At 37.6% G+C, this 247,335-nt stretch overlaps 1 protein-coding gene and 1 pseudogene across 9 annotated transcripts; one reads left to right on the top strand and one right to left on the bottom strand.

The window, feature by feature from the left end:
• Positions 1-36,588: 36,588 nt before the first annotated feature.
• On the bottom strand, positions 36,589-246,766 carry Adamts6 (a disintegrin-like and metallopeptidase (reprolysin type) with thrombospondin type 1 motif, 6). 9 transcript variants are annotated; one of them, NR_136938.1, is made up of 27 exons: positions 245,284-245,449; positions 238,460-238,837; positions 235,758-236,122; positions 225,895-226,063; positions 220,358-220,569; positions 219,565-219,653; positions 218,901-219,046; positions 185,893-185,936; positions 180,421-180,526; positions 166,344-166,490; positions 163,494-163,630; positions 157,501-157,642; positions 143,099-143,206; positions 135,277-135,422; positions 133,278-133,341; positions 106,216-106,349; positions 104,326-104,449; positions 103,414-103,494; positions 89,068-89,231; positions 88,331-88,469; positions 88,073-88,140; positions 87,580-87,668; positions 70,927-71,056; positions 62,735-62,939; positions 56,455-56,631; positions 53,609-53,765; positions 36,589-39,689 (listed from the first exon to the last, which is right to left on the bottom strand). NR_136938.1 is itself a non-coding variant. In NM_001081020.2 (25 exons), the coding sequence occupies exons 2-25, from the start codon at positions 238,554-238,556 to the stop codon at positions 39,580-39,582; spliced, it is 3,354 nt and encodes a 1,117-aa protein (NP_001074489.1). In that variant the 5' UTR covers positions 238,557-238,837; positions 245,284-245,449; the 3' UTR covers positions 36,589-39,579. The 9 variants fall into 9 exon arrangements, 7 of the variants coding, with proteins under 7 accessions (NP_001074489.1, XP_011242913.1, XP_006517579.1 ...); NM_001081020.2 differs by lacking the exons at positions 87,580-87,668; positions 88,073-88,140; positions 163,494-163,630 and adding an exon at positions 119,474-119,576 and having other exon boundaries at positions 219,565-219,648; XR_003950407.1 differs by lacking the exons at positions 88,073-88,140; positions 163,494-163,630; positions 218,901-219,046 and adding an exon at positions 119,474-119,576 and having other exon boundaries at positions 36,590-39,689; positions 245,171-246,766.
• Gm8680 lies at positions 101,917-102,353 on the top strand (annotated as a pseudogene).
• Positions 246,767-247,335: the final 569 nt, after the last annotated feature.

Below are 247,335 nucleotides of genomic sequence, written 5' to 3'. Positions count from 1 at the left end.
AAAATGTTGGGGTTTGTTATTGATATAAAAGTGAACCGAAGGTGGTGAAAGTTCTCTCTGATGGTCACAGGAACTGAGACGCCTTGAAAGGCAACTTTGAGGCATCCATGAGAGTGGGACATAGGAGACCTGGTGCAGACCTGGGTGAGGACTCACGGAGCAGAGATCAGTAGCAAGGAGAAGCTACTGGGTGACAAAGGAACTTCTGCAGACGTGGAGGCAGCCGAGTCCGAGGAGCACGTCACAGGCAGGTTGGCTAGCCTGAGCATGTGAGAACTGTTTTATTTTTTAAGTAATATTTTCTTAATACAGATTACTAAACTGATGTAATAGCACTGAAATATTTTAATCATGTAGACATGTGGTAGATGTATTATCTAACTGAAGCAGAACATTTGATAAAACTTTGGCCTGACTTTACCTACCATTCCATCTTTTAAAAGAAACAGTAAGCAAGAGGGAAGCCGAAATTCTGGACTTAATTTTATGCAAAACCATCTGAGCACTGATGGAGAAAGAAATTTCACACACACGCACAAATGCGTGATGCTTTTTTGAGTGTCTCATGTTTCCCTTTTACTTTGGGAAATCAAATTTTATTTAATTTATTTCTAATTTTATTTCAGTAAAGCGACAGAATAAGGTCAGTATTGTGTGAATCATTTACATTTTTTGGTATTTACGTTGGGGCTCAGAGCTAAATGGCCCCTTTTACTCAAAAGGTGTGTATCTCTGTCATGCCCCTGAAAGATTTAATGCACATCACTGAACCATGTTTTTAAACTGTATGGTGAAGATGGTCTGTTTCTCTCCAATTCTGTATTTTAGGTTTGTCAAGCTTCGCTTCCACACATTGTTGATTGCTGTGGTCTGGCCTGGTGCTGTTCTTGTGAACCAATCCCCTAACGAATAAAGGAGCCAATCACTGGGCGAGTAGGAGGGACTTCCAGGTTGGACAGAGGAAGAGAGGAAGCAGGAGCGAGTTAGACCATTTTGGCTGGGTATAGTGTAAGGACAAGATGTAATTACGAGTGTCTCCCGGTTTCAATGGCAGATCCATCAGGATTCACCACCAGAAGATTTAGATTTAATAAGGCTTACAAGATTAGGATTTTAGTTGTTGCGCTCAGTGGTTGAGTTGCCATTGTTTCTAAACTAAGTCTGCGTGGCGTTTTCCTTCACGATTTGACTGGGTTCCGGAGAGAGTGGTACAGCAGCAAAGCATGGGTTTGCCTGATGTGCACCACAAAGGCCATTGGGGATTTGAAGCACAGGGTTGGCATGGTAATGACCCCCACAGTGGGAACCTGTGGGGTGGAGGGAGTATGAAGTTCCGAGTAAGAGTCTCCATGAGATAAAAACAGGTTGGCTATTGCCCTCCAGTGCATGGCAGGCCAGGCCCACCGGGCAGAGAGTTGCCGGAGCCCAGCAATAGTGCAGGAACTGCAGTTCATTTTTAATATTTCTTCAACAGTTGATAGATGTGTATACAGAGCAGGATTATTCTATTATCTATTATATACTATTATCAGAGTAACCTAAAGCAAAATTGTCATTTTTTGAGTAAGTTGTATTATAATTAAATAACAGTACCATCTAGCCTTAAGTAAGTTGTTCATATAATTATGGTTTATTTAGCTAGCATATTTACATAGCACTTTTAATTTTGGAAAGGAAATCATGTTTTGGAGATGTGAATATTTGTACCCTAGTTTTCTTTACAACTTGTCTAGTATATTTTGCCTCTTCCTTTACTTTCAAATTTTCTATGTAGTCATGTATTAACGATCACTTGAAAAATCAGATTGCTGGTTTTTGGTTTTTTTCCAACCCAATATGAGAATTACTGACTTTGAATAATTAAGTTTAATCTCCCAGGTCTTGTTGGGATTGCCAGTATTTCCAAGTTTATTTTAACCATTTACATTTACATCAACTCTTTAAAACATAAATCGATTATGTCCTTTGTGAGGTTCCTCTTTCCAAACTTCTTTGGGGTTGAAATTTGATTTAATTCCCACTTATCATTTCTATTGATTTGGAATTTGTAATGTTCTTCTGCTGGTTCACTTTCATTTTGAAAGACCAACAGAACTGAGATTTACTAGTACAAAAAATTTTCCATTGGAATTTTTATTTGATTATTTTGAATTGATCCTGAGAGATTTGACAATGATATTGAGCCTAAGGATTTATGCACATCGTGCACTTGTTCTATAGTTTTAGATGTTAAATTTCATTAGTGTTTAATAGTTCACATTAACTAGCTAGCACATTGATTTTCTTAAGTTTGTTGTCATTTTGATGCTATTGTAAATGCTATTTTTAGACTATATAATTTTAATTCCCAGTTATTTCTGTTAAGTGTAGCAATGTCATTCATTTTGGCACTGAGGCCTTTTATGTGGAAACCCTGCCCCATGATTCATTTCATTGTCGTTCCTACTGATTTTTGTGTGGGCAATCGTGGCACCTAAATGCAAACAGCATTCTGTCTTCCCTTCCCATCTATACGACTTACTAATTTTTCTTTTGTGTGTGTGTGTAATAGAACAGGTTTTTTAAAAATGTTTTTGGGATTATAATGTAATGACATCTTTTCCCTTTCTTCCTTTCAAGCTGTCCCACACCCCTCCTTGCTTTCTTTCCAATTTGTGACCCACTTTTAAACAGTATGAATATTGTTCATATAGTATTAATATATTAGCATTATATGTGTGTAATATACATTCATTATTAACTACATAGATACAACCTGTTCAATCCATGTAATGCTATTGGTATGTATGGTTTCAGGGCTTGATCATTTGGTATTGGGTAGCTAATGTGCTCTTTCCTGGGGAAGTCGATCTCACCAGTGAGCAGCTTTCCTTGCTTCCTTGTGGTTCTTTGTGTAGGACTGGAGCCCCCAGAGCTTTACACATTAGCCTGGATGGAGCTGTTGTTGTCCTTGTTCTGCTGTCAGGTTGGTGAGACTTTATGGGTGTAGCTCTTCTGAAATTTCAAGGAAACAGTCTCACAGAAATCTCCCTGTTCCTCTGGCTCTTTTAATATTTCTGCCCCGTGTTAGAAATGATCCCTGAATCATAGATACACAAGCTGTGTTGTAAGTATATCCAATGGGACTGGGCTCCACAACTCTACATTGTGATTAGTTGTAACACAGGTTTCTTTCCTAGTTATTGCACAAAACCTCGCTTTCTATATTGAATAAGATTCGAGAAAATGGACATTATTATCTTGTTAATACTCGGGAAGAGTGCTTAATCTTTCTACATTAAGTGCGATAGTAACTAAGTTTTCTAGGTTAGCTTTATGGGTTTGAGGGAATTTTCTTCTGTTCCCTGCTTGCTGACAATTTTGATCATGGATGAATATAAGTTTTTGTCACGTGCTTTTGATCTACTAAAATGAAAATGATTTTTCTTTTTTGTTTGGTAATATTATAATTACATTGATTGATTTGCAAATATATAACTCATCTTATAATTCTGTATTAAGCTTTACGTGGTATTGGTATCTTGTCCATTCTTTACATAGGTTAGAGTTACTATGATTTTTGCAGTATATTTTTCTGTGTGCATAATTGATATTGGTCTTTAGGGTTTTTTTTCTGTTGTCCTTTCTTTTTTTTTTCTGTTTTTGTTTTTCTTCTAATGTCTTTGCATAGTTTAGCATCACAGAATGGGCTGAGAAATGCTATGTCAAGTTTTCATTTTTCTTGGTCTTTTCTTAAACATTTTATAAAAGGATACACTGTCTTCCTATTTTGCATGATCAAAGTCATAGCTGCTGTTGCCATGGTAGCTGGAATTGTGGCCCTCACACTGAAGGCTCTTAGGCTACACTCCATTGACTGCCCACATATCAGCTTTCAGCTACTGCTTTGGTAGTGCATTGACTCTGGGTTATAATCTATCCCATATTTCTTTATACAGTAGAAAGAGTCTAATACATGTTAACTCATTCTGCTGTGTTGCTTAAGGTTAACAAAAGAATATTTCAAAAAGATCAAAGAAGTCATAGACAATATTTCATGAGTAAAGCCAAAGAGGACTATAGAAGCCTGAAAGAAGCTTTTGAAACCCAAAAGGTAGGTGTGTGTGTGTGTGTGTGTGTGTGTGTATAATATATATATATATATATATATATATATATATACACACACACACACATATATATATATAAAACCTAGAGTCAATGCACTACCAAAGCAGTATCTGAAAGCTGATATGTAGGGAGCCAGGGCCACAATTCCAGCTACCATGGGAACAGCATATATATTTATATCATATAGCATGTATATCATATATCACCTATATCACATACACACACATATGTGTGTATGTGCACATGTATATGTATAATGTATTGCTTATATCATTACACAATCTAGACTCCTAGCACGGAAGGATTGTGCAAGCTGCTGTATCACTGGACAGATGACAGACATCAGGGGCTTGGCCATGTCAGAGATTGCCTGGGGACACAGGAAAGTCTTACACTCTTGGAAAAATAAAATCACTTTGTTCTAATTAACTCCCAAATAAAAACAACACACAACTAGTTTAAGAAATTTTCCCCCATGGCACTGCTTGAGTGATATCCATCCTATGACTGTTTAATGGCCATCAAGGCAGGCCTGTTTTCTGCTCAGTAGGGAAGATTTCTTGTGGATGGTTTTAATTCTAGGGTTGTCTGCTGGGTTCACTGTGGCTATTCTTAGGTCCACATTGCAACTCATCATCTTCCTTTGCCTAATCTGCTTCATTCCCTCCTTTACGGAGAATGATTTCAAGTGTATTCTTGTGTTTGATGAGCTCCATCTTGGGCCTCCGTTTAGAGAAGGTCTGGAGACCAGATAGTAAGAATGGGTTAGGAGACAGGGCTCACTTGCAGCAGAGTTGGTGGTAGGTTCAACACAATGAAGTACAGCATAGGGTAGAAGAGCCTTATAAACAGAACCTTTAGCATTGTTAAAGTTGGAATGTTATGCTAGCAGAAGGGAACAGAGAAGCCAGAGCAAAAGGTTGGTCACTAGGAAACTTATAAGGCCAAAGAGATCAGAAAACCATGCTAAGAAATGTGGGCACGAGGAACAATGAATAAAATACACAGAACAAGGAAAAGTTGGAGGTGAGCTGTGAAAGTAAGATGTCCCAGGTATCTTCCAAAGAGCATCTCCATTCCTTCAGGACAAAGGAATGAGCTAAGAACAGGACTTCATCTACAATGTCCAAGCTGAAGTACACATGGCAGGTGTGCTTGCCATGTGGAGGTTCAAGCTTCAGCTAGAAAAGAATGGGACCAAGACCCAGTGGGGGAGATCCACAGAGCTATGGTTAATCTTGAATCCCCAGATATCTGGGAACTAGATTAACTCTCAGAAATGATGTTGTCTTCTCTTCCCTGTTAAAAGACAGCAATCTCTCTCTTCTTGAAGATAATGAGGAAAGCTCTCATTCCCCTCAGAGTCTATCTTCAGGTCCTTTTACCCAGACCGTGATTAGGTAATGGGGGACAATAGGGCCTGACAAAAAGAAAATTTCTCTATCACAAAGAGCTACAAGACTAAGCTAGCAATTCTACCAGGTGCTAGGGAATTATTAAGTCACTTGAGTGAAAGAACTAGAATGTCAGATTGGGTGGAGAGGCTATTGGTGTGGATAAGAGGTTTTATTGATTGGATAAAGGAAAGTTTACTGATCACACTAGAATGTGAAACCAGGGTAACAGTGCTAGGAGATGATGTACATTCACAGCTACAACAGCTTCTGCAAGCACAAGAAGTGATGGTCATGCTACAGGAGGATGAGATGCCAGAATTTTTCATTTTACCTAAGTCAATATACTGTAGTACTGGAAAGCTACTTAAATGATCATGTTTCATGGGAAAGTCCAGAGCACAATGGTTCTCAACCTTCCTAATACTGTGACCCTTTAATACAGTTCCTCATGTTGTGGTGATCCCCAGCCATAAAATTATTTTGTTTTTACTTCATAACTATAATTCTGCTTCTGTGATGGATCATATGATATGCAGAATGCAGATGACCCCTGTGAAAAGGTTTTTGACCCTTCCTCAAACTGAGAACCAGTAGTCTAGAGGATCCACCTTTGTGGTATAGCTGTTTCCTCTGGTTGGACATAGTCATTGCTACTTCGTATCAGAGAACAGATGAGTATTGGCAGGATTCAATCACAAGATCTGACCTATGAACTTCCCCCGTGAACAAGAAAGGACTCATAAGCCGTCAGATTTCACAGGGTGCCTCCTCTCCTTGCGTTGTATAAAGGATGTTCTACAAAGTTTAACTACTCATAAGGGACTTTTCAGTCAAGCAGCTTTTTTTGTGCATCATCCAAGAGGCAAAGAGGGACCTCAGTGGTGTAAGGGCAGTAAGCTGTCCAGGGAGCTTCCTGGTATTGGAGATACAGTTGTGTTGCCTGTACTCCTGTAAGTAACCACAACAAACCCCACTGACTCACCAAGCTGGACCAGACAGGATACTGTCTTTGATTGGGCAGTGACCTATTTGGGGCAAGTAAATGTTTTCTTCCACCAATGAAAAAAGTCATGTGACACTTCTCCAATATTCATATGCTGAAATCCTAGCCCCATGATGAGAGTATTATGGGATAGGGCCTTTAGAAGGTGATTAAGTCATAAAAGTTGAGCCTTTAACTGTGGGAGCAGTACCCTTTCAAAGAATCCTGAGGAAGTGTGGTGGTTTAAATGAAAATGCCCCCCCCCCGCCCCGGCTTATGGGGAATAGTACTATTAAGAGGTGTGGACTTGTTGAAGTAGGTATGTCCTTGTTGGAGGAAGTATGTCACTAGGGGTGGGCTTTGAGGTTTCAAATGCTCTAGCCAGGTCTGGTGTCTCTCTTCCTGCTGCCTGCCAATCCAGATGTAGAACTCTCAGCTCCTTCTCCAGCACCATGCCTGGGTGGATGCTGCCATGTTTCCCACCGTGATAACAATGGACTGAACCTCTCTCTGAACCTGTAAGGCAGCACCAATTAAATGTTGTCCTTTAAAAGAGTTGCTGTGGTTGTGGTGCCTCTTCACAGCAATAGAACACTGACTAAGATGGGGAGTTTGTTCAGATCTTTCTCCATGAGAAGACGCAGTGAAAACATTGCCATCTAAGAATTAACTGTCTCTTACCAAACAGAACTCGCCTGTCTGGACCTTGGAAATCCAGACCTGTAAAAACATAAATGTCTGTTTATAAGCCACCTAGCTGATGGCTGTTTGAGCAGCCCCAAACAGCTAACATAAATATTTATGAAAGCTAAGAGGAATACGCCATTAAGAAGGGTACCCTCTCATTAAATCATTCCACAATGGCTGCTCACTGGCCAAGCCTGAGGGTAAAAGAGACCAGAAAAGCACTGGATTCACTGACAACAGTGAGGTTGCTATACTCCCCAGAGAACACTGCTGAGACAGTAGCATGTAACTCAGGAGCCACATAATGAAAGTGGGTGTAATTATTGTAATGAGTGATAACCTTGATTGGTGGCCCGGGGACAACCTCTCAAAGGGTTACGGAGGTAGCCAATAGAATGGATGCAGGGTGGAATTAGGGAGGCCGTGAGAAGCAGAACCTAAAAGATATATGTAGAGAACAAAAGTATTTCTCCTTGCTCCGAAATCTGGAGGAGGCTGACAGGTGAAGATCTGAGTATGTAGCCCATCTGCTGGCAGAATGCCTTCTTGTTTTGGAGAGAAACAGCCTTGCCTCTTTTTAGCCCTTCCATTGGATGAGGCTTACCCACATTCTGGAGGGAAAATGTCTTTATTACGGTCCTCTGATTTCAATGTTAAACTCACCCTATATATCTTCATAGAAACAACCATATTTGATGGACCATATTTGGTGGGGCTGTGCCCCACCTAGCTGACATATAAAATCATTTATAAAAATTGGACAAAATAGAGAGATATTAAGCAAGAAGAAAACTCTACTGATACCTGGACTATCATAACCAGCCCAGTATGATCAGGAGCCTAAAAGAAAATAACCCCTGCAAAAGATTATGGCCTCACTCAGTTTCCAGATATGAGCGAGATCTTAGGTCTGGAATCTTTAAAATAAAGGCAAGCAGGACTCTGTAATACCTCACTGAATGTGCATAGTGATGATTCTGTAAGTGCCTGTAGACATTTAGTCGCTTTACACTAGGAAAGGGGAATACCCACAAAGTTGAGAATTGTTAGATTCAAGGTCTGAGTCTCATAATAGTCCTATGGTCCTCATTACTGTAAGAATATTCAAGTGTTAGATATAACCCAATCTTGGTACTGGAAGTTTCATCTAGTGACAAGAGATAGCCAGATGGGACTCTGTCTCCCTACTATTTGGTGATTTCATTTAGATGTGTGTACTTCATATATGTATATGCTTTAGGGGGTGTCGACGGTATCAGAGGATAGAAGACATTAAGAAAAGAAGACCCTCTAAATCAACACAAGCAAAGCTCCAGGAAACTCACAGAGATTGAATCGGCATACACTGGTCTAAACCAGGTCTCTGTGCATATATTAAGATGTCCAGTTTAGTGTTTTTATGGGATTTCTGAGTGTGCAAGCAAGTGAGTCTCTGATTCTTGTGCCTTCTCTTGGGCTCTTTTCCTTCTGTTGGTTTGTCTTGTCCAATTTCGATGCAATTGTTTTTGCTTTATCTTGTTATATTTTATATTGTTACATTAAAAACAAGTGAAAGGAAGAAAGAAAGAAAGGAAGAAAGAAAGAAAGAAAGAAAGAAAGGAAGGAAGGAAGGAAGGAAGGAAGGAAGGAAGGAAGATAGAAAGAAAGAAAGAAAGAAAGAAAGAAAGAAAGAAAGAAAGAAAGAAAGAAAGAAAGAAAGAAAGGAAAAAAGAAAGAAAGAGAGAATAAATGAATAAATGAAATTCTAGCCACTAAGGTAAAGCTGAGCAAATGGACTGTCATTTATACCTGCTGGGAGAGGTAAAAGTTTTCTCCAATGGAGTGACGCTGGATAAATCAAACACTTCAAGGTAGTCTTCATGTATAGAAGTTGACCAACATGTAGCGGACTCCACAGTTTTTGTGTGTGCTTTTATTTGGTTACAGTTTGGTGGTTTGTTTTGTTTTGTGGTTTTGGTTTTGGTTTTCTTTATGGGTGATATTTTGTTTTCTTGGGTTGGGAGGGGCTTACTGTATTGGTTTTTTTTTTTTTTTGGTTGGTTGGTTGGTTGGTTGGTTTGGCTTTGGTTTTTTTGGATTTTTTTTTTGTGAAAGAACTTAAAGTTGGGTGGGTAGAGAGTGAGAGAGAGAGACTCTAGAAGGACTTGGGGAAGGAGAATAATGTGATTGAAACATTTAAATTTAAACCTTGTTTTAAATCATAAAAATATTTTTAAAAATATGCTGGTATTAGGGTATTTACAGCTTCCATAGACTTATGTGTTTGAATGCTTGGCCCATGGGGAGTGGCACTATTAGGGGCTGTGACCTTGTTGGAAGAAGTGAGTCACTGTTCTAAGGTGTGGAATATACTGATTTCATTAACAGAACAGGCCCACCAGGCATTTTACCTCCTTCTTCATGATGCAAGGTGCAATCATTCCTTGGACCCTCACCACTCAGTCCTTAAAAGTTACCAATGTCGTCTCCTAAATCATGATGGGTTTATCATCCATACACCAGAGCACAAATATATGGCTAGTTCTAGTGTATGGATAATTATGAAATTAGTGATATGGTAGACTAATATGATGCTGGGGACAGTGTCCAGATGTCTTTAGAATATGTTGTGACAAAAGGTAATTAAAAACCACATGAGTGGATCATTTATTCTCTGGGAGTAAAAACTATTCTGATCCTCTTTTATGATAAAGGTAGAAAATAATGCATTTGCCAGATCATCGGTGGCGAGTCATGTATGGAGACCATGTTCATCTCCACATCTGCCACCTCAAATGTCAATTAGAATTGTGGCTTGGTTGAGTCTGTACTAACTTACTGTGTCTTCCAGGGTTCCACTGGCTTTGGACTAAGCCAGACTGGAGAATCAAGTGTAGTTATAACCTTGAGAAAAGCACATTTCTCTCATCTTCTTGGGATTCACAATTGATTTCGACTCGCTATTTATGGGACAACTTCAGGGATTTCTTTTTGCCTTCCTTATAATGATAACCCTTACTCCACATACTAATATAAGGTTGTACCAACCACCAAGTATATCTTTCCTAAAATTACACACTCAGAGACAGAGAAAATGACTATGGAGCTTGTAGGCCCATTACTTGGACCTTGGTCCACACCTCATTTATTGCTATGGCCTGAGTGTTTGTGTGCCTCCAGAGCTTATAGATTGAAACCTAAATCTCAAACTTGTAGCATTAAGGTATAGGGCTTTTGAGAGGTAATATGTCATGAGACAAATCCCTCCTGATGAAATTAATGACCAGAGAAGCATGAGAAAACTTGTTTGTCCCTCTGTCATAGAAGGACTTACCAAGAAAGCAACATCTATGTGGGGCCTCACCAGACATCAAATCTACTAGTACTGTAACCTTGACTTCTCAGCCTGCATAACTATAAAAACATAGTTTTTATTGTTTATAAGTCTCCCAACATATAAAATGTTATATACATATATGTATACATGTATATACATATATATTGCCTTAGTTCGAGTCTTATTGCTGTGAAGAGATATCATGACCAAGGCAACTCTTGTGAAGAAAAACATTTAATTGGGGCTGGTTTACACTTTCAGAGGTTAACTCTATTATCACCATAGTGGGAAGCATGGCAGTGTGCAGGCAGACATGGTGCTGGAGGAGCCAAGAGTTCTGCATCTTGATCTGAAGGAAGTAAAATGGAGATTGTCTTCTGCAGGCAGCCAGGAGAAGGCTCTGATTCCACACTGGATGGAGCTTGAGCATAGAGACCTTGCTTGTTGTATTTGGTTTGGTCAGGGGTTTCATGCATCAGGTTGATCCTGAACTTGCCATGTACCCTTCGATGACCCTCCCACCTCTACATCCTGAGTTCTGGGATTAACTGCTATGCATCACTAGGCCTGATTGGTTTTATGTGGAGCTGGGAATTTAACTCAGAGCTTCATGCACACTAACCAAGCAGTGCACCAACTGAGCCATATTTCCCAGCCTTAGTCTATGGATGCAAGTTTACTTATGTAGTGTGGGGTCTAAGCAGAAAAGGTTATAGTGCTAGCCATGCTGGAGCTTGGATCATATCACCTTCCAGAACCTATGGATTTCACCCCAGAAAAGCAGTGGTAGAAAATGATGCATACGACAAGACCTACACAATCAAGTTCAGATCCCCAGGATTATGAATCAAGACTGTCTTAGCCACAGTGGAACATTTAACCTCTGTTGAGAAAACGAAGACATATTTGAGCCCTGATTGAGTGTCTGAGCATGGAATACCAGCTGTCTAAAACTACTCATATGTGAAATTATTCACCAAAAATTGCTCATCCTACATGAGATTTCAGTTTAGTGAGTCAGAGGACCTTGTAGGAATCCACCCACAATGGTACAACAGCAGGACAAGAGGACACAAGCCATCTGGATAAACAGGGGGCTCAACCCTGTGCGTCACCCACCATTGTTACATCATCTCCCCTCTTTCCCTTCTTCATCTCATTCTGGGTTTACAACCCTTACAACTAGTTCCTGGAGGAGGAAAAAAATAAATCAAGCTTGATTCACCAATTAATCAGCTTGGTATGTGAGAGAAAAAAAAAAGGATGCGTTATACTACTACATGCTTTAGAGTGGTTGTGAGAACTGGCTGAGAAGAAAAGGCACAGGCAAGACTTGGACTGGTGTGTGTGGTCAGAGAAGTGGCCACAAGATAGAATGTAATCTAATTCATTGGAAGTAGTGTGTGGTATAGCTGGCTTGTCAGGAGCCCAAGAGAAGGAAGATTAAGATTAAGGGACAATGGATTTTGGGCCTGGGGCTGTTAACTTTATTGTCTACCTGAGATGATTTAGAATTACTAATGAGACAATCTTCTGGGTGTGTCTACAAGGGATGATCTAGATTAGTTTAATTGAAATGCAAAGACACACCCCAATGGTGGACTTTACCATTCCTTGGGCTTGGGCCCTGGATTGCATAAAAAGGAGAAACCTAGCTATGTACCAGCATTCTTTGCTCCCTTCTTCCTGCCTGTAGGCACAATGTCACCAGCTGGTCTCTTGCACCTGCCACCATGCCTTCTCTACAATGATGGAAGGTATCCCTTCAAACTGTAAGCCAGAACACGTGTTTTCTCCCTTAAATTGCTTTTTTTTTCCAGGTATTTTTGTCACAACAACAAGAAAACCAGTTAGAGCACATAGATGGAAGTGTAAAGAAGAGATGTAGCACCCAACATTTGTCATCGCTTACCACAGTGACAATGAGCAAAGTGCCCTCAGGAGCAGAGGTGAAGTCCATGAATTGACATGACAATAGATAAATACTCAGGGTCTCTATACTGCTGCATATCCAACCTGCCAGCAACAGACTTGGATACGTTCTCATCCCTCAAGCTGACCTGTGAGTCACTTGCTTGACTACTCTGAGTGCCTTCCACTGTGGAAGGGCTGATGATTCACTCTGAGATAAATACATGGTCTGAGTGGTAGGAGTTCACGATTCCCTGAAGAATGATACCCTGGTCTCAAATAGTGTGTAAACACAAAGAGTGTTTTATTCTGCAGAAGTTCAGCATGTTAGGGTCTCACATTACCAAGATAGAGAGATAAGCAAGTGAACTCGCAGGCCAGACTTAAAGCACATTAGGGGAAGCACATTATCTTGCTTCATCTCTAGGGACATTCCAGAACCATTACCTGGGTGTGGGGGCTAGAAACTGTTGCTGGAGAGGTCTGGAAACTACTGTTGACCCAATTGTCCGTGCCTCAGACCAGGTGGCAGGGCAGCTTCTGAGGCCTGGACTTGCCTGGACTTGCCCAGTTCTTGGAAACAAGGATGTAGGCCTCGTCTCCTGAACTGCCAATCTGAAGCCTGTCATGGAGTCAGCCTAGCCTTCTCAGGTTTAACTTTGTATTTCATTTCTGCAGAGCTCTACCTGACCAAACTATCACCTATGGAAATATTCACTCTGATAGCATGGAAATCCGTAACATTGCAGTAAACCAGGGACCTACTACATGGCAAAAAGTTTGCAGCCACGGACTTTGGCATAAACTCTACTGGTCATAACACCCACAAGTCAGAAGCTTTCACTTATGAGAGACAGGATTGTCTCAACACCACATCCCATGATTTGGGTATTACTTTGACTAAAGTTATTTATATGCATCTGTGGTCCACTGAAGAACTACAGGGTCTTGAAATTAAAAAGGTAGAAACCAGGGTAGCTCAGAGACTCTTATTAAAATAATCGAATATTCCAGGTGTTCCTTGAATCGAGGGACACCCCCCCCCCCCCATGTTCAATGATCCAAACTACATAATTATCATCCTGGACCCAGTTCTCATCTCAAACTCCATTACAATTTTTGTGTATGATATCAAGCCTTACAAGCTCCACCTGTACTTACTTTAAGGTACAACTTACAAGTATCTACCTAAAATTCTCTTTGGTGTTTCTACTGTCCTGTTTGTATTTTGAGTCTGTTGTCTTTGTATTTATCACTGTGACTTGGGCTTACTCCTAAATTCCTCCCAACCTTTGCCGAGATAAAGTCTTTCGTATGCTAATAAGGTGCTGGTGATTGGCAGTTCTGGGACACTTTCTGGTGGAACTGACCGCCAGAAGGAGGCGAGATAAGTTGGGACTTTCACCTCCACCACGTGACCGCAAATGGAGGAGACAGAACTTGAGGGTTAAATTAGTCACCAAGCAGCCCCCTTTATAGTGGACCAAGCCTACCTGGTTGTTGCCAGGAACTGTGGGGGTGCAGTTTAGACGGGATACCAACTGTGAACTCATCCCTTTTCCAATCTCCGGCTATCTACACTTGAGAAGCAGTTAACTTGCTATTTTGTGGTGGGAGTTATTTTCGCTTGATTGCAGTGAACCCAGGAGGGTCTGAAGTCCTTTCTGCTGGTTGAATTCCCATGGGCTCGGAGCCTCCCACCCCCATCCCAGCCTGTGAGGCTCCACTCACGTTGCTTTCCTGGCACCAGAAAAATTCTGCAAGAATAATGAATTTATTGTTAAATCCGCTCTTCCGGCAAAAGCTGCCATTGCTGCCCCGGAAACATCTTTACATCACAAAAGTATTGGTCTCCTTTTAAAGTGAATGAATAAATGAACCAAAATACCAATGCTTTCATTTCCTGGACTCCAAAGCCATGCTTACAGTAATAAAAGACAAACCAGTGTAACTAAGTATAGATGAAAGAGGGTGGAGTTACCTAGTGAAACTCACATGTAAAAGCTCCCTTGGCTGAAAGACAGACCTGTCGGGATACGAAATTGGCATTTCAGAGCCATGTAATTTATGTAAATGAGACTCTGAAAGGTATTTTATCTTGGTCATGTGCATAATCTGAAAAGAAAAAACCATCAAGATCCTCCCTGAAGATCATCGCTTCCCGCTGCAGCTTTCTGGGTGATTTATCAAGATACTGGACATGAGGCCACTCCTTTAAGTGGTGGACAGTTTAAATTCCATAATTCTGACCACTTCTGAGCACCGAGTCTGGGCCTGGAGTCCTCCCTAAGCCCTGGGCCACTGCTTGCGTGAACAATGGGCCCACAGCTGCCTCCGCGCAGCCGCAGTGGGCTGCAGCCAGCCTGACTGGGAATGATTAGCCTTCTCCAGGCAGCTCTTCCCCCCACCGAGTCGCTGGCAAGGATCCGGCTTGGAGACAGCTCGTGTGTGCTCCTGGCGCGGCGTCTGCTGTTGTCATAGATGTCTGGGGGAGCCTGGCGGGCCCCTTGCAGCGGAGCTTCAGGACAAACGGGGGGTTTCATGGGGGTGGAAGGGATAGGGTGGGGTGGAGGCGTCTGTCCTGAGTGTGATTCCATGCAGGGGTGAAGAAGCTGGTCGGAGAAATAAACTAGAAAAAGGTCCCAGCCACGCAGGAGCCCAGGAATGCCAGGGTCGGGTTTCTTTGGCCCGGAAGTCATGGACCTCAATAACCTACCGAGGACCCTAGCTAGGGCGCTTCATTGTAGTTGACCTGAGACCTCTTGGCTGTCTAAAAGCCAGCTGTAAAACAAAACTTCACATCAAAGGACAGATGTGGCTGGGAGCAAGTTACCCATACAGTGCTAAAGCTCAGAGGGCTCTGTTTTCCTGGGCGTTAGATTCCCAACACCCCACAGGCACGGGAATGAAGACATACAAAGCCTTGGGGGGGCGGGAGCGGTTACTCGCAAACTAGTGATCTCCCTTTCTTCCTTTAAAGATTTTATTTTTATTTATTTTATGTATGAGTGCCCTGTTACTGTCTTCAGACACACCAGAAGAGGGCACCAGATCCTATTACAGATGGTTGCGGGCCACCGTGTGGTTGCTGGGAATTGAACTCAGGGTGAGCAACCAGTGCTTTTAGCCCCTGACCCATCTCTCCAGCCCTTTTCTTTCCTTTTATTGATTGGGGTGGACTCTAGGGGCTCCTGTTTGCTGAAATCGTGTTTTACCTCTAAGGTATACCCAACCATGGGCAGGTTATGGTTTTAAGTTTTAAGATCTTTCTTAACAAATCCTTATTTCGAGCTTCGGAGTTACTCAAATCATTTGCCCACCTGGAAGTCAAGAGATTCTGTTTCCAGACTCTGTTTCTCACTAGGAAAGGGTGCTAGCTAGCATTGCAGTCTGCAGATAACATCTAAAAGGGGAAAAAAATTACATAAATAAAACTGAAGAGAAGAAATCATTTGGGAGTAACCCTATCCCCTCAAAACTTGATAAGATCTAAGACACCTCAATCCCCTACGACAAGTGGGAACCTGCGCACTGACCTACACGGTCCAAAATGGCCTACTCAATAGGGGTTTGTCTCCCCCCCCCCCCTTCAAACACAAAGCCCCTAACTGTTAACAGGTCATTTTTAAGTGGCACTGTAGCTCTTTCTTTTAACTGGTACAAAACAATCCCTTGCATCATGAAGGATGACTCACTCCAGGACCCAGACGTCCCTATGGTATCTGATTTCTTCCCCAGACACTTAGATATGACCCTGGGTCAGAAGAGCTTTTCACCCTGGTCATATTTTTCTTCCTTGTTTAATTCAACATTGTTTTGTACTTATAAGGAATTGTTACCCTAATAATCTTCCTGCCAAATTGGCCTTAATATAATCCACCTATCACTGACCGACTACAAGAGAAAAATTAAACAAACGTTTTGCTGTTGTCCCTTCTCCCCTGGGGTGGAGCTTCTGAAGCCAGAAAGCCACTTGGATCGTGTATACAACGTTGGTAATTGCATTCCTAGATTCTACAAAATGCCACAGTACTCTCCAGACTCCAAAATAGCTGTTGCAAACAATGACAATTACTGCCCAGACATTTTCAAACACAGCAGGTTACTGGCTGAGGCTGTGATGGAAACCCTAAAAAATATATAAATATTTTGAAATGCTCTGTAAATCAAATTGATGCCCCAGACATAGAGGGGGTTGTGTTGAAGCAGCTGAAGTCACTTGGAAGGTGAAAGGCTCTGTTGAAGGGGGTTTGAAAGTTTGGAGCTTGTTAATATTAAATCATAACTAAATGACTGCTAAGTTGCTTTCTCTTTCTCTCTCTTCAGGAATATAGAATACAATTCTGTCTGGTCACTCTCTCTCTCTGTAAGGGACCTTACTCTATTAAAACAAATCAAAACAAAACAAAAATCACACGGCCAGTCTTCAATTCCTCCACTGCTTCCGTCTGCTCAGTGGCTCCAGCAGCAGGCGAGCGTTGTTGGGTGGTGGTAACTATGACCTCTGACCTCTGGTTATTTTGGGAGACAGGAAGCACTGCCTGCCACCAGCCAAGAGACTTTGATGCTGGCCACCAAGAGTCAAGAGCAAAGATGGATGCCAAAGCAGCCACAACCCCAAGAAATGGCAGTGGTTACAGGACAGCCTGTAGAGGCTCAGCTTATAAATCTTGTGTGGGCTGATTTTCCCATGTCTCACTTTTTCAGGGGGTTGCTGTATTGTTAAGAGTTCTATAATTGATGCAGTGCAACTTTAAGACCACGTGCCATAGGGACCTATCCTGTCCTGGGCTTCAAAGAAACTTCTCAGACTCTGCATGGTCGGGCTGCCCCCTGCCCTGGGGCAAGAGAGAATTACAGTGAAAGCAGTTTATAGACTATCCTCTACTTACTGCTTTTTGTCTTCCTGTGGAACTGTCTCCTGAAGAAGATGAACTGTTTGATGATGCTCTGCCTCATGCAGGTCCCGGGGCAGACTCTTGGTATTACTTGCAACAGGAATCCAACATGTCAACAAAAAGGAAACTTTGCAATTCATATTAAGTTGATCATCCTTAACCTGAAAATTGAAAATAAAAGATGCTCTGAAATTGAACCTGGAGATGTGGTTCAATTGGTTAATTGCTTGCTTATCACTCATGAAGTCCTGGATATGATTCCCCAGTCCAAGAATTGTGCCCACTCCTCTAACAATAGTAATTCAAGTTCCCCCTCCACAACTTGGTGATTCCAAGATGAACTTGATCTACTGGAGCCTCTGTCTAAAAAATCAACCATACAAACAAACAAACAAAAGGCTAAATCTAATCCAATCCAATCCAAATCAAACACTCCCAAATCTAAAACATGTTGGTATGACATCTAAAAAGTTTGGGGTTCTAGACCATTATAGATTTTAAAGTCTAGACAGATATTCCAAACTCTGAAAAATTCAATATCTGAAACCCAGTGAGTCCAAAGAATTTTACATAAGAGATAATTTAGCTGTCCTACAAAAGAGGACATGCTGAAGCTCATGGCAGCCTGGGCCTCTAGGGCCATGGACCCATTGTCTAGCTCTGTTATCAGTAGGGGGAGAAACCATACAGAATGAGTGTTGTAGAGATGAGAACTGTAACCTGGGTTGCTAATGATCGACAGGAAGTTACTACTTGTGGTCCTTAGCAACCCAAAGTCAAAGCATCAACAACCATGTCTTATGAGCACTAACCAGTATCCTAGTTACAATCTTTTTCCTTTTCTGTGTTTCTACAGAGCCCCTTCTGTAGGGCACTCTAGTGTTCATGAGGGCTCAATCCTCAAGACCTAATCATCTCCCATAACTCCCATACTTTCAAACCATCACATGAGGGGTCTAATATCAACACCAATTTAGGGGTGGATGCCAGACTGTAGTGGCATTACTGGGCCACTTATTATCTGGTCAAAGATGTCAATTTTTAATGATGTATCCTTGCCACAGTGTTTTAATGTGCTAATACTCTAGTTCATCTGTGTCCTTACTCTCTTCCTCTTAACAGTGTCCAAATACAAGACAATAGGAAGAGTTGAGAAACGTTGTGCTACTTGAAAGGAAATATATAGATGTCCACACCAGTATTTTTCATCGTGTGTTTGCATATTTGTTATTAAGGTACTTGGGAGTGTATTATGTCTATCTCTAATCCTCATATGTTATAAGGAGAGTACATTAAAAGTGACTTTTGGTACCATTTAAGCACTATTATATTATATATACATATAATCTGAAAAGCATACTATGTAGATGAAAAATGTACTACATAATAGATCAGTTGTTTCTGGAAGAATTGTGAGAGATAACAAGTTTTTTTCTCTCTCTCTCTCTCAGGATTCTTTATTCTCTTATGGGGCTACAGAGTGGTATCTCACAAATGACTTAAGTCTAAGATTGAATTTTTAATTCAAGAACCACTTACTAGGTAAAAGTGGTGATACCCATGCCTGTAGCCACTTGAAAGGTTGGGGCAGGAAGATTTGAGGTTTATGAGTAGTATAGAAAACCTAGCTGGATTCTCAACAGAAAATAAGCCAAAACCCATCTGATGATTTACTGGAGTGGTCATTACATACCAGGTGTCGATCACTGAGTTCTGTAAGTGTGGTTGAAGAACTTCTGCCTCACTGGTTAGGCAGTGTCTCCACACATCATGAAAAAAAATGTCTAGGCTTCTTCATTTGACCTCAAGGGTTCTTGATGAGTAAATAGAATTGGAATTTCATACAAGAATAAGCTCAGTGGAGTGAAGAAGAGGGTGACATAAAGGTCAGGAGGGTCTCATGGGACATCAGTGGAAGAGTCATCTCTCACAAGGCTGGAACCAGATGTTGCACTACTGTCTGGAGCTAAAGTAGCTAGCTGCTCTGCCTGGTAGCCAGATGGTCCCTCTGCTCTGGCCACCTCTGCATGGCTGGATTTTCTCTGTGAAGCCAACATTCTCTGTACCTCCATGCGTTATAGCAGAAGATGTCCACCCACAGAGCTCAAATGTAGGTGTCCTGTAAGGTCACTGAGAACCATAGACTGGCAGAAGCCATGAAGGTTCTTAACATATGAACTTCATATGTCTTAAGAGGATCCATTGGCCATCTATACCACGGTTTCACCTGCTTAGCTGTTGCCAAGTGTGCTGGCTGGCTAATTTTATGTGAACTTGACACAAGCTAAAGTAATTTGGGAAAAGGAAACTTTATCAAGAAAATGACCCACCAGATTGGCCCATAGCGCATATTTTTTGATCAGTGATCAGTGTGGAAGGACCCAGACCATTGTGAGTAGTGCTGCCCTGGGTGCTATAACAAAACAGGTCGAGCAAGCTACAGGGAGCAAGTTAGTAAGCAGCACTCCTTTATGAACTCTGCATCAGCTCCTACCTTGAGTTCCAGCCCTGATTTCCCTTTGTGATGGGTGGTCACCTGGAAGTATAAAGTGATATAACCCTGTCCTTCTTAAGCTGGTTTTGTTCATAGAAACCTAATTAAGATACCAAAGAAGCAAGACTTCATGACACACATTTTCTGCAAGGCTCATTCAGGGCAGTGGTTCTCAACTTGTGAGTCACAGCCCCTTTGGGGTTCTTATGATGCTTTCGCAGGGGTTGTCTAAAACCATTAGAAAACACTGATGTTGACATTACAGTTCATAACAGTAGGAAGTTGCAACAAAAATAATGTTATGGTTGGGGGGGTCATCACAGCATGAGGAACTGTATTAAAGGGTCGCAGCATCAGGAAGGTTGAGAACCGCTGGTTTAGGGGGTAGAATGCCATTCTAGAGGAGAAGAACTGTGCAGATGCCCCAAAAGTAAGATGCCAGACCTTTTCAATCTCCTGTCAACTTAGTCCTTCCATTTGTCTCCTTCACATATTTGCTGTGGCTGCCTTGTGCTTTCTCTCTTACCAGATACTGAATTTTAGCTTAAGATGTAAGCTAAAATTCTTGGGCTCACATGTTTGAACACATGAACTCCAGCATGAGTTCCTGGGGGGGAGGGGCGAGGAGGGGAGGTTGTGGAACCTTCAGGACCCAAGCCTAGTTGGTTAGTCATAGTTCCATAGGAACGGGTCTTAACACGTTCTGGCTTTTCCTCTGTTTCATCCCAAGGACCTCTCTGTTCCTGATCCACAAAGACATGAGCAAGTAGCCTCAGGCTCCCACAGCTGAGCCCTGAAGCTCCGAGTGTTCCACCATGACTTCCCTGCCTATGCAGAACGGTATCTTTTCAATCTAAGGATGGAACCTCTGCTTCCATAAGCTGCTCCCATCAGAAATTCAGTCACAGAGACAAGGAAAGCAGCCAGCGAAAGTTCTCAGAGCTGGTCTCCTGGCAAGCCACTGTCCACTCTGTAGCGAAGTTTCATATCTATCCTTTAGTTTTTCTGCCTTCCCATTTCAATATTTCATATTTAAGCTCCTCTTCACTGAGTGCTGGTCTTTCTTCAGCTCTCATATGAGAGCAACACAGTCATAGCAATTTTTTTATGCACTTCATTCTCTCACATCCCTACCCCTAAGGGGTTGGATCCAGGACCTGGAGCTTGCTAAGTAGCTACTCTACCACTGAACTACACCCCAAGCCTAGCTTCTTGTCCTCTTTCATGCTGTATTCTTCTGTACCCAGGTCCCTCCTCCAGTTTACATAATATTCAAGCCATTTCTGTTATCTTCCTGGGTGCCAACATTGGTGACCCCTCTGAAGCTTTATGACTGCTCTGTGTGTAGGGAAGGATGCTCTTACACATGTGGATCCCCTTGGTCTCATTCCACCATGCTGGGTGCCCTCTGTTTGCTTTCCTGGGACGGAGTAAGTGTGGTGGGTAGGAAAGTACTGTGTGCAGCCTTCAGTGAAGAATGTGGTCGGTGATGTCCTTTGGTGATTTTAAAAACACAGTTTAATTTTTGAGGGCTTATTCCATCTTGTTACAGACAGCCTCAGCTGCCACTATTGAGGTGTTTTCTTATGGATCCTGGAACTTGTCAGCTTCTGCTAATAAGGGCTTTCCTTTCTCAGGTGACAGTGAGAGTCTCAGGATTCGGTGAATGATTTCCTGTAGAACTGATGTTTTGGTGACAGGTCAAGGCTGTACTCAAAACCTTACTGGAATATTCAGTCGCATCGCTTAGAGGAGAGCAGATGTTAGGGTCAAGCACACTGCAGGACTGAGGGCACAGAGCAGTGTGGTACTAAGTGATGGTCAGTCAAGAGGAGCAGCCTCCTACCTACAGGAATATCCAAAAATGTAGCACACGGCCTCCAGATGAAGGGTGGAGAGGCAGGGGTGTAGCTTAGTAGGAGAGCATTTCCCTGATGTGTGAGTCTGGCCCTGGGTTCAATCTCCAGCAACACAGGGGGAAAGGGGATGGAAAGAGGGAAGGGATGGAAGGAGAGAGGATAGAAGGGGAGAGGAGAAATCGAAGTCTGCATTTGTTACCAATAATAGACAATACAGCAGTGGTGACACACGTCTTAAATCCCAGCACACAGTAGGCAAAGACAGGAAAATCTCTGTGAGTTCAAGGCCAGCCTGGTTTACAAAGCAAGTTCCAGGGCAGCCAGGGCTACACAGAGAAACCCTGTCTCAAAAAAACAAAGAAGAAGAAAAAATAGGCAACAATAGAAGAGTTATGTCTTGGAATCTTAGAATTTACTCACTGGTTATCAGTTAGGGCTCATATCAACAAGTGGGGGAGGTGTCTGTGCCTGTGCACATCACTGTATCCAAAGGAACTGAAGCTATAGACAGGTGGCAGATGCTGGCACTGGAAACAGTCCCTTTGATACCGCTTCCAGACTCTACACAGTGTCCATAGTGTGCCGTCTGAAGACCTATCCTGAAAAGACTCTTCTAAGAGCTGGCCTGGTGTCTGAGGGGACCAGCTAGGTTTCCAAAGCATGGGGCTTGGAGCACGGCACTGGGCACTGTTTCAGTACTCCAAGGAACAGATATAAACAACTGTGGTCAGCCCATGGCAACAGCATCCAAAAAACCCAGCTCCCTGGAGGCTTGGGCCCGTCAACAGCAATCCAGTCATTCTGGACAGCTGGTCCAGCATGGTCCACGTGCCATGTCTCCAAGGACTGGCCACCTTTCCTGGCTTGGTGTCTTCTCCTCTTTGGTGACTTCCAGTTGAGTTTACAGAAATTAGTATCTTACTTCTGTGGGTAAACTAATTCTCTCTCTCTCTCTCTCTCTCTCTCTCTCTCTCTCTCTCTCTCTCTCTATCCTTTCTGTCTGTTTCTGTCTGTCTTTTTGTTTTGCTGCTGTTGTGTTTCTCGGGCTCAGAGTTCTGCTCTTTCCCCTTTGCTGATAAGCTCCTTGGCAGCCCCGCCTGTGGGGAGAAGTAGTTCGTTTTCTGGCTGTTTTGAATGGGTCTGGGCATTTTACACTGCCGCAGATTCACTGAAAGGAGACATCAGGTCATGGGGTACTTACAGCCTCAATCCGTGCCATCATGTTCCCGAGCAGGCTGCCCTGAGCAGGTGTGATGTCTGCTGCTTGCCACCCTAGTCAGCCAGTGTCCAGATGGCAGAGCCCCAGGGGTGAGCCTCCCCCACCACGCGTCAGGGGTGTCTGGTGTCTCCTTCCCTCCAGCAGAGGACGCTGACCGGGGAAGCCACATCTGTCCCTCTTGGCTGCCATCCTTCCCACTTTTGGGAAGGTCTCCATTTCACGTCCCCAATTGTCTGCCAGCTTGAACGGAAAGCCAGAGCCGTGCCGGGCCCTAGGATTTTTTGGATGTTTGGTGGGTGACACTTGTGTTAGGAGAGTCGAGAGGGCTGAAAAATGCCTCCCTTGGCTGAGAGGCAGGAAACCTAACTGGTGGGCTATCTGTGCCATACGACTGTGGAAAAGCTGACACAACGCTCCGTTAATGCAACTCCTCTGCTCAGAATGGGCACGACTCTGTCAATCAAAGCTTCTGAGAGCAGCGGCCAGGTTTAGAAAGCGCCTCCCACAGTACCTGGGCCCGAAGTATACAAGCTTCCTGTCCATAACCCAGCAGGGTTATTGATCATTGTGTTACATTTCTACCAGGCCAGATGCTCTCTGCTGGCTCAAGCCCGTTTCTCTACTCTTGGACCAAGCTCTCAAGCTCCTCAGAGAGCGAGTGGTGTCCTTCCCTGCCGACAGCCTTCCAGTCTAGCAAATGGCATGGACGGGGTACACAGGTGCCTGCTGCTCTGAGAGCGAGCCCACCCACCCCCAAACCCTGAGCACGAGCTGATTCCTTCCAACTGTGCGCTCATTGTGGAGCTATTCACAATGAAGCAAAAGGGTTGAGCTTGTCATCCAGGGCTGCTTTCTGTCTGGCAAGTGTGTACATCCAGGTCTCTGCCCAGGGTCCTTTAGAGAAACGTTTCTCTCTCCCTAGCCTGCTCCATAGCTGGGGACAGCAGCTGAGATGTTGTCTGGCAGTAGCAGGTTTTATTTTTAAAACTTTGAAGTTTAAAAGATAGTTGTTATTTTAAAGGGACTGAACTTTTAATATGCAAGACTGTTGGACTTTTAGTCATTTACATCTTGGGGATGGATAAGAAAGTAAGGGTTGACGTGTTTGTGTGTCAAGTTGACAAGGGGTCAATTGTACTGGCTGGTTTTGTGTGTCAACTTGACATAGGCTGGAGTTATCACAGAGAAAGGAGCTTCAGTTGGGGAAATGCTTCCATGAGATCCAGCTGTGGAGCATTTTCTCAATTAGTGATCAAAGGGTGAGGGCCCCTTGTGGGTGGGACCATCTCTGGGCTGGTAGTCTTGGATTCTATAAGAGAGCAGGCTGAGCAAACCAGGGGAAGCAAGCCAGTAAGTAACATCCCTCCATGACCTCTGCATCAGCTCCTGCTTCCTGACCTGGTTGAGTTCCAGTCCTGACTTCCTGGGTGATGAACAGCAATGTGGAAGTGTAAGCAGAATAAACCCTTTCCTCCCCAATTTGTCTCTTGGTTATGATGTTTGTGCAGGAATAGAAACCCTAAGACAGGGTTTCTCTGTATAGCTCTGGCTGTCCTGGAACTTGCTTTTGTAGACCAGGCTGTCCTTGAACGCACAGAAATCTGCCTGTTTCTGCCTCTCAAATGCTGGGATTAAATGTGTTCACCGCCATGCCCAGCTCCATTTCCATTTTTTAAAGGTCCTGAGGATGAAACCTAGGAGTCGGGTACACACTGGACAAGGGCTTTATCCTGACTAACCTTCCCGGACTTTGATTTTTCTTGGCCTCGCTTGATTTTGGGACAGGGTTTTGCTATGTCTAACCTTGAATTTGTGTTCCTGCAGCTTCAACCTTCTGAGTAGCTGAGATTAAAATCATCTCAATCTCCCCTCTCTTCCTCCCTCCTTCCCTCCCTCCCTCCCTCCCTCCCTCCCTCAGGCAGTCCCCTAACATAGCTCAGACTACTCTCAAATGTGTGATCCCCTGCTTCAGTCTCAAAGATGAGAGGCGCACACCACCACGCCTGTTCATTTAAACCGTACAGTTTAGCAGTTTAAAGTAGAGTCCCATAGTCACATCCCTGTCTCCACCATTGACCTCCAGAAGCGTTCCGTCCTCTCAAATGGAAATCCTACATTTGTTCAATAACCCCTCAGCCCTCACTGCCCCTGGAAACCATTCCACTTTCCAGCTCGACTACACAAGTGCCATTGGACATACTTGCTCTGTGTCTGACTATTTAATTTAGCTCATTGTCTTAAGGACCCCTGCATGATACACAATGTGTCAGAATTTCCCTCCTTTTAAGACTGGATGAATGTCTGGACACACTGTTGAGTGTGTTCACTTGTCTGATGCTAGACGCATGGGATTTTTTTTTTTTTTCCATTTAGTTCTTTTGAGGAAGGCCACAGTGACTGTAGAGTGCACATATCTCTTCCGGTCTCTTCTTGAGGGTGTGTCCACGGACACAGAACCAATGGAAGGTCCATTGGCTCCATGCCTTGATGTTTTGAGGAAGGGAATGGCATTTCTCATAGACGAGGCCTTTCTGGCCTGTGCTGTGGTGGGCAGGGCTTCTGCCTCCTTGTTCTGTTCAACATCGCCCGCTCAGTCTGCTTCTTTCCTTAGTTGGAAGCATTGCTGAGAATTTTTAAGGTTTTAAAATCTATTTCTTTGGACTTTGCTTACAGTTATAATTTATCTTTTGTATAATTTCCATTATAGTCCATGTCACCAGTGGGTCACAGTGGGCTGACAAGAGGGTTTAACATCACCTGTAGGCTGGCACAGTTCTTTGAGGTGATAAAAACTTCATTTTAAACCACGCTTAGCAATTCTCAACTGGAGTTGCAGGACTTTCCTATAAGGGGCAAAGGTGAAAGGTCAGCTCTGTGGTGTACCTCGGCCTTTGTGACTGACTCAAGAAGGCACTTAGTGACAATGAATACTTGTTAAGATATATTGGGTGTGTGCGAGAAAGGAATGGAGGACAGGCAAGCAATACTGTCACTTGGCCTGTCTCTTCAGGCTCCCTGGTGATACAGAATTCTGCTTTAGACCTGGCTATAACTCCTCAGGCATTTATTTCTTAGATTGTGAGAAAAACTTAGCAGCCCTGGGACCTCCAGCTTCTAACTACAGAGCTTCAGACCCAAGAAGCAGACACCACTTCCTGGGAAGCCATATGGGTTCTTGGTTCCTTCTCCCATGCCCGACCTTGTGTAGTACAGATAAGGATGGATTGTCATGGTCTCCACTGGGCTCATTTAGACATGTAGGCATACAGCGACTGTATCTAGGAGCGATCCTTCTTCTCTTCCTGATGAGTAGTGACACAGAAGTGAAGACAGTTGTTCCTCCCCGATAGCCATTTCCTGCTTAGATCCCCAATGCCACTGCCATCAGATAAAGGAAGCCACACACACATAGGGGCAGGAAAGGTGACTAAGGAGCCCCCCACCACCTGGAGAATTGGACTATCCCAGGAAACTGCCTGCCTCAATGTTCACGCCGCCGGCTACCTCTGTAAGTCTGCTTGTCTGTAAAAAGGCATTCCTGGAAAAGCAAAGGTAATTTAACAAGCAAAATGTAGTCACTCGAGTGCACTTTCTTCTTGGATGGCAACTTCAGTGGACTGTTAGATGACAGGATGCAAACATGTCTTTCCTTGGCAGAGCCAAGCAGGATCAGCCCTCTGTCTGTCTCCAAAGGGTCCCTGAAATTTCAGTCCCTGAAATCTGCAAGTTGTGAAGCCACTGATCCAATCCGAGTAAAACTTGCTCTTGGGCCAGGGTTCAGGATTTGTTTTCAAGCCTAAATGCTCCCCAGTCTGGCCACCTTTTTAATGAAAGACTTGAGCCTCTGGCTCTTGCTTGTCCTTCTGTTTCTGCTTGGCAAGAAGAAAGAAGGAAGAAAAAGAAGAGACCGGTTCACCAAGCTTTAGTGTTATCTGTGCAAGTGTGTATTTGTGTGTGTATTACACATAGTTTAGGGAGCTTAATCATGTTTGCAATGCATGTGTGCATAGCTGTAGAGTTGTAGGCCTGAGTCCACTCAGCCTCTGGGCGTGGTCACTTGGGGAGGTGGAATGTGGGGAGTTCCATGCCAAGTTGTAGGGAAGCACAGTTTGAAATATAGGAGCTGGCTGGCAGGGTGGGGATCCCCAGCCCTGTGACGAGGTCAGGGCTGTAGGATTCTCAGACCCTTGGACATCCAGTCACGGCTGGGAGTTACAGAAAAGCAGAGAACAGAGTTGGGGGTGGGGTGGGGGAGCGCCGGTTTTTCCCATCTCAAATTATCCCTTATCTTGGCTGATGTAGGCTCAGAGTAGCCTTCTATGGGAGATTAGGCTGTGGCTCTGTAGGCAAAGGCCTTCTTCATGGCTCCCCATAGTAGATCTTGAAGAAAAGAGACAGCTCATGGTTCTAAACAGTTTATTGTCATGGTGGAAAATAGATTTGTAAAACCATACCCTACTTTTCAGGGTGGGCCTGAGATGAAATACCTTTTGCAGGGAGGAATGTCTGGGAAGGGGAAACTTATTGGCTAAGCCCTCAGAGCCTCTAGGTACCTCATTAGCATGGAGAACTCTGTCTTGAGCCTACGTGACCATAGGACATGTTTCTTTTCCGTGAGAAGCACTGCACACTCGTTCCAAGTCAGGAGTCCGGTAGGGAACGGGGAGTCGCCTTAAGCCTCAGGTGAGTGCCCACCGAGTCTCCAGGTCTCAACCTGCTCTACCTACCAAACTTCCTAGCATGGTTTTACAGCTCATACATGGCATACAGTTCAGTGAGCTTTATCACGTGTGCATCATGTGTATACATGTGTGTCTTTCATTAGCATTGGAATAATTCTCTCCTCTTGTTTTCTCCCCAACATGCCTTGTGTGTTTTATTGCTCTCCCACTTCCAAATTGCCCTTCAGCATAAACAAAACCACCACCGCAAACCCCCAGCTATTTGAAAGTTGCTTGCAGACACGGAGCCACAGCTCTGAAGAAGCAACCTTTATTTGTACGTGTTCCTCTGAAGTGAATTACTCGGTATTAGTCGCTACAGCTGGGAATTTTGCATTGTGGGGTGGTAGGGCTGGGTGGGAGGGGGGATGGGTTGAAGGTGTTTAACCAGGGCAGCTCTCCATGCTGATGGCAAAGCAAAACGGGTCTGAAATCATCTTTGGGAACAAGGTGGCCACACAAGGGTTTGGTTTCACCTGGCTGAGCAGCCTCGGAGCCATGTTTCCCTGTGAGGTGTTTTCACAGCTTTCTTCTGAGCCCAGCCCAGAGAGGTGACACTCAATGTGTAGCTTCCTAGGTATGACCCACAGCAGGGAAACAGACCAGGAAGTGGTGGGTGAGCTTGGGCTCAAACTTGATAGTAAGCAGGTAAGTCTCTATGTAATCCAGGCTGGCCTGGAACTCTAAACTCTCCAGATCTGCCTCCTCTCAACTGGGATTGATAAGTTTTGCTCGTTTGTTGGTCCTCTTTTGGCTTTTAAATGTCAATATTGAGACAAGAGGCAGAATGGGTGGGTCCATGGTGATCAAGAGCTACTGACATAGCACACATACTCACTTCTCACTGGAGGAATTACACAAGATCTCTTCTCTGGTTGGGGAAAAGGGACGAAGATACAGTACGGGAATGCTGGCTGCATCTCCTACACACTAACAAGTGGACAGTCTCAACGTAAACTACCTCAGTGCCCAGCCAGTTTCCACTCTAAGGCCTCAGTTGGGCCATCAGAACGGTGACAGCGTGGTTTTCCTCCCTGGCAATACCTCCTAGCTCCAAGAGTCCTTTCTCAGTTTCGTTAACACTTTGAGCCTGCTTACACCTGGTCCTCATTTCTTTCTTCTTGGTTGTGAGACAGCTGTTGCAGGATTTGTCACTGTGAGCCTTGAGATTGTGTTGTTTTCTAGGTGTGCTGTGCCTCAGCCCTAGCACACACCTTTAATCCAAGACCTTTCTGTTCACTGTAAACAGGCTGAAATAAAGTCAGCCATAGGTCAAGAGCTGGAGCAGGCTACTTGTTGACTGGGAGTGAACATAGGAAACAAACAAACAAACAAACAACCCAAAAAAACAGTAAGAGGAAGTCAGGAGGACGGAATAGAGAGATGCACAGGAAGTAGAAGGGAGGGACATTCAGTCTGAATGGTGTGTGAGACAGTATGGAAAAGGGGAACTTCCTTTTGGGATGTCAGCTGAGGAGGAAGGTCAACTGGATACTTCCTCTGCCTCTCTGAGATAGCAGGCTTTCACCCCAGCATCTGGCTCCTGAGTCTTTATTGGTAAAATTGAATAAATGAGATTTTATTTAAAAAAACAAAAACAAAAAACAGACAACAAACCTGGAAGCTACTTTCTTGTGTGGTTTTGCTCACTGTTGATTGGCTGGCATTACAGATCCGAGTTTAAGCTTGTCGAGAGCCAATGAAGTCTCCAACATTCTCAAAGACAAAACAAATAAATAAACAATAACAAATAACAAACCCATGGCGCTTAGTTGCTGTAACATCTGTTTAAATTACCCAGGGTAGAGGAGTATAGATGGAAACAAGACCCAGCCCGTGCTGGCCACTGTGGGAACTGGACAGAGAATGGCGGTGCTGATCCTTGCTCCTGTGCATGGGTTTAAAGATGTACAAAATAAAAGGAGACAAACAAGTGCTGATAATTGTCTAAAATCAGGTACTCTGCATTAAACATTTTTTGAGCTGTGCCTGGGACACTTTATTCTCTCTTTTAGCATGCTGGGCCCTTATGAAGATAGTATTTTATCTAAATACATAATGTCTAAATTCCCTTAGACCTCCATGAATAGATGCCATTTCTCTGCTTTTTAGGTCCTTTCTCTTCACTAACAGCAACTGAATTAATCAGAAGGATCAACCTGGTTAGAATATGGTAGGGAGGGGGCTAAGGCCTCCCTTTTAGTTTTAGGAGACAGGGTCTCCCTATGTAACCCAGGCTAGCCTAGAAGTGACTGGCCTTGAATTGGCAATCTTCCTGCCTTGGCCTTCTAGAATTACTGGAGTATGCTACTGTGTCCTTCCAACATTAGTTTTAAAACAAATTGTCTTGGGCTGGAGAGATGACTCCATGGTTGTGAATGCACATTGCTCTTTCCAAGAACCTGAGCTCAATTCCTAGCACGCATGTCAGGCAGCTTATAACTGCATGTAACGCTGCATATATCCCCCTGCCCCCTCCACATACAAATCATTAAAATAATAGAAATGAGTAAAAATAAATAAAGTTCTCTTTTAGATCCAGAAGTGCCATTGCTGACACTGGTAATTATGAAAAAGAAATTCCCAGCTGCCCAGGGAACTTCTAAAAGGGCCGCTTATATGGAGGAGGGACATTTAAAATGATTCCGTTATTTTGCAAGAGGAAAAATATATAGTGTGAACAAAAAATACAGTATGGATTCTCAGACAATTTTCAGACAAATAATGTTGGGAAGCAGTGTCTAGATGCTCTCTTAATATGAATATACACATGTTTCACTAAAAACCTGAGCTGAAAATTCAGAGTTGAAGCTGGGTAAAGGAGTCCTTACCCTTTGAAAGAGTCTTGGCATTCAAGAACGGCGGCCTTCCCCATGCAGGTTTAGGTATTTTGCCGATTCACTTTTCAAGGAGGCCAAGAGAGGAACTCTCACTCCTAGGAAGTCGTTACTTTGCTTGTGTAGGCTCATTTTGGACTTGCCATAAGAAAACAGAATGAAGAAGCTACCGAACAGGGTCCACCCATCCTTCTGTGCAGGGCCGGCACGTCATCCCACATTAGTGCGGCTGCGCACTCTCCAGCACTGCTGACAGACCTTGCTTTACTGGCTCTTCTCAAGAGCTGTTTGCTAATTTCCAGGATCCAGGGGAAGAGGCTTGGTTCCTGGTCTTAAGGGTGACTCCATCTTCAGCCTAGACAGAGATATTTCTTCTTTTCTTTTTTTTTTTTCTTTTTCTTTCTTTCTTTTTTTTTTTTTTAAGATTTATTTATTTTATGTGTATGAGTACACTGTAGCTGTCTTCAGACACCAGAAGAGGGCATCAGATCCCATTACAGATGGCTGTGAGCCACCATGTGGTTGCTGGGATTTGAACTCAGGGCCTCTGGAAGAGCAGTCAGTGCTCTTAACAGCTGAGCCATCTCTCCAGCCCCTCTTTTTCTTTTTTTTTTTTTTTTTTTTTGTTTGTTTGTTTTCGAGACCGGGCTTCTCTGTATAGCCCTGGCTGTCCTGGAACTCACTCTGTGGAGATGACACAGGCGATTCAGGTTCCCACTTGCTTTAACATTTCGAAGAACAAGACATTGGCATGCTGTTGAACCATCTGAGTTTTACATTGAATTAAGAAGTGATGTCAGTGATGGCCGACTAGGCCATCTTTTGATACATATGCAGCTAGAGTCAAGAGCTCCGGGGTACTGGTTATAGTCGGCCATCACTGGAAAGAGAGGCCCATTGGACACGCAAACTGTATATGCCCCAGTACAGGGGAACGCCAGGGCCAAAAAAAATGGGAATGAGTGGGTAGGGAAGTGGGGGGGAGGGTATGGGGGACTTTTGGGATAGCATTGGAAATGTAATTGAGGAAAATATGTAATTAAAAAAAAAGAAGTGATGTCAGTCACTTTTAGACAAAAACACTGTCGTTTTTATATTGAAATAAGTGAAACCTTTGAAACGTGTCACCTATTCAGAACACAATTGAAGTTTCTTTTGCAATATTAATTTTCACAGCACATAAGCTATTTTTGACCAACATTATTATATGCAAATTACTCACTAGACTTGACATTGATTTAGTTTTTTAGTTTTTTTTTTTTCTTTCTTTTCTTTTCAAAAGTCAACCCATCCCACTTTGGGAGATGGTCTAAAGAAGCAAATTTAAAATGGATCTGAATTTTTATTTTAGTGCTAAAGTGAGCACAGAGTGATCTCTAAGGTGACACGGGAGATAATAAAGTCATTTGTGGAGTTGAGTTCCGACACGGTAATCTTAAAGGCCAGAGACAGGGGATAGTTTGTACAAATCATTTCTGCATTTGAGATTAAATGTGGGGTTAAAATCACAGTCCTATCACTTCCTTTCGGTGGGGCTATCGCACATTGCTGGAAATGTAGGCCTTAAGCCCATCAGGTAACAGCATCTTCTTGACCCACCCTGCATCCAGCATCATTACAGGTCTACACTGTGGGGGATATGGAGATCAACCTTGTGAAGGGTAAATCGGGATGGAGAGTGAGTTGGCATAGGCTCCTGCGACTCCACAAATAGTCCTGATCTGTGGCACCGGCGATAGGTCTAAGATGGTTCCCAGCACACCGGTGAGACAGCCAAAGGGAACTGAGCCTGCTTCTCCCACACCCCTTCCTAACAGGTGACAGTACCCTCTCCGCCCCCACCCCCACGCCCCGCCCCTACTCCTTCTAACTTACCTCATCAGGCAGGACTTTCACTGGGGCACAGTGAGGTTGTGGTGACATACGATTGGCTGAGGATTTAGGGGCTTAGGGTTGGTTCCAACACTGTATATAAGCTTATGAGCTGTGCAATTAACTCTGATCTGCACCCTGATGCTGGTCTCTGGATTCCTGGGATTCATCGCGTGACTCTGTTGCTCTCACGCCCCATCCTATTCCCACACCATTACTCTCTGTTGTCTTTTAACATGTGGATTCTATATAAATGGAATTCTGTTCTGTATTTTCTTCTATTACGTCTTAGCCTCTCAAGATCAGTTCTCTTTTTAATCTCAAGACAAAATGTCTACTTTTGCTGCTTTGTGTTAGAAAGGTTTTATAAAAGGCTTGTGTGTGTGTGTGTGTGTGTGTGTGTGTGTGTGTGCACATGTTGAGGGCAAAGGGTAACTTAAAGAAATCCATTCTCTCCTCCAGTCATGTGGGTCTTGGTAGTCAGGCTTGACTGCAAATGCCTTTCCCTAATGAGCCATCTTACTCGTTTCTTATGTAGTAAAATTTAAAACTATGACCCAAATTATTTCTAATTCCTATTAATCTGGCTGTGATTACTTTCCTGCCCATTCTCATTGACTCACAGAACAGAGGTTAGCCGCCTCCGTGGGTCCCATCTGCCCAATACGCTCTTGTATGTCCTTATCATCTACGTCCTTAGGATGGTGGCTCTGATACCAGTTTTTGAAATTGGGGATGTCATTGTCTTTTGTCTTCATCTTAACCGTGGATTTCACCAGGAAGTGATTTTTAAAAGTCTATCAATGATAATACAACAGATAGGAACTGAAGTTCTATTCACTTATGTTGGAATAATTTGATTTTTAAACATATCGGTCTTGATGATATGGCAAGGAGAGGAAGAGCATACAATACAGTTTATCTTTGAGCCACAGATGGGTTTGTGAGTTCACTGAATTACTCACGGGCTTGCCAAGTTCCTGAGGGGGTGAGTGAATGAGGGGCAGAGGGGCAGAGCCACATATCTTGCCAGGTTCAGTCAGGCCAGTGTAGCTGCTGGCTGGGCATGAATGTGGGCGGCCACCTGTGGCTCTCTGAACAGCTGTCTGGTAGTGAGCCAGACGGAGCCCATCATGGGGTGGAGGCAGGAGGCCAGTTGGGCGGCCAGTACATTCTGGCTCGGGCTGAAAGAACACCTGGTTCCACTCTGTGGACCTACCACAGAAGGTCAAGAATGTTCTCACTGGCGGCAACCTGATGACCTAAGTTTTCAAGTCTCAACGGCACCAGTCTGACTGAAATAGAGAAAAACCCACTATCTTCCCTAAAACTACACTGAAGCCAACCCAAGAACCATTGGGTTCCAGCTATGTTGAAATAGGTCAGCTAGGTCATTTGTGTGTTTGGGGAAGGTATGGGGGCTGTCAGGAAAAGGTTGTCTCCATGATTTATAGCAAGGCTTTCCCAGGACTGGGAGTGTACTCTTCAGATGGCTGGGACAAACATCTTTTGTCCTAGGCTAGCTCTGATCTACTTTCCCACAAATGCTAACTACGTGCTTACAAACCACTGGTCCTCATTTTTTTTTTTTTTTTTTTTTGTCATCAGGACCCTCTATCCTGAACACTAGCACCCACATCAAGACAGAAGACCAAAGCACACCCTTCTTGGGCCTTGAGGCCCTTCCTACTGTTTTCTAGGAAATGAGGACCCCATTTCTTCTGGACTAGTCAGTCAGTTGCTTTTTTGACCTATGCATACCTCCCCTCTCCCAACTTCCCATCCCAGATGTAGACAAGATGCCAAGGAAGGAACAATCCCCTCACTGTTTCTGTGATTGTTAGCAACTGACTCAATTGACGGTGACTGGTTGGTTGATAATATTGTCTGCTGGGTTCTGCTGTATCCTATCCCATGAGGGAGTTTATGTATGTACCTGCTGTAGCACATGAGTGATGCAGTTGCTAAGTACATCTGAGTTAGATAAAGTGATAACTGGATGCTTCCACTCCTGAGATGACTGTAGACAAGCATTTCCTACTGCCATCTTTGCTCGGGATATCTGTGAGCCCGCAGCAGTTTGCTGTGTGCCCAGTAGTGTGAACTTATAAGGTTACCTTCTAACCACAACTGTCTTTGCTGGGGCACAGGCTGGGCCTCTCCCTCTTTCTGCCTCTAGGCTGCATTAAGTGAGCAGCTCTTTCCTCTACCAGGCCTTCCCAGCATCTTGCTTTGCCCTGGCGCAGGCCAGAAACCCATGGAGCGAGCAAGCCGTCGAAACAATGAGCCAAGACAAGTCTGTTTTTCTTTTGAGTTGTTTCTTTCAGGTAATTCTATAGCTGACTAGCACCAGGATGATTGGTTTTCACAAGTAATAAGTCATGGACAGATGAACTCTACCTGGTCAGACACAATGTTCTGTTACCTTGAGGTGAAAAGCAATGTTCAGAACCAAAGTTATCAGACAGTACAGGGCCTTATGACATATGACTCTCCAGGACTGCTCTGTCTAGGGACAGGGTGATCTCTCCCACTCTCAAGCCCTTGCTCTCGGGGCCAGCTCTACTGCTCTGTCCAGGTGAGATGCAGCTGCTCCCCTGACTATTGCAGCCAGGACACAGGGAAAAAACAGGATATCTGAGAAGAGTCCCAGTGAAGACCCAGTGTTGAGAGTGGAGCAGAAGCCAGAGGCCTCTGACCAGACCAATGAGTCCTTGCAATAAACATTTGCAAGTAAAGTGTTTGGGCAAAAGGGTATGCTGCTGTGATACACCATAGCTTCCAGGAAGATTTAAAAATTTTTGTTTATTTATTGTTTTTTTGGGGTGGGTTAAGTTGCAAGGACAGAGGGCAGATATGGAGGGGTGGGGAAAATGAGTGGGATTGGGGTGCATGACGTGAAATTGAGAATCAATAAAACCTTTTTTTTTATAAATGTAAGTGTAGATTATCTGTCACTCTAGCCGGGAACTGATTTGGTGTGTGTGCTATGACCACTTGTTTAGAATTTCCAATTCTCCTGGGCTAAGACTTTTTTTTTTCTCTTTGAATTACATTTCTTCCTTCCTTTAAAAGAATTAATTGTATCCTAGACATTCCAATTCACATTCTTGTTACCAAGGTTAATAAGTAACTTGGTTCTTAATTTACTTGTGCAGATCTCCTGCCTTTGGCCTGTAATGGCTTAGGGGATGGAACAGTGCCCCGTAAAGAGGAGGAGGGTCAGAGTGTCAGTCCCACAGCAGGACAGCATCCTAACAGATGCACCAGAAGGAAAGCCGTCTCACTAGATGCCTCTATTACAGTTACAGGAGTCTAAGTCAATGCGTGTCTTTTTCCTTGGTGTCCCTTCTCCCAACCCTAGCATCCTTATGCTTTGCAAATGGAGTATGTGGTTAAACTGGTTGGTTCCCTTAATTTCTTTTTATCAATTGAGTGTTCATAATGTTTTCAAGGTTGGGGCCTAGTATAGCCAGGGAAACACTCCCCCAAGACTACATATTCATCTCATCTCATCATCATCAATCTCATTGATTGGTTTGATTTACTGGTTATTCTGAGACAGGGTCTTGATACCTTGCAAAGGTTAGCCTCGTGACTCAACCTGCCAAGTGCTGTGATAATAAATATGTACTACCATGCTTGGCCCAATTAGATTTATTTTACTATGCAATATTGCATGCGTATGTATGGGACAAGTGTTGGTAGAGTAAGACATCATCATGTTCAGTCATCCATGTCTCCTTAGTTAACAGATCAAGGTATTACTCTGAAAACATTAAAGAGGGTCCTATATTTCTCAATTATCTTTGGTCTAAGAGGGAATGTCTGAAGATGAAAACGTGTGCCTGCCTATCATGTTTCTATGCACCCAGTGGAATCGTCCTAGAAAACTCTGTCTAGTGTCAGTTCACTGTTCAGTTTTCTTTCCATGGCGAAGCACCTTGTATCTTTAATAAAATGAATAATTTATGGGGAGGGGGGCAGGGAATGAATGGAGGATAGAAATGTCCACAAGTAGAATGAAGGTGTGGCAGTGGCCATGGATTCCTTTCCAGCTTTTTGACTAATGTACTGGTGGGTGGCTAGCTATTCTGCAAGGGGAGCCTAGTGGAAAAGCTGAAGCCCTTGCATTTATTAGAGCTACGACAGTCAGATAGATGCAATTCCCAAGGACATGATAAGATTACAGCAAACACCTCCATCAGGATGGTGCCCTCAGGGACAGGCACTGGCTGCTACAAGATCAAGGTAAGCATTTCTGGAAACAGACAATTTCATCCACATTATTTTTACAAGCTGAAGTTTTTATTATTTACTGAATTATCTATGTTAAAAAAAAATCTGTGCCTGGTATGAAATTTCACTCCATCAAGTGTTACAATGACTTTCATTTTCATTACGAGCAGGAGAATGAATAAAGGACAGGTGTTAGGAAACATGGCAATAAATTAGAATATAATTTACAAAAGCAAAAATAGTAACAGTGTACCACATTAATACTGAGTATAAAATAATAAGCAACAAGCTATCACAATAATACAAAGGTAATTTTGTTCTGTATTATTAACGATACCTATAAGACATTCACTCAAATACATATAAATTCCTAATGAAATGGTCTATTGGGAAATCATACCTGCCTTTAGGGGTTCAATCATTTGGGTATATTTGACATTCCTATTTTGGTAGGCCTTTATACCAGTGGCAGACACTGCTCCTAGCCATGGGTACCCTGGTACCCTAAGTAGTCAATATAGCTCACAACATTTGGAGTGCCTGCCAGGGCAGCCCAGCCTCCGCTGCTGATCCCACTGTTACCACGGAGGACAGAGATGGCTGCAGTAGCAGTGGCATTGTAATGTGTTATGGAAGATGCTCTTCATTTTGTGTAACCTGCTCAAGTTTAAATTCAGAGTCTACTTTGAGAATGTTGAATCCTGTTAAACCACGCTTTGTTTCCCCATGGAAGGCCGTGCTCCCCTCAGCAGTAGCCTGTCCACTGTGCCAATGCACTTCCTGGAGAGAGCATAGACTGATCTCTTACCCTAGCAGTAGCAGAGGCAGGAACTGCACAGTACCTGTGGGGGTCAGCCCTTGCGATGTTAGCTTCCAAGTGAGGTAAATACAGCTTTTTACAAGTATTGTAGGATATCTTCTTGGAATATAAGCATGATTTAATATTAATGTTGGTACAAAAAATTAGGTCTGGGTAGCAAGCCTATTGTAAACTGCCTCAGCGATCACCCAGTCTTCCTATATTTTACCAGGGCACATTAGCACCAAGTTAACTGTCCTTTGAAAAGGACCAAGGGAATTCAAGTCTGGGCCAGGCTCCCATGTGTTGCCTTCCTTTAGTGGAATGGCTGGGATGGTACTTAGGCTGGTCTTCTCAGGGCAGTCAGATGGAGGGCTTGACCATATGCTTTGTATCACTGATAGCCTCCTCTGGAGAACTTAGGGGATGATACTGAGAAAGAAGCAGGGAATGAAGATATGGCTGGTCACACTGGAGTGTGGGCTAACATCCAGGCCACCTGTACATAGCAAGCAAGAAGCTGAGGAGGCCTTTGGTGACAGCCTTTCTAAGGTCACCACATAGGTGACACACCAAAATCTAGCTTCAGAGCACAGTGGTAGATAAGTGAGACATGCTCTTAAATGAAAATATTTTCTTTGTTACCAAGTAGCCATTTAGTTTGTGTTTTCGATGATGCTGTGTGTACGGGGCACATACGTGAAGGACTAAGGAGGTGTGCTTGACACAAAGCACATTCACCAACAACCTACTACACGCTACAAGTGTTCAAGTACGAAGCATTAACATAAACAAGAACCCTTAAACAATCTAGTTGTTGAATCTTTTGATGGCAACGTGTGAAGCGTGAAGGTGGGAAGGCCCACGCGAGTCATTTCAGTTCTGTAAGGTATGCCTTTAGAGCCTGACTCGCCTAGGAAACCGGGTTTCACATTTAACTGCCATTTAGAATATCTATAAAAATTATGTGACTTCTAAACTTATAGTTTGTGATCTTTCTTCATGGAGCTTTTCTTCTTTGGTTGTTATCCTTCCCTACTTTAAAACTCACAGAAACAGCACATTTATATGCAAGCAAACTCACCTGTTTCCCCACTCAGGAATGTCTGCACACACACACACATACACACACGTATACACTTGCTCTCATATAAATAAATGCCCTTCTACCATATCAAAGAAGGGACATCTGGAACCCATCGGACTGTCAGCAAATGGTAAAGGGCCTGCCTGGTTATTACTAAGCCAGCTTATCTTTCCGCATGGCATCATCTCCATAAGCTCACCATGCATGCAACAGCCGAGCAGGGCAGAAGCTGATCTGTGGCTGGTGGGGATGTAAACACGAAGGAGTCTCGGTGACTCAAATAAGGCATCCCACTGACGGCTGCAAGGGCCTGGTGCTTCAGTCTCTGCCATGCCTTAGGTCTGGCTTCTGCATGAAATTGAAATGTTTTTCTCTTAAAGTTTTAATGGAAATCTCAGCCTCCCTTGCACAATGGCAAGTTGGCCACAGACTCTTAGCACTGAGTTTATAGACTTGCACAGCTGCAGCAATTGCTGCGCAGCTTCAAACCAAGTCCCTCACTGTTTAATAGAGTTTATACATGGCTCACAGCAGTGCTCAGAACAGGGGTTATTCCTAAGGAAACTGAGTGGGACAAAGAAAAATAATACACACTTTCATTACTTTTGATTTATAATTGTTTCTTAAATTACAGTTTAAAGCCCATTTTATAATTTAAATCGTGGTGCTATTGTGGTGTGATAAAGAGTAGTAAATATTTTTAAGCTATGACTTAAGAATTCTGAATCTCTTCTACTTTCATAGTTAACCAAGTCATAATAACTACATTTTAAACAGTCTTAAATACAAATGGATTCAGTGTCATTGCTAAGTCCATAATAAAAATTATCTTAATGGTCCAGGGAGGTAAACAGGCTGTTAGATTTACTCGAAAGAACACAAACGCTCCACAGTAAGCAAGTTTCCTGTGTTGTTTGGATCTCTCAGATCTGGCAGTCCCTCCTGATACCGTGTCCAGCACTTTGGATCAATAAATCCCACTTCACAGAAGTTAAAATAATATTGAAATCCTGTCAGCTGGGGCTGACCAGTGGTTACATTTTCCACAGGGTAATGCTTTTGTAAGGACATCCATCCACTTCCTCTGGGTGGTTCTCTTTGATGGACGCATTTCCACGATGAAATGACAGGACTCTCTGGCTTTCTGCGGGTCAGTGTCCTTGGCAGGTCTTACAACACATCTGTCTGAAGTATGCTCGACTGCAGAACTTGAACTTCAGCACCAGTGGGCAATAAGCCACTTTGTTCACATCTTTGCACTCTAGCAAATGGAGGCAGAAAGTGGGAAACAATTAGAGTCACATAAACAAGCTGATAAGCCTGCCCAGCTAACAGGGATGCCACTGGCTGATCTACCTTCACGTGTATGTTCCTGTGACTTTTTTAAAAAAAGATTTTGTTTTTGTTTTTAAGCACACTGTCTGGAACAGCCTACCAGAAACATTCTTTTGGTATATTTTAACACAATTTTTAAAAAATGCAAGGCTTTTCTCCCAGACTTTTATAAGTGTGGTGCATGCCCACTGTGTCTTGAAAGAATTGCCATTTGTTGGGATGAGTGATCATTTTAGACATCTTGGACACATGAGTCATTTTTCTTACAGTGCTTTTATTGCTTCTTTCTCAAGGGTTATTTTATTCAATGTGTAAGGTTATCCAGAATCAAACATGAGTTACATTGTTTGATACTGAAGTCCACACGTCTCTCAGTAATACTGCATGCAAAGGATGGCAGACAGTGGTCTGGACCCAGCAGCTCCACTACCAGAAGGAGAGCTGTGAGGGGCTGGCCTCCGAGGACAGCAGCCTGTGGGCTTTGGAAACGTAGAAACGTCTTTTTTTTTTTTTTTAATTTGGAAGTGAGCTATGGCCTTCTTTGCTCCTGTTTGTATTTTCTCACCAGTGTTAGAGTGCCCACAGCTGCAGTATGCAGCTCTTGCAACCAGAAGGTGAACGAGTCTTTCCCTCACCTCCCACGGGGACTGAGCATTTTGACAGAAGCCACACCTTCCTCTTCCATCAGTACAACACATTACTGCAAAGGTGACTCCTCTCCAGTATTATAGTTATTTTATTTGGGGGTTTAAAATTATTTGGGAACACAGTAATTAAATTTTCACATTCCTCCACCGGATTATACTGAAGTATCCTGAGAAACTACTTAAGGCAATTCAGACTCCTGCATTTTAAACAGTGCAAAAGTTGAAAGATGTAAGGAGGGGCATGAAGACGTCACATTTAAGCTTGCACTGAGAAAGGAAATCAGACGGCAGTGCACCATCTTCTGCAGAGTGGAGAACGGTAAGTGGAGGAGACAGAAGTGCTGCTGCTGTCACTGGTAATTAGGGATTAGTGTCCCTCATGCCTGACTTTAGGAAGGAAGCAAGAGGATGAACGGTAACCTTCTCAATGAAGATACAGATTTCAATCACTGCTGAGAAAATATTGCCCCCAGAGACACAAATCAGCTTGGAGACCAAAGAGAGAGCAATATTCTTTGGGTTACAACTTTATTGGAAGAATCATGACTCCATTTTTGGAAGATATGTTAGATCTGGAAAATTGAGTTGAGCAAAATGTGAGTAAATACAGACATTTTAACCCTTTGATTTCGACTTTGTGAACAGATTTTTTAAAATGTATAATGAATAAAATGGAGTATTTATAAATTCTCCTTTTTCTACCCACCCAAATATAAATAGTGGAGGATTTTTCCATGGGTAGGTGCTGGACTTTAAACTGCAAGTGGAGGCCATAAACTATATCTAGTCCACAGGGGTGGGATGCAAGTGGGTATTAGCCCAGGTGTTCTTCCCTAAACTTCTGAATACCCTTGTTAAGTTAGTTCTCAATTAACTTCATTGGAAGCAGAAAATCATCAGGTCCTAGAAGCAGGATCAAGCTTAGAGAGGTGGGAGCTGATTGCAAGTGAGCACACAAGGACAGGAAGGTGTGAAACCAGTGAGGCTGTGATGATCTCTGGCTTAGCCTCTTCTAACGTTCACAACTCTAAAGCTCAGAAAGGAAGACCAGAAGAAGCCCTGCTTACTTGGAAAACCATACATGAGGTGATGCATACAACGAGAAGCCCAGGCCAAGGTATCCAGCTCAATAACTCACAGCTGGGTAGCTCTCCCTGCCTCTGACAACACCCGTCACACGTCATTACTCTGAGATCTGTCAGATGAGCACAGGCTGCCAGGAAGGTCTACATATTTATGCAGACAGAGAATTAACAAAAAGCTATTAAACAGTGTAGGCAGATCATGGGGCCAGCAGCCAGCAAAGAGGTGGGCAAGCTCCGAGGATGGCTGAGACTCAGATAGCAGACCTTGATGAGAGACCAGGGCTATACAGAACATTGCTGCAGTGTGGAGCTCCTACACAGGGCCCTGTGGAAGATCCAGTTCCTACTCTTTGGTTTTGCCTTCTAGGAACTGTTGTGACTAGAAAAATCAGTTCATTACACATTTGGATTCATGAAAGCATATTCACCCAAGCTCAGCCACAACTAGTCTTTTATTTGCTCAGTCTTTTAACTCCACAAGAGCTTAATTTAGTAACAGCATTAAGCAGTGTAATTTATCAAGCACTTCCTTTATGTCAGGCATAACCCTAGGCAGTTTTATACTTTTATATTCAATCCTTTTAAGCATGTGGAATGTCAGCTTTCCATAGACAGCAAAGCTTAAGCTTAGGAAGACTTTGGAACCCATGCTGGCTCATGGAGCTGTCACTATGAAGGCTGAGCTCAGACCTCAGGTTTGTCTGACTGCAGAGGCACTCTTGTTTTGGCAGCATTCTTGGCACTGAAATGAAAATGTAGGTCTCTATTCGAGCTGACACAGTGGTAGGCCAGGCTGTGGGGTATCATGGCCAGGTCTTATAACTTTTGAGAGTTTGATCTATCTTACAGAAGGGAAGATATGTTTGGGAGAAAAGAAAGATGTTTCTAGGTCCCAGACATTCAGAATAGACTGGTTAGTCCTCCTAACCTTTTCTCATTGTAGTTTCATGAGTAAGCATTTGATGATTGATATAAAAAGTTTTAAAGTCCCATTATTATAGAATGCTGAATAGAATCTTCAAAATACTAAACCAGGATTAAAGATACTGGTGATTTTTCTACCTCAGCACTGACATTCTAATTTAGTAAGCGAGGGCTGCCTGTCCTGACACACTGCTGACATATTTGAGAGGTCTTAATTATAAAACTTAGCTCCTTACTAGTCTGCCTCATCCTCAAAATATGTTAAAATTATGAAATAGTTTGTCTTCTAATCTTGAGCTAATATATCATACAGCTAACTTGTAGTTTAAAACAGTTTTCACTGTGTATTCACTGTACAGATTGTGCTACGCAAGATCATCTTCATGTAGCAATGCCTTGTGCCTTTAACACACACCCTGTTCTCTCCCCTCCTTATACTACCCTCTTCTGTTAGTCCCCTTTACTTTCCTAGAAAGTTTTGCATCTATGTTCATGACATATAATATAAATGATTTTATTTATTTATTTAAAATGTATAATCCACAAGTGAGAGAAAACATGATATTAGTCTATCTAGCTTAATTCACTTACTGTGGTTATTTTTGGTTGCATCCATTTTCTTCCACATAGGTTTGTTCTTCTTTATATTTTTAAAAAATATTTTATTATCTATTCCTCTGCTGCAGGAAACCTAGGTTGAGTCCATACTTAGCTATTGTGAGTTTCTGCATTAAACGTAGATGTACAAGTCTTGCTGTGGTATGTTGACTATGACTCCTTTGGTTAAATACCCAGGAGTGGTAGAGCTGGAAATGTAAACTAATCCAGCTATTATGGAAGTGAGTTTGGAGGTTCCTCTTTAAAAAAAGTCTACCATATGACCTGACTATATCATAGAAAGGCAGACTTTTGTGGGGAAAAAAAAATCACATTTTCCTACCGAAGTAAAAAAAAAAAAATCACAACAGAAATGTTTTAGTTTTTGAATTATCTTCAATGCTCTAGTGAAAGTATTAAAATAGATTCTTCAGGTTTAGTGGAGGGCATAATGTTTTCTGTATTTGGTCTGTTTAAAGATTTAGTCTCTACTCTCATATTTTCTTCATTACAGGCAGATGTGCTAGCACTGGGCCACTCTTCTGTGGCCTTTTGGCAGTGAAGGTCATAGAGGTTAAGATGATGACATCTGATTATGTCTTCTATATCATCAAGTCCTGGCTAAGTGTGCTCTTGGGAGGAAAGCATTCTTTCTATTGTTTTTGTACTTTGGAGTCCTCACCATGTAGACATTAGGAAACATTTTGTCTCACCTCTTTTATACCCTACTCTACCCCTGAAGATGAACTGCCATACAGTATTAAAGGAAGAATAACCTGGGCAGAGCTCACAAACTATTTCCTTTTTTTTTTCTTTCCATTTTTTATTAGGTATATAGCTCATTTACATTTCCAATGCTATACCAAAAGTCCCCCATACCCACCCACCCCCACTCCCCTACCCGCCCACTCCCCCTTTTTGGCCCTGGCGTTCCCCTGTTCTGGGGCATATAAAGTTTGTGTGTCCAATGGGCCTCTCTTTCCAGTGATGGCCGACTAGGCCATCTTTTGATACATATGCAGCTAGAGTCAAGAGCTCCGGGGTACTGGTTAGTTCATAATGTTGATCCACCTATAGGGTTGCAGATCCCTTTAGCTCCTTGGGTACTTTCTCTAGCTCCTCCATTGGGAGCCCTGTGATCCATCCATTAGCTGACTGTGGGCATCCACTTCTGTGTTTGCTAGGCCCCGGCATAGTCTCACAAGAGACAGCTACATCTGGGTCCTTTCGATAAAATCTTGCTAGTGTATGCAATGGTGTCAGCGTTTGGATGCTGATTATGGGGTGGATCCCTGGATAAGGCAGTCTCTACATGGTCCATCCTTTCATCTCAGCTCCAAACTTTGTCTCTGTAACTCCTTCCAAGGGTGTTTTGTTCCCACTTCTAAGGAGGGGCATAGTGTCCACACTTCAGTCTTCATTTTTCTTGAGTTTCATGTGTTTAGGAAATTGTATCTTATATCTTGGGTATCCTAGGTTTTGGGCTAATATCCACTTATCAGTGAGTACATATTGTGTGAGTTCCTTTGTGAATGTGTTACCTCACTCAGGATGATGCCCTCCAGGTCCATCCATTTGGCTAGGAATTTCATAAATTCATTCTTTTTAATAGCTGAGTAGTACTCCATTGTGTAGATGTACCACATTTTCTGTATCCATTCCTCTGTTGAGGGGCATCTGGGTTCTTTCCAGCTTCTGGCTATTATAAATAAGGCTGCTATGAACATAGTGGAGCATGTGTCCTTCTTACCAGTTGGGGCATCTTCTGGATATATGCCCAGGAGAGGTATTGCTGGATCCTCCGGTAGTACTATGTCCAATTTTCTGAGGAACCGCCAGACGGATTTCCAGAGTGGTTGTACAAGCCTGCAATCCCACCAACAATGGAGGAGTGTTCCTCTTTCTCCACATCCTCGCCAGCATCTGCTGTCACCTGAATTTTTGATCTTAGACATTCTGACTGGTGTGAGGTGGAATCTCAGGGTTGTTTTGATTTGCATTTCCCTGATGATTAAGGATGTTGAACATTTTTTCAGGTGCTTCTCTGCCATTCGGTATTCCTCAGGTGAGAATTCTTTGTTCAGTTCTGAGCCCCATTTTTTAATGGGGTTATTTGATTTTCTGAAGTCCACCTTCTTGAGTTCTTTATATATGTTGGATATTAGTCCCCTATCTGATTTAGGATAGGTAAAGATCCTTTCCCAATCTGTTGGTGGTCTTTTTGTCTTACTGACAGTGTCTTTTGCCTTGCAGAAACTTTGGAGTTTCATTAGGTCCCATTTGTCAATTCTCGATCTTACAGCACAAGCCATTGCTGTTCTGTTCAGGAATTTTTCCCCTGTGCCCACATCTTCAAGGCTTTTCCCCACTTTCTCCTCTATAAGTTTCAGTGTCTCTGGTTTTATGTGAAGTTCTTTGATCCATTTAGATTTGACCTTAGTACAAGGAGATAAGTATGGATCGATTCGCATTCTTCTACATGATAACAACCAGTTGTGCCAGCACCAATTGTTGAAAATGCTGTCTTTCTTCCACTGGATGGTTTTAGCTCCCTTGTCGAAGATCAAGTGACCATAGGTGTGTGGGTTCATTTCTGGGTCTTCAATTCTATTCCATTGGTCTACTTGTCTGTCTCTATACCAGTACCATGCAGTTTTTACCACAATTGCTCTGTAGTAAAGCTTTAGGTCAGGCATGGTGATTCCACCAGAGGTTCTTTTATCCTTGAGAAGAGTTTTTGCTATCCTAGGTTTTTTGTTATTCCAGATGAATTTGCAAATTGTTTATTCTTTGTGTAGAGAAAGGCCATTGACTTGTTTGAGTTAATTTTATATCCAGCTACTTCACCGAAGCTGTTTATCAGGTTTAGGAGTTCTCTGGTGGAATTTTTAGGGTCACTTATATATACTATCATATCATCTGCAAAAAGTGATATTTTGACTTCCTCCTTTCCAATTTGTATCCCCTTGATCTCCTTTTGTTGTCGAATTGCTCTGGCTAATACTTCAAGTACTATGTTGAAAAGGTAGGGAGAAAGTGGGCAGCCTTGTCTAGTCCCTGATTTTAGTGGGATTGCTTCCAGCTTCTCTCCATTTACTTTGATGTTGGCTACTGGTTTGCTGTAGATTGCTTTTATCATGTTTAGGTATGGGCCTTGAATTCCTGATCTTTCCAGAACTTTTATCATGAATGGGTGTTGGATCTTGTCAAATGCTTTTTCTGCATCTAACGAGATGATCATGTGGTTTTTGTCTTTGAGTTTGTTTATATAGTGGATTACATTGATGGATTTTCGTATATTAAACCATCCCTGCATCCCTGGAATAAAACCTACTTGGTCAGGATGGATGATTGCTTTAATGTGTTCTTGGATTCGGTTAGCGAGAATTTTATTGAGGATTTTTGCATCGATATTCATAAGAGAAATTGGTCTGAAGTTCTCTATCTTTGTTGGATCTTTCTGTGGTTTAGGTATCAGAGTAATAGTGGCTTCATAAAATGAGTTGGGTAGAGTACTTTCTACTTCTATCTTGTGAAAAAGTTTGTGCAGAACTGGAATTAGATCTTCTTTGAAGGTCTGATAGAACTCTGCACTAAACCCGTCTGGTCCTGGGCTTTTTTTGGCTGGGAGACTATTTATAACTGCTTCTATTTCTTTAGGGGATATGGGACTGTTTAGAAGGTCAACTTGATCCTGATTCAACTTTGGTACCTGGTATCTGTCCAGAAATTTGTCCATTTCGTCCAGGTTATCCAGTTTTGTTGAGTATAGCCTTTTTTAGAAGGATCTGATGGTGTTTTGGATTTCTTCAGGATCTGTTGTTATGTCTCCCTTTTCAGTTCTGATTTTGTTAATTAGGATTTTGTCTCTGTGCCCTCTAGTGAGTCTAGCTAAGGGTTTATCTATCTTGTTGATTTTCTCAAAGAACCAACTCCTCGTTTGGTTAATTCTTTGAATAGTTCTTCTTGTTTCCACTTGGTTGATTTCATCCCTGAGTTTGATTATTTCCTGCCGTCTACTCCTCTTGGGTGAATTTGCTTCCTTTTTTTCTAGAGCTTTTAGATGTGTTGTCAAGCTGCTAGTATGTGCTCTCTCCCGTTTCTTCTTGGAGGCACTCAGAGCTATGAGTTTCCCTCTTAGAAATGCTTTCATTGTGTCCCATAGGTTTGGGTACGTTGTGGCTTCATTTTCGTTAAACTCTAAAAAGTCTTTAATTTCTTTCTTTATTCCTTCCTTGACCAAGGTATCATTGAGAAGAGTGTTGTTCAGTTTCCACGTGAGTGTTGGCTTTCTGTTATTTTTTTTTGTTATTGAAGATCAGCCTTAGTGCATGGTGATCTGATAGGATACATGGGACAATTTCAATATTTTTGAATCTGTTGAGGCCTGTTTTGCGACCTATTATGTGGTCAATTTTGGAGAAGGTACCATGAGGTGCTGAGAAGAAGCTATATCCTTTTGTTTTAGGATAAAATGTTCTGTAGATATCTGTCAGATCCATTTGTTTCATCACTTCTGTTAGTTTCAGTGTGTCCCTGTTTAGTTTCTGTTTCCATGATCTGTCCATTGGTGAAAGTGGTGTGTTGAAGTCTCCCACTATTATTGTGTGAGGTGCAATGTGTGCTTTGAGCTTTACTAAAGTTTCTTTAATGAATGTGGCTGCCCTTGTATTTGGAGCATAGATATTCAGAATTGAGAGTTCCTCTTGGAGGATTTTACCTTGTCTTTTTTGATGACTTTGGGTTGGAAGTCAATCTTATCAGATATTAGGATGGCTACTCCAGCTTGTTTCTTCATACCATTTGCTTGGAAAATTGTTTTCCAGCCTTTTATTCTGAGGTAGTGTCTATCTTTTTCTCTGAGATGTGTCTCCTGTAAACAGCAAAATGTTGGGTCTTGTTTGTGTAGCCAGTTTGTTAGTCTATGTCTTTTTATTGGGGAGTTGAGACCATTGATGTTAAGAGATATTAAGGAAAAGTAATTGTTGCTTCCTGTTATTTTTGTTGTTAAAGTTGGCATTCTGTTCTTGTGGCTGTCTTCTTTTAGGTTTGTTGAGGGATTACCTTCTTGTTTTTTCTAGGGCATTGTTCCCGTTCTTGTATTGGTTTTTTTCTGTTATTAACCTTTGAAGGGCTGGATTCGTGGAGAGATAATGTGTGAATTTGGTTTTGTCGTGGAATATTTTGGTTTCTCCATCTATGGTAATTGAGAGTTTGGCTGGGTATAGTAGCCTGGGCTGGAATTTGTGTTCTCTTAGTGTCTGTATAACATCTGTCCAGGCTCTTCTGGCTTTCATAGTCTCTGGTGAAAAATCTGGTGTAATTCTGATAGGCTTGCCTTTGTATGTTACTTGACCTTTTTCCCTTACTGCTTTTAGTATTCTATCTTTATTTAGTGCATTTGTTGTTCTGATTATTATGTGTCGGGAGGAATTTCTTTTCTGGTCCAGTCTATTTGGAGTTCTGTAGGCTTCTTGTATGTTCATAGGTATCTCTTTCTTTATATTTGGGAAGTTTTCTTCAATAATTTTGTTGAAGATGTTTGCTGGTCCTTTGAGTTGAAAATCTTCATTCTCATCCACTCCTATTATCCGTAGGTTTGGTCTTCTCATTGTGTCCTGGATTTCCTGGATATTTTGAGTTAGGATCTTTTTGCATTTTCCATTTTCTTTGATTGTTGTGCCGATGTTCTCTATGGAATCTTCTGCACCACAAACTATTTTCATATAAACACATTAGAATTGTAACTAACCTGCCACACACCCTGGAAATAGACTTTGGTAGCTTTAAGTAATAAAATTAGATAAGCTACTTCATAAGGAATATATAAACATTATTTTCGTTGATTGCTAATGAGTTTCTCTCAGGGGTTTTACATTAATCTTTCCAAACTTTGACTTAGAAGATTTGCTTTCAAAATTAAACAGAAGCTATGGATTTGGGATGTACTTGGATTCAGAGTCATGACAACATTAAAGCTTGATTTGGTCCACCTGTAAGCTCCTTGTAAGATTCACAGAGTACAGTAAATGGTTGAGCATCTAAGGTTTATCTTTTGGGTTAAAAAACCATGATCAGCTTTGATAACTTGCCCATGGCAATGGAGAGCCACCAAGAAATGAGAGAGCTAAAAGATTCATAGGCATGCAGTTCAGGAGGTGGTGTCTGCGAACTTTCCACCTAAAACCATACCAGAGCCCTTGACTTGATGCATTTGGGCAGTAAGGGATGGATTAACAAGCCCTAAAGCAAGGTGCTATCAGTCACCACTTTGGTTTCAGGTTAATGTAGACCATTGCTCTCTGTTTTGCTTTCCTTCCTCTTCTCTCTCCCCCTCAGTCTTATCCCCTGGATGCCACTCACATTCAAGATAGTGTAATCCCAATTCAAATGACAGGACTATGCATGGAATGCCAAGTGGATTAGGAGCTCCTTGAAGTGATGAAGGAAAACAGAAACCCTGGTCTTCCTTATTTCCTTTAAATTGAAGTCTTCAAACCACCTTTCTTGTTCTTCTTACTGATTTTCATATATCTGATTCCATATTAAGGACTAAATTCTGTAACTATGTGCTTTATAAATTTTGTTAGGAGATTTGTGGAGCTAGTTAGACTTTCTCAGAGAAGTGTGTCTGAGGGAAACTGAGACCCAGCAAAGCCACCAGATGGCATCTCAAGCTGGTAGACCAATGTTTACTGCCCACAGCTTTCTGGCTTAATTACTAGCTCATGGCACACCATGAATCACTATCTGCCAGAAACAAATACTACATGCAGAGCGCCTTGTGCTACTGAGAAGCTAAAAAGATTCCCCATATAAACTTGAGGAAACATGAAACTGCATGGACAATGAATAAAATGGCATTTGGAGATAGAGTTTCAGGTGAGCTTGAATGGGCGAGACCCAACTGTCACGCGCACTTGAAAACCATGTATTTTAAATGCAGTGGTGCCCGGTCTGTGTATAACGCACTCCCGGCAGTGATGGTGTTACACGCACAGTGGCAGCCTGTCAGGCCTGTCGGGGGCCTGCCTATCAAGTTTTAACCTTTCACTGAAGGCTTTCAGAAACGAAAGAACAAAAGCAGATGTTGGACACAGCAAAGTGCACTGGCCTTTCCCGTCTCCTGTATCTTTTCGCCACTTTAATGTCTTGATGCTCTGCTTCTGGTTTTTCTCTTATTGTCTCTGGCTGGCTTAAACTTCCCTCCATTTGTAAAATTTCTGTGTGTTTATTTTTTTAATCTTACTTCAATTCAATTATGGCTGCACATACTTGCCTGAGCCAGGGGCATCCCACATCCCAGCATCTTCTTGGTAAACTGTTGGTAAACCAGTGTCCAGACCCTGTTCACTGTGCAGTGAATGCTCTGTCCATTCATCACACTCCCTAGGTACTTGAAATGCTTCTTTATGTCTCTGCTGAAATACTGCTCACCATGGCAGCCAGCACATCACCATCCCTACTAAATTACGCTTCCTTTGTGGACAGAACTTTGTGGTATCCCTAGTCTTGGTGTCTGGCAAGTAAATGGATTAATGGCAGGATAAATGGAGTATGTGCTCTAAAAACGCCGTCTAGAGTTCCGTGCCGTCTGCTGGGCTCACCAGGCTCCAGTGGTAGTTCCAGACCCACGGTTACACATGTGGCCTTGATTAATCTCAGCGGGCCACTACACAAAACAAATAGACATGAATGTGAGAGCGATTTGTGGGGGAAGGGAACAAGCAGAGTTGTAGGGAGGTGGAAATGAGAGAAGACAGTGTGCAAGGTGTATATATGTAAAATTGTAAACAAAATAAGCAAACAACCCCCCCCAATCCCAATCACCTTGAAGGATGAATTATATCTAAAATAAAGCAAATTTACTAAACTGTTAATGCAATAGATGAGTGTTCACTGAAGAAGTCTTTCAATTTTATTGTGTATTTGAAACTTTATTATTTTTATATAAAAAAATTGAGTAGGTGAGTGTCCATTAACTAAGTCTCAGTAGTTAAAACAATTCCCAAGGTTTTAACTACAGACCATTTTATCCTCAGCACTCTGAAGGCAGGGCTGCATTTTAGATCCTGAGAGAGCTCCCCTAACCTGCTCTGTAGTGGCAGAACTAAGCTGCCTTCCATCAGCGTCTCCATGGGAGTCAAGAGAGCCTGACTCTCCTGATAGCTTTGTTCTTTCAACTATGCATTATTAACTAGAAACTGGACCTTCAGATTTTTCCTAAGAAGTCTATCTTACTTCTTCAATTTGATCCCCCAAACTAAGTCATTATGTTTGTGTAAAAACCCTCCCTTGCCATCTGCATATCCATTTTCTCTGTTGGAGACAACTTATGCTTTGGGTCAAATACTGCTTTCTGAGTTCACCTTGGACTTCTCCAACAATACATTACAGCTGGCTCACAGACCACTTAGCCTGTGGAGAACTCTTGATCCAAAAGGTCAAAGTCACTGATTTTCATTTGGATCTCCCTTAGGATTTACAGAAACAGCCTCACATGGCACATCTACCTTTCTTTTTAAATTAAAAAAAAAAAAAAAAAAAAAAAAGCTGGAAGTGGAGGCATACTCCTAGAATTCTAGTTTGGAAGACTGAGGCAGAAAGATCATTAATAATACTAGGCCAGCATGGGTTATATAGAAAAAACACTTTCTCAGTAAAAATGAATAGCATGTTAAGTATAGAGAAAATTAACATGCTTCAAAGCTGTCAAATCTGGGTTCAAATCCTGCCTTGTGTGTCTACTACTTCCCAGACTTGTAATCTGGGCAAATTACCATCAGATTCATAATCTGGGCTAATTACCATCAGACTTGTAATCTGAGCCAATTACCATTGCTCCTTTGTGCCCATGCTGAGGCACAGGTCCCAGTTTTTTTGCTTTTGTTTTCATCAGCAAAAATATGTCACAGAAGATTATTATAAGGATTGTATGACATTATACAGATATAGAATACAGAAAGATTATATATGTATATATGTGTGTATATGTATACATATACATATATATACACTCAAAGAGAATTAAAGGATCAAATATACAGAGTAGTTTAATGGATTAGTTATATCTTCTTTCCCATCTAACCTTGTATCTTCCAATTCTGAAGTAGAAGAAAAACCTCCTAAACCTAAAAGATAGGTTGCTAATAACTTAAAATGAATGAAAGTTGTTTGCTAGTCTGATAGAAGAGAGATGTTTTCATTGAGATCACTTAAAAGACATGTATTTTCAAGAAAACAGCTTCTGTTTGCTATACAGTTTGAATTATTTTCAAGACATGGAAGCTACATTTCTAGGATACACCATATTATAGGAACAGCAACAAAAGTAGATGGTATTTAGAGCTATAGGTTTGCAAATTAAAATTACAATTTTAAATTAATGTGGGATATGGCTACACCATCCTTAAAATGTAACACACATTACAACAAATGCATTATGTGGAGTCTTAGGTAACAAACAGGCCATGCCAAAGATGGCAAGGTCTCTGTACACACTCCACAGATGACCATGCTTCTCCAAGTAAAACCCTAATGAAACTTTAAAACCATGAACACAGGTTCAGAGCATTCTTAAAATTGGATAGAGCAACCTAAAAGGAACTCTTCTGAAGAGGCTTTATAAACATTTCATTTTCATTAGAAAATTATTGGACTTTGTAATTTTTTGTTCCTTTTTGTTTGTTTTAAGAGCAGAGCTAGGTCTCTTTATATAATTCAATTCCATGGTTTCAGATGCTGTTGGTGAGCCTGTGCATATATTTTATATAAGAAGAAAGCTTGACATTCCTGACTATGCTATATTATTTTAATATTCTGGATAATTTCAGAAAATCTCATATATAGTACCATTCAAGATATTTTGAATGATGCCTACATGGATGAAGTGCTTTTACTTAAATGAAAGATAAAATTCAGGATTTTGGCCAGCATCTGCTGTTAATAAAAGGATTTCTCAGTGTACAAGAAAAAGAAAGAAATTTCAAAGTATAAAGACCCTTGCCCTCCTTTCTTAGCCTTCATAGAGGAATTGTTTTACTTCTCTACAATGAGAAACGTATTTAAAACACACAGCTTTAAACATAAGCTTTCTTTATATGTATCACAAGAACTGTTTTTTGTTTTTCTTTTGTTTTCTGGTATTTTGAGACAGGGTCTCTCTACAGAGTGCTGTTTGTCTTGGAACTCACTGTTTAGATCAACCTCAAACTCACAGAGTTTGCTTCCTGAATGCTGTGATTAAAGGCACGTGTCACCATGTCTTGCTTACAAGTTTGGACTCATTGTAGAAAGCATTTCCATAGTTCCGGCAAAGGTCGACCAGAATGCTAAGTTAGATATGACCTTAGAGATAGCCACTTTGACATGTCATTTTAAAGACATATAAATTTCTCTCCAGATGTTGAGTGTCTTAGTGTTAAACATATAATGAAACAATCAGGATAAAACAGGTTTCCTGGTTATAGGCAGGTCATATAACAGCTTTCACAAACTCTTGGTACATACTGTACCCTAACTGAGTCAGGGGACTCTTCCAAGGCTGGGGCAGTAGAGGAGAGTCACATAATCAAGCTCTTTGGGGTACTCACCTTCAGTACTGGAGAGAGGGGTGCTATCACATTTGCTGTCACACTGCTGCATGGATGGAGGCCGGACAGTTTCTGGACAGTCAACAGACGCCTGTCCAGTATAGGAAAGGCACTGGACAGTTCTCATTTGTTGTCCAAGACCACACTGAGCAGAGCACTAAATTCAAAGATATTGAAAAAAAATACTGACTGTCACTGTTTATCAGATAAAAAAACCATTATTTTAATTATTGTACATATCAACTCTTAAAGACCCTATGAAATCTTTATTGAGAGTCATATGACTTGTTCATTTTACTATGGAATTGGTTTCAAAACTCAAGAATTGAGTTGTTTTAGAAAACAAAGGCCATATAGTGAGTACTCAGAAGACAAGGGATAACAATTTCTTGGGATGCTATAATTATTCCAAACAAGTTTGGCAGAATTAAGAAGAGAGTAAGGAGGACATCTCATAGAAGAAGTTGAGCAGGGATGCATGGGGTCGTTCAGTGAGCAAAGTTCTTACGACACAAGCCTGGTGACCTGAGCTCTATCTTTGGAATCCGCATAAAGGTAGAAGAAGAGAACTGACTCCAGATTGTCGTCCTAGGACTTCTACATGCTCACTGTGGCACATGTCTGTGCATGTACAAATCACACACACACACACACACACACACACACACCATGCATGCTAATATGAATACTAATTTAAAAAAGTTTGTGTAATACCATGAATTTTCTAAGGAATTATCAGCCACATACACCTTAGAGACAGTCTATATTAGCCTGTATTAGCCAGTTAGTATACTTTTCTCTTTCCAGCTACATGAAGCTAATTAAGTACCTGGTTTAACATACAATTCCTAACACCATGTCTGTATAGAACCTTCAATAGTGCAATGTCAATTATGTGCAATTAAACTCTGAGTGAAGATTCTGTTAATAATAAAATATTAGCAGTGGAATGCCTAATCTTATCAAGCATATGCCACTTGAGAATTTGTGAGTTAAACGAAGTGATTCTGTAGAGATGCAAATCTTTGGTTATTTTATGATCACACTTCCTCCCATAGGGCTGAACACAGAGCAAATTGTCTATTTATAATGTATGAATACTGACTATCTTCCAGGCAAACACAAAGTTCCACAAGATCTGGCTACCTAAAAATCTACTCCATTCTTTTGTGTGTGTGTTATATGTGTGTTGTACAGTATATGTGTATGTATACACATATGTATGTGCATGTACATGTTAATGCCAGAAGTTAATGTTGGAAATCATCCTCAGTAGTTCTCTACCTTATTTTATGACGTAATATCTTTCATTGAACCTGGAGCTCATGGAGTCAGCTAGTAACAAGAATCATCCTGTCTCCCTTTTTTCAGTGTTGAGGTTACAGACACATACTACTACATGTGGCTTTTTTACATGGGTGCTAGAGATTAGCATTTAGGCTTTCATGCTTACACAGCAAGCAATTTACCTACTGAGCCACTTCACCAGCCATTAGCAATTTACTTTCTGTGATATTATTCTTACTAAAGAGAGTCACAGTATATAGTACAGGATGGCCTTGATCTCAAGAGTCTCCTGCCTTAGTCTCCCAAATGCTGACACTATGGATATGAGTGGCCACGCAGAGCTGCATACTATTTTTTTTAATGTGGCTTAACAGATTTCCTCTTTGATATTTAGAAGAACAATGAATAATTTCCTTACTACATAAAATATACCAATTTGGTGTTCTTTAAATAAACTTGGTAGAAGTTTTTTACTTGATAGAATTGTACTCATTTATCATGAATGGTCTGACATTTTGAAATATGAATATATTTGTGTGTGTGTAGATTGTATAATGGCTAAATTTTGTTAATTAATATAGGCATTATAGTTATTTTTGTGACTTTTTAAATATAATTGAACATGGCCGGTAGCAAGATGGCACAAATTAGCTACATATATAAGGAATGAAGGAAAGAATGAAAATAGGAAGCGGAGCAGCAAAACGTCTCAGTGGGTAAGGCGGGCCCCACCAAAGTGATGGCCTGCATTTGACTCCCAGCAACACCAGAACTTACAACAAATAAGTGATTTTTTATTATTAAAAAAGACAAATGCAAATTGAAGCATAAAATAGTTTGATATATATAAGACACATGTCAATAGGCCTATGTATTATTTCCTAATTCACAATATACATCAGAGAAAAGTACTTTGAAGTATAAGTATTATTCATTTTTCATCTTATCGATCCCATGGGTATTTGAATTAAGTCCCCAAAAGCTTCACTGTAAGGCTAGGAGGAATTCTATGCTTTATGAGTGGAGAAGCTAAAGCTAAGACGTTGGTATTAACTGATTTATTACTAAATCAGTTGAGAACTAGGGTTCCAGTGCTGTGGCTTCTTTACATTCTACTTATTGAGTCTACTTGACATTGAACTTGAAATGCTAGGATCGAAAGAACAGGTGAACTTGGGATTCATGGGGTTTGAACTTGGGATTCATGGGGTAATGCATACCTATAACCCCTGTTAGTAACAGGATCCCTGTTTGCAACAGGAGGATTGTGAGTTTGAAGCCAGTATGGCATACACAAAGTTTGGGCCCTTTATAATAAACTCCCAAATAGTAACAGGAACAATAATAATGCTAGAAATAGAGTAGAATAATTACAGATGTGGAGAAATGTGGCTAAGTGGGGATGTGTCCACAGCTGGTCTCAACGGCTTATGTAGTCTCATAGGTAGATCTCATACTTAGGACTTCTATGAGTTAATTCTTACTCTTAAGCCTTCACAATGATCGAATCAAAAAACTTAGGTTTGTATCTCAAAGGAGCCCACATCTGGCTGCCTTACCTGGCCCCAGTCTCCTGTCACCCAGCGGGGAGGAGGGCAGCGGCCCAGACTGCAGCGGATGCGAGCAGGAGGCTTGCTCTCCTCTGGACATTGTGCAGCTGGGAATGTTTTAGAAAGGTCACTGCTCTTGCACAGAACAATCCGATGCTTGAATCCTGAACCACATTTAGGAGTACACTGGAAATAAAAACAGATATTAATTAACAACAATTTAAATACAGGAAAGTGTGAAGGAAGTCTTGAAGTAAATGTGCATATGTATAAAATATCTACTTAGGGAAACACTCAGTTCTGAAGCTCCTTCCACAGTCAGTAAAGGGAAGCACGTGTATCTTTTCCCTAAGGTCTTTAAGAGCTCAAATCAATGTTTGCTTTTCTTGGCTAACGTTTTATTCTTTTATTAGGGCTGGGCTTATTCTTCTATTCTTTCCTATTCTTGGCCTCCTTCAGCTGTGATAAGATTCTGCTAAGTTCTGGAATGTGGAAGCTTACTGGGTGTTGTCTTTGAAAGGGAACTTTTATATTATTAGTGAACCACAGGAACGAGTCTTTGTAGAGCAAGTTGGCAGTGGAGTAGGTCAACTATTTTCACAGTATCAAGAATATATGCCCGCAGGAAAGGGTTGTTGCATAAATACCTCTGGCCTTCCTCATGTTCATAAGTCACAAACATTAAGAATTCAGTGTCTGCTCTTCAAATGGAGAAAACCACACTTCTTCCTATGTCACAAATCCTTTCCTTTACATGTCTCTAAATGCAGTGGCTGACTAAAGTTCTACAGTTTTCAGAACCTTTTTTCCAAATCTCTTTTCCTCTCAGTCAATGAAGGGTCTTATACACATGTGCAAGATGTGATTTGAACCTTTCATTCAGACATATTTACTGATCTTCTATAGCAGTGGTTCTCAACCTGTGGGTTGCAACCCCTTTGGCAAACTTCTATCTCTAAACAAGTTCACAATTCTTAACAGTAGCAAAATTATAGTTATGAAGCATCAATAAAGATAACTGACAGTTGGAAGTCACCACAGCATGAAGAACTGTATTAAAGAATCACAGTGCTAAGAAGGTTGAGAACCACTGGTCCAGAGGAATTACATGAACTTGAGGGGTGGGGCATGAAAGAAAATGAGAGTCTCTATACTCAACATGCCTGTATTCTTATTTAGGAGACAGGCATGGGAACAAAGACTATACCACATATTATGAGAGTGAGCATAGAAATTAAATTCTTGTGTGCTTTCTCAACATCGGCTTTTGACTGGTTTTATCAGCCATAGTCTTTGAGTTTGGCATATTGGCATAGAAAGGGAGAAAAATATTGTTTTTTTTTTCCAGATAAATAAAGTCAAAGGTTCTATGTAGTCTCTTTATCACAATGAATCCAGTAATGGAAAATATTTCCTCCAACTTAAAGAAAGATTCATTAACATGTATTTTTAAGGAAGACAACACATAATTCTTCTAAGATCACTTCAGTGGAGGCAAAGGTAGGAGTTAAAAATCAGAAACAAAAATCTTGATGTATTACTCATGTTCACAGCCAAATCAACAAACATAGCCTCACTACTGCCGCACTCTTCCCATATAAACCACCAGCTCTCATTCATCCAACTCTTTTCAGATACGATTTGTCTCCATTTCCATCACCATGAGTTACATTTCAAGCCAATATTATTTCCCACATGGTATTTTACTACTACTCCCGAATAGTTCAGCTTTCTGCCTTTAACTCACAACAATACATTTTATGAACTTTAGAGGAAAAGCATTTCATGAGGGTCCCAGAGGATAAAAGGGAACGGCACATTGTTAGCCCACTTGATCTTAGTCAAAAGCTGAGAAGTGTTCACACATTCTTGTTCAATGAGTGCACGGGGTCTGGGCCTACAGAGCCAGCCACAGCCGCTCCATCCCTATAGTCAGGCTATACTCCCTATAGTCAACTCTGGTCTTTACATACTGTATTACCTAGGTGTAATAATAAAATTTAGATTAAAAAAAATCTCTTCTAAGAAAATAGTAAAGGCAGGGACTACCACTTAGAACAGGTTCATTCAGAGTGTACCATCCAGCACATCCTTCCGATCAGACAATCAGAGGACAGAGCAGAAAGAACATGAGGGTCTTCAAAGGGTATGTCCAAAGAAATTAGGCTGCAGTTTTCAAAAGATTGAATTAAAAAGATCTCAAATGTGGCTGGTTCTTCTCCAGAGCCACCTTCTCCCATGGGGAGAGATCCTGTTTTCCTAAGGCAGAGGGTGCTGGCTTTTGGTGCAGTTTATCCTTCCTTACCTTAACCCATTTAGGGAAGAGCTAGGCTTCTTGGTAAAGCAAGGAAAGGGAAACCCACCTGTGCACAATAGACAGGCAAGACAGACAACAGCCATTCCTCCCTCTTGACAAAAAATGGGAGTAAAGATGGTGTTCAACTAGACAGTAATGCCAGCACTCCCTAAACGATGCTCTGCACCTGACAGGTTTCCTAGGTCATCTACATCTGCGGAGAGATCTCGGGGCGAGGCCCAGCATGAGCACTCCGCTTCCCAGCACTTCTTTCTTCTAGGCTGTGATTCAGCTGTCTTAGACAGGGTGTCAGAAGTGTCACTCAGTGTCCTCAGCAGCCACATGCACTTCCAGGGATGCCCCTGTGCTTCTTAAGCCACCCGAGAGCATCACTCCTGAGACCAGCAAAGTAGAATAACAATTACAAAAGAAGTTTAAGTTTAACCTGTGTGAATTAAATCCAGAAGGACACCTTGTATTTACTGAAAAGCTTCCATCTCAACGCCATTTAAAGGTCTCCTTCTTCAAGGTGATTGTGTTTGGTTATTTCACTTGAGAACAAATGTGCAACGGCAAGATGAAACGAACTGGTCTTACTGCTTGGCAGAGGTTTCTTATTGGTTTAGTTTTCAGGGATGATTTGTGTTCCTTTCCCTCTTTTCCATCTTTTGCCCTTTCTTCCTATTTGAGGAAGGAACTCACTCTGTAGTCCAGTTTGATCTGGAACTTACTTATTTGAAGTTCAGGCTGACTTTAAACTCACAATTTCTGTCTTTAACTGCAGGAACCACTGGCACATACGTTACAATATTTTGTGTTTATGTTCAGTTATATTTTTATAAAGAAGATTTCCTTTTCTTTTCAAATTCTCTTGTCCTTAAGCTTCAATTACAACTAGCTAAAAAGGCTTCTGACCCTATTTCAGGCTCCTCTTAAGAAAGGAAAGTACAGCAGTAGTAAGGTGGGGAAAGCCTTTTATAACTGCTACAATCTTAGCAAGCTGAGAAGTCATTTCCCAAGGGTAGCAATGAATACTAAGTCTCCCTTGAAGAACTGAAGCCAACTAGAACTGGCTGGAAACACTGTAACAGACACACTCCAGTGTTGTGGGTTTGGTCTAATGCTGCTTGTATTGTTAATTTGGATCCGCAAAATTGCATGAGAATCTTCATGTCTGAATTTAAGACACTGAGGGAACTCTGCCCTAGTTGTTGTTGTTTAATTAGATATTTTCTTTATTTACATTTCAAATGTTATCCCCTTTTCTGGTTTCCCCTTTGAACCCCCTACCTAATCACCCCTTCCCTGTTCTCCAACTCACTAGCTTCCCTGACCTGGCATTCCCCTACACTGGGGCATCAAGCCTTCTCAGGACCAAGGGCCTCTCCTCCCATTGATGTCTGACTAGGCCGTCCTCTGCTGCATATGCAGCTGGAGCCATGGGTCCCTCCTTGTGTATTCTTTGGTTTTGATCAGTAAATAAAGTTGCTGGCGGCTAATGGCTGAGCAGGCCAGACTTTTAGGATTCCCAGGGAAGAGACTGAGGAAGGAGGAGAGGATCTGCCATGCAGGGATATGGAGAACCAAGGCGCCATGCCTGAGAGGTGTGGAACAGAGACCACAGTTGCCATGTAGAAGTCAGAGGAATGCAGCTTGAGAGGGCTAAGTGACTGGGCCTAGGGCAGCAAAGATGAAATATAGATTTTTGTAAGCAATAACTCGGGAATATCAGAGGGGGGTTGGATTAGCCACGTGGATGTTAGGAAGTGGCCCAGCCATTGAGCTGTTTTAGGCATATCAAAATATAAAGTGTGTGTGTGTGTGTGTGTATTTCTTTCATTTGGGGACCCAGAACATTGGGGTGGGTATTGAGGAGCACTGCTGCTGCTGGGATAAATTTGAGTTGCTTTAATTGGGTCCAGCTATACTGCAGAGTGTCTGAAGGTGATCCATTAAGGCTCATTATGATACTTAATACACCCTCTTGAATGGAGATTTCAAATGTGACGTATGAAGGTGTATCTAGAACTACATATAGCAGAACATAAGCAAGGAAGCCTATGCTATGCAAGTAACCCCAAAGCCCATGAAATATGACAGGAAAGCCCCATCTTTGATATAGCATTGCACTTGAGCTTCTAACTCTTTCTCTGCTTGGGCCTACTTCTTTTGGAAGTATGGAATCCTTCTTAACAAACTCTCTAGCTTTACATTTTACTGTCTACATGTCTCTGTCGAATTCCTTGTTTAGGGACACAAAACCCTGGAATCCTTCTGGAGGTGATTACAAACCTTCATATCAGTACACATCTCCCTGACCATTTCAACTATGAGTTTCTATATAGTTATAAGTTTATGTATCACAGTTCCCTGTTATCAAATGCTATTACAATATTCTCTAGTTACATGAGCCTATAAGGACCTTTTATTTTCTCCATATTGCCTATGCCTCAAAGCATTCGATTAAACTTATGGGCTTGGTACCCTAAAATGGTTGAAGCCAATTATATTGTCTTCCATTATAATTTTTAACATAACAAATTTGTCATCATTATTGGTCATCATCCATACATTTTCATATTGGGCATGAACATTCACAACTATGCAGAATGGCTATTGTTATCAGTGCACTTCATTTTCAGGTGAAATTAGGCATTCATGCACTCCCTGTGGGGAAAAGAAATATGTTTTCTTTTCTGCAACCACAGACAAGATCATACCAATGTCTATATGCTTGACTGAAGCTAGGACTCCAAGTAATCACTCCTGCTCGGGATGTGATTACAAGACTGTAATACAGCCAAGCAGCTTGAGAGAATACCCACATTCCTCCCAGATAGTCTATGAATAACTACAACTGCTCAGAATTTTGCGCCCGTGGTCCATATTTTTTTAATGAGAGGAAGTTAAAGTCTTTCGATGTAGCCTTGGCTGGATGGCTTCAAACCCATAGAGGTTTGTCTGCCTGTTTTCCAGTTGCTAGGATTAAAAGTTTGTGACCACTACTCCCAACTACCCAGAGATTATCTTAACAAGGCCATTTAAGGAGAAGGGAATAGTTACATACAGAGGTTCCTAAAGAAACATCTTCAAAGTTTTTGTTTGCTTCTGACAAACTCAAGAAGACTACTGAAAATTCTCAAAGCAAGGGGCACAATGTTTCTAGCAGGATATAATAGAACAGAACCTATTATGCATCCTGTTTCATCAACTTGAAAGAATACTCTTTAAGTATCCATTTTCCTTAACATTACTCAATCCTACAGAAGGACTCCGCTCCTTTACTGAAACTGTGAGGAGAGTATAGAGCAGTGGTTCTCCACCTGTGGGTCATAAGTGACCCCTTCCCAGGGGGTCACCTAACACCATTGGAAAACACAGGTATTTTCATTATCATTCATAACAGTAGCAAATTACAGTCATTAAGTAGCAATGAAAATAGTTTTATAATAATGTTATGGTTGGAGGTCATCACAAGATGAGGAATTATGTTAAAGGGTTACAGCCTTGGGATGGTGAGGGCCACCTGTATAGAGTGTGTGTGTTTGCATGCTTGTATGTATCATTCATACTGATGGGTCAAGAATTAACTGCTTAATATCTTGTTTTGCACAAGATTATTTTTTGGGTGCCTTCGATTTATATCATTTTGTTAACAAGCATGCCCCATTTCATTTTAGTCAGATTAATCTGTCACCGAGTTTGTGAGACACCAAAAAGAACAGTTCCTAAGGGTATTCACCACAATGCTATTTCAAACTCACTTTATGTGGGTTTCTTAATTAAATTAATGATGAGTTTCTCATTGAGTTCTTTGCTTCAAAGACCTCCTACTTCTGGACAAACAATAATACAATATAACATGGTCAAATTGACTATTGGGTAGTTCTTACTTGTTCAGTCTAAGATCCATGCTCAGATGTGCTTAAATATTAAATGTTTTGGAATTGATAACTAAGATATCTCAAAACATAAAGGCTTAGATTTCCTTACTTCGGACCAGTCCAAAGCTACCCACTGAGGTGGACATGACTGGTTGTTGCAGGACTCTTTCTCCACAGGCCGGTGTGTTAAGCAGTCGCCGTAGTCCAGTGTTTCCTCTTCAGAAGGTCCAACTTTCCTGATGCAGAGCACGGCCCTTGTGCGCATCCCACCATCACAAGTCTTGCTGCACTCCAACCAGTCTCCAATGAACCATCTGAAGCAATACACGGAGCAATACAGAGAATAGTGTCTTCAGTGCCCTGTGAGGCTGTTAGCTGAGTGCACTTCATGCTTTCCCTGGAAAAGCTAACAGCTCAGTTGATATAATGATACAAATGCAAGAGTCATTAGGCAAATCACTGTTCACTGTCACTCAGTTGCCATTCAAAGTGCAATGGGTAGGCTTTGAAGCAAGCAGAAATTAAGTTCAAACAAATAATACCCAATGTGTTTTTGAAACCTTTTTGCTTTCTCTCTCTTTTAACATTAATTTCTGAAGATAAAAATTACTTTATAAGATTTCCATGAGGCTTAAATAATATATTTAAAAGTTCTAGAACATGCTGGTAAATGTTTAGTAACTGGTTATCTATGAGGAACAGAGTTATGAGTTAAGCCATTTGCCCTTTTCTTTTTATAAAGTCTAAGCATTTCACTAAGGCCAATTTCAAACTGCCAGTTTGACATTCTGAAGGTGAATAAAGGTTACATGCTAAGGTGTTTTAATGTAACAGCATGAAACAGTAAAGACTTTTATGATTATGACGTCACAGCCACTTCTCTCACAGTGGGTCCTAAACTCCAAAGGAGCTGGGGATTTGTTTTCCAATTTCTACAAATAAAGTCTCATGAATGTAGTAGGACTTGATAGTCCTTATAGGGACAGAGAAAGGCCAGGTACCTGTATCCATAATATTTTTCTGCAAAAGTGGAGCCCTAAATTAGTTCTATGAAAGCGGGAAACACACACACACACATACATACATACATACATACACACACACACACACACACACACACACACACACACACACACACACACAACCTCCAAGAGCTTGTTTCCATAGTCACGTAGGAAGAAGCTCAACTGTCTTAAGCTGGTCCTAGGTTCCCCATTCCTTGTCTGTTGTCTTTCATCACAATGAACTCTCACATGCACAAAATTTCAAGATGGGGTTTGGTATTACTTCTGCACTATCACTCTCCGGTGGGAACCATGACCCAGTTCAGGCCAATAAGACTTCTACTTCAGAATTTTTACAACTCAGCTGAAGCAAAAGTAGTCCTTTTCCTTCCTACCACAAAGGTGCTCAAGTCCATGTTACCCCTCAAACAGGAGCTGGGAAGGCCTGATTAATGTCTCTGCCCATGATTCTAGTACATCTGTCTACCCTTACTCTTTCCTAAGCTTTGTGAAATAACCCTCTGTACTGAAGTTAGCTCAAGTTGAAATTTTATTATTTGCCATCAGGATCTTGACCGAGATATAAATATTATTATAACCTTAATAAGCATTTAAAGGTAGTCTGCTTTATTCTCCAGGGAAACAAACAAAACAAAAACAAAAACAAAAAATGACTAAACACTAAGATCCTGTGTTAGAAAAATAGTTCTCTAAAGTCCTACAAAGAGCAACAATGGAACAAAGACTTGATTTCCCATTAACAGTTATTTCCAGTGAATTTCATTTATAACATTGTAGAGAACAATATATATCAAAGGATTTTTTGATCTATGATTATGACTTCTATGATATAAATCTATGCAGCTGTCATGCTTATGTTCTTTGGTATGAAACTACCCAGAGAGAGGAATGTGAAGAGCTTAAGAACCAATCCTCACTACTTTCCTGATCATAAGTCCACTGTGCAGGAAAGGTAATCAGAGGACAGGAAATGGACATCAGAGTGCCAGCATCCTAATGTAGCACAACAACATTTAGCCCACCAGGTCAAAATGACTTTTACTCAAGATTATTTGTTTTATTACTACTTTATAGAGAAAATGGCATTTATAAATATCATAATCAATTTTGAAACTTAAAATATATTTCCCAACTCAAGGAATTATTTTTTTTACCTAAAATTCACTTTTAAAATTAAGATGTAATGTTAAGTTAAAAAATTGACAGTGCCATATTTTTCTGATAGGTCATTTTCTAAAGAAGATTTAAAGAGTTTTCCTTATCCCTTTCTTTCTTTTTCCCACAAATGAACGTGATTCCAAGTTGTTAGTACCATATTTGGTAAGGAGAAAAATATGTGCTGAGAATAATCACTTGCATGCCAGCCATAGTGATACTCTGATTCAATTTGCAACAGTGATTTCTTCACCAAGATTATGGGATACAACAGAAATGTGTGTCACAGCCACAAAAAGCTCAGTCATAACACTTCCAGCCATGATCTCATTAGGTCTCATCATGTAAGAGGGATGGAGACCTTCACATTTACACCCAGGTGCTCACAGGCAGCATGATTTGGGTGGCACTGCTATTCTTTAGAGCACAGGCCCAGGGCACTCCTGAAGTTTTAGTATTTATTTATTTTTATTATTCTTTGTCTCTTTTATGGCCAGTGGTATTTCCCCAGATTCTTAGTGTGAATTTATCACTCTACTCATCAACGCAGAATACATGGAAGTAAATTATTAACTTGTCAAACTACCAATCTCCTTCCTGACTGTAACCACAAGCTTCATATTCAGCCCCTGTTTTAGCTCCTGCTGTATCATGCATCATACTCCTCTCCCTTCCCATCTCTCATTCAAAGCCTAATGATGGAAGTAAAGGTTGCCACCTTACTACTGCATGTGTCTCAGTCTCCCTGTCCTGTCTAGTTTAGATTACTGCTTCCTTCGTTTCCTTCCTGACATGTCTGACACACTGATGGCCTTTTCTTTGTTCTCTATATTCTCACTTTAGATTCTGTAATAAAATATTCTGGGACAATCAGCTGTTGCATCATTAGCCTGAGACATCTTATAGCTGGTTCTTTCTAAGCTCTTGTCAAGGTCAAGATCTTTTTGTTTGCTTGCTTTGAGACAGGATTTAACTGTGTAGACCAGGCTGGTCTTGAGCTTACTGAGATCCACCTGCCTTTGCCTCCCAAGTATTGGAATTAAAGTGTGTGCTACCATGGCTGGCCTCTTCTCAACATCTGAAACAGACATCTTCTGAACATCTGAAAGCAGAGTGGCTTGTTGTGTCCTGTATAATCAGATCTCATTCCATTATTTGATTATTATTAAGAAAATAATACATGAAGAAGGGGAAAAGAGATGAACTACATAAAATTTTGATCTAAACTTGATGAAACCAGACATTTTTGAAGAGTTCCTCATAAAACCAGATTTTCTGTATTATAATTTAAAGGAAAATGGCAAAGCAAGAAAATAAACTTATTAAGTAGTTGTATTAAAAACAAAGTTTTGAACTGTGTGTTTAATATCCAGTATTTGTGGGGATGAGAAAGACAAAGGATTTCTACCCTTTATTTCAGAATCAAGTCAAATCACTTTTTTTAAATTTTATTTTTACTTTTTATTATTATTATTATTATTATTATTATTATTTTGGCTTTTTTTTTTAGAGACTGGGTTTCCCTGTGTAGCCCTGGCTGTCTGGGCTGGTCTTGAACTCAGAAATCTGCCTGCCTCTGCCTCCCAAGTGCTAGGATTAAAGGTGTGCACCACCACAGCCCAGCAGTGTCAAATCACTTTTTATTCCCTATAAACATATCACAAAATTAAGAAAATCTTCAGAATTTGGCAATATCATCCTTAATCAATTTGGCAGTATCTTCTTTAATCAACAAGAGACAATTAATTATATAGCCTATTACTTGCTTACAATATGCTGTAATTTTCTTAGGTTTAGAAGGCTTATTTAATTAATTGGAAAGTAAAACTAAGATTGTATAGAACTGTGTACCATAAGCATTCTATAGGCAAAGAATTTTCTCAATTCTTAAATAGCAATATAATAAGCATCTTTTAAATTGTGACAATTGGGAATGCTTTGATGAAACAAAGAAAGCTAGACACATAAAGTGCCACTAGACATTTGGTTTGTAACTTAGAATGCTAGTGATGTCTGGTATAATGGGAAAAACACCACCAAAGATTAAAATCCTCATCTGTGAAATGATGAGAGTTGGCTGAGATTATTCTATGATTCTTCCTAGTCTTAAATTTCACAGTTTTATAGAGAATGCTCATGAATCTTTTTCTAAACTTAACACATTATAATTGTCCATGGGTGAGGTTCAATGACTCAAAATAATTGTCAAACATTCAATCATAAAAGATTCTATCAAGCAAAACCTAGCCCCTGGATGAAAATACTTTTTTAACTGAGCCTATACAGGGCTGTCATCTCAGCTAGCTGGTGAGCTGAAGCAGGAGGCTGCTGGAAATGCACAATGAGTCCAAGGCTAGCATAGGCAACTTAATAAGTTCACATTTAAAAATAGAATGCAAAAAATTAAAAACGTTTAGCAATAGAACTCAATGGCAAGCATCTGCCTGACATGCACTAGGCCCTGGGTTCAGTCCCTTGTACAAACAAACAAACTCTTTCTACTCCAGGCTATCTATTACATGGTTGTTTATAATTCTTTTACTGCAATGTATGTGATAATTATTTTATATCTGTTTGCTCAGATAGTCTTGAAGAAACTAAACAAATAGTGCTGTGCATATTTTATTGATTAATTGATGTTTTAAAATTCTGGTTTCAGTATTACTACAATCTATAGGTTTTTGTTTTTATTTCTTTGGATTCTACAAATTTAGAAATCACAGTACTATATAGGAATAATATTTATAATAATGATTTATACATAAGCTCATGTGTAAAAATAGTGTTGATATAAAAACCCAGCACTATAAAGACTGGATTCTTGGCAGTCCCACTTAGGAGAGAGAAGAAAACAACCATAAGTGGGGAGGGAGGGAGGGAGCTGGGAGGGAAAGTGGATGGGGAGGGGGGAACCTGATCTGGTATTAGGTGAGGGAAAGGACCTGACTGAGGGCCAGCAGAAAGAATGTAAACAGGCAACCTCAGGAAATAGGAGGTTGGAGGGACCTCCCAGACTACACACCAGAGACCTCCCAGGACTCACAGGGAGGGACCTTTGATGAAATGCTCAAAAGTAGGGAGAGAGAACTTATAGAGCCCACCTCCAGCAGGAAGACAGGACATCAAGTTAGGGATGGGGTTGCCATCCCACAGTCATGTCTCTGGCCCATAATTGTTCCTGTCTGAAAGAATTACAAAGATGGAAATGGAGAGGAGCCTTAGGAAAAGGAGATCCAGTGACAGGCCCACAGTGGGATCCAGCTCAAGGGGAGGTCCCAAGGCCTGACACTATTACTGAGGCTATGGAGAGCTCACAAAAAGGGACATAGCATGACCACACCCAGGAAGATCCAACAAGCAGCTGAAAGAGTCAGATGCAGATATTTGCACCCAACCAATGGACAGAAGCAGCTGACCCCTGTTGTTGAATTAGGGAAAAGCTGAAAGAAGCTGAGGAAAAGGGCAACCTTGTAGGAGTACCAGCAGTCTCAATTAATCTGGACCCCCGAGATCTCTCAAAACTGGACTACCAAACAGACAGCATACACCAGCTGATATGAGGCCCCCAACACACATACAGTAGAGGACTTCCAGGTCTCTGTTCATTCAGAGATGATGCACCTAACCCTCAAGAGACTGGAGGCCTCAGGGAGTTTAGAGGTCAGGTGGGGTGTGGGGTGGGGGCATCCACTGGAGATAGGGTGGGGTGGGGAGGAGATGTGGGATGTAGAGCAGAGGGAGGGTTGATGGGGGGCGGGGGGGAATGTAATATGGAGTGTAAAAAAAAAAAAAAGCTGCTTCCAGGCACATGCTGATTCTCCCTAGGAAGGCTTCTGCTGACTCTTTAACATATTTAAAATAAACACTATCATTATCCTTTTCCTAATAATGCATCTATTTTTCTATTCTTCAAAGTATTTCCTCTTCAATGAGAACCTTATTGTCCTCTCTTTTTTCATACATACCTATATAGCTCTCAATGTAACAAAAAAATAAAAGCATTTTATTATTTGAACAGATACTTTCTGATTTAAAAAAATGCTACTAAGGGTTTTAACTTAATAATTTTAGAAAATACAGATTCCTTTTTCAAATTATGAATTTCATAGTTTGATTTATTCAAAATATAAAATATTCTAAGTATAAAAATGAGTGTACTAAAGCAAGAGAAAAGCTTTGTAAGTATAATAGAGTAGGTGAGACCTACTAAATATTATATTAATGAAATTAGTAGAAATTTTATATTTTCCTAACTTATTTTCAGTTCGTTTTGCTTCCCTTTATTCTATTTTGCTGTTTGAGAAAGAACCCTCTGAAGCGCAGGATGGCACACGTTCTCTACGTAGCCAATACTGGTACTGAGCTCCTTAGCTCTGCTTCTCCTGTCTGTACATAGCACATGCTAGGATTGCAAGCACTGGGGAACAATTTGACAATGTGCCACAATTCTAAAATATTTTCTTACTTGGCTGGAAATTGTATTCATCCTTATGTTGCAGAGGGTATAACTATGAACAACATAGTTTTAGTGGCAAAACTGTTTAGTATGGTGGTATCACAGGAGAGCAAGAGCGTAAACAAAACAAGGGTTGTACAATACTGTAATTCAATTTAAATAAACAATGACATAACTACAAAATGTCATCAAAGATAATGTTCAAAATATACTAAGAACTGACCATAACATATAAGGACTATAACATTTCATTACATATTCATGGCCATATGTACATACAAAAACCTGGAAATAACATACATCAAAATACTAACAACGGTATTAGGAAGTTCTTTTCTTCCCTTTATCTGTGCATCACATCACTGTGTAGAAGGAAAACTTTCCTTTGCACTCACATCCAGTCCTACTGAATCATAGCAGTCTATGATGATTATCCCTAGCATACAAATATCTACTGGAATCTTATATAAACCATTCCAAACTAAAATTTCTCTTTCATTGTCTGAATTCAAACAAGGAAAGAAAAAACTAAAAAAAGAAGCTAGCAATAATTGGCCAATAAAGATATGTAAGACTTAATCAGACTAAACTTTTCTAATTTTACATTCTCTTTACTCTTTTCTTTTGAATTTCACCTCCCACCTTAAACAAGAAACTTCATTTCAGAACTACAAAAGGAGAGGAACTAGGAAACTTAAATTTAATCAGATATTTTAATATGACAATTAATATTAAACCATTAAAAAGGCCTTTATTGAGAAATTCAGCTCTACAATGTATTGATCAATGGTTCTCAACCTGTGGAAAATGACTCCTTGGTGGGGGAGGGGTCACATATCAGATATCCTGCATATCAGATGTTTACATTATTATTCATTTAGGCATGAAAGAGCAATAAAAATAATTTTATGGTTGGGGGCACCACAGCATATGGATTAAAGGGTTGGCAGCATTAGGAAGGCTGAGAACCACTGATATAGATGCAATGATAAAGAGCTTGTAATCTTCAAGGCATTGGATTTGAGAATATAGGCTTAAAGGTAGTGGTGGTGCCTGCCTTTAATCCCAGCACATAGGAGGCATAGGCAGGCGGATTTCTATGAGTTCAATGCAAGTATGGTCTGCAAAATAAGATAAATCTAGGACAGCCAGCACTACCCAAAAAAACCCTCTCTTGGAAAACAAAAACAAACAAACAAATGAAACAAAAAAACAAAACAAACAAAACAACAACAAAACAAAATCCCCAAAATATGTATAACCAGTATCACCCAGAAGCCTTAAAATACCAAGTAGATGCCCAGCATGATATTTAAAATCTCAAATAGCAGGGTATCAATCTGATGAGCTAAATTCACAATTACACAAAGGTATGCTAATCTATCGGGACAAACCTAGACCATGGATTTTGACCATCATTTTGTTTTACATAGTTTTAAAGATTTATTTTGAGTTGCGTTTATAAAGCTACTTAGCAGAGAAGAGGAAAAAGAAAAGTACATGTTCTTTCCAAAAATGTCTGTCTACCACTCTGGCTGCTTTGTGTCTCACTCCACAGGAACTACCATACAATTTTACAAGAAGCAAGGTGCGTACTTGCAAATATGAATACACAATGTTTTCTTTCATCTAAAGAAACGAATTTTCACTTTTTGTCATACTTACTCAGGTGGGCAAGGCTCAGTGTTGCAGGCTCTTTGATTTTCAGGTGGCTTACTGTCAGGATCACAGAAATTGTTCTGGACAATGGAGTTGTCATCCAATCTTTTACAGACCACTTCTTGTCTTTGGACACCTTTAAAAAAAGGAATGGCATCCTTAATTGGAGAGTAGTTTCCCTTCCAAAAGGTGAGGCAAGTATTGCTTTCATCTGGGAAGCCAAGCTCACTGGATCACTGCTGTCCTATCTGCTCTGAAACACTTGTCTAGTTCTCTAAACAGGACAGAAGTGTTGCCGATTATAGTCAAACTTTAGACAAAAATAATTGTTTTCGTATTCAGAACCACAGATGTTTTGAAGCTGCAATTAATGTTTCCATTTTATGTACATCTTCATGGTTTCCTTAAAAAAATCCTTGAATTTTCCAAAATAGGATATAAAATGTATTAATATACATTTTAGTATAAGACAATGCATGCATATGCATATGTATTTAAAAACAAAGCAACAGGGACTAATTTACTTTCTGACATTTTATAGGACAGGATAAAACAAGGTCATTTTAAATTATGAATATATCACATCCACACATTTCACTTATTTCCTTCCATTTATGATTGCATCTTTCTAAGAGCTCATCAAGTTAGAGGTAATGGACCACTTTTGGACTGCAAGAAACTGGTCTGTTTTATTGTAACAGACTTGGATACCTTTTGATTATACCACTGTCAAAGGTAAAATACATAGTTTGTTGTAATATTAATTTACAAAATGCTTATTTTGTTCTTAAATATTAGTCCATGTGACTTATTAGCATAACTAAAAACATTCTCATTTTACAATTTACAAAATTCTTATGCATATGCTTATGATTATTAGCAGACATATCCACTACAACTTGGTCATACTTCACAAAATGCAATCACACACACACACACACACACACACACACACACACAGACTTTTATTTATAAACATCCTTTGTGAAGAGATTTAATATATAACCATTTTGCTTTAGTATCAGGAATCAAGCAAGGAGACATATTTCACAATATCAGAGAAAAGCAAGTTTCAGATCATACGAAAGGCGTCATTCATTCATTATTAACAATTTCATCTTGGAAATGGGCATCAAAGCAGAAGGGAAGCTCTTTCCTGAACTTCCCCTCCCCTTCCCTATGGACACAAAAGGTGAATGTAAAAGCAGCACTCACAGCATTCAGGGAAGCACAGATTTACATACCAGCTAATTCTATATGTTCTTCCATCAGTCTACCTGCCTACCTGTCTCCCTCTTTCCATCCATCTCTTCTTTTCTTCTGGTTATTTTTAAAATGTAATAACCTATTTTTAAAAAGAAATTTGTTCACAAACGTGGGAGTTCTTATGAAAAAGGATCTTTTGATGAAGGAAAATTTCCCGGGAAGAACTAGGCTTCTCCCAAGGCTGCTTATGTCTCGGGCATGAATCAGTTGTCTTGTGTTGGTCACATTCAACTAATCCCTTTGAATATAAGAGATTGATAGGAAAATCTATTAAGTCTATTGATCTCAGCAGACTAACTTCTGTAGCTACCATCTCAATGGTGAGTTGTTGAAGAAGGTATATCTTATTGCTTTCAGTGACTCAAGACTCCTAGGATCACCTTCAGTAACATGTTTTTAGGGGTCTAAAATATAGTCCAACAGTTTACTGGCAAATGTCTTAAGGTTGTATTCATTCCCTCCCAATCCCTAGAATAGCAAATGACAGCAGTGGAATTTTTTAACTATTGAAATTAAATGTTTGAGGGAAGAATGATTCACAAGAAGCATAGCTGTGATCCGCTCTCAGATGCTCCATGTTTCATCACATTACCTCTGCATTGTGTCATTCCTGTGGGCAGATAACTATAGCCATGTGGCTACCTAGTCACATACCTCCACTGTTAGTCACAGGGCTCAGCTACTGACATTGCTACAAAAAGCAATATATCCAGTTGAAGGAAATGTTTGTTTATATCAAGAGCAGGCATCACTTTTTTAGGTTTAGCATGTATTTCTAAAAGGCATTAAATGTGGCTACTCTTGGAACAAAAATGCTGGCCTTTAATACAATATGTCGGTTGATTCTCAGAATAAACATTGAAACTATGAAATGGAGTCTATGCTGCTTAATTTCAGTGACAGAAACTGTAAGTTAGTTTCTAAAAGTTAAGATAAAAGTTCAGTGTCTTTAAGAGAGCATTACAAATGCATTTGCTTAAAGCAGCCTTTATTTTTAAAGCAGGCCCTATGCAGCTTGAATCTCAGGTCAGACTAGTATAAGTAATTAGTAGATATTTACATTTCACTTTTATATAAATTATAGCTATGTATGTATTTTCAAAAATGTTTTCTAGGTAATATTTACTGTTAAAACTTAAGAAAACAGGCAAAACCACAGTGAATCAAATAAATATTGAGAATAGTCTCATGTCATTGTTCTGGAGACTAGATCTCTTTGGTTATTAAGACCCAGCGACTGTACCTTAACAATACATAGGCTCACAAGAAAATCTGCCACCTCAATGTGGTTGCTGTATCATTCACTCCGAACAAAATATAAGACACTTGTGCTTCTTAAACAATTTTGAACTTCATATTAAGCATTAAAAGTTGACTCATCTTTGGCTGTACATTCCATATATCCTTAAGAACTAGGAACTAAGGGGCTTCTAGGTTTTTATAATTTCAATATGCTATTTTTTGATAAATGAAAATTAATGTCCTCGAAAAGATAACTAAAATTATTTTATATTTTACAAAGATATTTTTCCTTACACTCATTAATTTTCTTCTAAAATGCTGTACCAATGTGGCATTAACATATTTCAAATCACCCCACAGCATTACATTGTGTTCATTTAATAGCGTTCATATTTTCAGCTTGTATCCGTACACTTGGCAGGTTGATTGCTTTTCTGTTTTGATCTTAAGTCAGTATTAACAGGATAACCATAAACAAATGAACCTAAATGGATTGATTTTTAAACACAGTGTTTAATTAAAGGTGAATATAACTTTTAACTTCAGAAAGTAGAAAATACAATGGAAATAATCTAAGTGAACAAGAAAAATGGAGTTTAGAATGTTTCCATATGGCAGCCAGTCCCACAACACCCAGAGGAAGCTCCAGTCCCAGGCGCTCTAACACACCCAGGATCAGAGGATCAGAGGTGAGGATGACACAACATCTGTTCCAGCACCACCGGGAGTAATTGGGACCAGCGGGATCTAGGGATGCAGGAACCCTGCCCGACCAGTGCCATTGGTTCCTTCCAGTCTGAGTTGGTGCCCTGATCAGATCTTGGGCCTGAACTCTGCAGCCAGTCCCACAACACCAAGAGGAAATTCCACTCCCAGGCGCTCTAATACACCCAGGGGCTTGGTCACACCAGAATCTCAGGGTCCCAGAGGAAGCTTGACTCCCAGGAGCTCTGACACATCCAGGATCCCAGGATCCCAGGATCCCAGAATCACAGCATCCCAGAGACAGCTGGACTCTGAGGAGTTCTGACACAACCAGGATCATAGGAAGGACAGGCTCCAGTCAGATATAGCGAGGACAGGGAGCACTAGCAAGAACCAGATGGTGGGAGGCAAGCATAAGAACATAAGCAACAGAAACCAAGGTTACTTGGCATCATCTGAACCCAGTTCTCCCACCACAGTGAGCTCTGGATACCCTAACACACCAGAAAAGCAAGATTTTGATTTAAAATCACATCTCATGACGATGATAGAGGACATCTTTAAGATGTCCATCCTTTAAGAAGGACATAAATAACTTCCTTAAAGAAATACAGGAGAACACAGGTAAACAGGTAGAAGCCCTTAAAGAGGAAACACAAAAATCCCTTAAAGAATAAGAGGAAAACAAAGCCAAACAGGTGAAGGAACTGAACAAAACCATCCAGGATCTAAAAATGGAAATAGAAACAATAAAGAAATCACAAAATCACAACGGGAGACAACCCTGGAGATAGAAAACCTACAAAAGAGATCAGGAGTCATAGATGCAAGCATCACCAACAAAATACAAGTAGACGAGAGAATCTCTGGTGCAGAAGATACCATAGAAAACATTGACACAACAGTGAAAGAAAATGCAACATGCAAACAACTTCTAACCCAAAACATCCAGGAAATTCAGGACACAATGAGAAGACCAAATATAAAAATAATAGATATAGAAGAGAGACTAAATTAAAGGACCAGTACATATCTTCAAAAAAATTATAGAAGACCAGAGCTACACAAAGAAACTCTGTCTCGAAAAACAAAACAAAAGAAAAATTATAGAAGAAAACTTCCCAAACCTAAAGAAAGAGATGCCCATGAACATACAAGAAGCCTACAGAACTCCAAATAGACTGGACCAGAAAAGAAATTCCTCCCATCACATAGTAATCAAAACACCAAATGCATTAAACAAAGAAAGAATATTAAAAGCAGTAAGGGAAAAAGATCAAGTATCATATAAAGGCAGACCTATCAGAATTGCACCAGAGACTATCAAAGCCAGGAGATCCTGGGCAGATCTCATACAAACCCTAAGAGACAACAAATGCCAGCCCAGACTACTATACCCAGCAAAACTCCCAATTACCATAGATGGAGAAAACAAGGTATTCCATGACAAAACCAAATTTACACAATACCTTTCAACAAATATAGCCCTTCAAAGGATAATAAAGGGAAAACTCCAACACAAGGGGAGAAACTACACCTTAGAGAAAGTAATCTTTCAACAAACCTAAAAGAAGATAGCCACATGAACAGAATTCCAACTATAACAACAAAAATAGCAGGGAGTAACAATCACTTTTCCTTAATATCTCTTAACATCAATGGACTCAACTGCCCATTAAAAAGACATAGACTAACAGACTGGATACACAATCAGGACTCAGCATTTTGCTGCATACAGGAAATGCACCTCAGTGAAAAAGACAGACACTGCCTCAGAGTAAAAGGTTGGAAAACAATTTTCCAAGCAAATGGTCCCAAGAAACAAGCTGGGGTAGCCATTCTAATATCAAACAAAACTGACTCAATAGAAATAGATGTATAAAAGTTGGGGTCATAAACAGATGCACATAGCACTTAAAATGAACAGAATGTATAGAAACAAACACTTATCTAGGACTAATTGGCTATTCTGGGTCTTTTGTTGCTCCATATCAAATTGAAGATTTTCTTTCTATTTATGTGAAGAATGTGATGAGGATGTTGATTGTGACTTCATTGAATCAGTAAACTGTTTTGGTAGGAAGGTCTTTCTTCACAATGTTAATTCTATCAAGCAATATGCTTGGGAGGTCTTCAAATTCGAGTATGTTTCTTAATCTCTTCCTTCACATATTTAAAGTTTTCATTGTAGAGGTTTTTTACCTCTTTTGTTATGTATATTCTAAATATTTTATTTTATTTGAGAGACTGGCAAGAGGAGTGTGTCCATGATCTCTTTCTCAGCATGCTTATTACTCATATGTATTAAGACTGGTAAATTTTATAACTAAATTTTGTATCATAACATGTTGCTGAAATTATTGATAATTTCTACAATTTTTATAGTCAAATTTTGGGAACATTGGGTATAAGATAATGTAACCTTCAATTGAAAATAATTTGACTTAATATTTTCCCATTGTATCCCTTCTCTTGCCTTATTGCTCCAGCTAACGCTTCAATCACATTATGGATGAGCAGTAGGGATAGTGGGCAGTCCTTTCCCATTCCTGACTTTAATGGGGCTTATTAATGGTTTTATTCATTTTGGATGATATTGGCCATGAGTTTTTCATACACATCCTTTATCATGTTGGAATATGTTTCCTACAGCCCTACTTGTTCTAGGGCTTAAGAATGCATGTTGAATTTTATCAAAGACTTTTTCTTTCTTTCTTCCTTCCTTCCTTCTTTCCTTCCTTCCTTCCTTCCTTCCTTCCTTCCTTCCTTCCTTCCTTCCTTCCTTCCCTTCCTTCCCTTCCCTTCCCCTTCCTTCCTTCCTTCCTTCCTTCCTTCCTTCCTTCCTTCCTTCCTTCCTTCCTTCCTTCCTTCTGTTTCCATTAAGATGATTATATGAGGGGCTGGCGAGATGGCTCAGAGGTTAAGAGCACCGACTACTCTTCCGAAGGTCCCGAGTTCAAATCCCAGCACCCACATGGTGGCTCGCAACCATCCGTAACGAAAATCTGATGCCTTCTTCTGGAGTATCTGAGGACAGCTACAGTGTACTTACATATAATAAATAAATAAATCTTTAAAAAAAGATGATTATATGATTCTTATATATATATTTTTGTCTATGTATTTGGTTAATTATGATTTTCTTATATATGTTAAAAATAAAATAAAATGTACAACTAAAAAAAAAAAAGAAGAAAAACAAAACCTCCTCCTGACTGCCTGGAAGTCAATATTCTGCTAGCAGCCCTCAGATGGTGTAGAGCTCCTCCTGAGCCATACCTGGACGCTGCCTTGCCCCTGCCTTGATGATAATAGACTGAACCTCTCAACCTGTATGCCAGCCCCAATGAAATGTCGGTCTTATAAGGAAAAAAAAAAGAGTTGAAGATGAGCTATCATTTAAGGAGCACATAGTCATTTATGTTATAAAGAATGATGATAGCTGGTATGAAGGAGTCTGCAATAAGTAGAATGACTGCTCACATCTATTATGAACTGTATTGATTAATTTTTCTTTGTCTTACTTTTAAAGTAGGTTTTTACTATTAGTCATATCGTGGTACTATGTAGCTTAGAGAAGAAATTTGTTCATGTCTTCAGGATATGCTTATTGGTATATGTGAATGTATACTTATAAGCATGAATCTTTGAAAGAGCTTGTGATTTGCTAAACAGCAAGTTATCCAAGAAGCTGTACAAAACTGACTATGCCTGTGTACTTATACAATGATAACTTTATAACCTTCCCAAATATCCTGAGAGATGGAACATATATTGGAAAAATTATGACTTGTATTATACATCAGTACTAATGAATGTCCGACTAATATTAAAATTAATAAGAAAATATAGAAAAAAGAATGTTTGCATATGATCATGCCTCATGTACATATAACTATTTTAAAGTCGTGTGCAAAACACTGCTAAGTTTATTTTAAACCTCTCTGTGATCTAAATTTACACAAGATTAGTATGCTTTCAAATCCATAGTTTATTAGCAAAATGCATAAGATATAACCAGTCACTGCACACCAAATGGAAAAAAATTTTCATGTCTCTGTGTTTCTATCCCCTAGAGAGTGGCAGATGATCTGAGAATTTAATTGATGAAATACTGACTATATTTTACTCTTAAAAACCTAAAGTTATTAGCATAAAACTGTATTTATGCAATTCCACCATGTTACAAAAATATAATTAACTTAAAACATGAAAGTATAAATAATTTATTTGTTTTGATAATACATATTGACTTTAAAACTTTTTTAGAAAGAGTATATACTATTTAAAGCCTCTTAATTTGCCTATCTTTCATTTCTGATATTTAAGGATCAAATACAATGAATGATGGTTTCAAGTTTAGATTTGTAAACATAAGTCTGGGCTAGAAATGCAGCTGCGCAGTGAGAGATGAGGCTCAGTAATACAGATTTGGCTAACATGTGCAAGACACTGGCTCTAATTCCCATCACTGAGAGGAAAAAGGAAAAAAAAAAGAAAAGAAAAGAAGAGAGGAGAGAGGAGGGGAGGGGAGGGGAGGGGAGGGGAGGGGAGGGGAGGGGAGGGGAGAGAGAGAGAGAGGAGAGGAGAGGAGAGGAGAGGAGAGGAGAGGAGAGGAGAGGAGAGGAGAGGAGAGGAGAGGAGAGGAGAGGAGAGGAGAGGAGAGGACCCCTGGCTTTTGGTCTGGAGTTTTAAGTTTATCAGATCTTATATGCCATCAGTTTAAAGTTACTTTTGACTACCAAAGCCTCTGTTCTACAATGCCTCTTGAATTACTGCTCTAAGTACACAGTAGCAAATAGTTTTAATGGCATTTTGTAATAGTATATGACACAGGAAAAAGAGCAAGGAATCCAGAGAATGGCAAGTAAGTACTGGATGGAACTGTTTATTGTTCTCACCGTGAGGGTGGTGGATGTCTCAGGTGAGGAAACTTTACAGCTCAGGCGAATGCTGAGGGGGAGCCTCAGGGAGCAGTGGCCTCCTTGCTTTTGGTAATTATATACCTTTACAGATTTATTTCTAATACTGCTCTCCTCATGCCAGTCACCATTTTAAAAGTAGAAAAAGGAAGTTAGTGTTTAAATATTGAGCTTGAAACAGTGGCATGTGTTACCCAGGAAGTATGAACACTGCCCAGCAGTGCTCAAGGGCAGGAAAAAGATCGAGGGATTCCCAATGTTACAAGAAGGACCATTTCAGTCCTAAGTGGACAATATCAGAACACATGATTGAGTCAGTATGGGAAAGAAAGAGAGCTATAAATGTACACTTGGGATTGATAGGCTAACTGATCTCCAAATAATTGAATGGAGTAGCACAATGTGTCATCTCTCCCCAAGAAACAGATTTCTGGAGAGGGAGAGAAGGGAATACTCAGGGTTTACACTAAAAATGTGGCTGGTGGCTAAGGCAATAATTTGCTTAGCCACAGTATCTAAAATAGTTAGCAACCAAGCAATATTATATAACCACAACATACATAGCATATGGCCAGTAATATTAATTTAATCCCTATATTCAACGCAGATAGCATTCAAAGAATGACAAGTGCCAGGAAAAACAAAACAAAACAAAACTGCTTTGCCTTCAAGACCTGGAATCTGGCTGTTCTGTTGTGTGATTATTGGCCAGACATACACATTTGCAGGGCACAGCAAAGCCCATCTGCCTTGGATCTAAGAGCTGGCACCCAGAGTACCAATCAACTCCACCCACATGGCTTCCTTCTTCTGAAGAGCCTACTGCTCATTTTTAAAGTCAGTCAAAAGCTGCTTTTCTCTGCTTCCAAGTGTTTTCCTTCTGTCCTAGGCAACAGTGGATGCCCTGAGGAAACAGAATGATCAAAGTGGAAATGTTACTCTAAAAATAGTGTACATGTCATTGTTAGCCATGGTGGTGCACGCCTTTAATCCCAGATTTGGGAAGTAGAGGCAGGGGGATCTCTTCGAGTTCTAGGCCATTCTGGTCTATACAGCAGCTGGGGCCACATTGTGAGCCTCTGTCTAAAAACAAATATTTTTTTTTCTAGAGAAATTGTGTTTACTGAAGGTAAATGAGGATGGGGCACATACACAATAGATTTATTTGAGATCACAGCACACATAGAAGGGATTTCTACTACTCAGTACAGTAACATCTTTCATGAAAAAAATTGTCTAAGTTAATCTGACCCATTAAGTTCTATCAGGGTTTAAAGGTATGAATTTAATTATTATGTGGAAAGGTAAAATCTTGACCTCAATCAGAGCACATTAAATGCAGTGGAAAGGATAAAGGTCATTATATCACATAGCTTACCTAGTAAAATATTGCATTTTCAATTCTATTTCAAGTCTATATCTAGATATTTTTAGTTGTACACTCCTCTCATTTTGTTAAATTACTGGGTGATTTTGCACTTTCGAATCTTCATAATATAAGAACTCTCATAATCAGTTGAGTATGATGCCCCTTCCACCTCACTATATCTTGTTTCTATGTTTTCCTTCACCTCCAACTGCTCTTAGCTCTAGGCAGTGAAGGACCTAAGACAAATTTTCATTTCTTTTTGCAAAATGCGACAATCAAATTAGATGGCATTTAGCGTTTCTTGCCTAAACATGCTCTAGTTTACTTTTGCCCTTTCTCGTTATTTCAATAGTTCAGATTTTTGAAGCCCTCTCCTGCTCTGTCTGTGTTCTCCTTGTATTCTAGAGTATAGGGCTGTGGATATAGCTCAGGGTAGGTCACTTGCCTAGTATGTATGAAGCCCTTAATTTAATCCCAGCAACATCAGAGACTGAGATAATGAGAGAGACAGATGGAAAGAGAGAGAAAGAGAGGCAGAGACAGCCACCACCAACACAAACCCTCAACCTGTTGGATTTTGTTTTCCTCTATTTCAGATTGGCATTTATCTATTTGACTTTCTAGTGTATGCCTAATAGTGTCAGTTATTTACAAAATCAAGCCCTACAAGACTCACTTGTATGAAATGACCTCTTAGTGATGTTAAATGTGTTAGACATTTTAGATTTGGCAAAGATTAATTCATTGGACACTTAACTCAATTACATATAAGACATTTTTTTCTGCTTCATCTGGTACCTTGCGAGTGTCTCCTTTGAGTTGTGTATCATCTCCAGCCTAAAGACTGTATTATGCTTCTCTCTCACTTTTTCCTCTATTCTCTCTCCTTCTTCTTCTCTAAGGAGAGTTTAAAATGAAGTCCACTTAGCCTCAAACTCTACGTAGCTCAGACTACTTTTAACGCACTAATTTCCTATTTTGGTCTCCTAAAGTGCTGAGACTATAGGCATGACCACTAGGTGTGGCTCAATATTTCATCTTTTGACTAATTGCCTTATGAACAGTTTAAAATGTCCACTCAGAATGGGCTTACTACCATTAAAGTTTACATTATATCTGTATTGTATCATTCTTGTAAAGAAAATATATGGCATCAAATGATATCACCACAGAAATGATGACAAAATATGTAATGTTTCATAGGCTAAGACAATCTATATGATAAACTCACTAATATAGTTTGAAAATTATTTATAAGTTATTATAGAATATTCCATAAACTTAAATCACAAAGACTTGCTATCAGAGACCATTTTAAATATATTTTATCTTTTCGGTTTTCCTTCCTTTCACTTTGTGTTTTAATCATGCACCAGCCTTAGACTGAATTGAGAGAGACAGAGGAATTTAATAGTAGCTTGTGTTGACTAGAACCAGTGCTACTGTGATTTCATAGCTGGAACATGAAAACATGAAAAGGAATACTACTTTGTAGCAACCCATAAGCACCTATAGTGTCTTTGGCAAACCCAAAATAGTAGTTGGAACCAACTTCCAAAGGCCAAACAGTAGAAAGCAGCTCCAAAATATAAAAATCTAGATGAATCAGGCAATGATGCATACAATAAAATTTTTAAAATCCCTACCAGGAAAGAAGAAATGCATAAAACAACGCTCTCTCTCTCTCTCTTTCTCTCTCTCTCTCTCTCTCTCTCTCTCTCTCTCACACACACACACACACACACATATATGTGCACACATATGCACACACAAAATAGGCTTGTTGGGTTGGGGTATAGCTCACTGATATTCTTTGATCTTTAAACAACAACAACAAAGCATATTCTCTGCAATGACTCTGCCTCCTTTCTCTTCCTCAATCTAAGCACAGCTTTAACTCATTTTTCTTCTGCTAATCTGCAATGTAATGTTTAACAGTGAAAGAACACTATAAGAAACATTAAAAATGAGTTCTTTGGTATGAAATTCTTTCACATCTCAAAGAGAAACAAAGGAAAGCCTAGGGGGAAAACCACTGTGGACAGACTATCAGGACACTTAGTAATCTAATGGAGGACAGGTAGAACTTGTTACACTTACACTTAAAGTGTAAACCAGTAACAAATACACACTATTATAGGTATTCCTCTTTTCTTTTCACTGTTAGTGAGTAATTAATTCCTTGGCAGCAAAACAGGTCAAAGTTAAAGACAATGCTAAAGACTTTTGATTAGTGGTCTTGGTAGGCTTTCCTATAAAATTGCAAGGGCTAAATTAAGTAAGAGAAGTTGCGTAGGTCATGAAGATGGTAAAAGGATGGTTTAATAGTGGAAAATTGCAAGACAGAACAGAAAATTATCATGAATATTGCTGTTCTCTGCAAGATTCATTCTCTAAGAAACAGTACTGTCCTAAAAAGGGGTTCCTTTTAAATTAAAGCTACCAAAAGAAGTGCTAGGAATTTTCATAAACACTGAGGTATAACAGGAGTTGCACACTTCTGACATTCTAACTTGTAGATCAAGTTGGTTGACTATAACAGCCATTTATAAGTTGAGCAAATCTTATTCAAACTGCTTGAGACCTGAAGTGCTTCCAATTTATATTAATGTAGACGTTACAATATTTGCATAGAGTTTACTGGTTGAGCTTTCTTAACCTGAAAAATCTCACCTCCAAAACGCTCTAAAATACTGAATTCTGGTGGTGTCCTCAGATCTGGGATGCTCTGCTCCTATTCATTTTAGTTATGTAAGTATCAGAGAAAGTTGAAATTGCAATGAAAACCTTCGCAAACTGTTTAGCACAGTTGCAATTAGTTTTAAAAGTATTAATTAGATGTGATAAATGATCCACCAGGTAAATAAAAAACATAAACAAACTGAGCTCCAAATATACAGCCTATGGCATGTCCAAGTCAATGGCCACACTAATTAGAATCATGGGTTGCCACTTTCCCATTTTCCCAATCCACTCAATGATGTTGGTCTCTGTTTCCCACCCCAAATGCTCACTCCTGAATCTCATCAATCTTTGAACTTAACTGGTAGCCAATTAATAAGAGATGTTAGCTTTCTGAGGGCTAAAACTTTTAATCCATATCAATAATTTTTAATTATGGACTGCACCTTAGAATTTTCCAGGGATCTTTAAAAAATTGATGTTCAGACTAGACTCCTAACCATTTATAAAAGATGGAGTGTCAGAGGGAGTCCAAGTATCAGGACCTCAGGAGCATTTAGAGTCCTGGTCTTTCCAACCTGTGGCAAGTTAAGAACTGATTTTGGGGGAAAGTTTTTGAACAAACTCAAGATGGTGAAGGAGATACTTGGGTGGATATATAGCAAGTTACTCTATAAAGGTGCTAAGTGGTGAAGAGAAAGCAATTATTATTATTAGAGAAACACTATGTTAAAATATTACTAACTAGCCTCTACAGCTGCATCTCTAATTTAAAAGTTATTTAAATTGAAGTTTACTTATGTAATAAAGTTAATCATAGCAAAGATTATTTAGTGTGGTTGTTCAGGATGATTAAAGGATACCAGGTATCACAATATATTTTATAAACTATACATTTTTCACTTGTTATTAAACAGCCACATGGCAAAGTCACCTGTAATTAAATAAAGATTATCATGTGGCTTTACTAGGCATTTGGATCTAGCCTAGTTACTGACACAAGGCTCCTAAACTATCAAGACCCGTGCTCCTGAGTCAGAAACAGTTTGTTTTAAACTGTGTGTTTTAAGAAACTCTCCTAGTAGTTGTCCCTTAACTTTGCCCCTAAGTATTGCCCCTTAACTTTGATTGCTGGAGAAGGGAGTTTGAATGGGATTGTGGGAAACACACACTCATACAAATATTGGTAAAGAGGAGGCAGGCGATGACTGAAGCCAGTGGGTAAGGATAAAGTAATTGCTAGTTTTACCACCAAAAGCCATGGAGCAAATGTTATATGGCATGATTTACTATTTCAAGACAGGTTCTGCATTTTTATCATAAAATAATATACTTTCAGAATTAAGCTGACCTTAATTAATTAACACATGATTATGATCATTAATTCAATGGTAGCACGTTGGGAACTCATTTAAATTACACAGTACATAATCTCTTGGATAAGGCATAAAGAAACAAATTCTAGAAGAAGTAACAAGGTTTATGAAAGAAGGAAAGTCTTAATTTAGTGAGTTTTTCACAGAATAATTAGTTTATCTGGAAGTCACATTAATCCTGAAGACAACACCTCATAGCATCTTAATGTTCCTGATCAACTCAAGGAAGTGCTTCATCACTGACTAGAGTAACTGACTCATCGCCAATGTTTCCTGTATATTAGATTTGTCATCAGGTCTGCTAAGCTACAGAAAAACAGTTTTTAATTTCTTATCTTAAAATATCTCATCATAGAAAACTATCATTCTTGTTCCCTGACTCACAGTTCAAAAGGCCTTGATGTCAGTAAAGTCTGTCTAGAACATTGATGAACAATAACACAAAGGAGTCTTAGGAGACTCCAGCTACAAGGTTTTTTTGAGAGTTCTTCTGGTGCCTTTTTCATTTAAATTCTTGAGAGCTTCAAGGATCCCAGTACTTCCCAGTACCTCCCTCGGAAGATCAAAGTAAAATGTCATAATTAATAACTGACTTTAATTTTTATATCCCTAGTTTCTGAGTCTAGTTTCTAAGTCCTTTTTGCCATTGTGGTAAATGATTCTGAACTCTTCTTTGATTAACATTCCTGAGCCCTAAGGAACTTTACTTCTTTCAAATATACACTTCAAGTATTTAAAATATCTGGAATTAACAGTAGAGGCACATATAGGAAAAATAAGTTCAATAGCTGGTATCTATAATATGTTATCTACCCTAGGACACCCAATTTCCTACAGTGGGAAAAGAAGATGTATACATACTTTTTGATCACTAGTTTTAGTTGTCAAATTGATACAATCTAGTATCACCTGGAAAGGGAATCTCAGTGAAGAACTGATTAGACTAGGCTGGCCTGTGGGCATGTCTGAGGGGGATTGTATTGATTAATAGGAAAGCATACCCACTGTGGGTGACACCATTCCCTGGGAAAGGGCTATTAAACAAAGCAAGTGGAGCACTGGATGCATGCATGCATTGTTTGTGCTCTGCTCTTGACTGTGAATGTAATTTGAGTAGCTGCTTCAAGTTCCTGTGTGTTGACTTTTGGCTTCACTGTCAGGATGGACTGTAACTTATAACTGTGATTAAATAGATTCTTTCTTATGCTGTTTTTGTCAGAGTATTTTATCACATCAACTGGAAATGAAAATAAGGCATTTGTCAAAATTATTGCCTCATGGCTTTATGAGTGCTTATAAGCACTTACTGTCTATAAATGCTTTTTCCCCTAGAATGTTTCAGATATTGTTCTAGGAGCAACATGAGCTCTCAAAGATTCAGATTTCAGTGACCAGTCCTTGAAGTCTATATGTCTGCAGTGCTAGGTTTCAGTTGCTCTGAAAGCCAGAAACAGTGATCCAAAATCTTGTGTGAGCAGAGAACCATCTGGAGAGCTTGTGAAAACACAGTCCGTACTCAAAGATTCTCTACAGAAGGTCTGAAATGAAGGCCCCAGATCAGCTTTTCAAATGAATCCCTAACTGAACTGAGGCAGCTGGTCCCCAGATAGCATCTGGATGACCAAGACAAATGACAGTTCTGCACACCACATCTGCCAACTTTCAACCACTGACTTCCCTCTCTCAACAAAAACAATAGCCTCATAATCACTCACACTCAGGCAGAGTTTGGGTTCCCAGAACCACCTCAGATACAAGATCAGTAGCTCCAGAATCAAAGCAGTTTACACTGTGGAAAAGAAACCTCTCCTTCAAGGGGATTTGCTTCCTTCCTGTTTTTCTTTAGTTTTCCTCTTTTTTTTTTAATTCCTTACTGACAAATCATTGCCATTTTTCAATGAGTGTTATAGTAAAGAATAGCTCATTTAAAACTTTCATACTTTTTACTTCAATAATCTCAGTTTTCTTTTGAATTAAGTTTTCAGGCTGCCTCCACTTTTATTGGTCTAGATGCTCTATGAACAAAAAGAATCATGGGTTGAAAAAACATTGGGAATTCATTTAATCTGCCCTTGACCTCCAGCAAGACTGTGTCTAAACCATCCTCAAATATAGCAATTGGTCAAAATAAGAACAGGCAGTAGGGCTCTCATTCAGCATTCTGTTGCATACTTGAAGATACCACCATGCTTCTTTTCCTAAAGCCAGCTGACTTCAGCTTTAGGATATCATTGTTAAAATGCCTACACTTTATGTTATTTGGACTCATCCTTAATAAGTCTTTATTCTACTTTACTAAGAGCCTAACTTAAATATATGTTATCCTAATGAAGACTTTTTGTTGGTAGGTAGAAAGGGGAAGATTAATTTATAGAGTAACTAAAAAGTGATTTAATTAGCAAAGGAAGATTTATGTATAAATATCAGATATAAGTGCAATGGCATTTATGGGAACAAAAAGTGAATTAGTTAAGGGGAATCTGCAGTGGTATTATTCATTGATTTTATTAAAAGAAGTGACGATGCACCATAGTTTTGAAAACTTTATATCATGAGCCATCAGACATCTCACACATGAAATGTGTGCGAACAGAAGAACTTTTAAAATGGCTAACAAGTTCTACTTAACCATGTTTTATGGTATTTCACATAAGTGAATATTAATAGAGCAATATTCATCTTCTTTCTTGATTTTTTTCACGTTGTATTGCCCTTACTACTATAATTAGAGTTATAGTAATGAATGACTTTAATTTTTATGAGTTAAAATATGGATTCTGCTATATGGGAATCATTTTTCTAAAGTATTTTTTCCTATTCAAATACTTGTGTTTAGAGATCCAGTGGATAAGGTCCAGGGAATGCATATACTTTGCCCAGTTTAGAATGGGAACGTGTTATTTACTTCAATTTCAGCACTCTGACTCTTATTATTTTAGATGTGTGCTTTGGTTTTGGAATGGTGAGGTACTCTCAGCCTCCTTGGCCATGAGGAGGGGTTTGCTCCTTGCCTACTGTAACAGAGCTCTGTGGTGGAGGTGGTGCACTTAGTCTCCAGAGAGAAGGAAGATGCTGCTTTCACAGCACTTCTACTCACCAGTCCATGAAGCAGCAAGGGTGTTGGCTTTGAAGGAAGCCAACTGTCCTGCTCTCCCAGCCAGAGGTAAAGAATTGCATTGGTGGCCACTAGAGGGAGGAGGATTAGGAATAGAGTAAATTGTGGGGAAAAGGCACCCATGAAAAACGCACATGGGACAACCAACACATCACCAACCACTGCCTAACAGCTATGTCTACCTCACTGGGGGATTATAATGGGGTCACTAACACCATTATCCCAGAGACCCAGACAACAGGAACTATGTAGCATCCCAGTATATTGCCCCTTAACTTTGATTGCTGGAGAAGGGAGTTTGAATGGGATTGTGGGAAACACACACTCATACAAACACAAACATACAAGCACACATACATCCACATGCCCCATTACAACAAGTTGCATCTGTGATGTATGATTCTTGCTGGTTTTTTAACTTAAAACTCATGATGTTCTTTACCAAACATGTGTTCATGAAAAGCAAACAGCCCACCTTCAAGATAGTCTTGGAGAAGCACCAGCAGAGATACTCATTGTGCCAAGATGTATTTACCAACAAATCTGTGTAAATTACATGAGGTTGAAAGAAACAGAATGTAATATAATTAAGCAAAGTTTCTTTTGCTAAATTACAGCTTGAAGCAAACCTGCAAAAAATGTTTTCAATTAGCTTCTTTAGCAAACAAAACACAGCGCGGAGTAGGTTTTGCTCCCACACTGCCAGCTGTGGGCTGCCTAGTGGGTGTCTTACCTCCAGCACAAGTAGCAGAGCACTCCGCCCAGGGCTGATAAGTCCACATGAAGCCAACTTCATTATCTCCACTGCCAGTACGAACGATGGGAACATTGAACTTGTACCTAATTCCCAAATTCTGTTCTTGGAGTAGAACCTGCCATTGAAAACAACTGGTGAAGATAATTAAAACACAATGAGCCTTCATTCAGATATGTATTTTTTTTCTTCTGAAGAGAAAAATGCCATAGAGCAAGTCTTTTCAGGGAATTTGGAATATTTACTTATTTACTTTAGCTCTTGACAATCTCACTCTGTGGTCCAGGCTGACCATAAACTCACCACAACTTTAAAATTATTACATTCTTGTTTATTTATTGGTGTGTGTGTGTGTGAACATATGCCTTGGAGCATGTACAGATGTAGAGGTCAATTTGCCAAAATTAGTTCTCTCCTTCTATTGTGTGGACCATGGGGATTGAACTCAGGTTGTCAGGCTTGGTGGCAAATGCGCTTATCTGATAAGGCTTAAAGACAACTTTAAATCAAATGAGTTTATATAAAGTGTTCTTTTTTTTTCTATCCTGAAAGAGACCTATGGCCTTTACTCTGCAGTCTCTACAAAATTGTGTAAATCATTTTACATTTATTCCCTTAATTCCATCACCTGTAAAAGAGAGCTGATTAAACTTGACCCCTTTCTACCCTATAATATGGAAATTACAGTAAAAACATAATGACATAGACATATTTACCATTACAATGAGGTTCTCAGAGGTGGGTCCTAGAGCTTCCAAGGATTCTGGTTCATCTGTCGGTCTCTTGTAGTGAAAAGCTGTCCCCGAAACATCAAATTTCCTAGGCCAGTCAATAGTCCAGGCACCATTAATGTAGTAATCATCCCCTTCAGATTTTAAAGCTAGAAAAGAAAACAGAAATACACCTAAATATTTGAAATTTCATTTATCAATATATCGTGTATCAACTATGCATTATAGTTTATAATAAACACCCATTTTATTAATAAATGATGCTAGGCCATTTTCCCCCTCCTTTCTTCCTCTCCCTTCTGTCTCTCCCTTCCCCTGTTTGCTTTTATTCCTCTCAAATAGAGACAGACTTTATTACAGGAAGATTTCTACTTGAGGTCCCACCCTCTTAAATTAAAAAGTGCAGAGAAAAAATGGGACTTGGTCAATATCTAAATCCTGGGTCCCCAGGGCAGGAAATAGGTGATAGCTGGATTGGATGAGGGTAGAAAGCCAGGGGCCTTACTTCCTCCATCCATGAACAAGAGTGTGGAGACCAGACACTGAGAGACTGTGGAGCCACAGGGTGGGGTAAGATGACACCAGGCACATGAGAAACTTGGGGTAGCTATGGTCTAAGGCCAGCCTGGGGTGCAGAACAAAAAAAAGAGCAGCCACTGAGGTTATGGGCACCCTTGCTATATGTCTGAGACAAGCTCTCTCTATGAACCTAGGGCTGGACTTACACTTGTAAGCCTCCTGCCATAACCTCCTAGGTAAGCACCATAGGCCACCATATCATCTGCTGACCATTTTAAAAACAAACTGGAATCACAAACTTGCAGCAGCTGTGACGTCTACATTAGTTCTGTACAATAATGAGTCAGGCAGGAAGGGGAGGGGCTTAGGGGTCCCTATCCAACACTGCTGAACTATATGCTGCAGATAGATCCAAGAAAAAAGGGACTTGCTGCCTTCAGGTTACATCCATTGATGACCCCATTAGCCTTCGGTGGATACTTTCAGTTCAACAGCCACACAGATGATCCTGGTTCAACTAAATAAATGGTCATAAAACAAAACTACAAGTAATAAATTTGAGAAAGGAAATGGGGAGTTTGACAGGGATGGGAGTATGTAGAGGAAAGAGGGTAATAATGAATTATATGTATGCAATTGTCAAAGAACACAATTAATAATAATGAAACTAAATGTGAACTAAAGAACATTAATAATCTTTCATATGAATGTTGAGGGTAATTGCCTAAGAATTCATAAAAATCATTGGTGGAAACAAAAGACACATTTACAGGGGAGGGGACGCAAGGCATTAAAATATTTAAAAACCCACTTCGCAGGAGGGTAGAAGTGAGGGGCAGACTTTCCTTTCTAAATATCAAAAGAGTGACTAAGCGGCCATGGTGTGGGAAGACTTGTGATCCTGGCACACAGACAACAGAGCCTCTCTACAGAACTCATAAATTAACTACTGATAAATCTATCAGCTTCTCTGAAGAATCAGCACAAAGGGACTGAATGGACCGTGGTATATACGTTTCTAGAACATTATTGTCCTCCCAGCCCTTAGCACATGTGTCGGCATGTTCTTGCCTTCAGATAGCTGAAAAGATTCATCCACCTTCCTTCGTGGCTACTAGACTCTTCAATAAGACTCTACTCAGCCCTCTCCCAACTTTCCTCCGTTCCTTTTCTCTACTCTCACTCAACCTCCCCTCCCTCCCCTTCCCTTCTCCCTCCCTGCCCCTCTCCCCTCCCCTCCTCTCCTCTAAAATAGGGTCTCCTGAGATAATCCAGGTTTGACTCCCACTCCCAATCCACTTCCAGGTGCTTTAGGCCCATTCTACAGGTGCACTGGACCTGCTCAGTTTCAACTAGATTTAAGCACTATTTGGTTTTGATTTTTTTTTTTTTTTGTATTTTACAATCCTCATTTTCAAGCATTGATTCCTATAGTATTCTCTCTCTGCCTCTGCCCCTTTCTGTCACAACCTCCTTTTCTGTCTCTTTCTCTCTCTTGAGCCCAATGGCTTACATATATTAGACAAGTGCTTGATTACTGGTCTATATCCCCAATCCATTTCTGTCTTATTAAAAAATAATTCAGAATTAGGTTTTGTAAGGACATCTGAACCTTTGTTACAATGTGGTAAGACAAAACAAACAAACTAAAGTTAAGATGAACAATTGAACTGTCATTTATACCTGCTCAAGGAAAAATGAAATCAGTTTTCTTCAGTAAATGATACTGGGTATATCAACCACTTCAGGATATGCCTGGAGTGTTGTGTTCAGAAGTAACGGACCAACTTATAATGGGGCTCTACAGGGTTTTTTGTTTGTTTGTTTTGCATGTGAGTGTGTGTGCGCGCTTTGATTTGATGTTGTTTTTGTTTTTTTCTTTTGGGGTGTGGCTTTATTTTGTCTTCTTGATTTTGGGGAAGTTTGTTGTACTTGGTTTTCATTTGTTTTTTGAGAAAGAACTTAAAAGTTGGGTGGATAGGGGAGAAGGAGCTGGAAGGACTTGAGGGGAAGAGTATGATCAAAATATATTGAAATTTAAAAATTGTTTTAAATAAGAAACAAAGAAAATAAAAAAGAAGTATTTGCATTCCAACAAAGAAAATTTAATAATCATAATAAAGCACAAACAAGATTTTGCTGAAAGGACCATGATACAGCTGTCTCAAGTGAGCTATGCCAGTGCCTGGAAAACACAGAAGTGGATGCTCACAGTCTATAGGATGGATCACAGGGCCCCCAATGGAGGAGCTAGAGAAAGTACCCTAGGAGCTGAAGAGGTCTGCAACCCTATAGGTGGAACAACAATATGAACTACCCAGTACTCCCAGAGAGTGTGGCTCTAGCTGCATTTGTAGCAGAAGATGGCCTACTCGGCCATCATTGGGAAGAGAGGCTCTTGGTCTTGCAAACTTTATATGCCTCAGTACAGTGGAACGCCAGGGCCAAGAAGTGGGAGTGGGTGGATAGGGGAGCAGGGCGGGGGGAGGGTATAGGGAACTTTCGGGATAACATCTGAAATGTAAATAAAGAAAATATCTAAAAAAATAAATAAATAATCTCAAAAAAAGTCTTGAAACTTTCTCAAACAAAAAATTTTTAAGGACTATAAATATATGTGAAGAAGTTGTGAAGAAATCAATACACAAGGTTAAGTAGAAATTCAGATCATACAGAGAAAGGAAGTATATCAGGTAATGGCAAATATATGAGTGAATATTTTATTTCTTATTTAAAAATTTAAAAGGATTTTTTTGGGGGGGTGCTGGGAATACCAAAAAAAAGTGACATTGTCAGCTCAGCAATTGTGAAATAAAAATATTGACACCACATTGTAGGGCTAATTACATATAGAAATGTGTATACTTTAAAATAGCACATGGACATATAAGAGACAATAAAAGTAAACTATTTTAAGTGTTTTGCATTACAAACAAGATGGCATGATAATTTGAAAATGTAATATGATAAATTAACTAGGCATTTTATAAACCCCTATGCTATCACGACTAGAACAGTACAGCAAAGCTAATAATTATCTAAACATACAATTAACTACTAGTAGATAGTAAATGAAATATGAAACTCTTGAATAGTCTTTAAAAATATGAAAGTAATACACAATGGGTAGAAACCACATAGGATAATATGTAGTTTACTATATATATTTATAAATTGCAAGCTGGTAGAGCTAAAACCCAATGATATTGGTAGCTACATTAAATACAAATTATCTAACCCAAATAATTATATAGTCATATCCATTCACCTACGTATATCTGTGACTGTCATCTTACTAAAAAGGTAGAACTGAATAGCCTTGCCAGAGGCTTTATGTCCACAAAGCGATTATTTTGTTTATCTGGTCCTTTTTAGAAAATGTTTGTTAGAAACTCCCATACACATTGAGACATTATAGTATTAAAAGGTAGACTTTTAGATATAATAGTAAATCAACAGCAAAGTATATGTAGGATATAAAAGGCCTGTTTTACATTTAGCTCATGATGAGTATGTATGTGAGTGAGTGAGTGCCAGCACACGAGTGGCATGCACATGGCGGAGTCAGAGGTGGGACTCTCTTTACATCACAGAATCCGGGGATTGGACTCAGCTTGTCAGGCTCACATGGAAAGTGCTTTTATTCACTCAACTATCTCACCAGCCACATTGTAAAAGTGTGTGTGTGTGTGTGTGTGTGTGTGTGAGAGAGAGAGAGAAAGAGAGAGAGAGAGAGAGAGAGAGGGAGAGAGAGAGAGAGAGAGAGAGAGAGAGAGAGAGAGAGAGAGAGACAGAAAGACAGAAAGACAGAAAGACAGAAACACATAGAGGTGTACTGTACAACTGGTAAGAAAAGGCATATTTTTTAAATATAGAAGTGCCTACATATAGAGTGTACTTGGGAAAGAAAAGATTTACCACATGACATGAAAGTTTACAGAAGAACAGTTGGGGTAGACAGGTAGAAGGAAGGAGATGGGGTAGTAAGACGGGGCAGAGGAGTGGGTATGGGGTGAAGGAAGCAACTGGAATGAAGTTATGCATGAAAATACCATCAGGAAGCGTGCTATGCTAATTTGTATGCCTTCCCACTAGATATACATATGGAAGCTGAACAACACTCTATTAAATGATAACTTGGTCAAGGAAGAAATAAAGAAAAAATTAAAAAGCCCTTTTAGAGTTTAATGAAAATGAGGTCACTACATAGCCAAACTTATGGGACATAATGAAAGCAGTACTAAGAGGAAAACTCATAGCTCTGCATGCCTCCAAAAACAAACTGGAGAGAGCATACACTAGCATCTTGACAGCACACCTGGAAGCTCTAGAACAAAAAGAAGCAAATACGCCCAAGAGGAGCAGACAGCAAGAAATAATCAAACTCAGGGCTGAAATCAAGCAAGTGGAAAGAAAAAGAACTATACAAAGAAGCAACCAAACCAGGAGCTGGTTCTTTGAGAAAATCAACAAAATAGATAAACCCTTTGCCAAACTAACTAGAAGGCACAGAGACAGTATTAACATATTCAGAAATGAAAAGCAGGACACAACAACAGAAACTGAGGAAATCAAAAAATATTATCAGATCCTACTACATATACTTGACAAAACTGGAAAACCAGGATGAAATGGACAATTTTCTAGACAGATACCAGGTACCAAATTTAAATCAGGATCAGATTAACTATCTAAACAGTCCCATATCCCCTAAAGAAAAAGAAACAGTCATTAATAGTCTCCCAACCAAAGAAAAGAAGCCCAGGACCTGATGGGTTTAGTGTAGAGTTCTATCAGACCTTCAAAGAAGACCTAATTCCAACCCTCCTCAAACTATTCCACAAAATAGAAACAGAGGGTACTCAACCCAATTTGTTCTATAAAGCCACAATTACTCTGATACCTAAACCACACAAAGACCCAACAAAGAAAGCAGACTTCAGACCAATTCCCCTTATGAATCTCAATGTAAAAATACTTAATAAAATTCTTGCAATCCGAATACACGAACACAGTAAAACAATCATCCATCATGATCAAGTAGGCTTCATCCCAGGGATGCAGAGATGGTATATGGAAACCCATCAATGTAATCACTATATAAACAAACTCAAAGACAAAAAAAACTATATGATCATCTCATTAAATGCTGAGAAAGCATTTGACAAAATCCAACACCCCTTCATGATAAAAGTCTCAGAAAGATCAGGAATTCAAGGCCCATACCTAAACACAGTAAAAGAAATATACAGCAAATCAGTAGCCAACATCAAACTAAATGGAGAGACATTTGAAGGGATCCTACTAAAATCAGGGACTAGACAAGACTGCCTACTCTCTCCCTACCTAGTCAATATAGTACTTGAAGTCTTAGCCAGAGCAATTAGACAACAAAAGGAGATCAAAGGGATACAACTTGGAAAGGAAGAAGTCAAAATATCACTATTTGCAGATGATAGGATAGTATACATAAGTGATCTGAAAAATTCCACCAGAGAACTCCTAAACCTGATAAACAACTTCAGCAAAGTAGCTGGATATAAAATTAGCTCAAACAAATCAGTAGCCTTTCTCTACACAAAGGATAAACAGGTTGAGAAAGAAATTAGGGAAACGACACCCTTCACAATAGTTACAAATAATATAAAATACCTTGGTGTGACTCTAACTAAGGAAGTGAAAGATCTGTATGATAAGAACTTCAAGTCTCTGAAGAAAGAAATCAAAGAAGACTTCAAAAGATGGAAAGATCTCCCATGCTCATGGATTGGCAGGATTAATATAGTAAAAATGGCCATCTTCCCAAAAGCAATCTACAGATTCAATGCAATCCCCATCAAAATTCCAACTCAATTCTTCATAGAGTTAGAAAGAGCAATTCTCAAACTCATTTGGAATAACCCAAAAACTCAGGATAGTGAAAACTATTTTCAACAATAAAAGAGCCTCTGGTAAAAGCACAATCCCTGACCTCAAGCTGTACTACAGAGCAATTTTGATAAAAACTACATGGTATTGTTACAGTGACAGACAAGTAGATCAATGGCTTAGAATTGAAGACCCAGAAATGAACCCCCACACCTATGGTCACTTTGACATAGGATCTTTGACAAAGGAGCTAAAACCATGCAGTGAAAAAAAGACAGCATTTTCAACAAATGGTGCTGGCTCAACTGGCAGTTAGCATGTAGAACAAGGCCAATCAATCCATTCTTATCTCCTGTGCATAGCTCAAGTCTAAATGGATCAAGGAACTCCATATAAAACCAGAGACAGTGAAGCTAATAGAGGAGAAAGTGGGGAAGAGCTTTGAAGATATGGGCACAGGGGAAAAATTCCTGAACAGAACACCAATAGCTTGTACTATTAAGATCAAGAATTGACAAATGGAACCTCATAAAATTGCCAAACTTTTGTAAGGCAAAGGACACTGTCAATAAGATGAAAAGGCAACCAACAGATTGGGAAAAGATCTTTAGCAAATCCTACATAAGATAAAGGGCTATTATCCAATATTACAAAGAACTCAAGAAGTTAGACTCCAGAGAACCAAATAACCCTATTAAAAATGGGGTACAGAGCTAAACAAAGAATTCTCAACTGAGGAATAGCAAATGGCTGAGAAGCACCTTAAAAACTGTTCATCATCCTTAAGTCATCAGGGAAATGCAAATCAAAATGACCCTGAGATTCCACATCACACTAGTCAAAATGGCTAAGATCAAAAACTCTGGTGACAGCAGATGCTCGAGAGGATGTGGAGAAAGAGGAGCACTCCTCCATTGCTGGTGAGATTGCAAGCTGGTACAACCATTCTGGAAATCAGTCTGGCAGTGACTCAAAAAATTGGACATAGTACTAACTGAGGACCCAGCTATACCACTCCTGGGCATATACCCAGACGCTGCTCTACCATTTAATAAGGACACATGCTGCACGATGTTCATAGCAGCCATATTCATAACAGCCAAAAGCTGGAAACAACTCAGATGTCCCGAAACAGAGGAATGGATACAGAAAATGTGGTACATTTTACACAATGGAATACTACTCAGCTATTAAAAACAATGACTTCATGAAATTCCCAGGCAAATGGATTGATCTAGAAAATATCCTTAGTGAAATAATTTACTCACAAAAGAATATACATGGTATGTACTCACTTATAAGTCGATATTAGTCAAAGAACGTGGAATACCCACGATATAACTTACAAACCACATGAAGCTGTAAAGGAAGGAAGACCAAAGAGTGGATGCTTCAGTCCTACTTAGAAGGGGGAACAAAATAATCATGGGAAATATAGGGTGGGAGGGACTTGGGAGGAAGAGAGGAGGGGCAGGGGGAAAAGAGGGGAAGAATCACATATGGGAGGAGATGGAGGCGATGTACAGAGGGTCAGGAAATTAAACAGAGGTATATAGCAATGGCCGATGGGGAACTTTGGGTAGCAATCAGAACGTCCCAGATGCCTGGAAAGTAAGAGCCTCCCAGGACCCCACAGGGATTACATTAGCTAAAATACCCCAGAAAGGGGAGGGAGAACCTGTTGAGACTGTATCCAGAGGTTCTACATGGTCCTCTGGTTGAGGGAGGAGGCCAACCACCCATCTCCAAAATTTTAGCCCAGAATTGCTACTGTCTAAAGGAAATACAGGTACAAAGAGTGGAGTAGAGACTGAAAGAAAGGCCATCCATAGACTGTTCCACCTTGGAATCCACCCCATACGCAGACACCAAACCCAGACACTATTGCTGATGCCAAGAAGTACTTGCTGACAGCAGACTGATACAGCTGTCTGCTGAGAGGCTCTGCCAAATAGTGACCCACACAGATTGGATGCTCGCAGTCAACCATGGAACTGAGCACAAGCACCCCAATGGAGGACTTAGAGGAAGGAGCTGAAGGAGCCTTATCTGACATCGATGGGAGGGGAGGCCCTTGGTCCAGTGAAGGCTTGATGCCCCAGTGTAGAGCAATTCTTGGTCCATGAGGTGGATGGGTAGGTGGGTGGGGGAGCACCCTCATAGAAGCAGGGTAAGGGGTTTCCAGAGGGGAAATCGGGAAAGGGGATAACATTTGAAATGTAAATAAATAAATTATCCAAATAAGTAAAAAAGAAATTGGGACAGGTCTGACAGGAGTTAGGAACTGGGAAAGAATAAAATAAAAATACATTTTGTATAAAAAAAAGAAAAGAAAGAAAGAAAAAAGAAAGGAAAGAAAGAAAAAGAAAAGCCAGAAACCACAAATTTATAAAACCACTATAAAAATGAGCAAATAATTATAACTAGGTCTCAAAATATAAGGGAAGAATAAAAAAAATGAGTTGAGGACTGAAAAGATTTGGTTAAGAGAAAATATTACTCTTATAGAGAACCTAGGTGCAGTTCCCAGCATCCATGCAGATTGGCTCACATCCATATATAACTTTAATTCTAGAGGATCTGATGCCATAGGCATCTGTATTCACATGCACATACCCACACACAGACAAACATACATACACAAAATTAAAAATAGTAAATATTAAAAAAATAATAAAAATTATCTTTAAAAATAAAAAAACCTGAGTTACATAATTATAATAATTAAAATTGGAAAATAAAAATTAAAATTGATAGCATTACGGTGTCATTGCAAAGCAGAAAATAAAGAAATGGTGATATAGCTCACTGGTAGAGGGCATGCCTAGCATGTGCAAGATCTAGATGTGAATCTACCACTGACTGCTCAAAACATCATGAATACTAATATCAGAAAATATACAAAACTTATATAATAAAATATAACAAAAGTAGCCTAAAGAAGGCTAAAAAAAATACAAGTGTATTTAAGAGGCAGTGCTAAAATATATTTAAGATATTAATTAATTCTTATAATTCAAGTAAAAAAGCAAAAATTAATTTGAAAAAATAAGCACAAATTTAAAGATTTAATGCCTGGAAATTTCAGTCCTGACTGAAAGTTTCCACTATCCAATATAGTATGGCTTTGATTTAAGGATAAACACATAGACCAAAATCAGGAATACAGACAACAAATTGAGCCATGTATTCAGCTGATGCCTAACAAAGAGAGCACTGTAATCCAATTGAGAAAATGACACACTTCTCACATGTGACGCTGCAGAAGGTCACTATCGCTACAGGAAAAAGACAGAATCTAAAACCTTCCTTTACACAGTGTATGAAAACTAAAACTAATTGAAATGGGCTATGTTTTATGTAAAAGTGAAAACTAGTCTTTGTTTTATTTTTGCTTTTTGATGCTGTAAATTCAGCTGAGGGTTCTGTGCATAGTAGACATCTACTCTACCTCTGAGGTACGCCTAGAATCCCTTAAAGCTGTCATTTCTTGTTCTCACTACAGCAGTATGGACAAAAACCACCACTTATTGAAGAATGCTGAAGAGAATGCTTACAACCTTACAACACACATTTCTAAGATAGAACATAAAAAAGTGAAGGTATTTCAACATTCTCTTTTTTTTTCTATAAAGTGTATGAACACAAAAGATATTTTATAGTTTCTAGGTTTTGTTGTTTTTGCTTTTGCTTTTTTATCTCAATTCAGACTAGCCACACATTAACTACTCAAAAAATCACATGTGGCAAGTGGCTCAGATAGTAGACAATTTTGAGTTAATAAATAAATAATGAACAAAAAAAAAAAAAAAAAAAGAACATGAATACAAACCATAAGAGTTTCAAGTACACTTTTACCTGAGGTAGGAGGACCATAATTTCAGGTCAGCTTAGGCTACACAGCAATGTTCATATTAACCTGGGAAACATAACTAGTCTTGGTCTCAAAACAAACAAACAAACCAAAACAAAAACAAAAACCCAAAGGTTAAAAATAGCTAAAATGTTTGTTAGACACTTCATGAATGAAGGTGTTCAGCCTGGTGTGGTGTTGCACACCATTAATCTCAGCACCTAAGAAGCAGAGACAGGTGAGTCTCTTTTCTAGGACAGTCTGATCTACATAGTAAGCTCCAGAACAGCCAGGGCTACAGAGTGAGACTTCACAAAATAAAGTAAAACAAATTATTATCATGTGGTTAAAGAATGTGTTACCAAATATTGACAAGAATATGAAAACAGGTCTCTTCTGAATAGCATGCATCCACTTTAGAATACAACCATATATTTCTTTTTTATCAAAGGTATCTTAGGTAACCAAAAAGTTGAAGAATTTTGTTTGCAATGTGATGACCTGACATACTCTGTAAAATACCCACTACCTAGTTGCTTTTTATGTGTGTCAAGATGACTGTTATGTTAGTAAATTTCAAGCATATAATTGTGTAGAAATTTCCTGAGATTAAAACTTTCCAGGAAGTTGAAACAATAGGTGTTCTAAGGGGAGCTAAAAACTCTGGAAGTAAACACATCAAAACAGCTCAAGAAGTCCATGAAACTGAGTAGTTCTATTTCCTCAAGACCGCATAAGCCATAAAGACTTCTGAGTCATCCTCAGGTGAGTCACAGTGAAGACTAGTCCCCTAGAAGAAGCAGAGACCAGCCAAGTATCCTCAAAAAAGCAGATTTCCTTGACAAATAAAGACAAACTGGTCTACCTGGAAAGGATCCTGTTCAACCTACTGAGCTGCCTGCAGACTGCAGTGTCCTCCAGGTTCCCAGCCTTTGGGGACTGTCATCTATGCTGGGCTGGACTTGGTGAGGCAACCGTGTGAGTAATCGCTGCTCTTGTAAGTAACTCATCCAGGAGCCTACAAGGAACCTACAAGGGACATTGACTTTGGGAGTGTCCAGCTTCAGTCTGTCTTCACTTCCCTATCTCCAGTGAATAGATGTTTGTTCACATTTCCTCATGAACAGTGTCACATAACAATGCATTCTTATCACATATAACTGCAGGATTTAGTTATTTAACTGAAAGTTTAAACTTGTTGATCAGCATCTCTTTAACCTATCAGACTCCAATAAGACCTACTGTAACCAACCTCTTTTCTATTTTGTTCCTATGAGATGTATATTTTTAAAGTGTACATATAAATGTTGTCATGTCTATGTCTGTATCTGGTTTATGTCAATTTGCAAAATGTCTTTTGGTTTTGTTCATGTTGTCATAGATAGTAGGATTTTCTTGTTTTATCTTTCTTTATTTTTCTTTTTTTCAATTTTTAAAAGTAAAATATAATTTTCCCTTCTTCCCACTAACCCCTCCCATGTATGTCCCCCACTCCCTTTCAAATTCATAACCTCTTATTATTTAGTTACTATTGTTTGATAATAATACACACACACACACTGCAACCTGAGGAGTCTGTTTAGTGTTGCTTATATGTATATTTCTTAGGGTTGGATTAGATGATCACTCAGTGTATCCATCTGTGAGAAAAGTAAATTCTCCCTCTCTCAGCAGCTTTTATCACTTGTAGCTCTTAATCTAAGGGTGAGGCTCTGCATGAATTCTTTCATCTGTGTCAGTTTGTCAGGTCTTGTTTAAATAGCCATATTTCTTTTTCATTTTTAATTATGTGTATATATGTGTGTCTATGTATGTAGTATAGTGCCCCAGACTCAAGAAGAAAGTGTCCAATCCCATGGAGGTGGAGTTACAGGCAGTAGTGAGCTGTCCTACAAAGGTGTTGAGACCTGAATTCATGTCTTCTCCAAGAGCAGTACATGATTTTAACTACTGAGCTATCTTTCTTTGTTTTATTTTTAAGGCTGAGGAATATTCCTCACAAAAATATAACATGATTGTCTTATTCTTTCATTCCTTAACACACACTTAGGTTATTTGCATATCAGGGGTTTTGTGGGCAATTCTGTAATGAACATGTAGTATAGTAATATCTTTGAAGTGGTGAGTATTTTAATTTATAATCTATACTCAGAAGTAGAATTGCTGGGTCATATGATATCTCTGTTTTTAATATTCTAATAAACAACCATTTTCTTTCCTCTAATGATTGTACTTTTGCAATCTCTCTCTTTCCCTCTCTGTCTGTCTGTCTATCCCTCCCTATCTCTCTGTCTCTGCCCCTCTTCTCTTTCTTTCTCCAGGGTCTCTTGTAACCCAGGTGGCCTGGAATTTACCATGCATCTGAGGATGACCTTGAACTCCGGATCCTCCTGCCTCTGCCTCCCAAAGTAATGGGATTTCAGGCATTCATTGCCATTGTCATGATAATTTCTTGAAAAGTTGAAAGTTAAATTAAAAAGTTTAATTTCTTAAAAAGTTAAAGAAGATCAGTTTCTTCTAGGAATTTATCCAGGAGGAATAAAAATACATGTTCGCGTCTTCTTCCTCGGCGCTGCCTACGAGGTGGCTGCCATCTGTTTTGCAGCATCATGGCTGCCCTCCGGCCTCTGGTGAAGTCCAAGATCCTCAAAAAGAGGACCAAGAAGTTCATCAGACACCAGTCAGACCGATATGTGAAAATAAAGCGAAACTGGCAGAAACCCAGAGGCATCGACAACAGGTGCGGAGAAGGTTCAAGGGCCAGATCCTGATGCCCAACATCGGTTATGGGAGCAACAAGAAAACCAAGCACATGCTGCCCAGCGGCTTCCGCAAGCTCCTGGTCCACAATGTCAAGGAGCTGGAGGTGCTGCTGATGTGCAACAAATCTTACTGTGCTGAGATTGCTCACAATGTGTCCTCTAAGAACCGAAAAGCCAACTAGAAAGAGCAGCACATCTGGCCATCAGAGTCACCAATCTACCATGCCTGGCTACGCAGCGAAGAAAATGAATAGATAGCTTGTGTGCATGTTTTGTGATTAAAATAAAATCACAAAAACTGCAAAAAAAAAAAAAAAAAAAAAACAACCCACACACAAACAAAAAACAACCAAAATCCAAAAACCAACCAACCAAACAAACAAAAAACCTACATGTTCACAAAAAGTTTGCTTATGAATGTTCAACTTTAACCAGGGGTGGGAAATACTTTAGTTGGGAAAGTGTTTGCATTGTAAGCATAAAGACCCGAGGTTGATCCTTAGAACACTCATTTAAAAAAGTCAGGGCCAGTGGTGTGTGCCTGTAAACCCAGTTGGGGGAGGAAGAAATAGATGGGTTTCTTGGGTTCAGTAGCCAGCCAGTGTAGACTAACCTGCAAGCCCCAGGTCTCAGTTAAAGTTCCGATCTCAAAAACAAAGTGAAAGGCTGCCGAAGCATGACACCCAGTGTTTACCTCTGGTCTTCACATGAATAAACAAAGGTGCACATGTTCCGGAACACACAAGACACACAGACACATAGGCACAGACACACAGACACACTCACAAATACACATACACACGGAAGCATTATTCACAATAGTAAAAGACTATGTTTCAAATATTCATCATCATTAAATATTATATTAATATTTTAATATTAGAATTATTAATTATGATAATGTATATATATACACATACACACCACACTCACATGAGAAATAAAACATAAGTTAAAAACAGATCAAAGTTTGCCTGAGACCAAGGTTGGGACTAACAGAATTAAACTCCAAAGAGGATTGAAGGCAATTTAACTACAAAAGGGAATAAGGTTTACAATCAAAGACATGTTTTCTACCTTGGTTGTAGCATTTATATAATTATTAATAATATTCAAACTATATGGTTATTATGTATTCCATTATATGTAAGCTATACTTTAATAATATTGAATTAAAAATCAAATAATTAACATGTCAAAATGTAACTATAATCCTCTAATTTTTCTGCTTAATATTTTTTATGTGTATGGCTGCAACTTGGAACATCTTTCTTTCAGTATTATGCCTTTCATATCACTAATTTAAAAAAATCTAGCAAAATAACTTACCAATGTAATTTTTTGACATGGAAACTTCTCTTACTTCAATATGAACAGAGCCTCTTGGTATCTGAACCACTTCCATATAACCTGGAATACAGAAGACCGCCAGCAATAAGCAGCTAACTAGAAAATGGGAGCGCAGCATCTAATATCAGCAGTGCTCTCAGTGCTTTGGTTCCTCCTGTGACTTTGTACTCCATAACTGCACAATAAAAACAAATTTCCAGTGTGTCTATGAAGACATTTTAGAGAAAAAAGTTTAATTGGGAGTGGTGGGAGGGAGCTTGAAATAAGACTATGACTACATAGTCCTTGGGTCTAGAACTCACTTTGTAGACCAAGCTGGCCATGAACTCATAGAGACCTGCCTACCTAGGCCTAATTTTTTTTTTTTTGGTCTAAAATCATCTCAATATATTTTGCAGCCTTAGCATGTGTAATATTGGTTCACCTTTTCTCAACACATTCTCCTCACACTAATGCTGTATGGGTTATCCCAGTTCAAAGAAGCATGGAAAGTTGGAAGTGGCAGTATCACTCACAGTCATAGCTACCCAACGAGGCGGAGAAACCAGAACCACCTATGCCTGGAGATTCAAGCCCTACAGGGTAATTTCATTAGGACACTATCAAAAAGTGTAGGGCTGAGGTGTCAAACGCGAAATGGAAGAATATTGGCCTTGCATGGTCAAAACCTTATTTTCAATCTTCAACAAACTGTTCTCCCCAAAGGCTAAGTCAAATAACATTAAGATAACTTTATGAAGCTACATTTAACATGTACCAGACTGAAAGGACCAATATCTGGGGAAAAGATACGTCTGGCCTACCTACAGGAAGCTTTCAGTAGGGAGGAAAGGAAAAGCAAGAGTCTTTATCACTGCAGTCCACCAGAGGAAGAATTCTTTCTGTACTCACCTCCTCTGGGCAATGAGTCATTGAAGAACCCTTCAATGGCATCACAGGTGCTTCCATCCCCACCACAGACTCGGCACCTATCTTCCCTAGCATCAGATCCCAAAATATTATCACAACCTACGTGCTGAAAATAGAGAATATTCAGTGTGTCAAAAAGGGAAATTTCTGGAACCATAACTAATCAAATACATATAACTTAGTTATTTACTTGTATTTCCAGTAAAGGAAATCAAAATAGGAAATACTTTTCCATCTATTGTCATTCTCTCTTTAGTTAACATTTCTTAACCACTGAGCCATCTCTCCAGCCCGTAGTTAACATTTCTAAATACTTAAACTTACAAAAAAATGGATTTCCTATAAATATAACTATTTCTAACTTATACTTCTCTTTCATTGACAGATACCATGTTCTAATGTTTTAGAATATTGTTATTTATTAGTTAACAGACTCTTCCTTTTACTCCCAGTAAAGTAATTCAAGAACTAGGAAAAAATGACTCATGGTCTCCTACAGGGCTCTAACAGAGTGGACACTACTGAGCTCCTCCTCTGTGGGGCTATAAAAGAGAGTCCTACTGAGTTCCTCCTCTGCAGGGATATAACAGAGAGAGTCCTACTCAGCGCATCCTCTACAGGGATATAACAGAGAGGTCCTACTGAGCGCATCCTCTGTGGGATTGTAATTGTCTGCCCATCCTAAATCATGGCCTTTTCCAGCCCATTGTTAGTGCTAGCTGCTAATTATAATGTTCACACCTGAGTAAGCTTTAAAAAAGAAAAACCAAAAAACCAAAAAACCAAACCAAATATCTGTTTCTAGTTTGGGAATGAAATTGGCATAAACAAGGGAGATGTAAGCGTTTGACTTAAGAAGCTAAGATTTTACCTTTTAATGTTGTATTTAATTATTAAAATATGGATTTTTAACATGCATATGATATATTTTGGTGCCTGAATTTATACATCTGAAAATTTCCCCCAAATAAAACCTAGAATTATATCTTGTCATTTAAAAACTGTCATAAAATATATTTTCTTTGAGAAGATAAAGTGCTAGACAAACACACATAAACACAAATCTCTCTTTTTTCTGTTTACACACACACACACACACACACACACACACACATTAACTGGAACATCAGATCTAGAAGCATGTTATCAAAAGGAATCTGCAAATTATGAAGGTAAGCAACACACTGATTTTATCTCTTCTTTCTCAGTTTGTATCACTTACTAATGTGTTTCTCTTCAAAGTAAAACAAGCAAAATAAGTTATGAGAACAGTGGTTTTGTGGCTTTTCTTATTACGACAAGATCCATGGATTTGATCCCGACCCTGTCCAAGTCTTCTGGCTAATGCTAAAGTAAATGGTTTAATAAGACTGACTGTGTAATGAAAACCATCATAGTTCTTTAAAAGGAGATAAAGTAGGTGGAACACAGCTATTTCACAGTTTGAGAAAATAATTACACTATGAAATACATAAAGCCTTCCAATAAGAACATATGGTAGCCACATGAAGAAGAGTCAAATTCTTAGCCCATTTTTTCTATTATAGTCTTTATAAACAGAGCAGGAGAATAATACAAATTCAAAAATACAAAAATATTATAATACAAAAATATTATAAATATAAATTCTTGAAAATTATTATAAATATAATTAAAATTACAGAAGAAATCAGCTTTGCTTGATTTTATTATATAAATGAGTCATTTTGGTAGGTGCATGCATGTATGTACATGTATGTGCTATATTGTTGTTCTTTACTGTAATTCAATTTATCTAAAATGTGGCTTTAAGAAAACTGAACATAGAACCCAGCACAAGCTACTATCTGAGACAAGACAAGACCCCCAACAGAGAAGTAAAATCTGAGCCACCTTGCATTCTCCATTGATACAGATATCCAGTGAGTCTGCATTGCACTGTGTCCCATCTATCACAGCAGGAGCTCGCTCTGTGTAGAAATTATAGCCTTCAGCCAGGCAATTTAATGCACAAGGTTTTACCCCACCTAGACAAATAAAACAGAAGAAAAGAGTGGAGTGGTTCTTCTAAGGAAGAATGATTCAATGTTATTCTTATCAAATTTACAATTTATGTACACAGTCTCTGAGTGCATATTTTAGACCACAATCCTTTTTAAATACTGTGTTTATTTTTATAGCATACACAACATAAAACAGTGCCTGCTGGGCTGCTTTGTGCTTTAAGTCATTCAGGTGTACCCACTACATAATACAATAGATTTTAGGTCAAAAGAATCACAATGGAAATCACTGAATTTTTTTAAAAGTATGAAAGGGGTAATGCTTTTTTTTTTTAAATGAGCTAATAAAATTCTAGGAGATATGAAAAATAACTTTTAGAACAAATGAGAATTATGTTATAGATTCTGCTAAATCCCATACAAGAACTCTGCTATGTCAATCAAGCAGGGGTACACACTGTTAAAACAAAACTAAATCTGTATAAGTCATATAAACATCATACTCCAAGGGTCAGGGAACTAATTTTATATGAAGTCAGCAAGTCAATAACAAAATTAAAATTAAAAATTAACAATGCCATTAAATATATGTATTTCTTATTAGCTTAGTAAGAGAATACAAATGTGAAATATAATATTAGATTTTAGTAGATGAAGCAATATATAGTATGATTTATGAGAAACATGAAATAATGACCATTTTAATGTCTTGGAAATGTGTATCTCATATCTATACGTATATATAGAGAGACATACACACAAATATATTAATCTATAAATAAAGATTATGTATTTGTGAGTGTGTATATTTATTTGTAGGTCAGAGTCATGGGTATCGTTTCTCTCTTTTTAAAATATGGATCCTAGGGATCAAACTCAAGTCATTTGGCTTGGTGGCTGAGCTATTTGATGACCCAGACATGTTTATTTTTAAGTTTGATGTAGAAAAATAGACAAAAATCATAGCAATGCAAGTATATCATGATTTTATACTATATACTATCACCAAGATCAAGAAATAAAGAGATGTATGTCTGCAATATCTGAAGACCGAGGCACATGATTAAGGGACTAAACCTAAGAATATATGTGGCTAAGGAGCCAAGATAAAAGTTTAAGTTACAGAAAACCTATTTAATAAAATTATATTTAAAATTTCTTCAGTTCTGGGGAAAGAAATGAACATTTAAGATCTAGAGTCACTTGGAACACTAAATGTAAATGACCAGAGAAGAGTCTTTCCACAATATATTGTAGTGAAGATGCTAAAACTATTAAATAAACTATTAGAACTGGTTAGAAAAAAATTTTACCTCAATTGCAAAGGCAAAAGCATTCAAATACACACTATCAAACATCTCAGCAGAAGCCCTAAAATCCAGAAATTTTTCAAACTCTATTAACTGTCAACCAAAATTATTCATTCTAGAAAGTTATCTTTCAAAATCAAGTGTGAAATAAATGTATTTCAACATATGCAAAAAACCTAAGCAATTTATCACCAAATCAGCACTGTAAAAATATTCGCCTTCTAATTTCCATCTACATCCTGGAGCTAAGACTATCTCACAGCCCTCTCTGCACAGGAATCCTGCATGGAGAGAACCTGGTCTCTCAGGAGTGCTCTCACTTCTAGGCCCACAGGTGAGACCACCACTTTTGCTCGAATTACTGTCCAAAGAGGTACCCACCAGGAATGCACAGGGCACAGGAACCACAGAGCAACTGGGGACAGGACCCTTTTGATCTCCATGTACACCCTAGAGTAAGGCTTTCCCACAGCCCTCCGATCACAAATCCCACCCAGAGAAAGCTAGTCTCCCCAGGAATACTGACACACCTAAAATCACAGGCCCACAGGCCCGCAGGAGGGACAAGCTCTAGTCAGAGACAGCAAGACCAACTAACACCAGAGATAACCAGTTGGCTAGAGGCAAGCACAAGAACCTAAGCAACAGAAACCAAGGCTATTTGGCATCATCAGAACCCAGTCCTCCCACCACAGTAAGTCTTGGATACCACAACACACCCGAAAAGCAAGATTTGGATTTAAAGATCACAACTCATGATGCTGATAGAGGACTTTAAGAAGGACATAAATGACTTCCTCAAAGACATACAGGAGAACACAGGTAAACAGGTAGAAGCCCTTAAAAAGGAAACAGAAAAATCCCTTAAAGAATAAGAGGAAAAGGTGACGGAATTAAACAAAACCATCCAGGATCTAAAAATGGAAATAGAAACAGTAAAGAAATAACAAAGGGAAACAACCCTGGAGCTAGAAAACCTAAAAAAGAGATCAAGAGACATAAGTACAAACATCACCAATAGAATACAAGAGATAGATGAGAGAATCTCAAGTGCAGAAGATACCATAGAAAACATTGACACAACAAAGAAAATGCAAAATTAAAAAAGATCCTAACCCAAACATCCAGGAAATCCAGGACACAATGAGAAGACCAAACGTAAGGATAATAGATATAGAAGAGAGCCTAAATTAAAGGACCAGTAAATATCTTCAATTAAACAACAAAAGGAGGTCAAAGGGATACAAATTGGAAAGGAAGAAGGCAAAATATCACTATTTGCAGATGATAGGATAGTATACTTCAGTGACCCCAAAAATTCCACCAGAGAACTCCTACAGCTGATAAACAACTTCAGCAAGTGACTGGATATAAAATTAACTCCAACAAATCAGTAGCCTTCCTCTACTCAAAGCATAAACAAACAGGCTGAGAAAAAATTAGGGAAATGACACCCTTCACAATAGTTACAAATAATATAAAATATCTTGATGTGACCCTAACCAAACAAGTGAAAGATCTGTATGACAAGAACTTCAAGTCTCTGAAGAAAGAAATCGAAGAAGGTCTCAGAAGATGGAAAGATCTCCCATGCTCATAGATTGGCAGGATTAATAAAATAAAAATGGCCGTCTTCCCAAAAGCAGTCTACAGATTCAATGCAATCCTCATCAAACTTCCAACTAAATTCTTCATAAAGTTAGAAATAGCAATTCTTAAATTAATTTGGAATAACCAAAAACCCAAGATAGGGAAAACTATTCTCAACAATAAAAGAACCTCTGGGGGGAATCACCATGCCTGACCTCAAGCTGTACTACAGAACAATAGTGATAAAAACTGCATGGTATTGGTATAGGAACAGGCAGGTAGATCAATGGAATAGAACTGAAGACTCAGAAATGAACCCACATACCTATGGTCATTTGATCTTTGACAAAGGAGTTAAAACCATCCAGTGGAAAAAAGACAGCATTTTCAACAAATGATGCTGGTTCAACTGGCGGTTAGCATGTAGAACAATGAAAATCGATCCATTCTTATTTCCTTGTACAAAGCTCAAGTCCAAGTGGACCTCCACTTAAAGGCAGATACACTTAAACTAATAGAAAAGAAAGTATAGAAGAGCCTTGACTACATGGGCACAGGGGAAGTTTTCCTGAACAGAACACCAATGGCTTATGCTCTAAGATCAACAATTGACAAACGGGACCTCATAAAATTGCAAAGCTTCTGTAAGGCAAAGGGCACTGTCAATAGAACAAAACAGCAACCAACAGACTGGGAAAAGGTCTTTACCAATCCTACATCTGATAGAGGGCTAATATCCAATATATACAAAGAACTCAAGAAGTTAGACTCCAGAGAACCAAATATAATAACCTCCACAGCACTAAACAGTTTGCACAACTGGCCATATTTGAGTTCAAACAGACCTTAAACATTTGCCATGACAGGCATTATTGGCCTAGATAAAGATATCTGCCTTGGCTACAGTTACAAGCTCCCATGGAAACTTTGCTGATTTGGCTGCCACACTGACATTACTCTACAACATACTCCAGCTAAAATAAGAGATAGGTTTTGTGTTTTTTTTTCCTTTGTATACACTATGCTAAATATTAAACTTTATGCGTTGATCAAAACTTTGACTTGACTGTGTTCTTCTCTTGGTCCCTGCCCTTTTCATTTCCAGCCCTCCATTCAAGTAAACACTGTTCGTCCTTTAGCAGCTGGATGGCCACACAAATAACTCTATTAAAAAGTGAGGAACAGAGCTAAACAGAGAATTCTTAACGGAGGAATATCAAATGGCAGAGAAAACCTAAAGAAATGTTCAACATCCTTTTTCATCAGGGAAATGCAAATCAAAACAACCCTGAGATTCCACCTCACACCAGTCAGAATGGATAAGATCAAACATTCAGATGCAAGCTCGTATAACCACTCTGGAAATCAGTCTGGTTCCTCAGAAAATTGGACATAGTACTACCGGAGGATCCCACAATACTTCTCCTGGGCATATACCCAGAAAATGTTCCAACTTGTAATAAGGACACATGCTCCACTATGTTCATAGCAACCTTATTTATAATAGCCAGAAGCTGGAAAGAACCCAGATGTCCCTCAACAGAGGAATCGATACAGAAAATGTGGTAAATTTACACAATGGAGTACTACTCAGCTATTAAAAACACTGAATTCATGAAATTCTTAGGCAAATGGATGGATCTGGAGGATATCATCCTGAGTGAGGTAACTGAATCAGAAATGGTATGCACTCACTGATAAGTGGATATTAGCCCAGAAACTTAGAATATCCAAGATACAATTTGCAAAACACATGAAGCTCAAGAAGAAGGAAGACCAAAATGGAAATACTTTGTTCCTTCTTAGAATGGGGAACAAAATACCCATGAAAGGAGTTACAGAGACAAAGTTTGGAGCTGAGACAGAAGGAAGGACCATCCAGAGACTGCCCCACCCAGGGATCCATCCCATAAACAACTACCAAATCCAGACACTACTGCATATGCCAGCAAGATTTTGCTTACAGGATATAGCTTACGTGATATAGCTGTCTTTTGTGAGTCTATGCCAGTGCCTGGCAAACACAGAAGTGAATGCTCAGTCATCTATTGGATTGAAAACAGGGTCCCCAATGAAGAAGCTAGAGAATGTTCCCAAGGAGCTAAAAGGGATTGTAACCCTACAGGAGGGGCAACTATGTTCTAACCAGTACCCCATCCCCTCCATTGCCTCTGTCTCTAGTTGAATATGAAGCAGAGAATGGCCTAGTAGGCCATCAATGGGAGGAGAGTCCCTTGGTCTTGCGAAGATTATATGCCCCAGCACAGGGGAATGCTAGGGCCAGGAAGAGGGAATGGATGGGTTGGGGAGCAGGGTGAGGGGAGGGTATTGGGGACTTTGAGGATAGCATTTGAAATATAAATGAAAATATCTAATTAAAAAAAAGACATGTGGTATTATAAACAAAAGTCAAGAGAATTAAAATGTATAAATTTTTTATGTGACCAAATTTAGATTATGGTTAGCTTAAAATATATCATCATCATCATCATCAAAATATTTCATGTAATCTATTATATAAATCAATTTTACTAGTAATAAAATATTTCATGAAACTCATAAAGCAAAAGCTTTTGTAGACAAAATGATCACAACATGCACAGGATACTCCATTCAATATATTAAAAAGTATCTTTCAAGTGCATACAAAACAGTCTTTAAGGTATATAATATTTTAGGATACAAACAAACAAAGAAAAATAAGATCAGAATAGTATCTAGCATCTTTTTCTGGCCACCATGATTAAGTATGACTTACACTTAAATGTTTGGTCCAAGAATACAAATCAATAAATCTACCACACTACTACTAAAAAGGAAAGGACAAAAAACTTAAATGACCATTCAAATAGATACAGAAAAAAATGACAAAAATTCAACCAACTTTTCATTATGAAAATTCTAAATTAGGAACAGAAGGAATGCATTTTAACACATTAAAGGCCATTATGATAAACCCATGGCTAACATAGTACAGAAGTGAGAAAAGTTCACGGCCTTTCTTCTAACCTCCAGGAGAAAAGAAGGCTGCCTATTTCCAATCCTGCTAGTGGACACACTACTACAAGTACAAGCCAGGAAAGCAGAGGAGTAAAAGGCATCCTAACTGAAAGTAAAACCCTGATTACAGAACCCTGAAGACTGTACAAAAATCCTGTGAGAAACAATAGGGAAAAAAAAATCCCAGAACTCTTACAGAATCACAAAAGACACTGAATAGCCACAGAAATCTTGAGCAAAATTTATACTGTCTACAACTAATGAAGGCATGGAGGAGGGAACAGAGACTGTGAGAATAGTCAACCAATAACCTGCCCAATTTGAGACCCATCCCATAGGCAAGCACACTATGATATACTGTTGTATATCATATATGACATACTATCATATGCTATACTAATGATACTCTGTTATGTTTACAGGCAGAAGCATGTTGTTCTCTGAGAAGCTCTACCCAGCAGCTGACCCAGACAGATGCAGACACCCACAGCTAAACAGTGGATGGAGCTTGGGGACTTTTACAGAAGAATAGGAAGAGGGATTGTGGCCCCGAAAAGTGATAGGACCTCCACAGGAAGACCAACAGAGTCAATAATGTGGACCCTTAAAGACCATATACAGGCTGGACCTAGGCTCTGTGTTCATGTGTAGCAGATGTGGAGCTTGACCACCATTGGGCCCTGAACAACTGGAATAGGGCTGGTCTAAAAGCTATTGCCTGTCCATGGGATATGTTCTTCTAGCTGGGATGCCTTGTCTGGTCTCAGTGGGAAAGGAATTGCCTAGCCTTGCAGAGACTTGAAGTTTCAGGGTTGGGGAATATGCAGAGGGGCCCCATCTGCTCAGAGGAAAAGGGGATAGGGGAAGAATTGTGGAAGGGGATGATTGGGAGGGGGCAGTTGAGCGGGATATAAAGTGAATAAGTAAAAAAAAAAAATAAAATTAAAAAATATGAAAAGGAGTAAAGCTGGAAGAATCACACTTGCTGATTTCACATTGTATTTCATAACTCTATAAATCAGAGTAGTGTGGTGATTTCTAGCACAGGCAGTGTAACAATGAAAGAAAACAGAGATTTGTGGAATAAATCCATGCATACAAAGCAAGTGATCCTCAACAAATCTGCCAAGGATATATAAGGATATATAAGGGTAATCTTGAATAGGTCATGTAAAGAAAACCAGAATTCACATGGAAAAAAATGAAGTCATAGTCTTATCAGACACCACATACTAAACTGTCCAAAATGAATTAAAGACTTACACATGAGAGCCAAAGCTATTAAGCAATCAGAAGAGAACTGGGATAACATCCCATGACATTGGTTTTGCAGTGGATTTTTAGAAATGACACCTATAGTATAGGCAATAGATGCCAAAGTAAACAACTGGGGCTGTATAAAATTAAAACACTTTTTAAAACCCAGAAAGAAATTCTTTGAATAAAAGGATAATCTGTGGAACGCTAAAACATATTTGTAAAGCATATGTGCAGTAAGGGTCAATACTCCAAATATATAAAGAACAAGAAAAATTTAGTAAACACAAGAAATAACCCAGTTAAGAAATAGCCCGTTGGGGGCTGGAGGCATGGCTTAGTGGTTAAGAGCACCTACTGCTCTTCCAGAGGTCCTGAGTTCAGTTCCCAGCAACCACATGGTGGCTCACAACCATCTGTAATGGGATCTGATGCCCTCTTCTGTTGTGTCTGAAAAGAGCAATGGTGTACTCATATGCATAAAGTAAATAAATAAATCTTAAAAAAAAAAAAGAAATGGCCAATTGTATCAAATAGACATTTTCCTCAAGAAGAGTTGCATATAGCCCATAGGTACTTGGGAAAGTGTGTCCCCTCTCAAACCATTAAGCACTAGAGAAATGCTAGCCAAAACCACAGTGAGATATTATCTCACAACTACTAGGAAAGCATTGGTTAAAAGCCACACTATGAGATGGGGCAAGAATTTTGAGAAAAGGTATTCCTTATACACCATTTCCAAGAATGTCAGATGGTACAGCCATAACGGAAAGCAGAAAGGTTCTTAAAAAAAAAAAAAAAACCCAGCACTATATTATATCCTAACAATTTGACTCCTGAGTAAATCTTCAAAGAAAATAAAATCACTATCTCAAAGCTTTTGTTACATTCTCATATTTACTATTGTATTATTTCACAAAAGCCATAATATAAAGACACGTTGAATGTTGATAACTAGATACAGAAATGGCGAGATACACAAACAGACACAATATGTACTCAGACACAAATATACTACATGCATACACAAAAATCAGTCTTCCTAAGTTTTGAGACAAATTGAAGAATTTAAGAAAACATTAAGATAAGCAAAATAGGCCACTATAGAAAGACAAATCTTACATGATCTCTCCTAAGTAGAATCTAAAAAAGGTCAAGTTTGGAAACGTGGAAGGGAGAAAGGTAATTATCAGAGACTGACTGTGATGAAAGAAATAGGGAGATTTTTGTCAAAGGGTAAAAACTTATAGCTTTAAGAGAAATTATGGAAATACTGTAGTTAGTAGTTATATGTGTATACTTGAAATTTTTTCCATACACATAAAATCTACCTAGGGTCTTAGGCCATCACACATAAAAAGGAAGAACTATGTGAACTGGTTTTATGTTAGTACACTTATAATTATTTCACGTTGAATTCATTCATAAAAACATCATATTAGCCTATAACAATTCACTAATTATTACTCAATCAAGCTAATGGAAAAGGAGGCCTAATTATTCATTAAAGAAAGAATTGAAGAGCCAGAGATATGGGTCAATGAGTAAGTGTTTCTTTCCTGGTGACCTGTGTGTGACCCTTTGAACTCCCAGTAGAAAAACAGAACTGACTCACTAAATGTTGTTCTCTGACCTCCACAGAAGAGCCACTACATGCACATAACGATACTTTCACATACATATATACACACATACTGAAACAAATAACTTTTTAAAAGAGAGAACTAGAGGTGATTCCTTTAATAAAGGAGTTTATCAACCAATTAGTCTAAGTTATATCTCATTACAAATTTAGAGCTAACACACTATGCAACAATTATATAAACAGCAATTATTAAATCTGAGTAATTTCAGACATTCTAATACAAACATCTTGAATGTGTACAAGGAAATATATCAAGTACATGTAAAATAAAGCCTAGAGAAGAAGCAGAGCCATATAATAAGCATGGGTTTAACATACCTCTTTTCAGTAGTTGGTAGAACTATTGCAGAAAAGAATTTGAAAGAATAAAAAAGATAAACTCCACTCTCAAGCAATCTGCTCTCATGGATATGTGCAAAAACACTGTAACCAATAGCTGTAGAAAATACATCAGGATTACACACACACAGAACATTCATAGAGAATGCATGGTATTAGCTGATCCTAATGCTAGTAAATAAAATTCCTAAAGATGCCCTCAATGTGGACGCAGAAGAATGACAGCTGCCATCACGAAGAATGCATCAAAGAATAAAGCTCACCAGTAAGGTGCAGACATAAAGCTGGGAAGGGAATCAAAACTATCACACCACAAAGCAAATAGCAAAAGAAAGAATATGCCACATGATCACAAAGTACTCAACTAAATGACTGAATCAAGCCCTTATTCATCAATAATGATCATGAATGAATATGATCTAATATTCCTAATCAAAAGACTTAATATAGCTGAATGGATTAAAAAAAAGATTTAGAAAAATGCACCTAACAAGAAACTCCATCACTAGTAATGATACATACAGATGTACATAAAAAGCTAGAAAGAGACATTTCATATAAACAGACATACACATACAGGGGAATACATTTAAATTATATGATGCAGGCCTGTAGGCTACAAAGCAAGACCTTGTTGCAAACACAAAACCAAACCAAAACCAAAACCAATGATAAATTGACAAGGTGGCATGGTGACATGGTATTTCCAGCACTTGTAAGGATGAGGTAGGAGGATCATGAGTGTAATGTCAGCCTAGCTTACATAGCAAGACCCATTTCAAACAAAACAAATGGTCAAATATCCTTGTTTAAAAAAATGGACAAAAGACTAGATATCTCTCACCTTTTACAGAGATTCTATCTCATCTCAGTTGCAACAGAATTTTTTTTTGGGGGGGGGGGTTTCAAGACAGGGTTTTTCTGTGTAGCCCTGGCTGTCCTGGAACTCAAAAATCCACCTGCCTCTGCCTCCCAAGTGCTGGGATTAAAGGCGCGCACCACCACGCCCGGTGCAACAGACATTTTTAAGAAGGTAAAAAGTATGAAATACATGCTGTGGAGACAGGAGCTCTTAAGCATGATGGTTATGGATGTAAATTAGTATAGCCATTATGAAAAACAAAATGAGAGTGCCTCAAACCATAAGAAATAGAACAGTGATAGGAAATTAATATTAATATTAATATTGTACATCAAAGATACATCTGCATGAACATTTATTGCAGTACTAATTTCTATTTCCAACATATGTAGCCAATCAATATGCCTGTCATTAGATGAATAGAGTTTTTACTATGCTATGTAAACAAGATGGAATACTATTTAGCCATGGAAAGAATGACGAATGTCATGTGTGGCAACACTGATGGAACTCCGGTACATTAGATTGGGTCAAATAAGCCAGGTGGACAAAGACAAAGGCCCTGTGTTCTTATTCATCTGTCAAAGAGAAGAAGTTGATCATACCGAATGAACAACAATGGTCACCATAATATAGGAAGTAAACGAGCAAGGGAAATGGAGAAAAGATAACTTTTAGATGCCAAAAATACAGCTAAATAGGAGGAATTAGTTCTCCTATTCTACATTGCACTGTAAGATAGTCAATAATTTGTTATATCCTTCAAAATAATTGGAGAAGAGTTTGAAGGCTTATAACATATAAGTAGTAATGAGTGTTGCCAGTTACCCTGATATTATCATTATATTCCTCAAATGACTATACTGTACCACATAAGCATAGACATTAAATAAAAATAAACAATAAAATTAAAAATTACTGTAAAAAGAAAAATAATTTGGGGGAAGAGACAAAAAACCCCACAAATGTCCAAGTACATGAAAAAGAACACAAAAAGAATGTAATGAGCTGGAAATGCAAACTAACTTTCCATGCAAACCTCAAATACTGATTAGGATGTTGGAAAAAAGAGAATTTTCAGATGTTGTTGGCGGGAGTGTAATATGAATATTCAGTTTTGACAAAAATCTGGCAATTTCTTTGAAAATTCAAATCTCACCTGTGCTATTGTGTAGCACTTCACTCTGGTTCATTCCCCCAAGATAAAGTGAAACATGTTCATAAAGACCTAACAGAGCATTCACATCAGCTTTTTATGCATGACAAGTGAAAACTAAAACAACCCAGGCATCCACACACAAAGAAGGTAAAGTAAACTGATTACTACAGAATACCACATGACAATAAAAAGATTGAATGACTACATATCACAATATGGATGAATATTTTTTAAAATCACAGCTTAGATGTAAGTCATGCAGAAAGAATAATGGGCATAATTCAACTATATGAAGTTCTTGAACAGACATAACTAAACTATATAAGAAAATGAGCAATGTGTGGTTTTTGGAATGGACATTTGACTACTGACTGTGAAGAAATATGAAGACTGTTTTGGGACTAAACATTTATGTCCTCTCCAAACTTCTATGTTCAAATCCTAAGGCCAATATGATGGCACTTGAAGGGGGGTCCTTGGGAAGTAGCTGGGCCATGAGAACTGTGTCCTTATGAACAGGATGCGTGTCCAGGAGCTTCTCTCCTCTGTGTCATGTGAGCTACAATGGGAAGATGGTAGTCTGCAACTCAGAAAAGAGTCCTCCCCAGAACTCACCCCTGCAGGCACCCTGACCTTAGGTTCCAGCCAAAGCTGTGAGCAGTAAGTTTCTGTTGCTTTAGACTCTGAGTCTATGAAAAGCAGTCACACATCTGGAGCGGTAAAGACATAGCAGTAATTATGGAAGTAATGGCAACATTCTGTGTCTCACCCAGGCTTCCTGTGTATATGCAGCTGGTAAAATTCAGAGAAAACACAGGTAAGATATTGTCCATATTCTCACGGCAGAAGAAAAAGCTGGGCGAATAACTAAACGAAAGCCAATGACACACATGCTAAGGCATTCAGAAGAAAACAGCTACAGGTTAATTTAAAATGCATTGAAATCAGGATGATTAGTAAGTAGCTAGATAGATGAATATGCATCCATTTAATAAAATGATAAATAGTAAAATATTGGCAGTGAGTACATAGGTGTTATAGCCCAAACCTTTTAAATACTCTGTTCTTATATAATTTTAAAGATGGATTTTATAAAATAGTGTTTCAATATAATAGTACACTAAACATTCCACACAACAAAATTTAGTTTATGTTTTGAAAGTAAAAACCTCATCTGCTTAATGACAAATATTAGTCTTTGATGTATGTACAAAATAAGCATGAAAAATGTTTTCAGACAATGAAAACCATTTCATCTAGCCAGGCATGGTGGCACATAATTGCAAGCCCAGCACTCAGGAAGGTTAGTTGGTAGGAGAGTGAGTTTCAAGTAAGCCTGAGCTACATAGAGAAATCTGTCTCAAAAATAAAACAAAACAACAAAAACCACACCCAATACAAAAATTTAAATGAGGCCATCGATTTAGCTTAACGGGCAAAGATGCTGTGTCCAAGCCTGATGACCTAGGTTCAATCCACAGACCCACTAAGGTGGAAGGAGTAAACTGACCCTGCAAATTGTCCTCACAAGTCTTGCGCTCATGGGTGCATATAAAAAGAAGAAGAAGAAGGAGAAGAAGGAGAAGAAAAAGACAATTGGAGTTAGTGGAGCTGAATTATGTTGCCATATTTTGTTTTAGGGGATAATTGCAAATAATCGATGATTATAATTTACCCAGGAATGTCTCAAGCAGAGCTCATATTTTGAGTTTTATACAAATATGTATTTTCTAGGATTTTTAACTTGTTAAAAAGAATTGGTTTTTAAAATATAATTTCTAACAATTTGTAAATTGTTGCATATATACTATCATAGGAAAGTTAAAATATGAGAATTATAAAATAATATAAGAATTTTTTTTATTTTTTGCTTTGACTAGCAAACACTAACTCTAACTAACATGTCTATGAAGGTTTGAATGTGTATACACGCTCTCATATTTGCAAAGCTCTCAAGCATGAGTGCTCTGCCGGGTCATACATTACCTCCAGTATAGGGTTTCCAGTTATAATGCTTTCCCCGGAAAGGCATACTGTCAAAGTCTGCACACTGTTTTTCTCGAAAATCTCGGGAACCCAAAGGGCATGGCTAAAATAAAATAAAATCATAAATGGTACCATTGTTGTAAAATACCAAACCAAGGGACAGTGTCCCTGAAATTTGTACTTACTGACTGTCACCCTATCACCTCTGGGTGTCTTTCTGACTGACTGTCACCCTATAACTTCTGAGTGTCTTTCTGACTTTTGTTTTACCACTTTACAATAAGGATTTCCATTGAGGTATCCAAATTGTAAGCTAAAAATTATAGGTGAGAAGAAATGACTACAGCACTAGCAGTTGCCATGGAACTTCACACGTGTCTTTACACAGCCATCTTTCCACCTTACAAAGACACACAGAATCCAGACAAGAAAGTAAAACACAAAATCTCTAGGTAACAGTATTTGAAGTCCAGGTGCCATAGTGGTTTGTAGATTTTATTTTAGGGCACTGAGATACAGAGTACTAAGACAACATTCAGCTTGTAAATTGTAATTTGTACCCTGATTGCTACAAATGCTTCCTAGAGAAAACCATAAGTTGAACTGGGAAAAACGCTAGGATTCAACTACAAGCACCTTCAAATTAAAGAGGTTTGGACTTACTAAAATGTAAATTTCATCTTTTAACCTCACAAACAATGAAATGTTAAATTGGTACCAAATGTGCACATATTTTTAGAGGGTTAAGAAAATGGTAAGGAAACAACTGGTTATAAAAGTTTGGAGTGCTTCTTTTACCTGAAAAATTTAAAGAGAAAAGTCTTTCTAGTGTAGCTAGATCTAAATTATAAATTCCACAGTCACCCTGTACTCACTTCTATTGTTGATAATATAACTCCATAAAGATTCAAAATATATTTCATGGAATGTTTTAGCAGTAGAACAATTTGATGTATCTTTTAGAATTCTATGGAATTAAAAAAAAAACTGTAAATTCTTGAAACACTAAGAAAACTTTCCCCTTAAATACAGAACAAAATATTTCACGAAAAAGCAAAACAAGAGGAGGGTAGCATTGGAGATCCAATCCGGACACACCATCTATGCTCGGTAAGAGCAGGGAGGAGCTAAAACACATTCCCAGCACTGGAAATACTTAGCACAGAATAAATGACAATGGAGTTACAAGCATTGTCATAGATAATCTTGAAGACTTTTTCTTAGAACTTTCCTTGGACATCTACCAAGATCAGTACAGTGTCCAAGATCAGTAAATGACAGTAGATAGTTGCTAATTAATCATAAACAATAAATAATAAACATAAATGTGTGAGAATAATAGATCATGGTGTGCAAATATTTACATGGCTATCATCTATTATAGATTATGGTTTGAAATTTTTAGCATATTAAGTCTAAAGCCTCGGATTTGAAAATAGTGGCTTAGGTTCAGATTATGTTAAGAGCTTTAAATCTTAAAATATACTCAGTGTAGTGAAATACTATACCATCAATTCCAAACTTAAAGCTTTTCATATTCTTTCTCTTCTGCCTACTTTTAACAAAGATGAAAAAGTAGCTATTATGAGCTGTGCAGTGTGTCATGCTATGCTTGCAAGGCCTTCTTTTCATAGTTTGGCTAATGTTTGGATCTTTGGAATATTCACATTTGCCAGGTCATTGTCATTTACAATGTTCATGGTCAAGAACCATACAATCAAATGCAAAAACCCTCCCAATGTTTCAAAAGATTATGATTTTTATGGAGACATATTCATAGTTGGTTATATAAGTCAAAAAAGGGATGAACATATTAAGGAATGATTGTTTTTCCAAGTGATTTTTCCACTGTTTGAAGACTAACTTTTTTAATGATGTCTATGTGTTTAAGGGGACAAGAGCACATGCACATGAGTGCCAGAGCTGGAGCGAGAGCTACGGGTATTGTAAGTCACCTAACCTGACTCCTGGGGATTGGAGTTGGGTCCTCCCAAAGAACACTCCGTGCCTTTAACCAACAGACCAGCTCCCTGGTTCCTTTCTAAGATATTTTCAAAGATTTTCACAAGAGCTAAAGTTGTCTGTCAGTGGTTTTACCAAGCACCAAATCTGCTCTTAAAGCAAATATCAATTTTTAAAATATATATAATTTAAACTGTAGATACAAGTTTTCACATCAAAAAAAAAATCAACCACTTAAAAGTTTATTCAAGTGCAGTTTTAAATCTTGTTGAAAAGACAAGATTGAAGTGGAAAGAATACAGAACTGTTTCAAGATTTGTAAGTAGTACACAACAGCATCTTACAACTTGTCTGTTGGTGCTGCATGTGTGAAAGACAAGTGTGCCATTTGGTAAGTTAGGGAAATACTGGCTTTGAAAGAAAAAGTTGAGTACATCCCAAAATATTGTAATTGAGATACTAAAGAAAGATAAAGGAAGCAGGAGAGATTACTAAGACTGTATTGCGGATTATTAAGAGGAAAGCTGAGTAAATCTATGCAGTCAGGGAGGAAGAGATTATATACTCTGAATGGTGGGAAAGCCAACCTATACCAAAGAAAGGAACCATACAGAAAGACAGGGAGAAACAACAGTTCTTATACAAGTATCAGCACAGACAAAGCTCTGAGATAACACATTAAAACATTCACTGAATGCAAAATTAGAAATGCTGCTTTCTAGTATTTTCTAAGGACCCTTTTCAACAGAAGAAAAACAAATAGTCAATAGAGGATATTGCCATTTACTGAAGCACCTGGATGACATTACATGAAGTTTCTGACTTATTTCTTTCTTCTGAGTACCTTTCCTAAGGTCAGCTACAATAAAATTAAATCATAGTTATAAAATGTCATTTAACTAGTCCTAAGTACTCTATGACTGAGTACTCTTTTATAGTATTCTCATGAAGAAATCATAATCACTTAATAGTATTTTTTAATAAAATGAACTGGGAGTATAGAAAGGTTGATTCATGAAATAAATTTCAAAGTGTAAAGCTAACTCCTTCATCTAAATGCGAACATCCTCCTGTTTCATTCCAAATGATGTAATAATAATATAAGGCTTAACATGTAAGTAAATGGTTATGTCAGAGCTCCAACACAACTATTTCCCAGGGGTGGGGAGGGAGGGAGTCAAACTCGATCGAGGCGGCATAGCTTGGCACCCCTGTCTTGAGCATTAATCTGACAGACATTCTCGGTGGGGAAATTCAAACTTCATTATTAATTTTTGAGCCAACACAGAATCACATCTTTCAAGAATTGGTGTGAGAAATTATATAATGCAGTTTGAATACTATGCTTTGAATTTACATATAATTTTTCCCAAAGTAGGCACCAAATTTGTAGAAACATTTATAGATGAATAAACACTTTTCAGAGTGCTACAATTGTTAGCAACTTCCTTATTTTCTGTCAAAACTTGCCTTTCTACAACCAAGTGATTTTATTCTTTCTTCTGAGTTTATACTGAACAAACCTTCCTAGAAGAAAGATACCATGGGCATCTTAGTTATCCAGTAGCCTCCTTAAAATAAGGCACAGAGAAGTAGATTAAATCCACTCAAGTATTTATGAGTTGCTCAATATGTGTCAGATATAATCTAGGCTTTGGGATTACAGGGAAAAGAATAAAACCTCAAATCTCCACTTTCGTGAAACATATCCTAGTTTGGTATGAGAAGAAAGATGAAGCAGAGGACAAAGGTCAGAGTAGTGAGGTGGGAGGTAAGTTGTTTGAAGCTCTGAAAAAGAAGTAAAAGAAACAGAGAAATGCAAGAATAAAGCTCCAAGGCAGAAACATTGCTGATGGAGTCACAGACGACTCCAGAGGGAGGGTGTTAGGAGGATCTGGATGGAGTGGTTTGCATGTCTTTGTTCCTAGAGTTCAAGCTCTGTTCTGATTTCAGTGTTCTCACCAGGGAATGCTCTGAATATGTGATGATTAACTATACACTAAGCAGGAATTGCTGTTTGGAATGTGATCAAAGGAAAGTAGTTTTTGAAAAACAATAAAATCTATCTTTGCTTAATTAAGAAAAATATAGGGTTTAACAAGTAGTGTGTTTTTTAGGTGACTTAGTGATGACAATGCCAACACTGTCCTCAATATAGTACAGAAAACAAAGTAATCAAATATGCTCTCCCAAAACCAACAAGTAGGGCCCTATGACCCCAAGAGCAATTCCACAAGCCTCTGTCTCCAGGGTTTGTAAGTATTTTCAAATTAAACCACAAGACAACCACAAACCCATGTTTGTCACCATTCCCCAGGTCTGTATACATTAACACATTCTATAAACCATATTGTACTTTCAACTATTCAGATAGGTAAGCATTTAATTCTGCTTAAACATAACATTTATTGGTAGATCATTTTAGAAAGAAGGCTAATCCACTGAGGAAGAAAAATTGTTATGGAGAGAAGCGTCATGTCTGCTGGCAAACCTTGGAAAATTACAAATCTTTTTTTACGTCTTTCTTTCATTTATAAAATACACCTGTATTTTGAAAACCACATCCCAAGTACATGTCTTATTGGACATTGAATGAGGAATGGGCTGCAAATGAAACCCTTTCTTTCCTCTTCAGACCATGAAGGAAACTGGCAGACTGGATGGCATAGACTTCCCCATCACCAGACAGTGGCAGGAAAGCTATTCCATTTTCCTGGGCTACTTCTTTCCCACATTTTGCATTTTCTTCCTTTCTATGTGTATGCCAAATGCACACATGCTTCACTCTTACACACTTGACTGGCTTTCAACACTTTCATAGACTTCCTTCTTCAGGAAAGCAACATAATCTTAGCAGGTTGTATCCTGTTTTAGCTGACAGTACTTGAAGCCGAAATGCTATTCTACTTAGCAGTCATGCATTTGGCAAATTAATGTAAAACATGGATGTATTTGGTTGTCTAACCTGACAGGTTGTCTATATTACATAAAGATACAATACAGGCTAATAGAGGTCTCAATGCTGGACTTCTCATTACAAATCCAGAATAGATCCCTGACTCCCCAGGTATCACATTGTATCTACCAGTTGAATTAAAGTGAGCTACCCCTACACATTCCCAAAATTAAATGTAGTGGTCAACACATTCAGTGAATGTGGGTATTTGAATGAGAATGGCCACTGTAGGCTTATATATTGGAATGCTTGTTTCTCAGGTGGTGAAACTGAGTTGGAGAAGATTAGGAGTCGTGGCCTTTGTTGAAGAAGGTATTTCTCTCTCTCTCTCTCTCTCTCTCTCTCTCTATCTCTCTCTCTCTCTCTGTGTGTGTGTGTGTGTGTGTGTGTGTGTGTGTGTGTATGTGTGCCTGTCTCTCTCTGTCTCTCCTTTTGCAGATAAGGATGTAAGCTCTTGGCTACTGCTCCAACACCATCTCTGCCTGCCTTCTAGCATGTTCCTTACCATGATGTTCATGAACTCTAATCCTCTGCACCTCTGAGCTCCAAATTAAACATTTTATTTTATAAGTTGCTTTGGTCATAGTGTTTTGTCACAGCAATTAGAAAGTAAGGCATTTGGTCTAACTTAATTCTCATTTTAGTTTTTAAATTCCCTCTCCCTCTCCCTCCCCCTCCCCCTCTCTGTCTTTGTGTGTCTCACAAGTGGAGGGTAGAGGACAATTTGCGGGAGTCTGCTCTTTCTGTCCTGTGAGTACTGGGGAGTTTGATACCACATCCTTATATGCAAGCTTTTCAAATTAAATTTATTTCTACACTATACACCCTGAATTTCAAATATCTATTTATAGCAGAAAAATTCCCTAAACATAATAAAATGTTTATTATGCTTTGTGATGCTTAAGCTTCTAGTAAGGACAAAATACATCAAGTTCTATTCTGTACTTTAAAAGTTAATCCCTACTTCTGAAAACACCTGAAATTAAGATTAACCTAGGAGACATACAGATCTTGCTCATTCAAACATTTGTGCACACATGTATCCCGGATATATTTCTAAAAAAAAAAAAGTTGGTACATGACTGTTTCCTAATTATAATCTGAGACACAGTGTAGTACTAATAACCAATGGATCAACTTTACCTTCTTATCACTTAATCCTGCATCTCTCTACCTAGGGACAATTTCTGTAGTTTCAGAATATTCTCAGCTACCTGTTTCTGATGCAGAATAAGGTTAGACTGGAAGTAAGACAATGACAAAAGTGACCAAAGGCTTTCAGAGAAGCCTGCTCTGCTACACTCACTCCTAAGTCTCCATTTGTTGTAATAGCACCAGATTACCAATAAGCAGTTATTCACTTTATTAGATCACTTCCATAGTGCTAGTCTGCTCCTGATATTTCATTTATATATGAAACTACATTAAAACCTACAGGTAAAGGTGTAATAATAGCTATATTTGTATATTAGGAACTAGAAATAGCTCTAGGATACTTTGTTTATGTTAAAACTTTTCATTCTCAAAACAAACAAACAAAAACCCCTCAGAAGTTTGATATAGTTACATCTTATTATTTAGAAGCTGACAATACTTTAGTGAGGTTAGGTAGCTTGCCAATGTCATACAGAAGTAGAGTTAGAGTCAGGATTTAGACTCAAGTCAATTTTATTCCCAAGTGAACACTTAAAAAAAAAAAAAACAAACCACAATCCTAGCTCCAAATATATGCTATAATTTTCCTGTCTACACAACCAAGACAACAATACTATTTAAGATTTGGCAAAGAACTGAGAAAAGAAAACTGAATACAAACATATAAAACTGACTGAGGCCACACCTAATTTCATTACACAATTTATACAATTAAGACAGATTTCAGAAGACCTAAAAAGCCTTTTACAACAGACCATTATTGAACATTGAGTCGACAAAGAAGCAAGAAGATAGTTAAGAAGCTAGAAAAATGTAACTTTCCACTCCAGGAGCTTAGGCATATCTCCAGTAGTTATAGTCTAGTCTTCTATAACAACAAGTCACAAATAACAAAGACTAAGAAATCAAAGGAAATTCTTTCTAGATATGTAAGCAAATCTTTTTTCATGGTCCCTAATATCTTTTATTTAGACTTTATATGAAATTTGGTTCATCTGTTGCAAAGAGAAATTTCCTTGATAAGGAAGAATACCTTCTCTGTGGTACATATGGAGAGTGCAATTAGCTATCATACTGGGTAAATAAAGTGGAGGTTGTAAGTTCTCCTCCAAGATCCAGACTTCACTGGCCCTGAGTAACTGGCTAGATTCCAGTACTAGGCATGGCTTTCTTCTTGTTGAGTCTTAAGTCCATTGAGGGAGCTGTTGGTTATCAACAAAATATGGGTGCCACTACTGAAGACCATTACAGAAAACAAAACCAATCAAAATGCATAGCTTTGAAATCTAGTTTCAATGAACACATCTATAAAATAATTCCCATACCTAAGCTGCAGAGAACATTGTTGAAAGAAGAGCCAGAAGATCAGGGAGTCTCCTGTGTGACAGTTCCTCATATTACATGTTAGAAGCTACACCCATAAAGTATCATTAATATGACTGCCTCGCCATGAGTTAAACAAGGACAACAACAGACATGTCAAAACAGATGAGGGAAAGTCCACAAAGCATCAGCCCTATGAAAAAACCATAGGCAACTAGGTAATGCTGAGAGTAGAAGAAATACTGAATATTGTTTTGTTTTGTTTTTTGAAAAAAGATTTATTTCTATTATGTATCTGAGTACATGGTAGCTGTCTTCAGACATACCAGAAGAGAGCATTGGATCTCATTGGATCTCATTACAGATGATTGTGAGCCAACATGTGGTTGCTGTGACTTGAACTCAGGAACTCTGAAAGATCAGTCATTGCTCTTAACCACTGAGCCATCTTCCCAGCCTAATAGTGAATACTGTTATCCAGGAAACATCATACCAACTGGTTACTAACACCAAATGGTCATGCCTAAAACATACACACACACACACACACACACACAAACACACATATTTGTGTATGTATGAATAACATTATATGGACTGAACAGGTTACATTTAGGGAGATGTAGTCATATATATATCAAGAACAACAAATTTTTAAAAAACCATACATTTGAGTAAGAGCAAGAAAGGATATATGGGAGGGTTTAGAGCAAATAGGAAATTATATAATATTATAATGTCAAAAATGAAAGAAATAATTTCAAAAATTGGTTCAATGCCTTAATATATATAGTACAATCAAATTTTACTCTTTCTATATATTACATTTTCCAGTAAGGTATTCACATCATTAACTTAAATCATGCTGGTTAAATAGTATAATGTATATAAGGAGTTTCACATTCTATACATAGTTTTAAGAAAGAGGAATAAGAAACTGCTGAAGAAAACAAATCTACCTGTTCCGTAGTCAATAGCTTTAGATGCCTGTACGTAGGACATTCTAACAACCACAGCCATTTTTTTTTTGAGCAACTTTTGAGCAAAGTTTTTGTTAGAGGATTAAACACAGAACAAATATCTTTACTTCTGACAATGGCCTGATGGATAGTCACATCATTGCTTACCTTTAAATATTAATAAAAATTGTCAGAGATCAGCCACTTATAGAATTGTTACCTGAGTTAACGAGCCCTTAGTTTATGCATACAATTATGTTGGGCAAACCTCTTGGAGAGAGAGGGGAGGAGGAATGGGATGAGGAACTTTGGGAGGGCAGACCAAGAGAGGGGTTACAACTGGACTGTAAAAAATAAAAGTAATAAAAATAATTTTAAAAAGAAACTGAGTTGGAGACATATAATTCAAACAGTTCATTAAAAAAACATAAACAATTCTAAGTGAAGAAATGCTAAAAAAGTTGAAACAAGTTAATATGGAAGAGTCAAGGCTATTGAGCTATAGGTCAGGAGGTAACATAAACAAGCAGGTAGAAATGTCCAGCGACTCCTGTGATAGCGAGCTCATGTGAAAGGAAAAGGGGAGCACAGTGTAGTACACATTTCTGTGTAGGTTCACCTGTTGTCCTAGTTAGTGGCCCAAATTAATGCAGTTATAACCTATTTTGTTCTATAAAAACAAGGCTACAAGAGAACAGATTACACCAGTAGTTTATCGTCATCTCAACTCTTCTAAATTTATACTAAAAAACCAAAAATTTAAATATTCCAAGCCAATTCACTACTGGGGAGAAGGGGGAGAATTCCTTTTGGTCCAGAAGGAGGAGATGATTGCAGTAATAGGTCAAATACACATTCAAACACTCAATAAAATATAGCACCAGCCCATTCGACTACTACTTGTATAATTGCTACTTCAATTGCTAACAATGGAAAGTAATAAGTTCAGAGATGAACATTTGTGCTTTAGCCTACGTCTGTTGTTTCCTGAATCTTCTTAACAGCATTCTGACAGTTTCCTTAAGAATCTAGAGGTAATGTAAGCGAATTATGTCTATTATGTTTGCAAGCGACTGGTTTAAGGATAAGTAACCAGCTTCCTGGCAAAGGAATGAATGAAAATAATAAATACAATAAAGTCGATTGAGGGAACAAAGTCCACTGCAATAACTTCTGCCCTGTCTTCTTCTTTAGAAAGAATCACTACGACAGTTTGATCTCCTTTCTTCTGTAAATATTATCAGGGTGAAAGTCTACTTCTTTTATGTTACTCTCAATATAAAAATCAAGAGCCATGAATTCTGTAGTGTTATACAATATGGTATAATATTTAGATGTAACATATTGCACATATCCTCTCATAGAGTTTCAAACATTTCTAGATTACTTATAATGCCTAAGGAAGCCTGCATGAGGCTCACAGATACAGAAAATAATTTATATTTTTAAAATGAATCAAGATATATTTGCTTTGAAAGCCTTATGTATAACACAGTTTTTCATGATTTTTCTATTGTATAGGTAAATTCTAGTTGTGTATTGACAAACTGATCACAACTAGACACATATGACTGTTCAAATTTAAATTAAAAACTGTTCTTCAGTTATTCAGCCACATCACATATCAAATGCTCATTAGTTAACAGGGCTAGTGTTAGCAGCTACCAGGCTCAACAGTAGATATAGAGATTATTTCCATAACTTGAATCAAGTTCTTTTAGATATTTCAGGTCAATAGACTATATTCTATAAAACTTTAATATATATTATTAGATAAATTAAGGCTTGTTCTTGAGCCAAGTTATATTCATACAATGTATTAATTTTAACACATGAAAAATAAATTTTAATATGGTAACTGAGTTACTTCAAGTTCTGAATCAATAAGGTCAATAGTAATGAAGAAACAATTAATTATATATGCATCATGATTCAGTTATCTCCTTATAGTTCACTAAATGTTGAAATAAAAGGCAAAAAATAGTAACAGAAATTCTAGCATACCAATACTATATTCTACAGTTTGAGCTTCTAATACAGCCCTGAGTATAGGCAAGGGGAATAGGAATGGGTTTGTCATTTTTCTCATATTCAGTTGCCTAATTGTATTACTTACATTGAATAATGCCTATATTATTGTATGTTAATGTCTTCAATTATATAATAGTAAAAGGTGATGTGAAGTGGGAAATGGGTTTGCGTTTTTTACTCCTCCTGAATATTATGATACTTGATAGTATGATCCCTTTTATCCTATATAAAATCTTTGATCTGCTGGCATTGGTGAATGCTATTAATCTAAATCAGTTTGGGACTTAGTGAATAAGGGTAATTTTCCCTCCTGAGTGTCTTCAACATTCACAGGAAAGAGCCATCAGTCTTACTAGCTGGGAAGTTCTTTCAGTTGCTTCATCTCCACTCAACTTTGGATATACATCCCATCCCCACCTTCTGGAGTCTGCTCATTTGTTATACCATAAATTCAAATATATTTCTTTCTGATCTCAACTCTTACCCAACTCACTCTATTTTTATATTATACTAGTCTTATATTGTTTTGATTTGATTTGGGTTATGGTTTTACTTTTATGTCTTTTTAAGTCAGTTTCTAATTTTCTCCCACATAGCCCTCCTTAGACTCTACTTTCATTCCTTTTATAGTCTCTGTCTCAACACTTTAGTCATTAAATTCCCATTGAGGCACTCTCTGGTATGCTATACTCTTGTCTTTTTCCAACTGGTTCATATCATACATAGCTCTTTCAGGGGCTTCTAAATGCCTTCAAACAGATACCAGGCTATTAGCAAACTGGTTTTCACTTCATTCTTCTTTAATAAAATTTATTTCTATAGAAATGAATCCTTAAATTCCTAATCAGCCATGTGCCAATTTTACATATGTTTATAACATATGACTTGCATCAACAGACTTATTATTCTGTAGTGAATCCTGCATTTAAGTGATTTCTTGGAAATACAGAGTTGGCATTCAACTTAAGTGCATGAATAGTGCTAGTAACTTGAAAAGTCTTATGATTAAAGATACATGTAATTACTCTAGGATCTAAGTTAGCAGATTTAAATTTGACAAATGGGTGTAGTAAAAAGAGACAAAAAAGAAAGGAGTGCAGAAGTTTACAGTTTAAGTACAGTATTCAGGAGAGGCCTAATTGACAAGGAACACATTGAGTAAAGAAAGGATAGACAGATACAAGGATACAGGCAAAGGGAGTGGTCAAAACAAAGCCCTAGAGAGAGCATGACTGGTATGTTTAAGGAAGGACATCCAGGTAGTTAGTTGGAGCAGAGTAAATGACGAGGAATCTGCTAACAGATTAGTTCAAAGAAACAATGAGTGTCAGATTGTATAAATCGTAGCTTTTGTAATAATTTCAGATTTAAATAAATGGTGTGGAGGGGACTAAAGAGTGAGGATAACCTGACTTAGTCTGTCTCCTATATTGAGGACTGGAGGGTACAATATTAGTAGTAGCAAACTGGCAAATGAGATTACTAAAGGAGTTGATGATGAAATTTAGTAGCAAGGCAGTTGCCTAAGCATTTGTAAATCCTGGGCTTGATAACAAGCACTTCAAAAAGTAAAAGTCTATTAAATTGATAACTAGAAATTGCGGTAACTTGGACCAGAGTAGAAGTGGCATAAGTAGTGAAAAGTTATCAAATCTGACATGTCTTTTTAAGACAAAAGCCAACAGAATTTCCCAAGGGATTGCATGGCTACAGACGGTGAGACAGAAAAGACTGGGTGTAAAACCTCTAGAATTTTGGTGCACACTGATAGAACTGACATCTAAGGTTAACAGAGAACATTGTGGAATAGTTTTGTAGATAGCATTACTATGCAGTAAATACTACATGTTTATTAGAGGTCTAGTCAAGTAGTAAGGTATGGGCCTGATGTCCAGAGATGACAACTGGACCAAAAGATACAACTTTGGGAATTGAATGATAACATTGTCAAAATCAACGAAGCCAGATGAGATCAGCAATAAACTGGGTGTTAGTAGAAGAAAGAAAGTAAAGGACCAAGCCCTTGGTAGTCTAACACAAGGAACTCATAGAAAAGAACCAGAACCAGCAAAGGAGAATGAGGACAACCAATATTATAACAGAATAAGGAAAAAGTTAGAATGAGAAGGAATATGGAAACCACAACCAACCATTGAGTTTAGCAAGTCCTGAAGGCATCTATGACTTGATAACAAGCATGCCACAGTATAATGGAGGTAAAAAAATACAAGAACAACTTTAGGAAATATTACACAATGTGAATTCAACTCAGTTTATATGGCTAAATCTTTAGAGCAATGTGGTTGAAATAACTGGCAAGGGGATCTTTCTTTGTTTTATTTGCTTTGGAAAATGCAGAAAAGAACATGTAGGAACAATTATCTACACATATATGAATTCCTAAGGAGTTAAGGCAGGAATAGAATGGAAAATGTGAATGAAGTTTAGGATGGTAGGAGTCTGATATTATAAAATAAAACACTGCATTTTTTACACAGGATAGAGGAGAAAGAATGATCTCAAAGGAACAACCAGTCCACAGTGAGCAAGGAGAAAAATAAGAAGCTCCCATTGCAAACTACAGAGGAAGCAGTAGATCTGAAGGAGAGATGGTTTCCATTACACCAAAAGGTAAATGCTGTTTTTAATATGAAATATCTCCCATAGACTTGTGTTTGAATACTTCATCTCCAACTGATGGTGCTAATTTAAGAGGTAGGGTGTTGTCTAGAGGAAGTATGCCAATCAGGGCCAGCTTTGATGTTTTGTAATGTAGCCTTACTTCCAATTCTTTCTGATGAACAGGACTCATGCTTTGCTGTCATGCTTTCTTTACCAAGATGGGCTGTATCCCTTCTGGATTTGTAAACTAAGATAATCCCTTTCTCCCCTAAGTTTCGTAGTCTGAGTATGTTATCACAGCAACAGAGATGATATTAACACAGTAAAGATAACAAAAATTCAGAAAAGCCAGACAATAAAAGACTTTGCTGATAATGAATCATGAAACGTCAAAGGCACAGAAAGATTTTCATGGTTGCCCTTCAGGACAGAAGATACTAAACACTATAATGTTGGAAAGGGACTGAATGCCAAGAGATGAGGGATGATGTCGAAGTCTGAGGCTTCTCACTGTGAGGAAGAGAAGATCTTTATAGACCCAAGAAACAGAGTGTTGAGGCCATGAGTTGAGGCTGGGATGTTGAGGGCATGTGTGGATTTCCCTACTGGTGAGCTTCCATCTGGACCTTCCTCATGGCCTTAGAGATGGAATTGACAGTCCTCGGGCTAGCTTTTCAGGAAACCCATGTGACCCTTACACACATGCATTTCTGATTAAATAACCTAAAGTTAAAAGCTTTCGCTGCCTGGAAGAAGAGTAAGCTAATTATTCATGACAAATTTTTGGTTTACTTACATCTGTGTTGCAAGAGCGGTAGCGTTTCCTTTCACCAAGGCAATATTTCCCACCTCCTGAAGGTCTGAAAAAGAACATTTTTTAAATATGTGATTATAATACATATATCCATACAAAGGATACATACATTGCTTGATAAAAATATCAAAGTTTACTTTAAGAAGATACAAAATGTAGCATTTTATTAATTATTAAAATAATCATGATGATAATTGTTAACAATGAGTATGGTTATTTGACATGAAATTAAGGCAGTACATATAAATAATTCATACAACTTAAGAGTTATGATTTGTATTCTTATAAAAATATAATTAAATTAGTATATTTAATTATCATAGTACAGTAGTACTCAGTTCAATGACGTTTAAAAAACATATTTAAAATGAAAAGCCATTTAAATTGTATTCAATAAAAACTATAGTCCTTTCTTAATGACTTCCTGGGGATAGATCCAGTTCACACTAAATAATACAAAAGTGTATTTTCATTTAACCTCAACATAACGTTTAAAACATCAAATTAAAAATAAGATGGCTTTGCATTATATAGTATTATATTACTTCCAATATCATGAAATTTACAATACCAAATATTTGCTTTCATAAATAAACTTTTAAAGTATTTAGAAGTAAGGAAAAATATATGCCATCATTTGAGTGTGCTATTACTGAGTAGAAACCATCTTCCTTTTTGAAAGAGGTCTAGATCATTCTCTTATGTACCTGAGTCTTAATTTATCATAAGGATTCACATTTTCAGATACTGGCTTATAGCAGTATATGCTGAATTTAGACTTGGACTTGTTTAAGAAGGGATCAAGTATCAGTAGATTTAAAGTATATTTTGAAGTCCAATGAATTGATCAATTTGAACCAACTTGGGAGAAATGGACTATGAGGTCAACACAAGACTGTGGTTATGGTGGCAGTCATGGTTGGTTTATGAATTATAAGAGGAATCTCTGTCTAGTAGGAGGGCAATAACTGCTTGAAAGTGGGAAGATGGAATTCAGAGCTATTATAAATAAAACTATTTCTAGGTTTAAAAAAATAGAAACAAGGCATTTGAAGAAAGCCAAAAGTCCTATGTTAAAATGAGAACAAATAGAAAAATGAAACAAGACCATTCTTTATTCAGATAGGGGTGGGTAGAGATGTTATAACTTCATTCTTGAGTAAAGACTAGTCAGCAAAATGGTCCTCAGCCTCAGTTCTAGGCATTATGGGTAGGGAGGCAGAATATAAAAAAGCAGACTAAAGAAAATGTCCGTCTGTCCATTGGTAAGATGGAGAAGAAATAGAGCTACCAAAGAACACTTATGGGCTGGCCTTGCCCCGCAGGAACGCTGGCTGGAGAAGAGAGTAGTGGGAAAGAAGCAGGCTGACCTGATGGAACAGTCCTGGACGAAGTAGCTCTGGGAGAGGATCAGGAGGAGCATGTGAATGGAAACCACTTTAACACATGGGCAGGATTGTCTTCACTGTGATTTGTGATGGAAATCAATGCATTTCAACCCCTGAAGCCCTCTCATTGGTACTTTTATTAGTAATGTGGCAGTAATAATTTTATGTGACATGTGAAAACCCTTCTTTTTCCTGGGAATAATGGTAATGTAGCAAAAAAAAAAAAAAAAAAAAAAAAAGGCCTAGATTCATCCATAATTCAGTAGTTTTCAGAGAAGGAGATCTGATTATTTCTAGCTTACCTAGACAGACAATGCGTTTCTATTTTAAGGTTTGGGTTATTTTTGTTTTTGTTTTTCTTTTCTTTCTTTTTAAATTTTTTTCTCCTAATTTTTATTTATACAATAAGGGGAAAGGAAGAAAAAGAAGTCTGTGTAACAAAGATCCTCCACTTTCCTGGACCCACGGCTTATTCCGAAGACAAGCATTTGGCTTGCTAGGGAAATGTTTTTACAGATAACACGTGAAACCACAGCTTTGAATCCTTTCCAACTGTGTCTTTTTGTTGGCTCCGGCTTACTTTAGCTACTTACGCTGGACTGTCACAGTGTCTTAGAGACGAGGAGACACCTCCTCCGCAGGTCCTACTGCACTCGCCCCACAGTGACCAGGAACCCCAGCCCCCATCAATACTCTGGGGCCATGTGCCAAAAGGAACACAATCTCCCTGATAACACCACTGTAAAATTACACAGAAAACACAGAATTAGTTTTGAGGCACATAGAGTTATGAAGAGATGTCCGTATACATTATAAAAGTTACATAATGACCAATTTTAAGCGTTAGCATTCTTGAAAGTACAGAACAGGCTTTTAACTGTGTTTAGACAATGGTAAAGGTGAATATGATTTGCTGGGCAGATTTATAGTCTCCAACATGTACCAGTTTAGAAGCCCTGACTTTGGTGGTTTTTCTTTATTTCTCTTCCATACTTTTAGTGTTTCTTATTATAGAGTTAGCTATAGGCCTCAAAACTCATTTTTAGATATTATAGTAATTCTTTGAAAAATCTTTATATTAAAATGATAACACATTAAGGAAAGCTTCCCACTAAGGAGATTTTATGATAGTAATTGTTCATTCTTTAAAAAAAAGAAAGAAACTGGTTGAGGTTATAATAGTGAAAGAATGCATTGTGGCATTTCATCCAGGAGCAGGACAGGCATAATAAAAGTAATGCCAAGACACTAGGGACTGGGCACAAACACCTTATATATATTAACTAGCCATATGTAAGGCCCCTGTATGAACATGCATGCTGGAATTCTGCTCAGCTTTCCTCTGTGCAATAAACCACACAAACTGCATCTAAGGAGAGAGCCTAAAATAATTTATCAGAAAGCAGACATCACATAATTAGCTCATATGTCTAGCATGGTAAATCTTATTTGCAGTGTATGGCAAAAAAAAAAAGTTTTCTTTTAATTCAAGCATTTATAGGTTTTTGTTGGTATAGTTTATAAATTATTAAACATTAACAAATTAAATGTGCTATAAAAGTGATATGTTTATATGGATAACAATAGGGAACAGTTATATAGTTAAATACTGTCAGCAGAATCACACAATTAAGAAGTTGAATGTTAAATAAAATATGGGACACTTAGAAGGTAATCATATCATCATCCTAATTCTTGCGAATATCATATGCCCCAGTACAGGGGAACGCCAGGGCCAGGTAGTGGGAGTGAGTGTGTTTGGGAGCAGGGCGGAGGAGGGTATAGGGGACTTTTGGGATAGCATTTGAAATATAAATGAAGAAAATATCTAATAAAAATTTGCTTTTAAAAAAATAAAGATGTACATGTGAAAAAAAAGAATTAGGATGATGATATGATTAACTTCTAAGTGTCCCATATTTTATTAAACATAGCTTATGTCCTCCATTTCAATTCTCTTCCCATTTAAAACAATTTAATTATCTTATTAATGTCTTCTTTGTTCACTCCCCTACTTAGAATACACTTATCCTTGAGAATATCACATGGATTTTGTTAATTTGTAAAATTCTGTTCCTCAGACTAGCCATATTTTAAGGATGTCACAGAAACATGTAGTAACATATTAGAAGAGGTGAAGAACCTTTCCAAGGTCACAGGCACCCTGTAAAATGAAGATTTCCTCCAGTACTATTTGGTATCTAGTATACATGCAGAAATCATTACATGAATTATTATAGTTAAATTGTTGGATTCTGTGTTACATTTTAGTCACTATATACCAGAAAAGATCTAGAAAAGATTAAGGAAGACAAACTAATATTTGTTTCCTTGTCATTTCAGACTTCCTTGAGAATACCTATGATCTGTAGAGAAATATTTTACTGTTTATAGCTTTGTTGGGATAAAAGAATACTGAGGGCCATAGAAATACTAAAAGACATAATGAGTATTTAACAATTATTGCTGTTTATATTCACAAAATATAGGGCAGTGAAAGAGTCACACAAATAGTCTTGCTTTCCTTTTGAACTTTATTTTGGGCTAGAGTGGAACTCAGTGGTCGATCAGATCCTTGGCATCCAAAGATCTAAGCATTCAATCCCCAACATATACATAATTTTTAATTAGCTCACAAAAATTGATTTTTCATTTTAATGTTTTCATACATGCAAGGAACTCTGCATATATATAGTACACACACACACACATATAATTATATTCTGTTCTTATTTGACCCGATAAGCATATAAAAATGAAGATTTTGAGTGTTCTATTGTGTTTCTATTCTTTATTGCAAAATTGTCAAACAAAAGCTCTATTTTCACAAGGGTGAATTAATTTCATTTTAAAGTATGAAGCTAGCTATATAGATATAATCCAGCTTCTCACCTTGACTCTCAATGGTTATATCCAAACTTGTAATCTTGGATGGCTCTAACTAATACTCTTGTTACTACAGACCCAATTATCTAGGTAAGTTATATATTTCTTCTTCCTTGTGCTAATTTAAGTGTAGTTAACAAAATTCTAAAGCTGAGATAAATGAAACTTCATGTTTTTTTCTTAATTTTCACATTTCTTTTAAATTAAATGAATATTCTTAAAGCATTATCCAGAAAGCAGTGATTCTTTTAAACATTTTCTTTAAAACCAGTCCTAATTAATAAACAAAATCACTTATTGAATTACTACATTGTTTAACTGTATAATTCTCATTTGCTAATGAGTTTTTGTATTTTGGGGCTTATTGAGACAATATACTCTGTAGCCAGGCAGGACTAGAAGAATTAACTTTGAAGCTCAGCCTGGTCTGAAATTCATGATAATCTTCCTGCCTCTATCTCCTAAGATATAGATATATATAAGATATCTTAAGATATAGCTATATATATATATATCCTAAGATATATCTATTATAGATATGAACCACAATGCTTGGGAATGGTTTTCTTTTTGCCTGGAACTAATTTTTAATTATTTACTATCTTGCTATAAACAGAACTAGATCAAATTAGCATATGTAATAACTCTAAAGAAATCTTTTTTAAAAGAACTGATATTGGTGATTTAATCCAGAGCAGTTTCAGATCAGAAGAGCAGAGGGCTGGAGCACAGCACTACTCAAAGTCCAGTGTTCCCAATGAGCAGTTGTGTGGCGGTTTAGGCTACATTTCAGTCCAAATTCCCAATCAGAACTTGTCATCCACACTCTTCACACTTCTGGGGCATTTGTTGTTTTTTTTAATTAGGTATTTTCCTCATTTACATTTTCAATGCTATCCCAAAGGTCCCCCATACCCACCCCCCCAATCCCCTACCCACCCACTCCCCCTTTTTCTGGGGCATTTGTAAGAACCATTTTGTCCTCACACCGTGGGTTTATTTGGTGCCCAGTAAAAACATAATCTATTCTACCTTAGGTGAATTAAGAATAAGGTTACAAATGCACTGCTATATATCCAGTGCTTTAAAGGCATGCAATAATCTCTTCCTAATCCAGCCCTATGCTTCCATGCAAAGAAATTAGGGATCAATGTCACTTATATGTAAACCCAAATGCTGGCCTATATCTTAATTGAATCTTATAGAATCATTAAATGAATCTTCTGGCAATAAAACAAATATTTGAAACTTTCTTTGTGGTTATGAACAGGGATTATAAGGATTGGGTTTTGATTATCCTTAATATCCTGTTCAGTAACAATGCCAACACTACTACTGAATTTCGTACAATCTAAATCCTTATTTACTATTTCATCAAATACAGTATCCCTAATTCCTACCCAAGGGGCTATGGTTAATGCTATATCCAAGTCAAGTTCTTTGGCTGAAAGTGATATAGATTGATTTGTAGGAGACTGACCCATGGACACGCAGTACCAGCACACCGTCTGGGCTCATCAAATTTCCTCCTTTTAATGCTACTGTCCCTGAGCACATCCATTCAGACCATATGGTTCTTATTCAGTTTGTGAATGGCTTATTCAGGCAAACATCCAATGACTGTAATAGCAATGTCAGACCCCCCAGGACTCACGCAAAGATCAGTTTTTAATTTTTTGGCCATATTTCTTATTCCATCTGCTAAATGTGCATGGAACAGTTGTGGAACATTTGTGGAACCGTGCCTCCGGGCAAGCATCCCACAACTTTTGCAGCCAGAGTTTGACGAGATCATCATGGATCCAATCCCCTGGCTATGTCTATGCTATCACTCAAGTGAGATTTCTAACTCCTCCCTTTAAAAAAATTTATTCAGACAACTATCAACAGCTTTGGTTATATCTACTGGCTTGGATGGCTAGATTGGGTATAGGTTACTTCTTATTCTTTTTGATGAGAGTAATTTTGAAAATCAAGGTTAAGATCATAATTTGTGGATACTCTATTTCCATCTCTAGAGCCATTTGTATGCCGTGTGGCATCTCCTGCTGCTGGTTTATGAGGTTTGAGCCTGGCACAAAATGATGCCAAGCAATGATATTGAGAAAGTCTGTTTAAGAAGCTCACTCCCATGTAATTCTCTCATTCCATTATCACATCAGGTACGTAACAGTTGGTTTGCTATCCTATTAAGGTTCCCATTCTTTTATCAATTTTCATGTTAGCACATATTAGCTCAGTATTATGCCTACATTGACTTCTTGCTGTGATTTCTTACCAATTAACTGCAACATGTTGATAAACAAGGAATTCATTTACTGGAGAAAATTATATTGCTATTGCCTACCTCATGTAATACTTAATTCTACTTAATTTCTATAGCAATGAAATACTGCCCTTTTCCAATACACACAAATCATTATCAGAAGATAAATTAAAATGGAAGTATTTCAGCTATGAATTAGAAAGGCCAGTACTGGAGCAGTATAGTATAAATTGTTGTGTATTGTTGGGTTCTTCATGTAAAAACAGTATCTGCTTCATTGAGCTTTGTCAATAGAGAAATGGAGAGATGTACCTGACATAGTAAAAGTCCGTTTAACATAGTATCATTGCCATCGGCATTATTGGCAATGTCACCTATATTTACATGGCTAGATTAAACTAACCACAAGGTTGATCAGATCAATTGAAATTTCCACTTTAATTTTGTCACCAGGACTAAGAATGGTTTTTCATTTTTTCATTCAAAATTCTGAGTCCTGAGTTCTCATTTCATTTCCAAATAAACATTTGAATTTCAAATAAAAGCTCTAAGTCTAAAATTTGTTTAGTAACAGTAAACAAATATCACTGTTAATAACAAAAATTTATAGAAATAAGTAATAAATATAGTCAATGAGTTAAAAAAGAACTCAGCCTACTCATCTTTCCCCCCCCCCTTTTTATTTAAAATGCAGGTTAATTTAGTTCTCTAAAGTCTTTTTTAAAAAAATCAAATTTTGTATGTATGCATGTGTGTGCACATGCACACATGATGTCCTATTGTACTAGGACTTCATACATGCCAAGTAAAATATTATTTCTCTAAGCTAGCCTCAGCAATCACTCACCATTAAAGTCTATATTGACTAGTCTCACTAAACTGCCCAGGCTAACTTAGAACCCACAGTTCACAAATAATGGCAATTACTGGCACATGCCCTCAGCACACTTCATATATTCATTCTTGTTGAGACTTTGAACTAATTTTTTTATATATTGTTCCTCTAGGTAGGAATCTGCATTGGGTTTTTCCCACCCTCAGGTTCATTCACTTTAAGGTTTGTTAGTACCATTCCTAAAACTATCCATCATCCATGCTTCTGAGAAAATGACTAAGATGTGCTTTATATATTAGCTTTAGAGCATGCCATCCACCATATTGACCTTACGATAGTACACTATTGTGTTGTGAATAAAATTGACATCTTAATTCACAACCATTACTGTACGTGTAAGGCTCTTAGTAGTTTCTCATGAGTCCAGGTTATTCTGTGGAGGTATGTCTAGTCTGGGAGCTAGTAAGGTCTAGGAAGACAAACTAAGGCCCAGTATGGAGCTGATGAAACCAGAACCATCCTCATTTCAAATGCATTTATTAAAATTATGCAGGCTTCATTTGAAAAAAAAAGGGGGGGATCTGAAAGTCTACTAAATTAAGAATATAAGCCTTAGCCAAGTGGTGGTGACACACACCTTTAATCCCAGCACTTGGGAAGCAGAGGCAGGCAGATCTCTTGAATTCAAGGTCAGCCTGGTATACAGAGCTAGTTCCAAAACAGTCAAGGCTACACAGAGAAACAGTGTCTTGAAAAACAAAACACAATGTAAGCCATTAAGAAGGAAATATATATTTGCCCTATTTTATTCACATTGTTTTATCTATGCTTATTATTATTCATGTTTAAGAATAATCCTGACTCTATTTACTTAAATAACTTAAATCCAGTATTGTGCCCTTGTAAATGTTTTCTGAGCATCCCCCAAATTTGTAATTTCTAAGAGATATTCAGTCTTCATCACATATATGCATATAGTTATATGATGTGATAGTTAAAGGCCTGCTATCAAGTACAGCACACACACACACACTAAAATGCATTTAACTTATTAGTGACCTTGAGCCATGTATATTCAAATAGCCACTACTCATAGTATAATTACTAATATCTGAAGATAATATAACTTTTAGAATGTCCGTCAGAAGGAGATGTTTACTCATTGTCTCTTTCTATAGTGCTAGGAGTCAAACCCAAGTCCTTATGAATGCTAGGCAAGTATTCTATCTCTGAATTACATCTCTAGGTCATGAATATTTAAAGACAAATATTTTTCTGCTTAAAAAATGAAGTAAAAGAAAAACTCACCAAGTCTATTGATAGTGCTATTCTAGGGGAAGAGAAACTAACTCCGGCCAGACCGTGAAAGAACAGTCAATCAGTGAGTGGCTAACAAAGCAACAGATCCCACTGCAGCTTCCTCCTTCATTTGTACATTTCTTTGCAGATGGATGTAAATTGCTACTTGTCCTTGACAAGGACCGGCAGTCCAAAATAAACCTAGACTGTTGTTTCAAGAATGTGGTTCCTAATATTTTCTATTACTTCAGTGAAAGAAAAAAGCAAAAGAAAGAATTTTTGTAGTGTATGAAGGTCTCTGTATTTTTATTGGCTACTTACAAATTTTGAAAAAAAAATCCCTAATCCTTTAAAAACAGCCTTACCAATTCTTATATTTAGCATAATTTACCAACATTTCCAAACCCAGCATGGAAAAGCCATCAACATGGCACTAGGTCATGGGTCCTGAATGAAGCCGTCAGCAAGAATTAATAAACTGTGACAGCTGCCCAAAAACTTTCATTCTTTTTATTTAAGTATCCCACTGCAAGCTGAAATTCAGTGTGATCTTTGTTGAAAGTAGCCAAGCTCACATGGAAGAAAGCAGAACAGAGAAGAGATGACAAGTATTAGTTATAAATTCACTCCATAGAATAAATTCTAGAATTTATGTATATAACAATTCCAGAGAATGTTTGTAGCAGAATATAACTATTTTTTCTGTTTGAACAGGTCTTTTTCTCTGTGGCGCTGAAAATTGAGCCCAGACCTTTATACATTTTAGAAAAGTGCTCAACATTTCAGTTATATCCCCACCCCTGCATAAACAATCCTTAGAGAAGATTTTTTAAAAGTCAGACGAACATAAAATAATATTATCTAGCCATAATTTCCATGTCTAATAAAGTACTTTGTTTTATTTTATTATTATTCTTTTTTATGAAACTGACACAAAAAAGTTAACTCCTTATATTTCATAAGTAAGGCATATTTGTAGATATAAAGATAGGACAACTACCACTTGATTAGAAATATATTATTTCAAAGTACATCTTAAATGATATAGATGTCCAGTGTGTAGACATCAGCACTGGATATTGACCAGTTTAATCTATGTGCCAAACAATTAACAAATCATTGTACTTACCCCTTTCTCAATATTCCCAGTCTGACACAGTGTCCCCTCAGCAGCTGGAATACTGTTGGTGACACAGCGGTTGCTTTTGCTGAGGCACCAGAGCTCTCTACACACTTCCTAGGAAAGAAGGCAAAAGCAAGTTGATCAGGGATAGAGGGTAAACTCATGTGTATTTCTTGCACAGAACACACAGTTATTCAGCATCAGTTGCTGCTGTTGAAAAGAGGATGCAAGGAGATATTTTCTCAGAGGGTCAGTTTTTCATGTAGCAGGACCACTTAAACTTAAATCTAATCTTGATTTAGTAGATAAAGTAAATCTTATTATTTTATACTAATGAAGATCTTTTCATGAAAGTATACAGATACGTCATTAATATGGGAGAATAAGAAAAAAGAATATAGAGATTTTTTATGGATAAAAATGTGTAACAGTACAAACAACAATTTAACAAAATCTAACAAAGCATTACCAGGTAAATAATTCCTTACACAACATTCAAATAAAAATTATTTTATATGCTCAACATCCTTAATCATCAGGGAAATACAAATCAAAACAACCCTGAGATTTAACCTCACTCCAGTCAGAATGGCTAAGATCAAAAATTCAGGTGACAGCAGATGCTGGTGAGGATGTGGAGAAAGAGGAACATTGCTGGTGGGATTGCAAGCTCGTACAACCAACCACTCTGGAAATCAGCCTGGCAGTTCCTCAGAAAATTGGACATAGTACTACCAGAGGATCCAGCAATACCTCTCCTGGGCATATATCCAGAAGATGTTCCAACTGGTAATAAGAACACATGCTCCACAGTGTTCATAGCAGGCTTATTTATAATAGCCAGAAGCTGAAAGAACCCAGATGTCCCTCAACAGAGGAATGGATACAGAAAATGTGGTACATTTACACAATGGAGTACTACTCAGCTTTTAAAAACAATGAATTTATGAAATTCCTAGGCAAATGGATGGATCTGGAAGGTATCATCCTGAGTGAGGTAACCCAATCACAAAAGAACTCACATGATAGGCACTCACTGATAAGTGGATATTAGCCCAGAAACAGAATACCCAAGAAACAATTTGCAAAACACATGAAACTCAAGAAGAATGAAGACCAAAGTGTGGACACTTTGCCCCTTCTTAGAATTGGGAACAAAACACCCATGGAAGGAGTTACAGAGACAAAGTTTGGAGCTGAGAAGAAAGGATGGACCATCCAGAGACTGCCTCACCCAGGGGTCCATCCCATAATCAGCCTCCAAACGCTGCACTATTGCTGAAAGAACCCTGATATAGCTGTCTCTTGTGAGTCTGTGCCAGTGCCTGACAGACACAGAACTGGATGCTCACAGTCAGCTATTGGATGGAACACAGGGCCCCCAATGGAGGAGCTAGAGAAAGTACCCAAGGAGCTGAAGGGGTCTGCAACCGTATAGGTGGAACAACAATATGAACTAACCAGTACCTCCAGAGCTCCTGTCTCTAGCTGCATATATAGCAGAAGATGGCCTAGTCAGCCATCACTGGGAAGAGAGGCACCTTGGTCTTGCAAACATTATATGCCCCAGTACAGGGGAACACCAGGGCCAAGAAGTAGGAGTGGGTGGGTAGGGGAGCAGGGAGGGGTATAGGGGACTTTCGGGAAAGCATTTGAAATGTAAATGAAGAAAATACCTATTTAAAAAATTGGAAGCCAGGCAGTGGTTGGTGTACGCCTTTAATCCCAGCACTTGGGAGTCAGAGGCATGCGTATTTCTGAGTTCGAGGCCAGCCTGGTCTACAAAGTGAGTTCCAGGACAGCCAGGGCTATACAGAGAAACCCTGTCTTGAAAACCAAAAAAAAAAAAAAAGACACCAGTATTACTGAGGTTCTTATGTAAGTGTTTTTTGAGAGCACACAGAAGCTGTCTTCCAGAGATAGACAAGATTATACCCTGCACTGTAACTGGACTTGGGAATGAAAAAAAAAATTTTTTTTAAACCTGGTAGGAGGGGAGAGAGGCACAGACAACAGATGTACTGTAGAGTAGGTAAGAATTTAACATATAAATGTAAAGAAATATAAAATACATTTTGGAGTCATTTTGTAATCTAAAATCTAACTTTTGTGCATCTAAGCACAAAATCTGGAAATGTTACTTTCAGCTTATCACAATGGCAGGTAATGTTCATAACGCACTGCTGTTTATGACACTTTAGCTGTGTGCAGCCACCTTATCTCCTTCCCTCTCAGTATCCAGGTTCCTGACTCAACAGAATTATGAAACTTTGCTAATACTGACACTATAAAATATTATGTAAGTTTTAAGATTCTAAACTATCTATGTCTAAATAATTTGCCTCTGTAAACTGTTATATTTATTTTTAAAATTAACTTTAGATTAAAAATACTCAAAAATGCTATTCTTTTACATGTGATCATCAATTAACATCACCATCATTGATATGAACTAGAACTATGAATCAAAATATATTTTCTATAATATAATATCAAAATACAGATAAACTAGTATATAGCACTTAATCCTTTCACCTTTAGGTCTCAAGTGATATTTTAACTCTCCGGAGACAAAGAAATCATGTGACATCGACAGACTTGAGGCATAAAGCATCAGAATATAGAAACCGATGACATACAAATGGAAATGCCAACAGTATACTTTAGCATGTTCCTGGAATTCTTTTGGATTTCTATTAGGGTTGACATCTATCAATCAGGAGGTGAAATACAATATAGATTAGGCTTTAAAATGTTTTAAGCTAGAGAAATGGCTCAGCAGTTAACAGCACGGGTTGCTATTGCAAAAGACCTGAGTTTGGTTCTCAGCACTCTCATGGCAGCTCACACTCATCTGGAACTACAGTTCTGGGGAATCCAATGCCCTCTGACCTTCAAGGGCACCAGGCATGCACATGGTACACAGACACACATACATCAAAACACTCATACCCACAAAATAGAAACTAAATCTAAAAACTTTAAATATACTTAATAATTGTAACCTCTATTTAGAAACTAGTGAGCTGAAGTGAAAACATTAGAACATCTTTATTAAATATTATAAATTCTGATATTAGAAAAGATCATAATATCAACCTAAAATGATCCTTTTATAGTGAAACTAAATAAATATACTTCCTTGTTCTTCTTACAATGTATTTTTCAGTTCATTCTTTCAGTTTAATATTTTCAAAACAATATGACTGCTACTATTTACAGGTTTTACAATACTAACCCATATGCAAAAAGGCTATACAAATTCAAAGAAGTTCACAAAGACACATTTAATAGAATAATGTATTTAAAATTTGAAAAATGAACTTATCTCTAAACAAGAGATTTAATATCTCCCTTTTTTTTTTTTTTTTTTTTTTTTTGGTTTTTCAAGACAGGGTTTCTCTGTATAGCCCTGGCTGTCCTGTCACTGTGTAGACCAGGCTGGCCTCGAACTCAGAAATCTGCCTGCTTCTACCTCCTGAGTGCTGGGATTAAAGGCGAGGGCCACCATGCTCGGCATATCCTATTCTTTTTGTTAGGTGTAAGTCTTACTTCAAACAAAGGTAAAAGGAGCCTAAAATGTACCTTATACATAATCATACAATGAGAATTCTACTATTGAAAAAGACAATACTCAGAGCATCCATTAGTAAAACATACAGTTTAGTTGTGTTATAAAATGCTACTTTCTGAAAGCCCCTTTAAGAAAAACCTCACTCAAAGTGGTAGATGATTGAGGTTCAGTTATAATATCAAAAATGACAATACAGCCTTCCTCAGTGTTTGGGAGACAGATTTCTGTATCTCTTAGGAGCTTGTTCTTTAGTGGCTTCCTGAAGATTGAAATTTTGCTAGGTAATTAACTTATCACACAATACTACCTACATGAAGCAAAGGGCTACAAATCTACACTGGAAAATACAGTTAGTCATAAAGATCACTGAACACTTTGACAATAGAATTCACAATTGGCATTTAACCTTGAATAAGAAAGAATTTAATGAATTTAGGAAGATAATGTCAACATAGAAGAAAAGTGCATTTCAGACCAAATAAGAAGTTCTAGAATACTGGAAACATATTTTGATAGACCAGTTTCCTTGCATATGAATATTGATTAGTGAATAAACTCTCATGAAATTTTCAAGCTATGGTAAAGTAAACTGCAGGTTGAAAGTTTTGTATCTCTTGAGATATTTCTATAAAACAAAGATCATACTTGTCAGGTTTTCCTAAATGAAATAGTAATAGGTACAGTTAGTTGATGGGAATATTGTTTGTTTCCCGAGCTTATTTCTCAAGCAACATTTTTCTTGCATGTGTTTTTTATTCCTGACAGAAGTTCAAGTTTAACACGATCAAGTTCATGACTTCTCTAGTTGAATACATCCTTGACTCTGTGATAGGGTTTCTTCTAGTATCTTAAGTTTCAGAAGACTCAGGAAAAATCCGGTATTCTGCTGGTCCTCAAGTTTAAGGAAGGGGAAAGAAAAATCAACAGCTCTTTGAAGAGACATTTTTGTTAAGAAACAGTGAATGAGAGTGAACGTTGAGATAGAATCTTTAATTTCATGGTATCAACTACAATCTGGAGGAAGATTACCTGGTAATAAAAAGAGTGACAGCAACATTCTCTTTCCATTTGCTAATATTTCTTGAGAATCTACCACACATCAGACATAATGATAGCATAATGAACAAATACTTTCATGTAAAATCACAGGGATCAGGGAAACTTGTTCTTTTATAAAACTAAAAGATAAAACTAAAGAAACAATATCAATACAGACCATATTTGTCATGACACTCTTTCCTATATATATATATATTTACATACCACTTACATAATTGCTCACAAACACCAGGAAAGTATATCAGGTCATAAGAAACTAGTTGCTGATAGTTGCGAGCCTCTGTGTAGGTGCTGGGGATACAATTTGGTCTTCTGCAAGAGCCACCAGCTCCCTTAACCACTGAGCAATCTCTCTAGTCCTAACACCACATTTTCCCCCAATTTTAATGAGTCATAATCATTTCTTAGGTTTTGTTCTTTTTTCCTTTGTCAACGTTAACTAGAGACTGTAATGAGGAAGGCAGAATCCATATGCTTAAAGCTTTAGCATGCTTTTCAAACTGTTCCTATAACTAAAACTAAAAGTTGGCAATCGTATTCCCCCAATTAGGGGACAGAAAATTTTCTTGCCTCCTAAAAATTTGTCCAACACCCACTATCCAAAATGTGTTGGTTAATGTTGATTTAGACAGTTCTTGCCAGTGCTGTGAATCCAATTTCTTTTTTGATATAGATCCTTTATTAATTAACTAAGCAAAGAATTCTTTTCCCTATTTCTCTGAACATATACTTAATTTATCCTCATTTTAGCTGAATTTACAATTCTAAACTGATATTACTCTTACCATAGCATTTGAAGATATTATGATCACTTGTAACTCTAATGCTATAAATGCTTTCAAGAATTTGAAGGTTTATTTTAGTGCTGTTTCTTTGCCCTATCTGTTGTTTTTATTTTTTTAATCTACTTCAGATTCATGCTCTGAGAATTTGTACTTTTCTCTGATTCTGGCTCCCTTAACATACATCTGTCTTACCCTTCCCTACGCCTATTCAGCATAAATTAAACCTCTTTTTAAATGCATGTCTTTTACCTTTCTGCCAGTGTTTCCTTATCTTATCTCTGGAGACAATGATGGCTGGCTTCATGTTCACTATTAGATTGTGCTATTTGTTAGTCACAGTCAGTCTGTCTTCAGAGAACGCATTTTTGGTCTTTCCTCATGCTATAACTTTTGAGTTAGAGAAGCACTTTTGTCAAGTGCTTTTGTTTCTGTCACTATTTTGAGGTTTTCATTCAATCAGCTTTCAAGTTGATTTATTTGCTTTGTAGTAGGTACCTGATAAAGATTTTTGCTTTGTTCTCTTGTGAGGTACAAAGTAGTGCTCTGATTTCTTAAAGTAAGTTATTTTTCACCCAGAAATATATTAGCTCAACTAAATCCCTGCTGGCACTTCCCCCAGAATCCCAATCTACTAGCGCTTTGCTATCTAAATCATACAGCTATCTAAATCATACAGCACTTTCTTCCTCAGAGGTAGGTCTATAAGGGCATTTGCATGCAATAGAGAGCACTTTAATAAAAACTGAGACTGAAACCCATTTGTCTGCCTGTATTTTAAAAATTAACATGAAACAGCAGTAATCTGGTTAGTGTCCATTCTGCAGCCCTATTGCAGTGAACTCGATAAACTTATCTTTAAAAATTAATATAAAAGATGTATCTTTCTCCTGTTTTTTCACCTGGTCTCATTACTTCAATAGAATCTGGGTTTTAGAAAAGAAGCTACCAACCCATTTACTATGACCAATAAAGAAAGATCTCCTATAAAATGCCTCATGATTCCTCCACAATTATGAGGAATTAACTGTCCACTTTGGGAGAAACTTTAACCTTTTGCTATGTTGGGTCATTGGTAGTAATTGCACAAAAGTCTTGATGTCAACATTACACTATCAGTAGCATTATCAACATCTGTTTGCAACTCCATCAATAGCTGATTGCAAAAAAAGATGGTCAATGAAGGGAGCAAAGCCCCAAAATGGTCAAGAAGAGCATAAGCAAAAGTAAATTGAAAACACTAACCCTATAGCCTAGGTTAAGTCTGGGGACTTAATCAGCTTTCAAGTAAAAATTTTTGCTTTGTTCTCTTGTGAGGTACAAAGTAGTGCTTCAATTTCTTAAACAAAGGATAATACATGCTCACTTAGTACTTGAAGGGAATAATCACATTAAGTAGGTAACTTAAATGCAAGGGATTTTAGCAAGGGAATAAAACAAACAAACATGATTTAGAAATTCTAGTTAAATAATCACTAATTTGAAGGTATTTTTAAAAGAAAATGAAATAGTTATAATAAATGAAGGGAAACCGGGAAGATCCATAACTAATACAAAAGTACTGACCTTTAAGCCTATTTATGACTCTGGAACTAAGATTTGTCTTGGAATTTGGGGAAAATAAAAACCAAAGCAAACTTGTAACAATTATATGTCAAGTAAACATACACATTTAGATTCCAGAGACTTTTGAAGTACTACAATATTTCAGTGTCTTTTACTAAGTAAGTCCATATTAAACCACACTATGCAGTTTACCTTAATATATGGTGCATATTTACCTTAGGATATCTAAGAGAAACAATTCTATTTCTCTTAATACACCTGTTACATATTTAATACTTGAAATTTTAATAATCTAGAGATCTTCTGTTTTAGAAATTAGATGGCTGTGAGTTTTGGAAATGTTTTTATAGAGAATAAAAACAGCATTAGCATTTAAAGGAAACACAAAGTGAATAAACACTAAACCCAAACTTCTTGAGCTCATTTTCTTCAAACTTTTCTCATATGTGTTGTTTCTCAGTGTTTTTCACTCTTTTTCTCATATGTGTTTCTCAATGTTTTTCATTCTTTCAGCAACATTATCTTCAATTTTCTCTGCATCTATTTTTAAACATTTTTAGAGCTTAAAATATTAAAAAATATAAACAATTCTTAATGATAAAGCAATAATGACTTGATCTTAATTTGTAGTGATAAATAATCAACAAACGGGATAAGGTATGAAAGCATTAAAAACTGTAGTCTGTAGACAAGAAGAAAATGAACAATTTGGATGCAGAACAGAGATATCAAGCTGGAACTGAGCTGGCAGCTATACTTTTAGATAGAGTTCACAGCGCAGGGAGATGCTATACAAGCTATTGAGGTGGTGGGTAGAAAAGTCAACCATAATCATTTAGAATCATAGCCTGGTTAAGAACCTGGTGTGCTAACAATAGTAATTTTCCAGGCAAGATAAGCTCCTGTTGTGTGACATGACAATTTTTTGAGAGTAAACAGCTGCTTCTTTATTGAACCTAAGTCCTGCTCTGTAGAAGACATGCATAGCTGCAAGAACGTTGTTACAAGCCCTACAATGGGATGGGAACTGTCCTGAATGCAAGTTATATAGACTCCAGTAGGGAAGGGCGCAGTAAACAAAATGAAAATAAATATTATATTAGAAAGTAATAAACACTAATGACAAGCAAGAAAAAAATTATAGGACTTATGCATGTGAGAGCATAAACATGAATACGTTTAGGTAAGGTTATCAAGAAAGGCATCATTTAATTAAAAGTAATCAAATAAGCAAAGCAATTATGGAATAATAATAATTCCATAATAATAAAACAATATGGCCTACACTTACTGAGAGAACTTTTTGTATAACGATCAAACAGCAGGACTGTATCAAGGGAATTTCCATTTGTATAGAGTTAAAGGAGAATTTGAGTCAGTATGTGGCTCAGAATCTTCCATGCTTTCAAAGCATAGAGGGTCCATCTCCTACTGCTAGTGTAGCAGCTCTTCAGGAACACAACCACAAGACAGATGTTCACAGAAGAAATGGGAACACTTATTGAATGCCTTCCATGTGCCCAGTAAATGAAAGAGTGAAAAAGTCCTAATCTAAAGATCACCCACACATATCACATAAGCCTATATGTTAATTCCATCTAGATTTAAACATTATTGTTGCAATCTGCTTTCCGCCAGTTTAATCTCATGATTAAAAAAAGACTATTGAAAATGAAAGAAAAGTGAGAATTGCAAGAAAATTGGCAAAGAGATTCTACAGAGCTTTACAGGAGTTTGTTGCTCTGAACGAGCAAAAAAAAATTTTTTTTTTTCTGGAGAAACTGGTTCAATGGTTCTGTTGTTTTATTTGCAATGTCCTTTTTCTAAAAAGTTCCTAAGGCATCCTTAGAGTCAGAGTTGGCAGATATATGAGGATAATATGGTAAGGATCTTGCTTTACAAGCTGCATTTCTGTACTTGCATCTTATCTTAAAGACACACATACTTCACAGACAACAAACAGGTAGGGAGGTCAGAGAACAACTTGCAGGAGCTAGTTAATTCTTTCCATCATAAATGTTCCAAGATTAATCCCAGGGCCTCAGACCTAGTGGTAAGTGCCTTCACTCATTGAATCATACATTCCACTGGCCTCTAACTTTTTTTAATAACAGAAAACACGACTGAGGATGCTATTTAGATAGAGGAGCATCGTTTTCATCTACACAAGGCTCCGAGTTTAAACCTAGCACCACATAAACTGGGTATGATACTACATGCCTATAATCCTAGTAATTCTGTGCAGTAAATTCAGTAAAACATGAGATGCTGTCCATGGTGGTGGTGGCGGTGGTAAGAAATGTCATGATTCTAAGACTTCACAATTTCAGAGTTCAGACATCTGAGGATGTATGTCCCCAAACAGTAATTTTAGAGATGATTTCTCTCTGAAAAGACAGGGCTAAGATGAAGAGTTTGAGAATTTTACTGACCAGGAATGAGACATTACCTGGGGGAAATTAAACTAGTGTTCTCCTAAACAAGATGGTCTAGAAGAACTACAGGGACAAAAATGGGGACAAGACTGAGGAAAAGGCAGTCTAGTGACTGTCCAACTGGGGATCCACTTCATGGGGAGACACCAAGCCCTGACACTATTACTGATGCTATGATGTGCTTACAGACAGGAGCCTAGCATGACTGTCCTCTAAAAGACCCAATAAGCAGCGGACTGAGACAGATGCAGATATTTACACCCAACCACTGGACTGAAGTAGAGGACTCTTATGGATGAATTAGGGGAAGGATGGAAGAAATTGAGGAGGACGACCCCATAGGAAGACCAGCAGTCTCAACTAATCTGAACTCCTGGAAGCTCTGAGACACTAAGCTACCAACCAAATAGTATACACAGGCTGGTCTTGAGGCCCCTGACACATATACAGCAGAGGACTGTCTGATCTGGCCTCAGTGGGAAAGACTTGAAGCCCTGGGGAGGAGGAAAGCCCAGTGTGGGGGAGCATCCTCTCTGAGATAGGAAAGGAGGAATGGCACAAGTAATTGTGGGAGGGGGAATAGGGACAGAGGGCAACTGCTGGATTGTAAATAATTTTCTAAAAAATTTTAAAAAGATGAGAAATGATCAAAAAAAGAAAAACAAAAAAAAACATCTACAATCTTTATCTTATTAACAGAATGACTCTACACAGAAGCAGCAGACATGACATACTCAAACCTTTACATTTTTTAATCTTGGAGTGCACAAATCACACACTGTACTTTTAATTTCCCCACCTATAAAATATTACAAAGCCATTATAAATTTTATCAATGTAGTCCAAAGCATCTTATGAAAAAAGAACTACATATCAGTTAAATATCATTGCACATCACTTATAGATTTCATTATGCAAATATCTTAATCTATATATTGTACTGTGATATTCTTTTTTTTTTACTTTTCAAAATTATTCAATTAGCATACAAAGTAGTAGGCTTCATTATGGCATTTTTTTTGTTAATTTTCCTCTTGATTTTTTTTAGTTGAACTAACTTTTTTATTATATTCAGCAAATATATATATTTTTACCAATCATAAAAAAGATGGACACGTTATTAAATGAACATAAATAGATAAAGTCTTTTGTTTGTTTGTTTTTAGTAGAGCTTTAAAATCTTGGCTGTTACTGTGGTACAAACCAAAAATAAGAAGAAATTTTAGACACTGGAGTTTATTGTAATAAGGCTGTACTTCAATGTCTCTCACATCACCAAAGGATTTTACCTCCATAGTAGCTAAGCTAAGAGTTGCCAGTTCTGCTGTGCCAAGGAATGAATTGTAGGCACGATTTTTGGATACAGATTTCCTGCTACGGTCAAAGCTATTTGACTTGAGTGATTGTCATCATTCTCAGCCTACAGGGAACAGGTTACATTCATTTAAGAAATGGTGTGTGTATTAAGATGGTCTATCCATGAAGTCATTCATCAGCTATTCCAATGAACAATGGTTCTGCTTGGAGGGTGGCACAGATATTAGGTGAGGGTAAGATTCTGGTTCATTAGCTGTCATGATTTTGAAAGTTACTCAGAAAAAGAGTAACTTATAAGGTCCTCTTCTTCAAAATTGATACAATAATTATAAATATCAAGCAAAAGATTCAGTCTCACTCTTTGTTGTTCCCTTATAAACCACCTCCCACCTTTCTTTGACTGTTGTGTCAATGTTTTCTCTGGTATCTTCTGCACCTGAGATTCTCTCTTCTATCTCTTGTATTCTGTTGGTGATGCTCGCATCTATGACTCCTGGTTTCTTTCCTAGGGTTTCTAACTGCAAGGTTGTCTCCCTTTGTGATTTCTTTATTGTTTCTAGTTCCATTTTTAGATTCTGGATGGTTTTGTTCATTTCCTTTGCCTGTTTGATTGTGTTTTTCTGTAATTATTTAAGGGATTTTTGTGTTTCCTTTATAAGGGCTTCTAGCTCTTTGCCTGTGACCTCCTGTATTTCTTTTTTTTTTTTTTTTTTTCTGTATTTCTTTAAGGGAGTTATTTATGTCCTTCTTAAATTCCTCTATCATCATCATGAGAAGTGATTTTAGATCTCAATCTTGCTTTTCCAGTTTGATGGTGTATCCAGGACTTGCTTTGGTGGGAGAATTGGGTTCTGATGATGCCAAGTAACCTTGGTTTCTGTTGCTTGTGTTGTTCTTACACTTGCCTCCTGCCATCTGGTTATCTCTAGTGCTACCTGCCCTTGCTATGTCTGACTGGAGCCTGTCCTTCCTGTGATCCTGGTTGTGTCAGAACTCCTCAGAGTCAAGCTGTCTCTGGAATCCTGGGATCCTGAGATCCTGGGTGTGTCAGAGCTCCTGGGAGTCAAGATGCCTCTGGGACCCTGAGATCCTGGTGTGGCCAAGCTCCTGGGATCCTGGGAACCTGGGATCCTGGGTGTGTTACAGCACCTGGGAGTGGAGCTTCCTCTGGGTGTTGTGGGACTGGCTGGAGTTTGCACCCAAGGTCTGCTGAGGACACTGGCCCAGACAGGCTGGAAGGAACTTGTGCCACTGGTCTGGCAGAGTTTCTACATGCCTGGGTTCCACTGGCCCCAGTTACCCCCAGTGTTGGGACAAATGTTGTGTTGTACTATGATATCCTACTCTTTGTATTTAAAACTATTATACATTTTATGCTGCTAGGCATTATGGATAATTTGAAAACAAAATTACTACATAACTACTACTACAAAACTACTACATAAAGGCAAACGTGAAAGGGATGGAAAAAATTTATCACTAAGCAGTTATGGTTCATTCAATAAGTGTTTAAAATCTTTCCCAAACTCATCACCTTTCAAAATGGTTATCATTTCAGGACACCTCTCCTAGCCACAGTCAGTGTGCCCAGGGCTCACCTTGTCATGCTAACTCATAACCTTGTCATGCTAGACTCAGATTTATCTTTCCCTCCAGCTAATGCATGGAACACAACTTACTTCCCTGACTGAACTCCTGTATTTAAAGACTGAATTGATTTCCAGAGTAATAATAATTTTAGAATTATTAAAAATGTTAGGGAGATGTAAGATAAAAAGCAGTATAAACTGGGTATAATAATTATATGGACCCAATTCTTTAGATACAAGTTCAACAGGTAGGAAGGATTTTAAAGAATCTATTAGAGATCAAGAATCCGAACTGGAAATTTATAATAGAATAAAAAAAGAATGTAAGAATTTCATATAGTACATGAATCTAGTGAAACCATCACTTTGCTGCAAAACAAAGTAAAAATGATTTGTGAGAAAGTATGAATATTATAGTGCTAATGTCTTCACCATGCTTTCTAATTTTATTTTATTTCTGTTACAGAAATGTGCATGAGCATAAACAAAAAGAATCAAAACGCAGAAAATAGTTTCAAAATTAGCACTTGCCTCATTCCTATCAAGCTGGAATGAGTAAGATTTCCAGATTAAGAATCAACTTAACTTTAAATCCCATAAATGTAATAATGATAATGACAATAATAATAATCTACAATAGGAGCTAATGGATAAGTTCAAATATAGTTTCCAAAATAAAAGCTAACATGTAGTCTTCTTCACTGACAGAAACGAGAACCAGTGTGAGGGAAGCGGAAAAGTGTCTCTCCTCTCACTGGACCACTGAGTACATGTAGTAATGTAGTGACTGTGATTAACACTTGAGTGACGTATTTAAAAAAAAAAAAAAAAACACTTAAGATTTAAAAAAAAAAAAAAAAAACAACTAGATCCATTCAAAACTAAGACTTAATAAACAAATGTGAAAAAACAAAGTTTCACATGGGGTTTAACATCCACAGATAATCACACACGATCTTGAAAGGACAGCCAAAGTCTACCAAGAATAACAATATATTTGTCACCCAAGAGATTTTCTTAAATTGCCTTCTATTTTTCCATGCCCAAGAGGAATAACTAGTAATGCACAGTGTGTATATAGTCTAATAATAGCTATGGTAAACTTAACTCCTTCTATTGTTATCCCTTTTTAAGAACTCAGACTCTCTGTATGTATCACAATAAGAACAAAGAAGTCTTGAGATTTGGGTTTTTTTGTTTGTTTGGGTTTTTTGTTTTTGTTGTTGTTGGGTTTTTTTTGGGGGGGGGGGGTTTCGAGACAGGGTTTCTCTGTATAGCCCTGGCTGTCTGGGAACTCACTTTGTAGACCAGGCTGGCCTCGAACTCAGAAATCCACCTGCCTCTGCCTCCCAAGTGTTGGGATTAAAGGTGTGCCCCACCACCGCCCGGTGAGATTTGGTTTTTAAACGTAAATAATTTTAGGCACGCTAACTGATATTTTAGAATCCTACTTTTTCGTTACACACATTCCTATATTAGACACCAAAATATTTATAAAATTATAAAATGAACTTAACTATTTCTAATATGGTACTGTGACTTTTTAAAGTGAACATTAAGAGAAAAATCATGATGCCTACACTTTCCTCCCATGGCTATATCCTGTTTTTTCATTTTGGGGATAATGTCACTTTGTTCTTGGTTGTTATATTGGGAATTGGACAGTGGGTGAAGCAACTTGAAATGACTCAGTTCTAACTAGAATGAATTTAGGTAAAGGCAAGAAGCCAGTAAGAATGCCCTTTAGCACAGTTATAAGAATGCCAGGAAAAGGAAGTAGAGAGTTTCTTAAAACTAAACTATTTTAAAAGACAAAGTAAAGTTAGTATCATGAACTCAAGATTACAAAAAAGAAGAAGAATTTACTAAAATTCTGTTTGCTTCCTTAACAAAATATTGTGAATCATGTTAATTTAGTATTATTCAAATATTTAAAATTAGAAATTATACTATCAAAAAATCAGTGTCAAAAGCATTACATAAATTAATAATGCATTCAAAGCAAACTAAGTTCATCATTATTCTACCTGAACATGTGTTATAAGAGAACATTTATGGGCTAAACATAAGGATTAAGACCTCTTACCCCATATTTGCATTGGCGGGATGTTGCTCCATACTGGAAACGACATTGTTCATCAGCATCATACACCTGACCTGGGGCCACAGCTGGATAAAGAAAGTCACGCTTTGGAGGCTCATTATCAAGGCAAGTACCACGGCCTGAACTGTTCAACACAAAGCATCAAAGGAAATTAGGTATTCTGTAGACTATTTCATTCAAAATAATGAAACCATGTGTTGAGATATTTGTTTTAATAATTTTATGCATGAGAAACAACACATTCTACAAATAATCAAGTAGCAAAGTAGAATCATTTCACTGACATCTAAATGAGGCGCCAAGTTCTTTTTCTCCAACTCCACAATGCAATGGAAGCATCTCAGACAACAATCTGAAAATGTTGGCCTTTAAAACACAGGTTAAAAGTAGTTCTAAAGGAACCAAAACAGAATTTCAGATTGCTCTAAGTTTCTTGTTTCTTTTCATTGAAAATATAACCACATCTGGTAATACAATTAAAAACATGAATTGTGGAAAATTAAACAAAAATACTTATAGTTGTAATCATAACGACTTAATTTCTATACTTCCCCCTTACATAGAACACAGGTGCTGCGGTAAGACATGTCGCTAGTTGATGGGCTGAAGGACAGTTAAGGTCCAAAGTGCTTGCTCACAAACACTAGAAATGTTTAGTCTTTCAGCGAATTCATATTTCATTTCGGGTCATAAGAACTAGAATAAGGGAATGTTCTTTCTACATAATTTCTACTTTACACAGTTTGTCCTCACTAAAACATAGTATTTTAATTCAGTGGAACAAATAACATAAAGATTGCCCAAAGCCAGACAGAGAACCTCAGTTTAAAGAGCTTTGCTAACTGTAATGTTCGTTTTCATTTATTCAGTGTGTGTAAAACAGGGCAGATGCTTTTTCACTTTTATTTCCCATGTGAGTTAGAATTTTTAAAGAATTTCTATGCCAACACTTAACATTTTTTCCAACATTCCTGTCCATTGTGCCAGCACTTTTGCTTTTTTTCCCCCAAATCTTTTCCATCCACTTTGCCAAAGGAAAATAACTTCACAAGTTGAAGTTCCTCAACTGTTATTTAGGACAGCACAAAATTTCATTTACAAACAGGGAAGAATCATACAAAAACAGTGAGTTTCAAATCCACCTGCAAGCTTTTTTATACTCCTAAAATGTAAAAGCTAACTTGTTACATAACAGTATATTTTCACAGCAGCAAATTAGTATCTTTAAAACCTGAAATGTTCTCTTCCTAAGTGGACCCAGACCAAAGGGATACAAGATTGTCTTCTCTTCTTTATGCTCCTCTGTGTTAGTTTTTTTTTAAAGATTATATAAATTATTTATTACTTGTAAAATGATAAGACTTTATGGGTTTTAGAAATCACTATCATCTAAATAGCTTATTTATTATTATAAAAGTATTAGAAATAATCTATTAGAAAAAATTTTGTTGGATATAAAGTTCTTTTTTTTCTTTTATTAGATATCTTCTTCATTTACATTTCAAATGTTATCACCTTTGCTGGTTTCTCCTCTGAAACCCCCTCTCTCCTTCCCCATCCCCTTGCTCACCAACGCACCGACTCTTGCTTCCTGGCCCTGGCATTCCCCTAGTTTTTAAAGAGAATAATGATGAGACAATAATCCTGCACTGACACAGACAGGTTTTGCCATCTCAAAGAGCACTGTTCAAGGATGACACAACCCTACACTCGTTCCTTTCTGTTTCAAGTTAGAAAGTGTCATGCCCCTCAGCAAGCATACTTGTTGGTAGATGAATTATAAAAATAGCATTTTAGATATTATGATGTACAAACTTTAGCCAAGTAAGACCCAACTAGTAATTTCAAAAATATATTAAAGTTAATGATGGGGGGGTGTCATTTGATAGTACAATAGTAAAAAAAAATCACGATTGTATTACAAAGTATAAATATATTTATGAAAACAATTGAGTATATAATAAAATAAGTAAATATTACTATAAATCAACAGAAAAATATATACTGAATAATTTACATAATTATATTTATTAGTAATGCAACAAAAATTATAGGACATAATTACCTAACTGGAGCTAGGAGAGAGCCCAATACAAATACAAATAGTGACTTTCAGAAATACAGCAAAGGAAACTAAAAATTTCAGTAGTATAAGTATATGAATCTCAGAAGAGAATTTAAAGATAGATACATAGAGAAAGTAACTCTTTCTTGATGGTAAAGTTGGCTTAATTTAAGAAAAACCAAAAATAATTATTTCATTTAACGTTCTTGTTTCGAGGTATAATGATGTTCTAGCCAATGTTCATATGCTTTTTAAAAAATTAGATCAGTTGAGACCTGACAGGGCCTTCAGAGCCAACAGTGCCAAGCATGATTGGGACCTGGGGCCAAAACTCTTGAGACTCACGAGTTGGTCCCCAAAGCATATTCCTGGGTCAGTTCTCTGGAAGCACCTATTTCTTTTGTATTGATAGCTAATTAAATAGCTAGACAAGATCATTCTCTGGGTTGAGTATATTTTACAGAAGATTAAAACCCTCCATGAAATAAAATACAAAAGAAAAGCCTGTTTGTTTTTAAAATGAGCCTGTGTTTAGGAACACCATATCAACAAAAGCCTTTTGAACTGTGCTGGCTCCATCTGTACACAGCAGTGCAGCTTTTCAGGCCAGTGATCTGAAGTAAAGCATGCCTCTGTACAGATGACTGAACGGCTCCTCCACCCCACATGCTTGTCTGTACAGACAGCAATGTTCTCCTAACAGCCACACCTGAAACACAGCACAGCTTGGAGGAGTATATTTGAGGAATGGAACAATTTTGACATTTTAATTCTTTTTTAAAAATATTATTTACTTATTTTTATGTATGTGAGTATACTGTAGCTCTCTTCAGACACACCAGAAGAGTATGCACTGGATCCCTTTACAGATGGTTGTGAGCCACCATGTGGTTGCTAGGAATTGATCTCAGGACCTCTGGAAGAGCAGTCAGTGCTCCTAACCACTGAGCCATCTCTACAATTCTTAATTGAGATTAAGCATTGCAAATGTATTGTTCATAGTGTGAGTCAAATTTGTCTACTGTTTTCTTGGTGCACTATACAGCATAATTATTATTAATTGACTCTTAAGAACAATATTTTAGGATACTATGCTTCTAAGCTATCAACTATCATTATGCAACAGTATAGATACAGACACAGAAGGCGAAGAATATGGAATCTATGCAATGCAGATTTAACAACTGAAGAGTTTCTCTCTCTCTCTCTCTCTCTCTCTCTCTCTCTCTCTCTCTCTCTCCCTTTCTCTCTCTGGTGAGTGTATTTGTGTATGTGTGTGTGCACATGTATGTGTTTAACCAAGAATTTCTGCACATTCAATTCTAATAAACTTCCTCTGAGTAACTCTTGTTACTGTAAATGTTGTGAGGTAAAGTCTGAGTTCTGAATTTACACTAGTAGCTCTTCTCTCTGTGCTGCCCTCCACCATGGTGGATGAATATGTGCAAACATGTGTAAGATGCACTCACCCTGCAGTTGTTGGAGGCTAGAGGTTAGTGTCAGATGTCTTCCTTAATTATTTCCATCTTATTGTTGAGACAGTCTCTACCTGTTTTAGGTAGACTGGCTAGTCATCAAACCCCAGGATTCAGCTAGCCCCAAGCCCTCTACATACACTCTGTGGCTACAGGTATATTCCACTGTTCCTGGCCTTGGCATGGGTTCTGGGACCCAAACACAGGTAATTATGCTTGTACACCAAACACTTTACCCAACCACTTTACAGTGGTTCACAACCTCCCTAATGCTGCAACCCTTTAATACAGTTCCTCATGTTGCAATGACCCACAACCATAAAATTATTTCATTTTTACTTCCAACTATAATTTTGCTGTTATGAATTATAATGTAAATATCAGACATGCAGGATACCTAATATGTGAACCTTGTTAAATGGTCACATGATCCACTCCAAGGGGGTCACAATCCGCAGGTTGAGAGCCACTGTACTAAGCTATCTCCCGATGATTTTTAATATTGTTTTAAGTTATCATACAAATTAGAAAGTTTCATTACAATGTCTTCATACATTATTAGGCTCTGTGCTTACTCACTTTCCTCTAATATGTATCAGTTTAAGAATACATATCTATCTTCATTGATTACAAAAAATTCATAGTATATCAAGTTATATTTTTATTTCCAAAACTCGCTGCATTATGATTGTAAAGTAATTCTATATACCCCACTTCTAATTTAGTAAGCCTTTATTCAGAGTCCCAAAGTCAACCCTGAAAACAAAAACAGAAACCAAATTTCAGTCTTCCACTAACATTTATAGATCTTTATACAATATGCCTTCCTGGTTTTGTTTCCAGAACATATGAGAATGTATTACTAACTGAGATTGAAAGTTTACTCCTATTAAAAAAAAAACAAAAATTTAAAAAGGATATAAAGATGAGAACTTTAGCTACACAGTGGCATTGCATGTTTTTAAGGTGGGACTTCCAGGTCCCAGGAGAAGGAGGAAGAGCAGCTGCAGGGAGAGAGGAAGGGCTTTTTAGACCATGCTTTGGAACCAGGAGGACACAAGAGCCATTGTAAGGTCTTAGGGAAACCAGAACCAGCAGTCTCTGCCACCAGTGGATGGCTGATATAGGTTAGCTGATAGTTGAGGGCTAAAGGTTTCTTTGCCCAGCAATTGTGTTACCTGGCATTTTTAAAATAATAAAGCAGTCTAGTGTTTTTCTTCCACGGAGTTAAGGTGGGCAAGAGAAAGAGAAAAGATGGAGCAATTGATGGTGACTTGGAGAAGCTTGGGAGGGGCTGTGGGAGCCATTCCAGCTCCCAGAAAGGCACCAGCTGGCCTTCAGTCGAGCTAAGCTAGGAGTGCACCCTGGGCAAAGAAGGAAATATGTTTTTTAAAATTACATGCAACACAGTGGGCCAGTCTGAAAGGACATCTGCCTAAGAATAACATACATTAGAGTGCCTTAACAACAGCAACAAGTGTAATTTAATGCCACTAGTTTTTTTCACAAGGTATGCTGATACATATGAGTTAAGCGTGATTTAGGCTTATATCATTTACATCAAATTAAATGTCTTTTATCTACTATCTTCTCATAGGTAACTTTATCATTTTTTTATGAAACTAATGACATTTCAACTAAATATAAGTGTAATGACATAACCATGCAAATGCAAACAAGTATCTATCTAAAGTCAGAACTCTTTTTCCTGTCATTGACTGTGTAACATAGATGTTTGAACATAATTAACTTGGGGTTTTAAATATACAAATTTTGTGCTGTTAATGGCTTACTCTGAAACTACCCTACATATAATTACACCTTGTCAAAGATATGCATGGTTAAAGCAAGGGTCTCAACATGTGTCAAATCTACTAAGGAAAACCTGTTCTGCAGGTTATTTCTTGGATACTACACTTCTTTTGGGAGGAGGGGGTTCCACCTAAGAACATATTTTCCATTTAATGGAGTAATGTTAACCTTCAAAAGCAACTTTTAGAGAGCAACTTTGAGTGCTTTGGCTTTGTCCATCGTCCGTAACTTCTCCCACTCCTCTTCCTAGCTCCCCTTCAGTCCTAACAATGCTACTCAGTGCATTCAATCACCTTCCACCCTTGTGTGAAATGGATTCTGTATATAAATCAAAATGGCAAACAATGGTGATATAGCTACCTGAGAGTTCAAGCAATTTTACAAAATTTAAATAGGGTAAAAGATGACTCACAAAGCTCCTATATCTTTTAGAAATTGCTCTGAACTACTTCTAAGTGGTTGGGAATGAATGGAAATGTGTCCTAAATTACAACTATCTGCTTTTCACAGCCTGGTAAACTAGCCCATAGTCAATGAGTTAAGCCTTCATACCAGGTTGATCTTTTTGTATTTTCTAAATAAGTAAATAATGGAGTCCCGCAGGCAGATAGGAAAGACACTACCTGCAAAGCCGTCTTCGGAAAACATCAGAAGCTGGCAAAACACGTCCATTTTAACGGAAATGGGTTCTTTATTATTTAATCAGGACGGCTTCTGGGCGATTCATGAACCACTTATTGAATCACCGAGTTTAAGAAATCTGAAAAAAAATATTGGGAGTTGGTAAACACCATCTCCTGACTGATCAATAGCACCTAGTGTTGCAGAATGACATGAGAGACTGTATTCTAGTGGCATTTTAAGGCCATGTCTTTTTGTTTTTCCAGTTAAACAGTGAATAATGGATTTCTATAAATCATAGAAGCTCATTGTTAAGACTTCCATCACGGTTGTCCTATATACTCTCTAAGTAGAGGAAGGTATGTATTTTGTTGACTGGCTAGCAGTTCCTTAACAGTTATTCTTTCAAGGTTTTTTTTTCTTGAAAAGAAAAGCTAAAACAAAGTCCTATGAACCTTTTGAGCCAACTACAAAATATAGATGCAAACTTAATCATTGTTCAAAATGCAAAATGTCTCTGGATTTAAATAAAGACACAGATACAGATATAGACATATCACCCATAGCTGTTAAAACAATTAAGCTCATTAAATAGGAAATAAAACAAAGACTTTTTAAAATTACTATTTTATCTTTGGGCTCCAGTGAAGTGATCTTTTAATGAGGCTAGTGTTTAAAATCTTTTATTGCTTAGACAAATTATAATAAGATTTAGTTACTTAGTTTATTATTAGAGAGGCAGACTTGATTTTTCTCCCAAGCCATTTTTCTTTCTTTCTTTTTCTTTTCTCTCTTTTTTTAAAAAACAAAACAAAACAACAACAAAAAAAAACATTTATCCATTTCCTAGTGGATTTAACTTCATGCATTTTCATGAGAATTTACAAAAGAACCCTTGTTATAAAATATAGGATAAATAAGCCCATTAGAATCCGGTCAACACTCATTTTGCTTATATATACAAAATACAGGAGAGCAATGAAGATTAAATAATACCTTTGAATTAATTGCTTTAATTAATTCAATGGACTTCTATAATGCAAATATTAATAGTTTTGCGTCTCTCACAAAGCCAGTGGTCATTTCCCTGTATATCACTAGCAATCTACAGAGTCCCTTACGTACTCTCTTAACAGCCATGATCAGTTCCAACTACAGAAGATCTGGCAGGAGGTCAAAGGTAGTCCATATATCTATACTTCTGTATGTTTTTAGTACATAAAAACATACAACGTTTATTATGTTTACTAGGCTGTACTCCTTGTATTTAATATACAGAGCTGGTACTAGCTAAAGAGCTATAGAATCACCAATGGGAAAGAAACAGAATACAGAGGGAAAGAAATTGTAATTTTAAAAATCAAGAGGACTGCCATTGAAAATACAAATACTGAGCATGTTACACAATCTGTTTTTATGATGATAGAGATTAAGATTTTAATCTGAAAACAAATGCCAAGACGAGAGAGAAATTTCAGATCTGGTCAGGTTTCTACAAGAGGACAGCTTCAATGGTGTTTATAACGTATACAAGTGAATTCATGCAGAACTATCTTTAAAATGATGTTGCCAGTGCTTTGTATTAAAAATTACCAAACATATCAAATAAATTCTTCATTGTCTTTTTATAGCATTTCACTCAGTCTAGCACAAGGCATGTGTAATATTATACTATTTTCTTACTAAGATTAAAAATTGATAGTATATAATATAGTTGTTCAGGACAACATTTTGAAATGAATTCCAAATTGAATGATTGTACTAATACATTTTTAAGGTTGATTTTTAACATTCATCTTTTGATTTTTGAAACAAGATCTGTGTTGGGCAATTAAACTTTCTTTTCTCTGCAATTATAAATTCTCAGGCTATGACATGGCTACTATTAGTTAAACAAACTTTTAAGACATAATTTTATCCTATGTAAGCTTTCCTAATTTAAAACAGCTAAAGTAATGGTACAACAACAAACTATTGCAACTTTGATGTTGCTTAAAATAGTAATGCTTATAATTTTAATAAATATCAATATTATATATAAAACCTCTAATGAGATAAGTATTACGATTTAAAGTCATTTAAAAACTCAGGACCTTAAGATTAAAAAGATAAACTATTATATAAGGCCTCACAGAAAACAATAGTTAAGTCCACTGGGTCCTAAATTCAGTGTGAGAGTACACACAAGTGAGCTGAGAAAAAACTCTTTTCCTAAACATTGTCCTAGTTGTGCTCACTCACATTTATAACATGCATAGAACCAGATGCTTTCAACATAGTCATGCTTGTGTCCACTGACATTTACAACATGCATAGAACCAGATTCTGTGAATTGAGATGGAAGAACCATGAAGAAACTCCCCAACTGTGCAAAAGATGGACTGCTTAAACTGTTCCTCAAGATACCCCCTTCCTGTGCTTTGTTTAGCTGTGGCTTTAGTTGTTGTGATTAGATGCTTTGACACTCTTGGAGAATTCAGGTTTGTTTGTTTGGTTTTTTTTTTTTTTCACAAACGTCATGATACTGAATTACTGAATTAAAGTATGAGTTATCCTCTATTAAATTATAAACATGCAAATTCTTTCTGAAAATGCTTTCCAATTTACTGAAAAATTCTAATCAATCATTACATCAGTCGTACTTCTATTCTCATCGCGCTTCTAGCTTATTCACTATTTGTATAAGACCTGGAAAATATGCCACGATGATTTATTTAATAAAGTGAGAGCGGCCTGAAATGTAAGTGGACCCTACAAAAACTATTCATACAAAATTTGAAGCACGCACAGTAGGCTTCCCGCAATGAGTTGCTTCTAGAACAATTTATCATCCCTCTCCAGAGATTACTTACTCTAGAAAGCTGGTGATGTAGTCTCTGCTGCAGGCAGACCAGGAGAAGGGATTGGTATTTGCAGTAATATGAGCTGCCATAAGTTTTGCTGCCTCATGACCTTTCGTCCCACAAGAATTTCCAATTCCATCATGGTTCATACCAAAACTGTTTTAATGAGGAAGAAAGAGAAGAGACATAAAAGAAAGAAATAGGAAAAATAAAACAACAAGCCCAACAACAACACATCCTATATTTATTTCCTTATTGGGTCATTAATTAGTTATATCAATAGTTGGCTTTGATCAAGAAGACCAGTCCTTTAAAGCAATGTAGACTAATATTAAAAAGACAAAAGAATTAGTCAATGTACAACGTATGTCTGAATCTCTTTGCATTTATCATATATTCTCACATGTTATCAATATCACATGATTCAATTGCTCCTTCAGCAGAAAAGGGAATGTATGCACTTCTCAGATGAGGAAACGGAAATTTAGCAAAATTAATGACCCATTAAAGATAGTGTTAATTTTTTTAACATAACTTCACATTTACATATTAATAATGTTCATTCAATACAAAAGGGAATTACAGAAAAAGACAATGATTCATTGAAGTATAGGTGATGGGTAATCACAGAAGCCCCCCCCCCTTTATGAGCATTGGTAAAAGAGAGTGTAATACATGACTTATATCCCTTTGTGTTTTCAAAATACACTTTTAAAACCCTGGCATATTTAGAGAATGTGGCTTTTCTTTGCAATGAGCTCCATTTCTCAAAGGTGTCCTTTCCTTGTCATATTTTCCCTGTCCTAAAGCCTAGTGAACTCAAAATACACTTTAATAAAAAAAACTCTGAGATGCATATGTTGACTGCATAGGAATACCCTTTTAGATAGCTATTATTTCAAAAATAACTTATATTTACAGTATCACATTCTAACAAATGTGTCATGGTAGAAAACTAATTTAAGCACAAAACAGATAAGGAGAGTTGTTCTAGGAAACCCTGGACAGGTAGTTCAGAACAAGCAAATACAAGGTAGCTAATAAATACAAATATAAACACCTGCTCTCTTGACAGTGAAAGCATGTGGAGTCCATCTGACAGGTGAGTTAAAGCTATGTTTAGAAAGAAGATAGGACAGTGATAAAAAGGACATTGTGAATGAGTGAAATGAAAGTGTATTCTATACATGCATATGGGCATAGAAGAGAGGAGCTGTTAATTCATGCACAGGAAATAACAGAAACCAAGAGAAGAAATATGAGAGTATCCAGAGCCTTCAATTGAAACAAATTGCCTTCCTCAAACACAAACATTTATCATCCTAATTTGACATCAACACATTATTCCTTAAATGATCTTCTAGGAATATTAAGGCAAAATTTCAAGTTGAATTAGATACAGTCAGATCCACACAATTCAGTACAAATAGTTCAAATTTAAAATTCAGGAAACTTTATTATTCCTTCTATGTAAACCTGACACTTCTGAATTAACCCAAGTATTATTCTTTTCACATGTGGTAAGGTTAAAAATGACTTTCTTTTAGGCAGTCTTATTAGTGTCATGTTGGTAGGCACAAATAGCTTTAAGGGAACCAATACTGACATGTGACTAAAATGCATAAAAATGCAAGGTTCTGCTTTTAATGTCATATTTCTGTCATCTCACAAATTAAAGATATGTCTTTCATACATTCATGATACAATGCTATGTTGCCTTGGAGTACACAAGCTCAGCTGCTAAGAAAGAAGACACATGGAAATACTTGGTGTCATAATTTGAAAAAATAATTTATTTGATACCCTGGCTATAAGTCTGACACCCTGACTAGTACTAAACCTCTTTTTAAGAAGGAATTCCACCTGTCCTTGAAACTGTGTTACTATCTGTATAGGTAATCTAGCCTCCATTAGAACAAGCAAGAACCACCACAAGGAGAACAGAGACATAGAAACTCTAGGTCCTTGCCTGTTACCCACAAAACACATCAGGCCACGAAGTAGAATGCTTACATTTGAGGATCTGCTTCAGATCAAACCAAGATAGGACCACTTGGGTCTGAGATAACTACACAAAGGATAAAGGAGGGGGTAACGGAACCAAAGGAAAACCTTTAGAAAACCCTCTAGTTTCTCTTGCTCTTCATTAACTTGGAAAATCATACACTGGAGGACATAGAGCAAAGCAATATACTATTTGTTCCTCCTAGCTTTGAAAATAGCTCTGAATGTGGATTCTAACAGTTTCATGGGTCACTTTGCAAAAACTTGATGGCTATTTTTGTTAACAAATGAGGCCTTCTGTTTCATTTGAGATAGGCTGTCTTTGTGTTTGGCTCTAGTTGGCCTCACACGATGATCTTCTCATTTTCATCTACCAAGAGGTAGGATTACAAGTGTACACATTTATTCAGTTATTTATTTTATAATTTCACATATGTACACTACATATGAGCGATCCTCACCTCCTACCTCCCTATAACTCACTCACTCTCTATTCTCCCCACAGAACTCTCCAGCAAGCTCATGCCTGTTCATCAAATTCTGGAAACCTATAGCTAAAGGATAGATGAGTAAACTAGGATTATAGACTTGTCATCTCTCTGTTTACGCCATGCCTACTCATTTAGCTGCCTTCAGATTTGTATCACACTATTCAGCTTTTCATATAGAGATGCTAAACATTTCAGAAAAGGTTTGTAACACACAAAAAAAGAAAAAATGAAACGAAAGAAATAGAAAATGGAAAAGGAAAAGATTTGTCCAAGATTATAATAGAAGGCTATTTAACTACTTCACCCACCCACTCACTAGAACAATTGTCTACCTTCTTTGCCACCCTTGTACTTTCTTATAAATTCCAGCACTTAAAGTCCCTCATCCCATCCACAGGATTAGGGCATTCATCCAAGATGATGATGCCAGGTTGAGCGCAGCACTTTCTGAATCAATGTTAATGACCCATTAGCCCATCAAGCCCAATGTTTGCACACAAGAAGAGAACCTTAGGAAACTGTCCATGCATGACTAATGGACAATTACAAAACTTTGGTTTGCTAAGGAAATTAATAAAAGCTGCCTGATTATGTCTGGTCAGTGCTGGCTCCCTTTGACTTAAGTCAGCTGGCTCAAAATAAAGTTTTAATCAAGAAACCTTGTCTGTCTTGTTCATATTACTTAGTCTCATTTCTATTATTTCTATGCCAGAAAAGCTCAACATCAATTATCACCATTATATTCCATGTTCTGAAGAAAAACTTACAGCTATTCACGGAACTCCTAAATGAACAATTTCTTAAATATATCTTTATATAAGTTCTGGTTTAATTTTAATTATGGTTAGTGTGTGTGTACATGATGTGGACATGAACAAGCCAGAGCACAGGCATGTTCAAAAGGGAGAAGACCACGTGATGGAGCTGTTTTCTCCTTGAACGTTTCCATGGGCTCAAGGCTTGTTCCAGTTCTTTTACCTGCGAAGCGATGAGGTAGACTTTACCTAAGTTCCTATGATAAACTGAGCTCATACAAGTATTATAATGTAAAGTGAATATAAGATTTTTAGTTAGTTATCAAAGTTTTCATTAAACAGACCCTTGTTGATTATACAGAAGAAAATGGAGGAAACCATGATGACTTAGTTTTTAAAAGAGGATTTGTTTATGATATGGAAACATACTTTATCAGACTATTACTGTATTCATGCTTCTACAGTTTTTTTTTTAATTTTTTCATGAACAAATCTATTTCTGGTATTCAGGGATGGTAAAGATACAAATATTTTAGAGCACATTAAAAATTGGCAGAAAAGCCATTGCAAAATTTGGCAGATTTTTTTTGTTTTTTGTTTTTTACAATATTAAAAAGTTGCAACAAATGATGTCTGCAAGCAACAATAAAGTACAATTCAGGCCAGACACCATAAGCTGGCGCCTGACATCACAATGGCAAAACTTGAATATTTCTCATCTATGGCTGAAGATCACAAAAGAAAATCTGTTCTCCTCATTTTCATTCAGCAGAAGTACTAGAAGTCTTAGCTAGAGCAAAGCTCTTGATTCTTACGCCTTGTACTACTCAATGCAAAATTACAGTATCAAGGGCAAAGGAATAAAGACAGTGGCTGTGAGATGTAGCTTAAAAATGAAAATAAAAGTGATCCAGAGAGGTTTACTTTGTAGATTAATTTAAATATTAGTAATTTACCTTCTGTTGGAAATTTTATGAATTGAAAACAATAGTTGCTAATACAACCTTTCTCCCCAAAGACATGAATATTTATTCTTTAATTTTTAAGTATAATTTTTGTCTCTGGGTGTAAATGGGTATGCATTCAAGTGTGCAGGTTCATTATATGTGTACCACAGTATGAGTTTGGAGGTCAAAGAACAATCTTGGGTGTTAGTTCTCACCTTGGATCCTGTTGAAACAAAACCTGTTTGCTGTTTTTCCCCACCATATACTAGGCTAGGTGGCCCTGGAGCTTGTGGGGAATATATATATAAATCTCCCATCTCTCCAAAGAAGCACTTTGATCACAGATACTTAAGCACTTAGTACAGCTCTGGGGTGGGTTCTGAAGATTCAAATTGAGGTCTCTCTCTCTCTCTCTTTTTTTTTTTTCTAAAGAAAGCACTTGGCTCACTGGCAATCTCCTCAGCCCATAAGCAATACCCTTATGTGCAATTCTGTTTATTTATTGCACTATTTACATATAGCACTATCCATGTGGAAACCAGAGGAAAATGCATTGGTACAGGAGACAATTTCCTGGATATCATCAATGGCTCAGGCACTTAGATCAATGATGGATAAATGGGACCTTGTGAAACTTGGGTAGGATTGTGGGAGGGAGTGCCTGGGAGGCGGCCAATGAGCAGGATGTGAAGTGAAGAAAAGTAAGCTTGTATGAACATTCACTTATAACCTTGGACTGAGTAGAGGACACATGGAGTATCATACACTCTATGCACAGGCATACACATGCACAAACACATATACACACACAGTAAAACATTTTTTAAAAGAAGCAAATGTCTAATAAAGATACATATAGAGAACAGTTTGTTATATAACTTAGAAATTGATTTTTCCTCTCTGCTTAATTATACAAGATGGCCACATTGACTTTTTTTAAAATTAGGTATTTATTTCATTTACATTTCCAATGCTATCCCAAAAGTCCCCCACCCAACCACTCCCACTTCTTGGCCCTGGCGTTCCCCTGTACTGAGGCATATAAAGTTTGCACGACGAATGGGCCTCTCTTTCCACTGACGGCTGACTAGGCCATCTTCTGATACATATGCAGCTAGAGACACGAGCTCCAAAGAGTACCGGTAGTTTATATTGTTGTTCCACCTATAGGGTTGCAGACCCCTTTAGCTCCTTGGGTGCTTTCTCTAACTCCTCCATTGGGGGCCCTGTGATCCATCCAATAGCTGACTGTGAGCATCCACTTCTGTGTTTGCTAGGCCCCGGCATAGTCTCACAAGAGACAGCTATATCTGGGTCCTTTCAGCAAAATCTTGCTAGTGTATGCAATGGTGTCAGCATTTGGAAGCTGATTAATGGATGGATCCCTGGATATGACAGTCTCTAGATGGTCCATCCTTTTGTCTCAGCTCCAAACTTTGTCTCTGTAACTCCTTCCATGGGTGTTTTCTTCCCAATTCTAAATTCATCTGGAATAACAAAAAACCTAGGATAGCAAAAACTCTTCTCAAGGATAAAAAAACCTCTGATGGAATCACCATGCCTGACCTCAAGCTATACTACAGAGCAATTGTGATAAAAACTGCATGGTACTGGTATAGAGACAGACAAGTAGACCAATGGAATAGAATTGAAGACCCAAAAATGAACCCACACACCTATGATCACTTGATCTTTGACAAGGGAGCTAAAACCATTCAGTGGAAAAAAGACAGCATTTTCAACAAATGGTGCTGGCATTTGGTGGTTATCATGTAGAAGAATGCAAATTGATCCATTCCTAGCTCCTTGTACTAAGGTCACATTGACTTTTTAAACTTATTTATGTTTAAATATTTGAAGCCAATCACTGGATCATTCCGTGAACATGAAAGAAGATGATATAAGTAAGTATATGAATTGCTATCATTTTCAGGAATGGGCCTCATAGCACAATTTAATTTATTTCACAAACTAAATTAGAGTCTCCAAAGTACTAAATAGTATATAACATTTTTGGAAGTTGCAATTACACAAAATAGAATATATTTTAAGTTTCTCTATAGAAGTTTAAACTTACGGAAGAAGTTCCAAATGGAATTAGTATTACCAAAAAGTTTTGTAGGTTCTAATTCTATGTCTAAATATTAAAATTTGTATTCTTATTTTAATTATAAACACATGAGTACTACACACCCTAATCTGACAATTTTGCTTTCTATCTTGGCTTCTGAATGGAAGTAGGCTAGAGAAACATGTCCTTTGAATAAGTGGCAAAGAGTCAGAAGGAAGAAAAAAGTAATAAAAAGATGTGTTCCTCCAATGTAGGCTCTTTATCACCACAGCACACATCACTGGCTCCACAACACATCATATGCAACTCAAAATCTCCACAGGTAGGTGCTCAATAAATCTCAAGTTAAAAAAAAAAAGTTTGTTTGAGTGGTAGACTAACTGCTGAATAAATGCTAGCCATGAGATAGGAAATTTGAGACTGTGTATGTCTCCCTTAAAAGTGAATGACATCCCCTGAGCCTTGGGGATGAGAGTATTTTGTAGATGTACCCACAGAAACTGGTCTCCAAAACGCCACACTTTGATTGGTTGTGGGTTTTGGTAGTGGCCTCTGTCTGTTGCCAAGGGAAGTTTTCCTTGCCAATCAGCTTCACAGGAAAAAACTCAGAAGACTTCAGCAGTACACAAAGAACTACAGGCAACCTAGCAAAGCTGCGAGCACGAGAGGTGGTCCTCCCCAAGGGAAAGCACACTAATTGGCTGTTCAGTGCCAGATAGCCCTGAAAACAAGTCACATTATAGGGACTGACCAGGTTAGAGTTAGGAATAGCTGTGTATAATAAATACATACATGCATGCAGTAACAGTTAAGAAGAAAGAGGCCATGAACTCAAGGAGAGTAGGGAGGGGTATATAAGAGGTTTCCAAAAGAGAAAGGGGGAGGAAGAAGTGTTGGAATGAATTACAATCTCAAAAATGAACAACAACAAGAAAAAGAGTGCATGATGTTCTGAAAATATTGGTAACACAGGGGAAGACAAGTTTAACTCAAAGTCCATCCCATCACTGATCAGAGACTTGGTAGTAGTCTAACTGAGGCAGATTATATAATAAAGGCTATGTATCAAACTATATGTCTACAGCTAAGAGAAAGGCTATCATATATGACAAGACATGAACATAATGTTTTCCTTAAATATCTAATGCATGGATTAAATTATTTTTTCTAATGTTTTTATTTGAAATCACATTAACAAAGCAAAATTTCCTCACATATGGTAATTATATAACCACAAAAGATAGATCCTTTATTCTGTAAAGACATCTAAGAAGCACCTTATATGCAATACTCTGTTTTACTTCATCTTACATTATATGAATCATTAGTTGCCAAAAATGCAATATATCTTGTACCACAAAGATATGATGTACTCTTCATTGTGGTGCACAATTTTTACTATGTTCTAGGGGGGAGAATTGTAAGAGTAAAAATAGTAAACACAGCTGTCTGAATATAAATTTAATTTGCATTATTACATATAGTCTGCTGAAAATCCCACTTTTATATCAAATCAATGTGCAGAACCCTGATTTATATACATATTGCCATGTTACATATAAGTAGAAGTATACTTATTTAGGGAGATGAACAGGAGGGAGGGAGGGAGATGACAAGTGGGGTAATGAATGGAAGGAAAAACAAGAGTCAACTACCATGTAAATTAAAATGTCATAATAAGAAACATTTGTTGGATACACTAATCAAAAACCATATTTTAAAAGATACAGAAAATATGGTACATTTACATAATGGAGTACTATGCAGCTATTAAAAACAATGAATATATAAAATTCTTAGATAAGTGGATGGATCTGGAGGATATCACCCTAAGTGAGGTAAGCCAATCAACAAAAGAACACACATGATATGCACTCACTGATAAGTGGTTAGCCCAGAAGCTCAGAATACCCAGATACAATTTGCAAAACACATGAGACTAAAGAAGAACGAAGACCAAAGTGTGGACACTTCAATTCTTCTTAGAAGGGGAAACAAAATACCCATGAAAGGAGTTACAGAGACAAAGTTTCGAGAAGAGACTGAAGGAATGGCCATGCAGAGACTGCCCCACCTGGGAATCCATCCCATAAACAACCACCAAACCCAGACACTATTGCGGATGCCAACAAGAGCTAGCTGACAGGAGCCTGATAAAGCTGTCTCCTGAGAGGCTCTGCCAGTACCTAACAAATACAGAAGTGGATGCTCACAGCCATCCATTGGACAAAGAACAGGGTCCCCAATGAAGGAGCTAGAGAAAGTACCCAAGGAGCTGAAGGGGTTGGCAGCCCCATAGGAGGAACAACAATATAAACTAACCAGTACCCACCCCACCCCCCAGAGCTCCCTAGGACTAAACCACCAATCAAAGAAAACATGGTGGGACTCATGGCTCTAACTGCATATGTAGCAGAGAATGGCCTAGTCGATTATCAATGGGAGTAGAGTTCCTTGGTCCTGTGAAGGTTCTATGCCCCAGTATAGGGAATGCCAGAGCCAGGAAGCAGGAGTGGGTGGGTTGGAGAGCAGGGGGATGGGGGAGGGGATAGGGGATTTTCAGAGGGCAAACTAGAAAAGGGGGTAACATTGGAAATGTAAATAAAGAAAACACGTAATCACAAAAAAAAGAGAGAAAAAAAGTGCCTAGTTAGGCTGGAGAGATGGTTCAGCAGTTCAGAGCACCAACTGCTCTTCCAGAGGTTCAATTCCCAGCAACCACATGGTGGCTCACAACCATCTGTAATAGGATCTGATGCCCTCTTCTGGTGTGCCTGAAGAGAGCAATGGTGTACTCATATACATAAAATAAACAAATAAATCCTTTAAAAGGTGCCTAGTTTAAAGTTTGCATTTTTAATCTGAAGATAATCATTTTGCTAATTCCCCAACCTCACTTTTTGTTAGTGAATAGTGGTACTTAATATTATCAGTCATTTAATTAAATGTATATAGTGTATTGAGCACATGTTTTTGAATTCTGCCACTAAAGAAAAAAGCAAATAAATATGATCATTCAGTTATTCAAAAGATTACATCACACAATCAAAGTACTCTTTCTACAGTTATTTAATATGGTTCAATTGTTTGTTTGTTTGTTTGTTTGTTTGTTTGTTTTATGTAACCTTTTCTTCCAGGGATGCTAACTCACACCTATAATCTCAAATTTTTGTGATGTTAAGCAAGGGAACTATTGGAAGTTGGAGGCTATTTTGGAATATATAGTTCATTCCAGGCCAACAATCTGAAAAACAGAAAGAAAGGAAGGAAAGAAAGAATGAAGGAAGGAGAACAAAGAGGTGACTTTTAAAATGATGTATTCTAAATTTTTACAACTGTAAAATATCAAAGTTAAGTAGTTCCACTGTATCAGAGAAAATTAAAGAGGATAAGATATTCTTTAGATTTTTTTCCACTCATGATCTGTCCTTACCTATAACTGATTTTTGCTATGAAACATTTATTGTAATAAGTACTCAGTCGTCTACATCTAGCAAATGTTTTTAGATATAGTAGTGCTTAGATGTAGATTCAGATGTTTTTACATATAATAGTCAATCAGTAAAATCAGTGAGTTAAGTTACACTGTAATCATTATCTAGAGCTTGTTCTTTCTATGTGAAAATGTTGGCTACATACAATGAGAAAGAGAACAGCATGATGAACTGCCAATATACCCAATTGGTGCTAGAAAATTGAAGATGTTATTCTTGTTTTATATTTTAGCCTTAAGTTTAAAGTCAAATCTAAGACATCCTGTCTCTTTAGTTTGAAATACTTTGATACATCCCTAGAAACAAGGAATACTTTTTTGACCTCTTTAATATTACTTCTGTTCATATAATAAGACACATTAGACATTTTGTAATACATTAGATGTCTGATTGAATTCTTGCCACCCTTCTTTGTCATATATTTTTAAACTTGTAAAATCCATGAAAACAACACAATTACCTATAACAATCTTTCAAAAAATATGTCTTCCTTTCAGCTTTTATTAAGTGCATTTGTCTATTAATAAACATAAAGTCTATCATTTCATTTGACAAGAAAACTAATTTTTAATTTTTCACAAAAGTATAAAAATACATTTTTACAAGGGGTGGATCTGGAGAAATGGCTCAGTCTGAAAAATGCTCACAAGAAGCCAAGTTCAACTCTAAGGATCTACATTTGTCTCATACTTGCAACCCCAGCTTTGGGAAGTAGATAGCAGGAGCTCACTACCAGCCAGCCTAGCCTACATGGCCAGGGAGACTGCCTCAAAAAGAAAGTAGGCAATACCCAAGGAATGACATCAAGTTTGCTTGGGCCTCTACATCCTTGGGTACATACACATGCACATGCGCACACACACACACACACAGGTACACATACATGCAGAGAGAGACAGAGACAGAGATAGAGACAGAGACAAAGACAGACTCATTATCTAAGACATGGCCAAATAAAAACATTATCATATACCCATTAAAATGAATATTATATTTCTATGAAAATACAAGTTGGGCACAAAACACATTATAAACAAATTTTGAAAAGTAGAAAATTATTCATATATTCTAGTCATTCAGTAGGGATTCTTCTTAATGATTAATGGTCAAAGATTCTTACAGCAACAAGGAATCTACATATATTACCCTATCACTTAAAATCCTTCACCATGATAAAAGTCACATGGTAACACACACTTTTACCTGGGAAGTAAAGGCACAGCAATCAAAGCTGGAAAGTTTACAGCTGCCATTTCATTTCAGGAAGGAGTGCTCTCAATCATCTCCTTGTTTGGTTTGAGGACTTTTATAAAGTGCTAGGGATCAAATATTAAACTAGAAGCCTTTTACATGCTAGTCAAACTCTATCACCAAGCTACCTCTATTGCCTGTATTTCTATATTTTAACAGTATGAATTGTACCAGAGTATGTCTGCTGAGTTAAGCACTAAGATCTTAAAAGTAAAGGGCTTTTTATGAAATACTTTTCCCTGACCAAATTATAATCTGACACACACACTAAAATGATGACAAGTAAAAGGATCTTGTCCAGGAAAAGAGGAAGAAAAGACAGCAATATCATACTCATCTGGGTATGAGATACAAGTGTTTGGTTGCTTCCTTTTGTTCTTCCTGTCAAATGACACATTTGAATGGAAGTACTAGCTCTCAATCCTAAGGATTTTGTGTAATTTCCATGTTTCACTTCTGGCACCTTTTTTCATTAATTTATTTATTTTACATCGTAATGTAAACAGAGCAGCTTCCTCTCACTCCTATACTCCCAAGTCCTCCCTCTCCCCTCCCCCTCCTCCTCTTCCCTTCAGATATCAACCTGCCTTGGCACATCAAGTTGCAGTAGAACTAGGTTCATCTCACATTCATGTTAACAAGGCACCCCAGTTAGGAGAAAGGGATCCAGAGGAGGCAAAAGTGTCAGAGACAGGCACACTTTCAAACAAGAATTAACTGTGCAAGACCAGTACTCCAGGTTACCAACTTAAGATGAATAGTCTACATTCTCACAGTTATTCTATGTAAAGTATAAACCATTGATTTGTGGACTATTTCAAAGGACTTACACACAGGTCAAATACATAAAATCTGGAAAGCTTGAGAAGTAGTTAAAATGCTAATAGATGGTATAAAGAAATAACAGTTTTACCTAAGTTATGTAAATTTAACAAGGCATCACGGAGGCAATAAAGAATGCTTGTTCTTGCCAAGGACCAGGGTTCAGTTTCCAGCACTCACATGTTGACTCACAACCATCTGTAACAGCTGTTGCAGGGGATTCAAGGCCTTTGTCTGGCATTTGCAGACACCAGACAAACACTTAATGCACATACATACATGCAGATAAAACATTAAGATATATCTAAAAGAAGGAGTAGAATAAAAACAACAACAAAAAATAAATACAAAAAAAATCAGCGTGCAAGTGTAAGCACCAGCCTAGGCCAACTGGTGACTGTATAAGATGACAGTACATTCATAACACATCATTCACTCACTATTTGATATCTACCTGAACTTTTCAATACAATTGACTCTAGCAGAGCCGATTAAATATGGTATGGCGCCAGGCAGAGGCAGGCAGATCTCTGTGAGTCCCAGGCCAGCCAAGCCTATGTTGTGGGATCCAGTCTCAACAAAACAAAGTAGAACAACAAACAGAACAGAACAGAACAGATCACAAAGACCGGTACGATTGCATAAGATTCTGAGTCATTAATGAGCTAGATTTTGGAGTGACTTAAAGATGAACTGACTAGTTAGGAAAGGTTTTTCTTTTGTTCCCTAATGTTTGTTGCAATGAAAACTGGAATGCCAATGTTTTAAGGCACCATTATAAGGTTAGTAGTGACTTTTTCTTTCTAAATCCAGTCATGGTTAAAACTTGCTAGTTACTTGGATTTATACCCAAATCAACTACAATTTAAGAAAAAGAAAAAAAAAGACAACAAATTGCTTCAAATTTACTTAGGGCTAAATTTTAAGAGAGAGAGCAATAGGAAGGAAGTGAAGGGGAAAGGAAGAAAGAAGGGGAAAGGAAGGGAAGAAGAAAAAGAAGAAGGGAGGGAGGGAGGGAGGGAGGGAGGGAGGGAGGGAGGGAGGGAGGGAGGGAGGGAGGGAGGGAAGGATTCTGAACTATGGAGTTTTCTCAGGAATTACACCTGAAGCAAAATTACTGATTTTTATTTGTACCTTTAATTTTCATCCACTTCACCATTTCTAAAGGTAGATCATTAGCTAAACTCAGACAGATGTTGTGGGTTCCCACATCTCAATAAAGCTACTTATCTTTCAAAATTTAAAGTAGTAGAGATAACTAGCCATCTGTTTAAAGTTAATAACTTAGGCTTAGAAGAAAGTAGGATTTGGCTCAAGAGCTAAATCTATCAGTAAGAAGTTCTTTTGCTTAGGTTTACCTGTATGAGAGCATTAGTTTGAATCACATTAAGCACTTGCTAAGAACAAATCACCTTCCAGTTGTAAGAACACAAATATGAAAAATAGTGTCAAATTTCTCTTTTCACATCCATAGACTTTTACATTCACTTTTGTCTCTTCTTTGAAATAAGGGGTTTCATTGCCATTTGGGGGTTGGGAGAAAGTATCATTTTAAACACTGGCATTGATTTATTTGAAATAAATATTAAAAACTTAAGGTCCTCCTAAAACCAAGGATGGGTTCTTACACATACACAGTTTTCTCAATGGCATGTGAGTGCACCTGACAGTACTAGTTATCTACATAACCACCACGCCTAGAGAATATATTCTTCCAGCTTCTTAAAGGGTGAAACCAAACGTGCAGTGGAAAGAAATAGTGTCAACGAATTTAAACAAATATATGGAACCAGAAATGATGGCTCATTCTTGTCACTCCAACACCCAGAAGGCTGAGGCAGGAGGATTACTGTGCATTCCAGCCTAGCCTGTCTACATCAAGGAAAACCTGGACTATAAAACAAAATGAGGAAACAAAAGCCCAAACAAACGACCATAAGACATAAATTATCACTTGATGAAAAGAGAGATTACTTGCACAATTGGACTTTATAAGAATTAGGTGTAGAGAAGACATCTAAAGCTCACTGTTTTAAATGTGCACAACAATACTCAAGGGTGATATGTTTGGCTATTTAACAAGTCTCAAGTTCTTGGATTTACCCCAACACCCAAAATTATAACAGTCTCTATTGAAAGATGTCAAAAAGGCTGTAAAAAAGAATTGAGTGCAGGCTTTGCACACAGTAGTTATAAGTGGCGTAAAGAGTGGAGTTGTCCAGTTTATTTTGGTTTTCTTAGATGCACTCACTTGTGACCAATCTCATGTGCGATGGTAAAAGCCGAGCCTAGGCCAATGTCTTCATTAATGCTGCAGCTCCTTTCAGGCTCACACATTCCAGCCACAGAGGCTAAGCCTGAATAAACAGAGAGACACAACGGGTCAAGCCAAGGTGCTTCAGCCTTTTAAAGCCCATGCTTCTAAATGCCTGGATTCTTTTTAATAACCTCCATGCACAGAAGGAGCAGTTGGCAAAAGGTTAACTTTCTAGTCGTTTGCAAAATCACTGGGGGAAATTTCACTTTGCCGGCTAGACATTAATATTTTTTGAACTGCAGTCAGTGCTGGAAAATGTCTAGACTAGGGGTTAGATTTATAAATTTTACTTCTGGTAACTTGGGACCACCTAGTAACTTGAGCCAGAAAAGGGAATTCAAGAAAGCATTTCTATTTTAATATTCTTCAGACTGTAGAAAGCAAAATATATCCACATTATTTTTCTAAAGAGATCTGTTTAAATTTAGTGGGTTCATAAAAATATACAAGCAACATTTTAGTTAACAAAAAGAGGGAATCCCAAATGGTTTTATAAATGACATTTTTATAAAAAACAAAATGGGTGGTTCAAAACAGGGTAAAAAAAAAGTAGGAAAGATGTGCGACTTTTGTACTTTTTCAACCCCTGAAAATTAGTCCTGATGGCAGCAGCTTACATTGTTGTTGTGTTTTTTATGAAGGGAAGTCACTTCTACATTCCATGTTGTTTTCTTCTCACCCAACCCCCTTCAGTGCTTTAGAGTTCTTACTAATAAAGCAAAACCATGGTGTTAATTGGCTGATTTCTAGTGAAATGTTATGTTACTCGAGGAATTTCCCCTTGGAAGCTTTAGTATTTACTTCCAAATGAATACCATTCTCTGTGGATTATGCTCTGTGGATTAGTATAGAATTTTAAGTCAGCACTTTAAAAAAAAAGGATTTTATAAGAAATGAAAAATGCCATACATTATAAGGAAGCAGATCCCAAGTACTAAATGCAGAGAAAAACAGTCATTTAAAGAGAGGAGGGCATTTTATGTAGTTTGCTATCCTGCCTCTCCAATGTCAGGAACTACCTTCTCACAGTCCCCTTAGCTCAGTGCACTGGATAGTCACTGAGTGCAACAAGCAGTGTTCTGTGGGAGGTATGATTCCCCAGGAGCGCGAATTGAGAACTGTTTACACTATTCAATCCATATTTTCTACATAGGAAGCTCTGTGAATTGTGTTGCTTGTTCTTTCTGATATATTAAAATAATAGACACACATAACAAAGTTAAGGTGATTGTTGGGTACGCCTACTGATTTATAAGGGATGAGCAGAAGAGGTAGAAAGGGGGTTGATGACCATCCAGAGACTGCCCCCATTTGGGGAATCCATCTCATAAACAACCACCAAACCTAGACACTATGGCAGATGCCAACAAGAGCCTGCTAACAGGACCCTGATATAGCTGTCTCCTGAGGGTCTCTGCCAGTACCTGGCAAATACAGAAATGCATGTTCACAATCATCCATTGGACAAAGTACAAGGTCCCCAATGAAGGAGCTAGAAAAAGTACCCAAGGAGCTGAAGGGGTCTGGAGCCCCATAGGAGGAACATCAATATGAACTAACCAGTACTCCCAGAGCTCCTTGGAACTATACAACTAATCAAAGATAACACATGGTGGAACTTGTGGCTCTAGCTATATATGTAGCAGAGGATGGCCTAGTTGGTCACCAATAGGAGGAGAGGCCCTTGGTCCTGTAAAGGTTCTATGCCCCAGTATAGGGGAATGCCAGGACCAGGAATGGGAGTGGGTGGGTTGGGGAGCAGGGGGAGGGGATAGGGGATTTTTGGAAGGGAAACTAGGAAAGGGGATAACATTTGAAATGTAAATAAAGAAAATATCTAATAAAAATGTATGAGAAAGGAAGGAAGGAAGGAAGGAAGGAAGGAAGGAAGGGAGGGAGGGAGGGAGGGAGGGAGGGAGGGAGGGAGGGAGGGAGGGAGGGAGGGAGAGAGAGAGAGAGAAAGAGAGAGAGAGAGAGAAAGAGAGAGAGAAAGAAAGAAAGAAAGAAAGAAAGAAAGAAAGAAAGAAAGAAAGAAAGAAAGAAAGAAAGAAAGAAAGAAAGAAAAACAGGGGGTTGATTCCTGCCTCAGAGTTAGTATAAGCACTCATGACACCACTGAGCTGACTTTCCATTCCACTCAAAGGTACTGGGGCCTGAAAAGAAAACAATAAAGAGAAGGACCATTTGGGGCAAAAAGAATTCATTCTTTGGATTATGAAAAATATGTTATAAATGTTACTTTGAATGTCCGCTATAGAACACACACGTGTATGCAAACAGGCATGCTCCACGCAGATAAAAACAGGTTTTGGCTCTAAGCTTTTGGGTTCAGTATGGGAGAGTATTTGGGAAGAACAAAATAACAATGAACATTGTTTCTGTTCTGAGTCATGTTTAAAAGATCACTAATTATAATTATTGACAAATTAACATCTCTCTCCTTTTTTTAAAGATTTATTTATTTATTATATGTAAGTACACTGTATCTGTCTTCAGACACTCCAGAAGAGGGAGTCAGATCTCATTACGGATGGTTGTGAGCCACCAAGTGGTTGCTGGGATTTGAACTCCGGACCTTTGGAAGGCCAGTTGGGTGCTCTTACCCACTGAGCCATCTCACCAGCCCCAAATTAACAACTCTTATACTGCCATAGACTACCCATTTGTTTTTCTAATGATGGTGGTGCTGGAGTGGACTGTTTGTTGTTTTCTTTAGTTTTTTCCTTTATTGTGTGTGAAATGGCTTTTCTTTCAGTGTATGCTCTATGACTGTATTTTGAATTAGGGATTCTCACTGCCACCCCAGGGTAGTTATAAACATGTTTACTTGATATCTGACATAAAATTGTTAACTCTAGTTGTTCTGCTAAAGAACAACTGTAGAAAAGATGTATTTGGAGAGCAAAGGTAAATCTTAACTAATACAAAAATAAACACTAGTATATGCTCATTAACTCTCACCATTTTCTAGTTTCCTAACAACTGCTGCTTTCAAAATTCCTACGTGTGCTAGTGTTAGTCAGGGGTTCATTACTGTTTGGGTCATTTGGATTTCCTCAGTTTGACGATCAGTTTGCAACCTTAACCCTAATTACCCTTATAATACAACTGGCCATCAGAGTTATTAACCAAGAGCTTATTTTAAAAATCATTATAAATACCAATACAAAATAATTAAATAAATAAATTTTAGGTAATTAGGTTACCTATACTGTACTGTACTGACATTTTCCACATAGAAGTCAATACAACTATATATATATACATATATACATATATGTATACATACATACATATATATACACATATATATATATATGTATGTATGTATATATGTATATACATATTTCATTCAATTTTCAAAAATTATAATTTTAATTTACAAAAAAAGTAATTGACCTTCAGTTATGGTTATGATGTTTGTGCAGGAATAGAAACCCTGACTAAGATACTAAAATTACAATATATATATTATTTTGGAAAAAAATTAGACAGTAAGCTACATCAGATTCTTAGTACTGACACTGAAAGCACCAGGTAGTAGCACTACTAATGTCAGAATAAAGAACCTGTCAATGTAAGTCATATACCTTCAAAGAACTGATCAAAATGTGCACACTTATTTCTTTAAGAAATATATGCGGGCTGGTGAGATGGCTCAGTGGGTAAGAGCACCCGACTGCTCTTCCAAAGGTCCAGAGTTCAAATCCCAGCAACCACATGGTGGCTCACAACCATCCGTAATGAGATCTGATGCCCTCTTCTGGTGTGTCTGAAGACAGCTACAGTGTACTTACATATAATAAATAATAAATAAATCTTTAAAAAAAAAAAAAGAAAAGAAATATATGCTTGAAGACATAAGCTAGTTTATATGTATACTTGCTTTGAGGTTTAGTGTTCATTGGTTCTGAAGTAAATAACACTCTTAATGCACATGTAATAAATTTGTACAATAAATAAATGAATTGAATATAACATTGCAGGTGATTCTACATTAAATATTAATGCCTGTTCCTTTAACTAATACTGAATTTCAAAGCAATTGTATTTTTTTCTTCATTGATTTTAACAATATACCTTTGGTTAAATAGGTGGTATTATGCCTATTTCATAAATAAGAAAACTAAGAAAAAAAGGAAGTTTAAAAGATTATGACAAAGCAATAAATACATTGAAACTGCTAAAGTTAGTCTCAACTTCAGGTTTTCTCAGTTGGCCTTAAAACACTAAAAAGAAAATCCCAATATAAGCTGGCTCAGCACAGAACTCTTTCTATGGTAGGTATTAACTAGAAAACTTTTCTATGGTTAATACTAGGCAATGGCTAATTGGGATTTCTCCTGTAGTTATAAATCTCAAGGAAAACAGGAAATAAGCCACATGAAAAATAAGCAAGAGAAAAATCCTGTCTTAGAAGGGATGTTTAACTGAACCACCAGGAAGCTGGGAACACGTATCTCCTAATTCAACTCCAAGTGGATATTCCCAAATGGTTAAAGTGTTAACAGGAATTTACTTCAAAATTATTCATATACAGATAAGAAAACTGAGATTTGACCTAGAGAAGTCAAAAGATTCACATTGTCTTGAGTAGATATTGAGTTTGTAGAAAGTTTTCACGACACTAAAATTTCCTGTGCCTTAAAATAGCACTAGTTCTTGGCTATCTGGTCTACTGTGAAGTGACCTTATCAATTCATTTGTATTTGCATTTTACTTTCAACCAATATCAACTATTGCTTCTTAACAAAATATTCTTTTTGTGGAAATTCACGATGTTTACTAAATTTTTTTAAAGCAAAAGATGTTTAGGGAACATCAGAAAGAAAGTTCCCCTCCTTTCTCCATCTCTTGCAATACTGTTTTAATAAATTCTTCATTGACTGTACTAACATTTTTAAAAATAATATCTGGATTCATAGGAGATAAACTTTCCCCAAAAAAATGGTACTGAAAGAAGTATTATTCTTTAACCGACTTTCTAAGTATCTCAATTTGACTGTTTTTTCCTTTTAATTCATTGTCTTATTTTGAACAACTTTCCATTGATCTCAAACATCTCATTTTTGTTGTTCTTTTAAACAAGGAATTAGAAAGACAGAAAATATAAAAATGAGTGGTAACTTTTATTTAAAATTACTACTGATATTTAAACCATCTTCTAAGTTGTTCTCACTCATACCATTTGCCAGGGAACATAAAACCAATAAAAAATTGAACCTATGCATTATTATGGGAAGAATAATTTTTTTAGAAAGATCATGTCTCGTACATCAGAAAGAAAAATAACCAAATTGATAATAATCAAGAGTAACATCATTACCTCAAAGAGACAATCTAAACAATCCTTTTATCAAACAAACAAACAAACAACTCTCAAAACAAAAACAAAAACAAACTTACCCAGTGTTCCACAGGGCTTGTTTTTATACGTGCAGATATCATATCTATGGAGGAGAAAAAGAGATAAAATTTGTAGAACATTTGTATGTTCATTGCATTTTTTTTCTGGAGCTCTGTTTGATCAGATCAAAACTGATACAATTCTGAGCAACTAGATAAGAATGTGACATGGCCAGCACCATGCAGAAAGGCAGACTGCATGCAACAGCTCTGCCTGCAAGTCAATAGGATACCTTCCAGTAAGAAAGAAAGAAGACAGTTTTATCAAACCATCTGTTGCCTTGTCTCCAATAGTTTGTCTACAGATTGTTACTGCTTCTATTCAATGAGTAACTTTTATTATTAATAATGATCGTGTTGATCCTGCAGGAGTATTTTCTTGTTATAGCTACAGACTATATGTCTCTGAGGATTACCTGAAGTTCTTTCAACTCTAACATAGGTATTTCTCTGAAACAAAACATAAAGGTAGTGTAATAAATATATCAGTGGGAATTAAATCAGTGTTACATATTTTTCATAGTTGTACACTAGAATTTAGGATGGTGAAAATACAAAAATTTCAAGTGATTTAACAAATAGATAAATTAATCACTGAATTGAATGTTTTTTAAATGTTAGACTCTATTACCAGAGTGCATCATAACTCAGTATAAAAGATATTAAAGCAACTTACATATTTAAAGTATATTACATTGGAGATGTTAAGTCAATATTCATGGTTATTTTATTTATTTATTTATTTAGCCCTTAGTTCCTGCTTGTCATCAAATGAGAGACAGGAAGGGAGTGGATCTGTATGGAAGATCCGGGGAGTAACTAGGAGGAGTAGAAGAAGAGGAACTGTAATCTGGATATATTATGTGTGGGAAAAAAATCCTACTTTCAATAAAAGGGAGAAAAAAGTACCAGAAAGTATATTCTGGGTATCATGGACAATTTACCTTGTTACATATTACATATTACATTTACCATATTACATATTATTTTACATAGACACAATTCATCCTATAAATATCCAAGTAAATTTAAACAAAGTCATTTCAAGGGTGAAATATATTTTGGAACTAAATGGAATTTATTTCTATATCTTCAATTTTGTATAGTCACAAGTTTACTAAAACTTGTCTGCCTGTAGAGTACATTTGTAATAAAATCCAAGTTTTCCTTCATCTTTTTTCTTTCACAATTACTCTATTTCTACTTTAAAAGAAAAAAGAAGTATACTTCTATCAATTATCCTAAGCCTCATTTTAGTACAATGACTACAGAACAACTCTCCAGAACATAAAACAAGAGGCAATTCAAGGAAGAATTGATGCTAGGAAATACATTAAGAACTAAATAAGGAAAACTGGGGGGCGGTGGGGGGAGGATCTTGATTTCATCCTGGAAAGACTCTATACCTTTCTGGGTATCTTCCTGTTACAACTTAATTTATATATCTTACAATTGGAATTTAAACATGACTATTTCATAGAGCATATTAACATGTTAAAATGAAGTCAAACTTGTTACTGACAGACAAGTTGTACTATAAGAACAGAATTGGTAATGATGACTGGTTTCAACAATTAGATTATATAGTAAACATTTTTCATAATTGAATGAGTAGAGTTATATATAATATTAAATTAATTTAGGAGGTCAGTTAAAATTTAAATGTTGTATAACTACATTTTAAATTTCATATTTATAATTTAAAGTCATAACAGAGATATTATCAATGTTATATATTGCTTATAAACTTTAATGGATATTGTCAAAATTTTCAAGCTTCAGATTTGTCCCATCCAATTTCTGACACTAGGAAAACACACAGACAGGCACTCACATACATGTACATGCGCACACAAGCCCACATATATATGTATGCACACACATATGTAAAATTTGGGGATTATCTTGCTTCAGTAGGACCTGGAAAAATAACAGACTAAAGGAAACAAGTGGACTTTCCTTCACTCTCAGGATACTTTATAGCAGTCGATATAAATCCTAACTAACAAGATGCAGCAAGAGCCCTAAAATAAGGGTTAAATTAAAGTCTCAAAGCCAAGAAGTACACTGAAATCCAAAACAGGAATACAACAGTTAAAATGCAATTTACACACACACACACACAAGTAGGTGCACCTGCGTGCACACATATGCAAATATATGAAAACATATCACACACACACATTAAAAAACTTTGTTATAAATTCTAAATTTGGATAGAAAAATAAAATCTTATCACTGTGCAACTTCTTTTGTTTTCTTTTTCCAAAAGAATTACAATGTTTTAAGGGCATGTCTAATTTGCTTATTGCTGCTATGATGAAACAACAACCAAAATAAACTTGGGGAATAAAAATGGCTTACATTTATATGACAAATTGAAGTCTGTAAAATACAGCACTGCCTTAAAAGACCTATATTGTAAACACCTGACGTTTATACTCATATCTGGGTTACTCTCAATCTCTGTCAAAGAAGCTGCCTTTTACAGTAAATAGCAGTCAATGGAGAGATGTGTACGTAGTCAAAGTGCTTAGAAAAAAAGAATGAGGACTCAGTCCTAGATGGGACGTCTCCACTACCACCACCAAGGCTCAAGGAACATGACAAAAGAAGAGGCAGAGAGAATAAAAGAACTGGGGGGTGAGGAAGAGCGCTGAGAAATGTTTTTTGCAGACATAACAGTGCTATTGCAGGCATGAACTCTAAGCAGCTGCCTGTACAAGTCCTGCACAGTATCTAGGCAGACCAAATCTTGGTATAGATAACATAGATGCCCTCAAGGTCCCATCCCATACTGAAGAGCTACTAACAGTTAATAGCTACTGGGAGAGGAAGAATCACTGTGTTAAGGATATTCACAGAAGGGCTGCATGTTTGACATAATAGGTATCAAAGGAAAAAATGAGAGATAAAGCTAGGAGAGGCCTATAAGAAAATATGGGGTTATTAGGAGGGGGAGTATAGGTAAATGTAATGATATCTCATTGTTTATGTATGGAATTCTCAGAAATAAAGACAATTTACATCATCATCAACAACAACAAAACACCTGCAAGGGGTTGAGAAGAATCAGAGGGCACCTGCTTTGTTCCTGAAGCCTCTGTCCAAAATTACATTCCCTTGTTATCTTTGCAGCCAATATATCCTATGGATAATGTCCATTGATTCTATTAGATATGGTGGTGACATTGGTAACAATTGTTGAAAGCCAAAGAAATATGAAAATTCAGCAGACTCAATAACACTCCCGCGCCCTCACAGTCCTATAGCAAGTTGTAAAAGATTTTCAAGTCCTTCACTAAGCAGTTCATAAGACTCTCACATGAAACACATGCCTGAATTCCAGGAGAAAAAACTATCCTTATCTCTGAAAACAAAGGGCCACAGAGAAGAAATGGACAGACCTCTCTAAACTTCCTGGTTTTCACCTTTTAAAAATATCAACACCCCTTTTCTACATCACATTGCTCCAAAACTGTTTAGTTTGCCACAAATTATGCAAGTACATTTCTCCCCCTGTCTGTCTGTCTCTGTCCCTCTCTCTGTCTCTCTCCTGTCTCTCTCTCTGTCTCTCTCTCTCTGTCTCTCTCTGTCTCTCTCTGTCTCTCTCTGTCTCTCTCTCTCTCTCTCTCTCTCTCTCTGTCTCTGTCTCTCTCTCTCTTCCCCTGTTTCCCTCTCTCTGTTTTCTACACTGCAACTATAGAGGCCAGGAATCTTGTCTTCCTCAATCCACCTGAATTTTTGAAACAGGTATCTTACTGACCCAGTAGCTCTTCAATTCAGTTAGGCTGGCTTTAAGTCAGTGTGCTCCAGGATTCTGCTAGCAAGATGCCTATAGCACAGGGTTTAAAGTTAGTAACATTGAAGACCTCTAAAACTATTGTATTATTTCACATATCTACAAGCCTTTTTTGATGTTTTAAATTTCAAATAATTAAATAACAATTTTAAATTTCAATCTCAACTTCCACTACCTAAAAGCCATTAATATAAATAAAATTATTTTAAGTTTTCAACAGTTAGATTATTAATTAAGTATATTTAATGTACTTTATAAGCACATAATTGGGTAAATTGGATTCATGGAACTACTTACTAAAAAAATTTATATTACTAGATCAAACTTTAATCCATGTTTTTAAGAAATATTTACTAAAAGCTTATCATGTAGTAGAGGATGGGAAACATGAACAAAATTGATATAACCTATCTTAAGATACTAGAAAAATTATATTATCAAAGGCTTAATTAGATATAGTTGCCATTCTGTCACAGCAATGGAATATAGTTGAACTGAGCTTTGAACATTTAGAAGAAACTTTGTATCTTCTTTCTTTATTTGTATGGCAGAATAAATATTCCTTGACATATTTGTCCTTTACCCTACATCATTAGTTACCTCCTGCTGAGATGAAGCAAACATCTTATCATTAAGTCTCTCTTATGTGTAAGTTCTGCTTTTAAAGACTTAGTTATGTGTATGGGGTAGGGAATATGTGCACACCAGAAGCATAAAATCTCCTGGCACTGGAGTTAGAAAAAGTTGTGACCTACCTGATATGGGTGCTGAAAACTAAACAATGCTGGTCCTCTACAAAAGCAGTATAAACTGTTAGCAGTGCACCCTTATCTCTCCATCTCCACTTGCAGCTCACTGACATAGCTGTATGCATGCCATTCTCAGACTCCAAAAAAAAAAAAATCAAACTGTCTCTAAAAAGGTAGACAATGTACTTTGGAATTCAAGACACACTCTTGATTCAGCTTGCCTTTCTAGAATTATTTATTACTCCCCCAAACCTATGTCTACTTCTACAGAATGTATTCACTATACATTCACCACTACCTAAAAGATTTAGAATTTCTCTATATCCACAAAGAGTTCATTAAAAACTCTTCCCCCATTTCTTCTGTAAAATTCTAGATATCTATTCAGTACACTTCAAATACCTTATCCTTCATAAAGCAGGAAGTAACACACTCCTCACTACTACTAGAGCAAGCATGTGCTTATTGACTTTCTTATACTATACTAACCATCATCAGTATTTAAAGAATATAAAATAATAACCAGACAAAGATGAAAAGTAGGAGAGGAGAAGGAACATGTTAAATAAAACAACAAAACCAATACAATAATTTTACATTGATTTTTGAAAAAAATCTGCTTATTTCTATGTATGAATGTGGTAATGAACTTGTTAATTTCATAGTTTATACCAATACCTGCATGTCATTGTACACAGAACAGGTATATAAGTTTGCTTGCCAGTTATACCTTACTAAGGCTTTAGAAGAGCAAAAACAATTAGTCAATTTGTTACAGTCATTGTGAAATACAAAGGCAAAATGGAACAATAAAAACAGCACTATCGAATTTGTAACAAGTTCCCATCCTCTCTCCCTTCACGCATGGACAGCTCACCACCACACACACTGTAATGCATGTAGTTCTTTAGTATTAAATTTCATGAGTACTCAGAAGAAAAAATGAATAGTATTTCCTCAAAACAACTCTAAAGTTATCTACTTCTTGTAAGCTGCTAAAAATACAGGCATGATGTTGCAAATTTCGTATAAATTTTTTCATTCTTTTAATAACTAATGCCATTTCATTGTTAATTTTAGGAAAATATTATTTTTATGTTTTACCATGTGAGCTCTCCTGAGAAGTTAACTGAATTTAGTGGATCCTCAATAGTGAAGTAGAATAAACCTCTCTCCAGATTTTGCAGAACATTTCAATATGAATTCCACAGGGAAATTAGGGAGGGTAGCCCTTAATGCAAAAGCTTTAGGCTGGAGAAAAATAGTAAGATTAGAACAAATAGCTTAAAATACTTTATACATGAAGTGGGTTTTGTTTGGATTCTAAATTTGTAGTAAATTTACAATCCATCTATCTCCAAAATTTCTTTTGTGAAATATACAATTATGATGAATTTTCAGTATTCCAATTGTAGTCAACAGCAACCAATAGCAATCACCTTTTAAAAAAGTCTTAAATATATCCATCAATCTGGTACTCAAATTCAGCACCAATGCCACTTCATAGACAGCTCATAGGCACCTTGGTTTCAATTCAGAGGTCCCAAATTATTTCTTTTTCTATACCACTGCAACTAACAACCCTGCCAGACTACACAAAACCATCAGTGGTTTTTGTCTGATGTGGAAAAAAAATCCATTGGGACTATGAGGTACCACCAAATTCATGCCACAATAAAGATCTAAACTGGCAGCCATGTAAATTATTGTCTGATCCCATGGCATCACTTGCTTCAATTTTTTATCTTTGTGTAAGAATCGTTTTACCAGTTAATTTTAACATTCGTCCAGGAACAAAAGGATTGGTTGGAAGGAAGGAAAGGCTGCTTGAACGCAGTAACTATGCATATCTGAAGGATTGTTGTGATAGAAACCTTTTTGACAGTGCAATCTATGTAACTACTAGTTTTATTGCACAGTAGTCATCAGATTATCAAAATGAAATCGTGTATGATTGACAGAACATGAAGTCAGCCTTTCAGATTGGAGTTCTGGTACTACCAATAACTGATTATAAGCCCTCTTCCAAATCATCTCATTGTACTTTAATTATTATCCTATCCTGTCTGTCTCAACTTCACAGCACTGCTATGAAGCCAGATGGAATCCTATCAATGAATACAAAGGCTTTAAACTGTAATGTAATTTCCTGGTTGATGTTCACACAATAACTTTAGAAAACAAAAACAAAAACTAGGGTCTGAAGAGATGGCTCAGTGGTTATGACCACACACTGCTCTTCCTGAGGACCCGAGTTCAACCACCAGCACTCACATCAGGCTGTTTACAACTGCCTGTAACCCCAGCTCCAAGGAGGGATCTTTTACCTCTGTGGACATTTGCTTTCATTTCCACATACCTCCACACATACATATAAATAATAAAAACAAATCTTAAAAAAAATATCCCAGGGATTCCCAAGACTGTTTTCTAAAAATCCTTATAAAGTCAGGAAAGTAAACACTGCTCAAAGTCATATTAAGCAACTGGATATTTGTTATATTATTTCAACACTGGGAAGTAGATACAGAAAATTGTTGTTCATGTTCAAGATAAAAACTCCCATCTCTTGGTAATTTCCATCATATTCATTTCTTTGCACTTCCTTAGCAATTAGTGTGGTTCAGTAGACCGCTGCCTTCAGTGAGCTGACTGACAAAACCATTTAGTCTAGTCTGCAAACTAGACAGTGCCCAGTCTAGTAGAGCAGTCACTCAAAATGCAACTTAAAAACTCAAGTGGAACTACCCTGATTCAACAAATATTTTTTTAAAAAAGAAAGTTGTAAATATTTTTTGTAGTCTGGCATCGAAAGAACCCTGACATAATGCTTTTTACATTTTTTAGTGGAGGCTGAAGAGACAGTTCCATAGTTAAGAGTACTGGCTATTGCAGAGACTTGAAGTGCCAGGGTGGGGGGATACCCAGAGGGTTCCCTACCCACCCAGAGGAGAAGGGGAGGAGGGATGAGAAAAGTATTGTGGGAGGGGGTGACCAGGAGAGAGGCAGTGAGCTGGATGTAATGTGAATAAGTAAAAAAACAAAATTAAATAAGAAGAAAGGAGTACTGGTTTCTCTTAAAGAAGTCCTGAGTTCAATTCCCAGCACTCACATAGAGACTCACAACTGGTTGATCTATAATGGGATCTGACACCCTCTTCAGTGTGCAGACATAAATGCAGACAAAACACCCATATGCCTAAAATACATAAACACATTTTTAAAATGTTAGAATTAATTATTTTATTTTATGTGTATGAGTGTTTCCCTAGATGTATGTCTGTACATGTTACCAATGGGTGTCAGAATAAGTATAAGACCCCCTAAAATTGGAGTGATGAATGGCTGTGGGCTGTGTGGATGCTAGGAACTGAACTTGGCTCCTTTCCAAGAACCAGTGTTCCTTATTGACAAGCCAACTCTAAAGCCCCATGAAGGAATGTGTTTTAAAAGTTTATCTACAATCCAAACAGCAATATTAAAATTACTAGCATTTTTCAAAACTACCATATAGTATATAGGATTCATAAAATCATACCCAACAGAAGCCTAACATCATTATTTATTCATTATTTACTAAATAATAGCCATTTGATTTCTGTTTATTAGTGACTATAGTCTAGTTCTGTGAATACATAGTAAGCCATAGAGGAAATGTAATTCTCCTGTAAATAATTTCCTCTATATTTTTGGGGAAATTATTAGAAAATTCCATAAAATATTTCTGATAAAGTTTCAAAATAGATTGCTTTGAATGGTGGCTATTATTTTTGTACTTTAGAATCAACATATTAAGACATAATATACTAAGATAGTTTAATCCATTACAAGGAAGATTATAATAATAAGCATCTTCTTTTGAGCTAAAAAAGATTCACCTCAGTTATGTGCTTGCTGAAGATAATGCCATTTTGGAAAATTTTTTAAGTTAGCATTAGAAAAGTAAAAAATATTTAGTATTACTGTGTAGATTTTAGAAATGCCATTTCCCAAAAAAAGTGTTTTCTGAAATGATATATGAAGTTTATTAGTTGATAATTAATCAATTAGTTGAAATTGATTTCAAACCAATGTTGTTTTTCTTTTTGTCAATTAATGTCAATATCTTTAAAACACTGTTAAGCTTATTTTACGTTATTTTAACTTTTTTCATCAACCTTAAACTGAAATTATGAACAACAATCTATTAAATAGAAATAATTTTGAAAGCATAGGCTAGTGGACTTCCATGTTTTGTGATATATTTAATTAATTAAGATTGAAAATAATCTCCAGGAAAAAAAGCTACTTGTCAAGCAACACAATATTCAAGGTAAGAAAATTATCTCTGGGATTTTAAACTTCAAAGAAAATAATTCATCAACTATTTTTAAAAGACATTCTGTATCAATACAAATGGTTTCAACATGAAAAGCTGAACTTCTGGATTATTTTAAGATCCTTCTAGGATCTTTTATAGCCCTGGCTGTCCTGGAACTCACTCTGTAGACCAGGCTGGCCTTGATCTCAGAAATCCGCCTGCCTCTGCCTCCCAAGTGCTGGGATCAAAGGCGTGCGCCACCACTGCCTGGCCCTTCTAGGATCTTTATTGCTAATCTAAGCTACATACTTAAATTCTGAGGGTCAAATAATAGTTATGTTCAAAAAATATTTAAATTTTAGTTTAAAAAATTAAAGTTCAAAATTCACACAAGGATGGCAAGGACTCTGGTCTCCTCATCTCCTGACACCTTTCCAAGCATGACTTATCCATCCTGAAAGAGATAGTTTCTGTGTTTGAAAGCAGAATGAAAAAAAAAAAGAGAGAGAGAAAGCAGAATGAATATTCTCAATATGACTGCAAGGTATGGTTTTCTCAGAAAGAGGGTGTTAAAAGCTTTTGGTTGGTGTGGCTGTATTTTTCTCATGGGAAAAAAAGTACGATGATAGATCTCTGCCTTTTAAGATGGAAAGATTCTGAGTGGGGAATAACTTACTGATCATCAGCAAAAATAAAAACCAGAGGATTTTTCAAGGCTTCTTCACTAAGCAATGCTTTTTTAAAAATTACTGATATATCATGGGGCACTTAGACTCGGGAGGAAGGCAGTATGGACCTGACCCTTCAGGTTCTGAACCACAGTCTGGTGCTATCATGATTAACAAATGGTACTGGAGTAAGGCAAATATAAATACTTTAAAACATGGAATGAAATATGATGTGGCAGAAAGCCAACTTGAGTCAGGAGATTTACCTTTTATTAATAATATGCCTCAGACAATATTAGGGTCAATTCTAAGACCCTATCCTAGGGACCTGTTCTAAAGTCCTCTTTAAAAATACTTGACAGAAGGTAATGTTTTGTGCAGTTAGTTTTATTTGGAACTATAGAAGCACATACCTATGTCCTTCCTAGGAGGTAAAATGAAAGCTATTACATGAGTGGACATACCAGTATCTTTGCTTGTAATTACTTCCATTGGCCATAGGCTTTCGAGAACTTTAAAGGTTTGGTATGATTATCTACTTTCAGTAAATGAGCTAGCCTACACAATCAAATGCTTACAGGTGTAAGTTCTCGGCTCTAGTTTTAACCTCATGATCATCAAATGAAATTTTGCAACTTCCTTTTTTTAAATACCAAAGGCAAAATGACTAATAAAATTCAATGTGCCCAATCTTGGGAGTTAAGCAAGATAGAGTCTGGTCAGTATTTAGATAAGGGAAATGCTACAAAATCTACTAATAAAATCTGAATCCATCCAAAACCAGGAAAAAAGTAAGTTCCAATGTTGCTGGTAGCTTAGTAAGAGGATACCCAAAACACTACTGGAGGTTTTAGTTTTGTGGATTTACACTCCATACAAAAGGTACAAGATTCTCACCTATGTTGGATATCATCAGAATCAATGTCCCTAACACTATCATCTTATTGAGCTCATATCCCCATTAATAATGTTCAGTTTATGCTAAGTGTTAGTGAAGTCTGATTCAATCTGTGTGAAAACTGATTATATGGTCAGTGCAAACTCCAGAGACTTTCCCACCACCACATTCAGTAAAAGAACTGTTGCTCTGCTCCATAAATACTGTTGGTCCTGGATGACTTTCAGGGGAAAAAAAAAACAAAAAGTAAATAAATTATAGAAGTCAATCCAAGAGTCAAGAAGGCATGGGTAGCAACCAAGACAGAGTTTCTTCTTTCTCAGCACCAATTCCAAGAAAAAGAATTGAGAAAAAAATTGTTTTTAATACAGACCAATTATTTTCCAAAACAGAGCAGGAGGATGGAGAGTTGTATCAGAATACGTCAATTAAGAAAACACCCTATGAGCTGGCCTATATCCTGATCTTATAGCTACATTTTCTCTTTTTTTTTAATACCTACATTTTCTTAATTGAGGTTTCCTCTTTTCAAATGAATTTAGTTTGTGTCAAGTTGACATAAAACTGGCCAAAATTCCATTTAGAGACCATGCTATCCAAAGATCTTATAACCAGGAACATTTTGAATTTCTGGCATCTTCAGATTTTGGAGTATTTGAATATACAAAATAAAGTATCTACAGATATCCCATCAACTTAAACATAAAATTGTCACTTGTGCTTCATGTACACCTTAAACACACAGATAATAATAACCATTTCATAGCATCCATACACTGTTTTTAAAATTAAAAATAGAGTTTGTTAGGCATCTTTCTTAGTTAGGGTTTCTATTGCTGTGATGAAACACCATTGACCAAAAAAGCAAGTTGGGGAGGAATGGGTCTATCTGCTTACACATCCCTATCACTGCTCATTATTAAAAGTCAGGAGAAGAACTCAAACAGGGCAGGAACTTGGAGCAGGAGCTGCTGCAGAGTCCATGACAGGGTGCTGCTTACAGGCTTATTCCCATGGCTTATTCAGTCTGCTTTCTCATAGAAACCAGGACCACCAGCCAGGAATAGAAATAACCACAATGGGCTGTGTGGCTCCCCATCAATAACCAATAAAGAAAATGCCCTACAGTAGGGTCCTAGGGAGGCATGTTCTCAATTAAGATTTCCTCCTTTTAGGTAACTCTAGTTTGTGTGTCACGTTGACATAAGACCAACCAGCATAGTATTCCTTGCATTGGACATTTAAAAGTCTAAACACTATCCCTAAGGGATATCTGATTTGAACCTACCACTATCTTGAAATACAAGTAAGATAGCAAGTTAACTATTAGTAACTTTTCTTATCATTATGGCCAAATCTCTGACAGAAGCAACTTAAGAAATATTGGTAGTAATTCACAGTTTCAGTCATCTTACCAAGAAAGGCATGCCAGGGGTAACAGCAGTGAAAATGTGTAGTAGGATGGAGACTCCTTACATACTAACAGATCAAAGAGGCAGAATACTGACTAGAGCAGGGCTAGGCTATGTGCTCAGAGGCCTTTCTCCCAATAACACACCTATATAAGCAGTCATACTGTCTCCTGGTTCTACAACCCCCAAAACACCACCTTCAGCTAGGGATCAAGTATTCAAATACATTAGCCTCTGGGAAGGAAACATTTCAGATTGAAACCAGAGTAATCTGCCCCTAATACTTAAAGGCTTGTGGCCATCTCATATGCAAGAGCTTTAATTACTTCTTCAAGAGTACTCACTTTTCAAAAGTCCAAAGATTCTCCTAACAAGGCAAATGATTAGCCGTGAACCCCAGTAAAATATAACAACAAAACAATAACCTTGTATCCCTGGTGTCTCCAAGACTTTTAACTTGAAGTGCTGTTGAATTTTGTGAAAAGCTTTTTCATCATCTAATGAAATCTTCAGTTTTTTATATAGTGGACTACACTGATGGGTTATTGAAATTATATGAAAAAAATTTTTTTCAATTTCCCTTCACCCCTGGGATGGAATCTACTTGATCATGGTAGATGACTTGGATTTGGTTAGGGAGTATTTAATTGAGTATTGTTGCATCAATGTTAATAGGGGAAATAGGTCTGAAATTCTCCTTCTTTGTTGAGCCTTTGCATTGTTTAGGTGAGGTTATATATGACAGAATAATAATACAAAAATATATACAAAATTACTATGAATTTGCATGAAGTAATATACACAAATTGCTTAGCAGATATCTGGGATAAAACAGCATTAGAAGCTGTCTCTACTTCTAAGAATGTTGAACAGTTCTTTAGGTGTTTCTTGGCCATTGGCTATACCTCAGTTGAGAATTCTTTGTTTAGCTCTGATGACATTTTTAAATCAAATCATTTTAATTTGATTCTCTGGAATCTAACTTCTTGAGTTCTTTTTATATATTGGATATTAGCCCTCTATTGGATGTAGGATTGGTAAAGATCTTTTCCCAATCAGTTGGTTGCCATTTTGTCCTATTGACATTGTCCTTTGCCTTACAGAAGCTTTCAAATTTTATAAGGTCCCATTTGTTGATTCTTGATCTTAGAGCATAAGCCATTGGTGTTCTGTTCAGGAACTTCTCCCCTGTGCCCATGTGTTCAAGACTTTTTCCCCACTTTCTATTTTATTAGATTCATATGTGGAGTTCCTTGATCCACATGGACTTCAGCTTTGTACAGGGAGATAAGAATGGATGAATTTGCATTCTTCTACATGTTGACCACCAGTTGAACAAGCACAATTTGTTGAAAATGCTGTCTTTTTTCTACTGGATGGTTTTAGCTCCTTTGTCAAAGATCAAGTGACCATAGATGTGTGGTTCATTTCTGGGTCTTTAATTCTATTCCATTGATCTACCTGTCTGTCGCTGTACCAATACCATGCAGTTTTTATCACTATTGTTCCTTAGTACAGCTTGAGATCAGGGATGGTGATTTCCCTGCCAGAGGTTCTTTTATTGTTGAGAATAGTTTTCGCTATCTTGGGTTTTTGGTTACTCCAAATGAATTTGAGAATTGCTCTTTCTAACTTTATGAAGAATTGAGTTGGAAGTTTGATGAGGATTGCACTGAAATGGTAGATTGTTTTAGCACTATTGTGGATGCCAGGATGTACTTGCTAACAGGAGCCTCCTGAGAGGCTCTGCCAGAGCCTGACAAATACAGAGGCAGATGCTCACAGCCAACCATTGAGCTGATCACGGGGTCCCAAATAAAGGAGTTAGAGAAAGGACTTAGGAGGTGAAGGGGTTTGCAACCCCATAGGAAGAACAACAATATCAACTAATCAGACTCCCCAGTGCTTGCAGGGACTAAACCACCAACCAAAGAGTACATATGGAGGGACTGATGGCTCCAGGAGATATGTAATAGAGGATGGCCTTGTCTGGCATCAGTGGGAGGAGAGGCCCTTGGTCATATGAAAGCTAGATGCCCCAGTGTAGGGGAATGCCAGAGTGGGGAGGCGGGAGTGGTAGGTGGGTGGATGAGTACCCTCATAGAAGCAGGAGGAGGGGGGATGGGATAGGGGGTTTCCAGAGGGGAGATCAAGAAAGGGGATAACATTTGAAACAATAAATAAAATATCCAGTAAAAGAGAAGAAAAAAAAAAGATTCTTCCAACCAAATAGTTCATAAGAGGAACTCTATCATAGAATCAAATAGGGAAAATTAGGTAAAAAGAACACTGTTAGATTTTAGGTTGCCAGAGATTTCAGTGAGCTGGTAAAAACTAGAGTACATTAAAAAAAAAACAAAAAACAAAAAACTAGCCAGGCGTGGTGGCGCAGGCCTTTAATCCCAGCACTTGGGAGACAGAGGCAGGCGGATTTCTGAGTTCGAGGCCAGCCTAGTCTACAAAGTGAGTTCCAGGACAGCCAGGGCTACACAGAGAAACCCTGTCTCGAAAAACTAAAGGAAAAAAAAAATTAACCAATTTCCTCATGGAGCTAAGACAGAAGGAAGAGAAGTACTCAGAAAAAAAAAAAAAAAAAAGAAGCAAAGGAATGGACAATATCTCATCAGACATCAAGCTTTATCATTAAAATCACTTATGTAGCTACTTCTCTAATTCTACATGTATCCTAAAAGGAAGAACAGTTTGAACCCTTTCTTCTTATATATTAGAATAATAGAAATAGCAAAGTACTAAAACCTAAATTAGTTGATATTTTCTTTTTATCGTACCCAGTCTTTTTCTCTTTGATTAAATAATATACAAAACCTAGAGTTACAAACAGCAGAGGTAGATATCATACTGTTCACTATGACTTTCCAAAAATATCTGCTTTATGACTTTATGTGAAATATTTTGTTCGTAATGTCTCACAATAATAAAATGTTTGTGAAGTGAATTTGTCTCATACATAAAATACACAGGCACACACCACCTACACATACAGACAAAGACACACACACACACAAACACACATGCATGCATGGGCACACACACATACGAAGGTCTTTTCCTGAATCTTTTGACATTAGGGTTCATTATTCCTAAATATTTTTGGTATGTATTACTTCCCTTAGGCATATTCTCTCATATAGCCATAAAGAAGTCACTCTTATATTTGCAGTATGTTTATCTAACCTATGTCCCAATTTATTATCTCACTCACAGATACCTTTTCTCCTTTGTCTTCTAGTACAGAGCACAACATAGGCTGGGTACTGCATTGAGTGGTCTCATTTCTTTAGCCTTTTGTTTTTATTTTCCAAAGCCTCTCTATCATTCATACCATTATAATGTTTGATTTTTTAAGCCATGGCTCTAAATTCCTATATTATAACCAAACATTTCTCAGTTTTCTGAGGAAACTCTGAGCTCCTTCTTTGCAAACTTAGGCTTGTTTTCAATCTTAGAATTTTATGGTTGTTTTCAGCAAGTGCTAAAATTGGAAAAACCAACATTATAAAACAAGCTGGCAGTTTAAAACAAAAATATATCTTTAATTATTTGAGAGTTTAAATAATCAATAAAGCATACTTACAGTCATTCAGAACACAATAAAAAGGAAATATTAAAGTATTATATTTCATATTTCTTTCTAAATTACCTAAAATCTCAAAATATTCCAAGTATGCCCTGCCAAGTCTGCCATTTTCTAAACATTTCAAATTGGCAATGCTTTCATTTTCTTTTTCCTGTTGAAAACTGATTTTCAAAATGTGCTTAGCATATTTCATTTTACAGTCATTCCTTTTAAGCCAACCTTGAAAATTTGCTCAAACCTCAAAGCAAAAAGAGTAATCAATATAGCATCCCTTCTCCAAAGGATATCAACAGTAATGTCCTAAAACAAATGCTGTCCTTTGGTGCTCTCTAGGTTTAGAGTATTACATGTATCAAACACAGGGAGTGTGGACAATATGTAAGATTGCATAAGGTAAATGTAGGAAATACATGTCTTATGAACGTAATAGAATCCTTCCATAAATATGTCCCAAACAAGTATAGCAACACTTGTTTATGGATATGTACTACACAATGTAGTTTATTTTTATAATTTTTAATACTTAGGCCTGTATGAATTTAATTATAAAAACTATGATTTATTAAGAAACATTAACACACTTCATTATGTAGGCATATCCGCCTAATTTTCAAAATATCTACCTAGCATGTTGAGAGAAAAGAATAAACATATTTTTTACACTCCATATTTTATTCCCTCTATCCACCCAACAGTCTTCTATACCTCATACCTCCTCACCACCCCCTGTCTCCACGTGGATGTCCCCACCGCACACCTCACCTGACCTCTAAACTCCCTGGGGCCTCCAGTCTCTTGAGGGTCAGGTGCATCATCTCTGAATGAACACAGACCTGGAAGTCCTCTACTGTACGTGTGTTGGAGTAATAATAATAATTATTATTATTATTCAAGTTTCCGCAGGGCTGTCACTTTTTTCAACTCCAATTTTTAAAATAAATTAATTAAAACTCAAAGAATAAGTGATAAAACTTAGTGTTGAAAAATGAACACCATTAAGTACAGCTACATTTTAGATATTTGGACCCATAAAAAGCTTAGCTTCTGACATATCCTTTCTAATAATGACATTGCATAACCTAGATTTATCATTTAACAATTATTAAAGTATTTTCAGGTACACAATTTCATTTGATCATATAAATAATCCTCTGAAACCTCAGTCAGAGTCTTACAAAATAAAAACTGAGTCAAAGAAGCTACACAAATAGCTGAGAATTGAAGATCTTAAAAGAAAAGTACTTACTCTGGGCAAGCAGAGACATAACAGCTAGCCTGAACTACTGACGAAGATCTAAGAATACGCATATAACACAGGTGGCATATCATATTTAATAGTAACCAATTGTGTGTTACACAGTAAAAGTGGACCACTGTTCAGTAAACTAAAAGATGCATAGGAATTGTATGCTTCAAAGTGCATAATAATTAAATAGCATGTATAATAAATAAAACGTGTAATAAATAGTATGTTCCAAAGTGCTCAACTTTCCATTTTAAAAATATCTTCCTTTGAAAATCTTGCATTTTTATAATACTCTGAATAATCACTAAAGGTCTTTCTAAAGACTAATCTCAAGGGTCTTATAATTTCTTAAAGTTAAACAAAGTAGGTGCTATTTCAAAGTCTTTTAAGGTTTGATTTAATGAATGCTAAGCATCTAAAATCCACAGGGGGAAAATTTAGCTCAATCTAACTGGCTATCTTTTGAAAAAGAAGATAAACACATGTACCAAGTAGATTTCTTGCTGAGCTCCAAGCACTACTTATGAGGGTCAATGATATGTGTTGCTGTTCTCCATTATTCTCCACAGATATATATGGTTTTAAGGGTTCTCTGCCCTGTGTTTTGCCACTAACTACATCTCCCAAACATTGGAACACTTCCATCTCCTTTTAACAACTTCCCATTAAAACTCATGGACCATATCCTGTACTTAATGGGCTGTTAATATTTTAAAGCTTCTGTAGTTCTACTGTAAATCCCCAGTCCCTACTGCAATGTTGAAAATATATACAAAAAAGATTTCCCCAGCTGACACAAAGAACTCACACAGCTCACATTCTGACAAGCAGTAAACTGTCCTAGTAATAGCAATGTAGCACACGGTAACTACGACAGCTGCATATAAGAAAGCATTGGATATTGCTGGGCTCATGCAGACAGTTCACTGTCTTCATGCCAAATACTGTCATTTTAGTCCAGCTTAGGCCCAAAGCACTTGCTTAATCACTAACATAGAGCCTGAGTGCTTAAAAAAACAAAACAAAACAAAACAAAACAACAACAACAACAACAAAATTTAAGTTCATATGCCAAGAGATTTTAACCTGATTATTTATTCAGTTTAAGAAATATAAACATGGCCATTTTTTCTCCAGTGACTCATAGGCGGGTCCACTCAAGAGGACCTTGTCCGCTCAACAGGCTGCAGAAGCAACACAGCTTCTGGGAAACCAGGAGGTAAAGCTGATGCTCAGTCCTCTGTGCACCTTCCCTGCCAGAGGAGAACTTCACTCCACGGAGTGCTCTGACCCCAAGACTCAAGGAAGATCACCATTTTCTCTCCTGTGTCTCTCTAAGGCTGGTTCACTCAGGAGAGCACAGACTGCAGAAACTGCAGAATTTCTGGGACAGGGTTCTATGGTCCTACATCTACAACCAAGAGGTGGGGCCAGTCCTCTGTGCACTCTTACCAGGAGTGCTGACACTGGCTTACATACTCACAGGAGGAACAAGCTCCAGCCAGAGACAGATAGAACATCTAACGCCAGAGATGGCCAGATGGCGAAAGGCAAACATAAGAATCTTACCAACAAAAACCAAGACTACTTGGCATCATCAGAACACAGTACTCCCACCACAGTGAGTCCTGGATACCCTAATACACCGTGAAAGCAAGATTCGGGTTTAAAATCAAACCTCATGATGCTGGTACAGGATTTTAAGAAGGACATTAATAACTACCTTAAAGAAATACAGGAGGATTCTCCACACAGCAGGCACCTGAGCACACCAAAGATTTTGGGATCACTGGTGAGTGACCAGCAGCTGGGGTTCCTTCTAGTTGGCACCAGCCCCGCACCATCTTGGGCACGAACTCGGCAAAAGGTCCCATGGACCCCAGAGGACTATCCACGCCACATGCGCCATAGCACACCCAGGATCTTGGGAACACTGGTGAGTGGAACACAACATCTGTTCCAAAACAACCCGGAGGGGCTCCTGCCACGAGGAACAGAGAGAAAGGAAACCCGCCAGACCAGCGGCTGGGGTTCGTTTCCATGATCCCCAAAGGACTCCCCACACTCCAGAGAGACCTCTAACCCCAGGACTCAGTTGAGAGCACCATCTTGTATCCCAGGTCTCTCAAAGACCAGTCCATACAGGGGAGCACGTGGGCTGCAGAAGCAACAGAGCTTCTTGGACAGGGTAGCTTCAGGCCTTCCTCTTCCGCCAGGAGGTGGATCTGAGCTCCAGACCATCTGTATACCTTCCCTGCAAGAGGAGAACTTGCCTGCAGAGAGTGCTCTGACCATTGGAACTCAGGAGAGAGTTGGACTCCCAGGAGTGCTGACAGAGGCTAACAGAATCACATGAGGAACAAGCTCCAGCCAGAGACAGCTAGAGCATCTAACACAAGAGATTACCAGATGGCAAAAGTCAAACATAAGAATCTTAATAACAGAAAACAAGACCACTCAGCATCATCAGAACCCAGCATTCCTACCTCAGCCAGTCCTGGATACCCGAACACACCCGAAAAGCAAGATTCATATTTAAAATCATATCTCATGACACTGGTACAGGATTTTAAGAAGGGCATTGATAACTCACTTAAAGAAATACAGGAGAACACTGCTAAACAGGAAGAAGTCCTTAAAGAGGAAGCACAAAAAACCCTCAAAGAATTACCGGAAAACACTGCTAAATAGGTAGAAGTCGTTTAAAAGGAAATATAAAAATCCTTTAAAAAATTACAGGAAAACACAACAAAATGGGTGATGTAATTGAACGAAACCATCCAAGATCTAAAAATGGAAGTAGAAAGAATATAGAAAAACCAAAGGTAGACAACGCTAGAGATAGAAATCCTAGGAAAGAAATCAGGAAACATAGATGCGAGCATCAGCAACAGAATACAAGAGATGGTAGAGAGAGAATCTCAGGTGCAGAAGATTCCATAGAAAACACTAACAAAACAATCAAAGAAAATGTAAAATGCAAAAAGATCCTAACTCAAAACATCCAGGAAATCCAGGACACAATGAGAAGACCAAACCTACGGATAATAGGAGTGGATGAGAATGAAGATTTTCAACTCAAAGGACCAGCAAACATCTTCAACAAAATTATTGAAGAAAACTTCCCAAATATAAAGAAAGAGATACCTATGAACATACAAGAAGCCTACAGAACTCCAAATAGACTGGACCAGAAAAGAAATTCCTCCCGACACATAATAATCAGAACAACAAATGCACTAAATAAAGATAGAATGTTAAAAGCAGTAAGGGGAAAAGGTCGAGTAATATATAAAAGCAGACCTATTAGAATTACACCAGACTTCTCAAGAGAGACTATGAAAACCAGAAGATCCTGGACAGATGTTATACAGACCCTAAGAGAACATAAATGCCAGCTCAGGCTACTATTCCCAGCAAAACTCTCAATTACCATAAATGGAGAAACCAAAGTATCCCATGACAAAACCAAATTCACATAATGTCTTTCCACGAATCCAGCCCTTCAAAGGATAATAATGGGAAAACACCAACACAAGGAAGGAATTGAAACCCTAGAAAAAGCAAGAAAGTAATCCTTCAACAAACCTAAAAGAGGACAGCTACAAGAACAGAATCCCAGCTCTAACAACAAAAATAACAGGAAGTAACAATTATTTTTCCTTAATATCTATTAATATCAATAGACTCAATTCCCCAATAAAAAGACATAGACTAACACACTGGCTATATAAACAAGATCCAACATTTTGCTGCATACAGGAAACCCACCTCAGGGACAAAGACAGACACTACTACAGAGTAAAAGGCTAGAAAACAATTTTCCAAGCAAAAGGCTAGAAAACAATTTTTCAAGCAAACAGTCCAAAGAAACAAGCTGGACTAGCCATTCTAATATCGAATAAAATCAACTTCCAACACAAAGTGATCAAAAAAGACAAGGAGGGGCACTTCAGACTCATCAAAGGTAAAATCTTCCAAGAGGAACTCTCAATTCTGAATATTTATACTCTAAATGCAAGGGCATTCACATTCATTAAGGAAATGTTACTAAAGCTCAAAGCACACTTTGCACCTCACACAATAATAGTGGGAGACATCAAAACCCCACTCTCATCAATGGGCAGATCCTGGAAACAGAAACTAAACAGAGACACATTGAAACTAACAGAAGTTAAGAAACAAATGGATTTAACAGATATCTACTCATTTTATCCAAAAACAAATGGATATACATTCTTCTCAACATCTCATGGTACCTTCTCCAAAACTGACTATATAAGTGGTCACAAAACAGGCCTCAACAGATACAAAAATTTTGAAATTATCTCATTTATCCTATCAGATCACCACGGACTAAGGCTGATCTTCATTAACAACATAAATAATAGAGAGCCAACATTCACGTGGAAGCTGAACAACACTCTACTCAATGATAACTTTGTCAAGGAAGAAATAAAGAAAGGGATTAAAGACTTCTTAGAGTTTAATGGAAATGAAGTCACAACATACCCAATCTCATGGGACACAGTGAAAGCAATCCTAAGAGGAAAACTCATAGCCCTGAGTGCCGCCAAAAAAGAAACAAACAAACAAACAAGTAAACTAGAGAGAACATACACTAGCAGCTTGACAGCACACCTAAAAGCTTTAGAACAAAAGGGAGCAAATTCACCCAAGAGGAGTAGATGGCAGGAAATAATCAAACTCAGGGCTGAAATCAACCAAGTAGAAACAAAAAGACCTATACAAAGAATCAACCAAACCAGGAGCTGGTTCTTTGAGAAAATCAACAATATAGATAAACCCTTAGACAGACTAACTAGAAGGTACAGGACAATATCCTAATTAACAAAATCAGAAATGAAAAAGGAAACATGACAACAGAACCTGAGGAAATCCTAAACATCATCAGATCCTACTACAAAAGGCTACCAACCAAACCGGAAAACCAGGATGAAATGGACAATTTCCTAGACAGATACCAGGTACCAAGGTTAAATCAGGATCAGATTAACAATCTAAACAGTCCCATATCCCCTAAAGAAATAGAAGCGGTCATTAATAGTCTTCCACCAAAAACAGCCCAGGACTAGATGGGTTTAGTGCAGAGTTCTAGCAAGCCTTCAAAGAAGACCTAATTCCAATTCTCCTCAAACTATTCCACAAAATAGAAACAGAAGGTACTCTCCTCAATTCATTCTATGAAGCCACAATTACCCTGATACCTAACCCCCATAACGACCCACCAAGAAAGAGAACTTCAGACCAATTTCCCTTATGAATATTGATGCAAAAATACTCAATAAAATTCTCACAAACTGAATCCAAAAACACATTAAGAGGATCAGCCATCATGATCAAGTAGGCTTCATCCCAGGGATGCAGAGATGGTTTAATATATAGAAATCCATCAATTTAATCTACTATATAAACAAACTCAAAGACAAAAGTCACATGATCATCTTATTAGATGCTGAGAAAACATTTGACAAAATCAAACACCCATTCTTGGAAAGATCAGGAATTCAAGGCACATACCTAAACATAATAAAAGCAATATACAACAAACCAATAGCCAACATCAAACTAAATGGAGAGAAACTTGAAGCAATCCCACTGAAATCAGGGACTAGACAAGGCTGCCCACTTTCTCCCTATCTATTCAATATAGTACTTGAAGTCCTAGCCAGAGCAATTAGACAACAAAAGGAGATCAAGGGGATACAAATTGCAAAGGAAGAAATCAAAATATCACGATTTCCAGATGATATGATAGTATATATAAGTGACCCTAAAAATCCCACCAGAGAACTCCAAAACCTGATAAACAGCTTCAGTGAAGTAGCTGGATATAAAATTAACTCAAACAAGTCAGTGGCCTTTCTCTACTCAAAAAATAAAGAGGCTAAGAAAGAAATAAGGGAAACAACACCCTTCACAACAGTCACAAATAATATAAAATACCTTGGTGTGACTCTAACTAAGGAAGTGAAAGATCTGTATGATAAGAACTTCAAGTCTCTGAAGAAAGAAATTGAAGAAGATCTAAGAAGATGGAAAGATCTCCTCCCATGCTCATGGATTGGCAGGATTACTATAGTAAAAAATGGCTATCTTACCTAAAGCAATCTACAGATTCAATGCAATCCCCATAAAAATTCCAACTCAATTCTTCACAGAGTTATAAAGGGCAATTTGCAAATTCGTCTGGAATAACAAAAAAACCTAGGATAGCAAAAACTATTCTCAACAATAAAAGAACCTCTGGTGGAATCACCATGCCTGACCTCCAGCTATACTACAGAGCAATTGTGATAAAAACTGCTTGGTACTGGTACAGCGACAAACAGGTAGATCAATGGAATAGAATTGACTCAGAAATAAACCTACACACCTATGGTCACTTGATTTTTGACAAAGGAGCTAAAACCATCCAGTGGAAAAAAGACAGCATTTTCAACAAATGGTGCTGGCTCAAATGGCGGTTAGCATGTAGAATAATGCAAATTGATCCATTCTTATGTCCTTGTACAAAGCTCGAGTCTAAATGGATCAAGGAACTCCACATAAAACCAGAGACACTAAAACTTATAGAGAAGAAAGTGGGGAAAAGCCTTGAAGATATGGGCACAGGAGAAAAATTCCTGAACAGAAGAGCAATAGCTTGTGCTGTAAGATCGAGGAATCAACAAATGGGACCTCATAAAACTGTAAAACTTCTGTAAGGCAGAAGACACTGTCAATGAGACAAAAAGGCCACCAACAGATTAGGAAAGGATCTTTACCAATCCTAAATCCGATAGGGGACTAATATCGAATACATACAAGGAACTCAAGAAGCTGGACTCCAGAAAATCAAATAACCCCATTAAAAATGGGGAACAGAGCTAAACAAAGAATTCTCAACTGAGGAATACTGAATGACTGAGAAATACCTGAAAAAAAAATTTCAATATCCTTAATCATCAGGGAAATGCAAATCAAAACAACCCTGACATTCCATCTCACACAGTCAGAACGGCTAAGATCAAAAATTCAGGTGACAGCAGATGCTGGTGAGGATGTGGAGAAAGAGGAACACTCCTCCATTGCTGGTGGGATTGCAAGCTGGTAAAACCACTCTGGAAATCAGTCTGGCAGTTCCTCAGAAAATTGGACATAGTACTACAGGAAGATCCAGCAATACCTCTGCTGGGCATATACCCAGAAGATGTTCCAACTTGTAATAAGGACACATGCTCCACTATGTTCATAGCAGCCTTATTTATAACAGCCAGAAGCTGGAAAGAACCCAGATGTCCCTCAAAGGAAGAATGAATACAGAAAATGTGGTACATTTACAAAATGGAGTACAACTCAGCTATTAAAAACAATGAATTTATGAAATTTTTAGGCAAATGGATGGATCTGGAGGATATCATCCTGAGTGAGGTAACCCAATCACAAAAGAACACACATGATATGTAATCACTGATAAGTGGATATTAGCCTAGAAGCTCAGAATACCCAGGATACAATTTGCAAAACACATAAAACTCAAGAAGTAGGAAGACCAAAGTGTGGATACTTCATTCTTCCTTAGAATGGAGAACAAAATACCCTTGGAAGGAGTCACAGAGACAAAGTTTGGAGCAGAGATGGAAGGAAGGACCTTCCAGAGACTGTCCCACCTGGGGATCCATCCCATAAACAGCCACCAAACCCAGACACTAGGCAGATGCCAACAAGAGCCTGTTGACAGGAGCCTGATACAGGTAGCTGTCTCCTGTGAGGCTCTGGTAGTGTCTGGCAAATGCAGAAGTGGATGCTCACAGTCATACATTTTAAAGAGCACAAGGTCCCCAATGAAGGAGCCAGAGAAAGTACCCAGGGAGCTTAAGGGGTCTAAAGCCCCATAAGAGGAAAATCAATATGAACTAACCAGTACTCCCAGAGCTCCTTAGAACTATACCCCCAATCAAAGATAACACATGGTGGAACTTGTGGCTATAGCTATATATGTAGCAGAGGATGGTCTAGTCGGTCAATAGGAGGAGGGGCCCTTGGTCCTGTGAAGGCTCTATGCTCCAGTATAGGGGAATGCCAGGATCAGGAATGGGAGTGGGTGGGTTGGGGAGCAGGGAGAGGGGAGAGGGGATAGGGAATTTTCGGGAGAACTATGAAAGGGGATAAAATTTGAAATGTAAATAAAGAAAATATCTTTTAAAAAATACAGATGATATGCACTCACTGATAAGTGGATATTAGCCCAGAAACTTAGAATACCCAAGATACATTTTGCAAAAACACATGAAACTCAAGAAGAAGGAAGAACAAAGTGTGGACACTTTGATCCTTCTTAGAAGGGGGAAAAAATACCCATGGAAGAAGTTACAGAGACAAAGATCGGAGCACAGATTGAAGCAAAGGCCATCCCGAGACTGCCTCACCTGGGCATCCATCCTATAAAAAAACCACCAACCACAGACACTATTGCAGATGCCAACAAGAGCTAGCTGACAGGAGCCTGATATAGCTGTCTCCTGAGGCGCTTTGCCAGTACCTGGCAAATACAGAAGTGGATGTTCCCAATCATCCATTGGACGAAGCACAGGGTCCCCAATGAAGGAGCTAGAGAAAGTACCCAAGGAGCTGAAGGGGTTTCCAGACCCATAGGAGGAACAACAATATGAACTAACCAGTACCCCCAGAGCTCCCTGGGACTAAACCACCAATCAAAGAAAACACATGGTGGGACTCATGGCTCTACTGAATATGAAGCAGAGAATGGCCAAGTCTGTCATCAATGGGAGTAGAGGCCCTTGGTCCTGTGAAGGTTCTATGTACCATTATAGGGAAATGCCTGGGCCAGGAAGCAGGAGTGGGTGGGTTGGGGATCAGGGGGAGGAAGGAGGAGTTAGGGGATTTTCAGAGGGGAAACTAGAAAAAGGGGATAACATTTGAAATGTAAATTTAAAAATCTAATAAAGAAAAATATAAACATTTAAAAACATTAATTCAGTTATTTCATTGATTATCTAAAGAAAGCAAACTGAAACTCTAAAATTGTTTGGAAAAATTCACTTTGGGGAAGGAACAAGGAGTCTAAATTAACAGGCAAGATAATTTTACTTCTTTTACCTAACAAATACATTTAAGTTCGGAAAGAGAAATATCAAGATAAAATTTTACAAAGCTTAAAATATCTTCATCATAAGACACCTTTGTCCTAAGAAAGAAATGACACTATCTGAATGGCCTTCCTAAGGCCATCTGCTTTCTCCCTGCTCACTCCTCACCTTACCATTCTCAGCCTTGCCTCCCTCCCTGGCTGGTTTTTCTGTCTTCTATTGTGATGCCCCTTTCTTCCTCTCTGAGCTCTAAAACACTTAAGCAATGCAGATTCAAAATTTCAGAACACTTCCCTATAAGAATAGTAGTTTACTTCACTGGCTTTAAATCACATCTGTACACTGATGTCTTAATTTCAGTGCTCCTTACCAAATAGAGCCAACTGCCTACTTGACATTTCCTATTGGGTACCTAATAAGCATTGAAAAGTTAGCAAGATTAAAATCCCTAAGTCTTGCTCTTCCCTTATAAATTTGTTGTTCAACCATGTTTCCTTTTTTAAAAGCAACTCCATGATACAGGTGTGGGGGTGGGGGACTTAGGGATTTTTCAGTGTAAATTTTAGTAATTTTTCTTTCTTTCAATTATATTCATTCTCTCTCTCTCTCTTTCTCTCTCTCTCTCTCTCTCTCTCTCTCTCTCTCTCTCTCTCTCTTTCTCTCTCTCTCTCTCATTTAGTACATTGTCAATAATGGCTGAGCACAGAACCATCAATGGTTTGGAGGAGGAGTGCTAGCCTATCACTCCAGCCTCAGAAGTAAGGAGGAAGAAAGAGAGGAGGAGATTTGCTGGTAAGGGTGATAGCATAGCAGAAAAAATGTTTTGAAGTTCATACTTGGTGAAAATCTTGGAATACAGCATAAATGCTTAAGATGTAGACTTTATACATAACCAACTGAGTAGAATGCCAATGTGTTCTTAATTACCAGTTACTGTTATAAGTAATGATAAATGTTAGCTGCCGTTAGCTGCCTTTTTCTAAATTAAGTTGAATAGATTTGCAATACATAATGTTTTAATTCATAGATACACTGTAGAATAGCTAAGTCAACCTATTTAACATATGCATTTTCTTATATATGAATTTTTGTGTGTAAACAAAGAAATGCTTAAAGTCCACTCCCTTACTATGGAGTACTGAACCATAACATGGACATCTCGGCCACTCACCCTTCCTCCTAAAGCTCGGGGGTCATCACAAAGAAGTGCGAAGATTGCAAAAGTCAGAAATGGAAGAAGACTGCTTCAAAACAGTGTTTCTGGACATGGCAGGGAAGAGGCATGGACGCATGCTCTGAGCCTGTGACAGATCAGTTGTGCAAGATAGAACCAAAAAAAAAAAAAAAATTCCCAGAATGGGTGGGAGAGGGATTCATGAAGTCCTACACCTAGATAAGGAACTACTGGCACGGAACGGCTGCTCAGAGAGGTGGGGTTGGTTTTCTTCAGCAATGTGGCCCCAGAAAGGCTACCCATTCTGCAGTCCATGGCCCTAACATATGCATATAGTGGCAGTACTAAATGGAATGGGTGGGTTTTAAATAAAGCACACATGAGATAGAGAGATGGCCCAGTACTTAAGTACTCGCTCTTCCAGAGGATCTCGTCTCAATTTCCAGCATTCACGTCATGGCTCACAACCATCTATAATTCTAGTTCAAGAAATCCAATGCCCTCTCCAGGTACTAGACACACATGTGGTATACATACATATATACATGCAACAAAATAACAACACGCGTAAGATCAAATAAAATTTAATATTAAAAAAAGTGCCGATGGATTTGGGAGGAAAAAGTAGTAAAAGTACAGAGGAGGAACAACAAGGGAGGAATTGGGATGGACTTGACAAAAACACATTACACATACGTGTGCAACCATCAAACAATAAAATAAATAAAATTTTAAAAAGACAGCAAAATCCACTCTTAGCTATTTTCATGTAACCAATATGTTAATAACAGTAGTCAGTGAATATATACTATATTTCTTGAATCTATTCCTATCTAAATGAATGCTTTGTACTCGTGCCAACATCTTCCTAAATTTCCTACCATGTCTACAAATTAGTATTTCTCTCTCTCTCTCTCTCTCTCTCTCTCTCTCTGTCTCTCCCTCTCTCTGTGTCTCTTTCATTGGATATATTCCTTCTTTCAAATGTTATCCCCTTTCCAGGTCTCCCCTCTAGAAACCCCTTACCCCATACCCGCTCCCCCGCCTCTATGAGGGTGCTCCCCCACCCACCTACCCACTCCTGCCTTCCCACCTTGGCATTTCCCTACACTGAGGCATCAAACACACTCAGGGCCAAGGGCTTCTCCTCTCACTGATGACCAACTAGGCCATCCTCTGCCATATATGTGGTGGGAGCCATGGGTCCCTCCATGTGTATTCTTTGGTTGGTGGTCCAGTCCCTGGGGGCTCCGGGGGCGTCTAACCTGTTGACACTGTTGCTCTAGCCATGGGGCTAGAAACCCCTTCAGCTCCTTCAGTCCCTTCTCCAACTCTTCCATCGGGGACCCAACGCTCGGTCCAATGGTTGGCTGAGAGCAACCACCTATATATTTGTCAGGTTCCGGCAGAGCCTCTCAGGAGACAGCCATATCAAGCTTACATCAGCAAGCACTTCCCAGCATCCACAATAGCATCCAGGTTTGGTGGTGACTGTATATGGGATGAATCCCGAGGTGGGGCAGTCTCTGGATGGCCTTTCCTTCATTCTCTGATCCACACTTTGTCTCCATATTTTCTCCTGTGAGTATTATGTTCCCTTCTAAGAAGCACTGAAGCATCCACACTTTGGTCTTCCTTCTTCTTGGGCTTCATATGGTCTGTGAATTGTATCTTGGGTAGTCACACTTTTGGGCAAATATCCACTTATCAGTGAGTGCATACCATGTGTGTTCTTTTGTGACTGAGTTATCTCACTCAGGATGATATTTTCAAGTTCCATTCATTTGCCTGCGAATTTCATGAAGTCATTGCTTTTAATAACTTAGTAGTATTCCATTGTGTAAATGTATCACATTTTCTGTATCCATTCCTCTGTTGAGGGACATCTGGCTGGTTTCCAGCTTCTGGCTATTATAAATATGGCTGCTATGAACATAGTGGAGCACGTGTCCTTATTACAAATTGGAACATCTTCTGGGTCTATGCCCAGGAGATGTATTGCTGGGTTCTCTGGTAGTACTATGTCCAATTTTCTGAGGAACTGCCAGACTGATCTCCAGAGTGGTTGTACCAGCTTGCAATCCCACCAGCAATGGAGGAGTGTTCCTCTTTCTCCACATCCTCACCAGCATCTGCTGTCATCTGAGTTTTTGATCTTAGTCATTCTGACTGATCAGAGGTGGAATCTCTGGGTCATTTTGATTTGCATTTCCCTGATGACTAAGGATGTTGAACATTTCTTTAGGTTGTTCTCAGCCATTCAAGTTTCCTCAGTTGAAAATTCTGTTTAACTCTGTTCCCCATTTTTTAATAGGGTTGTTGATTCTCTGGAGTCTAACTTCTTGAGTTCTTTTTATATATTGGATATTAGCCCTCTATTGGATATAGCATTGGTAAAGTTCTTTTCTCAATCAGTTAGTTGCCATTTTGTCCTATTGACAGTGTCCTTTGCCTTACAGAAGATTTGTGATTTTATGAGGTTCCATTTGTTGATTCTTAATCTTAGAGCATAAGCCACTGGTGTTCTGTTCAGGAAATTTTCCCCTGTGCCTAGATATTCAAGACTCTTCCTCACTTTCTCTTCTATTAGATTCAGTGTATCTGGTTTTATGTGGAGGTCCCTTATCCACTTGGACTTGAGCTTTGTGCACGGAGATAAGAATGGACTGATTTGCATTCTTCTACATGTTGACTGCCAGTTGAACCAGCACCATTTGTTGAAAGTGCTATCTTTTTTCTACTGGATCCTTTAAGCTTCTTTGTCAAAGATCAAATGACCAGCACCTTACCAATACAGATGCAGATACTCACAGTCAACCGTCAGACTGAGCCCCAGGGACATGAATGGAAGAGTTATGGGAAGGACTGAAGGAATTGAAGGGGGTTGCAACTCCATAGGAAGAAGAATATCAACTAACTTGACCACCAAGAGCTCCCAGGGACTAAATCACCTCCCAGAGTATACATGAAGGGATCCATGGCTCCAGATACATATTTAGCAGTGGATGGCCTTGTCTGACATCAATAGGCAGAGGGACCCTTGGTCCTGTGGAGGTTTGATGCCCCAGTAAAGGGAAATGGTAGAGTGGTGTGGCAGGAATGGGTGAGTGAGCGGAAGAGGACCCTCATAGAGTCAAAGAGGAAGAAGGAGAGAAGCATGGGATTGGACATTACATGATGGTTGTGAAAATAATCTTATAATGAAATCAGAGAGTGTGCTTACAAGTTAAAAGAAATAATGAAATTATTAACAAATGATCAATAAAAAATTCATATTCTCCATGCTTACTGTGGCTAATGAAGGTTGCTATGTCTACCAGTGTTTTAGATTTGGTGTATTGCTTCTCTGAACAATGACAATTTTTTTTGGCTCTACTAGTTCATGAATCTATTGTTATAGTTCAATCAATAGACATATATAGATATATAGAATATTAATGATCGGGTTGAAAGTACAAAAATAAAATAAAATGTTGTGCATTGCTACATTGAATGTGTTCAACTGAAAGAATCTAAAGACTTTATGTACAGAAAAGACTCTTTAGAAATCTTCTCTGAGGCAAGTCACAATACCTTAAAGTGCCACGTACCCAAGGAAAGGAGTATTTCTATCTCTAAAGATAGAGGGACAAGGTTGGCGAGAGGTATCAGAGTGAATGAATATTGCAAATTAAGCTTCCCTAACTTAGTATTCCTAGCTAAAACATTAATGTCTTATCACATACTCTGACAATTCAATGCTCCTCACCCAACAACATAAAAATAGTCAGGTTAAAGAGCTTCTTTATAATGGATATAGAAAATGTGGTACATTTACATAATGGAGTATTACCCAGTTGTTAAAAAAATAAAAGTCACAGATGAATGGATGGAACTAGAAAAACCTGAGGTATCCTAGACTTAGCAACTATAGATATATTCAATTATATACGGATATTAGTGTTTAAATCAATGATAACCAAGTATAATCTGGAAAGATAGAGGATAGATATAGAGTAAGCGACTAGGGAGACTGATAAATCTCATCAGGAAAGAGAAATTGAATGTATAGTTATGAACGGAGAGGCTAGAATAGGAATATCAAGTGTGGAGATAGAGAGAAGAAGGGGACAGAGAGATTATAGGGAGAGACAGCCAAAATTAAAGACCATTTAAGGGGCAGTAAGGAAACCTAACACTGTAGGAGCATATATATGTGTGTGTGTGTGTGTGTGTCTGTGTGTGTGTATCCAAAGGTAATATAAATGAAATCACCAAGTAATGGGGAAACCAGAGTCCTAACAGTCCAAAACTTGTCATCAAATAAAGCGTCTAGTAACAAGATTAGGTTACATCTAATTGAGTTGTTAGCCAAAGGGGTCCCATAGGGATCCCCAAACAAACCTGGCTATTGCAAAGACTATATGTTACTTTTCACAAATGAATGGCAAAAAAACATCAATATGCTCATTCAACATGGAGAAATCAAGCTGGTGCCTGCATAAAGCCTTCACCCCTACATTTTAGTATCTTTGGTACAGGAAGATACTTTGCATGCTTCCAAAAAAGAAATATAGACACAACCTCAGACATGAACCCTTTATCTGAAATGCTATCTAGCCGGCAAAATATGCTAAGGCAATAGTGGCAAAAAGTGTGTGACATAAGCAATGTAATCAGACTTAGCATCCTCTCCATGAATGGAACCATATTCAACACTGCTTGGGTGACTAAGAACCTGAGATTAGATAGCCCAAGGACCTAGTATAAAATCAAATACTATTGCTCTAAAAAAAAAAATCAAAAACAAAACAGTAAAATGACTCCTATGACATTCTGCTATACTCATTTATCAGTGCCCTGCTCAGAGACACTTCCTCACAGTAGATGGGATCAGTTAAGTGGTCAAAAGTACTATATTAGGATTATTAAAGCATAACGTTTCTATCCAATCATAATCAATATAGGAATAAATTAGAACAAACATTGGCATGGTGGTACACACCTATAGGCCTACTTATTTGGGAGGCTAAGACAAGTAGATAGCTGGATAGTTCTAGATGTCAGCCTGATCATAGGGAGACCCCATCCTCAAAAGGAAAAAAGGAATTAAGGTGTATAGGAGAGTAAAAAGAGAATAAGATCATTAGGGATTAATTCTTTTTTTTCCATTTCTTAGTTGAATGACCTTAGAACACTTATTTAATTATTTTAATTAAGTTTTCCTATTTCAATCATGCAAAAAAAATCATCACACTATACAGTTTTTGCGAATAAATATAAAGAGCTTTGTAAAACTAGAAAGCAGTGAATGAATTCATTGGCTTATAATAAGGTAATGACTTTTCTTGAGAAACTTTTTAAACAGTATGATAAATCTGATTCTTAAGGAATTTTATTTATATTTATGAATGTATTTGTGTGAATATATGCAATTTGTATACTACTAGCCATAGAAGGTATCAGATTCCCAAGAATTGTAGCTACAGGAAGTTGTCAAAGCCCAGTGTGGATGCTGGGAGCTTAACCGGGTCTTCTACCAGAGCACTACAGGCTTTAACCACTGAGCTGCCTCTCCAGGCCTGGATATAATTCTTTCATCTACGCGCTCACTTTAAATAATGTAATTAAATGCACAACGAATCTCCTCTTCCCTTTTAGTTAATTAACATAAATCAAGTTACTAACACAACTAGGAAGTACATACAAATAGTTATATTTTATAACCAAAAGTGACAACTTCTTTCTCATACTATAAAATCTTGCTTTTAGTATTTTTTGTAATTAACAAATGGTATCTGTATGTCTACCTAAACATTACAAATAGGATTTAAAAGGAGAAAAGTTATTTATTATATTTCTGAATTAAATCTTAAATTTTTTCTTACTTAGTTCATTTAATACAAGCATATTAATAGAAGACTAAATTTTTCACAATAATAAAAAATAAATTCCCACTTTGCTCTTCCTATCCCTTATTACCTGAAAGAGGTGTAGAGAAAACCAAATATAGTTATAATATCAAGCAAACACAACAATCAAAGGAAAAATACTTGCAGCAAACCATACCTAGTAATAAGAACTGCATTATCGTGGTGGGCAATCCCATTTTCTGGAATGGTGTTTCCATCACTTTGGTGGGAGAGAATGGATTTCTGCCATTTACAGAAGCTATCGAGGGACTTGTCTGCATGATGGTTTATCTCCAAGTTTGGCTGCAATACAACATGCATACCAGAAATGTTCCAAACAAATTACTAAGGTCAGTTGTCAAAACTTTTGAAAACTAAAGTGGGACTATAATTAGAAGCAGTGGTTTCTAGGAAGAATCTCTTGCCGATTTTTATCTCCAGAACATCTGACCTAGTGTTCATTTAATTTATTACTGAACAGACTTTCCTTGCACTTCCAACTTGAACAGTAAAGAGAACATATACAAGCTCATCAGCATACAAAAGTCAACCAAAACCATTGTCGTCAGGTAAGTCGTACAAATCAAATGTTCATCTTTTATTCTAAAACATGTAGCAAGTATGCATATACGGAGAGAAAGTTTTAACAATACATGAGATGTATATTATTTAAAGGTATCTCAATATTGCATAAAAAATAAAGTTTAGAGTTAAAAATATGTAACTAGGACTTGCTAGGTGAAGTAACAAAGAAATATAACTGTTCATAATGATAATCCTATAGCCTAAGAGTTTTGATGTATAAAGTAATTCATTCTTACCTGATCTTCAGTGAGAACAATTAAGCGAGCCACTATAATATTCACAACGTTTCCTAGACTGGAGTCACGATAAAGTTTGGCAACCTGACCTCCAGAAAATAAGAAAAGACAAAAAGTCAGACAAAAATAATGGGGTGATATTTTGAATTTCTAAAATGATAAAATGCATCTTTATGACTTTATGATATATTTTAAAACATATTATTTTACCCAGTACCATTTCAAGAGGCTTTGGTTAAAGGATTTTATGTAAGTCTACAAAAAGAAGTATTTTCTCCTAGACATGAATTGTATGCATCACAAAATCTATAGTTCCTTAGATAAAATCTATAAGTTCCTTAGATAAGATGTAACCATTCACACTAAAAATGAATGATAAGATTTTAAATTTTATTTTCTATGCAAAAGTTAATTGACCACCAGGGTATGGTGATACATGCCTATAATCAGGCAAATCTCTGAGTTCAAGGCCAGCCTGGCTTATATAGTGAGTTCCAGATAACCAGGGTTATGAAAGAGAACCTGTCTCAAAAAAAAAAAAAAAAAAAGCTGACTGACAAATGTTTAGTCTGGGGGAAGAAAGTCAATACAATTCCATGGCAGAGCAAATTGGTATTTACTATGTGCAAATTGTAGACTCAATCCCAAGCAGAAATTAAAATAATAATACAAATTCATTTTTACCATTTTACACAAATAAAATTTTATCATTATTTTAGTAAAAAATTTACTACCTTAATATAAAACACAGTAAACTATTTAGTAACACACTATATAGAGGGATCAAACTTACAATATTCATCACACTTAAAATATAATGTTCAATGTCTTTACGGCCATGGTAGCCCACCATCATTTTGTCTGCCACTACTAAAGTCTCCACAAATCTCTCAGTGCTCACAGATCTTCTCTTTCTGTGATGAATATGTGTGTCATTAATTGGTGGTAAAGAAGGAAAAGATGATGTCTTATTCAGCCACCAAGGTTTGCCACTTCCTGTGAGATCTACAACAAAAATAATTAAGTAAGATAGATGAACTAATCAAATACATTTATATAAGAGATCTCATATAGATATGCTTCTCATAAAAATTTAAATGTATCAAGATATTTAAATGTATTAAAGGAGAAGAATAAAAAAGTATATAAATAACAAAAATTTCAAATCTTCAAGTTAGTTATCTGAAAAAAATTAATATAAACATTTAACTTATCATAAAATGAAATAAATACAGCTATAAAATTAATTACTTAATAGACTTTTGAATAAGACTTTCATATTATTCTAGTAGCTAATTTCATTATAAAAATCTTTGGTTTTAGAATATATACTGCAATAAATCACTTAAGAGTTAATAGATTAAAAACATGATGATTGAAAACAGTGAGTCTGCAGTATCTATTCCTCATGTGAAAAAGCAGCCACGTTATGATAAGATGTTCTTGTTAAAATGCCTTAGTTAGAGGGCTCTGGTGGTGCACACCTTTAATTCCAGCACTCAGGAGACAGAGGCAAGTAATTCTCTGAGTTTGAAGCCAGCCTGATTGACAGATTGAGTTCCACGATAGCCAGGGATATACAAAGAAGTCTTTTCTCAATAAATAAATAAATAAATAAATAAATAAATAAATAATCTGTTCAGAATTGAAAATGTTATGAATTATATTTCCCACGTAATTTTAATGTCTAAAACTATTTACATTGGCAGAAAACTCGGAGTATTACTTTTCTAAAGTCTAAAAGTAGGGTATCCCACTGGTTAGAGCATGTAAACAAGATGCTTGACCAAGTTCAGATCCTCATAAACTGTTTAAATCCAGATGATGAAGCAATTCACTTGTAATTTTAATTACAAGAGCAAGCTAGCTAGCAAGGTTAGTCGTATCTATGAGCTGTAGGTTGAACTTAGAGACCCTGTCTTAATAAATACCTGAACTGCAATAGAGGATTTCTGACATCAACATGGGGGCTCCATAGTACATGCATGTTACACACACATGCATTCACACAAAATGGAAAAAAAAAAAGGTTACACACACACCTGGGAAATGGACTAAGCAAAATAAAATAAAGGTAAGGGGTATTAATATAAGACCTGAAAGATATGTTAGCAACACTTTTTGAGACTATAATATATAATTATATCATTTTTTCTTTTCTTTTATTCCCACTAAGGCCTCCCATATACTTCTCCTTGATCCTTCTCAAATTCATGGCCTCGGTTTTTCATTAATTACTATTACATGCAAATGTGTGTATATAACATGTTACATGAATATATATATTCATAAATAAAGCCTGCTCTGTCTGTATACTAGTACTTACACTTCAGAAATGATCATTTAGTATTGGACAACCAATTAATTTGCTCTTCCCTGAAAACACTATTTTTCATGCTCTGCGCATTCCACAGTTTCCTGTAACTATTTGTGTTGAGTTGAGAGTAAATACAACCAAACACACACACACATAAATACCACCACTATCACTGCCAATCACTTTGGCATGTCTATTAGTGTCATCCTTGTTCAACTCATAGTTAGGCTGCCATGTCGGTGAAACTTTACAGGTGTAGCTTCTGACATTACTAGGAGACAAAGTTTTACAGCAAACTGACCATCCTTTGTTCTTACCTGCTCCCTCTTTTGTTCCTTGGGCCTTAGGTGGGTTGCAATACACTTATTTTAAAACCATAGTTGATATGGTTCACCCAGTATATCTCTCATTTCTTAAAAATCAGGTTTGCCAACTGAGGAAAGTTTCTAGTTGTGTGTCATTTGTAAACACTTCATTTATATTTATATTTATATTTATATTTATTATATAAATTTGAGTAGGCATAGGACTATAATATGTTTCTTTCATGTCTTGATGCAGAACTGAACATTTTTATCACTTCCAATCAGCCAAAATGGTTAATGAGGAAATTTTAATTAATATAAAATTGACAGAAATGGCACGATTTTAATTGTATTCCCATTAGCTTTTGCCTTTCTACAACCTTGCACTGGTAGACTGAAGAAATTTTACAAAGTAAGAAGAAATGGAAATGATCATGAGAAGAAAGAGTTAAATACTTTGGGACCTCACATAAAAATAATTATCTGTATTTCTAAAGGTCAAGGAAGACAGGGACATACCAATTCTTTAAACCGTCTATTTGAAGCAGTGTTTGCTCATGCCCCTTAGTGGCAAACAAGCTGCTTGCCACAATAACCCTGCTTTTATAGTTTTGTGAGTATGGGTAGAACCACAACTTAGACTACAAGTGATTACATATATGCAAACACATGATATGCAATACTATAGAATGTGCTGACTCTGGATTCTTCCTTGTTGCCTTGGAGAAAGCATGCAATCATGTTTTGTTTTGTTTTATTTTGTTTTGTTTTGTTTTGTTTAATTCAAAGGAAGGACTCATAGGCTCCCACCAGCAGGCCAGTCAAAAACTAAAGCTATCTACAACCACAAAGAATGAACGCTACCAAGGAAATGGGGAAGATTATCCTTCTGTCAAGATGCCATGTGAAAATCCAGCTCTAGTTAAAGCTAAGCATACCATCCATCTATTCAGGTTTCCAATCCTCAAAGGCTGTGGGGTAATAAGTGTTTTTCAAGACACTATATTTGTAACAAAAATTGTTGTGAAATATTATCAAGATGTTTTTCATATTAGTATAACTCCAGTTTCTCCTGTTTAGTCATTTGTTATATAAATTAATGATTTTGTGATAAGTCATACCTAATCTTTCATTCAGCTTATTATCTAAATACAGAATTTAAGTATCATTCATTTGATCATTTTTACTTCTCTGATCCATTCAATTTCCATCTATTTTAACTTAAAGCTTTGAAAGATTATTTATAAACATCTGAATCCTAAACAGTAATATTGCCTGTCAATGCTACTATTAACCATTCTGATTGTTAACATTTTTAGACTTTTAGCTTTTTAAATTGGTAGGTTGCTTGGCTGTCAGTATGTCAGACAATAAATTCATTGTGAAAGGCTCTAATTCTTTGTGAAGCATGGCAAACACTTGCCCAACCATGGCAAACATGGTTTTGCCTTTTACCCTTCTCCCCCTTGCATTAGATAGCATTCCTAAAGCTAGCCACCAAGGTATGTTCCCTTATTTGCCACTTGCTCCTCCTCAGGCACTACCAAGGTCCAGCTAATAAAGTATTGGAATCTAGCAATTAAAAGTCCTCTTTTGGGGCAGGAGAGATAGCTCAGCAGTTAAGAGCACTGACTGCTCTTTCGGAGGTCCTGAGTTCAAATCCCAGCAACCACATGGTGGCTCACAACCATCCATAATGAGATCTGAAGCCCTCTTGTGGGATGTCTAAAGACAGCTACAGTGTACTTAGATTTAATAATACATAAATCTTTTAAAAAAAAAAAAAGTCCTCTTTTGGTTATACTAACCAACCTGCCCAATCAAAATTAAGCACCTCATCCTGACATGGGGTTTCCCTTTTTCCCTTTATAAACTGCCATTTGGCTAAGGGCCACTGTGTGTCTCCTTTCTATTAAGAGGCAGTCCTTTGTCACACTTGGGAAAATATCCCTTCTGGCTCTCCCTTGCCCCTTTACTTCTCTCTTCTTTATAGAAGCAGGGAGAGGGGGGATGGGATGAGGGTAGAAGGGGGACCTGGAAAGGGGATAACATTTGAAATGTAAATAAAGAAAATATCCAATTTTTTAAAAAAAAGCAGGAAGAACAATGCAGTCTAGAGAGATGGCTCACTGATTAAAATCAAGGCTCACAAGCCAAAAAAAAAAAAAAAAAAAGGAAATTATGTAAACATCAAAAGTTATGAGGTGTGTTTTAGAATAGGATAAAATAGTTATTTCATTTATAATCATAAAGGAAAATATATATCATTTGAAAACTAAAGAAAACTATATCAAAATAAATATTTGAAATCTAGTTTCAAAATAATATTTATAGAAGTGTAACTACAGCCTAAATTTTGTTAGATATAAAACAGATATCCCTATGACAATTCTTGAACAAAACTTTTAGATAATTAAAAGTCTGGGATATTTTTAAACCTTACTTAATAAGAAAGTATGCAGAATGAACAAAGAACTCCTAACACCCTTGAAAGAACCCTTAAACACCCACAAAAGAAAATGATCTTGTAATGAATACTTAGTGAAATCCAAGAATGATGGACTGACTAATCAACATGGCAATCCATAACCAGAAAGAAAAAATCAGTTAAAAAAAAAGGTCATATTTGTTCAAGACAAGTGTGGTCTATATATTAGGCTACGGGCTACTCAGGGCTACAAAGTGAGACCCAGTCCTAAGAAAAAGAACTATCTTTAAAGAGTAAAGTTATGGTTTCCCTAACAATGATGATAAATAAGACGAGTGACTAATGTATGCTGAGATAAGCAAACTGGGGGCTGGGAAACCCCAGCTACACTGGAGGTTTTGCTGTGCTGTGACGGAGTACGTCCTCTGCATTTTTCTATTTTCATATTAGGACCCTGTCCCTACCTCTAGTCCCACTATTCCTTTGGCTTGTGTAGCTGCCAGAACAGGCTTTCTGTAACACACATAGGTTTATATCATTCCTGCTTCTTAAAAATCTTCTAGAAGATTTCCAGTACCCAGTGAGTGAGCTCTACAAGATGCTGAGTTCTTCCTGTTGGCCCCTTCTAATCGCTCTAGCTTAATTTCTCACAACCACTCCACTTGAGTACCACAAACTGCACCTATATATCTCCAACGCATACATATGCTCACAGATAATACTATTAATGTATAGAATGTGACAATCTCTTTCACTCAGGATCTCATAACTCCTGCCTTCTCTCTGTGGAGCACTCTAGCAGCTGACCTTCTTTGGTCCCCTCAAGAGCCACATCTTCCATGAAACTTTGTTTCATCTCTGAAGCCTAGGTTTGCTGGCCCTACTGTATATGTGCAGTTCCCTATTCAATTCTATCACTACCTGTGAGCATTCTCTTTTTTAAAGTCTTCCAAGGGTATGTATTTCTGATACTAGAATGAAAATATCAGGTTAACCCAAGAGTACAGAGTGCTATGGAACACCTATGTATGCAAGTTGTAAATAATAAGGCACTTTTCTTCTCTTCAAAGAAAAGAACATCAAATTTTACATATTTTACAAATTTCTTTAACAGCTTCCAAACTGACTTAAAACTATTACTAGGTAATACTTTTAAAGATGGTTCTGGGCATGTTAACTCTAACCACCCAAGTCTTTATCATAGTTTTATTATTAATATTTTACTTTCCAGAAAAAAGAAACACCAGCAAGACACAATGCTTCCAGAAGCTTCCACTCACCTGAAACCCCACAATGAGAATGATCATAGATATGTTGTTGCTGAAGAGTAGACTTTTTGTAAATAACATGAGGATGGCCATTTTCATAACTAAAATGTTTGGAATCCTCTGTAGTATTCTTTAGAGGCTCAATAAAATATTCTTCATCTTCTGTAGCAATAATACCATGCTAAAAGAAGGAGCAACAAAGGATTTACCTAGAAGTGTCATTTTTAAAACATCTTTATGACTAAAATTAAAAGATAATCTCTCCTCAAAACAGAAGTTAAAACACATGTTAATTTAAAATTTGTGTATTTTCCATATTAAGTAAAGCATTATGTAAATTTCTTCATGTTTTAAGTAGGGCAATTAAATACCTGTATATGTTCTGCAATGTACTAAATATGTCAAATATACATTTTATCAACAATTTTTTGAGTAGCAGAGATATCTATAAAAACTTAGTTCCTTTCCAGATTGTACTTAATTTCATTTTCTGGGCTAAGGAATATATTTGTTATTAAGCTTTATGCAATACAAAAGGGCAAAGGGCTGTAAATCATCTTCAGGGTCAGTCCCTAAGTATCATTCCAGTGGAATTCTCTCCTTCCCTACAGCCAACTGAATGGAAAGCACTCCCAAATTTAGTAAAAGTAAAAGACTTAGAGGGTTGCTAGATCCCTGAATGATCTCTTCTAAAACAGCCTGATGCAAACACTAACACATAGAAGTGAACTTTAGTGATAACCATGGATTTGAGGTTCATTAGTTAGTGATAGATTAAGATGTTTTTATTTAAGATATGTTCCCTTTTGGATATGAAATAACAGGCTGAGAAATCAAGAAATTATATAATGCTGTATATATAGAGGAAGGAGAAACAACTTGCTGGAATTCAAGAGCTCCTGTTTCGTACAGTATCGTACCATCTTATGCCTGTTTAGTCATCTCCTATTCAGCTGTCAGATCTTTTTCTTTTCTTTTTTTTTTTTTTAAGTACATTGCTGAGGTCTTCAGACACCAGAAGAGGGCATCAAATCCCATTACAGATGGTGGTGAGCCACCATGTGGTTGCTGGGAACTGAACTCAGGACATCTGGAAGAGCAGTCAGTGTTCTTAACCATCAATCCAGGCATCAATGCAGACCCCAGTTGTCAGATCTTATAGTTTCTGGGTTTCAATGGAGTGGCATCATTATCCTCTTAGCTAAATTAGAACTTACCATAAACAGCATTTATATTCCAGTTAATGTCACACTGTTGCAGCTCAAATCTTAAAACTTTAATTAAGTTCAGTACAATGTTTCCACTATAAGTTTTATTTCTCAACTAAACTACTTGCTTTCTTTGAGAAAATCATTATGTCTTACATATCTTTGTATCAGTTACAGACCCATAATGTGTCTCATATGCACTAGGTTTAAATAAAGTTTGCTAGTGAAAAATAAGATAAGAAAAGTTACCTGGATGAAAAATAAAATGTCACTAAATAAATAAATAAGAACTCTATTCTTAGCTAATCCTGTTTTCCTAATTATGTCAGATGATATGATGACTCTAAATACAACTACCTTTTAACACCAAATAAAGTACAAACTCTTTGAACCTATGTCCTCAGCTGAGAGAATGAAAGAGTTAGTCTAAATTACTCATTTTAAAACCACACGCTGGGGAACTCTACATGATTTGGATTTGGGGACTCAAAAATCATCGATATTTTTATTAATCAGTATACTAAGTATACATATAATATTTCCTATAAGAAAAATTATTTTCTATCTAAAAAGAAAAAGAAAAAAATCATTGAAAACGTCTAATCCAAGTAATCTCTAAAGTCCCTTTAATTTCAAAAGTTCTATGATTCTATTTAGAAAAATTTATTTTAAGTACTACATGCTTAGAAAGATACATAAGACATAATCAGACAAGCTGGGCGTGGTGGGGCACGCCTTTAATCCCAGCACTTGGGAGGCAGAGGCAGGTGGATTTCTTAGTTCGAGGCCAGCCTGGTCTACAAAGTGAGTTCCAGGACAGCCAGGGCTACACAGAGAAACCCTGTCTCAAAAAAACAAAACAAAACAAAACAAACAAACAAACAAAAACAAGAAAAAAAAGGGACATAATCAGACATTATGTTATATGTTTTAAAACATATGTTATAACTTACAGAGAAGATTGGTAGTGACCCAATATCTACATGAAATGAGTTGAGGAATAAAAGATTAAAAAAAAAAAGAGGATGCTGGGTGTGGTGGTGAATGCCTTTAATCCCAGCACTCAGGAGGCAGAGTCAGGTAGATTTCTGAGTTCAAGGCCAGCCTGGTCTACAGAGTGAGTTCCAGGACAGCCAGGGCTACACAGAGAAACCCTATCTCGGAAAACTAAAAAAAAAAAAAAAAAAAAAAAAAAAAAAAAAAAAAGAGGAGTCTTTAGTAAGTTTATATTATTTTTATTACTGTTTCTATCCCTTTGGGTAATAGTTCCTCTATTAAATATGAACACTGAGGAATAACTTAATACTATTTACAACGTCAAAATCTATATAAAATTACTTTACCAGGCAGTTTAACAACATACTAGAAAACTGAATACTTGTTTTAAAAACACAAGTAAATTTTGTTAAGATTTCTGATTAGAAGAAAGGGTAGGAGAGAAATCTAGGGTTTGGCCCAGAAGAGCTAGGACATTGTAGTCATACTGGTCTGTTATCAGTATTGCATTGAAAGCCTTTGATAAACAAAAAAACAACTCAAGTTATTGAGGGAAATAAGATTCAAGTCTGGTAAGTAAGAAACAAGAAGAGGAAAAACCCTGACTGTCATTCATTTTTCTGAGCCCAAGAATGAAATTTTAGGAATGTATAAGATACATATGGCATCATCCTTCCACCAGCAGGCCTTGAAAGTATGAAAGCAGATCTGTTTGTACTAATCTCTGTGCTTTTGGTTACTCCAATACACCCAACACACTTGGAGATACGACCCAGCTGAAATAGCCACTCAAGGGGTCTAATCTAGAGAGTCTCAGGAAGATCCAAGTTTCAGCCCAGTCTATAGAATGCAAAACTTGCTATGGCCAACAAAGGCACCTGACAGCAAAGCAAACAGTGATTGTAAAGATGGCTCTGACAGACATCAATATATGTTCAGTACAAATTGAACAAGACCATAGACTGAGATCAAATGACTCCATCATCCTTCTATGAATATAGTTCACAATCTCCAGTCTATTTGTGAGTACCCAAAGAAAAGCTGCTACACCATATCCCTTGCTTTGTTCCTCCTTTGATTTTTAGCGGGATTTTACTTCATTTTTTTTTTAATTTGCACTCACTACTCTTCTTAATATATTCCGCTAATTTTGTTGCTATATTTTTCTATCTTTGGCAACTGCATTTTGAATTTTTTCCTTTTTCTTCTGTTTTTTTAACCTATATAATTTACCCATTCTCTATATTTACTAGTATTATGACTTTATTTTATGAACTACTTTTAAATTCTATTATACAATTATTCTTACTCCATTTTTCATAGTCATCTAGTTACGATTTTTAAACTCTTTGAGCAGAGGGAAGTGTTTTATTCTTTATTTTCTTCTGCTTTCTAAAGTCTTTCCCTTTTCTCAACCCCTCCATACATCCACCTCCCTTCTTTCTCTTTTCATCTATGTAACCTCGCTTCACTTTCTTTTCTCTCCCTTCCTCAGTCTCCTTCCTGTTAGGCCTAAGTAATTTTAAACTTCATAACACACTGTCATTTGGTTTTGGCATTTCCAGTGCCATCATCACTGATGACATATTAGTTAACTGTTACTGATTATAAAAATATATATCTTATATAGTTTGATATCACTCTTACCACAGTGATTCATTTTCAACTCTCCTAGTAGTACTGAAGATTGAGCCCTCAAAAGTAATTGCTCTATTTCTCCCTCTCTCTCTCTCTCTCTCTCTCTCTCTCTCTCTCTCTCTCTCTCACACACACACACACACACACACACACACACACACACCTGTCTCATACACATACACAGAATAAAAACAAAAACAAGCATGCATCTTCAAGTACTGATCTCAAAGATACTGAAATACCACATGAAAATTTCAGTTTGTGCTGAAAAAAAGGTCAGTGACATCAAATGAGTGCACAAATAAACAGCAGAGCTAACACCAGGCTCTATAGAGGGAAGTCAGCAACTTGGAGGGAAATAACAACAGAGGGGATGATAAAAACAAGAAGGTGGATGAAAAAAGTCGACAACAAAGAAATTTTAGCTAGGAAATGGATATTTGTTTTAAAAATATAGATATGGTAGAAGTAAAAAATGGAATTAATAAAATGATAACAGTGAAATACATTTTTAACAAACTCCACCAAGCAGAAGAAAGATTATGAGGGATAAATGATGAATTTAATGAAATACTACATTCTGATATAAATGAAAAATAAAAAGATAAATGGGCATGGTGACAGTATTAAAAAACTCTTGAATGTGGTCAAGAGAGCAGAAGAGGACCCTGTGCCAAGCTCTCCATACCCAAATCCTGCTGGGAGAGAGCTGGTCACCCAGGAGTACTGACACACCTGAGAGCACAGATGAGACCACCACTTCTGCTCAAAATCCTGGCCCAAGAGGGACCTGCTCAGAGCCATCAGGACACAGAAACCTGGGTCAGGATCCTTCCAGTTTCCATTTGCGCCTGGAACTGACCTTGTGCCACAGCTCTCCATACCCAAATTTCTCCCAGAGAAAGATGGTCTCCCAGGAGTGCTGACACACAGGCTTACAGGAGGGACAAGCCACAGCCAGAGACAGCAAGACCAGTTAACACCACAGATAACCAGATGACAAGAGGTAAGTGCAAGAACCTAAGGAAGAGAAACCCAGGTTACCTGGCACCATCAGAACCCAGTTCTCCCTCCACAGCAAGCCCTGGATACCCCAATACACTGGAAAAGCAAGACTCTGATTTAAAATCACATCTTTTGATGATGATAGAGGACTTTAAGAAGGACATAAATAACTCCCTTACAGGAGAAAACAAGTAAACAAAAGAAGCCCTTAAAGAGGAAATACAAAAATCCCTTAAATAAATACAGGAAAACAAAGTCAAACAGGTGAAAGATTGGACAAAACCATTGTAGATCTAAAAATGGAAATAGAAACAGTTAAGAAATCACAAAGAGAGACAACCTTGGAGATAGAAGACCTAGGAAAGAGATCAGGAGTTATAGATGCAAATATCACCAACAGAATACAAGAGAAGAGAGAATCTCAGGTGCAGAAAATAACATGCAAAACATTGATACAACAGTCAAAAGAAAATGCAAAATGCAAAAAGTTCCTAACCCAAAACATCCAGGAAACCCAGGACACAATGAGAAGACAAAACCTAAAGATAGGTATAGAAGAGAGTGAAGATTCCCAACTTAGAGGGCCAAATATCTTCAACAAAATTATAGAAAAAAAAATTCCCTAACTTAAAGAAAGAGATGCCCATAAACATACAAGAAGCCTACAGAACTCCAGATAGATTAGACCAGAAAAGAAATTCCTCCCATCACATAACAGTCAAAACCAAATGCACAAAACAAAGAAAGAGTATAAAAACCAGTAAGGGGAAAAGGTCAAATAACATATAAAGGCAGACCTATCAGAATTACACCAGACTTCTCACCAGAGACTATGAAAGCCAGAAGATCCTGGGCAGATCTCATACAGACCCTAAGAGAACACAAATGCCAGCTCAGGCTACTATACCCAGCAAAACTCTCAATTACCATAGCTGGAAAAACCAAGATATTCCATGACAAAAACAAATTTACACAATATCTTTCCACAAATGCTGCCCTACAAAGGAAAATAGATGGAAAACTCCAACACAAGGAGGAAAACTACACCCTAGAAAAAGCAAGAAAGTAATCTTTCAACAAACCCAAAAGAAGATAGCCACACAAACAATTCCACCTCTAACAACAAAAATAACAGGAAGCAACAATCACTATTCCTCAATATCTCTTAACATCAATGGACTCAAATCCCCAATACCGAGAAGCACCTAAAGAAATGTTCAACATCTGTAAGTCATCAAGGAAATGCAAATCAAAACAACCCTGAGATTCCACCTCACACCAGTTGGGCTAAGATCAAAAACTCAGGTGACAGCAGATGCTGGCAAGGATGTGCAGAAAGAGGAACACTCCTCCATTGCTGGTGGGATTGCAAGTTGGTACAACCACTCTGGAAATCAGTCTGGTGGTTCCTCAGAAAACTGGTCATAGTAATACCTGAGGACTCAGCTATACCACTCCTGGGAATATACCCAGAAGATGTTCCAACGTGTAACTAGGACACATACTCCACTATGTTTATAACACCCATATTTATAATAGCCAGAAGCTGGAAACAACCCATATGTCCCTCAACAGAGGAATGGATACAGAAAATGTGGTTCATTTACACAATGGAGTTCTACTCAGCTATTAAAAACAATAACTTCATGAAATTTGCAGGCAAATGGATGGATCTAGAAAATATCATCCTGAGTGAGGTAATTCAGTCACAAAAGAATACACATGGTATGTACTCACTGATAAGTGGATAGATATTATGCAAAGAGCATGTAATATTCATGATATAACTCACCGACCACATGAAGTCAAGAGGAAGGAAGACCAAAGCATGGATGCTTCAGTCCCACTTAAAAGAGGGAACAATGTAATCAAGGGAAGTAGGGAGTGGGAGGGACTTGGGAGGAAGAGAGGAGGGGCACGGGAAAAAGAGGGGTAGAATCAGGTATGGGAGGAGATTGAACAAAGGTGCATAGCAATGGGGGACGGGGAACTGGAGGTAGCAACCAGAAAATCCCAGATGCCAGGAAAGTAAGAGTCTCCCAGGACCCCATGGGGATGACACTAGCTGAAATACCCCCAAAAGGAGAGGGAGAACCTGTTGAGACCATATCCAGAGGTTAGGCATGCCTCTCCCCCTCCCTGCCTCCCCCACACACACACACTGAGGGATGGGGTCACCCATGCATCTCCAAAATTTTTACATATAATTGCTGTCTAAAGGAAATACAGGCATAAAGAGTAGAAGAGAGACTGAAGCAAAGACCATCCAGAGACTTCTCCACCTGGGGGTCCATCCCCACATGCAGACACCAAACCCAGACACTACTGTGGATGCCAAGAAGTGCTTGCTGACAGGAGCCTGATACAGGAGCCTGAGAGGCTCTGCCAGATCCTGACCAAAACAGATGCACATAGCCAACCATCTGACTGAGCACAGGGGCCCCAATGGAGGAGTTAGGGGAAGGACTGAAAGAGCTGAAGGGGCCTTATCTGGCATCAATGGGAGGGCAGGCCCTTGGTCATGTGAAGGCTTGATGCCCAAGTGTAGAGGAATGCTAGGGAGGTGAGGCAGGAGTGGGTGGGTAGGTGGGTGGAGGAGCACCCTCATAGAAGCAGGGTAAGGAGGGTTGGGATGGAAGGTTTCCAGAAGGGAAACCAGGAAAGGAAATAACATTCGAAATGTAAACAAATAAAATATCCAATTGTTAAAAAAGAACAGGAGAGAACAGAAGAGGCACATTAGATAAACAATAAAGACATAGACACTTTCTTTAATAAAATTATAACAGAAATGTACTACATCTAGAGAAAAAAATTATACGTTCAAACATACTATTTAGACCCTCATAGACATGACCAGAAAAAAAAAAAACTTTCCACAAATTGAAAAATGTCTACAATGAAAATTATAAAGCACTGAATACAAAAAAAAAATAAATTAAATATATCTGAAAATAGACTTCCCTTGTTCATGAACTGAAAAAAATCAATATCGTGAAAATTTCTATGCTACAGCAATCTATTCAATAAAATCAACATCAAAATTCTGATGGCATTGTTTACAGAAGGAGAAAACAATCATAAAAATTTTTATAGAAGAACAAAAGACAACAGTAAAAATAAATCTCAGTAGAAGGAGTTATGCTGTAGGTGTCACAACACCCAATATCAAATATACTAAAGAGCCGCAGAAAGTAACAAGAACAAAAATTACAGTACTGGCAAAAAGTTGGTCTTTTGACCAGTGAAACTGAATAGAGGTCACAAAAATCAACTTACACAGCTATGCCCACATGCACCCTAGTTAGGCTCCTATTGCTGTGATAAAATATCATGAGCAAAACCAACTTGGAACACAAGGATTTATTTCATCTTGCAATTTACAGATCATCCATCATCCAGGGCATGAACTCAAGGGGAGAACCTGGAGGCAGGAACTGAACCTGAACAGGAACCTGGAGGCAAGAACTGAACCCGAGACCATGATGGAACACTATTTACTGGCTTGCTCATCTTGCTTTTTTATACAGCCCAGAGCCTGCTGTCAGGAAGTAAACGGTATGCACCATTCATAGTGGGATAGAACCTTCTACATCAATGATCAATCCAGAAAAATATCCCACAAGTGAGTTTACAGGCAAATCTAATGAAATCATTTTCTCAATTAAGGATTCCTCTTCTGAAATGACTCTAGCTTTGTGTCAAGTTGAGAAAATGTTAACACGTGCTGTGCTAGGAAAATGAAATTTCCACACAAAAAATGAAACTAAAACCATATCTCAATTAGCCCTAAAACACATCTAAAATAGATCAAATACCTTAATTAATATAAGACCAGAAACTTTGATATTGCTATAGAAAAATAATTTAAACCATAAGTAGAGGCAAGGGTTTTCTGAATACCACCCCAATACCACAAGAAATAATCTCAAGATTTGACAAATGAAATTAGCAATCTTCTATACAGCAAAGTCAGCAATCACCAGAACTAAAAGACAATGTATAGAATGGTAATGAATAAATATTTACTAACTATACATCAGCCAGACTGTATGTACCTTGCATAGAAATCATCTAATCAACAATGATACAATGAATTGAACAGATAGTTCTTAATAGAAGAAATGCAAATGGCCAACAAATACTGAAGAAGAGTTCAACATCCTCAGCCATTGAGGAGATGCATATAAGACTTCTTTAAGATTTGTCTCATCCCAGGAGAATAGACATCACCCTGAAAAGTAATGCTGGCAAGGCCATGGATGACAGGAATCTGTATACACTGCTGGTAGAAATACAAACTTGTGTGTAGGCATACAGTGAAAATAAGAATGAAGAACCTCCAAAAAACTACCAACATGACCTAGCTATACTACTCCTGGATATACTAAGTCAACATGTCACAAAGTTAGTTATACATCCAGCTGTCTGCTCTCAACTGCCAGAAGATAAAATCAGCCTAGATGTCCACCAAGAGATGAATGGTTAAAGAAAAAGAAATGATGATAAATGCACACAATAGCCATCAATAAAGATGCAATTGTGGCATTTTCAAGAGGGAACCAGGAAGGAAGACTAGGGGTGGAAATGTCCAGTTGAATGGCCAGGTTCACATGCAGTATGGGTGCATCCTGGGTAACTTAATAACTGAAAAATGAGAGGAGAATGGCCCCATTTGCCTTTGAATGGCAAGTGTACAAACAAGTAGAAGGAATTCTGAATATACCTCAATCCCAAACTCTTTAGACACTGGTGAAAGTAGCCCACTTAGCCACTGACCCCATTCCCCACCATCCCAGGGCTTCTGGCCAGGTTGACACATTGTTGCTAGAAACATCATCTCATTAGTTCTCCCCACAACTCCAAGATTACAATAGCAAAAATAAAGGTAAGAGAAGCAGAAACAATGAACATAAAATTATTATCTTTCTACTTAAATGTTATTTATCTACTTATTTTAAGCTGAGGAAAGACATTTACATTGTGAATTTATTTTCCCACTAGAAATTTAAAATTATATTTACTTACCAATCCAACACAGTTGCTTAAAGCCACTTTAGTTGTACTATGTTGATCTTGCAAGTATCCTGTGTAGTGACAGTTGTCTAAAAAATCATGTTTCCACTGGGGTCCATCTTTCCCCCAATACTCTACTGTAAAATGTTTGGACACAAAATTTGTATTGAGAGTCAAGTTTAGGTGAAAGTGCTTGCCATAGGCTGAAAGTTTAAAAAATAATTTAGACACTGCCTGCTGTGGATCAAGAAGGTCCATACTCCGTCTTCTTCTTGAGTGTTTATCATTTTTCACAGTAAAGCTGAGAAAAGCTCCATTTTGGTCAACTCTTATTGGAATAGTTAGCTGGTAGTGTTCAAGATAAGTCAGGAATTCCTCTTTGTAATCCCAAGGCAGAGAATCCAGAAAAAGCACATGGAAGAAAAGAACATTTAACAGAACAAAGAGGTAGCAACATGAGCAATGATGGCAATTGAAAGCATACATCATTCTATGCAAGGTGTGAGTGAAAAATGATATAGTAAACAGAATGAAAAAGTAAAATAAAAACTTAAGTTTCAATAGTTTCATTCCTCAAAACAGTATTATTTAAAAAATTATTTGTGAGGGACTAGTCTTCTTTCCTAAATTTAATTTTTAATATATAGATTTCGAAAGTTCTTCTAGGAGTATGAACATCTTACATGAAAACTAAACAAAAAGTACGTAATCATTTTTTAAAAAAAATGTTTAGCTCAGATAAAGTAACTTTGTAAGCCACCCAAGTCCCTATGGCTCTGAAGAAACTATCTTCAAAGAACAAAATCATCACTACGAATGTGAAAGGCTATGGTTACTTTAGAAACCAATCTGACATTTCTTCAAAATATTAAATAAAATTATCAGATAAACTAGCTATAATTCTACTCTCAGGTACATACACACACACACACACACACACCAAAAAAAAAAAATGTGTGTGGTGAATGCTTATACCAGGACTGTTCAGCACAGCCCAAGAAAGAAATAATGCAATCCTCCATCACCTGATGATTACGTAGCAGGTTATGATAAGCTAGCTAATATTATTCTCAAAAGAAAAAAAAAAAAAAAAAAAGGAAAGGAAATCAGCACTGATGTGTTATTACATGTCAATGACCTTTCATGAAAATTGCCTTTTTTTTAAGCCCTTACTGTCCTGGAACTCACTCTGTTGACCACTCTGGCCTTAGTAAGAGATCTGCCTGCCTCTTCCTCCCCAATGCTGGCAATTGACTTCTTAATCAAAGTTCATTTTCTAAGAAGAAAATCATTATACTTAGTAAAAGAAGCCAACCACAAAAGACTGAATATGACATAGTTCTATTTCGGTGAAGTAGAGGCAAATCTCTAGACATAAAGAGTTCAAAGTGTAGAAATTGCCTAGGACTAGGGAGTTTAAAAGTGGCTCTCAATGGGCACAGATTTTTGTTTTTATTTCTAAGAAAAACATTAAAATGCACTAAAGCTGTTTATGGTAATTCTGTGCAGTTCTAAAACCTACTAACAACCATTGAGATGTACTCTTTAATGGACGTATTATATGTATATTATATCTCAATAAAAATGTTAAAAATCAAGAGTGTAACAAAAAATTAGAGAAAAATTAAACATTTTATTTGTTATCTTTTATTTTATATGCATAAATATTTTTAAATCTACATGTATGTGTATTCACCATGTATTCAAGACCAGAGCATGGTCTGAAGTTTCAGATAGATGTGAACTGTCATATGGGTGCTTGTAGCTAAGCATGGATCCTCTCAAGTTCATTCAGCTTTCTTAACCACTGCGCCTTCTCTCCAGCCCCACAGTTTTCTTATTTAGATTAGTGACTCATCCCTTTCTTAGCCAGACCTTTATTCAGTTAGGTTTGCCACTGGGAGGAAACCAGTTTATCAGCACACTGCTTCAGTGACCACACACAGAATTTATTCCATAACTATAAAGTCCTAGGAAACTATAACCAGTGAAAATAATTTAAAATATTTTATGAGTAAGAGCCAACTAAATGCTATAGTTTTGTTGATCTACTTTCAAAGGTATACTCTTTACACACATACTTCCAAATACCTTTATCAGCACAAAAAAAGTATTTGTTACTGGGTATTCATGGGAGAAAAATCCAAAAGGTATAGCTTTCAATAATTCTGTAAGAAATGAACTGGGCCAGGAAATACAATATGACATTTCCTTTTTTTGAACTTTCTTTGCTGAGGTTGTTTCTATCATATAAAGTTCAATTGTCTGAATTAAAATGATACGGATAAAAAAATGATAAAGATGAAAATCCTTATGTTTAGAAAAGTATTTTATTATTACTTTGTGTTTTAAATAAAGGGTTCATATTTAAATTTGCATTAAAATGAATCTGATTTCTTCCTCTTCTATAATGCAAATATTTGAATTCCGTCTGAAAGTGACCTAGCTCAAAACCATAGCAATGAATGTGTCTATTAAGATTTAGAACATAGGGAAAGCACAGCTTGGAGTATATCATCTTCTAAGAAAGATAGTCAACTCTAAAACCCAGTGAAGCATTATCTCAGAAGGACAAGTAGAACATCCTCTTAACAATACCCTTGTTTTTTCTCCATCTGACTAAATATTCCCAAGAAACTATTTACCAAACTAAATACTCAGAGTTTTTATTTTGTGACCATTTCTATTTCAAGTTTCAAAATCAGAAATCCTACCTTGAGAACTATATGAAAGTCTGTGGTCACTATAAAATTCCGATGAGGCCATGATGAGGCTCAGAATCCAAGTCAACGTTTTCCACGAAATTTCCATAATTTGGAAAACTGAATGTTTTTGGAGGGCTACCTATGAGCTAGAGAGTCAATAGCATACCAATATCGAAGCATAACAATTTTAATTCTTTAATCCTTCTTGTAAATAAGTTGTTAGATACTCCACTGTTTAACAAGTACTCTTCCCCAACATCTTGCACTTTCTTCTATGTCTGGATTCATTTTTCCAATCCAAAAATGAAGAAAATAACGATGATGAAATTTTTTCATTAGCCAAGCTCAGAGTGATAGGTCACTTAAATATGGTGGCCACTTTTTAACCTAGAGGGAAAAAAAATCTGAATTAACTGAAAAATATCATGAATGAACATATGTACTACAGATTAAAGAATACTTACCAAATAACATAAATTCCAAATAACTTAATGTAGTTTACACATTATCAGAAACCTAAATGGCTAGCAGGATAATTCCATGACAGCTAAATAATCAAAGAAAGAATCTTGGAGCTATAGATTATAGAGTGCTTTTTGATGCACAATGTTTTAGAAGTAATAAAAAAAAAAAAAAAGAGGAGGAAGAGGGCATGGGAAGAAATCTGAAGAAGAGATTATGTAATCTTTTAAAAATAAAACTCTGAAGATAACAATGGAGAGGTATAATGTGCTAAATGCCTTTTAATAACATAAAACCAGACAAACTGCATAGTCTAAGTCACTCATATGTACTGGACAAATTAGCTAAGTGTTTTAAGCCCATTCATATTTCAAGACTGCTGTGCTACTTTATGGGCACCAGTGTTTTGTTCTGCCAACTTGGATCTACAAATGACACTGAGATTTATCAACTGTCTGTGAACACTTGGGTAGTATGACAACCTAAACTTCTTAATAACTGACCCAATTTATGCTACAGCAGAATTTATCTAGAAGTCTTACAGGACGTATTAAGCAACTCAGGTAAAGTCATTTCAACTCTGTATAATGTATTTGAGAAGAAAAGAAGTTTTTACAACTTCATTCCAATATTATACCTTTCAAATCCTATTTCATACATCTTACTTTTAGTTAATAATCTCACTCAGAATTCATGGCCTCAAAATATTTACATATGTGACCACTTGACTGACCAACAGATAGATTATCAGAGTTACTATCCTCATATTCCTATTGTGTATATAACTATGCCACAGCTCAAAATCTGATTTCTATAATACTATATCTGATTTTGGAATAAAAGTTATATCACCTCTGTAAGATATAGTAATACAAATATGATATCAAAAAGGTATGTAGAAGATACTAAAATTATTATCCCAAATATTTAGTGTGCATAATAGTCACATAATAAATATTTGCCATATTTGTTGCTTTAAAATAAATGAATAAATAAACCAATAGTGAATAAAATATAATCAGTTAGGCATATAGAAGGATAAAAGTCTGTGCAATAATTCATTCCCTTTAAAGCTGGAAATACAGGTTATTATAACTACCTGAAAGTCCTCACATTCATTCCTACAAGTAACCAAACTCCTGGCCTTTGGAAAAGTTAGTTCATTGATCAACAATATGGTTTTTTCTATGTTTAAAAATGACATTATATCAATAATAGAATACAGAAAAGATTAAAACACAATCCTTGTCCTTGATGAGGAATGTATAATGTAAGTAACAGAAAAATTAAAAAAATAATTGTTAATGCCCAAGTGAAGTTAAAAAGCATGTTATGGTGATCAAATGTAGGAAATTATCTCTAAGTCAGTGAAGTTGGATTAAGGAAAACTAGTGCAAAACAGTACCTGAGACAGATCTTGGAAATGAGAGGAATTTCACTAGTCATATTGATAGATATAATCATTACTGATAGAAGAAACTCATTTGAGAAGGCCTAGATGGCAAGCGGGTGCAGATGAAGCAAATGCGTACTAACATTAATAATAATAGAAAGAGGAAATTTGGTTCCTGTGCAAAAGCATAAATAGTAACATACAGGAAAGTAATTTAAGGTCAGACCAAAAATAAAATATTGAAAATATAGATTACTTCCATCAGTCTTCACTTACAAAGTAATAGCACCCCCGCAGTAAGGCAGATTCTGCCAGATTTAATAGGGGCTGTCACTTTCCCCCCCCCCTTTTTTTTTTGTTTTGTTTGTTTTGTTTTGTTTTGTTTCAAGACAGGGTTTCTCTGTGTAGCCCTGGCTGTCCTGGAACTCACTCTGTAGACCAGGCTGGCCTCAAGCTCAGAAATCTGCCTGCCTCTGCCTCCCAAGTGCTGGAATTAAAGGTGTGTGCCACCACCGCACGGCAAGGGGGCTGTCTCTTAACAGACACACTCTTAAAAAAACAACAACAACAAAACAAACAAACAAAACAGACACACTCTTCTGTCATCCTCATCCCTTGAATAATTTAATTGTGATCAATAAAATGTCTCAATACTGAAAGGATGCCACTTCATGATTCGATTACAAAAGATTCTGGATCAGAATCTTGGTAGTAGACTTTGTTTCTTTGGCTTAAATGAAGCAACTTAATATTAATACTAAGATATTCACAAAAAAGAAATCAGAGTAATCTCTACCTAGTACTGACAAGAAACTGAACCTCCCACTCCATCCAATAGCATACTAGTAACTAAATCCTGCCCCAGAATACTTAGAAGGCCGTTCTTCACCAACGAGGCTTCGTGCAAAGAACTCAGTCTTTACCAATACTTTGATTATAACCTCACCAGGACACAGTTAGTCATAGCTGGACTCATAGACACTGGCATAGTGAATATGTGCTAACTTATTTACTCTGTATTTGTTATGTAGCAATTGATAATTAATACAGCCATGAATTAAGACATGAAGAAATTGGCATTCACAGAGATCAAGTGGCTAGAAAATAAGTGAGTTAATATTTAAATAACATGGCTGTCCGGCTGAAAAATCTAAATTTTGTGTATTATATTACACTTCTAGCTTAAGGAACTATTTTGAATATTCAATAGTAGTTCTCTACAACCATGTTGTATAGTATATTCACATGTGGAACTTGTTAGTATAAACAGTTTTTTTTAAGCAACTTTGCATAGGGTTGTTTTACCTTAAAACTTCTATTTCTATTTAGTCAAGACAAAATGTACATACTCACAAGTTTAAAATTCTATAAACTAAATCCTACCATTTATTCAATTACAATAAATAAATAAATGAATCATCGTCTTGTTTGCAACCTTCTCATAGATGATTACTCCAAACCTAACCGTGACATATTAATGTATAATTATTGAGTCATGAATAACATTCCTCCTTAGTGTATTAGTTTTTTCAAGTCACTAGAATGTTTTTAGTAATAACATCTGACATCAAGTGGGTCCTCTAATAACTTTAAATTTAATCTTCATTTAAAGAAGAATTTATAATTAGCATGTTTGAGTTCATTTTCTAGCATTCATGATAAGATTTATGTTAAATCATCCACACCTTTCCTTTTGTCTTCTTGGACACTGAAACTAATGGCAAAGTTACAAGACAATGGGCTTGATTTAGAGATCATTTCCCCCCTTTAGAAATTTCATGTTCTTCATTGAGAAGTTTCTGAGCTCCTACCTTTTCTAACACTATCCTATAAAAACCTAAGTTAACTAAGCTAGCAGCATTAATAGGAAAAGTGAATAACTAAAGTGACTTGCCCAGTAAGAAAAGCATTGGTACATAATAGAAAGAACAAGAGTTCCTGAACTAAATAGACTGAAGTGTGTGGTCTTGTTCATCACTAGATACAGTATCTGGTATATGGACACTCAATAACTTAGAGTCCTTTCTCCTTGCCTCCTCATTATCTTTTAAACCCTCAATGGTCAGAGAGGAAACTTAACACTATATATCAATGCTCAGTTGGCTAGAGCTCAGTTAAAATTACAACTAGAATATCTAATCACTCTTAGTCGCCCACACAGTACAAGTCAAATGCTTTAACCTACTTTCTGACACTTGCTGGGAAAGCTAATCTAGATGCCACAATAAAGTATGTGGAAAGAAAATAATTTTTAAAGTTCACCTAACACTAAAATGTTAATAAATATCCAGAAGTCACAATGCATTAAACTGTTTAAGTTGTATAAGAACAGCAGTATTATTATTTTGTGGGAAACATAAAGGCTTGACTTCAAGCTACAAAACCCCTGAATCTGTTTTTTCAACTACAAAATTGAGACAGTAATATCTATCTTACAAAGACTTTGTGAGAGAACAAATTAGATTACACCAGAGAGAATGTCTATATTTCAGTGGAGTGACTAAACAAAAGTTCTCTCTCCCCTCTTACTATATAGCATTATTTTTCAAAGTTTTTCCTTCAAAACTAGTTTCATATTCCTCCTCTCTAGAAAATGTAGAATAGTAGGATATCATGGATCCAATATGGAAACTGCCATCTCTTTTAAACCAGAGTAGAGAACCTAGGCTATGATAATTATGTAAGAAAAATATCCAGTTCAATTTGATTTTTTGTATATGACTTTTACTCATACTATAAATAACCCAGCCAGCAGTTTAAAGGATAATTTAACTGCTTCCATATTTTTAAGCTACACTAGCTATGTAGAAGAAATAATACCAGACAACTTGTACTACAGTGATTCTCTCAGTAGTTTGCCCTAGTTGAAGCCTCTTACTTGATTTTTTCTTTATGGCCTGACTTTCCACTCAAGTGATGTAGAAGTAGCTAAAGTAATAATTTCCTCTCATTAACTGTTATGAAGCTAGAAAACATAATTAACTATTTCCCAACTTTTTCCATCCATCTTAATTCTGGATGTTTCTTTTAAAGCTGATTTGGTTTCCATGGAAAAAGCAACAGTACCATGATCCTTTCAGGCTCTTTATTTTTAAACATGAAAAACCTTGCATTTCATTTTCAATTTTTTTCTCTCAACAAATACTTATTAACTATTGTATTCTAAAGACACAATAAGATTCTAATTATAAAAGATTTTGATCACTTATAAATTTTGTAAGATTTGTCACCAAAGAAAAGTATAATTAAACACAAGATCAAAACTTATCTATTAAGAAAAGCAACAATACAAAACAAAATTCCTCAAAATAAATCTCTAAATTCCATAATTCTCTCAAAGCTAAAGGTAAATACTTGTATTGAAACATTTTTTTTTTTCGTTAAAAAATGACTTTTCTCTTCCTTGGTATTAGTGTAAAATACTGATAACCAACTTTGGTTTTGGATTTGTTTTTGTAAAACTATGACAAATTATCTACATCTTTTTTCTCCCCCTTCCCACAAAATCCAAATATGCTATTACCTTTCCTCAATATGATAACTCAATTCATCTGTTGCTAAGCTCACAAACAGCAAGATTTGGCACACAGACCCACCCTAAACCACTAGTAGCTACTTTTGGTTGCTAAGGAAATGAAGAGGAAGTAGTAAAAACAGACAAGAATAGAGAGAAATTTTGCAGGTTTTTAGACTAAACATAAAAATTATTTACAATATTTCAGTCTTAAATGATTGGAAGATTTACTCTGAGGAATAACAAAAAATATTAATATAACTACACAGAAAAATTTGCTGCCAGTTGTGATAAATGAATGATTTGCTTTAATGTAGCACACTCCAAAAACATCACTACTATTCACATGTAAGCATCAGGTTAATATAAACAAGGCTGCACTGCTGCTTTGGGGAAAATAATCATCTTCAAAATTAATTTTCTAAGACGCCTTTAAGTTTTACATTGCCTTTCTTTCCCTGTCATGAATTTTAAGGGCTCCAAATTCACCACTAAATAGTTCAGTCTAATCAAAATAATCTTAAGAAAAGAAATGAAAAAGAAAGAAAAAATAGTACAAAAATTCTGAACACAAGAGAGTAAATTGAAAATTATATTCAGTGTATTTTTTTAAAGTTCCAAGCAATGGTTTGGTTTCCCTTTTCTCCCCTCTTCTCTGCACACCCTCCCACACACAACCCCCCTTCCCATTCCACCTCATCCAGACAGAGGGTAACAGTCTGAGCTGCCCTGGTTGAGTTGATCCTAAAGTTAACATTCAGCAGCCCATTTCCAGACAGCAGCGCTAAATCTATTTGGATAAAACGCGTGTGACCCAGACAGTTGGCATTTGGCCCAAACGCGTTGCACCAGCAGCTCAAATAAAAACAAGAGTAAGAAACTTACTCTCTTGTTCCCTCTCAGTGTGCTTTCTTACTCTGGCTTGCTCTCTTTGCCCCTAATACAAGTGGACAGCTTATCAAAAACATGAATTATAGCATATATTATCAGAAAGATTTTCCAATACTCCCTTCAGCACTCTTGTTCTCTCTCCCCAGTCACTGAACTTCAGTCTTATATACCATATATACAGACATACTCTGATAAACAAGGCTCCAGAGAGTTATGAGTCTAGCATGGCCCAAGTGGGCAAAAGTAAATCAAAACCACACGCTTTCATCTCTTTGATTAGCCTATTAAGAGCTTAACATATCCTAGAGCATCGGTGCTCAGCCAGCACACTACTGCTACCCTGAGAGCACAGGCATGAAATATGCACTTGTCTGAATACTAAAGACACTGACATGAAACGGATTCTCAGAAGGCAATTTCATAAGTCTGGAAATCGATTAAAAACACACATCATCATTACCTTCTCCACGCTATCTGGTGATTAGTTAAAAGTCCACGATGATCATAATCAAGTCCACTTCGCACAACATGCAAATTCATACAATAAGCGCGTATTTTCACATTATAAAATACCTGTAAGCCCCGGAATTTTACATCCACGAGTAGACTAGAGTTTAAAAGATTTCTATCTGTAATGTGAGTTTAGTGAAACTCACTTCTTGCCATAAAGCACGCACGCGCGCGCAGACACAACACAGAGAGTGAGAGAGAGAGAGAGAGAGAGAGAGAGAGAGAGAGAGAGAAGAGGGGGAGGGAGAGAGAGAGAGGGAGAGAAGGGGAGAGAGGGAGAGGGAGAGGGAGAGAGAGACAGAGAGAGAATATCTAAGCGTTTTTCGGAAGATAAGCAAAGCACAAGTTGTTGGGTTTTTTTTTTTAAGGTTTCATTGAATATTGTGAAGTCTTCCTTACCGTTTTCATCTTCAAATTCTGATAAAAAGTAAATTTCAAACAATAGAGATTGCACTGGACGACTCACGTATTCTTTTCTGTCTTTTCTTTTTGCCTGCCCGCCCCCCCTTGCAAAGCCACACCAGCCAGTTATTCTGCAGCCAGAATAAAACCCTATAGTCTCGCTAACTGGAGTTTTAAAGAACAGACTTTCCGATTTGGCAGTTAAAAAAAAAAAAAAAGAAAAGAAAAGAAAAAAAGAAAAGAAAAGAAAAAAATCCGTTCAATACATCCAAGGCTATCAACCTGAGAAGTGCTTTGCAACCCCCAACTCCCTCCCTCCCCCCACCCACCCCCCCTCAAAAAAAAAAAAAAAGGAAAAAAGAAAGAGGAGGGGAAAGGCTTATTAGGGGTGGAAGTGGTGCCCTCTCTTCCTGGACAGCTTAGTGCCTTTGCTATGCAAATAACATGTGCAGAGCATCAAAAGGTATCAGGAGAGAGAAGACAAGAGGAGCAGGAAGGGCAGGAAAAGTTTTGTTGAAGTAGCCCTCGAGCTCACTGCCGGCCCCAAGCCAACTTCAATTGCAGCAGAAGAAAATTTTGGCAGCTTTCCTCAGAGGCAGAACAAACTGACGTCAGTCTGCAGATGTGCCTCGGCTGCGTCGGGTGCGCATGTGTCCTGGGTCGTCACGTGGAGGGGGAGGGGAAGTAGAGGTACAATCGGGGTATCCAACCACCAGCCATTCAGAAGGGCTTAGACAATGTCAACTTTTCCACCCTGTGAATGAGAGAAACTCCGGCCCTCTAACCTCTCTCCCCTAACCCACCCCGCCTATTTCCTCCTCCTCTAACCTCTTGCGGAGTCTTGTCTGGTTTGTTATTTACAGTTTCTTGGAAAAAGGAAAGGCACGGGGTAGGGGGTGGGGGATGGGGTGGGTAGACTAATGTCACTGTTAGAATTTTTGGTGTCATTCTCTGACTTTTGTTTGTTTGTTTTATTTTAATTTCTGCAGTAAATATTTAAAAGTTATTCATAAATTTTGTCATGTAAGGAGTCAGATCAGTAGAGCAAAATTTCAAGACTTAAAGACATGAACAAAACGCCTGTGTGTTGAATATATACTTCAACAAGTGAAAATACCACCAAAAGAATAAAAAGGAAACGAAATTGAGACCTGCACATTTTCCATGTGATTATCGACTTCAGGTTATGTGGACCTATAAAAGGAAAAGGGGGTGGGGAGTATTGCATTATTTCCAGATGAGAGACTAGATGGTGTTTTAAACTGCACCAGGGAAAGCCACAAGTGAGGGGGCGGGGGGGGGGGGTGTTTTAGTTGTTTTTGTTTGTTTGTTTGTTTGTTTGTTTTTGCTTGTTTGTAGTAGATTGAAAGAAACTTCAATGATTGCTCAAAAGAAAATAAAGCCTAAGTCAGCCCCCTAAAAAGGTTGGGGGTGGGGGCCGCAGCGACAACACGGGAGCCCTGCTGAGATCTCAAGATAAACAAACAAAACATTTAGAACCGGTTCTTCTTGCTTTCCAATCCCACCTCCCCCTCCACATCAGCTGCCAGTTCAGCCTTTAAAGATAAAATACCACCCCGACATAGCACTTTCACTTTCATTTACCAGGAAAAAGCCCCTGGCATTAAACCATAGAGAAAAAATATGCCCACTGCACTTTCCAAGTCCTAAGCAAGCAAACAATGTCTGGCGAAAGTATCGGAAACAGGAAGA

This window comes from Mus musculus, chromosome 13 (assembly GCF_000001635.26).
Source record: "Mus musculus strain C57BL/6J chromosome 13, GRCm38.p6 C57BL/6J".
Classification (NCBI taxonomy): domain Eukaryota; kingdom Metazoa; phylum Chordata; class Mammalia; order Rodentia; family Muridae; genus Mus; species Mus musculus.
This window is presented reverse-complemented; position numbering and strand designations above follow the sequence as displayed.

What these genes read in the sequence shown, in the direction of transcription:
- Adamts6 (XM_011244611.3), bottom strand. Translation starts at nt 238,556, where the DNA reads ATGGAAATTTCGTGGAAAACGTTGACTTGGATTCTGAGCCTCATCATG. An exon ending in GTATCAATGGAGAATGCAAG is followed by an intron (nt 104,450 to 106,215) that starts GTGGCTCAGATT and finishes CTCTATTTTCAG; the next exon opens with CACGTAGGTTGTGATAATAT. An exon ending in CCCTCTCTCCAGTACTGAAG is followed by an intron (nt 39,690 to 53,608) that starts GTGAGTACCCCA and finishes TCCATTTGCTAG; the next exon opens with AGTGCAAAGATGTGAACAAA.